The sequence below is a fragment of the Dryobates pubescens genome, chromosome 8 (assembly GCF_014839835.1).
Source record: "Dryobates pubescens isolate bDryPub1 chromosome 8, bDryPub1.pri, whole genome shotgun sequence".
NCBI classification, from domain to species: Eukaryota; Metazoa; Chordata; class Aves; order Piciformes; family Picidae; genus Dryobates; species Dryobates pubescens.
The window spans coordinates 38,673,728-38,956,799 of NC_071619.1; the positions used below are offsets into that span (position 1 = coordinate 38,673,728).

At 49.7% G+C, this 283,072-nt stretch overlaps 5 protein-coding genes across 5 annotated transcripts; 3 read left to right on the plus strand and 2 right to left on the minus strand.

The window, feature by feature from the left end:
• Nucleotides 1-43,383: 43,383 nt before the first annotated feature.
• On the plus strand, nt 43,384-55,349 carry TMEM39A (transmembrane protein 39A). The gene is made up of 8 exons (XM_009898754.2): nt 43,384-43,549; nt 45,946-46,168; nt 47,722-47,805; nt 49,185-49,327; nt 51,336-51,684; nt 52,510-52,697; nt 53,174-53,294; nt 55,108-55,349. The coding sequence occupies exons 1-8, from the start codon at nt 43,437-43,439 to the stop codon at nt 55,339-55,341; spliced, it is 1,455 nt and encodes a 484-aa protein (XP_009897056.2). The 5' UTR covers nt 43,384-43,436; the 3' UTR covers nt 55,342-55,349.
• A 2,722-nt stretch (nt 55,350-58,071) lies between these two features.
• LOC104298673 (uncharacterized) lies at nt 58,072-80,376 on the minus strand. Its single transcript, XM_054163975.1, has 20 exons — nt 80,218-80,376; nt 80,070-80,126; nt 77,769-77,806; nt 75,869-76,009; nt 74,997-75,059; nt 73,122-73,242; nt 72,610-72,702; nt 70,732-70,892; nt 69,700-69,785; nt 69,401-69,484; nt 67,535-67,597; nt 67,317-67,394; nt 67,138-67,226; nt 65,802-65,838; nt 63,429-63,577; nt 62,594-62,656; nt 61,380-61,455; nt 59,745-59,829; nt 59,474-59,561; nt 58,072-58,970 (listed from the first exon to the last, which is right to left on the minus strand). The coding sequence occupies exons 1-20, from the start codon at nt 80,374-80,376 to the stop codon at nt 58,860-58,862; spliced, it is 1,842 nt and encodes a 613-aa protein (XP_054019950.1). The 3' UTR covers nt 58,072-58,859.
• Nucleotides 80,377-80,554: 178 nt separating this feature from the next.
• CHD1L (chromodomain helicase DNA binding protein 1 like) lies at nt 80,555-114,069 on the plus strand. Its single transcript, XM_054163904.1, is given in 23 exon segments — nt 80,555-80,662; nt 83,195-83,307; nt 84,507-84,613; nt 86,492-86,606; nt 88,321-88,352; nt 91,333-91,414; nt 92,786-92,948; nt 93,320-93,475; nt 94,050-94,142; nt 94,572-94,668; nt 96,795-96,868; nt 97,972-98,082; nt 100,497-100,611; nt 101,396-101,549; nt 103,061-103,226; nt 106,551-106,696; nt 107,487-107,650; nt 108,666-108,874; nt 109,834-109,932; nt 110,698-110,768; nt 111,691-111,805; nt 112,042-112,150; nt 113,991-114,069. Coding segments are annotated over 23 exon segments (2,667 nt in total). The 5' UTR covers nt 80,555-80,565.
• Nucleotides 114,070-122,440: 8,371 nt separating this feature from the next.
• On the plus strand, nt 122,441-181,156 carry VANGL1 (VANGL planar cell polarity protein 1). The gene is made up of 8 exons (XM_054163974.1): nt 122,441-122,523; nt 133,116-133,406; nt 135,122-135,248; nt 142,305-142,912; nt 172,227-172,360; nt 175,997-176,129; nt 179,172-179,406; nt 180,894-181,156. The coding sequence occupies exons 2-8, from the start codon at nt 133,324-133,326 to the stop codon at nt 181,152-181,154; spliced, it is 1,581 nt and encodes a 526-aa protein (XP_054019949.1). The 5' UTR covers nt 122,441-122,523; nt 133,116-133,323; the 3' UTR covers nt 181,155-181,156.
• Nucleotides 181,157-200,508: 19,352 nt separating this feature from the next.
• Nucleotides 200,509-247,921, minus strand: CASQ2 (calsequestrin 2). Its single transcript, XM_054163196.1, has 11 exons — nt 247,501-247,921; nt 228,248-228,332; nt 224,881-224,981; nt 220,399-220,510; nt 219,519-219,592; nt 218,949-219,079; nt 213,045-213,090; nt 208,285-208,339; nt 206,606-206,706; nt 206,190-206,264; nt 200,509-200,718 (listed from the first exon to the last, which is right to left on the minus strand). Exons 1-11 carry the CDS (start codon nt 247,732-247,734, stop codon nt 200,509-200,511), a joined length of 1,224 nt encoding a protein of 407 aa, XP_054019171.1. The 5' UTR covers nt 247,735-247,921.
• Between the last annotated feature and the right edge of the window lie 35,151 nt (nt 247,922-283,072).

Sequence of the window (283,072 nt, forward strand, 5' to 3'; positions counted from 1 at the left end):
TAGCCAGGTGGGGGTTGGTCTCTTCTCCCAGGCAACCAGCACCAGAACAAGAGGACACAGTCTCAAGCTGTGCTAGGGGAGGTTTAGGCTGGATGTTAAGAAGAAATTCTTCACAGAGAGATTGGCCATTGGAATGTGCTGCCCAGGGAGGTGGTGCAGTCACCATCATTGGAGGTGTTTAAAAGGGGACTGGATGAGGCACTTGGTGCCATGGTTTACTTGATTAGATGGTGTTGGATGATGTCTCCCCTGAGCCTTCTCTTCTCCAGGGTAAACAACCCCAGCTCCCTCAGCCTCTCCTCACAGGGCTGTGCTCCAAACCCCTCCCCAGCTTTGTTGCCCTTCTCTGAACACCTTCTCTGCCCCCTCTTGAACACCTCCAGAGATGGTGACTCCATCACCTCCCTGGGCAGCACATTCCAATGGCTAACAACTCTCTCTGGGAAGAACTTTCTTCTCATCTCAAGCCTAAACTTCCCCTGGTGCAGCTTGAGACTGTGTCCTCTTGTTCTGGTGCTGGTAGCCTGGGAGAAGAGACCAACCCCTACCTGGCTACAGCCTCCCTTCAGGTAGTTGTATACAGCACCTTATAGAAGCCCTTCTTGTCATCTTTGGTATCCCTAAATCACCCAGGTGGTGGAGTCACTGTCCCTGGAGCTGTTCAAAAAAGGACTGGACATGGCACTTGAAGCCATGGTTTAGTTGTCAGGTGTTGTTAGGTATTAGGTTGGACTTGGTAATCTCTGAGGTCTTTTCCAACCTGGTTGATGCGATGATTCTAAAGCATGTGCAACCAATTCAATGAAAAAGTCAATACTCAATGAACCTTGATATCAGCAATAACCTCCAAGATACTGGAAAGGTGGTGGTTTTTTTCTTGTGTACTTTGGAACTCAGGGTGACTAACCCTCAAATATGGGCGAGACAACATCTGCTGTGTGACTAGGTTCTTCTCATAGCTGTCACACCTGAGTAGCTAGGTCTGACCTTCATCACAGGTACCAAGAACCTTTCATAGGAACATAGAGTACAACTCCTCTTGTGAAATCGGTCTCAGTGAAGCATAACCAAATCTAGTTTAGCAAGCTACAGCTGACCAGAATAGCACAGCAATCAAAGGCACAAAGTTAAAAGCACCATGGAACTTACTCAAACTCAGAAAACCTGGTTATGCAAAGATCACATTGGCCAGAATGCCAAAATCAGTGAAAAATGAGAAAGGTCTCCATCCACCATCCCTGGAGGTGTTCAAGAGGGGACTGGATGTGGCACTTGGTGCCATGGTTTAGTAGTCATGAGGTGTTGGGTGACAGGTTGGACTTGCTGATCTCTGAGGTCTTTTCCAACCTTATTGAGTCTATGATTCTATGAAAAGCTGATGCAGTAGAGTGAAAATTCTATCTTTTCAGCTGCAAAGAAATCAGTTATTTCATGGAGGGTTTAGTGAAGCAGATTGTCATACTTCTTCATGATACTCCCAGAGCTAAGCCATTTCTGCTTTTGATTTCGGCCCAAATAAAATACTAAATAGTAGTCACAGAATCAGTAAGGTTGGGAAAGATCTCAAAGATCATCAAGTGCAACCTGTCACCCAACACCTCAGGACCACTAAAGCACGGCACCAAGTGCCACGTCCAATCCCCTCTTGAACACCTCCAGGGATGGTGACTCCACCACCTCCCTGGGCAGCACATTCCAATGGCTAACAACTCTCTCTGTGAAGAACTTCCTCCTCACCTCCAGCCTAAACTTCCCTTGGCACAGTTTGAAACTGTGTCCTCTTGTTCTGATCCTGATTGCCTGGGAGAAGAGACCAACCCCCTCCTGGCTACAACCTCCCTCCAGGTAGTTGCAGACAGCAATGAGGTCTCCCCTGAGCCTCCTCTTCTCCAGGCTAAACAACCCCAGCTCCCTCAGCCTCTGTGTAAGACAGTCCTAGTCCTCAAGTTTAACAAGCATCTAAATCTGCTCCCTTCTCAGGCATGTCCTTTTTCAGTAGGGCACTGACCTAAGAGTTTTTAACAGCTCTTTTTATCCAATACTTTCATAATCCTATTACCTCTGTTATAAAAGAAAGCAAGCAAACCACCACCAACTGCATGGGAAAATGCTGCAGGCATGGGCTATTTAGCAACAAACCAAGCCCCCAACAGCCAAACAAAATAACCCAGCACAAAACCCAACCAAGCAAAAACACCACCCACCAAAAACACCCAACCAAACACACACAGAATGACAAAGAAAAGAAACCAAATCCTCAAGCACTTATTCCTCTGCTCAGGACTTCAAGCCAAGCGAAGCAAGCATGTTAAACCACTTACTGCTGCTGCTGCCATATCCCTCCTTCCTGTAGAGCAGTCACTCCAAGAAGTCTGGAGAGTGGTATGCAAGCAGCAGATACTTTTGATCCAGGAAACCCCACACCATAATGAGATCTCTGTTACTTCTCCCATGTTGCAGGAAGGGGACAGCTCAAAAATTGGCAGGGTGACCAATACAAGCACCAACACCTCCTGCTTTTCCCCAGCCCTAAGAGGTTCCCTAGTGCCATCCCACACGCCCCTCCCTCGGCTCACGTTCCAGCTTGGGATGGCAGACAGCCTCCCTCCTTTCCTCCTAGCAGAGCAGGGCACCCAGCCATGTCTCAGCAGAGACTAGAATAAACCAGGCTGGAAAGGACCTTTGAGATTGAGCCCAACCTATCAGCCAACACCATCTAATCAACTAAACCATGGCACCAAGCACCCTATCCAGTCTCTTCCTGAACACCTCCAGTGATGGCGACTCCACCACCTCCCTGGGCAGCACATTCCAATGGCCAATCTCTCTTTCTATGAAGAATTTCTTCCTAACATCCAGCCTAAACATCCCCTGGTGCAGCTTGAGACTGTGTCCTCTTGTTCTGGTGCTGGCTGCCTGGGAGAAGAGACCAACCCCCACCTGCCTACAACCTCCCTTCAGGGAGTTGCAGACAGCAATAAGGTTTCCCCTGAGCCTCCTCTTTTCCAGGCTAAGCAACCCCAGCTCCCTCAGCCTCTCCTCACAGGGCTGTGCTCCAAACCCCTCCCCAGCTTTGTTGCCCTTCTCTGGACACATTCCAGCAACTCAACATCTTTCCTAAACTGAGGGGCCCAGAACTGGACACAGGACTCAAGGTGTGGCCTAACCAGTGCAGTGTAAAGGGACAGAATGACCTCCCTGCTCCTGCTGGCCACACTGTTCCTGATGCAGGCCAGGATGCCATTGGCCTTGGCCACCTGGGCACACTGCTGGTTCATGTTCAGGCTACTATCAACCAGCACCTCTATGTCCCCCTCTGCCTGGCTGCTCTCCAGCCACTCTGACCCCAGCCTGAAGCACTGCCTGGGGTTGTTGTGGCCAGTGTGTAGAACCTGGTTATTGGATGTGTTCAATCTCATGCCATTGGACTCTGCCCATCTGTCCAGCCTGGCAAGGTCCCTCTGCAGAGCTCTCCAACCCTCTAACAGATCAACTCCTGCCCCCAGCTTGGTGTCATCTGCAAACTTACTGATGATGGACTCAATGCCCTCATCCAGATCATCAGTAGAATAGAATAGAATAGACCAGACCAGACCAGGTTGGAAGAGACCTTCAAGACCATCACATCCAACCTATCATCAAAGATGAAGTAAAGATATTGAATAGGATGGGGCCCAGCACTGATCCCTGGCTGCCAGCTGGATGTGGCACCATTCACCACCACTCTCAGGGCTCAGCCTCCAGCCAGTTCCTAACCCAGCTCAGAGTTCTGCTGCCCAAGCCAGGGGCTGACAGCTTGCCCAGGAGTTTGCTGTGGGGGATGGTGTCAAAGGCCTTGCTGAAGTCCAGCTAGACTACATCCACAGCCTGCCCCACATCCACCAGGCTGTCACCTGAACATGGAAGGAGATCAGGTTGGTCAGGCAGGACCTGCCCTTCCTAAATCCATTGCATACAATTACTGTAACAAGCCATTCAATGGCCCAAGCCTTTGCTCCTAAAAGCAAGCCACAATTTCTATTATAACCCTTTTGGCATCTGCTCTCTGTGGAGATTTTTAACTTCAGAAATGCCACTCACCCCACACAGAGCAAGCTGCCTGCCCTCTTGTCCATACCTGTGGAGAAGTCCAGGCACTCCCACTGCACTCCCTTATCACCTGGAAATATTTGTTGATGTCATACCAACACAGAAGTGTGTATGCTATGCAAGGGTGCTTCAATAGGTCTGGCTTTTTCCACCTCTCTGCCCCATAATACTCCTCCAGCAACCTGGCAGAATCAACAGGATAGAAACAAAGGAGGTGTCTCTGCCACCTTGCCCATCCAGGGTGCACACAGCTGCCAGGGGGAGAGCTTTGCTGCCAGCCTGCCTATGTCTTCTCCCTAGCTGCTATGTATTAAAGCTGACAGACACTGCCTTCCACAGAGCTGCACCTATATAAGAGGACCTTATGAGCACCCTTATATCACATAAGAGGTGGGATTTTCTCATGCTTCCAGTCAGCAATGACAAAACCCCATAGAAAAGATGAGGCCTGAGCACACACAGGGTGCAGGGCTGAGGCAGATTGAATGAGAGGGGAGGAGAGAAAGGAGAGAGAGAGCTTTGCAAGGAGTTTCCTGTAACTCAAACCTGTTTGAGCTCTTTGTGCAATAGGCACATTCCAAGCATGTAGATATTTCAGAGCTTTCCCAGAAAGCCTCCTCTACAGCACAAAGGTCTGATTTGTTATTAGGACTGCTTGGTGGGGGAAAGTTTCCTTGTTTCAGACACGTAGCAGCATAGATAAAACCCTTAGGATCATTGTGTGTTTTCACTGGTCAGCCACAAAGTCCTATCAGCCTGGGTATCAACTGTCACTATCTCACCTTCCTCTCTGCTCCTGTTTCCAAAACATACTTCCTCTGCACCAGCCCTCATGCAAACATGGGGTTAGCCAGATCAGGAGGCTTGAGCAAGTATTTACAGCAACCTGCTGTGATCCTCTGTCTGCTCTTCTCACTGAAAAATATCAGAAGACCTGGTTCCACAGTTCTGTGACCACCAGCAGCAAAACACCAGCTCAGAATAGAATAGAATAAACCAGGTTGGAAGAGACCTTCAAGATCATCAATTCCAACCCATCATCCAACAACACCCAACCAACTAAACCATGCAACCAAGCACCCTGTCAAGCCTCCTCCTGAGCCCCTCCAGTGATGGTGACTCCACCACCTCCCTGGGCAGCACATTCCAATGGGCAATCACTCTCTCTGTGTAAAACTTCCTCCTTACCTTCAGACTAAAGCTCCCCTGGTGCAGCCTGAGACTGTGTCCTCTTGTTCTGGTGCTGGCTGCCTGGGAGAAGAGACCAACATCTGCCTGTCTACAACCTCCCTTCAGGTAGTTGTAGACAGCAAGAAGGTCACTCCTGAGACTCCTCCTCTCCAGGTTAAGCAACCCCAGCTCCCTCAGCCTCTCCTCGTAGCCCTCAACAACTTAGTTGCCCTACTCTGGACACGTTCCAGCAAGTCAACCTCCTTCCTAAACTGAGGGGTGCAAAGCTGGACACAGTACTCAAGGTGTGCCCTAACCAGTACAGTGTACAGGGGCAGAATGACCTCCCTGCTGGCCACACTATTCCTGATGCAGGCCAGGATGCCATTGGCCCTCCTGGCTTCCCAGACACACTGCAGGCTCATGTTCAGCCTACCATCAACCAGCACCCCCAGGTCCCTCTCTGCCTGGCAGCTCTCCAGCCACTCTGACCCCAGCCTGTAGCACTGCATGGGGTTGCTGTGGCCAATGTGCAGAACCTGGCACTTGGATGTGTTCAATCTCATGCCCTTGGACTCTGCCCATCTGCCCAGCCTGTCGAGGTCTCTCTGCAGAGCCTCTCTACCCTCCAGCAGATCAACTCCTGCCCCCAGCTTGGTGTCATCAGCAAATTTACTGATGAGGGACTCAATCCCCTCATCCAGATCATCAGTAAAGATGTTAAAGAGCACAGGGCCCAGCACTGATCCCTGGGGCACACCACTGGTGCCTGGCTGCCAGCTGGATGTGGCACCATTCACCACCACTCTCTGGGCTCGGCCCTCCAGCCAGTTCCTAACCCATTGCAGTGTGCTCCCGTCCAAGCCATCAGCTTCCAGTTCAGTAGAAATGGTTATTTTAGGAGGATGGTAATACACATTCCCAGACAATAACTGTTAGCATTCAACCAACTGCCTCAAACAAACCAGTTTTGAAGAGGAAACACATGAATTGCAAAGAAGCAGACCAAGGTGCATTCATGGGGTTTGATTAGAGTAACAACCACTGCCAGATAAGACATTTCAGTTGTGCAAGGGCTACCAACTGGCTCCACTCAATTTTCTTGCCCTCTATTACTTGGTAACTACTTGACATTCAATGCAGAAGTGCAAACAGCCATTACAACTCCCTGATTAACAATCTAGAACAAGAGAAAGAACATATACCACACCAGGAAACAACCTAGGTGTTTGTTTTATGCTGTTTCCATGTGTGTGGGCATCAGAGAAGCCCTTGCAACAGACGTCAGTGAAGGCAGGCCTGGCAGGCAAACACAACAGATCCATTTCACACACAAGGAGCATCCTAGCAGAAAGGCACTGAAAGACTCTCCATCCATCTTTCACTCTGAATTGCTGGACAGTGAAGAAAAGAGAAGCATCCCAGTACCTCACCTGTCCTTAACAGTGATGCTATTGTTCTTCTACCCAACACTACCCTAAAAGGAGTGCTATATCTGTGTTCAAATCTGATTTGGTTAATGATTAAAGAGCTGAACCATTTGTTCCACACAGAAGGCACTGGACAAAAGCACCAGTTCCTGAGCACTGGTAATCATGAAGTTCCACTGTCTTTTGGCTGTGTGTTACTCTTGTTCTGGCTGCCAGATACCCACACAGCAACTTTCTCACTTCCCCAACAGGGTGAGGGGAGTAGGGGGGGACACAGTAAGACTACAAAGCTCATGGTTTGAGCTAAACACAGGGAGATCAATTACCAACTACTGTCACAGATAGATTCAACTCAGTAAAAATTAATGTGCTGCCAATTAAAAGTAGAGTTGGATGGTGAGAGCCAAAAGCTGTACCACTTTCCCTCCCCTCCTTTCCTTCCAGGCTCAACTTCACTACTTCATTCCTACCTCCTCTAGTCCCCATTTAGAATAGAATAGAATTAACCAGGCTGGAAAAGACCTTGGAGGTCATCAAGTCCAACCCATCACCCAACACCATCTAATCAGCTAAAGCATGGCACCAAGTGCCTCATCCAGTCTCCTCCTAAACACCTCCAGGGATGGTGATTCCACCACCTCCCTGGGCAGCACATTCCAATGGGCAATCACTGGAATGGGCTGCCCATGTCACAACAGTGCAGGGAGACAGGGAATGGGGGTCCTCACTGCCATTCTTCTCTCCTTACATTCTCCCCCCCTGCTTCAAGCATGACTACAGCCCTTCACAAACTGCTCCAGCCTGGTGGTCTTCACAGCCTGCAGGATGGATATCTGGTCTGTACCAGGAGCACCTCCTCCCCTTCTGCTTCTCTGGACCTCAGTGTTCAGAGCTGTTTCTCCCTTCTTTGCCCCACCCCCATTCACTCATCTCTCAGAGCTGCTGTGCAGCATTTTGCACTTTCTTAATAGATTTTCACCATGGGGCAGGCAGCTTGGCCAACAGGCTCAGCTATGGACAGCAGAGGGTCTATTTTGGGGCTGGCTGTGGTCAGCACAGCTGCAGCACATGGCCTTTTCCTCACAGAAACCAGCACCTGCACCCCAACCACAGCCAACACCTGGTCCCCTACACCCAGTACAGCATCTCACTAGCTGAAGGAAAAGATAGGCTTAAAAGTGGTTTAAAAGGCCCACTATGTTTCTTGAAATTAAACCAGATGAATTCTTAATGATTACTTCTATCTATTTACTCAGAAGAGAGGCATTTTCTGCCTGCTTGTAACAGAGCTCTCTGCAGCCACAGCAGTCACCTGTGAACTACACCCCTGGGCTTTGTCATCCTCTACTGATGTCCAAAATAGCAAGTCCTCACTTCTACCACCTCAGATTAACCAAGTGACACTTCCTGACTGTTCACCTAGGCAGCTGTTGAATGGTGCAACTAGCCTGCCACAGCTCTGCCAATCTATCTTCAGGTAGAGAAACTTGAGACAACAATTTCAGGAACACTGGAGGGGGCTAAAAAAAAGAATCAAGTTACATTTTCCCTCAATACAAAGCCCCAAAGGAACCTTGACATTAGCACTGCTTTTGTTCCAGTGCCTCACATCTCAAATATTGAGTAGTGGAGATATGGCTACTTTTAACAGTTCCAGACACTTTGGTGAGCAGAGACATGCACAGTCACATTTTACTTGCAGAACAGAGGCCTGACCCTTGGCAAATAGCACCTAAACCACCACATCAAGACTTTAGAATAGATTAAACCAGGTTGGAAGAGACCTTCAAGATCCATTGTGTCCAACCTATCATCCAACACCACCTAATCAACTAAACCATGGCACCAAGCACCCTATCAAGTCTCCTCCTGAACGCCTCCAGTGATGAAGACTCCACCACCTCCCCAGGCAGCACATTCCAATGGCCAATCACTCTCTCTGTGTAGAATTTCTGCCAGTCTAAACCTCCCCTGGCACAGCTTGAGACTGTGTCCTCTTGTTCTGGTGCTGGTTGCCTGGGAGAAGAGACCAACCTCTGCCTGTCCACAACCTCCCTTCAGGGAGTTGTAGAGAGCAAGAAGGTCACCCCTGAGCCTCCTCTCCTCCAGGCTAAGCAACCCCAGCTCCCTCAGCCTCTCCTCACAGGGCTGTGCTCCAAACCCCTCACCAACTTTGTTGCCCTTCTCTGGACACCTTCCAGCAACTCAACATCTTTCCTAAACTGAGGGGCCCAGAACTGGACACAGGACTCAAGGTGTGGCCTAACCAGTGCAGTGCACAGGGGCAGAATGACTTCCCTGCTGGCCATACTCTTCCTGATCCAGGCCAGGATGCCACTGGCCTTCTTGGCTGCCTGGGCACACTGCAGGCTCACATCCAGCCTACCATCAACCAGTACCCCCAGGTCCCTCTCTGCCTGGCCGCTCTCCAGCCACCCTGACCCCAGCCTGAGACCAAAGGAAAAGCTGATGCTTTCTTTTCTCAGCCACTACAGAGCCTTTGCTGCATGACCCATCATTATCAAGCCCAGAGAAGCTCAGCTGTTGCTACTCCCAAACTCCAGTACAGTTTTCACTTTCCTGAGGTGTAATGAACTGTGATCTTATGCTGGGAAATGCAATCTAACATCTCCAGGCCAAGAAACACATTTATGAATGGCCTCTCTTGTTACACAACTACAGCTGAGCTACTGACCTCACTGTAAAAGCCACAGCACTGTCAGGCAGAGTGCAAAGAAACTGAGCAAGGAGTGCAGCAAACAGTCCTGGCACACCCTGTAACTCCCTAACTGCTCACCACAGAAGTGTCTTTTAAAACACACACTACACAGTTTGAGAGACACCTTCCCCCACAAAGCCAGTGGAACAGTCTGAAACAGCACAGGGGGGAAAACAGATTTCTGTGAACACAGGAACCTCATGTATAATGGAAAGACAAGGTCATGATCCAACTCAGCAATAACCTATCTTTTTCTGGCAGCTGCTGCCTTGCTGGAGGGGATGCCAGATGTCAGGGAACTTGTCACTTTACACCAAAAAACAGGAACACAACCCCACCAACAAATCTGGCCAAATTCCCCACACACCTCACCCTGCACAAGAGAAAAAAATACCAAGACAAACCAACAGCTGAGAAAAACAATGTATTAAAATAATGTACATTCTTATTTTAGCTGGAAATCAGCCCATGGCTTGGACAGCAGCACTCTGTACTGGGTTAGGAACTGGCTGGAGGGCCGAGCCCAGAGAGTGGTGGTGAATGGTGCCACAGCCAGCTGGCAGCCAGGCACTAGTGGTGTGCCCCAGGGATCAGTGCTGGGCCCCATCCTGTTCAATATCTTTACTGATGATCTGGATGAGGGCATTGAGTCCATCATCAGTGAATCTGCAGATGACACCAAGCTGGGGGCAGGAGTTGATCTGCTGGAGGGTAGAGAGGCTTTGCAGAGGGACTTTGACAGGCTGGACAGATGGGCAGAGTGCAAGGGCATGAGATTGAACACATCCAAGTGCCTGGTTCTGCACATTGGACACAACAACCCCATGCAGTGCTACAGGCTGGGGTCAGAGTGGCTGGAGAGAGGCCAGTCAGAAAGGGACCTGGGGGTACTGGTCGATGGTAGGCTGAACATGAGCCTGCAGTGTGCCCAGGTGGCCAAGAAGGCCAATGGCATCCTGGCCTGCATCAGGAACAGTGTGGCCAGCAGGAGCAGGGAGGTCATTCTGCCCCTGTACTCAGCACTGGTTAGGCCACACCTTGAGTCCTGTGTCCAGTTCTGGGCCCCTCAGTTTAGGAAAGATGTTGAGTTGCTGGAAGGTGTCCAGAGAAGGGCAACAAAGCTGGGGAGGGGTTTGGAGCACAGCCCTGTGAGGAGAGGCTGAGGGAGCTGGGGTTGCTTAGCCTGGAGAAGAGGAGGCTCAGGGGAGACCTTCTTGCTCTCTACAACAACCTGAAGGGAGGTTGTAGCCAGGTGGGGGTTGGTCTCTTCTCCCAGGCAACCAGCAGCAGAGCAAGAGGACACAGTCTCAGGCTGCACCAGGGAAGGTTTAGGCTGGAGCTTAGGAAGAAGTTCTACACAGAGAGAGAGATTGGCCATTGGAATGTGCTGCCCGGAGAGGTGGTGGAGTCACCATCACTGGAGGTGTTCAGGAGGAGACTTGATGGGATGCTTGGTGCCATGGTTTAGTTGATTAGGTGGTGCTGGATGATAAGTTGGACTTGATGATCTTGAATGTCTCTTCCAACCTAGTTTACTCTATTCTAACTGTTCATACCTAACAGTGATTCATTTAAACCAGTATCAACCGCAGATAGCTAAAGCAATACAGGATGGAAGTTGGAGTTTAGAACTGTGGTTACTTAACACATTTGTAGTTTCCAGTTGACAAGTGTCACTGAACAAAGTTGTACAACTTCATTAGTTCTCTTTCCCCTCCCCACCCCAATGTGTATTATGAAGGCATACCCAAGAACAGAATCCCACCATTTGCTTCTCACAGAGGTACTTCATCATGAGAACTGCATCAAAAACAGTTCCTTAGCCATGAGCAGATCCTTTTTTCCTGTCATAGGGTTACAAATTGCCAGTGCCTACCTGCAGAGCTAGCTACCAAGATACTGTGTAGAGGGCATGATTTTGTTAAGCTGTTAAGTGCACAGGCCCTTTGCCATGTCAGAACATCATTTACATCTGTGCAGATTTCTACCCGATTATCAGATGGGTTTTAACAGGGGTGAAGAGTTTAAAACATACAATGTAAGAGCTCTAACTCACATCCTGTGGAGGTGCTATGGCCAAGAACAGCATCTGACAGAAATCAAAATCATTACAACAATTGTAGCTTGAATGCTTGGGGAAGCAATCCTAAAAACATGCCCCCACGAATCATACAATCAATAAGGCTGGAAAAGACCTCAGAGATCATCAAGTCCAACCTCTCACCCAACACCTCAGGACTACTAAACTATGGCTCCAAGTGCCACATCCAATCCCCTCTTGAACACCTCCAGGGATGGTGACTGCACCACCTCCCTGGGCAGCACATTCCAATGGCTAACAACTCTCTTTGGGAAGAACTTTCTCCTCACCTCCAGCCTAAACGTCCCTTGGCACAGTTTGAGACTGTGTCCTCTTGTTCTGGTCCTGATTGCCTGGGAGAAGAGACCAACCCCCACCTGGCTACAACCTCCCTTCAGGTAGTTGTAGAGAGCAATAAGGTCTCCCCTGAGCCTCCTCTTCTCCAGGCTAAACAACCCCAGCTCCCTCAGCCTCTCCTCACAGGGCTGTGCTCGAGGCCTCTCCCCAGCCTCGCTGCCCTTCTCTGGACACAATCATGATACTATTAAACCTTTCCAACAAGCAGCTCAGCAAAATTCCAGGCAGTAGGAGATAGTGTACCACACTCAGTTACTGATCAGTTTTCCCTACCTCACCAGATCTTGCTGGGGAGTCTGAAGAACTGAAAATGGGATGTAATGTGGATGACTCCTCTCCTACTCCCTCAGGGTTAAAGAGCTACTGTTCTTCTACAGCCCTCTCCCTCTAAACCCAAGCATCAGCAGGACTCTAGCTCTTTCCAAGAACAACTTTGTTTCTGGAGTAAGGGAAAGTGGCTCCTTTTCAACCCTTCACTTCTCATTTCTGTGCAGTCATAACCCTCCCCCCCTGTCTCACTGCCAAAAAAATCAGCTGCAAAAATTCAGAGGTCAGCTACATGATTGAAGACTGAGTGGGGCACACCATCAGCACTGCAGATGCCCCAGCAATACTGGAGCTGAAATTTTTGCTACTATTTGTACATGTGTACATTTAGAATCATCATGATAACAGTTCAAAAGGATTACCTGAGTTATAATGCATGACCTCAGCAAGGCCTTTAACACCATCCCCCATAGCAAACTCCTGGCCAAGCTGTCAGCCCATGGCTTGGATGGGAGCACACAGCATTGGGTTAGGAACTGGCTGGAGGGCCGAGCCCAGAGAGTGGTGGTGAATGGTGCCACATCCAGCTGGCAGCCAGGCACCAGTGGTGTGCCCCAGGGATCAGTGCTGTGCCCCATGCTCTTTAACATCTTTACTGATGATCTGGATGAGGGCATTGAGTCCATCATCAGTAAATGTGCAGACGACACCAAGCTGGGGGCAGGAGTTGATCTGCTGGAGGGTAGAGAGGCTCTGCAGAGGGACCTCGACAGGCTGGACAGATGGGCAGAGTCCAAGGGCATGAGATTTAACACATCCAAGTGCTGGGTTCTGCACATTGGCCACAGCAACCCCATGCAGAGCTACAGGCTGGGGGCAGAGTGGCTGGAGAGCAGCCAGGCAGAGAGGGACCTGGGGGTGCTGGTCGACGGTAGGCTGAACAGGAGCCTGCAGCATGCCCAGGCAGCCAAGAGGGCAAATGGCATCCTGGCCTGCATCAAGAAAAGTGTGGCCAGCAGGAGCAGAGAGGACCAAACCTGGGGAGGTGCTCCAGCCCTCTGATCATCTTTGTGGCCCTCCTCTGGAACCACTCCAGCAGTTCTATGCCCTTCTTATGCAGTTGTTGCTCTCAGCAGCAGCACTTCACATATGCACTTTCATGTGACTTAGATTTAGTATCATAGAACACACACCAAAATACCCAACACAACAATCAAGCACCTCTCAAACAATCAATTGGGGGTGGGGAAGAGAAGTTAAGAGAGAAGAATGTGGAAACCCAAACGACAGTGAAAAGAAACACCTAAGCCAAAGCTTCTTACTTCTAAATAATAGAATAGAATAGAATTCACCAGGTTGGAAAAGACCTCAGAGATCATCAAGTCCAACCTATCATCCAACACCATCTAATCAACTAAACCATGGCACCAAGCAACCATCCAGTCTCTTCCTAAACACTTTTTTTTATTGATACCACAGTGCTGTGAAAATCTTAAGGCTGCAAAGTTTCTAATCATATCAAGAGCTAAACTTTAGAAGCTTTTGTATTATGACTTGCAAACCAAACCCACTCAAATACTTTTGCTAGTAGCCCCATTTCTGCTTCCCCTTGAGACCTGCAAACACATTTCCATCTTCAACTGGGGCATTTTCATCCAATGAGAACTCCTGTGAATATGTGCAAACCTTCTCTCAAGTCCTCCAAAATACCACCTAGAGCAAGGAGTGAAGAAGCTTATCTAGCACCCCATAGAAAATTGTAGCTCACAGCATCACTTGACTGCACTCCTGTTTCTCCATGCGTGAAATGGAGAAAACACCACCAAGTACTGAATTTACTATGAAACCGTTCAAAAGCTTTGCTGTAAATGGAAACAGCGGTGCACGGCATCCCTCTTCCTAACTCCTGAGCTCCGGAGCCCAACGACAGAAGCGCTTCCACCCGGCATGTGATTTTCAGATATGCAACTGTTGCCTGTTCTATCAGTTTCAGTTACACCGTACTAGAATGAAATCACGTAGCAGCACACTCACTCGCAGGAACACATCCCCAAGCCCTCCTCTTGATGCTCGGGAGAGACCACCGCAGGGGGATCGATCCGCTGCCCACGCAGGGCACAGGCTAGAAGGGGCGAGCTGCAGGAGGCGAGCCAAAGTTTGCTCCACGCACCAGATGCTCCGAGTACGAGGCTCAATTAAATAACCCCCCTTTCGCTCTTCCACTACGGACTTCAAACTACAGCACCGTGGAAACCGCTTATCCCCGCCCCTCGTTTCCACGTCCTTATCCCTCCCTCCACAATTACACCCGGTCCGAACGCCCCCTTCCCGTCACCGCAGCCCCTCTCTCCGTCCGCCCGCCCCGATTACGGGCCGGCCCGCCCCGACAGCGGACAGCTCTCCGCCAGTGTTTGCACTGACTCCCGTACTTACGGGACCAGCGCCTGAGGACGCCCGGTGCCCGCCGCCGCTTCGCCCCCGGGGGTGGCTCCACACGCAGAGGGGGTACCCCGGCCGCGCGCCGACGACCAGCCCCCGGCCCCGCGCGCAGGCGCTCTAGGCCCGAGCGCGAGCGAGCGCGAGCGCGAGTGCGCGCACGCGCCCCCTCCTTTCGCTGCCCAAGCGCGGCGTGCCGGGGGCGGGGCGGGGCGGGGCGGGGCGGGGCGGGGCGAGGCGCCCGCCGCCGCCTCTGCCGCGGCTGCGGGCACGGGGCGGGGGCGAGGCGGGAGCCGGTGTCTTCGGGAGGGACACGTCCTCCCTGCCCTTCTTCCCTCACGATCCGAATGTGGGGTGACGGTAAGGGCATGACCCCAGCCACCCACGGACCGCGGGGACGGAGCAGCCACGGAAACCAGCCTGACAGGGACAGTAGAGCCTCCGCTGCAGCGGTAGTTATCTTCCCGCGTGTCTTGTGCGCGTCCCGCCTCGCCGCGGCGGGGCAAGGGGTCGCGGGCCGTGCAGGCCAGCCGGCCTTATCCGTTTGTTTGCTTTAGGGTTTCAGAGCAAACTCTGGAGGCATAACTTTATCAGCAAGGTCAGATGTTGCCGACGGGGCAGCACGCCCGGAGTTGTGTGTGCTTGGGTGCCAGAACCCTGCCAGGTCTTGGCGTTTGTGGGGATTGTAGAATCGCTTTGGTTAGAAAAGACCTTTAAGATCATTGAGTCCATGGTTCTGAACTGGAAGAGGGTAAATTCAGACTGGATATTAAGAAGAAATTCTTTACAGTGAGGGTGGTGAGACACTGGAAGAAGTTGTCCAGGGAAGTTGGGGATGCTCTCTTCCTGGAGGTTAGAATAGAATAGAATCACAGAATCACCAAGGTTGGAGGAGACCTCAAAGATCATCAAGTCCAACCTCTCACCACAGCCCTCATGACTAAACCATGGCACCAAGTGCCACGTCCAATCCCCTCTTGAGCACCTCCAGGGACGGTGACTTCACCACCTCCCTGGGCAGTCCATTCCAGTGGCTAATGACTCTCTCAGTGAAGAACTTTCTCCTCACCTTGAGCCTAAACTTCCCCTGATGCAGCTTGAGACTGTGTCCTCTTAGAATAGAATTAGAATAAGACAGAATAAACCTGTTCAGGGCCAGCTTGGACAGCCTGGTCTAGTGGGAGGTGTCCCTGCCCATAGCAGGGTGGTTGGAACTAGATGATCTTTAAGGTCTCTTCCAACCCAAACCATTCTATGATTACCTAACTGTACCAAGTCTGGTGCTAAACCGTGTCCCTCAGCACCACATCTCTGTGTCTTACACTGTTCGGCTGCTTCCTGGGGAACCTATTCCAGTCTTTGAGAACCACTGCAGTGAAGAAGTTTGTTCTTTCCAACCTAAACTCCCCCATCGTGCATCCTATTACTTGTTACTGGGGAGAAGAGACCAGCCCTCATCTCTGTACAACCTCCTTTCAGGCAGCTGTAGAGAGCAAGAAGGTCTCCCCTCAGCTTCCCTCAGCCACTCCTCATAAAACCTCCAGGTTAAGATCACTGAGTCCAACCATTATCTAACTCTGACTGCTGGCCAAGCTGTCAGCCTCTGTCTTAGCAGCACTCTCTACTGGGTTAGGAACTGGCTGGAGGGCTGAGCCCAGAGAGTGGTGGTGAATGGTGCCACATCCAGCTGGCGGCCAGGCACTAGTGGTGTGCCCCAGGGATCAGTGCTGGGCCCCATCCTGTTCAATATCTTTATTGATGATCTCGATGAGGGGACTGAGTGCATCATCAGTAAGTTTACAGATGACACCAAGCTGGGGGCAGGAGTTGAGAGGGTAGGAAAGCTCTACGGAGGGACCTTCACAGGCTGGAGAGATGGGCAGAGTCCAAGGGCATGAGATTGAACACATCTAAGTGCCAGGTTCTACACATTGGCCACAACAACCCCATGCAGTGCTACAGGCTGGAGTCAGAGTGGCTGGAGAGCAGCCAGGCAGAAAGGGACCTGGGGGTACTGGTTGGTAGTAGGCTGAACATGAGCCTGCAGTGTGCCCAGATGGCCTAGGTGGCCAATGGCATCCTGGCCTGCATCAGGAACAGTGTGGCCAGCAGGAGCAGGGAAGTCATTGTGCCCTGTACTCAGTACTGGTTAGGCCACACCTTGAGTCCTGTGTCCAGTTCTGGGCCCCTCAGTTTAGGAAAAATGTTGAGTTGCTGGAAGGTGTCCAGAGAAGGGCAACAAAGCTGGGGAGGGGTTTGGAGCACAGCCCTGTGAGGAGAGGCTGAGGGAGCTGGGGTTGCTTAGCCTGGAGAAGAGGAGGCTCAGGGGAGACCTTCTTGCTGTCTACAACTACCTGAAGGGAGGTTGTAGCCAGGTGGGGGTTGGTCTCTTCTCCCAGCCAGCACCAGAACAAGAGGACACAGTTTCAGGCTGCACCAGGGGAGGTTTAGGCTGGATGTTAGGAAGAAGTTCTTCATAGAAAGAGAGATTGCCCATTGGAATGTGCTGCCTGGGGAGGTGGTGGAGTCACCATCACTGGAGGTGTTTAGGAAGAGACTGGATGGGGTGCTTGGTGCCATGGTTTAGTTGATTAGATGGTGTTGGGTGATAGGTTGGACTTGATGATCTTGGAGGTCTCTTCCAACCTGGTTAATTCTATTCTATTCTATTCTATTCTATTCTATTCTATTCTATTCTATTCTATTCTATTCTATGCCATTCCATGCCATTCCATGCCATTCCATGCCATTCCTTTCTATCAAATCTGAGCTAAATGACATTCCTTAAATGCAGCAGTGCCTGAGTTTTTTGAAGTTGCAGGGGAGCTTTGAGGGCCATTGGCATTATTATTATTGCTGCCACTTTTCAAAAGTTAAAGTGTTTTGCTTCCTCTCCAAATGTATCATCATGTCACAGTGAAAAATCAGATGAGGCTTGGCAGGAGTTCATAGAATCTCAGGCATCAGAACTCACAAGGCTTGCTTTCAAAACCTAGTTGGTCAGGAAGGACAAAGGTGTTCCTTAACCTTAAATAGAATATAAAAAAGAGCTTTTTGTGTCAAACTCTGAAACAGAGTGCTTAAAAAAAAACACCCAAAAAACATTTAAGTGTGCATGCCCACATGCAGATGGCTGAAAGTGTTTAGCTGCTATTAGTAAGTGTCCTGGGTTAACACAGCCCACTCTGAGAAGCAAGCCCACACACACAGAGATGGGAGGGAAAGTAACACAAAAAAACCCCTCTGGGTTGAGATAAAGAGCTTAATGAGCTCAGACACTATGCAATTACCTGAGCAAAAGCAGCAGCAGCAGCCAGCAATAAAACAGTTCCTCGTACCCAAGCACACAGCAACCGCCCAGCACACGGCAGCCAGCACAGCGGAAAGTGCCAGTGCCCCAAGCTGGGAAGCTGCAAGCAGCAACCGGAACAGGAAGCCTCTCACGTTGCAACCTGAACTCCAAGCCCCACAATACTTCTCTCCTGCCAGCACTGGAAGCTGGCATGACGTGGCATTGAGTATCAGCAGCAGATTCAACTCAACCCGTGACATTCCCCATCTCTTATTCTACATCATCTACGTCATGCCCAGCAGCAATTAACACACATCCTTCTGGTGCTCTGCTTCCAACATCCAGCTGCTGAGATCCCCCTGTACACCAGTAATACAGATGGGTTCCACTCCTTGAAGTTTGATGGCATCAGGTACACTGGGGGTTGGACGTGGCACTTGGTGCCATAGTCTAGTCATGAGGTCTGTGGTGACAGGTTGGACTTGATGATCTTTGAGGTCTCTTGCAACCTTGGTGATACTGTGATACTAAAGCTTTATGCTCTTGTGAGTTCAACTTGCCCATCCAACAGATCCAATAAACCCAGATGACCCTCTCCTCCACCTAGCTAGAGTCAGGGCCCCTCTAGTTTTCAGTCAATATATTCAGTCAATATTCAGTATCACTAAGGTTGGAAGAGACCTCAAAGATCATCGAGTTTGACTGGAATCACTTGTGTCTTGTGAAGGAGCTTTGGGAGTCCCTTCAGGAGGATCAGAAGCAGCATCAGTTCTGCTCTTTTTGAGTGATTTTCTGCTGGAAACTGAGCCAGCATTCTTCTGGGGATAAATTCCTTGTCATTCACATACTCAGAGAGCTAGGTCTGCAGTGGGTTTTCCATCCTCCTTCCTCATGTCCTCCCCATGGTCACATAAGTAAAACCATAGGGTATGCTGTGGCGTGTACCTCCCAAATTCCCTCCCTTGGAAGCACCTGCTCCTCATGGCTGAAACAGAGGACCATACAGGGAGGGAACAGGACATGTTCTCCCAGATTATCTTGATCTTCCAAGACAGTTCTTTGACAGGCAAAACACAGGCCTGTGCAGAAGAAGAGAGACTTCACTGGTGTTGCCGGAGCCTGCTAGTCATTTCATCCACCATTTGTCCTTGGCCATCTACCAAGGCCAGAGAGAAAGATCAAGTGACCACCTCTGGCTCTTCCTCTTGTTCCCATGATGGCCTTGATTCATCCTCATCCTTTGCTGGACAAGCTGCTTTCCTTGTATATTTACTCTTCCATACAGGGGCAGCTGATACTGGCACAGGCTGGTTCTTTGGTGCAGCTGACATGTCTGCTGTTGGGGTTTGAATACCCATAGTGCCTGCCAGTCTGCCTGTAGGTACAGAGACCTTCTCTTGCCCCTGAGCACACTGAACAGTAAAGAGGAGGGTTTGACAGTGTGTTGGTTTGGAAAGTGGTGATACAGTGACTCTTACGAAAGTCCCTGTAGCAGTTACACATGTAATCAGAGGGGAAGGGTCTTTCTGAACATGGGCCTCTGTATTTTCCTGGGCTTTTCAGTGGTGGAATCCAGTGTTTCACATGATAAAGTTCCATGCATGGATCAGTTAAAACACTTGGGGGATTCCACAAAATGTGACAAGGGTGATCTCATCTTTCACATTCTGCCTGAGCCACTCCTTGTTCCTCAGTACTAGTTACCATAGCTCAGACTGGACTAAGGTTTCCTTGCAGATGTGAGGAAAGAAAGGCCTCAAACATTCAAATAGCTCTCTGATAAATTCAGAGCTGCTGAAGGGGCTGGAGAACAGGTCTTGTGAGGAGCAGCCACAGGAACTGGGGTTGTTTAATCTGGAGAAGAGGCTGAGTGAACACCTCACTCTGTACAGCTCCCTGAAAGGAGGTTGTAGCAAAGTGGGGGTTAGTCTCTTCCTCCTAGTAACGAGTGATAGGAAGAGAGGAAATAGCCTCAAGTTGCACCAGGGCAGGTTTAGGTTGGCTCTTGGAAGAAACTTCTTCACTGGAAAAGGGTTCTCAACCACTAGAATAGGCTTCCCAGGAAGGTGGTTGAACTCCCATTCCTCCAGGTGTTTAAAAGACACAGACATGCTAAGGGACATTTTTATCAGCAGCCTTGTTAAAGCTAGGGAATGGCTGGACTCAACAATCTGAAAGGTCTCTCCCAATTAAAATGATTCTGTGATACTATGTAGTATGCCAGAGTGTGCAAACTTTAAAACATCCACTCAGAGTTGTTGTCAGGTCATTAGCCTAACTTTTACAAACACTTTTCCTTCTTTGAGTCAAAATGCACAGCATTTTGCATGCATGCAGTAAGATTCTTCTGCATGTATCCAGGCTTACACTGGTGTTCAGATATGTGGCCAAGAAAGAGTTTCCCCCCTGTGGAATCAGCACAGACCTCTGTCTCCTACCCTACTGTAACCTGCTGCACAGCTCAACATGCTCAGATCTCCTGGGCCTATTTTATGCAAAGAGCAGCTGTCTCTTTGAGCAGGGACCACAGGCCTTACAGACACCTGGGCTGAGGTTAAGAACAACTTCTTTTCAGGAAGATTTCATATTTTACTTGTTTGTTGTTGTTTTTCCCCAGCTGATCCAGAACAGAAGAATCTTTTGTCAGTCTGCCTAGTACCAGGTGTGTACTACAGAGGTTCAGACAACAGGGACTATGGCCACAGTCTGCTGGTACAAGTAGCTGAGGTCCAGTTCATAGACATGAAAATGAGCTGAAGATGCTGCTGAGGCTGGAGGAAGGAAACTGAATGCATGAGGCACAGACCCTCACCTACTGAGGGAAAAGTCTGTATCAGACACAACCCCAAACACACTGATAAGCCAATAGAGCCTTTAACAAAAGCCCTTCACAGTATCACAGAATCACCAAGGTTGGAAGAGACCTCAAAGATCATCAAGTCCAACCTGTCACCACAGACCTCATGACTAAACCATGGTGACTCCACCACCTCCCTGGGCAGCACATTCCAATGGCAAACGACTCTCAGTGAAGAACTTTCTCCTCACCATCAGAGTGGGTTGGTCAGGCCAACTCTATCCCATGTATCATAGCTGTGCCTGGCCTGAATTACCAGGTGCATCTCCACACAGAATTGTCCATTGCTCACATGCAAGATTATTTCTTTCCTCCAGTATTTCCTCTCACTCCCTGGGACAGCTTTCTGGTTGTGATTGTGAAAGCTAACCATTCAAAGAGAGACTTATTCACCATTACAGCCCCCCAGCTTTGGGCTGGCACCCACAAGCTGGCCCAGAGTCACTTGCTGAAAGCTGCTCACCAAAGCTGTACAATCACAGAACCACAGAACCGCTTCCCTTGGAAAACACTTTTCAGATCCTCGAGTCCAACCATTACCCAACTGTTCCATCTGGTGCTGAACCAGGTCCCTCGGTGTGTGTCAACCCCCCCCCAACCTTTGATGTTTGCTGCCACTTGGTGGCTATTGCAGATACTGCCCAATGTCCCTTCTCCCTTCTGGAGAGCAGCCAGGTAGAGAGGGATGTGGGGGTGCTGGTCGATGGTAGGCTGAACATGAGCCTGCAGTGTGCTCAGGTGGCCAAGAGGGCCAATGGCATCCTGGCCTGCATCAGGAACAGTGTGGCCAGCAGGAGCAGGGAGGTCATTCTGCCCCTGTACACTGCACTGGTTAGGCCTCACCTTGAGTCCTGTGTCCAGTTCTGGGCCCCTCAGTTTAGGAAGGATGCTGAGTTGCTGGAAGGTGTCCAGAGAAGGGCAACAAAGCTGGGGAGGGGTTTGGAACACAAGCCCTATGAGGAGAGGCTGAGGGAGCTGGGGTTGCTTAGCCTGGAGAGGAGGGGACTCAGGGGTAACCTTATTGCTCTCTACAACTACCTGAAGGGAGGTTGTAGCCAGGTGGAGGTTGGTCTCTTCTCCCAGGCAACCAGCACCAGAACAAGAGGACACAGTCTCAGGGTGCACCAGGGGAGGTTTAGGCTGGAGGTTAGGAAGTTCTACACAGAGAGAGTGATTGTCCATTGGAATGGGCTGCCTGGGGAGGTGGTGGAGTCACCATCATTGGAGGTGTTCAGGAGAAGACTTGATGGGGTGCTTGGTGCCGTGGTTTAGTTGTTTAGGTGGGTTGGATTGGTTGATGGGTTGGACACGATGATCTTGAAGGTCTCTTCCAACCTGGTCTATTCTATTCTATTCTATTCTATTCTATTCTATTCTATTCTATTCTATTCTATTCTATTCTATCCTATCCTATCCTGTTCTGTTCTGTTCTCTACTGCTGGCTGTTCACCCAGTCTTGCAGTGCCCTGAGTTCTTGCAGTGCCCTGAGGCTGTCCTGAGTACTTGTGCCTGCTCAGTGGTGCTGGCCTTCTCTAGTTAGGCTTATGTATCACACCTCAGCTGAGGGTGGCTGTTGATGTTCAGTCATAAGATAAACTGATTTGCTGGCTAAACTGAAGCAGTTAATTATTTAATAGTTATCACATAATTATTTTTCCTGCCTCATGATGCAAAAAATGTGAAGCTTTCTGGATTTATTATTATTGGTGATTCCAGAGCAACAAAAAAATGTTCTTAATGGAGCAAAGTGCAAATAAGGAGACAGAGCATGGCAACTCCTGGCAACTCCTGCTTGGGTCTAGTCAAGATGCTAGAATTATGGAATTGTTTTGTTTGGAAAACACCTTTGAGATCATAAGGTCCAACTATTACCTAACTCTACAAGGGCTGGTGCTAAACCATGTCCCTTAGTGCCACATGTCTGCATCTTTTAAACAAGTCCATGTCTCACTATTGCAAATGAAGTGAGCTGGCAGTGTTCGCTGAATCTGTAAAGTGACATGGAAATACAAAATCCTGAGAGACTCTTTGGATCATGGCTTTGATCTTCATACCTTTTCCACCCTAGAATAAAAGGACTGTGCAGTAGTGGTGATCAGAGGACTGCAGCTGCTCTCCTATGAGGACAGACTGAGGGAGTTGGGGCTGTTCAGTCTGGAGAAGAGAAGGCTCCAAGGAGACCTAATTGTGGCCTTCCAGTATCTGAGGGGGACTACAAGAAAGCTGGGGAGGGACTTTTTAGGATGTCAGGGAGTGATAGGACTGGGGGGAATGGAGCAAAACTAGAAATGGGTAGATTCAGATTGGATGTTAGGAAGAAGTTCTTCCCCATGAGGGTGGTGAGACACTGGCACAGGTTGCCCAGGGAGGTGGTGGAAGCCTCATCCTTGGAGGTTTTTAAGGCCAGGCTGGATGTGGCTGTGAGCAACCTGATCTAGTGTGAGGTGTCCCTGCCCATGGCAGGAGGGTTGGAACTGGATGATCCTTGAGGTCCCTTCCAACCCTGACAATTCTATGATTCTGTGATTCTGGAGGAATGGGGATTCAACCACTTCCCTGGGGAGCCTATTCCAGTCTTTGAGAAAGTTTCAGCAAACAATTTTCTCCCAATATCCAATCTAAGTCTCCCCTGAGGCAACTTAAGGCCATTGCACCGAGGGGCAATCACTTCCCTATTCCTGTTGGCCACAGTATTCCTGATACAGGCCAGGATGCTGTTGGCCTTCTTGGCCACCTGAGCACACTGCTGGATCACGTTCTGACTGCTGTCAGCCAGCACCCCCAGTTCCTATTCTGTTGGGCAGCTTTCCAGCCATGCTGCCCCAAGCCTGGAGTGTTGCATGAGGTTGTTGTGACCCAAGTGCAGCACCCAGCACTTGACCTTGCTTAATCTCATACAGTTGGCCTCAGCCCCAGCCCATTGTTTCAGCTTGTTCTGGTCCCTCCATAGAGCTTTCCAGCCCTCAAGTAGACCAAGCTCCCTTCCATCTTAGTGTCATCTGTGAACTTACTTTCAGCCCCCTCATCCCCCACTGATAACAGTATCACAGAGAACTGGCTCAAACCCTGAGCCCTGGAGACGCCACTTGCGACCAGCTACCAGCTGGATTTAACTCTCTTGACCACCACTTTTTGGGCCCAGCCATCTAGCCAGGTGTTCACCCAGTGAAGCATCCACCCATCCAAGCCATGAGCAACCCGTTTCTCCAGAAGGATGCTGTGAAAGGCAGTATCAAAGGCTTTGCTAAAATCCAGGTGAATTAACATCTGCAGCCTTTCCCTCATCCACTAAGCAGGTCAGCTTGTCGTAGAAGCAGATCAGGTTGGTCATGGTATCATGACGCGCGAATGTAAAGAAAAAGGAACCACCAAAGGAAAAAAGCCAAGCCCGGCGGCCAGCTCCCGCGGCGCCCCGGCCCCCCGGAGCCGCGGCTCCGCCGCCACCACCAAGATGGCGGCACGGCGCTGCCGCCCCGCCCCCCGCGGAGCCCTTCCCTCCCTGGGCCGGCCGCGGCCGCTGGCCGCCGCGGTGGCTGCTACTGCCGCCGCCGCCTGTCGCCCTGTGATGAGAGCATCAGCCCTCACTGCCACGTCTCCCGGGCAGCTGCGGCGCGGGTAGCCGGCAGTGTGCAGGGCCGCGCCGGGGCCTGCCCTGCCCGCCTTCTCTTCCCTTCCTTTCTCTTCCCCGTAGGGCGGTCGCGGCTGCCCGCCCCTGCTTCTGCCTGGCTGCGGGCGAGTTGGGTCTGCCCGGCGGGAGGAGGGGCGCTCCGCGGGGTACCCGCCGCAGCCTCGTCCCCCGCCGGTCGGTCCGGGGGGGAGTGGTGGCTGTGGGGGTCCAGGTTCTCCGCCGGGCCGCTGCCGCCGGAAGGAGACCCCGCTGCCGGCTGATGTCCGAGCCGCGCCACCGCCCGCGCTTGGATGTGTGAGTACCGGCCCCACCGCTCCTTCAGGGCACCTCCGCTCTGGGAAAGCCCGCCCGCCCGAAGCGGGCGGCGGGATCCGCCGGGCCGGGCGGGACCCTGCCCTGCTGGTGCGGGGCCGAGAGCCGGAGCCGCCTCTAAGCCGGAGTCCCTCCGGGCTGGCCCGTGCCTGCGGGGCCACCTCCCGCCTACCTGAAACCAAGTGTGTGTGTGGTGGGAAGGCTTCTGCTGGCTTTGTTTGGTCCTGGTGGTAAGTCACGGCTCTTGGTGCCGGGCTTCTCGGTCTAGACATGTCTTGGTATCTCTGGGTTAAAGCAAGAGGTGCCACTGAGAGGCGGGTTGCTCGGTGCGGGGACGGTTGAGGATGGAGCGCTGGGTCTGGGGTCACGGGTGGCTTTGCTTTGGGCTTTTAAAATGCTGTCCCTGTGTAACGAGTCCCACAAAGAGGTAGGAGAGGGCAGCATCCTGTGAAAGACGAGGAACCGAGGCAATTTGCTGTAAGTGTAGGCTAATCTGTCTTGCTATAAGGTACTGCTTCCAGGATCGAAGTGGAGCCATCTCTTCGGCTGTTCTGTCTTGTACCACTAAGAAAAGAGTGGATCAGTCATCTGCTATGTGGGATAGTAATCAGGCTGTTCATTTTCCTTGATATGTGAGGTAGCTCCTTCACTCTTCTAGCAGCGTTTTAGCCCATGAACATGTGGCAGAAACAGAGGTGGCTTTGTCTGTAATTTGTGATCGCTGTTGTGCATGCTTTTTCGTGGTGAACGGCGGACCCCTCGTATCATGGGGACCCACTACGACTGGAAGTGCAGGAATGAGAGGTCTGTCTTACAAAGCAGCGAGTCTTCAAGTTTTTTGGAGATGAGGCATCTCTTCTGTAACAAAGTCGGGTCTGTTAACTTGCAGAAGAAGAGACGTTCTGGGAGAGGGGTACTGTAGTACGGGGGTGGGATTGCAGTGGCTTAGCTCCAGTTCACAGAGCAGGACAAGAGCCCTTTAACCTGCAGTCAGGCCCTTTGCTCACTTCCTGGCACTTCTGTTGTTGGACTGGCTTTGTTTCCTACACTCATTTCTCCTTCCAGCTGCTCCTCTGGAGCACCAGCTCCCTCAGCCAGGGCACTTGGTATTGGGACTAGAGATGTTGCACTGGTAAAACTTAGGCCCACTGTAGCCTACCTCTCTGGGAGCTGTGTTGAAACTTCACATGCTCCTTGACAGAAGGTTGGAAATGGACTCTAAGATCAGGAAGTCCAACTGTCAATACTGCCATGCCCTCTAAATCATGTTTTGAAGTCCCATATCTCCATGTTTTTTGAACCCTTCCAGGGATGATGACTTCACCACTTCCCTGGGCAGCCTGTTCCAATGCCTGACCACTCTTTGAGTAAAGAAATTTTTCTTAATATCCAATCTAAACCTCCCCTGGCACAACCTGAGGTCATTTTCTCTCATACTAGATACTGGGGAGAAGAGACTGACCTCTTCCTCATTACAATCCCCTTTTAGGTAGTTGTTGTCCCTTACTGGACTGGAATTGTTTTCAGGTTTAGATGTAGCTACTCCATGTTTCTGCTTTTGAGCATCCTTTGCTTCAGGTTATACAGGGGTGGGAATGCTGTCCAGGTCTGATTTATTTGGAAGGACAGAGGAGCTCAGGTAATATCATTGGCACAGTTAACTATGTCTGATGTGATGTGCACTCCTAACTTCAATGCCACAGAACATATGTGTGCCTCCTGCACAGCTCACTTCTGCCATTCTATGGGCAGACCAAGTGACCTGCAAGCATTTGAGACCTGATTTTCAGAAGGTCTGGGGAATCATAGAATCATATTATCATAGAATCAGTCAGGGTTGGAAGGGACCACAAGGATCAGCTAGTTCCAACCCCCCTGCCATGGGCAGGAACACCCCACACTAGATCAGGCTGGCCACAGCCTCATCCAGCCTGGGCTTAAACACCTCCAGGGATGGGGCCTCAACCACCTCCCTGGACAACCCATTCCAGGGCTTCACCATTCTCACGGGGAAAAACTTCCTCCTCACATCCAGCCTGAATCTCCCCACCTCCAGCTTCATTCCATTCCCCCTAGACCTATCACTGCCTGAGATCCTGAGCAGTCCCTCCCCAGCCTTCTTGTAGCCCCCTTCAGATACTGGAAGGCCACAATTAGGTCACCTCGGAGCCTTCTCTTCTCCAGACTGAACAGCCTCAACTCTTTCAGTCTCATAGGACCTCTCATAGGAGAGGTGCTCCAGCCCTCTGCTCATCCTTGTGGCCCTTCTCTGGACACCTTCCAACACCTCCAGATCCCTCTTGTAACGAGGGCTCCAGAACTGGATGCCGTAATCCAGGTGGGGTCTCACCAGAGTGGGCAATCTCTCTTTCTGAGAAGAACTTCTTCCTCACCTCCAGCCTAAACCTCCCCTGGTGCAGCTTGAGGCTGTGTCCTCTTGTTCTGGTGCTGGTTGCCTGGGAGAAGAGACCAACCCCCACCTGTCTACCCCAACCTTTCAGGTAGTTGTGGAGAGCAATAAGGTCTCCCCTGAGCCTCCTCTTCTCCGGTGGGGATCCACACTCCTTTCAAGTGAGGCATTTATATTGCCTCAAGCTGAGCATTGAAAATTGCTGATCATTTAGAAAAGGCAAGCCTTTTTATTTTTTACTTCAAGTTTTCACAATCTTCTGACTGCAAAATGGGGATTTTTGCTTCCTACTTTTGTGCAGTGTGTGTTTCTGCTCTGCCTGTAAGAAGAGAAATTCTTACAGAAACTTGTTGCAATGTCCAGGTTAGTGCCTTGATGAATTACTTTTTTTATGGAGACACTAATGGCATCTGGTGGTAGCTAAGGAAATAAAGCTGTTCTCATCTTAGTGACACTGTGAGGAGAGGCTGAGGGGGCTGGGGTTGTTTAGCCGGGAGAAGAGGAGGCTCAAGGGAGACCTTATTGCTTTCTACAACTACCTGAAAGGAGGTTGTAGCCAGGTGGGGGTTGCTCTCTTCTCCCAGGCAACCAGCACCAGAACAAGAAGACACGGTCTTGGGCTGTGCCAGGGGAAGTTTAGGCTGGAGGTGAGGAGAAAGTTCTTCCCAGAAAGAGTAATTGGCCCTTGGAATGTGCTGCCCAGGGAGATGGTGGAGTCACCATCCCTGGAGGTGTTCAAAAAGGGATTGGACGTGGCACTTGAAGCCATGGTTTAGTTAGTCATGAGGTTTTGGGTGACAGGTTGGACTTGGTGATCTCTGAGGTCTTTTCCAACCTTATTGATCGATATCGTTACACTCTTATGTATTACTCGGAAGCAGGCAAGCCTAATCACTTTTATTATCTATGCTCTCTTTAGGTGCTGCATTTTGGCCTGAAATTCTAGAAAACTGAGTGGTGTGCGTGGTATTTGAAGGGAAAAACCCCACATCTTTCTGCTCGTGCTTTGGAATTGAGCAGCGCTGAGCACAAATCTTTTGCCAGCAGTGCCTATGTTGCAAACTGGTTTGAACAACTCAAGCCTGGGTGTCATAAAGTTAACTTTTTTTTTCCTTCCTCTTCTTCTGCAGGCATTAAATATGTTTTGAGAGTAGGGCAAGAGCATATTGAGGTCTTGGGTGATATGTTGGACTTGATGATCTTTGAGGTCTTTTCCAACCTTATTGATTCTATGATTCTATATATACTAGAAATGTTTGCTCAGGTGGCTTCCAATTTTCATGAGCATTCAGTTCAGAAGCCAGTCAGGCCACTCAGTACAGCTGTAGAGCTACAACTCCTAAATACAGAATGACAGAATCACCAAGATTGGAAGAGACCTCAAAGATCATCAAGTCCAACCTGTCACCACAGACCTCATGACTAAACCATGGCACCAAGTGCCACGTCCAATCCCCTCTTGAACACCTCCAGGGATGGTGACTTCACCACCTCCCTGGGCAGCACATTCCAATGGCTAACAACTCTCTCTGGGAAGAACTTTCTCCTCACCTTCAGCCTAAACTTCCCCTGGTGCAGCTTGAGACTGTGTCCTCTTGTTCTGGTGCTGGTTGCCTGGGAGAAGAGACCAACTCCCTCCTGGCTACCACTGCCCTTCAGGTAGTTGTAGAGAGCCATAAAGTCTCCCCTGAGCCTCCTCTTCTCCAGACTAAACAACCCCAGCTCCCTCAGCCTCTCCTCACAGGGCTGTGCTCAAGGCCTCTCCCCAGCCTCGTTGCCCTTCTCTGGACACGTTCAAGAGTCTCAATGTCCTTCTTAAACTGAGGGGCCCAGAATTGGACACAGTTATATAGATATAGTTATATATAGATATGGTGCAAAGCCATGAGATAATACTGAGTTTGAGACCATCCTACTCCTCAGTCTCAGTGCTTTCCCTGTGCCTCAGTTGTCATGAAATCCCACCAGAAAAAAAGTTTTCTTGCAGCAGTTCCAAGCCTGTGGTTCAATTTTAGTTTATGGATGCGAAACTCATGAGTTGGAGGGCTTGGAGCTGTGCTCTGGATTTAAAGAAGAAATCCTTTACCAATATGAAGATGTATGTGCTTTTTAGCACTGGTGACAATCAGTACATTTGTTTGCTATTAGAATGCCACCTCCCAGGGAGGTGGTGGAGTCACCATGCCTGGAGGTGTTCAGGAGGGCATTGGACGTGGCACTTGGTGCCTTGGTGTAGTAGTCACGAGGTCTTGGGTGACAGGTTGGACTTGATGATCTTTGAGGTCTTTTCCAACCTTGTTGATTCTATGAATGTTTGGTCACAAAAATATTGCCCATTTCCAACCATTTGTTTGTCCATTGTGAAATTTTATGTCCTGATGTCTTCGTGGGCTGGGAGATACAGAGGACGGTTGAGTTTGGCTTGCAGAATCTACTTCAATGCTTGGAATCTTTAGACCTGTATTAATTGCCCTGTCCTATTTAATTGTGCAGTATGATGCTCTCATATGTATTTTCCTTTCTGAAGTGAAATTTCTGTGCTCCTTGTACTACCATTCAGTTGGAGAGCAGTTTGGCAGCACTGCAGTGCTAGCTTACGCACGAGAAACTGTTGAGGAAGATAAAAGTTACAACAGCCGACCTTCCTCTTCTTCCAGTGATCTCTTCCCTCTGCTATTGCTTTAATCTGCTCTCTGGCTGCAGAATTCAGCTTGTCAAGGTAATGGATAGGGCCATAAAGTTAGCTCTCTTCTCTTTGTTCACCTAGCTGCAGCAGGCCTCTTGGACCAAAGTAAACTTCAGCCCTTTTGTTTCTTACCACAGTTAGATCAGTGGTGCAGCTTTTAGCAGGTGGGTTTGTAAAATCAGAGGTAAATCTCTAGTAGCTGCATGACTTGGGCAAATAATTCATAGAATCATGGAATCAATAAGGTTGGAAAAGACCTCAGAGATCATCAAGTCCAACCTGTCACCCAACACCTCATGACTAACTAAACCATGGCACCAAGTGCCACATCCAATCCCCTCTTGAACACCTCCAGGGATGGTGACTGCACCACCTCCCTGGGCAGCACATTCCAATGGCTAACAACTCTCTCTGGGAAGAACTTTCTCCTCACCTCCAGCCTAAACTTCCCCTGGTGCAGCTTGAGACTGTGTCCTCTTATTCTGGTCCTGGTTGCCTGGGAGAAGGGATAGAGTAAAACACACAGAAGAAACACTTCCAGGAGAGTTATCCTGAGTTGTTGCATTGGGATTCATATCAGAAAGCCCTCCTGGTTACAACCTCCCTTCAGGTAGTTGTAGAGAGCAATAAGGTCTCCCCTGAGCCTCTTCTCCAGACTAAACAATCCCAGCTCCCTTGGCCTCATGAGCTTAAACTTGCCTGAAAGACTTTTTCTTTATCATTCTTTGTGGGGTTGTAGACGTCGGAGAGTAATTTCCAACCTATTTTTTAGTAATAAATCAATTTGAAAAAGCCCCAAACAGCTTTTCAGGCTGAATGTGTTGCAAGCAGGAAAATGACTTCTGGTGGGAAGTATTATGCAAGCCAGCCAGCCAGTAAAGCTGTGCAGGCTAGCATGGTGCAGTGGCACCCCTGTGTGCTGGCAGGGTTTGCAATAGGTGGTGTAAAGCAAAATTATCAGTAGTTGTCTGTGGCCCAGAAATACTTGCAAAGGAGCACGTATGCCGACTGAGACAGCTAAATTAGCCTTGGTTGTAATTAATTATAGCTGAGATAAATAGAGCCTGTTGCATTTTCATGATCTGCTGCATTAATTGCGCTGTAAATGGTCGTACAAGGTACTGCCTGCTGCCTGCCAGAGGAATCCAGTTTGAACTGTGTCCAGTTCTGGCCCCCCTCAATTTAAGAAGGGCATTGAGACTCTTGAAGGTGTCCAGAGAAGGGCAAGGAGGCTGGGGAGAGGCCTCGAGCACAGCCCTGTGAGGAGAGGCTGAGGGAGCTGGGGTTGTTTAGCCTGGAGAAGAGGAGGCTCAGGGGAGACCTCATTGCCCTCTACAACTACCTAAAGGGAGGCTGTAGCCAGGTGGGGGTTGGTCTCTTCTCCCAGGCAACCAGCACCAGAACAAGAGGACACAGTCTCAAGCTGTGCCAGGGGAAGTTTAGGCTGGAGGTGAGGAGAAAGTTCTTCCCAGAAAGAGAGACTGGCCATTGGAATGTGCTGCCCAGGGAGGTGGTGCAGTCCCCATCCCTGGAGGTGTTCAAGAGGGGATTGGACGTAGCACTTGGTGCCATGGTTTAGTAGTCCTGAGGTGTTGGGTGGCAGGTTGGACTTGATGATCTCTGAGGTCTTTTCCAGCCTGGTTGATTCTATGAACTGAAGACCTTTACTGTTTGGTGGATAGCTGTTAAGAGGCAAGTAGAGGGGAGTCAATATGTTCTCCTATGTGGTCTATATTTTAATGCAGATTTATGATTTATGCAAACTGGACCTCATTTAGAACTTCCCTGCAGTGATTCTGCTTTTCCTCAGTGTCAGGGACATGCAAATCCTCGTTGCACTGCTGCTTTCTGATGTGAATCCCAATGCAACGACTCAGGGCTCACTCTCCTGGAAGTGTTTCTTCTGTGTGTTTTACTCTCTGCCTTCAAGCTGATTGCCACAGATGGCAGATTGCTTGCCTTATTTTTAGCTATGTGAGAACAAAATAGAAAAATCCTGGTGACTCCCCATGATTTGTCAGCGTGGCTGATCTCCATTAAATTAAACACAGGGCTTGGCAGAGGAGCAAAAGCAGCAGGGAAGCTGCTTCTCTTTGTTTTCTCTCAAAGCTTGTCTAAAGCACTTAAAATAATGCTGGAAGAAAAAAAAAATATTCACTACTACTCACAGAGACCCCTGGGAGGAGAAATGCTTACCAAACAGCTGATCCTGTTGGGGAGAGAGAAATTGAGGTCTGCATCAGTGAAACGACTTCCCTGGTAGTCAGCTGAAGTGTTTCAAAGCAGAATTCATGGCTTGCAGTGCTGAACTCAGGCTGTTAGGTCACAGTATCACTAAGGTTGGAAGAGACCTTGAGGATCATTGAGTCCAACCTGTCACCACAGACCTCATGACTAAACCATGGCACCAAGTGCCACATTCAGTCCCCTCTTGAACACCTCCAGGGATGGTGACTCCACCACCTCCCCAGGCAGCACATTCCAATGGCTAACAACTCTCTCTGGGAAGAACTTTCTCCTCACCTCCAGCCTAAACTTCCCCTGGCACAGCTTGAGACTGTGTCCCCTTGTTCTGGTGCTGGTTGCCTGAGAGAAGAGACCACCCCGCACCTGGCTACAACCTCCCTTCAGGTAGTTGTAGAGAGCAATGAGGTCACCCCCGAGCCTCCTCTTCTCCAGGCTAAGCAACCCCAGCTCCCTCAGCCTCTCCTCACAGGGCTGTGCTCAAGGCCTCTCCCCAGCCTTGTTGCCCTTCTCTGGACACGTTCAAGTGTCTCGATGTCCTTCTTAAACTGAGGGGCCCAGAACTGGACACAGGACTCAAGGTGTGGCCTAACCAGTGCTGAGTACAGGGGCACAATGACTTCCCTGCTCCCTCTGGCCACACTATTCCTAATGCAGGCCAGGATGCCATTGGCCTTCTTGGCCACCTGGGCACACTGCAGGCTCATGTTTAGGCATCTGTCAATCAGCACCCCCAGGTCCCTCTCTGTTTGGGAGCTCTCCAGCCACCCTGACCCCAGCCTGTAGCTCTGCATGGGGTTGTTGTGGCCAAAGTGCAGCACCCAGCACTTGGACTTGTCGAATGCCATCCCATTGGACTCCACCCATCTGTCCAGTCAGTCGAGGTCCCTCTGCAGGGCCCTTCTACCCTCTGACTGGTGTGGATGTTTGCAGGCTTTGGAAGGGGCTGCGTATTTTGGTGGCTTCCCTGGCTGAAAGTTTGTGGGCTCTCAAGGCAGTGATCTCTTTTTGCTGTGCACTTGCCCTGCTGAGTTGGCAAAACAATTTTCAGTGGTCACAGCCAGAATTCTCCTCCCTTCTCAGTCCACTGTGTGGTGGAGGGTGATCGGTGGCTGTGTTTTGGAAGTGCTGTGCTTGTGTGCAGTGTTTATGAAGAGCTTCGGTGCAAGATGTTCTTAGGAGGGCGTGTTGATAAATTGTGTTAGCAGCCAGCTTTGATAGCTCTGCCTGTGTTGTGTCTGCTAATACATTGTCCTTGTGAGCTAGCATTCATTCCCACCCAGCATCCCTTTTTAAAGTGAACTTTTCTTTCTCTCTCTGTAACAGGCATCTGGAGCTGGATCTCAAAACTTTGGTGTTATCACACGTTAAGGTCTTGCTTTGGATTTGAAGCTGAAACTTTCCTGAGCTTTCAGATGATACTGCAGGTTGCCTTTGAGAGCCATATGTGTAGCTCAGTAGTTCCTGCCAGCTTTTTAGTTGGAGCCTCTTCCTCTGGATGAGGCTGGGCTTGCTGTCCCTTTCCCCACACAATATAGGAGCATGGGAACTGCAGGACCAACACAGACCTGTGACCCAACCGCTCAGTCCCGCATTTCACTCTGCTGCTGGAAAAGCTCAGCTTTGCAATTCTGCCTTGCCCTCACACAAGGAGAAGCTGATGCTTGCTTTGTTCCCAGGATCCAGTATTTGGCTGTGAGTCTTGCTGTCTACATCAGACACCAAAGAAAGGGTGAATGTCTTGCAGAGGGTGTCTTGGTGAGAAGCGCGTTGTCGGCCGCTTGTGAATGCTGGTGTTTGTGCTGTGGTTTGAGGGGTTTTTCCCTCCCATCCTTTTGGACCCTAATTTCACTTGTCTTAATTCATAAAATTATTACAGTAATTCATTCAAGTCTTTCTAAGCTGCTTGCTTTCACTTCCTCCTGCAGCAGTTAGCTGCACAAGGTAATTGTGTGGTTATGAGGTATTATTACTTCAGGAGTCGTGGCTTTGTTCCTGTACTCGCCAGAGGCTCATTAAGAGCTTTCGGGGTGTGTATCTTCTTTCCTGCAGTTCACAAAAGCTTGAACTCATCTGTATTCTGAGGAGGACTCCATCTCCTGCATGCCTCTAGAAATCCCTTCCTCACACCCTCCAAAGTAAGATTTTTTGAGGGGATTTTTAAGGAATGTGTAGGATTAGGCTGAGGGAGCTGGGGTTGCTTAGCCTGGAGAAGAGGAGGCTCAGGGGAGACCTCACTGCTCTCTACAACTACCTGAAGGGAGGTTGTAGACAGGTGGGGGTTGGTCTCTTCTCCCAGGCAACCAGCACCAGAACAAGAGGACACAGTCTCAAGCTGTGCCAGGGGAGGTTCAGACTGGATGTTAGGAAGGAATTCTACGCAGAGAGAGTGGTTGTCCATTGGAATCTGCTGCCTGGGGAGGTGGTGGAGTCACCATCATTGGAGGTGTTCAGGAGGAGACTTGATAGGGTGCTTGGTGCCATGGTTTAGTTGATTAGGTGGTATTGGATAATGGGTTGGACTTGATGATCTTGAATGTCTCTTCCAACCTGGTTTATTCTGTTCTGTTCTATTCTGTTCGGTTCTATTCTATTCGTGTTGGAAATCCTTTTCCATTGCCGGAGGGAAGCTTTCTCAATCTCTTGGATAACTTTCTTGGTCTAGAAATTAAAGCTTTGTCCCATCCTCAAAAAGCTTATTTCCAAAATGAGCTGGACTGAACTTCCTGCACTTTAACCTGGAGAGGCTTTTCCTGGAAAACCCTTTTTTTCCCTGCTGCCATTTCTGTCAGTGAGTGAGTGAATGTACTCTGACAGCTCCAGACAGCAAGTGCTACCTTCACCTTGTCTTTAGCTAGAACATCTTTTCCCCACTTATCTGTCTGCTGAGCTCTAGCCTACTTTGCTGAAGCTGCCTGAAATGAGTCATGGTGTATGTGCAGTTTGTGAATTCTTGCCTTTTTCCTGCTACTTTCACTCTTTGGATTTGGCATGTGTATAGAGGACTAATAGAGGGAGCCTCTTCAGCCTGTGTTGTGCTGCATCAGAAAAGCCTACGCTAAGGTGGTCTTGCTCGGTTGGTCTTGTTGTTACAGGGGAGGTTCTTGGTTCTTAGTCACTGAACAAAAATTAGTCTTGGTGCATCACCTGACAGTGGTGATTCACCACCCACTTCTTGTCCTCTTTGCCAGACCCTGGGCTGCACGTCATGGGGGAGTTTCTGTCCCTCTGCGCCCAATTTCCTCCTTAATCTGTCGTTCCATATGGCGTGAGGGCACAGGAAACAGGATGACTCGGGAGACTTCTCTCCTGATTGGTTTTGTGGCCCAGCTCGGGGCTGGGGCCAAGCCCTGGGCCAGGTGGCTGGTGTGTGCCTTTGGAACCAGCCTGAGTTGAAAGGTTGTGTTGACTTAGCACCGAGGGAGCTCTATGCAAGCCAAATATTTAGCTTTCCATCTGATAGCCTGCTGGTTATTTCCTCCCTCACAACAACCAAATGCTTTGCTATTTCCAAATGGAGTTAGGGTTTCCACAGAAATTTTGCTGCTTCTTGGTTTCTGGTGTGGCAGATGCAGGGGTGCTGAAAAGGTGGCCTTGTAACCACGGCCATGGGTGCAGCCATCGCTGTTCCTAGGCTCTTCTTGAGTTTTTTGGCATTGTGTGGGGTGAATGGGTGAAGAGAGACACAACCTTGTGTCTCTCTTTCTCCAGCTGTCAAAATGGGTTTATTTAAATACAGAAATGCGTGGCTTATACTGAAAGGAAGTAAAAATAAGCTATAGGATAGGATAGGATAGAATAGACTAGAATAGAATGGACCAGGTTGGAAGAGCCCTTTAAGATCATTCAAGAGACCATCAAGATCCTAGCAACTAGGACTTACAGCAGCTCAAAAGAGAACTTGGTTCTAAGATGGATTTGATGGTAATTTGCAGGGACAAAATTGCAGGACAAATGCAAGTTTGAGATTAGGTTGAGCAGCTACAATGACTTGGAAGGGAAGACCTTGGGAACTAAGAGACAGTTTTACTTCACTTATAGAGATTGATGGAGGCGGCAGGGAGGAAGAAGAGAAAGAGCTGCTCGTCTGCCGTCTGAAAGTCACAACTGCTAATGGTCTATATTTAATCCCAAAGGGTAGAGAATCTCACCCTATCTTCCTCCTGGCATCTTTCCAGAAGTGGCTCCACCAAGGGCTAGTAACTGTCTTTTGCAGCCTTGCAAGCAAGGCTTTATAAATAAGCCTCTGTGACACAGGGCGCTGCTGACACTTGTGAGGTGACAATAGAAGCTGTACAGGTGCTGTTCACTGGAAGCCCTGGGGACAGAGCCTTTCACTCAGGCAAGAGTAAGCTGTCCAAGTCTTCAATGGCCTCTTGCCTTCGTGGGCTAGAAGCTCATGCCTTGGAGTTTACCTAGACAATCCAGTTCCAGGGTGTGTGTTCCTTTTAGAAGGAGGATGACCTAAAAGCCAGCAGACCTGACAGCAGGTAGCTGTTGAAGTGTGGGGAGGGACTGCTAGGTAGCTGCTTGCAGGAGTGCTCAGGAGATGGGTGGTGCTGCTGGCATGGCACTGAATGGCTGCTCCTGGCACTGCTGCCTTCGTGTGCCCTTCCCAGTGCCTTTATCCTGCACTTGGTGCTAGCTGTGGTTCAGGGTATTACCCCTGACTCCCAGAGAGGCTGGAAATGCTGGTGACGTTTTGTTCTCACTGGTTGCTCCCTGTGCTTCAGTGGTCAGTGCTCTGCACCCGTGGCACAGGGGTGGCCTGCTGTGCTTCCCTTGCAAGGGAGCCCTGCACATATGGCAGGTGTGCTTCCGTGCCCGTGTGCCCATAAAGCTTAAGCACCCTGAATGGGAAGTTTTGCTAGCAACTCAGACAGTGCTTCTGTATTGCTGAGGAGGAGGCAGGCAGAGCTCCCTTGCTAAGGCCCACAGAGGCAACGTGTTGCTGCAGCCCAAGGTGTCAGATGCTTACTCGGCAGGAGTAAGGCTGCTTTGATCGAGGTGGAGAGTCGCAAGAACAGACCTGTGGCCTTCTCGGGTTGTGTTGTTGTAAGTGAGAATGGCCACTTTTCTTTCTCTGCTCTTGAGAGTATCCAGTTGTAGGATTTGTGAAGCCAGGGAGAGCCTGTTGAATGTTTCCCAGGCTCTGAGAGTTGTCGCGCCTCGGGGCAGCCAGCTTCCCCAGAGGGTGGGGGCCTCGGAGTTGTCTCCAGTTAGCCACCCGTTAGTGCCATCAAAATGACTGGCTGAGCATTGTTGCATTTCCAGCACAGGGATGGGGAACCAGGCAGACTGTCCATTCTGATGAGTCACCCACTCTCTCCTGGTGTGCCTCTTCTCAGCGCTGTTCAGGCAGCTGCTGATGCAGGAACAGGATCCTGAGTGCTGGTTCCTGGGGAGCAGCACAGGGCTGTGTGCTGCTCCACCTCTCAACTGGGGGATTGTTCCTCTGCTCAGCTTCGCCCTGCTGTGGTTCTTGCCTGCCTTGATCCTGCCTCATTAGGATAGCTGGGGAGGAGGGACATTGGTGCAGTAACAAAATCACCAAGTGCTTCCTGTAGTCCTAAAAGTATGAATTGGAAATCCGAGGGTCTGAACAAGAGGACACAGTCTCAAGCTGTGCCAGGGGAGGTTTAGGCTCAGGGTGAGGAGAAAGTTCTTCCCAGAGAGAGTTGTTAGCCATTGGAATGTACGTGGTGGTGGAGTCGCCGTCCCTGGAGGTGTTCAAGAGGGGACTGGATGTGGCACTTGGTGCCATGGTTTAGTAGTCATGAGGTGTTGGGTGACAGGTTGGACTTGATGATCTCTGAGGTCTTTTCCAACCATATTGATTCTATGACTCTGATGCCTTACATTCCTGGATCTGCTTACAGCCATATCACAGCGGTAGCTTCATCTCTGTCCTGAAGAAAGAGCGTGGCCCCTCTGCAGCACCCAAGAGCTGCCTGTACCAATATGCATTCCCTGTGTGTGAAGAGGACCACTGTCCACTGCTCTGTAGCTAGTCCCCAGATCCTCCTTGTGTGTTTTTTCTGATGAGGACATCTGCCTGAGAGAGGAGATCTCAGAAGCTAGGCAGTGTCTGTTCCGGGAGTGTTGTGGATAGAAGGGCTAGAAATCCGTGACTTGTTTTGAGGGAAATTGGAGGCAAACTGGGAAAAAAGAATGTGGAATCACATTAATGGACTAAAGCATCTTGTCAGGAAAAGCTTTTATCTTCCATTAATTGTTGTGCCTGTGACTCTATGTAAAACCATACTGCTGATGGGGTGGGGACTCTGCAAAGAGACAAGGGAGCCTGGTTAGACTCGCAGCAAGCTCTGCAAGCTCTCTATTAATACGACTTGGGTGCACACAGGAATCTTATCTGCTGGTGTGCAGGGTCATGGACACTTTTCCTTGTTAGCATATTTTTCACAGTAGAATCATGCCTGTGTTTATTAATTGAAAACTATAAACAGGCTTTTTCCCCCCCTGCCCGTCTGCCTCCTAAAAAAGGAGGGCTGTTGATTGGTTCAAGGCCAGAAAAAGCAGACTTGAGAGTCAAACTGATCTGTAATCTCACTGCTTTGTTTAACTTTATCTGGGAAGCTTCAGTTTTGTGTGGCTAGCTTTACAAAAAAAACCCCAAACCAAAACAAACCCAACCCAACAACAAAAAAGCCACACACACACACAAAGGAATGGTTCCTGGGCAGATTTTGCTCTAACAGACACCTACCTAATTTGATCAGACTCCAGCAAAGTAATGTGAAGCTTAGTCTGAGGAACTGCCTGATCTCTGTGTTCACTGTTGAAAGGGCTGTGGCTCACTGTGAAAGAGCTCGTTCAAGTGCATTTAAAATACAGTGGGCAGGTGCAGAGGGAGGGCTTCGTTCATCGAATCATAGAATCAATAAGGTTGGACCTCAGAGATCATCAAGTCCAACCTGTCCCCCAACACCTCAGGCCTAACTAAACCATGGCTTCAAGTGCCATGTCCAGTCTCTTCCTGAACACCTCCAGGGATGGTGACTCCACCACCTCCCTGGGCAGCACATTCCAACAGCTAACAACTCTCTCTGGGAAGAACTTTCTCCTCACCTCAAGCCTAAACTTTCCCTGGCACAGCTTGAGACTGTGTCCTCTTGTTCTGGTGCTGATTGCCTGGGAGAAGAGATCAACTCCCTCCTGGCTACAACCACCTTTCAGGTAGTTGTAGACAGCAATAAGGTCTCCCCTGAGCCTCCTCTTCTCCAGGCTAAGCAACCCCAGCTCCCTCAGCCTCTCCTCACAGGGCTGTGCTCAAGGCCTCTCCCCAGCCTCGTTGCCCTTCTCTGGACACCTTCAAGAGTCTCAATGTCCTTCTCAAACTGAGGGGCCCAGAACTGGTCACAGGACTCAAGGTGTGGCCTAACCAGTGCTGAGCACAGGGCACAATGACTTCCCTGCTCCTGCTGGCCACACTATTCCTGATGCAGGCCAGGATGCCATTGGCCTTCTTGGCCCCCTGGGCACACAGGCATTCTTTCTTTACTGGTAGAAACCTGCGTTGTACTGGTTGGCAAAGCCAGGGAGCGGAAGTGCGGTGACTCGGAGTCCAAACATCTCTACTGGCAAGCATGTTAGGCATGCTAATGGAATACTAATGAGAGCTGTTAAATTATTTACATGAATTATTGAATGGGGCACAAAACACCTTCCCCTCTTAATACCACTAATTAGGCTGCCAACAGATTGCCTCCGTTATCATCAGTAGTCTGTAGGTTGAACCAGGCTGACTGCTTCAGCTCCCACAGTCCCTGCAACAGTCTGATTGGACTTAAAATGCTTCTCACAGTTGCTGCTTTTAGAGCTTTTGGGTTTGTTGAGGGGTTCTTGTTTGTCTCTGTTGGTTGGTTGGGGTTTTTTGGTTGGTCTTTTTTGCTTGGATGGGTATTTGTTTTTGTGTTGGTTGGGGTTTTGTTTGTGTTGGTTGGAGGTTGGTTTGGTAGGTTGGGGTTTTGTTTGTGTTGGTTGGAGGTTGGTTTGGTTGGTTGGGGTTTTGTTTGTGTTGGAGGTTGGTTTGGTTGGTTGGGGGTTTGTTTGTGTTGGTTGGGGGTTGGTTTGGTTGGTTGGGGTTTTGTTTGTGTTGGTTGGGGGTTGGTTTGGTTGGTTGGGGTTTTGTTTGTGTTGGTTGGGGGTTGGTTTGGTTGGTTGGGGGTTTGTGTTGGTTGGAGGTTGGTTTGGTTGGTTGGGGTTTTGTTTGTGTTGGTTGGAGGTTGGTTTGGTTGGTTGGGGTTTTGTTTGTGTTGGTTGGAGGTTGGTTTGGTTGGTTGGGGTTTTGTTTGTGTTGGTTGGGGGTTGGTTTGGTTGGTTGGGGTTTTTGTTTGCTTTGTTTGTTGTTTGTTTGGGGTTTTTTGGTTTTGTGGGGGTTTTTTCCTTCACCTTTGCTGTTCATGCAGTGCCTGGATGCCCTAGAAGGATTCTGCATTTTCTGTTGCTGCCCTTGCTCATTTAGTGCATTCCAGGGAATCATAGAATCAATAAGGTTGGAAAAGACCTCAGAGATCATAGAGTCCAACCTAGCACCCAACACCTCATGACTACTAAACCATGGCTTCAAGTGCCACGTCCAATCCCCTCTTGAACACCTCCAGGGATGGTGACTCCACCACCTCCCTGGGCAGCACATTCCAATGGCCAATCTCTCTTTCTGGGAAGAACTTTCTCCTCACCTCCAGCCTAAACTTCCCCTGGCATAGCTTGAGACTGTGTCCTCTTGTTCTGGTACTGGTTGCCTGGGAGAAGAGACCAACACCCACATGGCTGCAACCTCCCTTCAGGTAGTTGTAGACAGCAATAAAGTCTCCCCTGAGCCTCCTCTTCTCCAGGCTAAGCAACCCCAGCTCCCTCAGCCTCTCCTCACAGGGCTGTGCTCAAGGCCTCTCCCCAGCTTCATTGCCCTTCTCTGGACACCTTCAAGTGTCTCAATGTCCCTCTCATATTGAGGGGCCCAGAACTGGACACGGTGTTCTTCTGTTCATATTTAATTCCTGAAATATAAATATTCCTACATAAAACTCTAGAACATCCTGGGGAAAGTTCTCTGAAAGCTTTAGAGTCTTGACTAGACAGGTAAGGAAGGCTTCACTCCACTGTTGTCTTGTCCTTGCTGCCAGAATGAGAAAGGACTCCTCTTTTGAAACATCATCTTGGTTGTTGGTGGAGTTTTGAGTATTGGTTATTGGAGTAGAGGCAAGGGATGAGAAATGTTAATACAAAGGATGATTATTTGAGGGACTTTTTTTATTAGAAGAGTTCTCCTGCACACTGTGTTCATGGTGACAGTGGTGTGACTCACTGAGCAGAATTCCTGGCATTTCTGCCAGCAGGATTTTAAAGGAGATGATAACTGACTTATAAATAGATGATAGGTTTCATTTGCAAATTGTGAAGCTAGATCCAGAGTTTCCCAGAAGATGGGACCAAGCTGTGTGGTGCAGCAGACCTGCTGGAGGGAAGGGATGCCATCCAGAGGGACCTGGACAGGCTGGAGAGGTGGGCACAAGCCAACCTCAGGAGCTTCAACAAGACCAAGGGCAGGGTCCTGCATCTGGGTCGAGGCAATCCCAGGCACAAATCCAGGCTGGGCAGGGACTGGCTGGAAAGCAGCCCTGAGGAGAGAGACTTGGGGGTGCTGGTGGAGGAGAAGCTCAACCTGAGCTCTCAGTGTGCACTTGCAGCCCAGAAAGCCAATCAGAGCCTGGGCTGCAGCAAGAGAAGTGTGGCCAGCAGGGCAAGGGAGGTGATTCTCCCCCTCTGCTCAGCTCTGCTGAGACCCCACCTGGAGTACTGCCTCCAGTTCTGGAGCCCCTGTGACAAGAGGGATCTGGAGGTGCTGGAAGGTGTCCAGAGAAGGGCCACGAGGATGAGCAGAGGGCTGGAGCACCTCTCCTATGAGGACAGACTGAAAGAGTTGGGGCTGTTCAGTCTGGAGAAAAGAAGGCTCTGAGGTGACCTAATTGTGGCCTTCCAGTATCTGAAGGGGGCTACAAGAAGGCTGGAGAGGGACTTCTCAGGATCTCAGGTAGTGATAGGACTAGGGGGAATGGAATGAAGCTGGAGGTGGGGAGATTCAGGCTGGAGGTGAGGAGGAAGTTCTTCCCCATGAGAGTGGTGAAGCCCTGGAATGGGTTGTCCAGGGAGGTGGTTGAGGCCCTGTCCCTGGAGGTGTTTAAGAGCAGGCTGGATGAGGCTGTGGCCAGGCTGATCTAGTGTGGGGTGTCCCTGCCCATGGCAGGGGGGTTGGAACTGGATGATCCTTGTGGTCCCTTCCAACCCTGACTGATACTATGATACTATGGGGTTGCTTTTTCAGATTCTGGGTTGGTTCTGGCTTTATTTTTCCCCAAAGGGCAGCTGGTTAGTCTCCAGCCATGCAGACACACACCAGAGTCCTTCTGGTGAGATGGTCATTCAGTGTCTTGATTCTGTACAGCACAATGCTTAGAACAACTTCCAGATTCACACACCAGTTCAACCCACCCCTCTCTCATGTCTGCTAGCTGGCAGAAACTGTCTAGCCTGGCAAAGTCCTTGCAGTGTCATGGGGGAGACCAGTGAAATAACAACCCAATCATCTGGGAAGTGCTGAAGCCAGAGACTCTGCCTTTGTGCCTGGTGATTTCAGATGCCCAGCCTCTCTCCTACTGGGTCACTTGAAGAATTGATTAACATGTGCCATTTAAAATAAAGAAGTATTTAAAGGCTTAAAAAATGGGTTCTGGGAAGGGATAAGTCACTGCCTATAGATGCATCTGAAGTACCTACATGCAGGTGTGTTTGGCTGCACTGCTAACCACACTGACTTGTAAATGGGCCTCCTACCATCGAGTCACTTGGGCTCCCTTAGCATGGAAGGGAGCTGAACCATGCAGTGAGCTTCACAGGGACCAGCCTGTCTGTTGAGAGCTCTGGCAAAGGGGGTGCAAATTCCCCACAAGCAGCAGAAGCTGTCAGGTGATGTTTCAGGTGGTTCAAAGACCTGCAGAGGTTCTGTACAGCAGAACAGGGAGAGGGTTTTTCCCAGGTTTGCTTTCGAGATGAGGCAGGCAGCTGTGTGGTCTCCAGCACTGGGGCTGCTCTGTGGTGCTTTCCAGCCAACAGGAAGTGTGAGCAGTCACTGATGGCTAATTTAAGCAGCTGCTTTTTAAAGATGCAGTGTCAGTGGTGGCCATCCTGTGTGTGCAAGCAGCCCCTGCTCTGGTGCCACGGAAGCGGCACAGGGTGTCAGGAGGGTGCTGGGTGTCCCGCAGGAGAGCAGCTTCCGTTTGCATGCGCTGGCTCGGCTGGGTGGTCACCTAGGTGACTAATAGTTTACAGTGTAAGTGATGTTTCTGCCTCCTTTGCAGACCTGGGAAGGCTTTGAGGTCGTTGTGTGAGTCTGAGGGCACAGCCTGCAGGAGGCGTTGGAAGGGGACTGGTTCCTGGTCATGCCCGGTGGAAGGAGGGGACCCAGCCGGCAGCAGCTAAGCCGTTCAGCTTTGCCTTCTCTTCAGACGCTGGTTGGAGGGAACTGTGGAAACGGTACTGGCTTGAGAAACAGGTGAGGACAAAGGTGGGGCTGTTGAGACACCTGCAGCTAGGGTAGCACCAAAAGCTAGGAGCCTTGGCCTGCTCTGAACACCCTGTGGGAGTGCAGTGTCATGGTTAAGGAGAACCCGGGAGAGGGAAACCGCGAGGCCTCTGATGTGGCATCAGGGGACGGCCCATCCAAGAGGGAACACACCCTGCATGACAAACCTCTTCCAGTTTCTCTTCCCAGCTCTGCTGTGGTGCACACTTCCCTCTGTGGTCACTGTGGACTTCATGCATTGTGGGGGAGGACTGTGGACGTGGTCTCAGCCACCCTACACCATCTTGTGTGGTCACAACAGCCCGAGGTGGAAATCACACAGTGCTCAGTTTGTCTTTCCCTGCAGCAGTTCCTAGAGCAGCAAGTCCTAGCAGATGACAACTACTCTCTCTCTTGCTCACTTGCCTGCAGTGCCACAAGGAGTTAGTGTGACTTGTCAGAGCTCAGCTGTGAGTCCCCCTCCTACATGATAGAAAGGCAGGGCAGGAGGATGCCTGTATTCTGTTTTAGAACTGCTAGCTGCAGCAGAAGCTAATTCTCACAGTTGGCAAAGCTCACCTCCATTTCCTGGGAAGTTAGGGGCTGAAAAAGGAATGCAGGGTGACATTTAGATCTCCACATTTGGTGTGAAGACTAAAAGGGTTCAGTGTTGCTTCTTTCCATACAGAAGTTAACAGATTAGAGAAGCTATTTGCTGCATGTTGAGGCCCTGATCTACTCTGCTATAGGTTCATTCTGGCAGAGTAGAGATCTCCAAGCCATTTAGCTTTCACGGAGTCACAGGATGTTAGGGGCCAGAAGGGACCTCAAAAGGTCATCTAGTCCAACCCTCCTGCCAGAGCTTTCTTCTTTAAAGACTTAAGTGGCTGGGACAGATGGATGGATGGCACAGTCTCAGATTCTTGAGGAACAAGTCACTGTTGAGACCATGCAGTCAGTGCCCCAAGGTCCTGGTGGGGGGCATTGTTTATCCTGGTTACAGTCAGACACAGCAGAGCATGTCTGAACTTCCTCATCAAGTTCAGTCTGCTGGAGATTGAGTTGTCCTAGCCTCTGAAGCCTAGGAAAGAAGGAAGTATGAAAACACTTGAGAGGTAAGCCTCTAGGATGTGTTTGAACTCCTTTGTTCCATTTTTAGTTGCCCCTCTTTTTAAGAGAGGAGCTGAGAGCAGAAAGGTGATGGGCACTTTGCAATACTGGAGAAGGAGGCTGGGTGCTCCTGTAACATCCTAGTGATGGGTGGAAGGAAGTGACATTAACCACTTGGTCTGGCACAGAGTCCTCAGTGATTTTTGCTTGGAGTTACTTCCTCACTCTACCTCTGCTCCTCCACCTGCAAGTTTACTGAAATAATGCTGGGCATATAGAATAAAATTAACCAGGTTGGAAGAGACCCTTGAGTCCAACCTATCACCCAACACCATCTAATCAACTAAACCATGGCACCAAGTGCCTCATCCAGTCTCTTCCTAAACACCTCCAGTGATGGTGACTCCACCACGTCCCCAGGCAGCACATTCCAATGGCCAATCTCTCTTTCTATGAAGAACTTCTTCCTAACATCCAGCCTAAATCTCCCCTGGCACAGCTTGAGACTGTGTCCTCTTGTTGTGTTGTGGATTGCCTGGGAGAAGAGACCAACCCCCACCTGGCTACAACCTCCCTTCAGGTAGTTGTAGACAGCAATAAAGTCTCTGAGCCTCCTCTTCTCCAGGCTAAGCAACCCCAGCTCCCTCTGCCTCTTTTCATAGAGCTGTGCTCCAAACCCGGCAGCAGCTTCGTTGCCCTTCTCTGGACACATTCAAGAGTCTCAAAGTCCTCCTTAAATTGAGGAACTGGACACAGGACTCAAGGTGTGGCCTAACCAGTGCTGAGTACAGGAGCACAATGACTTCCCTGCTCCTGCTGGCCACACTATTCCTGATGCAGGCCAGGATGCCATTGGCCTTCTTGGCCACCTGGGCACACTGCTGGCTCGTGTTCAGCCTACTATCAACCAGCACCCCCAGGTCCCTTTCTGCCTGGCTGCTCTCCAGCCACTCTGACCCCAGCCTGTAGCTCTGCATGGGGTTGTTGTGGCCAATGTGCAGAACCTGGCACTTAGATGTGTTCAATCTCATGCCCTTGGACTCTGCCCAGCATCTCTGGTAGACTAATCTCTTGTCTAGGATAAAGGTTTTGTCTGAGCAAAGAAGATGATAACGCTCACCAGCAGGATTGTGCCAGAACTCTGTACGTAAGACTGCTGCCTTCTCTCCCAGCACTGCTCAGTCCCAGAATTCACAATGGCAATCACTCTGTGTACTGGAAAGCAGTAGAGATGATGTGGAATGTTTACCTAAGCGAGTGCTGTCTGTCTGCTTCAGGAATGGTAGTGCCATCAGCCTCTCCGCGCCTCTCATCACCGCGCTGATTACCCCCGAGCCCGTGCGTCACTGCCGCATCCCTGATCTGCCCTTGGATGGCAGCCTCCTCTTCGAGTTCCTGTTTTTCATCTACCTGCTGGTAGCCCTCTTCATTCAGTACATTAACATCTACAAGACCGTCTGGTGGTACCCATACAACCACCCTGCTTCCTGCACCTCGCTGGTAAGTCCCCCAGCCAATGCCATCACTCTTGCTCTGCCATTACGCAGCTTCCTTCCATGCTTCAGCCCGGGAATCACCAAGCATCGGACATCAGTGGGGTGAGCTGCACTTCACATGCACCCCAATCAGCCAGGGCCATGTCATCCCCCATTTTAGAGGAGAGAAGTTGAAAGAAAGAGCTGCCAGCAGTGGAAATTACCTGCAGATACTAGCATGGTCTAGCTAGCCCCTAGGGTTTGAAATGGAGCTGAGATTGCAGGTGCCTGCTGGGGGTGCCCCCTCCTAGCTGAAAGGAAGGGTGGTCATTGAAGTTTTCATGAGGACCTCACAGCAGGTTAGGAGCAGAGGAGTTGGAGAGGTGGTCAGATCCTCAGCATATGTAAATGTTCCAGTCTCCTCTGTTCCAGTGTTCTTCCTGGCCCAATAAGCCACAGAATGTGGCAGTGCCCCATACTGGAGTCAGCAAAGCTCATCTGAGTGAAACTAGCCTCTGAAGAGGTCCTTCAGTGCAGGTTGTGTCCTTGCTGCATGGAAGTACAAGGTGGTTCCTCAGTGAACTATGCCAACAGGTGCTGCTGGTGTTGCAGCTGTCAAGCTATTGGTTTCAAGTTCACAGAATCACAGAATGTTAGGGGCTGGAAGGACCTTGAAAGATCATCCAGTCCACCCCCCTTGCCAGAGCAGGATCACCTATAGCAGATCACACAGGAACACATCCAGGCAGGTCTTGAATGTCTCCAGAGGGAGACTCCACACCCACCCTGGGCAGCCTGTTCCAGTGTTCCACCACCCTCACAGGGAAAAATTTTTCCCTCACGTTTACATGAGCAGTGCTGTGCTGGACACAGCTTGCTTTGAAGAAGCAGCCTGGTTTAGGCTTCCTGCCTGAAAGGATTTTATACATCTCATGTTTGTTCCCAGCAGGAGTCAAGCACCTTGATTACCCAAAATGGCCTTGAGGTCCCAGACAGCAGTGTTCAGAGTCCACTCACTGTTCCAGCCAGAACACCTTTGATAGCTTCACTGGAAAATCACAGGAGGTCCAAGAGCTGTATCTAACTTGATACAGCCAGAGCCAACATTAATACAGATCTATGGCTCATGAAGATGACATCAACATAATTATCAGGAAGCACTAACCACTAACAGCCCATTTCTGAGACCAAGAGCTGAAGTGAGCTGCTCTGCTCACAGTGGACTCCAGCTGGGCTGTCCTTGCTCTGGTTCCCAAGAGAACTTGCAAGCTCTTCTCCACAGTAGGATCCTGGCCCTACATCTACCTTTGAACCCAAACTACTTGTCCAGAGTTTGGGTTGTGGGCTTGTTTTGGTTTCTTTCCAGTGGAAATCTGTAGGGAAAGGAACCTCCACGTGGGGAAGACCTTCTGGAGACATTTCCTGGGTTACTCCTTTCTCCCTCATCCTTAACAGAGAGACTTAGGGCATGCTTACACAGGGCCCTGACACTCGGCACACATCTTCCTGGTCCCACCTCAGCTGGGTGGTTTAAGAGTCCCTTCCCCTGGTGAAGACCTTTTCTTTTTCCTCCTCCAGAATTTTCACCTCATTGACTACCACCTGGCGGCATTCATCACAGTGATGCTAGCACGGAGGCTGGTGTGGGCCCTCATCTCTGAGGTAACATTCCCACTCTTCCTTCTCCTGCCTGTAGTGCTCCTAGCACAGCATGACCATGACCACAGCCTGAGAAACTTCTGCTGTTTGGATAGCTGGAGAGTTTGTTCCCCCAGCACAAGTCTGGATGTGAGTGGCTAAGATTTTGAGGATGCCTTTCTGCCTTGGAGTTTTCTCCTTGAGCTCATTTGTGTCCTGCACTACGGGGTAGCTCTCTTGCCTCTGCAGCTACCTGAAGATGAACGGTCCCACTTACTTCTTTGTCCCTGTAGGTACAATATTGTTCCTCAGTATCTTGTGCCAGTGAAGCAGCTGTGGGAACTGCAAGTCAGGTAGCAGAAAGGCAAACAAGGAGGTTGGCTGAGACTGGAAGAACAAACAAAATAGAGTGGAAAGGTCGGGGGGATGCCCGAGTGAAATAGGAACTGCCTTTCCAGTCCTGGTTACTCAGTAACTCTGAGATGCTAGTCATACCACCTCAGGATTTTTAGACCTTGTGTTTGTGAGAGTGGAACCAGGCCAAACATATGCTTGAGAGAGGTCATTTTGAGGAAAATGGAAGTTCTGTCCCCTGAAACAACTCCAGGCTGAGCAAGAAAATTAACAATAGCTAAATAAAATCCAGGAAGAGTCCTGTTCAATGGGTGAATGGGGAAGATGGGATCTCTGAAGTTCTCTTTTCATCTCCCAGTTCCTGCCATTTTCATTTATGATCTCATCCTCCCTAGAACTTCCCACAGACCAAAATTTCTGCATTGAAGCCTTCCATGCAAGTTCTGGCACATCCCATCTATTGGCTTTAACCCCTAAGAATCTTTTCGTTGGTTCAATTGCCTTCTCCCCTCAGGAGACTGGAACAAGCTTTCTGGCAGTCCTTTGGAAGGTGCTGCCTCCTCACTGGACTGCACTACATCCAATAGAGATGAGTACTGGAAATCCAGTTTGGGGATTGCCAAGGTGCACCATCTTCTCTTCCCTCAGCTGACAACTGTGACATTCCAGTTCTGCAGGAAAATGAATGCTGAGACCTGAGCATTCTACAGGGATACAGCGATAGGAAATGCGTTTCAGACTATCCTGGCCTATCAACAGAGCAATAAAAGACTTTGAGTAACTCTGTTCTCTGCTTTGTAGCTCTGAAATTGGCTTTAAGGGCCTTGTTTTAATCATGCCCTGTGACTTGTGTTTATTTGAATGGTTTTGGATTCTATCAATCATTAATAAAAGCTCAGTCTCCGAGTTCTGGGAAGAAGAGGGCAGCTATGCCTCTTACAGCGCCTCTTGGCAGCCCTGTCCCTGCTTCTCCTCCTCTAGGCCCCCCCTGTGCTGACATTCTAGCAGTAGTGTAACAGGGCTGATGAATGTTTCTTCTCCATTTGCAGGCCTCTCAGGTGGGTGCAACCTCAGTGGTTCACTACATGGTGCGCCTTGTGCTGCTCACCGTCTGCGGATGGGTGCTCTGCTGGACTTTGGTCAACCTCTTCCGCAGCCATTCCGTTCTCAACCTTCTCTTCCTGGGCTACCCGTGAGTGACAGCACCTTGTACCTGCAGGGTGGAGGGGACATAGCTGCTTGGGGGTGGGATGAGCTGCCATGGGAAGAAAAGCTGTCGGCTGTAGCCTATCCTCCTTACCTTATGATTAAAGAGGAAGTAGGACGTGAGGAGGTGGTGCTGAGTTGATGAAGCAGATGGCCTCAGTATGAGAAGACTGAGCCATTGGGATTGTTGGTTCCATGACAGGGATTTAAAGAAGCTTCTCTGCATGGTTGGTGAAGCTGCAGCCTCTAGCCTTTTATGGTGAATGGTGGTGAATGGTGCCATGTCCAGCTGGCAGCCAGTCAATAGTGGTGTGCCCCAGGGATCAGTGCTGGGCCCCATGCTCTTTAACATCTTTATTGATGATCTGGACGAGGGCATTGAGTCCATCATCAGTACATTTGCAGATGACACCAAGCTGGGGGCAGGAGTTGATCTGCTGGAGGGTAGAGAGGCTCTGCAGAGGGACCTCGACAGGCTGGACAGATGGGCAGAGTCCAGGGGCATGAGATTGAACACATCCAAGTGCCAGGTTCTGCACATTGGCCACAGCAACCCCATGCAGTGCTACAGGCTGGGGTCAGAGTGGCTGGAGAGCAGTCAGGCAGAGAGGGACCTGGGGGTGCTGGTTGATGGTAGACTGAACATGAGCCTGCAGTGTGCCCAGGCAGCTAAGAGGGCCAATGGCATCCTGGCCTGCATCAGGAACAGTGTGGCCAGCAGGAGCAGGGAGGTCATTCTGCCCCTGTACACTGCACTGGTTAGGCCACACCTTGAGTCCTGTGTCCAGTTCTGGGCCCCTCAGTTTAGGAAGGAGGTTGACTTGCTGGAACGAGTCCAGAGAAGAGCAACAAAGTTGGTGAGGGGTTTGGAACATAAGCCCTACGAGGAGAGGCTGAGGGAGCTGAGGTTGCTTAGCCTGGAGGAGACTCAGGGGTGACCTTATTACTCTCTACAACTACCTGAAGGGAGGTTGTAGACAGACGGATGTTGGTCTCTTCTCCCAGGTGGCCAGTACCAGAACAAGAGGACACAGTCTCAGGCTGCACCAGGGGAGGTTCAGGCTGGATGTTAGTAAAAAGTTCTACACAGAGAGAGTGATTGCACATTGGAATGGGCTGCCCGGGGAGGTGGTGGAGTCGCCATCACTGGAGGTTTTTAGGAGAAGACTTGATGGGGTGCTTGGTGCCGTGGTTTAGTTGTTTGGGTGGTGTTGGATTGGTTGATGGGTTGGACGCGGTGATCTTGAAGGTCTCTTCCAACCTGGTTTATTCTATGTATTCTATTCTATGTATTCTATGGGGGAGAAGAGCTGGCCTCTAGCCTTTTATGGGGGAGAAGAGCTGGCCTCTAGCCTTTTATGGGGGAGAAGAGCTGGCCTCTAGCCTTTTATGGGGGAGAAGAGCTGGCCACTAGCTTTTAGTCATGAGGTCTGTGGTGACAGGTTGGACTTGATGATCTTTGAGGTCTCTTCCAATCTTGGTGATTCTGAGTGAGGGTTCCCACATGGTGCCCCTGTCATAAGGGCCAACATCTGTTGAGAATCACAGAACTGTTTTGGTTGGAAAAGACCTCTGAGGTCATCAAGTCCAACTGTCAACCGAACGCCACCGTGGCCATTAGACCGTGTCCCGAAGAGAGATGTGTCTACAGGCTTTTTAAACACCTCCAAGGATGGTGATTTCACCACAGCCCTGTGCAGCCTGTTCCACTGCTTCACCACCATTCAGTAAAGAAGTTTCCCCTAATACCCAGTCTGAACCTCCTGTGGTGCAACCTGAGGCCGTTTCCTCTCATCACTTGATATTAGGGAGAAGAGGCCAACCTCTACCTCACGCTAACCTCCATCAGGTAGTTGCAGAGAGTGAAAGGTCTCCCCTCAGCCTCCTCTTCCTCAGAAGCTTTTGAGAAGGTGCTCCCTGTTTCATGTTGGGATGGTTGTCATTTCAGCCCCTTTTTTTCCCCCCACCCTCTTTCTTTCTTTCTTTCCCTGCAGGTTTGGTGTCTATGTTCCTCTGTGCTGCTTCCACCAGGACAGCAGAGCACAGCCCCTCCCTGCAGACTGTGATTACATGGTACAGGACCAGATGGTGGACGATGGGGCTTCAGCTGTCAGCAGCCTGGTCAAACCCAAAGATTTCCTCTCGCTTCTGTGGGAGTCCCTGAGAGATCAGTTCAATAATCCCACATCTATCCCCACCCACAGCTGCCCCCTCTCCCCAGATCTCATCCGCAACGAGGTGGAGTGCCTAAAAGCAGACTTCAACCGCAGGATCAAGGAAGTTCTCTTCAACTCTCTCTTCAGTGCCTACTACGTGGCCTTCTTGCCACTGTGCTTTGTGAAGGTAGCTCTTGTCTAGTTCTCTCTGTGCCCCTGCCCGCCGTCTCCTCCTGACTGTTGTGTGACCTGCTGCCAGGCCAGACTCCTGGCTAATACTCCCCTTTTCTCTGTCTCCCCTTTGGCAGCCCGGATAGCGGAGCATGGCTGCATCCGGAGGGCACTAGTACTGCTCCTGGTTGGCGGATAGGTATTGCCATAAATGTGATGCACCTCTAGTCCCATCACCCCACTTACTAACTCCCCTTCTCCCACCCCCTGTCCTAGGCAGATGGATAGTTGTGTTCTTCCTAGAAAAGGGAACCTGTTGTTACCCGTCTCAGATCCAACATCCTGGCCCGAGTGCTTGGATCAGAGGCCTTGGTGGTCAGCCTGTTAGAAAACAAAGCCAAGCAGGATGCTTGGCAAACTAAACCCAAGAACCTCTTGTCAGTGTGGGGGTTGTGTTTTGGGTTGTTTTTGTTGTTTTAATCCATTATTTTTCTAACTTGAATGAGCTCCAGCTGCTGTGGTGAAAGGGGCAGGGCTCCACCATCCACATAGCGGCCCTGGTGCAATTGGTGCTCTTGGGGCAGTTCTGTTACAAGCAGACCCCCTTCTATCTGCTGCTGGGAGAGGAGATGCATCAGCTGCAGCATCATCCAGCATTCAGGTTCAGGAGAAGGGAGTCTTGAATGTTTCCTAAGATGTAACCCTCTGCAATCACTGGTCCAAGAGAGCATGCCTGTGACGTGTGGTGTGGGTCTGCTGGATGCACACGCAGTACAGCCCTTGTCATTCCTCTCCCCGCTCCGGGCCAGCGGTGCCAAGCTCTTGTCTGGTCTCTCTGCAGAGCACCCAGTACTACGACATGCGCTGGTCCTGCGAGCACCTCATCATGGTGTGGATTAACGCCTTTGTCATGCTCACCACCCAGCTGCTGCCTCCCAAGTACTGTGACCTGCTCCACAGATCAGCTGCCCACCTCGGCAAGTGGCAGAAACTGGAACATGGTTCCTACAGCAATGCTCCACAGCATATGTGAGTGTGGGGAGGGGTTGGCATGTCCAGCGAGGGGCGGAGAAGGCATTCTAGTGCACAAAACTTAGCAGCAGTGCTTCTCTATTGAGGACACTTCATTTCCCCATGGAACTCTGCTGGCTTTTGTGTTCCCTAGAAATGAAGCTGTCTTCTACAGAGAGCTCTCTGAGCTCCTCTGGTTGGTGCTGGCTCCTAGAAAGAAATGCCAAGACTCCTAGCTACTGGAGAAGGAGCTTGGCCAGGGGCAGGAGGCCGCCCGCTCTGCTGCGGTGCACTGGACTCCTGCACTGGGAACCATTTGTTTGGTCCATCTGGTGGCCTTGTGATCACCTCTCTGGGCTTGTCCAGGGGGAGCTATAGGACATGTGCCTGTGGCAGAGGCTCTGGGACTTTTCAAGATGCAGACTGTTCCTGGGAGTCCACGCTCAAGCAGCTGGGAGCACAGACACTAACTCTCTGTCATTCTATCCCCACAGCTGGTCAGAAAACACGATATGGCCACAGGGAGTTCTGGTGCGCCGTAGCCGCTGCCTGTACAAAGCAGTTGGGCCTTACAATGTAGCAGTGCCTTCAGATGTGTCCCACGCCCGCTTTTATGCAAGTATCTCTTCCCTTGCCTGACATGTTACGACTGGGGGAGGGAGGAGAGGCCCAAACCTAACTGCAGCAGAGCAGATGATGTAGAACAGAGTTCAGTTCCTGTTGCAGCAGAGGGGACTTTCCAGTTGCAGTATTATGGGGATGCCATAAAAATCATAGAATCACAGAACTGAGTTGGAAAACACCTCCAAGATCACAGAATCCAACCATCAATCCAAGATCACCATTGGCCATTAAAATGTGGCCTAAAGTGCTGTGCCCACACATTTCTTCAACACCCTGAGGGACGGTGACTCCACCACCTCCGGGGCAGCCTACTTCACAATGCTTGGGCAAGGTGGAAGCTCCAGCTGCCTTGTTAGGGCTTCTCATGGCAGTGACACAGCTCTCCTTGCAGGCAGTGCTATACTCTTAAGAGGGTTTCTGTTAGCATCTTCAAGGGAAATGGGAAAGTGTGTCACCTATTATAGGTTATTTATTTCACCCTTCCTCAAGTGAAATGACACTCCATAGAATCATAGAACTGCCTGGTGGGGAAAGAGCTTAAGAGCATAGAGTCCAATCAGAACTTCACATCTCCTTCTACACAACTGTTACACCACATCCCTGAGCACCTCATCCCAGATGTCTTTTAAACACCTCCAGGTATGGTAACTCCACCCCTGCCCTGGGCAGCCTTTTCCAACATTTGATAACCATTTCTGAAAGGAGTTTTCTTAATATCCTATCTGAACCTCCCCTGGTGCAACTAAAGTCCATTTCCTTTTGTCCTATCACTTGTTACCTGGGAGAAGCAGCTAGCCCCCACCTCACTACAACCTCCTTTCAAGGGAGCTGTAGAGAGCAATGAGATTTCTCCTCTTCTCCTGGTTGAACAACCCCAGCTCCCCCTTGTAGGATGTGTGCTCAAGGCCCTCACCAGCTTTGTTGCCTTTCTCTGGATGTGCTCCAGCACCTCAGTGTTCTTCTTGTAGTGAGGGGCCCAAAAATGAACCCAGTACTCAAGGTGCAGCTCTACCAGTGCTAAGTACAGGGGACAGTCCCTACTCAGGTCCTGCTTGTCATACTTTGAGACAAGCCAGCATGCTGTTGCTCATCTTGGCCACCTGAGCACATGCTGGCCCACATTCAATTGGCCTTATTTCTTAACACTGCTTTCCTCAGGTAGCAGCTGCAGGTGGTTGGAGTGCAAACATTGCTTATAGCCAGCAGAGTGGTCACTAGCTCAGAGGTTGCTGACAGCAATGGGCACCTGCCTCTCTCCCCGCTTCAACACTGCAACTGTGTCCAGTTCTGGGCCCCTCAATTTAAGAAGGACATGGAGAGTCTTGAACATGTCCAGAGAAGGGCAACGAGGCTGGGGAGAGGCCTTGAGCTCAAGGAGGAGAGGCTGAGGGAGCTGGGGTTGCTTAGCCTGGAGAAGAGGAAGCTCAGGGGAGACCTTATTGCTCTCTACAACTACCTGAAGGGAGGTTGTAGCCAGGTGGGGGTTGGTCTCTTCTCCCAGGGAACCAGCACAAGAGGACACAGTCTCAAGCTGCACCAGGGGAAGTTTAGGCTGGAGGTGAAGAGAAAGTTCTTCCCAGAGAGAGTTGTTAGCCATTGGAATGTGCTGCCCAGGGAGGTGGTGGAGTCACCATCCCTGGAGGTGATCAAGAGGGGATTGGACGTGGCACTTGGTGCCATGGTTTAGTTAGTCATGAGGTGTGAGGTGAGAGGTTGGACTCTGATCTCCAAGGTCTTTCCCACCCTCCTTGCTTCCACGCTGACTAACCCCAGCCCTCTGCCCTCTTTCCCTCTGTCCCCGCAGTTCCTCTTCCACCGTCCGTTACGGCTGCTCAACCTGCTGATTCTCATTGAAGGCAGCGTGGTCTGCTACCAGCTCTACTCCCTGCTGCGCTCAGAGAAGTGGAACCACACCCTCTCCATGGCCCTCATCCTCTTCTGCAATTACTACGTCTTATTTAAGCTCCTCCGGGACCGGATCGTATTAGGCAGGGCATACTCTTACCCGCTCAACAACTACGGACTCAAGGCGCACTAGGGCCGGCCAACCGCTTCCTTCCTCCTCTTTCCTTTCCCAGGGAGGGGGTGGGGAGCAGGGAGGGGAACCTCAGAAAAAAAAAAAGAGCTAAAAAAGAAGAGACAGAACCCCCCCAGGTATTTTCCTACAGGTCTATTTTTTTTCCCCCCCCTCCCTCTTGCGGCGTTTATAAATATTTAAAATATTTTATATTTTGTATACTGTTGTGGTTTGGTTTTCTTTTTTTGCTCCCCCTCTCCTCTCTGTGTGGAGGTGGGAAGGGGACACACCCAGTGGCAAGTCCATGTTGCTTTATAAACAAGGTGTTATTTTATATATATATATATATTAAAGAAGAGAAAAGCGCGGTGTGTATATATATATAATGTATCTAGAGCCGGCCCCAGAGCCGGGGGGAGCGGCAGCAGCTGGGGTGCCCTGCTTTGCTCACAGGGGGAATCAGTAAGGTTGGAAAAGACCTCAGAGATCATCAAGGCCAACCTGTCACCCAACACCTCATGGCTAACTAAACCATGGCACCAAGCGCCACGTCCAATCCCCTCTTGAACACCTCCAGGGATGGTGACTCCACCACCTCCCTGGGCAGCACATTCCAATGGCTAATAACTCTCTCTGGGAAGAACTTTCTCCTCACCTCCAGCCTAAACTTCCCCTGGTGCAGCTTGAGCTTGGAGGTCATTATGCCCCTGTAGGAGGTCATTGGTTAGGCCACACCTTGAGTCCTGTGTCCAGTTCTGGGCCCCTCAGTTTAAGAAGGACATTGAGACACTTGAACATGTCCAGAGAAGGGCAACAAGGCTGGGGAGAGGCCTTGAGCACAGCCCTGTGAGGAGAGGCTGAGGGAGCTGGGGTTGCTTAGCCTGGAGGAGAGGAGGCTCAGGGGTGACCTCATTGCCCTCTACAACTACCTGAAAGGTGGTTGTAGACAGGAAGGGTTTGGTCTTTTCTCCCAGGCAATCAGCACCAGAACAAGAGGACACAGTCTCAAGCTGCGCCAGGGGAGGTTTAGACTCAAAGTGAGGAGAAAGTTCTTCACTGAGAGAGTCGTTCGTCATTGGGATGTGTTGCCCAGGGAGGTGGTGGAGTCACCATCCCTGGATGTGTTCAAGAGGAGATTGGACGTGGCACTTGGTGCCATGGTCTAGTCGTGAGGTCTATCGAGACAGGTTGGACTTGATGATCCTTGGAGTCTCTTCCAACCTTAGTTATACTGTGATATTGTGAGACTGTGTCTTCTTGTTCTGGTGCTGGTTGCCTGGGAGAAGAGACCAACCCCCACCTGGTCTTTTCCAACCTGGTTAATTCTAATCTACAACCTCCCTTCAGGTAGTTGTAGAGAGCAACAAGGTCTCCTGAGCCTCCTCTTCTCCAGGCTAAGCAACCCCAGCTCCCTCAGCCTCTCCTCACAGGGCTGTGCTCCAAACCCCTCACCAGCTTTGTTGCCCTTCTCTGGACACCTTCCAGCAAGTCAAGATCTTTCCTAAACTCAGGGGCCCAGAACTGGACACAGGACCCAAGGTGTGGCCTAACCAGTGCTGAGTCCAGGGGCAGAATATTCATTCATTTCCTTCAAGCAGTCATGTTCTTGGCAGGAATTTATTCTTAAGCACTTCTCAACTCCCTTATTGCTCTACAATACATTTCAGCAGTGGCCTGCTCAAAGTATGTTGTTAGTGTTTAATAACTTCCCATCACTTATAGAGGAAACACTTGGGTTTTTAAACTGTTCTTCAGAAAGCTGAACTACACAAGAATGTAGTAGAAAAAGTTCTGGCAGTATCACATAGAGGAACGAAGATAAAAGGCAACCTCAGTCATGTGGATGCTGGTGACAGCTGATGGGGGGAGCTGACACTTTAACTCAGGTAATGAAGGAGACAGCAATGCAATCATTTTCCAGTCAGGTGCTGACTTAATTTTGGTCATTAGTAAAGTGCTAGCTGTGTTTAAACTTAGGGTGTGTATGTACAGGGGAAAACCAAACCAGAACACCCAACCTGCACCAGGTTTGGCAGAAGCTGCAGCTACTTTCTGTTCTTTCCTTCCAAGCTAAGTAAGAATACAGGGATCTTCTCTACTCCTGTCTATGCAAGGCAGCTTCTCCAGCAGCCTGATCACAAGCCCAGGATAGCTGGTGAGGTAGGCAACAGGAGATGCCTCTGAGCATTAACCTCAGGTGACTCCAAAATTAACAGAAGTGCTTCCCTTTGGTCACTCCTAGGCCTCTTCTTAGCTCTCATGTGGCCCTACTGCTGCTGGCAGGACACAAGTACCTAAGAGTTTACACTCTGGGGCCTGTCAATGAAACAGTACTGTGGCTTGGAACCTTTGTTGTAGGAGTACAGTCCTTCTGCAGCTTCTCCTCTTGCAGAGGAGATGCAGCAGAGCCTCACCTTGAATTCATGGCTTAATTCCACCTTAGTTACTTAAGGAAGTGCACTTGGGGTAAGAAGGGATTGGCTTCTTACCTAGAGCTAAAAAGTCTGTCCACACTTTTGTTCTATGGCCCCTTTGAGTATGGAAAGGCCACAGTAAGGTCTCCCTAAGCTCCTGCAGTTGTTCAGTAGGGCTTTCTACTTTCAAAAACATCTGTGATAGCTGGCTCAGCACCTCTGGAGCAGCACTTCACAGCACTACCAGGTAATTTCTTCTGTTTACCTCCATGACAGCAGACTTATGCTCCAGCAACCAGTGGGGGAAAAGAGGCTCCCCAAGGCTTAGCTTGAGATGCAATTGAAAGCCATAATCCTGAGCCAAGGCCCTTGGGTGACAGAGTTGCTGAAGGTTGATGCTCTGCTTTTTCCTCCCCCTGCACATCAGGCTGAAGGGCAGAGGTAGGCCTGTTCATGGAATGAGCAGAGCCATGCTTTGTGCAGCAGGCCAGCTAACCTTACACCATTTGCAGCATGAGGCACAGAAGCACAGTGACACTTCCATAGCTACAGGCTTTCTGGTTTGCTCTGAGGGCTTATCGAAGGGGCCACAGCAGACACCACCTAACTTCAGATCATCCTCCTTCCAAATGAGCTAGGTGTTATTTATTAATGAAAGCTGCCTCTACCCCCTCCAAACAGGACCTTTGTTCTGTCCTGGATCAAGAACAGAAGGTTTGAGGCCTAGGGGTTGTACCTTTCCATCCAGTTACATGGGTTGCTCACATGAAGTCCTGCAGATGCACCTGCCTTCCATCTTTACATAGGACCACTACATGGAAAGAAGTTGCAGAAGATAGTTGCAGCTTCCCCTGCTAGCAACACCACAGCAAGGAACTTAGCTAGCACAGTTGGCCTCCCCTGTATCAACTGGGCCATCAAATAACAAATGGAGTAAAAATTATGTCTGCTCAGCATCAGTGCCTGCTCAGATCACTGTTTCTCCCCTCCCTCAAATGGCCTGCTACTAAGGCCTTATTCAGATGAACACTGAAAAAAGGCCACTCTAATACTTGGTCAGGTCAGACTAGGACAAGAGGGAGAGGGGGAAAAAGAAAAGAGTTGGTTCCCATCTTGGTCACATCCTTATGCAAGGATGTCATAATAAATGGATGGCTTTTTGGTCTGATTACGAAACTGCTCTAGCTTCAGGCCAACCCTCAGGAGAACAGCTTCATCCCACCATTTTGCCATGACCTGGGGAAAGAGGAGAGAAAGAAAAGAGGGGTGGGGGGAAATAAAGAGAAAAGTAGTATCACCACATCTGGACACTCTTGAAAGCCCTGCAAAACAGCTCTTCCCCCTCTCACCCCAACAGCACCAAAAGGAGACACACTCTTCCCTTTCACCCTATTAAGTATGGCACCAGGGCAGATGTGTAACAACTTAAACATGAGACTCATCTCAAGAAGAGCAAGAAAGGACCTAAAGAAACTACAGAACTGAGAAATAAGAGTAGTGACCAATAGTGTGTCCTGATGCAAGTAGACAGGGAGACAGAGAAATCTATCTCCCAGATACCTGCAGAGTTGCTCTGCCATGCAGGAATGAGTCAAGTCTCTTCACTTGCCAAGTAAAACTTTTATCACCAGTCCCTGTCAAATGTGCTGTGTGGAACAGCAGGCTCTGGCTGTAGTGGTTCAGGGGAAAGCCAAGCTGGAGATTTTGTGACCCAGCATGCACAAAGAGTCAGTGCTCACCTGGAAGTTGATAGGGAGCCCAGCAGCAGAATATCCAACGGGCACCACAAGGCCTGGAATCCCAGTGAAGTTACCAAGCTGCATGAACCTGGGGGGAAAGCTCTCATCAGTGTTCCTGACTTGGGACAGCAACAAAGTCATCCTTCTGTTTGGGAAGGGCAGCTAGGACAGAGCTCTCTTGATCTACAGCCTGAGTTCCTTCACATAATACAGCTAGTCTGCAGCTGATCCCAGTTATTGGCTCCCTTAGTGCAAGTATCACTCTGCTTACCTCATGGACCGGACTGTGAAGGACAAATCACTGCTCCCAGTCACGAGGTCAGATTCATAGATTCTTGGGGCAGTGGAAGGAACAGCTGTGGAGGAATCACAGAACAACTGTGAGAGTGAAAAGGACCACAGAGGGTCACCTTGTGTAACCCTCTGCCTCAAGGACAGCCAGCTAGATCAGGCTGCCTTAGACCATGACAGAGTGGCAATAGAATAGAATTAACCAGGTTGGTAGAGACCTTTGAGATCACTGAGTCCAAGCTATCACCCAGCACCATCTAATCAACTAAACCATGGCACCAAGCACCCCATCCAGTCTCTTCCTAAACACCCCCAGTGATGGTGACTCCACCACCTCCCCAAGCAGCACATTCCAATGGGCAATCACTCCTTCTGTAAAGAATTTCTTCCTAACATCCAGCCTAAACCTCCCCTGGCACAGCTTGAGACTGTGTCCTCTTGTTCTGGTGCTGGTTGCCTGGGAGAAGAGACCGACCTTCACCTGGCTACAACCTCCCTTCAGGTAGTTGTAGAGAGCAATAAGGTCTCCCCTGAGCCTCCTCTTCTCCAGGCTAAGCAAGCCCAGCTCCCTCAGCCTCTCCTCACAGGGCTGTGCTCCAGACCCCTCCCCAGCCTCCTTGCCCTTCTGCCCAGGTGGCCAAGGCCAACGGCATCCTGGCATGTATCAGGAACAGTGTGGCCAGAAGGAGCAGGGAAATCATTCCACTCCTTTACACTGCACTGGTTAGGCCACACCTTGAGTCCTGTGTCCAGTTCTGGGCCCCTTAGTTTAGGAAAGATGTTGAGTTGCTGGAAGGTGTCCAGAGAAGGGCAACAAAGCTGGGGAGGGGTTTGGAGCACAGCTCTGTGAGGAGAGGCTGAGGGAGCTGGGGGTGTTTAGCCTGGAGAAGAGGAGGCTCAGGGGAGACCTTCTTGCTCTCTACAATTACCTGAAGGGAGGTTGTAGCCAGGAGGGGGTTGGTCTCTTCTCCCAGGCAACCAGCACCAGAACAAGAGGACACAGTCTCAAGCTGTGCCAGGGGAGGTTCAGACTGGATGCTAGGAAGAAATTCTACACAGAGAGAGTGATTGCCCATTGGAATGTGCTGCCCAGGGAGGGGGTGGAGTCACCATCACTGGAAGTGTTTAGGAAGAGACTGGATGGGGTGCTTGGTGCCATGGTTGAGTTGATTAGATGGTGTTGGGTGATAGGTTGGACTCAGTGATCTCAAAGATCTTTTCCAACCTGGTTAATTCTGTATTCTGGTGATTTGGACAAACTCATGCCCCTGGAATACAATCAAGGCACTAGGATTTAGGAATTAAGTGGTCAGTTTCTATTTAGAGCATGAACATCTTCCTGCATAAGTAGATGCCTAGTCCCTCCTGTGTAAACATGCTGGCTCTGCATCTGCTGTTTCAAGTGCCAAGAAGAGTTTCTCACTGCCATGGGGACAGGTCTAGATACACACAGCAGCTTTTCTAACCAGGCCACATCTTCACCTAAAGGCTTGAGGCACAGCAAAAAAAAAGGTCACACACTTCAAATAGGGCAGGGGAAGCACATGGCCTGGCTGTGGTTAAGATGCAGCAGGCAGCTGATGGGCCTCAGCTCCTTGGGCAGGGCTGCCAGTACCTGGTGTAAGGATACAGTGCACAGCGGCGAAGATCTCTCGCAGAAACGCCATGCTCCGAGTTCTCTGTCGGTTTGCCTGCAAGCAGAGAGAGTGTCTGACCAGGGCCTCTTCAGTCATGAGGCTCCTGACAGACTCTTCCAATCAGAGCTCATGCCCTCGTGGTGGGTTGACATTCCCCCTCCCCCAACATTAACTGCCACAGCTGTTGCAAAAGACGACCCCACTCTTGCAGGTTGGAAGGTGGTTTGGCTTGGAGAAGAGGAGGCTGCCCCTGTGCTCAGCTCTGGTTAGGCCACACCTTGAGTCCTATGTCCAGTTCTGGGCCCCTCAGTTTAGGAAGGACATTGAGACACTTGAATGTGTCCAGAGAAGGGCAATGAGGCTGGGGAGAGGTCCTGAGCACAGCCCTGTGAGGAGAGGCTGAGGGAGCTGGGGTTGCTTAGCCTGGAGAAGAGGCGGCTCAGGGGAGACCTCATTAGAATAGAATAAACCAGGTTGGAAGGGACCTTCAAGATCATCACATCCAACCTATCAACTAATCCAACACCACCTAATCAACTAAACCATGCAACCAAGCACCCTCTCAAGTCTCCTCATGAACACCTCCAATGATGGTGACTCCACCACCTCCCTGGCCAGCCCATTCCAATGCACAATCACTCTCTCTGTGTAGAGCTTCCTCCCAACCTCCAGCCTAAACCTCTCTTGGCGCAGCCTGAGACTATGTCCTATTGCTCTCTACAACTACCTGAGGCTGTAGCCACGTGGGGGTTGGTCTCTTCTCCCAGGCAACCAGCACCAGAACACAAAGACACAGTATCAAGCTGTGCCAGGGGAGGTTTAGGCTGGAGGTGAGGAGAAAGTTCTTCCCAGAGAGAGTTGTTAGCCATTGGAATGTGCTGCCCAGGGAGGTGGTGGAGTCACCATCCATGGAGGTGTTCAAGAGGGGACTGGATGTGGCACTTGCTGCCATGGTTTAGTTAGTCATGAGGTGTTGGGTGACAGGTTGGCCTTGATGATCTCTGAGGTCTTTTCCAGCCTTCTTGATTGTATGACACCACTGCCAGTGGCATGTCCTCTGTGGTGCCCCCCATTCAGCCACAGCAGAGGGCAGTAGTCCCCAGGAGTATGGGGAGGTTAAGAGAATCCTCTACCCCACCTTTACAATTTCACTAGGTGTCTCCCCTCAGCCTTCTCCACTGCCTGCTTTTACCTTAATGTAATCCAGAGCTGTGAACTGGGAAGCCAAGGCCATGGTCGCCCGAGTCTCCAAGTTCTGAAACAAAACAACACAACCCATCAGTCATGGCTCTGCTCAGCAGACACTTCATGTGAAGACCCAGGACTTGCCTTCCAGGTCTGCTGTCCTGAATCAGTAGTCACTGAACAGGTTGTCTGTCACAGAAAAAGCAGGAGAGCCTCAGGTTTCTCACTCCCATGACACTTCAGAGAACCATAGAGCAGTAAGGGTTGGAAGGGACCTCTGGGGGTCAGCAAGGGCAACACTCCTGCCAAAGCAAGGTGCCCTAGGGCAGGTCACCCAGGAACACAGCCAGATGGGTCTTGAAAGTCACTAGAGAAGGAGACTCCACCACCTCTGGGCAGCCAGGTCCAGTGCTCCAGTTCATTCACAGCAATGTTCTTCCCCATGTTGGAGTGGAACTTCCTGTGTTCCAGTTTGTCTGCACCACTGCAAAGACACTGCCCCCTCCTTGACACCCACCCTTCAGGTATTTGTCAATGTACTGAGAAAGCTAGGAAGAGATCTTCTTTTCTCCAGACCCAGGTCTCTCAGCCTGTCCTCAGAAGACAGATGCTCCAGTACCTTAATCATCCTTGTAGCCCTCCACTGGACTCTCTCTAGTATATCCCTGTCACTCTTGAACTGGGGAGCCCAGAGCTGGACACAATACTCTGGATGTGGTCTCACCAGGGCAGAGTAGAGGGGGAGGAGAACCTCCCTTGACCTGCTGGCCACACTTTTCCTAATGCACTCCAGGCACATTCTTCATCAGCCAGGACAACAACTGCAAGCTGCAGACACTTACCATTTCATGGAAGTGTTTGTTGAAGTCAGGCTGCAGGAAGTCCCTCATCTCACTGAGAATGCAGGTTGCATGTGCTACTCGCACTTCCTCCATCTCTGGAAGAGACACTTCAACCACACAGGCTCCCAAGCTCTGCAGGTGCCACACAGCTGCATAAACAACAAGCAAAGCATGGACCTATGAGGAGATGCTGAGAGCCCTGGGGCTCTTCAGTCTGGAGAAGACTGAGAGGGGATTTAATAATTGTTTATCAACAGCTGAGGGCTGGGTGTCAGGAGGGAGGGGATAGGCTCTGCTCCCTGTGATAGGACCAGGGGCAACAGATGCAAACTCCAGCACAGGAGGTTCCACCTCAACATGAGGAGGAGCTTCTTCCCTGTGAGGGTCACAGAGTACTGGAACAGGCTTCCCAGAGAGGTTGTAGAGTCTCCTTCTCTGGACACTTCCAAGACCCATCTGGATGCATTCCTGTGCAACCTGTGCTAGGTCCTGCTCTGGCAGGGGGGTTGGACTCGATCTTTGAAGGTCCCTTCCAACCCCTAACATCCTGTGATAGCATCCCTGAGTTCACCAAACTTCACAGAAGGGCTACAAATCCCCACTCCCTCAAAAAGTTGGAGAGCCCACAGGCCATTACAAGGCAAGCACCTCCAGTGCATCACATAGCACGCAAGCTGCTGCAGATGCTTCTCCTAGGTAAAAGCCTTCAACCTAACTGGATCCCAACAGTCCAACAGGGCAGGAGTAGAGGCTTGCAGACAGGTTTCTAACTCACCTGCTACATTTCAGGCAAGTTCATCTCCTACCTTTAGCTCCAGTTAACCTAGAGTAAAAATGGACTGACTTCTCTGAGCACTTAACATGACCAGTGTTCTCCCAGCACAAAGTGATTCCTTAGCAGCACCAGATTCTCATTCTTCTGAACTGCAATGGTACAGGACCCCAGGGGATGCTCAAGAGACCAGGTTGATCACTGAATCACCAAGGTTGGAAGAGACCTCAAAGATCATCGAGTCCAACCTGTCACCACAGACCTCGTGACTAAACCATGGCACCAAGTGCCACGTCCAATCCCCTCTTGAACACCTCCAGGGATGGTGACTCCACCACCTCCCTGGGCAGCACATTCCAATGGCTAACAGCTCTCTCTGGGAAGAACTTTCTCCTCACCTCCAGCCTAAACTTCCCCTGGCACAGCTTGAAACTGTGTCCTCTTGTTCTGGTGCTGGTTGCCTGGGAGAAGAGACGAACCCCTCCTGGCTACAACCTCCCTTCAGGTAGTTGTAGACAGCAATAAGGTCTCCCCTGAGCCTCCTCTTCTCCAGGCTAAGCAACCCCAGCTCCCTCAGCCTCTCCTCATAGGGCTTGTGCTTGAGGCCTCTCCCCAGCCTCCTTCATAGTATAGCTTCACTATCCTGATGCACTTTAGCAAGGTTGGACACCAAGACTCTGGGACAAGTGAATCTTTTTCAGTTTAAAAAGAACCCCCTTCTTCGTTTGACCCCCAACCTCTTCATGAACACACAAGCTTGCCTACTTCCCAGCTTTATGCTGCATCTCTCCCAGCAAAACCTCTACACATGTAGAAGCATGTCTGTGGAAATAAAGAGGCTGAAGAAAACACAGGCAAAGAAAGCCTGAATGCTGTGAACTCTCACAGCTCCAGTGCCTAAGAGGCCAACTACTATTCCAGGCATTGTAGTCTTCCTCTCCAACCCCTGAGTACTTGCCAGGGTCAATTTTGCTTGGTCTAAAACCTGACAAAGGCCCCCTGAAGGCATCATTAAGCTGATTTCAAGGAAATCCCAGAGGGCTGTATAAATCAAAGACCTGGCCCTGTCCTTCCTGCTGAACATTATGCTGTCCCTCCCTTAAGTCTTTCACCATTAAAGCTTGAAGAGAAAGTATGACTGAGCACAGATCTGTCTTTATCCAGACAAAGGCTTATTACAATGGAAGAATGGAGCCCAGTGTGCACTAAAAGCCTGGAACTGCTGAGCTTTTTAACCCTCAGCAGTCCAGAGGGCTTCCCTAACATAAAGCTACTGCCCTTTGTCCAGCTGGACCTCTTCCACAGAATGTTAGGGATCTCTGGAGATCAAGTTCAAGCCCACTACCAAAGCAGGATCCCCTAGGGCAGGTCACCCAGGGATGCATCCCGATGGGGCTTAAGCTGCCAGAGAAGGAGACTCCACAACCCCTCTGGGCAGCCTGTTCCAGTGCTCTGCCACCCTTGCAGTAAAGAAGTTTTTCCTGATGTTGAGGTGGAACTTCCTGTGTTGCTCTTCAAGGGCTTCAGGCAGCTCTTTCACATAACAGGAGCACCAAGTGCTGGCAGGACATGAGGCAGAATAAGAGAGGTCTCCTCTTTACCTTTTTCACAGATGGACACAACTTCAGCATCACATGCCTAGAGAATGAGAGGAAAGAACCAAGTGGGCTTCTGAGCACACTCACCAGCACTTCAGTCCTTATCAAGCCTTCCTTGTTCCTCTCCCTAATCTTACAGAGACAGCCCTTCAGGATTGTCTCAGGCCACTGGCTGCAAGAGAACAGCTTGCAGGTATAGCCCTAACTTAGAGGAAAGGAAGGATCTTCTCCAGAGGAGAAGATATTCCTCCTCTGCACAGAGGCAGAGCCAGGAAGGGTTTGTTTTCCTCCAAGGAAGAAGGGGGGCTGCATTACAATTGCCAAGCATAGGAGCTTTCAAGCCCAATTACTACACTGGGATGATGAAACCCCACTCAGCAGCTCCAGCACTGTCACCAAAGGGATACTTTCCTCGTTTGATTTTAAGCTAACTGCCTTTTGTAATCAGTTCAGAAGCTCTGCTGCTGATAGAAACAGCAATACAAGGAAGCACAGTGTTATCAGCTGTACAGTCCTCACCTTCCCTCATGCCCCCAACAAACTTCTAATCATAAGGCTGCCTTAGGGAAAAATAAAGTGAAATACAAAATCTACCTCTGTCAGTGTTTTCACCCAGGCTATATTCTCTTCCAGTTGGAATAGAATCAACCAGGTTGGAAGAGACCTTTGAGATCATTGTGTCCAACCTATCATCCAACACTATCTAATCAACTAAACCATGGCACCAAGCACCCCATCCAGTCTCCTCCTAAACACCTCTAATGATGGTGACTCCACCGCCTCCCTGGGCAGCACATCCCAATGGCCAATCACTCTTTCCATGAAAAACTTCCTAACCTCCAGCCTAAACCTCCCATGGCACAGCTTGAGACTGTGTCCTCTTGTTCTGGTGCTGGTAGCCTGGGAGAAGAGACCAACCCCCACCTGGCTACAACCTCCCTCCAGGTAGTTGTAGACAGCAATAAAGTCTCCCCTGAGCCTCCTCTTCTCCAGGCTAAGCAACCCCAGCTCCCTCAGCCTCTCCTCACAGGGCTGTGCTCCAAACCCCTCCCCAGCTTTGTTGCCCTTCTCTGGACACCTTCCAGCATCTAAACATCTTTCCTAAACTGAGGGGCCCAGAACTGGACACAGGACTCAAGGTGTGGCCTAACCAGTGCTGAGTCCAGGGGCACAATGACCTCCCTGCTCCTGCTGGCCACACTGTTCCTGATGCAGGCAAGGAGATGGGCTGAGAGAGCTAAAGAGAAGAATCCCTAATGATGACAGGCAAGAGAAGAATGAATGCACTTTTAATATCTCCTTTTGCAAAGCAGCAGAAAGAAAGAGATAGAAGAGGCACCTTAAAATATGTCCAGTCCACTCCCAGTTTTAAGCCTTTCAGGTCAGGAGCACACATATCAGACAGGGTTGCTTTGGGCTGTTTCAGTCCTGCAGGGAACAAACAAGAGAGCACACTTGCCTAGGATGCCTTGAGGAAAGCACAGCACCTGGCCTCCAGGAGGAAGAGGGCTCACCTACCGTATGGGTAGAGCGGATCAGGCTCAGCAAGGAGGCTGTAAACAATGGCTGCATCAGTCACTGAAGTACAGATAGGGCCTGCAAAACACACAGGAGTTAGAAAAATGGGACAAAGGGGTAAAGAGCACCTTCCCCCCAAGGTGCTCTGTATGGAGAGTGCCTCCCTTGTGAGAGCACCACACAGCAAGGTCCCAGAAGTGCAGCACAAGTCCTCTTACCTACACTGACTGTGGAGTAGGACAGCGGCAAGCAACCGTGGGCACTGATGCGCCCAAAGGTACCTGGAGAGGAGGAGAAGGACATTTAGCTAAGGCCCCATCAGCTGCTGCTAGGGTCTGATCTAGAATGGCACTGGGGCAGCCAGTCAGCAAGCAAAATACCCCTGCCAGTCACTTTCACAGCTGCCACTTCAGAGCCCAGTCACTCACCTTTCAGTACCTGTTCTGCTGACCACAATCTGTACTAGTGAGAGAGAGGCCATCAACAGCCAAACTGTTCTCCCACCCTCCAAGAAACTGGTTGAGGGGAAATAAGGGCAAGGATGTTTTGAAATAGATGACTTTACACATGCAGAAGCAGCAGTATGGAGTACAGAGGAGCAGGAGCAGGACTATCAACAGCAGGAGATAGCACCCCCTGGGAGATTTTGCCCCCTTCACCAGTGAGCCTTCAAGCCTAACATCAGCTGTCTTCTGCAAGTACTCACACCACCCTCCTGGCCAGTTACAGAATCACAGAAGGGTGGGGGCTGGAAGGGACCTCTGGAGATCATCTACTCCAACCTCCCTGCTAAAGCTTATTCACCTAGATCAGGTTGCACAGGAATGTGTCTAAGCTGATCACATGTGAAGAATGGAAAGAGACTTTGGGCCGAGTATCTGGTTTCAGATGAAGCAGCCAAGCTACTCTGAATTGCTAATCCATTCCCCAAAGCTGGCATCTCTTCAGAAGAGAATTAACCAGGTTGGAAAAGACCTTTGAGATCATCAAGCCCAACCTATCACCCAACACCATCTAATCAACTAAACCATGGCACCAAGCACCCCATCCAGTCTCTTCCTAAACACCTGCAGGGATGGTGACTCCACCACCTCCCTGGGCAGCACATTCCAATGGCTAACAACTCTCTCTGGGGAGAACTTGCTCCTCACCTCAAGCCTAAACTTCCCCTGGTGCAGCTTGAGACTGTGTCCTCTTGTTCTGGTGCTGGTTGCCTGGGAGAAGAGACCAACCCCCACCTGGCTACAACCTCCCTTCAGGTAGTTGTAGACAGCAAGAAGGTCTCCCCTGAGCCTCCTCTTCTCCAGGCTAAGCAACCCCAGCTCCCTCAGCCTCTCCTCACAGGGCTGTGCTCCAAACACCTCCCCAGCTTTGTTGCCCTTCTCTGGACACCTTCCAGCATCTCAACATCTTTCCTAAACTGAGGGGCCCAGAACTGGACACAGGACTCAAGGTGTGGCCTAACCAGTGCTGATAATCCTGCCTCACCACCTTCCATGCTGTGGCCACTGACCTGTGCATTCCCTGTGTCTTAGGCACATTCTCCTTGATTACATTAGTCCTGTAAAAACTGCATTGCTGCTGCTTGTAATGCTGAGGTAAGAGGGAACAGCTACATCCTGGTTTCATGTGAGCTTCTTACCAGGTTTCACTTGGACACAAATCTCAGCAGCCTCAGCCTCTCCATGTAATTGGGGTGATGGCAGACCACCATGGGTGGAGGTGCCTTTCACCAGCTCCCTACAGATACCCAACCACGTTGTGAACACCTCCAGGCAAAGGAAGCAGATTGAAGAGGGACAGGCCAGTGGGTAGAAATCAAAGCAGCCTTCATGTTTGGTTTAGCATTTGACTCAATTAATTCAGGTTCTGTTGAAACTCTCTCCAGTAGCCAGCACTGAGAATACTTCCACCTGCCAGTCCAACCCCCATGACTACATTGCAGAGCTTCCCTGGTCAAGTTTGGCTCGACAGGAAGTTAATGGATTGTGCCTGGCTTGACTGTGGCATTCTGTCTGATTCAGTAAATGACAAACACACCACACCACCACCACTCCCACCCCATCATGACTAAAAAGCTCTACCTTTCAGCCCCACCACACCACAGAATGCAGCAGGAATCCTCACAGAGCCACCTCCATCTGTGCCAATAGCCACCGGGCAGAGACCTACAAAAGAAACCACATGTTGGCCTGTGGTCAGAGAGACCTTGTGCTGTCCTGTCCATCCTACCAGCAGCTGTAGCCAAGACAGCACATGTTGCACACTGCTCAGCTAGGAGCTCCCCCAAGCTTCTAAGGTCCCTCATAAAACTAAATGCCTGAGGTACTGTGGTTTAGGACCTTCCTCCCACCACCCCTGAACTCTGTTTAGGACCACCTACCTGCTGCTACAGCTGCTGCTGACCCACTGGAGCTCCCACCTGTGAAGCAGTTAGGCTTGTAGGGATTCCTAGGGATCTTGTGGTACCTGAAGCAGACAAATAGCAGTGAATGTTTTCCTAGGAAGGACTGCATGCACTACAGGGCAGGCAAAGATCCAGGGGCACAGCTCAGGGATTCCAGTCTCTAAGAGATACCCCAGGGAGTGCTATGTCCAACAAAACAAGATGCAAAGACTATCCAAAGACTGGGACTCATAGCAAGAGAAATGGTGCCACTCCAGCTCTTCTGTCTGTAACAGCACTGTGCCATTACTGCACAAGCCAGTGCAGCAGGCAGTTCCAAAAGGTGAAGCAGTTGGTGGCCAGCAGTTCTTAAAGACAAGCAAGTCAGCATCCTCAGCTCTGCTCTTTATCCCAGAGCAGCAGCTCTACAAGTCTCCAGTCTGACCACAGTGCCCAGACACCAGAGACCTGCCAGGTGGCTGGGCATCCAGCTGACCTCACACAGTGAGGAAATGCCCTGGCACATTGCTGCAGCTGAGGGGGAGTTCCAGCCCCATCCAGCTGCATGTGCGTGGAAGCTGGGGCTGAGTTACTACAGAAGTTTATCTCCAACAAACTTCTTTGCTGCCATAGAGGTCTGGCTCAGACTGCTTCTCTGCTCCTCCTTCTTTGTATTCAAGCAGCTGTGAGAGTCTGCTACTGGCACATGTTGCAGTTCAGACACTGCTTGGGTGTCAGCATCTGCCCCAAAGCACCTGAGCCATCACACAAGCAGCACATGGCCCACCCTGCTGTGGGACCCCCTCTGCCAACCAGCCCTAGGTGGGGAATGAAGGGGAATTCAGGAATAAAAGGCAGTATCACTAACTGTTGGTGTGCACCCACCACAAAGACGACATTGCCCACACAGGACACTGCTGGAGCTGGGAGTGGTGACAATTTTCTCCTCTTACTCTTATCTCACTTCTCTGGCACATACTAGGTAATCACCTGGCCTAGAGGAAGAGAGGGGAAAGGGACTTTTTTTACCTGTTAGGGTTGCATCCAGTTGTTCCAGTCCCTAGTTCATGCATGTTTGAGACCCCAATAATGACAGCCCCTGCCTCTCTCAGCTTCTTGGCCACAGTAGCATCTTCTGTTTCAGGCTCTGTCCCAAGATAGACTGTGCCCACACGGTGATGGTAAGGTACCTTAGCAAGAAGACACTGTGTTACTCATCCTAGAACCCTGGCAAGGCAGGCAGGCACATGTGTGTGCTTCACATGCACACTTAACTTCAAAACAGACCCCAAAGAGGTAAGGGCCAGGATGCTTCACTCTTCAACTTGTCCAAGTGCCGGGTGCTGCACTGTGGCCACAGCAACCCCATGCAGTGCCACGGGCTGGGGTCAGAGTGGCTGGAGAGCAGCCAGGCAGAAAGGGACCTGGGGGTACTGGTTGATAGTAGGCTGAACACGAGCCAGCAGTGTGCCCAGGTGGCCAAGAAGGCAAATGGCATCCTGGCCTGCATCAGGAATAGTGTGGCCAGCAGGAGCAGGGAAGTCATTGTGCCCTGTACTCAGCACTGGTTAGGCCACACCTTGAGTCCTGTGTCCAGTTCTGGGCCCCTCAGTTTAAGAAGGACATTGAGACTCTTGAATGTGTCCAGAGAAGGGTAACGAGGCTGGGGAGAGGCCTTGAGCACAGCCCTGTGAGGAGAGGCTGAGGGAGCTGGGGTTGCTTAGCCTGGAGAAGAGGAGGCTCAGGGGAGACCTTCTTGCTGTCTACAACTACCTGAAGGGAGGTTGTAGCCAGCTGGGGGTTGGTCTCTTCTCCCAGGCAACCAGCACCAGAACAAGAGGACACAGTCTCAAGCTGTGCCAGGGGAAGTTTAGGCTGAAGGAGAGGAGAAAGTTCTTCCCTGAAAGAGTTTTTAGCCATTGGAATGTGCTGCCCAGGGAGGTGGTGGAGTCACCACCCCTGGATGTGTCAAAAGGGGATTGGATGTGGCACTTGGTGCCATGGTTTAGTAGTTTGGGTGCTGGGTGACAGGTTGGACTTGATGATCTTTTCTAAGGTGTTTTCCAACCTTATTGATTCTCTGACTCTGTTAGGAGGGATGCTTAACCCTCCAAAATTTGGTCCTTCTCCCATGCAGAGAAGCCCTTTTAATACCATGACACAGAAGAAGAGCAGTACTATGTAGATGGTTAAAAGGTCTGCCACTCTGCAGCAATGTAACTGCTATGCCCAAAGGCTGCAGAACAGTCACCTTGGCCACACAAGAGCCCCATTTTCCACTCTTCTGGGGGCAGAGCTGCAGTGGTTCAGACCCACAGTGCTTTGAAGCAAGCCACCAAGATCAGGCAGAGACAAATGCCAAAATGCCAGATGGACTCCTTGTCAGGGTACGCTAAGTACTCTGGAAGAACCTGTACACAAACAGGACTCCCACCTGCAGGTAAATCTCTGCAGAGCCTACAACTGGAGCATTTAATGGTAGCTGTTAGGCCACAGGCAAAACCCCTTGAGAGCAGAGATTTCCTAAGTAAGCTGCATATTTCTGACCCATGTCCTTTAGGGTGACAGAGATGCTTTGCCAGTGGGACAGAGTCAGTGCCTGAGAAATACACCCACCACTAGGGATCCTTCTACACAGTCTAATCTCATCATACCAGGGACTGTTTCCAACCCTCCCTATCTGCTCCCCATGGATTAAAGAGATCAGCACAAGGTAAGGAATATGTCTGCTGTACCCAAGATCTGTCTTCACCTGGCAAAACCTGTTCATCCTACTCATTACAAACCCTCACTGCAAACACATTCTCAGGCTTCTGCTGAGGAGCTGGCCTTAAAACCCTGTTGCAGTGAGTTGTCCAGCTTGACCACCCCTGCAGCATCAACTGCTGCCTAAGCAAGGAAACTCACCACTTTGAACTCCTCTTTCAGACACACTGGGATACCATCCAGATAAGACAGGGTACACTTATTCCTGTAACGAGCAGTGGAGGCCTCAGCCATCTGCACAGAAGGGGGAAAAAATGTGTTCTATTATATGGATATATATTTAGTTGAGCTGAAGGTCATTACCAGTACCAGAACAGACACCAAAAATGGCTCTCAGCCTGCTACTCAGCCACACTATAAAAAAGTTTCCTTCTTTCTCCCAACATATGCTGATTGGAAACTGCTACTTGGATGCAGCTATGCTAATGGATGCCACATAAGCACAGAAGTCCTGTTTCAAACACAGCCATCTAGCAGGAAACAGATTGCTTTAATGCCACCTCTCTTTGCAGGAAGGAAAGCAAACTTGTTTGCAGCTCCCTACAGGAGGAGGAAGGAAAAAGGTACATATTTTGCTGTGCAACACCCCAGCCAAAGAGCTTCTACCCCTTCTAATGGATGCTGCTGCTCTTTCCTACCACAGGCAGACTTACCAGCATTATCTGCTCCTGGTCCCATTGCACTATTGCTCTGAGTGGGGGGGTGGATTTGTCACAGTCCTCCAGTGTGGCAATGATGTTCTTTGCTACCTGAGCTGGGGTCAGCTTCCCACTCCTACAGGACAGGACAGAAGTCAAGACCTTGCAACAAGACCCCCACACCACAGCCATGCATAGGTTTTGTCTCTCAGGGAACAAGAAGTTGTCCACAGAGATTGGCCATTGGAATGTGCTGCCCAGGGAGGTGGTGGAGTCACCATCACTGGAGGTGTTTAGGAAGAGACTGGATGAGGCACTTGGTGCCATGGTTTAGTTGATTAGATGGTGTTGGGTGATAGGTTGGACTTGATCTCAAAGGTCTTTTCCAACCTGGTTAATTCTATTCTAAGATGGCAGCTGCCATGACTGCAAGCAACAACTAGTTAAGAATCTGTATGTGGTCGTAATTACAACACAGTTGACACCACCAAGAGATGAGACTCTCTTCCTCAAGGGGAGAATTTGCCTACACAGCACCCCCACAACCCTCAAGAGTAGGGGGAGGAGCCAGGAGAGCTACCCAGGTATTTTTGAACCACTAGATAAACAGGGAAGGACAGCTGACAGCTTTACAGAGTCCTCAAGCTCCTGAAAGCCTGATGCTATCAAACTCCTAGTATCATGAGCTAAGACCAAGAGGCCAGCCCTTTCACAGAGGCCTCCCATTACAGAGAGGGGGTCCCCAGCAGCGCTGTCACAGCCCACCCTTATCAAACAGGCACTCTCTCACTGCTGGCAAAAGGCAGCATCTATCTCTGGCTGATGTGAAAGCCTCCCAGTTAGGATGCACCTCTAACACCACACTGAATTGTCAGCCTTTTGCTCCAGGGCCACAGCCTGCTGGCAGAGGTGGCCCGTGAGGAATGAGTGCCAGGAGTGCAAGAGGATTGATCTGAGCACTCCACACACAGCCCATGTCCCAGAGGCAACTAGCAGTTACTGAGCAGCCAACAGCTTGCAGAACCTCAAAGTATGGGATGTGCTTCTAGCTCTTTCAGAGTTGGCCACAGTTACTAGGGGAAAGCAGGCAAACTGCTCACAGGAGCACAAGCAGCTGGGAAACCAAGGGATTCTTCAGAGACCCACAGTGTGTGCAACTTGTATAACTGAGATGAACCTTCCTCTCCTTCTCACATGTTGGGGCAAACAAGATATGCAGGAGTCTTTCACAGAGATGACTGACAATAATCCAAGGAAAACAGCATTTAATTATCCTTGTAGGGCTTGTAAAAGTTGTGCCACCTCTCCTAGGGTTTTTTCGTTTGTTATTCTATTAGAGGAAAAGGGTTGCAGAGGGTAATGCTAAACAGTGATACCTCAAGGACAGTCCTAACTCCTATGAGGAGAGACCAAGGGACCTGGGGATGTTTAGCTGGGAGAAGAGGAAGCTCAGGGGAGACCTTCTTGCTCTCTACAGCTACCTGCAAGGAGGTTGTAGCCAGGTGGGGGTTGGTCTCTTCTCCCAGGCAACCAGCACCACAACAAGAGGACACAGTCTCAAGCTGTGCCAGGGGAGGTTTAGGCTGGAGGTGAGGAGAAAGTTCTTCACACAGAGTTGTTGGCCATTGGAATGTGCTGCCCAGGGAGGTGGTGGAGTCACCGTCCCTGGAGGTGTTCAAAAAGGGATTGGACGTGGCACTTGAAGCCATGGTTTAGTTAGTCATGAGGGTGTTGAGTGACAGGTTGGACTTGCTGATCTCCAAGGTCATTTCCCACCTTATTGATTCTATGATTCTAACAGAGAGATGCCTGAGAGCTTGTAGAACAGTAGCAGCCCCACTGCAGGAGAACATGCAAGAGAGGTTGTTTTCAGACCATAATTTCACCTACCGGTAGCAGTCCAAGTAGTCTTTGATCCCTTTGAAGCTAAACCCATTTTCAGTAGAATCAGACCTGCAAAGAAAGAATTAAAGGGGCAACTTTGAACCATCAAATCCACCTCTGTTCAGACCTGTAGACTTCAGCATCGCAGTCCAGTGGAGGCTAAGGCATCCAAGCAAGTACTCGGAGTAATCCCACTGCACACCGTTTGGACTGCCAGGGGCAGGGGGCTTCAGAACTGGAGGCAGTACTCCAGGTGGGGTCTCACCAGAGCAGAGTAGAGGGGAAGAATCACCTCCCTCACCTCCCTGCTGGCTGCGCTTCTCTTCATGCAGCCCAAGATGTGATTGGTTTCTGGGCTGCAAGTGCACACTGCTGGCTCATGTTGAGCTTCTCATCCGCCAGCACCCCCAAGGCCTTTTCTTCAGGGCTGCTTGTAGATTGTGATGGTGGATTTCTGGTGGATTGTTCTGTTTCCTTTACAAACCTGTGATCCTTCTCTTCCCCAAGCAACCCCTGTGTTCTCTTTGAGAGTCCTTGCAGGCAACAAGCAGCACAGCTGCAAACTCACTGAAAGGCTTGTACCCACCAACGAGCCAACCACTAAATGTGCCTGCTCTTGTAGTGCAGGGCCCTGACAAGGGCACAATTTGCTCCCTCCCCAGTAAGCAGGCTCCCTGAAGCTTCTAGCAACTTCACAGTGCTTGCAGCTACTGGTGATTTGTGAAGTTACAAAAGGAAAGAAGACTGACAGTACTATTTGTTTTGTAAAGCAGCTGAGTGTGGAGAAAGATTTGATGCCAGATTACTGCCAACAGCTTCCCACTCACACAGCAGTGCCAACAAGCGTGCTCTTCCGCTCTCACACATCACACACTGACCTTGCATCCAGCAGCTGCTCTATAACATTTGAAGTGTTTTTAGCCTCAGACTTGTCTTCTCCACCCTCTGCAGCAACCTCTGGGATAAATGTGGGATCTTCATGAATGTCAAGTGAACGCAAAAGCAAGAAGCTGTTCAGCCTGAAAGAGAGAGAGAGAGTCACTGCCAGAGTCTGCAAGCTCTACCATGACTAATTTTTCAGACTCTTCAGAGGGAGCTTTACCCAAGAACATTTTGTCTAGGCAGTTTCACAGCAGGGAGTTGCAACATTTACAAGATCATCTCTCCCACCTCCCCTAAGGGCAGCAGCAAATCTATTCTGCTTGCTTAACAAAAGCCTCCTACTCCTTGATTTAAGGCCAGCCGCCCTCCATCAACCAAACTGGAAGTGAAATGGTCAAAGTTGGATGATGCACTTTTGTTAGATCACCTACAAGGCCAGTAAATACAGGAATGGAGAGGAAAAGAAAAGGACAAAGTGGTCTCTTCTCCCAGGCAACCAGCACCAGAACAAGAAGACACAGCCTCAAGCTATGCCAGGGGAGGTTTAGGCTGGAGGTTAGGAGGAAGTTCTACACAGAGAGAGTGATTGCCCATTGGATGTGCTGCCTGGGGAGGTGGTGGAGTCCCCATCACTGGAGGTGTTCAGGAGGAGACTGGATGGGGTGCTTGGTGCCATGGTTTAGTTGGTTAGGTGGTGTTGGATGATAGGTTGGACGTGATGATCTTGAAGGTCTCTTCCAACCTGGTTTATTCTGTTCTATTCTCTTGAGTAGTGCAACATACACTTGAAAACACAGTTTCTAAACAAGTGCAAGAGAAGGAGAAAAGGCTGGCTGAAAACAGTGCATATCCTTCAAAAGAACATACCATAACCTCTGAACTTCACATTTAGCCATTACTACTATTCTTTCACCACTGTGGGGGTGATTTACCACTGTGGGAGATTTGTGCATCCACAATCTTTGAAAGAAAGATTGCTCTTTAGCAGAGGAACAGAAAGACAAAGAGGGAAACTGGGGATTTTGGTTTCCAGGCACCTGTCTGAGGGTGCAAAAAAGGTTAATTTCTTCTCACAGTGAGTCATTCAGGCCAAAGTAGCTAATAAAAAATAAATAGAACAAAACCAGGTTGGAAGAGACCTTCAAGATCATCATGTCCAACCTATCATCCAACACCACCTAATCAACTAAACCATGGAACCAAGCATCCTGTCAAGCCTCGCCCTGTACACCCCCAGTGACGGCAACCCCACCACCTCCTCAGGCAGCCCATTCCAGTGGGCAATCACTCTCTCTGTGTAAAACTTCCTCCTAACCTCCAGCCTAAACCTCCCCTGACGCAGCTTGAGACTGTGTCCTCTTGTTCTGGTACTGGTTGCCTGGGAGAAGAGACCAACCTCTGCCTCACTACAACCTCCCTTCAGGTAGTTGTAGAGAGCAGTAAGGTCACCCCTGAGTCTCCTCTTCTCCAAGCTAAGCAACCCCAGCTCCCTCAGTCTCTCCTCATAGGGCTTATGCTCCAAGCCCCTCACCAACCTTGTTGCCCTTCTCTGGACATGCTCCAGCAAGTCAACATCCTTCCTGAACTGAGGGACCCAGAACTGGACACAGTACTCGAGGTGTGGCCTAACCAGTGCAGTGTACAGGGGCACAATGACCTCCCTGCTCCTGCTGGCCACACTGTTCCTGATGCAGGCCAGGATAAAAAAGAATATAGTAAAAAAACAAAAATCTATGACATAATCTTGCTCACTCTCCAATCAAATTCTGCAGTGCCCCTCTTTAAAATGGTCATTTCAGATAACCTGTGGAGTGGTCTGCAATCCAAGCACCTTAAAAAAAAAACCAACAAAACCAAACAGATAACCTTGGAGGGGAGAAAACGCCCTGCTCTTACCTCATTAAGAATGGCAGTAAGCAGATCTGGCCAAAAGCCTAGAAGAAAGCAAGCAGAAACATTGGTTTGCAGTAACTTTGACCTGACCACCCTCCTTGCTAGACAAGGAATGCTGAACATGCTCAAAACTGCTTCAGTTTCAGAGCACTCTAGAGAGCATGCAATGCTATGTAGTAAAAAAAAGAAACAACCATAAAAAGGCACAAATGTTTGCATTTCAGGCCACAAAATTCCCTTGAAATACTTTCCTCCCACCTCTCATATTAATATCAAGAGTGTATTCTTCTGGCTCTCCTGCCTTTGTCCTTCCCTGACTCAGTCCAGAAAGCCTGCAGCTGGTGGCTGCAACACTAAGAGGCATCTATATAGCTCCCATCCCTTACTTCCCTCATGTTCAGCAGAACATGCAAGCATTGGATAAGGTAGAAACTTACTATCATCTTATTCACCCTGCTGTTAGTCTTTCCTGTTGCTCAGATTCTGTACTAAATCAAGTCAACTTGGAAGAGCATGAGAAACTGAGAGATTCCATGGCAGCAGACAGCTGAAAACACTCTGAACAACTTGGTTCCCAGTGCAGCAACGCCGCTGGTCCCAGTTCATAGCAATGCCAGCCTAGTTCTATCCTGTCTTAACACCTCAACAATGGATTGCAAAAGCATGTTATGTCTGAAGTAAGGCTCACACCTCTAGATCCAAGAAGTGATATGTTGCTTCACACATTATGTAAGAATTACCATAGAATCAACAAGGTTGGAAAAGACCTCAAAGATGTATCAAGTCCAACCTGTCACCCAACACCTCAGGACTGCTAAACCATGGCCCCAAGTGCCACGTCCAATCCCCTCTTGAACACCTCCAGGGATGGTGACTCCACCACCTCCCTGGGCAGCACATTCCAATGGCAAACAACTCTCTCTGTGAAGAACTTTCTCCTCACCTCCAGCCTACATTAATTAATCTCTTTTTGAAAAGGCATCACTCCTAAGCTACATCTAATCTAAACCAATACAATCCCACAGGAGATGGAGAATCTGGAGAATCTCATGTCCCTCTCCAAGGTGGATGTCAGAAAAGGAAACAAGTCCACAGCCACACACCAGAAGCCACCACAAAATAAAGGATAAAGGGGTATTCAGCTTGTTATATCCTGGAAGAAAGCCATTTGCAAGGTGTTCTCTCAAACTAACAAAGCCCATTGCTAGCCTTCACTCCAGGCCCAAACAGCTGCTAAGCTAACAAAGCTCCTGAAAGGAGATCACAGCAAGGTCCTGGTAACTAGTGACAGGATGAGAGGAAATGGCCTCAAGTTATTCCAGGGGAGGCTTTGATTAGGTATTAGGAAAAAATCCTTTGCTGAAAGAGTGGTCAGGCATTGGCACAGGCTGCCCAGGAGTGGAGCCACCACCCTGGAGATGTTAAACCCATGTAGACACGTCACTTTGGGACATGGTTTTGTGGTCATGGTGGTGTTGGGCTGATAGCTGGACTTGATGATCTTTTCCAATCTTAATGATTCTCAAATTGTAACATAACCCACTGTTGAAATGACACTTCTATGTCTAACCTGGACTCTGCCAAGCAGCAACAACAAAATCCACCTGCTTTGGGGCAGACAATGCCACAAGGTCTTCACTGCCAAGCAGGTGTAGGCTTTTCTGCCCCACAGCAGTCGGGTCTCCTCCACAGCTGCCTCAGCACTAATCAACCTGCAGGCTCACAGCCCAGCAGAGGGGGAAAGCCGGAGGCGGGGGAATAGCTGCCTTCAAAGCCCAAGCCCACCCGAGAGGAGCACTGGAGGGCCAGCTGCCTTCAAAGCTCACCCCAGAAGAGTGCTATAGAGACAGCTGCCCTCAAAGCCAAAGCCGACCCGAGGAGAGCACTGTAGGGACAGCTGCCCTCAAGGCCAAATCCTACCCTGAGGAGAGAGCACTGCGGGGGAGAGTTGTCTTCAATACCTTTCTGAAAAAAACCCAGGGAGCCAAATCCCTTCACGTCTGGGGAAAGCTGTCCTGTGCCGCATTCGAGTTTGATGCGGGCTCCTGACTGGATGCACCGAAAACACTCTGACACCCTCAGCCCAGAAGCCAGCTGCCTCCCCCCACAGCATTCCCACCCGGGAGCCAGGGAGATCCTGAAACCGCGCAATTTCCCTGGAAACGCGAATGCTACCTTCACGCCGAGACCTCTCTCCCTCCGGATTTCCCCTCAGTCGTGGCCTCGTCCAGGTTTCCCCAAACAACCTAAGGTTTTACTGTCCTGTTTACCCCGGGCGGCGAGCTCGCCCCGGCCCCTACTCACCGTGTTGGCCACATGGACGAAGAGCCGCAGCCCGGAGCCGCACAGCCGTGGCGCCCACTGCGGAAAGGAGGCGAGAGGTGAGCGCTGGGCCCCGCTCCCCGGCACCGCTCCCTGCCTACCCGCTCGCCCGCCCTCTCCCGGAGCTCACGGGTTCCTTGGGTGGGCTGTAGCCCCTCTTCTCAGCCCGGCCCGGCTCCCGGCGATGCAGCGTGGCCCCCGCACCGCCCGTGTGCCGTCGTACGCAGCACAGGTAAAAGGCGGCAGCGGCCGGCAGCAGCCAGAGCAGGAGCAGCAGGAGCGGCGCCATGACCGAGCCTCCCGCGGCGCCCGGCTGGGGCTAAGTGCTGCAGCTCCCGGGGCGGTGCTGCCGGTCTCGCCCCGCCCGCCTGCCGAGGGCGCCTGCGCCCTGCTCGAAGTTGTGGGGCGAGTAGTGGCGGGAGAGCGGCGGTGTCCTGGCGGTTTCTGGCGGGCTGGGGCCAGCCGGGCTTCTCCTGCTATGTCCCGGTTCTTCCAGGCACTTCAGCGCGCTGCCAGCGCCCGGGCGAAGGGCCCTGGTGTGGAGGAGGCGGAGGTTTACCGGTGGGGTCTGACAGGTCAGCGGGCCGCCGCCGGTAGCGGGTCAGGCCCTGGGCTGTCCGGGGAGGGGGGTGGTGAGGGAGCCGGTGAGGGCGGCTGGGGGTGGGCTGGTGTGAGAGGGCGGCGGGGAGGCCCTGCGGCTGCACGGCGCTGCGCAGCTGTGGGCGTGTGGGCTCTGTTAGCACCCCCCGTGTACCGGATAGAGAAAGGTGTAAACACCGGCGCTTCCCGGGCCTGCAAGAGCGGGTAGTGCCGCTGCGGAGCGCCGAGGCGCCGCAGTGCTCCCTGCTCCTCGCGAACCTTCCCCGGCGGCCTCAGGCCCCGGCTCCTTGGCTTTGCAGGGCGCTGTCGGTGGGTGCTTAGAACAGAATAGAATTAACCAGGTTGGAAGACACCTTTGAGATCGTGGAGTCCAACTTTACATCCAACACCATCTAATCAACTGAATCATGGTACCAAGGGCCCCATCCAGTCTCTTCCTAAACACCTTTAGTGATGGTGACTCCACCACCTCCCTGGGCAGCACATTCCAATGGCCAATCTCTGTGAAGAACTTCTTCCTAACATCCAGCCTAAACTTCCCCTGGCACAGCTTGAGACTGTGTCCTCTTGTTCTGTGCTGGGTGCCTGGGAAAAGAGATCAACACCCTCCTGGCTACAACCTCCTTTCAGGTAGTTGTAGAGAGCAATAAGCTCTCCCCTGAGCCTCCTCTTCTCCAGGCTAAACAATCCCAGCTCACTTAGCCTATCCTCATAGGGTTTGTGCTCAAGGCCTCTCCCCAGCCTCATTGCCCTTCTCTGGACACATTCAAGAGTTTCAATCTCCTATCACTACAAGTCCCTGTAAGAAATCCCTCCTCAGCTTTCTTGTGGGCTGCCTTCAGGTGCTGGAAAGCTGCTATAAGGTTTTCCTGGAGCCTTCTCTTCTCTGAACTCTGTCCCAACTCTCTGAGCCTGTCCCTATAAGGGAGATGCTTCAGCCCTCTGATCATCTGCATGGCTCTTCCCTGGACCCACTGCAGCAGTTTGATGTCCTTGTGTTGGGGTCCCCAGAACTGGATGTAGTACTCGAGGTGGGATCTCATGAGAACAGAGTACAGGGGGAGAATCACTTCCTTCATCCTGCTGGTCACAATGCTTTTGATGCAGCCCAGGATACTCTTGGCTTCTATCCTGTAAATGCTTTAAAGCGCTTTCCAGCACCTGAGGAGTAGATACACAAGAGGAGAGCCTAGGCTTCCCAGCCTTCTTGCTTGTTTCCATTAGCTGTGGGGAGCCCATATTTCAGTTCTGCTTAGGATGTCTTTTTTCCTGTGGGCTGGTGAGTTAGTTCACATGCAGCTTTCCCCAGGGAAGAGATGCAATGATGCTGTGTTATTAACAATACATGGCACTTGAGTCCAGGTGCAAGGAATGAGCTTGAGAACTCCAGATTGGCTTGTATTGATATACTATGCCCCATAATAAGGATTGCAGTGATGGGTGTAGCTACAGATACCTACATCTGAGGTCTATCCTAGCTGAAGTGTAGGAAGGTTTAGGCTGGATGTTAGGAAGAAATTCTTAACAGAAAGAGAGATTGGCCATTGGAATGTGCTGGCCAGGGAGGTGGTGGAGTCCCCATCACTGGAGGTGTTTAGGAAGAGACTGGATGGGGTGCTTGGTGCCATGGTTTAGTTGATTAAATGGTGTTGGGTGATAGGTTGGACTTGATGATCTTGAAGGTCTTTTCCAAACTGTTTAATTCTGTGATTCTGTGAAAGCTGCAGAATACCTTGTTGAAAAATGGTTATTATACAGTGGAAGAGTGTTACAAACACTTCAGTAGCCTAAAGAGTGTCCTTGGATGTAGTACTTGGATGTTGTACAAAGTAGAGTCATACAGTTGTCAGGGTTGGAAGGGACCTCAAGGATAATCTAGTTCCAACCCCCCTGCCATGGGCAGGAACCCCTCACACTAGATCAGGTTGCTCAGAGCCACATCCAGCATGGCCTTAAAAATCTCCAGGGATGAGGCTTCTACCCCCTCCCTGGGCAACCTGTTCCTGTGTCTCACCATCCTCATGGTAAAGAACTTCCTAACATCCAATCTGAATCTACCCATTTCTATTTTTTTCCATTCCCTCTAGTCCTATCACTCCCTGACACCCTAAAAAGTCCCTCCCCAGCTTTCTTGTAAGCCTCCTTAAGATACTGGAAGGCCACAATAAGGACTCCTTGGTATCTGAAGCTGAAAAACAATCCACCTTTTAGGAATGCAGAGTAGTGGCTTCATTACCAGGTTGGGTTCCTTGTACATGCCTTTGTAAGAGCTTGGGGCATTTTAGTGTGTACAGATTCCTGGATATGATTTAATGTAATGAATTTGCTGTAAGTGCTGGTTCTGATCTCTAAACCACCTGCTGAAAAATGGTGTGCTTTTCCTGTCAGGCAAAGGTTTGGGAAGGCCTGTTCTGGACAGGACCTACTTTCTGGTGGCTTCAAGGTATAGCTCTGTCTAGGTGATGTTGGATGACTCTGTAAATGCAACAGATTGGTTTTATTTCCAGGCATTACACTTCGTCCCTACCAACTGGAAGGCGTAAACTGGCTGGTGCAGTGCTATGATGTCCAGCATGGCTGTATCCTGGGTGATGAGATGGGTCTTGGGAAGACTTGTCAGGTGTGTTGTCTTCTTCTGGTCAATGATCTTTGCCAAACTTGTTGTTTATTTTAGCCCAGAATGAAAAATCAAAAAACACATTAATGACAGGTCAATTAGGCAGCCTAGAATCAGTTAGGTGGGAAAAGACCTCAAAGATCGTCAAGTCCAACCTGTCAACCCAAGACCTCATGAGTACAAAACCATGGCTTCAAGTGCCACATCCAATCCCTTTTTGAACACCCCCAAGAAGGAGCAAAATAAACCTTCCCAGGTTTCTGCAGCAGGCAGGCCTGGCAGAGGCAAACAAGCTCCTCAGTCTGGCCTGTCCTGTAGCACACACTCTGGTTCACTGGTTAGGGGCTGCCAGCATCATCCCTCTAGAGCAGCACCAAGGCTTGACCCTGAGTTGGGAGCCACATCCTGCAAGCAGTGGCAAGAGGATTTGCATATCTCCCACAGCACCTGTCACAGAAGCTGAAAGTTCTGCAAGTGCTGGAGCTTGTTTTCTTCTCCCTTTGATTGTTCCCTCTATTCACAGCTCAAGACTGGGTGTTTCTAAGTTACAGGAGCTCTCTCTGCTGAGAGGGAGAACCATGTCCTGAAGTCCATACTCAAAAGAGAGAGCTCATTGCTTCTTCCATTCCCTAATCATTTAAACCAGCTGTTAAATCCCAAGTGAAAAAGGTTCCAGGGTTTTGTAAAAAGACAAGTGGTCATTTTTACAGGCACCTTAATGCATAATGCACAGAGCTGAAGGCACAACACACAGCCAGTACAGAGAGGATGATGTAGTCTCATGCACCTGCAGTAAGATGGGTTTTGCATTTGTCAATATGTGAATTAAGATTTACTTTTGTAAGTTGTTCAACAAGTTTCAGTTTTGTTAGGAAGTGACTCTGCTTTGTTTCAGATGATGGTATTCAGCTTCTCTGAAAACACCCCAAATTAGTAGTTTTAGAAAGTGATGGATGGTAGATCTCTTTCTGTGACTGTGAGAGAAAGGTCTTTGGAAAGGGACTCCAAATACTGAGGCCACATTTTGGGACCTAAGCTTTTTTGTCATTGATGATGGATCTTGTTTGATCTTTCTTGCCTTGTGCTAGGGAACCTGTGGGAACTGACTACAAAGCTCTACAAGGAGATAGTTTATGTAGGTTCAGGCTATTGGGCTGAACCCTTTTCTTGTTACTAAATTTTTTTGTCCCTTTTCTTTCTAGACTATTTCTCTACTTCTTTATTTGACAAAAAAAGTAACAAGCAGAGAGAAATTTTTGGTACTTTGTCCTCTGTCTGTTCTGAGCAACTGGAAGGAGGAACTGGAGAGGTAAGTTTCAACAGTTGTCTGGCTCATATTCTTACACAGCAAGTTACAAAGATTCTGTTCAAATGTGCTCAAGTAAAGCAGCTTTCTTCCTTTCAGGGAAAAGAAAAAGTAAAAGGGGAAGCTACTAAACCAAGAAGTCAATGCAAGCCATGTACTTAATGCAGTCTTGACATTGCTGTGGTATGCATGAATGGCCAGGTGGCCAAGAAGGCCAATGGCATCCTGGCCTGGATCAGGAACAGTGTGGCCAGCCAGAGCAGGGAGGTCATTCTGCCCCTGTACTCAACGCTGGTTTGGCCACACCTTGAGTCCTGTGTCCAGTTCTGGGCCCCTCAGTTTAGGAAAGATGTTGAGTTGCTGGAAGGTGTCCAGAGAAGGGCAACAAAGCTGGGGAGGGGTTTGGAGCATGAGCCCTATAGGAAGAGGCTGAGGGAGCTGGGGTTGCTTAGCCTGGAGAGGAGGAGGCTCAGGGGAGACCTTCTTGCTGTCTACAACTCCCTGAAGGGAGGTTGTAGCCAGGCAGGGGTTGGTCTCTTCTCCCAGACAACCAGCACCAGAACAAGAGGACACAGTCTCAAGCTGTGCCAGGGGAAGTTTAGGCTGGAGGTGAGGAAGTTGTTCTTCATAGAAAGAGAGATTGGCCATTGGAATGTGCTGCCCAGGGAGGTGGTGGAGTCACCATCACTGGAGGTGTTTAGGGAAAGACTTCATGGGATGCTTGGTGCCATGGTTTAGTTGATTAGATGGTGTTGGGTGACAGGTTGGATGAGATGATCTTGAAGGTCTCTTCCAACCTGGTTAATGCTATTCTATTCTATTCTAATTCATTCAATTTCTAGTATTGACTGACTATCAGTCCCAGTGTCCCCCCTAGCTCCTTTTATTGATTTGTAACCCTCCATGCTCAGACTCTCTTAGGCAAAATCTGCAGGAGACAGTCAGGATTCTGTATGATGCAAGGTAAGACCCAAGCTGAATAGTATCTTCCTTGGCATGCTCATGTATGCATGCAAAATGCATTACATCTGTGCATGCAACATGTCTTCACTGGGGTGTAGTGACTGGGCTGATGACACATTGTGTGTCTGGAATATGAACATTTTTAAGCTGGAGCCCAAAGATTCCATTTAAGGAAAGACAATTAAATGACTGGAACAGAAGTCTGTCTGTGTAGCTGTTGGGTGATGCTCTCTCAGTATCTGAAGTCATCCAGGTTATGTTCTGAGGTGAGCTGGCCTGATTTGGGTAGCTTTGTGGCTGGAATAGGTGGGAGAAAGTTGATCCCTTCATAGGTCAGCAGCAAACAGCTGCCCAGGAGGAAAATTAGGTAAACATCAGTGGTGAGGTCAAATGAAGAATTTTATGGTCCAAACTGTTCCTCTATGGAACTGGTTTTATTTGCTTTTTGACTAGACCCTTCCAAGCCCTAGCATCCAGTGATCCTGTGACTAAGAGGATAGATTTTTGAGGCCCTGACTTGGACCTGTTGGCTGTAGACTTTGTTTGCCTTTATTTTAGCATGATTTAGGCCAATTCTTTGGTACCAACCAGGCAAATTGTGTTCATTCACTTGCTTCTCATGGGCTTTCTCAGTTCAGAATAGAGGCAGACCATAGCACTGTTTCTCAGTCAGATGACTGAAACTTGGGTTGCAAGACCTAGGAGAACACAGTTTCTTTGGGTCTTGTCTAGACCAGAACCAGAACCTGAAAAACCCAACCCTCAGAAGGGGTTGGATTGAAAAACTGTGATCCAGCCACATTCCACAGGAAGGCAGAGTGTTGGGGTCAGGGCAGTAGTTGATAATGGCATCCAGGGTTATGAGAACCTGAAAGACGTAATTTAGCTCCATGTTTTGGCTTCTTCTTTTGACAACAGGTTTGCTCCAGGTCTTTCCTTTGTGACATACATAGGCAACAAGGAGGAGCGACCTAAACTGCAGCAGAGGCTGAGAGAGCAACCTCGCTTCCAAGTGCTTTTGACTACATATGAGGTATGTGGTATTTTTGTCATTTGAAAGGAGGGATCAAGTCCTTCCTTGTCTTTTCCATTCCTTTGTACCACCCAGCCTTGTCCTTTGTACTCATCTCTGACCTCTGTCTTTACTGCATAGCTGTATCACAGCTTGAGTAAAGAAAAGAGACATCTGTCCATCCTTAACTAATGCTGAGTGGCATCTGCATTGCCTTTGTATGGCACCTTACAGACCTTCACCATTTAATGAAGTGCACAAGTGTTCATTAGGATTATTAATCAGGCAATGCAAGGACACTTAGAGTTTGCCTTTTTTTGTATCTCTGTAGCATGCCTCATTCCTGGAATGCAAAATGGTGAGGTTGCTGTTGCAGTGGGTAGGACTTGGGCCAGAATCTAAGAAGAGCTCTCCTAAGAGCAGTAAATAGAAGCAAGCAGAAAAGGGTCACTGGTTTGGCCTTTCTGTGGTCTGCTCCTTAGTTATCTGGAGTGGGGAAAAAGCCCTTTTCTGAGTCAGTTCCACTCAGGTGTTACTTTGTACCAGGACTTTGATTTGATTTTAACAATCTCTTAACAAACACATCAGCTTGAAATTCTATGCAAAGCTCTCTAACCCCACCTCTTCTGATCTTCTCTTCCCTTTGTCCTTTTGCATTTGCTCTCTTCAAGTATTTCACATGTCTTCCCACTGAGAGCTGTGTGACCTGACCACTCTGAGCCTGAATCTTCTTACACCTTGGAGAGGCAGGAAAGGGTTATCAGTGATAAGCCTTGTCCTAAATACCATAAATGGCAATGCTTATAATTAAGCAAGTCCAAGACTGCCAGAACTGTGTCAAAATGTGTCCAGAGAAGGGCAGTGAGGCTGGGGAGAGGCCTTGAGCACAACCCTGTGAGGAGAGGCTGAGGGAGCTGGGGTTGCTTAGCCTGGAGAAGAGGAGGCTCAGGGGAGACCTTATTGCTGTCTACAACTACCCGAGGGGAGGTTGTAGCCAGGTGGGGGCTGGTCCAATCCCACATCCAGTCCCCTCTTGAACACCTCCAGGGATGGTGACTCCACCACCTCCCTGGGCAGCACATTCCAATGGCTAACAACTCTTCTCAGGGAAGAGCTTTCTCCTCACTTCCAGCCTAAACTTCCCCTGGTGCAGCTTGAGACTGTGTCTTCTTGTTCTGGTGCTGGTTGCCTGAGAGAAGAGACCAACCCCCACCTGGCTACAACCTCCCCTCAGGTAGTTGTAGACAGCAATAAGGTCTCCCCTGAGCCTCCTCTTCTCCAGGCTAAGCAACCCCAGCTCCCTCAGCCTCTCCTCACAGGGCTGTGCTCAAGGCCTCTCCCCAGCCTTGTTGCCCTTCTCTGGACACGTTCAAGTGTCTCAATGCCCTTCTTAAACTGAGGGGCCCAGAACTGGACACAGTACTTGAGGTGCGGCCTAACCAGTGCAGAGTACAGGGGCACAATGACTTCCCTGCTCCTGGTGGCCACACTATTCCTGATACAGGCCAGGATGCCATTGGCATTCTTGGCCACACTGCTGGCTCATGTTCAGGTGGCTGTCAATCAGCACCCCCAGGTCCCTTTCTGCCTGGCTGCTCTCCAGCCACTCTAACCCCAGCCTGTAGCACTGCATGGGGTTGTTGTGGCCAAAGTGCAGCACCCAGCACTTGGATTGATGTTCTGTTTCTTAACCTGTGTATTTGAATAAGTCATACATCATTTCTTTTCATTGCAGATTTGCATGAAAGATGCAGCATTTCTGAACCTGTGAGTATGATTTGCTTTTTTTTCTTTCAAGTATAATTCTGCATACAGAATACATAGAATAAACCAGGTTGGAAGAGACCTTCTGTCAACAATTCCTTAACTGTATGTTTCTGTGTGTGTGATCCCATGCTTTTTTTTCCCCACAAGAGTCAAGGATGTTCTTTGCTTGTGATTAGAGCTTTGCCTTGCCCAGTTTTCAGTGAATAATCTTTAATGTCACCTAGGATGTACATGACCTGGCAGTTTTCATGCCAGTTAACTGAAACGTGGTGCCCATCCACAAGAAGGGCTGGTTGGATGAGCCAGGGAATTCCAGGCCTGTCAGCCTGACCTCAGTGCCAGGCAAGATTATGGAACAGGTCATCCCGAGTGCAATCACACAGCACTTACAGGATGGCCAAGGGATCAGGCCCAGCCAGCATAGATTTAGGAAGGGCAGGTCTTGCCTCACCAACCTGATCTCCTTCTATGACCAGGTGACAGCCTGGTGGATGTGGGGCAGGCTGTGGATGTAGTCTACCTGGACTTCAGCAAGGCCTTTGACACCGTCCCCCACAGCAAACTCCTGGGCAAGCTGTCAGCCCCTGGCTTGGACAGCAGCACTCTGAGCTGGGTTAGGAACTGGCTGGAGGCTGAGCCCAGAGAGTGGTGGTGAATGGTGCCACATCCAGCTGGCAGCCAGGCACTAGTGGTGTGCCTCAAGGATCAGTGCTGGGCCCCATCCTGTTTAATATCTTTATTGATGATCTGGATGAGAGGATTGAGTCCATCATCAGTAAATTTGCAGATGACACTAAGCTGGGGGCAGATGTTGATCAGTTAGAGGGTAGAGGAGCTTTGCAGAGGGACCTCGACAGGCTGGACAGATGGGGAGACCTTAATACTCTCTACAACTACCTGAAGGGAGGTTGTAGACAGGCGGGGATTGGTCTCTTCTCTTAGGCTGGATATTAGGAAGAAGTTCTTCCCAGCAAGAGGGATTAGCCACTGGAATGTGCTGCCCAGGGAAGTGGTGGAGTCACTATCCCTGGAGATATTTAGGAAGAGACTGGATGAGGTGCTTGGTGCCATGGTTTTGTTGATTAGACCATTTCCCAATTACCCCATTCTAATACATGCTGTGTTGGCATGACCTGATACAGCAATGTGACACCACCACAAGTGAGTTGAGCAAGAGCCTTGTTCCAATGTAGTGTGAGAATGTGGCAGTACATCCAAAGCCCCTCACCCCCTGTGAAACCAGGATGAGGGGAGGTGGAGAAGCTGGGATAGAGGGAGCCAGGGGGAGACACCTCCCCCCCACCCAAGTTTGTGGGTCAGTAGACACATATGAGCCCTTCCCCCAGGGCATGTGCCCCTGGCTCCCTCTATCCCAGCTTCTCTGCTTCCCCCCATCCCAGCTTTGTGGGGAGGGGAGCAGTTTTGGATGTACTGCCACGCTCCACCCTGTTGATGTTTCAACAAAAATAGCTTGGCCCCTGTGGGTGGTGGAGCAGTCACCTCTTGCCCCCACAGTTAAAAGGGGGTGCAGTTCAGTAAGGTTTCTGTGGATCATCATTTTCCAGTACAGAACATGAGTACTTTTAACCTAGGGCTTCATGTGCAATGCCCACAATGAACCACTGTAGGACAAGGCAGTGAACGTTGCCATCAGATACAGCAATGTACCATTGACTCTACAGAACCAGTGCAATCCTGGTGGAGCAACAACTGCTCTGAGTCCTTGGCCTGAAGTAACAGGATATGCATACAGAATTGCATACAGCAGCAATATGGTGGTCTCAATCTCCACCCCATGATGTGCATTCATCACTCAAGACTGAGTCTTCATCCTCCTAGGTGATGGTTGCTTTGCTGAAACCAAGTCTTCAGCGTGGTCTCTGTCCTGTGAGGATACAAAAACTGGCTGCAGTGTAGAGAAAGGGGTTTTTCTGAGTACCCACCATACTGTGGGATATTCCAGAATGGACCAAAAGGCCCAAACAGGCCCCTGTTATTTTCCTCAGCTTTGTTTAAGGCCACTGGGAAAAGGTATTCAGAATGGGAGAAGAGACTTCTGTCCCTAACCAGGACTGTCAAGGAAGAGAGAAACTGTGCACTTCACAAGCCACTGTGGTGCAAGGCCTGTTCCCTCTGCTAAAATCAATCCTCAGGGGATCACCTCCACCTGACCACATTGAGGACTTGGTTCCAGCAGAGCAACCATCGCCTGGGAGGACGCAGACTCACTTTTCAGTGAGTCTAGCACATCATGGGGTGAAGATTGAGACCACCATATTGATTCTGTATGCATATCCTGAGTATGTTGCCTCAGGCAGAAGAAAAGCTGGAGAGTCAAACCTTCCCTCCTCTGCCTGTTGTTCAGCCATACTTGACTTTGTGATGTGGGAGTTGAAACCCCAGTGGTGAGCAGGCACAAGCACTGAGGACTGAAAAGCTCTGGAGTTTTTGCTAAGCCTGGGGGAGGTACTAGGTCACCAGTGATTCTGTAGCCTACTTGATGAGCCTCTGCATATAGCTGTGTCATACCCAGAACAAGCTGAAGCTCCTGTCTTGGGTGATTTGCAAAAGGCTTGTCATCACTCTGCCATCACTATCTGATTGTAGTTGGTGGGTTTTTGCACAGGTGGGCCTAGTCTCTCTTGTTCCAAACTACAGACCTCCTCAAATGTTTGACTAACTTGTGCCTATGTTATTTTCCCCATAGAAAAGAGGGTGGAGAGACAAGCAGTAAATGCAAGTGAATTTACTTAGTTTTGATTTCAGGAAAACTCATCCAGGCCACAGTCAAGAAGCTGTGTAGGCTCTTGAAAAGCAGTACTTGTGCATTCCTCCTGTCCCTGCTTATGATGTTTGCTTGTGGTTCATGGGGTAGGACCATCTCAAGTCCAGCCAAGCAGATCTATCACTTACTTCAATCTTTTTGTACTGACAAGAATGAATTGCCTGCCCCTAATTGATGATGCTGGGTTTCTTTCAGCTTTAGCTGGGCTGCCTTGGTTGTAGATGAAGCTCACAGACTGAAAAATCAAAACTCTCTGCTTTACAAGATGCTTTCACAGGTAAAAGAACTCATCCATTTTTTACTGTGTAAAGCCTTTCTTCCCTTCAGTGTAGCACACAGGTTCTGTGTTCTTCTGAGTAATTATTAAGCTTTGGGCCACATCCAATTGCCATCAGAGTTGGTGAACAGATTCTCATATTTAGTGGCAGGCAGATAAAGGTCTATCTTGTTGGCTTTGCAGAGAGATGGGCAGTATGTAGTCCTTATCTCTTATTCTGACTTGTGTTTGGGCTTGACAGTGTTGGGGCAATTTGAAAGACCAAAAAATGAAAAGCAGACAGACATAAAATTGAATCACTGCTGTGCTACTGAAGTGGTAGAAGACTGGCAAGAAAGCTGGTGAGAGGTCTGGAGCACAAGCCCTATGGGGAGAGGCTGAGGGAGCTGAGGTGGCTTAGCCTGGAGAAGAGGAGGCTCAGGGGAGACCTTCTTGCTCTCTACAACTACCTGAAGGGAGGTCGTAGCCAGGTAGGGGTTGGTCTCTTCTCCCAGGCAACCAGCACCAGAACAAGAGGACACAGTCTCAAGCTGCACCAGGGGAAGTTTAGGCTTGAGGTGAGGAGAAAGTTCTTCCCAGAAAGAGTTGTTGGCGATTGGAATGTGCTGCCCAGGGAGGTGGTGTAGTCACCATCCCTGGAGGTGTTCAAGAGGGGATTGGATGTGGCACTTGGTGCCATGGTTTAGTTAGTCAGAAGGTGTTGGGTGATAGGTTGGACTTGATGATCTTTGAGGTTTCTTCCAACCTTATTGATTTGATTCTATTCCGTTCTATTCTAAAACATGGGCGTTAAGTCTGGCTAGCATCAGCAACTGAGGGAACTGGGGCTGTGTAGTCTGAAGAAATGGAGTCTGAGGGGAGGCTTTCTCACTCTCTAGAACCAGGAGGTTGTAGTGAGGTGGGTGTTGATCTCCTCTCCCAAGTAATGAGTGATAGGATGAGGGGAGGTTGCCTCTAGTTGTGCCATGGGAGTTTCAGGATTGGACAGTAAGAAAGATGTCTTCAAGAGTTGTCAAGCACTGCATCTGGCTGCCCAGGGAACTGGTTGAGTCACCGTCCCTGGAGGTATTTGAAAGATGTGTAGATGTGGCACTTGGTTTAATGGTAGACTTGGCAGTGTTGGATTAGCAGTTGGGCTCCACGATCTTAAAGATCTTTTCCAACCCCAACAATTCTATGATTCTATGACTGTTACACCATACCTTATGTTAGATGGTTTTGGCAGACATTTACATTCTGTGGGCAGTTCTGTGCCATCTGTCATCTTTAAGTTAAACTTAAGATTAGCTTGAGGGGAGTTGTGTACAAAAGTATCATTCCATTCCAGATTATTCTCTCTTCATGATTTCATTTTGTTGCTGGTTCTTTCAGTTCTCAGTGGGCTTCAGTCTGCTACTCACAGGCACTCCAGTCCAGAACAACCTCCAGGAGCTGTACTCCTTACTCAGCCTTATTGAGCCTGACATCTTTCCTAGAACAGAAGTGAAGGAGTTTGTTGAGTATTACCAAGCAGTTGAAAAGGAGAGTGAGCCAGGTCAGTAATAAGCCCTTGAATCAAAAGCAGCTGTTAACCTGCATAGGAAGCAGACCTATTTTTCACCCCTTTATTTGCCTTTTTAGTAGTAGTAGTTTTTACCTTTCAAACAAAGCCACTAAAAGTAATGACTGTTTACCTTAATGTAGTTCTTACCTGTTTAAGGTATGGAGTTGTGGTTTGGTTTCCCCTTAACAAGGGGCTTGAATCATTTCACTAATAGATGTGAAGTTCCTTATGCAGTTGTTTTGAAAGTGTAGCTGTGACAGTACTGTATAAATTCCTTGCATTTAATGCAGTAATCTCCTCTCCTTGTTTTATTTTCCCCTCATCTCCTCTCCTTGTTTTATTTTCCCCTTGACTCCCTCCAGCCAAAGAATTGCACAATCTTCTGCAGCCCTTTTTGCTTCGAAGAGTTAAATCTGAGGTGGCTGCAGAGCTTCCAAAGAAGGTGGAGGTGGTTCTGTACCATGGAATGTCAGCCCTGCAGAGGAAGTACTACAAAGCCATTTTGATGAAAGATCTGGGTAAGTGAAGGGTTTGAACCATATCAGCTACTCCTAAAACTGAAATTCATTTCTTTTGTAAATCCATACTCTGCTGCAGTGAAGGAGGAGACTCTTTGACCTGAAGAATATGCATAAAGTAAACATGCCAGATTCATTGCTTTGGGCTGCTTGGTTTGTGGTTTTAGCTTGTACTAAAATGCATGAGAGACACAAGAATGTGGAGCTGAGCATTTGCAGAGCTGGGGATGATGACCTTCAGGATTGTGCTTTAGGCCAGCCTGTAATTAAAAATGCCTATCTCCAGGTAACCCTGCTCCTCTTCCATGCTTTTGTGGTCAGATAAAAGGATGGTACAGAAGATTCTGGATGTGGATCTCTACAAGTTACCCAGTATTAGTACAGGTGAATGAAGTGTAACAGAGCAGCCTGAGCAGTGAGACAGAAAGTATTTCCTTCTCTCTGAAGTCTTCCTCTTCTATCTGTGCATAGTGGCCAGGCAGAAAGAGACCTGGGGAGGTCTCTCTGGGGATTACAGCTGTTGATGGAGCATGGGCTTTCCTGCTCAGACCCCTTTTCGTGCTCTTTGTTCTAGATGCATTTGAAAACGAGATGGGAAGGAAGGTTACGCTCCAGAATGTCTTAATTCAGCTTCGGAAGTGTGTTGCCCACCCATACCTTTTCAATGGTAAGAAAGCACTCCTCCCTCCAAAGAGAGAGAGGTTTCTTGATTTGCACATTGGTTTTCTCTTACTGCTTGGCAGTGTAATGCTTAGAAGCAGCAAGGAATAAACAATGTTGTACTTGAATCAGAACCAGCTGTGAGTTCCGACAACAGCTCATCAGTAATGAGGAGCAAGTCTTGAGGACTGTGGAAGCCTCTGCAGCTCTTTGCTTGTTTCCTCATCAGTGCATCCACTCTCACCTAAACAATGAAATCAGTGCTTTGTGAACTTCTAAGTGTGTTCTTTAGAGACAGAGAAGGACCATCACATCTCAAGCAAGCATCATAGGGATCTGCTTAGCAGTAGGTAGCAGTGCAGACACACTAAGGCTGACCACCAAGTCATTACTTGCATAGGATTAGGTCTGCTTCTGAAACTCTTTTCTGTTGCAGGTGTGGAGCCAGAACCTTTTGAGATTGGAGACCATATTGTTGAAGCCAGTGGCAAGCTGTGTTTGCTGGATAAACTCCTTTCATTCTTACACACTGGGTATGTCATACCAGGGTGAGGAAGATAGAGTGGGGTTCACATAGGGAGAAGTAGTAAACTGGAAATTTGAAAGATAGCCATGTAATGAGTAGATACTCATCACAACCCTAGTATTGCCCTGTTTGGTGCATGTTACTGACTACCTGAAAGGAGTAATTTCAGCATAAGGGACTGCATCAGAAGTGATAGAGCAGCCTCAAAGATTTTTGTAGCTGCCCTTTAAACATTTCTTGAAGCACTTCACTAACTCTTGTGTTCCTGTGTTTGCTGTATTTGGGAACATGAGAGAATATCCATCTGATACAGGGTTGAGATCATCTGGTTTGTGGGTTTCTTGAGAACAGCTCCCAAGGCATCAGCTGAGTTTCTTTGTGCTGCTGTGTCTGTTAGCTCTGGAGGCAGAATGTATACCAAATGTGAAAAAGAAAATTGACTGGACCCAAAGCCATGATCCAAACCCATGAATAAGCTGAAACTTCAGCTTTGGGAATGGCATTCAGAACTCCTGGTCCTGGGCTCTGCTGCCTTTGGAACCCAGAATCCAAAGGCCTTGTGCATTTACCTCCATCTCTCAGCTGGGAAGCAAATCAAACTGCAGTTTGCTTTGTGGTGCTTGCTGCCTGTGAAGCAGTGCCTCCTGCAGGACACAAATTCTACCTTCTTTAACTGCTTCCAAGGAACACAAGTTCAACAGACCTTGGGACATTCTGATGTTGTGGAGGTTTTTCTCCTGCTGTATAGCAATTCATGAGTGCCTCTCCCTTGAAAGTCTTTGCCACAGAACCAGCCCTGTGCAAATTCTGGACTTGAAAATGTCTGTGTTCTCTTCTACAGTGAAGTCTGATTTAAACAGCACTGAAGCCTAGAGCTGGGAGGGAGGAGAGTTGACTTCTCACTTACACACAATTGTAGGCAGGGGGTCATTTGCTGGAGGTACTCTGCTGTCACAGAGATGCTGATACTGCTTTTCCCCAGCATTTAAGATGCTTTGTAGTGTGTGATTTGAGAGGAGTCTGGTCTGGCAAGTCATGCAGTGAAGAAGATTTCATGATGCTAGGTTGAAGATATGAGGATCTTTTAGACAGGCTTCTTTGGATCCTCACCAGGCTGCAGCCAGCCAGCAGCTGAGCTGTGCCAGAACCTTATTGCATCACTCACTGTAGGCATGTCAACTGATGCTGGCAGATGAGGCTGACTGTTTTGTTGGGGGGGAATGGACCATAACCCTGTAAGGCTTGAGGTACAGAGGTGATGGGATGTGGCAGTTTAACATGAGGGCTAAACTCCCTGCTCCCCCCAACACAAAAGTGAGGGGAAGAGTAACACACTCAACTCAGGGCTGCGATAGAGAGTTCAATGTAACATATCACAAGCACAATGTGTAATTAGGCTGGATGTTAGGAAGAAGTTCTTCCCAGGAAGAGAGATTGGCCACTGGAATGTGCTGCCCAGGGAGGTGGTGGAGTCACCATCACTGGAGGTGTTTAGGAGGAGACTGTATGGGGTGCTTGGTGCCATGGTTTAGTTGATTAGATGGTGTTGGGTGATAGGTTGGACTCGATGATCTCAAAGGTCTTTTCCAACCTGGTTAATTCTATTCTATTACCTTAGCTAATAATTAATAATACAATGCATGATTACCTTAGCTTAGCCTATTTGCAGAATAAGAGCAGTGAGGTACAGAAAAACCCCAACATAGGACAGAAAATCATAACCAGCAGCTACCCAGCTCCCACTCTTCAGCCACCATGTCTGCAGAGAAAGAGCCAGCACCCAAGAAGCCAGATCCCAGAAGCAGAACTGGAACTTCAAGCCCCATAATACTTTCCTCCAGTTAGCACTTCTGCTTTTTGAGGCTGGCATGACTGCAGCATGCTATGAATAACAGCAGCAGGTCCAACTCGCTCCATGACGTGGGACCTTGCTATGGAACGGTAACTGCTTAAGCTGTTGTAACCTCTCTACCACTCTGTGAAGTGCTGTCACAGTATGTTGGGGCTCATAGAATCATAGAACTATTGAGGTTGGAAGAGATCTTTGGGATCATCAAGTCCAAACACTTGCCTAGAGCTCACAGCCCCACCACTACTGATAAGCTACTACCATTGTGTCTTCTGTTCTTCCAGTGGCCACCGTGTCTTGCTGTTTTCTCAGATGACTCAACTGCTTGATATTCTGCAAGACTACATGGACTATAGAGGTATGTTCTGCACACCTTGGCAGCACAGAGCTTATCCTAATGATATCTGTCATATATTGTTCCTCTAATTTTGGTTGATCTATCTGGGATGGAGAAGGGAACCTGATGAGAATTTATTGATTCTTAGTATGGAGAAACCATCTTCTTGCAGTGGTGCTATGAGAGAGTCTGGATTCAGCTCTTTAGTCTCTTGATTCAATCCTTTGCTGTGGTACCACCTGTCTGAAATGAGCTGGCACTGAAATGTTTTTCAAAGTAGTTTCAGCTTTGGGTCTTGTCTAAAATGGAGCTGACAGATGGCAGGGTAGCAGTGCTTCATTATATACCTGTTACGTGCCTGAGTCCTGAAGTAATTGCACTGAAGGCAGTAGGCTTGCTCTAGATTCAGTTTGCCCAACACAAAAAAGCAGATTGGGCCACAGTCATACCAGGAAATGAATTCTTGATGGAAACAGTTGTTGGCAGTGGGGCCCCAACATGTCTGCAAGGGCAGGTTGGATCAGACCGTTTTTGGCAAGATTACCAAAATGTTCTTGGGACATTGCTTTTGTTTCAATGCACATGGCTCCATGCCTGCTTAGGATTTCTTATGAAAGAGGCTTTTGTTTGGTGCTTATGGTTTTGGACAACTGATAATGCAGGATAAAGCCAAACACAGGGCTGTATCCCATGCTGCTCGCTCACAGCAAAGCACGCGCTGAAGGCTGTGGGAGTTTGTGTAAGGAGAATCCAAGGGTTGTTGGCCTTCCAGTGGGGCCAACAGCCAGCACAGCATAGTCTGAAATGGGGCTATGTGCTTTGACTTTGGCTCTGAGCTTTCCTGTTGTGTTTCCAAGCAGTAAATTAAATGCTATGAGTTTCTGCTTCAGACTCAGCAAAATGACCGTTTGCCAACAGTCAGTCTGGAAGTCAGGGTCACTGTTTCAGCTTATACAAGGCTTAACTGGGAAAGAATGGAGGAGCTGAAGGCAATGAAATGAGAATTGAGACAGGAGGATTTGGCATAAGAAGACTCAGGCCAGCAGTGGGACAGCAGAGAATGAGGTAGAGGGATAAGAGCACAGAGAGGATTTCAGAAACATAAATGTTGCTTGTTTGAAAAGGCTACAGCTACGAGCGGCTGGATGGCTCTGTTAGGGGAGAAGAGAGACACCTTGCCATTAAGAACTTTGGTCAACAGCCCATCTTTATCTTCCTGCTGAGCACCAGAGCAGGTAAGTAAGGAAAGCCAAACAACCCATCCTGCTTCTGCATTCTTCTTTGCCTTCTCTGGCAAGAGTTCAGGGAGTTCTGAATCCCACAGAGCCTGTTAATATGGGGGATTTTTGAGGGAGACAAGACACGTCATGAACTTGGGTCTCTCAGCTAGAACATATGGCTTCTGTGCTTTCAGCAGCTGATGCCAATGTACTTTTCATATTGCAGCCACTTGAGTTACTTTTTTTGTTCTGAGGCCCTAATGCCTGTCCCTGTGCCAGATTGAGCTTAAGGAATCTTGCTAGCATCTTATTTCTGCAAGCACCAGACTTCAGGCAGGAACAGACTTCCTTTAAGTAAGCTGGTGGAATTGTTTCTTGAGTTTGCTGATTGTGGGCATGCTCTCTAGCTGGCAGATAGACTCAAATGAGAGTGTCTTACTGTCCTGAGACTTCAAAGAACACTGGGACTGCTGTCTGTGCTTCTTCCCCTCTTAGTTCCTCAGGCTGTGTCTTCTACAGTTTCAAACCTCCCTGTCTCTATTCAGACAAGTACAAGAGGCAGGCTTGTCTCCAGAGAAGGGATCCACAGTGCTTAATCTAAAGCATCAAACTTGAATCAAGTTTTCCTTTGGGCTTCTGGCCAGACTTTCCTAGATGATCCTGGCTCCAATGACTGAGGGCAGTGTGTAGAGAAACCAAAGAGAAGCACCTCATGCTAGATGGTAGGACTAAGAGTGTCTCTCTCACCACAGTGCCTGAACTCTGTCCATGTCAGCCAGACTTAGCCAGTTCTCTTTTACTACACTTTGCTATGTCTGGCCAAAGTAGGGAAGGGGTGTGCTTAACAGTATTTCCACCAGGGTTAAGAACAGATTTTCAGGTGCATGACTGTTTGGACTTGTAGGGGTGTTCTGATTTCTGTGAAGAGGTGCTTGGCATGAGCTGGAAAACAATGTGGGACAGCAGCAGCTCCTCCCTCTAACTGCACTATGTATTCACAATAGTGGGTTTTAAAAATACATCATTAACTGTATTTTCAGGGTGGTGTTTCTTTCTTTTTTTTCCCCTTCATTCCATGGGAGCCTAAACTTTAACCTGGAAAACTTTTAAGTTCCTTAAATACTAGGCTCTGGTTGTTGTGTAGTTTGGCCTGGTATTTTCCACTGTTTCAGCTTTTCCACTGCTTCACCATTGTGTTTGCCTGTTGCTTCTGTGCTGCAGCCAAGTCATAACTTGGGCAGTCCCTTGTAGCTTCAGTGAAGCCAGTCCTTGCTGGGTCAGTCTGCCTGCCAGCAGAAGAATATGTCTGTGTTTGTCAGCCTTGACAACCAGTGGCCTTTGCAATGGATCACAGAATCACAGAATGCTGGGTTGGAAGGGACCCCAAGGATCATTTGGTCCAACTGTGGTTTGCTTGCACTCTTGCAGTCTGCATTGCTTCTGTGTCCAGTTCTGGGGCCCTCAGTTTAGGAAAGATGTTGAGTTGATGGAAGGTGTCCAGAGAAAGGCAACAAAGCTGGGGAGGGGTTTGGAGCACAGCCCTGTGAGGAGAGGCTGAGGGAGCTGGGGTTGTTTAGCCTGGAGAAGAGGAGGCTCAGGAGACCTTGTTGCCATCTACAACTCCCTGAAGGGAGGCTGTAGCCAGGTGGGGGTTGGTCTCTTCTCCCAGGCAACCAGCACCAGAACAAGAGGACACAGTCTCAAGCTGCACCAGGGGAAGTTTAGGCTGGATGTTAAGAATAAATTCTTCACAGCAAGAGAGACTGGGCATTGGAATGTGCTGCCCAGGGAGGTGGTGGAGTCATCCTCACTGGAGTTGTTTAAAAGGAGACTGAATGAGGCACTTGGTGCCATGGTTTATGGAGTTGGGTGATAGGTTGGACTCAATGATCTTGAAGGTCTTTTCCAACCTGGTTAATTCTGTATTCTGTAAGTTTTCTAGGTGATTGCATAGTTTGAATAGAATAGAATAGAATTTAATTGAATTGAATTGAATTGGAAGAGACCTTTGAGATCATCGAGTCCCACCTATCATCCAACACTGATGGCCCAGCACCCTGTCAAGCTGAGTCTTAAAACTGTCCAATGTAAGGGACTCCATTACTTCCCTTGTGAGATTATTCCAATGTCTAACTGTTCTCACAGTGAAAAATTTTCTTCTGGAGTCCACTTGCACCCTGTGTTTTTTGACTGCATTGCACAGAACAGTTGGGTTTGGAGTGCTGGAGAAAGCTGGAAATGGAAAGCTTCCCTATCTTTTCAAATCCTTGAGACTCTCAGATTTGGGCTTGAGAGAGCAGCTGATCAGATCTGACAGAACCTTGCATAGCAGAAATTCTCCAGCTTTTCCTTGTTTGTGTTGTTGGTTGGTTGGTTGGGTTTTTTTGTCTGCTGGTCACATATTTTGTGACCTCCTTCTTTGTTGGCAGGTGGAGTTGGCATGAACCTGACAGCAGCAGACACGGTCATTTTTACCGACAGCGATTTTAACCCCCAGAATGACTTGCAGGCCATAGCACGAGCTCACCGCATTGGGCAGGACAGGTGAGGAATGGTGCTGTTGCTGGTTTGGTGCTGACTCTCTTGGTCTCTGTATTGCCCTCCCTATCCATAGGTGGTGGGGGGGTGAAGGGCAACAGACTGAGGATCAAAGAGGGAGAGCAGAGAGGCTTTGACGTCTTCGCCTTTCTGTTGCAGCCTCACGCAGTCTTGTGCTTGCCACGCACTTCAGGGTGGGAACTTTGTAGATTTGGAGGAGAGGGGATCTGGAGGTTTGCTTGCACTTTTGCAGTGTGCAGTGGTTGCTTCTGTGTCCATGAAGGAGTTGTATCAGCATTGCATTTCTGCTGGTGATTTTTCTTGATTTTCTTGCCTTTTACCCTGCCAAAGGGCAGATCTTCCAGTACCTGAAGGGGGCATGCAAGAAAGCTGGGGAGGGACCTTTTACAAGGCCTAGGAGTGATAGGACAAGGGGGAATGGCTTTAAGCTGGAAAAGGGTAACTTTTCCAGCTTAACTGGGTAACTAACTGGATATTGGGAAGAAATCCTCTACAGTTAGGGGGCTGAGACACTGGAACAGGTTGCCCAGGGAAGCTGAACACTGGAAGTGTTCAAGGCCAGGTTGGGTTGGGCCTTGAGCAGCCTGCTCTAGTGGGAGGTGTCCCAGCCCATGGCAGGGGGGTTGGAAGTAGATGATCTTTAAGGTCCCTTCCAACCCAAACTGTTCTGTGAAAGGAGTGGGTGAGGAGATAGTGCTCTATGCTAGGAAGCAGCTTCAGTGCACCTCAGAAAAAGGAAAATCTCAAGAGCTGTCTCAAACTTTCCAAGGCCTGTGAAGATCATCCGCTTGGTCGGGAGAGACACGATTGAGGAAATCATCTACCGGAGAGCTGCTTCGAAGCTCCACCTGACAAACGCCGTCTTAGAAGGAGGTCAGTTTGCTCTGGGAGCACCCAAGCCTCAGGGAGCAGCAGCATTACAGGTAAAATAGAGCCATGTCCTCATTGTGACTCCACTAATGTCTTCAGAAGCGTTCCAGAATGTTTCTGTGTATCTGTCTGCTATGGATCTGTCCAGTCCTATCCTCTGGGCCGAGCCAAACACGGAATGTTGTGGGGGAGATCTGCAGTGACACGTCAGCTTCTGCATGCTTTAGGAGCTGAAATGACATCCCATGACCAGACATGATCTGATGTTTGAAGACTTTTTTTGGTTTGCTTTTCAATGTTGAGGTGCATCCATTGTTGAAAAGGGGAGTGTGTTCATGGAGAAGGCTGTTCCTTTGGTGGTTCATGAGCCCTTACCTTCAGTACAAACCACAGCTGGAAAGGGAATTGTGTGGTGGAAGCTGATGCCACCTTTGACTTGAGTTGGCAGTCATAGAATCATAGAATCAATAAGGTTGGAAAGGACCTCAGAGATCATCAAGTCCAGCCCAACACCTCAGGACTACTAAACCGTGGCACCAAGTGCCATGTCCAGTCCCGTTTTTAATACCTCCAGGGACAGTGACTCCACCACCTCCCTGGGCAGCACATTCCAATGGCCAATTACTCTTTCTGGGAAGAACTTTCTCCTCACCTCCAGCCTAAACTTCCCCTGGCACAGCTTGAGACTGTGTCCTCTTGTTCTGTTGGTGGTGGGGAGAAGAGACCAACCCCCACCTGGCTACAACCTTCCTTCAGGTAGTTGTAGACAGCAGTAAGGTCTCCCCTAAATTTTATCAAGGCTAAAGTGGAAGCTGACTCATTGTTTCTAGAACTTGTCTGTCCCTGGTGCTTTTCTCTTCCAAACAGAGTTGATGATAAGTACTTAGCTTTAGGTTCCTAGTATCAAACTCAGTCAGCCTTCTCTTGACCTCTTAGCAAATCCAGTGTCTGAGAGTCAGGGCATGATTTATAATTCTGACCTGATAGCTGAGGTTTGTGCTGGAACCTTGAGTTGAAAACCTCAGGCAAAGTAACATTTAGGGGAGTATATCCCCTGTGGGCAGTTGGAGAGGCCTTTCCCCCACTGCCTCCCCTCCCTGCCCCACCAGCATGTATCTCTGCAGTTACAGTTTCCAAGGGAGAAGTCAAAGTGACTCCATAGGAGATTCCATGCTGATATTTTTTTCTCCCCATGGATTTTTTTTTTTTTTGAGGTATGCTTTTGTTTTGAAGGAGTTGGGGGGCAAAACCAGGCCTGGTCATTTTGGCTTACAAAGAACACAGCTTAAAATGCTGGCTGTGTTCATCATGTAGCCCTGGAGACAGATGACCTGTTCAAGCCTGGCTGAGTTACGTTTGAGAGAGATATGTTGCAGGGGCCTGTCCCATCAGGTGTTCAGAGACCTGAACATGTTAAAGCCTAAATATTTTGACAGGTAACATGAAGGCTTAAGATTTCTCCACTTGTACACTCTGCATTTAAGGCTGAGAGGGTCAAGACAGCGAGATTAGCATGGAATTAGGAAATATTAATGCTGAACTTGTGCTCTTCTCTGTGTTGAAGCTGAGTGAAATCCTGAAATTCGGCTTGGATAAATTGCTCTCCTCTGAGGGGAGTACCATGCAGGATGTGGAACTAGAAAACATCCTTGGAGAGACAAAAGAAGGGAAGTGGGTAATGGATGCTGCCCTGCCAAGAGAAAAGGAGAGCGAAGAAGAGGACACAGAGAGTAAGTTAAGCATCTACATACCTATCAAATGCATGACACTTGGGTGCTGCTAGAAAAAGCTTACCAGAAAGGTGGCATTTTTCAAGTAACAAGAAAAGTGGACTTGTAGTTAAGTTGCTTTCATTTTGTTTGTGGTCTTCCCACAAACTTTGGTTTTGAGCCTTTAGTGGTCTTTCTCTTCTTTCCATGTCCTCCTTTGCCTATTTGTAAGATAATGGTACACAATACTTGCCCAATTCTGGTAGCTAGGGGACTGAATTCCTTCACCTGATTTGAATATTTTGATGAAATCAATGAGAAAAGGGGAAGTCTTCAAACTGCAGCTGCTATTTTTTACTGCAGAGAACCAGTAAGACAGATCTGCAGTGTAGAATAGCATGGAATAGCATAGCATGGAATAGCATAGAATAGCATGGCTTAAAGTTCAGGAGCATCCACAGTCCCAGCTTTGCTTGCTCTGTTGACTATCTCTTGAAATTACCAAAGCTCAAATGTTTCATGGGATGAAACTTTTACCTGTTCACAGTCAGAGACTCCAGCATTTTTATGCTTGTTTTGGGAACTAAGAAGGCAACTTGCTGCATGGCATTCAAAGCTTCAAAGAGCAATCCATATTGAAGGTTGAAGGGTGTTAAAGAAGGTAGAAAAGGCAAACAGGAGATAGAGTAGAGTAGAATTGAATTGACCAGGTTGGAAAAGACCTTTGAGATCATCAAGTCCAACCTATCATCCAACACCATCTAATCAACTAAACCATGGCAACAAGTGCCTCCTCCAGTCTCTTCTTAAACACCTCCAGTGATGGTGACTCCACCACCTCCCTGGGCAGCACATCCCAATGGCAAATCTCTCTTCCTGGGAAGAACTTCTTCCTAACATCCAGCCTAAACCTCCCCTGGCACAGCTTGAGACTGTGTCCTCTTGTTCTGGTGCTGGCTGCCCAGAAAAAGAGACCAACCCCCACCTGGCTACAACCTCCCTTTAGGTAGTTGTAGACAACAATAAGGTCTCCCCTGAGCCTCCTCTTCTCCAGGCTAAACAACCCCAGCTCCCTCAGCCTCTCCTCACAGGGCTGTGCTCCAAACCCCTCCCCAGCTTTGTTGCCCTTCTCTGGACACATTCAATTAACCAGGTTAGAGATCTAACAGTAGCTTAAGGAAAGGCTATATGGCAGGTGCTCTGCATGTATCTCAGGGGAAAAAAAGAGAAAAAGATTATTTGCCATGAAAATCACAAGCTGAAATGCCTTTAAAAAACTCCAAAATGTCAGATAAGCAATGCAGAGTCACAGAGTCTGAACAGCTAGAACAAACCCAGTCTTGTCTTCAGTCCTCGACCTTCCAGTCTGGATGTCACACAACTGTGGTTAGTTTGTCATAGCCCCACACTATTTGAGAACAAATTCTAAGGAGACTTTCCTCCTTCTAGTGTCATGGTGAGAAAGAGACTGATTTTCTGGTTTGAGCACATGGTAGCACCTAAATATAGATCTGTGGCTGAAGCAGAAATACAGCCCTGCAGGTTAGGTATTATCTGTCCTGCAGCAGTTGCCAGCAACAAGTAATTACTTGCTGAGACTTAGCAGAGAGTGTTATTTGCTGTTGGTAACTGAAAGAGGAGCAGTGATAGCACACTGCCTAATAGCTATTGGGAAAATGGCTCACCTGATGGGCACGAACTCTGGGCTGCCAGAGCTCTTATTTTGTTTGGGAGCTCAAAAGAAGAAGTTTGGTGTCCATTGAAGAGCTGCCTGGAACTGGGTAGCGCAGCTGGATGAATTTGCCGCCGGCAGAGATGGAATGACCGAAGAGGAGTGATGGAGGCACAGCTTAAAATACTTGTCTGACATAGGTAAAATGTTTCTTTGCCAATATGAATGACTCAAGTGAAAAGCTGTTGCCTAAGAAAGCAAATCCTGATTCTGTTGTTTCTGCATAATGCTGACCCTGGCCTGTGATGGTTTAACCCACCTGCATTAACAGAGGCTCAGCTCACTCAGTCGGGGAAGCAAATGGAAGCTGTGTTGTACAAGCAATAACTACACTCTACAATGGAATGCAATGAATATGTGCAAATATACAGTGTTTACAATATTATACAGGTATTTACAAAGAGAAAAAACAGCATAGAAATGCTCCTGTCCAGGAGGACACTGCTCACTTCCTCCCCCTAACCTCTCCCTCCCCTTTTCCTCTGGTTAATTAGAAGAAAAGAGAAAAAGAGAATGTTAGAGAGGGTTCAGTTAGCTCAAAAGCATTTGTAGGGGGTTGGGAGATCAATTCTCCCACCACAGGCAAAAGAAAGACTCAGGCAAAACAGGTTGCAAAAAATGGTGGAAAGTTTAAATGGAAAAACAATGAAAGTTTTACAGAAAACCACAAGCACCATGACAAAAGAGAGGGAGAGCCCAAAATATCACAGTATCACCAAGGTTGGAAGAGACCTCAAAGATCATCGAGTCCAACCTGTCACCCAACACCTCATGACTAAACCATGGCACCAAGTGCCACGTCCAATCCCCTCTTGAACACCTCCAGGGATGGTGACTCCACCACCTCCCTGGGCAGCACATCCCAATGGCTAACAGCTCTCTCTGGGAAGAACATTCTCCTCACCTCCAGCCTAAACTTCCCCTGGCACATCTTGAGACTGTGTCCTCTTGTTCTGGTCCTGGTTGCCTGAGAGAAGAGACCAATCCCCTCCTGGCCACAACCACCCTTCAGGTAGCTGTAGGGAGCAATAAGGTCTCCCCTGAGCCGCCTCTTCTCCAGGCTAAACAATCCATGTAGCCTGGGAGAACCCTGTCTCCATGTCCTAAGTTCTGCCTGCTGCAACTCATGGAGCTGAAAAGGCTGCTCAGAGGACCACACAGCCAACAAGGACAACATCTCTTCTACAGCCATAGCTGCAGCCCCAGCCCCCCCTCTGCCGCCCCAGCCTCCCCTCTACATCCAAAGCTGCAGCACCTTTCCTCCACAGACTCAAACAGTCTTGGGGGGTGAGTGGTGTGGTAATATAATTCCTTTCCTCTTCTCTCTTCCTCTTCTCTCTCTCCCTCTCTATTTTCTCTCTCCCCCCTTCTGATCCATCCACTTTGTGTAATAAATAGCCTGGCTGTTGATATTTTGGCCTCGTTGGTGCCCCTAATTTCATAACATGGGTATATTCAAAAGATCTGAGTCTCTTTCCCTCTCTGGACCGAGACAGAGGGGTAGAGCACCCTGCTACAGAGAAGCCAGATTTCTTTTGATGCCCTTGTACACTTCAGGGTTTCTTGGCTTTCAGTTCCTTTTTACACGCTAATTTCTTTTCTTCCTTTTAAAGATCACATGTACGTCTACGAAGGCAAAGATTACTCCAAAGAACCCAGCAGAGAAGACAAAAAAGCATTTGATCAGCTTTTAGATCTTCAGAAAGCCTTGACTGAAGAGACCAGTCAGGAAGGGAGAGCTCTCCGGAACAAAGCAAACGTAAGATGAAAGACACGGCAAGACACAACGATGCTCTTGCATTCCCTTGTGGAAAATGAGGCTGACGGTTTTCTCTCCTCACCTAGCACCTGCAGAAGATACTTTGAAATATATAGATGTCAGTGTAGTAAAGCTAGCTCTTGAGTCTGAGAGCTTGAAGATTCAGCAGTTTTGATGACAGATATGAGCTGTGATATGCTGGACACTCAGAGAATCATAGAGTCACCAAGGTTGGAAAAGACCTCAGAGATCATCAAGTCCAACCTGTCACCCAACACCTCATGACTAACTAAACCATGGCACCAAGTGCCACGTCCAATCCCCTCTTGAACACCTCCAGGGATGGTGACTTCACCACCTCCCTGGGCAGCACATTCCAATGGCTAACAACTCTCTCTGGGAAGAACTTTCTCCTCACCTCCAGTCTAAACTTCCCCTGGCACAGCTTGAGACTGTGTCCTCTTGTTCTGGTGCTGGTTGCCTGAGAGAGGAGTCCAACCCCCACCTGGCTACAACCTCTCTTCAGGTAGTTATAGAGAACAATCAGGGTCTCCCCTGAGCCTCCTCTTCTCCAGGCTAAACACCCCCAGCTCCCTAAGTCTCTCCTCACAGGGCTGTGCTCCACTCCAATAAACATGCCACAAAACTACCTATTAAGTGACAGTTGGGATCTGGTCATTAAGATCTGTGGACAAGTAGACGAAGGGGAAAGGAGTATAGTTTAAGGTGGGCACCAGCCATGGCTTTAAGATGAGCAGTTTGGTTCCATGAGATTTCTTTCTTTCTCCAGGCCCTTCTCACAGGCCTCCGGGAACAGTCAACCAGGAGGAAGCACTTGTTGAGTGCAGAGGAGCTGGAGGCCAGGAGGAAGAAGCGCCAAGAAGCTGCAGCAAAGAGAGCACGGCTCATGGAGGAAAAGAAGAGAGCAAAAGCAGAGGCAGAGCACAAGAAAAAGTATGGTTTGTACTGCACTGACTGCTTGTGAGCTGATGTCTGTTACACTGTACCCTAGAAATGTGTGTCTGACTGACAAAAACAAGTTATGCTCTGCATCTACTCTGGCAGGTGGGGCTGGGGATCAGGGGAGATGATGACAAAATGGCTGCCACCCACTCTACTAAGAGCGTTAGCTTCATACTTGAGGATGTTTCTGTGTGTGGTCAAACTCTGTAATGTAGGGATGTGAAGGTGGAAAAATGGCTTGAGCCCTTAGCAAGGGTTCTTCTCCTCTGAATACACTGCCTGACCTCACATCTGATTTAAATCATGGAGAGTGCCTGGAATAAGAACCCTGTGTCTGAATGTACAGTGAGCTTTTGGGAGAAGCTTTCTGAAGGGTGGTTGTAGCCAGGTGGGGGTTGGTCTCTTCTCCCAGGCAACCAGCACCAGAACACAGTCTCAAGCTGCACCAGGGGAGGTTTAGGCTGGAGGTGAGGAGAAAGTTCTTCCCAGAAAGAGTAATTGGCCATTGGAATGTGCTGCCCAGGGAGGTGGTGGAGTCACCATCCCTGGAGATGTTCAAGAGGGGATTGGATGTGGCACTTGATGCCATGGTTTAGTTAGTCATGAGGTGTTGGGTGAGAGGTTGGACTTGATGATCTCTGAGGTCCTTTCCAACCTTATTGATTCTATGATTCTATGGTAAGTGTCATAGCTGGACTCTATGTATTGGTCTGACATCTGTGACTCTGGCATGGCTCCTAACTTTCTCCTGGTTCTTCCCTTTCACCACTCAAAGTAGCTTCTTGCCTTTTTGTCATGTGGTCACTTTTTCCATGCCTGCAACTGGCATGTGGCTCTTTGTGTCACAGATAATAAGTGTGATAAACTTGGTTCTGGCCTAAAATAGGGGAAGGGAGCAGAGGGAATGCAGGTCCAGGTCTGTAGTGTTTCACTGCAATTTAAAACAAGCTGTGTGCCCCCCATCTCTAATTTCCTCTCACCACCATATTCTCTTGTTTTGTTTCAGGATGGCCTGGTGGGAGGCAAATCATTACACATCTACTTGCCTTCCTTCAGAAGAGAGTGACTCTGGGGAAGAGTTTGAGGAGGATGAGGATGGGCTGAATGTAGATTTAGATTATGAAGATGCAGACCTGAACTGTATAAAGTATGTCATGGGAGATGTCACACACCCCAAAGCAGAAGAGGAGGATGCCATCATTGTCCACTGCCTAGGTGGGACTTCAGACAGCAGGAATGTTGTTGGATGAGGTGGACAGGGGGGCTGAACTGTCCCAACCAGCTCAGTATTTTCTAATTTTCTTCTAGACCAAAGTAATTTGGATATGAGTCTGATTTAGTTTTGAGTGATACAGCCTCTAGTCCAGCATGTCTACCCCACACAAGTACTAGCAGGAATAGTGTGGCCAGCAGGAGCAGGGAAGTCATTGTGCCCATGTCCTCAGCACTGGTCAGGCCACACCTTGAGTCCTGTGTCCAGTTCTGGGCCTCTCAATTTAAGAAGGACTTTGAGACTCTTGAACATGTCCAGAGAAGGGCAACAAGGCTGGGGAGAGGCCTTGAGCACAGCCCTGTGAGGAGAGGCTGAGGGAGCTGGGGTTGCTTAGCCTGGAGGAGAGGAGGCTCAAGGGAGACCTTCTTGCTGTCCACAACTACCTGAAGGGAGGTTGTAGCCAGGTGGGGGTTGGTCTCTTCTCCCACATAACCAGCACCAGAACAAGAGGACACAGTCTCAAGCTGTGCCAGGGGAAGTTTAGGCTGGAGGTGAGGAGAAAGTTCTTCCCAGAAAGATAGATTGGCCACTGGAATGCGCTGCCCAGGGAGGTGGTGGTGTCACCTTCCCTGGAGGTGTTCAAGAGGGGACTGGATATGGCACTTGAAGCCATGGTTTAGTTAGTCATGAGGTGTTGGGTGAGAGGTTGGACTTGATGATCTCTGAGGTCTTTTCCAACCTTATTGATTCTATGATTCTAGGTGCACGCTTTATATTCCTTTATGCACATATGTGAGGATACCAAGAGGTTCACTGCTGGCTGGCTTCAGTTGATGTGTGGTTGCTGTATCTGGTTTTTGACTCTTTTGTTGCCTTAGTGCAGAGCAGGTGTCCCTTTCCTGCAAGGGTGGTCTTCACCCTGACTGTTGAAAAGGAAACTTAACTTGGCATTTCATTGCAGATGACTCCGGCCGCTGGGGAAGGGGTGGCTTATTTACAGCTCTGGAGGCTCGTTCTGATCAGCCAAGGAAAATATATGAGATGGCAGGAAAGATGAAAGGTAAGAGATTAAAACATAACCTTAGGGCAAGACACAGGAAAGAGCTTAAATCCCACTGATGTTGCAGGAGAAGTGCCTGGATACCTGGATACTCGTGTTCTTTCCACTTTTCTCTAGGTATGTGCATCCCTAGCTCTGAAGGTAGCGATACAGGGGATGCTTTGGCTTGACTTGTTTGGAGTGTGAGAACTCTGCAGGGGGTTAGTCATTCCAATTCACACTGAAAGTCATTAAAAAAAACCCCACAACCACCAAAGCTCAAGTGATCATTATTCACAGGATGTTTTTTGCTGTGGAAGACAGAGCACCACATTGTCTATCAAAGTGCTTTTAAGAAGGATGAAAGCCACCCCAGGCAGTGCTCAGCTGAGCCTTTGGTTCCCTTCAAACACTGATCTTCTCCTGAGCTTGTAATAGCAGTTTTGAGCTACCTGCAGCTGGTGAGGAACACACATCTTGCTGTAAGGTGGACCTGCTCTTTTTACCTAATTTCCTGAGAGATGCTTTCTGCTTCTTTCAGTCTCTGTTTGCATTTATGGTCTTTAACTGGGATGTCTGTGGGGCTCTGTTTTGGGGGCTAGGGAGACAACATCTGTCTTGCTTCCCTAGGCAAATGGTCTGACCCTGCTTGAACAGTCACAAGGAGACAAAGCCAAGGAGAATAGTACAGAACATGACAGTGAAATCACAGCTGCATTGACTGTCAGTTGACTCTTCAGACCTGATTTATTAGTGTGGTTTTTTTCATTCTTGTTTTCTGTACAGACCTGGAGTTAGGACAAGCTCTGTTGTTCCCTATTGATGATAAAAAATCCAGGAAAAAAGGACAAGACTTGGTGAGAATCATAGAATTGTCAGGGTTGGAAGGGGCCTCAAGGATCATCTAGTTCCAACCCCCCTGCCATGGGCAGGGACACCTCACACCACATCAGGTTGCTGAGAGCCACATCCAGCCTGGCCTTAAAAACCTCCAGGGATGAGGCTTCTACCACCTCCCTGGAAAACCTGTTCCAGTATCTCACCACCCTCATGGGGAAGAACTTCTTCCTAACATCCAATCTGAATGTACCCATTGCTAGTTTTGTTCCATTCCTCCCTGGTCTTGTCACTCCCTGACACCCTAAAAACTCTCTCCCCAGCTTTCTTGTAGCCCCTTTCAGATAATGGAAGGCCATAATAAGGTCTCCTCAGAGCCTTCTCTTCTCCATACTGAACAGCCCCAACTTTCTGAGTGGTAAGCTCCTTTTTGCCTTGCTCTGTCCATATTTTTGAAGCTGTATGGAATGAATGTTTTGTCTTTTTCCCAGCAGTAATGGTACTGAATACTGAGCATGGCGATGAAGAACAAGAGGACACAGTCCCAAGCTGCACCAGGGGAGGTTTAGGCTGGATGTTAGGGAGAAATTCTTCATAGAGAGAGAGATTTGCCACTGGAATGTGCTGCTCAGGGAGGTGGTGGAGTCACCATCACTGGAGGTGTTTAGGAGGAGACTGGATGGGGTGCTTGGTGCCATGGTTTAGTTGATTAGGTGGTGTTGGATGATAGGTTGGACTCGATCTCGAAGGTCTCTTCCAACCTGGTTTATTCCATTCTATTCCGTTCCATTCCATTCTATGCTATTCTATTCTGTTCTATTCCATTCTATACTATCTTTTTTTCTTAGTTATTAGAGCAAATAATTAGTACTGCAGTTTTCTAGCAGCTACCACTGTGTCTCTTAGCACTCCACCTCAAATTTGTGGTCTGTTTCTCTTTAGTTGGCCTTGATTGTAGCTCAGCACCGGGATCGGTCCAACAACTTGTCAGGCATTAAGCTGTCTGCTTTGGAAAAAGGCCTGAAGAAGATTTATTTAGCAGCCAAGAAAAGGAGTGGTAAGTGTCTGTGCAGTAGAACTGTGAATCCTTAAGTGTATAATTGCACCTAAAGATTATGTTCTATTTTTTTTTTACCTGCAGTGAGGTAAGAGTGAGATTTCCATGGCAGATATGTTGAGCTCCAAAATATTTCTTCTGTTTTTCTTGGCTAGCTTGAAGTTCTTATCTAGATTGCTTTCTCTGTGTGGAGCTTGTGCTAAAGAATGTGCACCCTCTGTTTCTCTCCTCCTCAGCATCAGTGCATCTTCCACGCATTGGGTATGCAACAAAAGGCTTCAACTGGTACGGCACCGAGCGACTCATCCGGAAATACTTGGCATCACGGGGTATCCCCACTCTCATGTATCCTTTTGGAGTATCTCTCACTCTGGTCAGAATCTCATGCCAAAATGATCCCCTAAATACCTTGGTGACTGCAAAGCAAGAAAGCAAGGCAAGGCACATAGCAGAGAATCACAGAATCAGGAAGGTTGGAAAAGAACTCAGAGATCATCAAGTCCAACCTGTCACCCAACACCTCACGGCTAACTAAACCATGGCTTCAAGTGCCACATCCAATCCCCTCTTGAACGCTTCCAGGGATGGTGACTCCCCCACCTCCCTGGGCAGCACATTCCAATGGCCAATTACTCTTTCTGGGAAGAACTTTCTCCTCACCTCGAGCCTTAACTTCCTCTGGCACAGCTTGAGACTGTGTCCTTTTGTTCTGGTGCTGGGTGCCTGGGAGAAGAGACCAACCCCCACCTGGCTACAACCTCCCTTCAGGTAGTTGTAGAGAGCAATAAGGTCTCCCCTGATTCTCCTCCAGGCTAAGCAACCCCAGCTCCCTCAGCCTCTCCTCACAGGGCTGTGCTTGAGGCCTCTCCCCAGCCTCGTTGCCCTTCTCTGGACATGTTCAGAGTCTTAATATCCTTCTTAAATTGAAGGCCCCAGAACTGGACACAGTACTCAAGTTATATGGTGCAGTCCAGCTGAAAACATGATTCCTCTAGCTTTGCCATCATCAAGATACTCATTCCACAGTGAGGACTTAGTGTTTAGGTGACAATGACAAATTAGCGTGATTCACTGTGCCCATCAGAAAGTGTCAGAAGTAGGTGCTAGTCTTCACTGACAGCAGTCAACTCAGCTGTATAGGCCATGTTTGTGGGGGAGATGACTGGAATTTCAGAATAACAGAAGTGACTCAGAAGCGAAGTGAGAATGTGGAAAACAAAATAAATCCCCATGACAGTGTTCCCAGCAAGTGATAACCTGCTTCCTTGGCTGAACATGGTGGAGTTGGTGTGTGTTAGGATGGGCTTTTGTAACAAAGGAGCTTATTGCTTTCACCCTCCAGGAGAGGAAGCTGAGGTTTAAAAGGAGGCTGTGTCTTGCCACTTCTCTAGGAAGACATGCATTTGCTATGCTGTCAGCAATTCTATGCAACTGAAAGCCTGCAACAGGCAATGGTAGAATAGAATAGAACAGAACAGGTTGGAAGAGACCTCTGAGATCGAGTCCAACCTATCATCCAACACCATCTAATCGAGTAAACCATGGCACCAAGCACCCCATCCAGTCTCTTCATAAACACCTCCAGGGATGGTGACTCCACCACCTCCCTGGGCAGCACATTCCAATGGCCAATCTCTCTTTCTGTGAAGAACTTCTTCCTAACATCCAGCTTAAACCTCCCCTGGCGCAGCTTGAGACTGTGTCCTCTTGTTCTGGTGCTGCCTGCCCGGGAGACGAGACCAACCCCCACCTGGCTACAACCTCCCCTCAGGTAGTTGTACACAGCAAGAAGGTCTCCCCTGAGCCTCCTCCAGGCTAAGCAACCCCAGCTCCCTTAGCCTCTCCTCACAGGGCTGTGCTCCAAACCCCTCCCCAGCCTCGTTGCCCTTCTCTGGACACGTTCAAGTGTCTCAACATCTTTCCTAAAGTGAGGGGCAACAAAGGACTCAAGGTGTGGCCTGAGCAGTGCTGAGTACAGGACCAGAATGATTTCCCTGCTCCTGCTGGCCACACTGTTCCTGATACATTTGCCTTCTTGGCCTCCTGGGCACACTGCTGGCTCATGTTCAGCCTACTGTCAACCAGTGTTGGTATTCAGAGTACTCTGCCTCCTTCCTTGGTGACTGTCTCAGTGGACTTATTATCTGGCATTCCTTGACACCATCTCCTTAACGCTTCTTATTAGATACTACTTCCCTAGGAATAAAGGCATTTCCTGAGCTTCACAACTATCTTCATCTTCAGTGATTGTCTCAAAGCCATGAAGATGCAGTAATTTCACTGAGAAACATGCACAAAACCCCAAGGATCTTTTCAGCACCACACAGACAAGTCTGCATGCATCCAGTTCTGAAACAAGGCTTCCAAAGCTGTTGCTCCCCCTTGCATCTCTCTGCTTCTGTTGGCCAAATCATTTATGTATTGCCAGTAGCTCTGGAGAAGAATGAGACTGCTTCAGTCCAAAGAGCCTTTGGGTAAAGATGTGGGCCTAGTCCCTTTGCTGTTTTGGAGATGGAAAATTACACTTCCACTGATGGTTCATTTGTTATCTCTTACATGAAGTTATTGTTTAGGCTTGGAATATGATACTGGTTTGCCTGATGTTCCCCCTCTGCCCCCCAGCTCTTCAAATTTCATCTTTTATCTCACTATGCCTTTTTTCAGTCAGCATTTTAGTGGTTACCTGGGACTGTGTACACATAGACACAGACATTCCACCTAGACATCTCATTGGAAATGAAGATGTCCATATTAACAACACCACATGACAACCACACAGTACAAACTGTTCATACTGTTTCAGTTCTCTTGAAGTCTTGCATTTGTTCAAGGGTTCATTTATTCAGTACCTGAAGGGGGCCTACAAGAAAGCTGGGGACAGACTTTTAACAAGAGCTTATAGCAACAGGACCAGGAAGAATGGAATTAATCATAGAATCACTAAGGTTGGAAAAGACCTCAAGGATCATCAAGTCCAACCTGTCACCCAACACCTCATGACTACTAAACCATGGCACCAAGTGCCACATCCAATCCCCTCTTGAACATTAAACTGTATATTGGGAAGAAATTCTTTACAGTGGGGGTGGTGAGACACTGGAACAGTTGTGGATGCCCCTTTCCTGGTGGTGTTCAAGGCCAGGCTGGACAGGACCTTGAACAACCTGATCTAGTGGAAGGTGTACCTGCCCATGGCAGGAGGTTTGGAACTAGATGTTCTTTAAGGTCCCTTCCAACGCAAACCATTCTGTGATACTATGAAATACATAATTGCATGCTTGCAGTCAAGTGAAATCCTGAGCAGTGTTCTGAGCAAGGGTGTGCAAAGCTGCCCCAGTTTGAGTCTGGCTTTATAAATTACACCTGCCCTTCTCCCAGCACTGCTTTTTAATGACACAGCTCTTTGTTGCAGCTGCTAGATACAACCAGTTTCTTAACTGCTGTCCAAAAAAATTCTGTGAAAGGTTCCATGACCCTTTGAGTCCCTTTGGGGAGATCTTAAGGCAGAGTTTCTGATGTTGGCTTTACTGCCACAAAGAGAGCTTTCCTGGGTTTTCTGCATTTGTGTGCATTAGCATATTTTTTAGAGTTTTCCTTTGCCTGGTACAACTGGACAATAGCAGCCCTCCTAGTAACTCTTTTGGCCAGAGACTGTAAGATGCCCAACCTCATTCAAAGTTCAGCTTCCAACAGGACATTGCCCCACAGACAATGGAAAGCACATCTGTAAGTATCTAATTGCCAACACACCTCTCATTTACTCTGTCTGGAGCACCATCTGGTTACTTAATAATTTCAGGCCTCATTCTGACATGGCACATCATGCTGGCTGGTGGGCTCCACACTAGGAGAAGCTTTCTTGAGCTGGGTAAATTGTAGTCATTCACTCTTAGCTCTACCAGCATATCCTAAGTGATTTGTTGCCTTGGTTGACTTTGCTGAAGCTTAAGTATCTTAGTATCAGTCAGGGTTGGAAGGGACCACAAGGATCATCCAGTTCCAATCCCCCTGCCATGGGCAGGGACACCCCACACTAGATCAGGCTGGCCACAGCCTCATCCAGCCTGCTCTTAAACACCTCCAGGGATGGCACCCCAACCACCTCCCTGGACAACCCATTCCAGGGCTTCACCACTCTCATTGGGAAGACCTTCCTCCTCACATCCAGCCTCAATCTCCCCACCTCCAGGTAAGCCTAGGAGCTCTGTGGGTAAGACCTTCCTCACAGTATCACAAAGGTTGAAAGAGACCTCAAAGATCATCAAGTCCAACCTGTCTCCACAGACCTCATGACTAGACCATGGCACCAAGTGCCATGAACATCTCCAGGGATGGTGACTCCACCACCTCCCCGGGCCTCGTTGAAGGTCGCAGGAACAGCCCCTAAGTACTTGGCAATGGGTTCGCAGGGTCAGTCTGAAGGCTTTCTGGTGTGAAAGGCGGTGAGTAGAAGGCACATTACCTTGTTTTCCCGTCATGCGAACTGGCGCTCTTCCAGCAGGCCGGCTGGTGGCACTGTTAATCAGCTGCAGCAGCACATGTTGCTCTACGGCCTCTTTTCAGGGCAGCGATCTCTAACTTGGGAAAACACTCTCTCTTTGCCAGAATTAAAAGACCAATTACACTTTTTCTCTTTGCCAGCTTGACTAAACATAATTTCAGTCTGTGACTGAAGGCTCTGTTCATCCATCTATTCCTTTCCTGTATATTGGTTGCCCTTCTTTAGAAGGTTTCATTCCCCAGTGTTCCAGTGAGTACAGTCCTGTTTCTCCACTTCACGCACACACACCTCCAGTCAAATCCCACTCACAGGTTCTCTGGCCACCATGCACTTATACATGGACAGGATTTGCCCTCAGAATTGGTTGAGTACTACATCTACCACCACTATGGTATTCTTTAAGGCCTCATGCTTTCCTTTGTTTCTGCAGGAAGGTGGAGCTCAACCTCTGTCCTGTGTCCCCAGCCCTGCTGTAACTCTGACTGGAGCTACAGAGGAGAAGGGGGCATGACTGACTGTCTGTTAATGTCCTTTCCCCTCTAAGATAAGGGGGCCACAAAGCTCTTGGCACACAGAAGAAGGGTATGCAGTAGATTCTAGCCCTCTAACTTAGTATCATAGTATCAGTCAGGGTTGGAAGGGATCACAAGGATCATCTAGTTCCAACCCCCCTGCCATGGGCAGGGACACCCCACACTAGATCAGGCTGGACAGAGCCTCATCCAGCCTGCTCTTGAACACCTCCAGGGATGGGGCCCCAACCACCTCCCTGGACAACCCATTCCAGGGCTTCACCACTCTCATGGGGAAGAACTTCCTCCTCACATCCAGCCTCAATCTCCCCACCTCCAGCTTCATTCCATTCCCCCTAGTCCTATCACTACCTGACATCCTGAGAAGTCCCTCCCCAGCCTTCTTGGAGCCCCCTTCAGATACTGGAAGGCCACAATTAGGTCACCTGGGAGCCTTCTCTTCTCCAGACTGAACAGCCCCAACTCCTTCAGTCTGTCCTCACAGGAGAGGTGCTCCAGCCCTCTGCTTATCCTTGTGGCCCTTCTCTGGACACCTTCCAGCACCTCCAGATCCCTCTTGTAATAGGGGCTCCAGAACTGGAGGCAGTACTCCAGGTGGGGTCTCAGCAGAGCTGAGTAGAGGGGGAGAATCACCTCCCTTGCCCTGCTGGCCACACTTCTCTTGATGCAACTTGGGGCCAAGTCAGACAAAAAAGATGTTCTCTTTTTCCCTCTATAATCCTCTTGGCCTGTACAAGTTGTAATCTACCTTTCTTTTTCCCCCCACCTTGTAAATTTACTTAGGAAAAGCTTCTTGAGTGTTTGGGGTTTGTTTTGCCTTTTTCTGCCCCCTTTTGCCTGTGTTAAACAATACTCTTTAAATCTGCTGAACCCAATGAAAAGTCCTACTTCTGTGTGCTTTGACATGGAAGTTTGATTTCAAGTGAATTCTGAACTGGGTTTTGCAGCATCTCAGCCAAATGAAGTTTTTCTAGTGCTTGCCACCCACCAGTGTTTCTCTTTATCTGGGCAGAAATCCTCTGTTTTTGATAATTAATTCCATGAAGGGCTCAGTAGATTTCCTGCAAGTTGCTATGCAAAATAAAACGTGTCATGCTGTTTCTTCAGCTGTGCAGCACTATGCATTTTCCCTTTGTAAATAGAAACCACCCCAAAAGGGAAGGAAGGTGTTCTTTTGTAGTCACATCCCTATGGCCTCTCTCTTCCTCTAAACCAGATTTTTCTGCAGCATGAAGAGCTTGAAACGTGGCTCCTTCTGCATGTCTGTCACTGCACTTTAGGTGCATGCTGCTGGACTGAGGTTTGGTGGCACAGAGCACAATCATGCACAGTTTTCAGGACCTATCAAGTGGCACCCAGGCTCAGTGAAAAAAAGCCACCCCATGCTGTAGGCTCCAGCTGATGCCATATAAGAGTGGGCAGAAACTCAGAATGACTTTTGTGCTTGCTCAGATTATGGTTACTTTTCTTACCTGACAAGGCACTGCCTCTGACTCTCTTGGAACACAAGCCCTATGAGGAGAGACTAAGAGAGCTGGGGTTGCTTAGCCTGGAGAAGAGGAGGCTCAGGGGTGACCTTATTACTCTCTACAACTACCTGAAGGGAGGTTGCAGACAGGCAGAGGTTGGTCTCTTCTCCCAGGCAAGCAGCACCAGAACAAGAGGACATAGTCTCAGGCTGCGCCAGGGGAGGTTTAGGCTGGAGGTTAGGAGGAAGTTTTACACAGAGAGAGTGACTGCCCATTGGAATGGGCTGCCCAAAGAGGTGGTGGAGTCACCATCACTGGAGGTGTTCAGGAGGAGACTTGATAGGGTGCTTGGTTGCATTGTTTAGTTGATTAGGTGGTGTTGGATTAGTTGATAGGTTGGATGTGATGATCTTGAAGGTCTCTTCCAACCTGGTCTATTCTATTCTATTCTATTCTATTCTATTCTATTCTATTCTATTCTATTCTGTTCTATTCTATTCTATTCTATTCTATTCTATTCTATTCACAGCATTGTGCAGACAAAATCTGTCTTTGGCAAGGAATGTGTGGGGCTTGTAACTTAATGATGTTTTGTTCAATTCAGGAAGCAGTTGGGAAAAAATAAGGTTATATGATTCTTGTCACAGACAAAAATGATCTGGGTGTATCACTGTGTGCTGGGGAAGGTGGAGTCTGGAATTTTGGGGGGAAGAGAGAGAAAGACTTGTTTCCAAGGTGATGGAGAAAATCTACAGCAAATTCAGTCTCAGTATTTTAGCAAAAATATTGTATGCATGTGTCTCCATACAAGGTGGGATCTAGCCCCCAACAAGGGTCAGTAGAAAAATAGAAAGCTAAGTAGATTTATTTCAAACACAAGGGACCCTGATGCTTCTGGAGGAAAAATAAAAGCAAAGTTTTAGGCAAAGAGATGACTTAGAAGTGTAACTGACATGTCAAGTTGGGTGAAAACTCCCACCACTTTGCAACAGATGATCCTAGAAGAGAAGGGAGAGACCTTTATTTACCTAATTTGGCTGAATAGCAGGTTGATCATGCACCAGAATCAGCAACTCAAAATGTAAGACAGAGTGATTCAAAACCCCAAGGGCTTTGTCATAAGAAGGACTCTTCTAATAGGTCCAAGATAACCTGTGTTCCACACAGCTGTGACCATGTACTTAACCACTTACAGTGCCTTCCTAAAGCATTTTCTGCCCACTGCAGCAGGAGCAGGCAAAGAGAAGGGAACTAAGCAGTGAAGGTGTCTTGGATGACGTGCATACAGAACACACTACGGACCAGAGACCATCTTTGTTTGACATGGACACGCTGGGTTAAGTCCAGCATAGGTCCATTAAAACAATTCAGGGTCTGGAGTATTTGGCATACCAGGAGAGCTGGGATGTTTTAGCCTTGGAAAGGTAAGTTTGAGAGGGGAGTCAACATGTGTAAATCCATGGGTATAAAATACCCGATGGAAGGGACTGGAAAAAAAGTGGAGGCAGACTCTTCTCAGTGGTATCCAGTGAAAGGAAAAGAAGGAATAGACACAGAGTGAAATGCATGGAATTTCATTTAAATGTGAGGAAAACCACATCCTTACTTTGCAGCTGCCAAACACTGGAACATGTTGCTCAGGAGGGTTGTAGACTCAGTCTTTGGAAAGGCGCAAAACTCAGCTTGGCACAGCCCTGAGGAGCCTGCTCTAGCTGACCCTGTTCTGAGTGGGGAGACTGGACTAGATGGTCCCCAGATGTCCACTCCAGTTTAAACCAGTCTGTGAATTTATGAGATCTGTTCTGGGTACTCTAAGAAAAGCTCTAGTATTACCTATTCAGCATTATACAGCAGCATTGCACATCACAGCTCTCTGAACTGTGACCCTGCCACACAAGTTCCTTGACTCGTGGGAAACATTTCCTCATGTCTCAGTGGTTTGAACAGATGATAAGAGAGAAGCAGGGAACAGCATCTCAGCATCTGCCCCTCTGCTCATCTTCAGTGCATTCCTCCTTTGCCAATATGGAACTAGCCTGACCTAGTTGGGTGCAGGTGGGCCTCATTGCTGGGTCTAACAGGTATCTGTGCCAGTTGGGTCTGGGCAGGGCACAGGTCCGCATACAACCCCAGCTTGGATTCCTTATCAATCTCCTTTTTGTGGTGTACTGCAACAAGTCCTGCTGCTCTAGACCATGGCAATAGTATTTGGAAATGCTTTGAATCTTGAGCAGCTGCTGAAGTAGCCTAGTAGGAGAAGACACACAGAGTTAGCAGAGTTCCTTGGTTGCTTTCAAAGTACAGTTTAAAGACCTTTGAAGAAGGCCTCCTGTTGAAGCTTCCCAAGCTTCCGCGGCTTTTCTGGCAAGCCAGCATCTCCCCCTGTCCTCTTCCCCGTGCAGCACAGGCAAAAACTTGCTCTTTGCACCAAGTCTCTCCCCAGACACAAGTCTGGCATAAGCTACAGCCTGTTGCCTTTTGCCACATTTCCACCACCTCTGAGCAAGGACAAAGGAAGCCTCACTGGGACAGTCCGTTAGCAGTCGGTGAGGCTTTCTGCTTTCCAGGGTAGGGCCGTCACCTGGAATGCAGCAGAGCACTTGGGCAAGTTTAGACACATGTTGATGCATAATACAAGATGGAACCTATCACTTGATATTGGCCTCTTCCTGGGGCTGGGTAAGCATGTGTGCTATGCAAAACAGGACATAATGCAGCTACCAAGTTGGAGATAGGGAAATGTTCTGCTTCCCGTTTGACTGTTCCAGTGTACAATCACTCCACGTTGTACAGCTCGGGTTTGGAGCCCTCAGCACAGCATTGAGGTGCTGGAGTGAATCCAGAGGAGGGCAATGAAGCTGGTGAAGGATCTGGAGAGCAGGTCTTGTGAGAAGCAGCTGTGATTGTTTAGTCTGGAGAAAAGGAGGTTCAGGGGAGACTTTATTGCTCTCTACAACTCCCTGAAAGGAGGCTGCAGCAATATGGGTGGTGTTCTCCCTAGGGACAAGTGACAGGATGAGAGGAGATGGTCTCATGTTGCATCAGGGAAGGTTTAGGTTAGATATTAGAAAAAGCTTCACTGAAAAGGTTCTGAAACACTGAAACAGGCTCCCCAGGGAGGTGGCTGAAGGTGTTTAAAAAGACACAGAGATCTGGTACTGAGGGAGGATGGTTTAGCACCAGACTTGGCAGAGTTAGGGAATGGTTGGACTTGATAGGAGGTCCTTTCCAAACAAAATTATTCTATGATGTTGAATAGGAGGTCCCAATCCTGGAAGCATTCATATCTGGGTTGGATGGGGCCATAGACAACATGGTCTATCCCTGTCCACGGCAAGGGGCTGGAACTAGATCTTTAGCATCCTTTCAACCCAAACTATTCTGATTCTATAGCACTTTGGGGCATGGTGGTGTGGGTAGATGGTTGGTCTTGATAATCTCAGAGGTCTTTGCCAAGTTTAATGATTTTATGACCAATCAGTGTAAGGAATTTAGTGCCCAAGGCAAGCTTCAAGCAGCCTCTTAGAGGCTTCAAGCAAACCAAGCCCTTCTCCCTGGGGGGCAGGAGGTCTTCCTCACCGCAGACTTCTGACCAGGGGTAAAGTGCACTGTAGCTGCAGGCTATGGGTGGAGGAACAGAGCAAGCAGTCCCAAAGGCAAGGCAATTACAGTGCCAAGCAATGCATTTAGCCTCGGAGAAACCCCAACAACATGGTTGTCCTGGATGGGAAAGCTCAAAGGAATTGGTATTTTTGCGTTAAGGACAGGTAAAGGCTCTCCTCCACTCAGTCTCGCCCCTTAAAGCCGAAAGGGCTCAGCCTTGGAGAGGCTGCGGGGGTCGGAGGGGTGCAGCCGGGACCAGGGAGAGGAGCGATGGGTAGGTCGGGCCGCAGATCCCCGCCGGGCATGGCCGCAGCAAGGTCCGGCTGGGAGCTGCTGGTGCCCGGGTCTAGCGGGACGGCGGTGGCAGCGTGGGGAGCCAGTGGCCCGGCTCCTCATGACAGCGGTCGCTACCCGCGGAGGGAAGCCCGGGGCGGGGGGCGGTGGCTCCGGCGGTGCGGGGGCGGTGCGGCTCTCAGCGGCGGAGGGACGGCGGGGCGGTGCCGGGCACAGGAAGCGGAAAGCGGCGGCAGCGGCTGGAGCGACGGCGGCCGCCGCCGGGGGGAAGGCGGCGGGTTGGTGCCGGGAACGGCATGGGGCGGCTACGGGACGGAGGTGAGTCTGCCCCGTCTGTGGGTCTGTTTTCTCGCCTGCATGCTCGTCTGTCTTGTGCGTGCGGGGTCGGGTCGGGTGCCGTTGCAGTGCGAGGGCGGCAGCGCTGCTGTCCTCCACCACACCCTCCCGCCCCCAGGACCCTTGCCACCGCTCCGCTCCGGGGTGCCCGGTAGCAGCGGTGGGGCAGCTTCTTCTGCTCCTGCCCCCTGTGGCAAGGGCTCTGCCCCGGCCAAGGTTGGGGCTGAGAGCCCAGCCGGGCTGCGGGGGGGAGCCCGCCGCGTCCCCGCTCCCCCTGCCCGGCGCTTCCCAGGTCGGCCAGGCGCCGGTTGCCGGGGCTTGGCGGCGGGGGAAGGCTGGCGGGCCTCCCTCCGGCCGGCCGGGACTGCGGCTGCAGCCCGCGGGGAGGCTGCCGGCGCGGCGGGTCTGGGCTCCGCTGCCACAGGTGAGAGGGAGTTCAACTTCCCGGCGTAAAGCCTTTAAAAGCCGACGGGGGCCGTAGGCGTAGCCCTTGACGGTAAGCAGCACTTTCTCTGCCCAGCTTCGCCTTTGAAAGAGCCTGCGGGCTGCCAATTCCCGCTGGTGTGAAGGTGCCGCCGATACCTCCTGTACCCGGGCTCTATAAAAAGCTGCTGCTGTGGCTGGGCTCACCCCGCTGCGCAGCAAGGCACGGACAAGGGAAGCTACAATTGCCGCTTCTTTGCTTAGAAGGTGGTTTGGTCACTTGAAGTGATGCCCAGTCACAGACTCGTGGGGCTGAAGGGTTGTTTTTCTTTCAGCGAGTTATATCCTGGGGAAGCTCCAGGCTTGTATGGCCGGAGATAAACCTGCTCCAGTGACCGGGAGGAGAGTCTTCTCCTGTACCTTGGCAGCACTGGCCTTGGGGTGCAACACCTGAAGGCTTTCAAGCACCCTCAGCTGAGGGCAAAGCTGTCGTATTCACGGTTTGCTCTCGGTAATCGCATGCTCGTTTGCTTTAGAAGACTGTCAGGGCTCTAAACTAGCTCCCATGTGCTGAAGGCTGAGCTTTTCGGCTTGCAGGGATCTGTGAAAGCATAAATAATGAGAGCAGGGTTTTTGGTCTGGAAAGGAAGACTTAGCAAGTCCATGACTGTTTGAAGTAGTGGAGTGTTTTGGGCCTGGGTTTGTCGATCATGACTTGTCTGCAAGAGTTAAGAAATCAAATCGTACTGGCTGAAAGAGCAAGTTACCCTATGGTGGAGCATGTTCTGCAACGTTGTTACCTGTGAGCCCCACACTGGAGCTTCCTGACTTTGAGAAGAGCTGTGAAGAGAGCTTCAGCAATGTTTTGCCGCCTTTGAAGAGCTTCATTTTTGACCATGCTTGGCTCTTTTCCTCCTCTGAGATTTGGCAGTGGTCCCAAAACATGTTGGCTCTCTGATCATTTTGCTTGTTAATTGGGAAAAATAAAGGGTGACTCGTATTGCAGAAACTCTCCCTTGAGCATGCTCCTTGTGAGATGAGATTTTGGAAGGATCCAGGCCGCTGGTGGAACCACACTGGCCCATGCTCATTGGCCAGCAGCTCTTTGTGGCTGCTGCTACCTTTCGGTTTTGGTTAGTGGCAGTGTTCTTGCTGGCCCATATCTTGTGGACGTGTGCAACTAAGAATGGCTTGCTTACTTACCAGGGTGAAAATGTCACCAAGATGAGTGCAGTTGTCCTAGCAAAACCGCGTGTCATAGTATCATAGTATCAGTCAGGGTTGGAAGGGACCACAAGGATCATCCAGTTCCAACCCCCCTGACATGGGCAGGGACACCCCACACTAGATCAGGCTGGCCACAGCCTCATCCAGCCTGCTCTTAAACACCTCCAGGGACGAGGCCTCAACCACCTCCCTGGACAACCCATTCCAGGGCTTCACCACTTTCATGGTGAAGATCTTCCTCCTCACCTCCAGCCTGAATCTCCCCATCTCCAGCTTCATTCCATTCCCCCTAGTCCTATCACTACCTGATATGCTGATATCATATTGTTATGGTATGGTAGCCTGCCTGCCTGCCTTCCACCTCTGACAAGCAAAGTGAAGAATGGCATCAGAAATGTGGCTTTGCTGCTGTAGGGTGAGTTGTGCTCTGTAGGGACCTGAGAGGACAACTGTGATGTCCACTTGCTGGTGGAAAGCAGTGTCATCTGTATCAGGTACTGTCACTGGGGAATTTGGCAAGAGGAGAAGATGAACCCTTGTGAAAACTTTCTTTTAGTTTCTCTTTAGCCTTCCCTTTAGAATTGTCTCTCTTGAGTCAAATTAAGAAACAATGGCTATTTCCTCAGGGGTCAGTGCCCTTGCCCTTTCTCTTTGCAAGATCAAAATGGCATTGGCTTTGTACAGGAGGAGGGAGATAGACCGAGACTCCATACTGTGGAGCTCTACTGTGTTGTGTGCTGGTGATTTGATCAGGGTCTGTAGACCTGGGTTTTTATTTTGAACCCAAACAGAAAATGCAGGAAGACATGCAGTATTCTAAAGGAGGGAGTGCACTTTCAGTGGAGAAACATTTTGCTGTTTATAGCTTTTAATGCACTCTCAGTACCCAAGAGCAGTGGTTAAAGTAAACTTTGGAAATACACTGCCTGCTTGGATAGGCAGAGCCTGACGAGTCTCACAAGACTCTTTCCCCTCTTTGTTTCAGTGAGGCAATATGGTTTTAAATGTCACTTTGGAATCAGAATCCTAGAAGTATTTCCTTTGGAAAAGACCTCTAAGATCATCAAGTTCATCTGTCAACCTAAAACCACCATGGCCATTAGACCATGTCCAAAGTGCCATGTCCACATGTTTCTTGACCACCTCCAGGCACAGTGACTGCTCCACCTCCCTGGACAACCTGTTGCAATGCCTGACCACGCTTGGAAAACTGTTCCTTTGCTCAGACTTGGGCCCTCTACTATCATGAGAGCAGTGCTCTCTTCTACCTTCTACCTCATGTCACATCTTCTACCATGTCACATGGCTCTGGGGTTAAGGGGTGCACTTGAAGGTCTAACAGCTCAGAGGAGATGTATGAGCAAGGAAACACAAGTTTTCACCAGGATGGAAGCTAGAGGTGGAATTTGCATGGTAAATCAGGAATTTCAGTTTCACTTTAGAAACTCGGACAGCACAGCTGTGGTTCTTGGAGTAGGCAAAGGACATCTGCCAGGGAGGTGTTTCACTGATGGGTCTCATGCAGAGATATTCCCAGCTTCCAGCTGTGAAACAAGGAGGCAAGAGGCTAAGGCTTAATGCTTGGTAACAGGGCTTGTTTGTCTGGTTTAGGCTAGGCATTGTTACTGTGGGTTGAAACAGCCTTGCTGTGTTTCCAGACCTGTGTCACTGCATGTTCTGCTTAAACATGCAGGTGGATTTCTTCAATAAACCAAGTGACTTCTCATTTTCAGATATCCATGTTGTGGGCTAATGGTTTCCAGCCTAGGGGCTGGAAATTCCTGGGGGTCTAGGAAATCTTTCTAAGAAGCATCTGAAAACCAAAAGAAAAGAGAAGCTATTGCTGGAGGGCTTGAATTTGCTGACTACTAAACATTTTTTAGGGTGAAGGGGCTTGCAAATCAAGACTAGCTGCTGTAAAGTAGAAGTCCTGGTTTATCTGTGTGATGAAGGCCAAAATTAACCTTATTTAATGTCACAATGTGAAAGATAAGCTGGTGAGGGGTTTGGAACACAAGACCTATGAGGAGAGGCTAAGGGAGCTGGGGTTGCTTAACCTGGAAAAGTGGAGGCTCAAGGCAGGGATCTTACTGCTCTCTACAACTCCCTGAAGGGAGGTTGTAGACAGGCAGAGGTTGGTCTCTTCTCCCAGGCAACCAGCACAAGAGGACACAGTCTCAAGCTGCACCAGGGGAGGTTTAGGCTGGAGGTTAGGAAGAAATTCTACACAGAGAGAGTTATTGCCCATTGGAATGGGCTGGCCAGGGAGGTGGTGGAGTCACCATCACTGGAAGTGTTTAGGAGGAGACTTGATAGGGTGCTTGGTGCCATGGTTTAGTTGATTAGGTGCTGTGGGATGATAGGTTGAACATGATGATCTCGAAGGTCTCTTCCAACCTGGTTTATTCTATTCTAAAAACAATATATATATACACACACACAGACACACACACACACATATATATATATATAAAAATAAAGGAAAAAAAACCCTTTTTTTCCCCCAAAGCTCCTTGCCCATTACAACCGAAAGCCTTGACTCTGCACATAGGTCAGCATGGGTGAGCTTCTGTGCTTACAGATCAAATTGCTGGACTGGGGCCTGCCAGCAGGAAATTCAAAAGCCAAAGGTTCCTGTGGCATTGCTCATAGGTGTTGCTATAGATGCAGTTGAACAGAGCAAGTTACATAACTTGCCATTTTTCTGGAGTGAGTGGTAGGAAGACTCTGCACCCGCGCTGTGCAGCCGAGTTCATGCCAGAGCTGGAAGACATCCTCCCTGCTTAGCCCTCTTTTAGTTATTTGTACTCTTGAGCCCTAATGCTATCCCCTGGCTTAGCTTTTGGAGTTCTGCATGCTCAACTTGTAAAGTTCTTCTTTTCACTAAGTGAGGAAAAAGCATTTCTCGGCACGCTGGCTCGCGGGCATGCGTTGCCCCGCAGACAGCTGGTGCTGTTTAATAAGCGAGGCTGCCGGCGCAGGGAGCCGAACGTGCGCCCGTCCTCGCGGACACTTGTGGCTGCTTGCGCTCCAGATGGCGCTTCCAAATCTGTGCAGCTCCGTGAACCGACTGGCAAATCAGCTCTAATTGATGGCAACTTTTAAACAAGAGTAAGACTGGAGCCGCGCAGACAAGGATTTCAAAGCCGGGCTGCTCTGGAGTGATTTGCCTCAACTTCACAGGGGAAACTCCATCGGGAAGGCATGGGGATGTAAAAGAGTGCTCTTGTTTGCGTTTGCCCTCTTTGATTTAAAGATGTAACTTGCTCTTTTAAATTTCCGTTGGGCTGGGAGCCAGGACTGTGCTCCCTTCAAGACAATCACAAAGAGAACTTCATTGGAAACGGGACTGGGCTCCCAGCATGGAAAACAGCGATTCAAAAGAAGTCTTTTTGAAGATTTATGAGCGTATGAAAAGAGGGAGTCACAGAGAGTGGTGGAGCTGCCTCGAAACTGTAATTACCACGATCTCTGCAGCAGGCAGGGGCAGCTACATGGATGTAGTTACCGTGCAGGATGCACCCACCCTCACCAGAAGTGGGTCCCAAAATGCCCTTTGGTGCGGCCCTAGCGTTGTTTTCTCATCTAGTATTTGGCATCTTTCAGTCCTGGGTGAGTAAGGGAAAGGCTGAGTGAGAGTGTTGGCCCCACAGGGTGTGCAGTTACACCCTTGTTGTGGCTGGAAGCGGGGAGGCCTTCCCGCCTCCCCTCTAGCTGTCGGCTTGCACTGCTGCTCACCCTGGTATTGGTTTTGCTGTTTGGGGCTGTGCTGTGAACTAGGTCACTGAAAGGATGCAAGACAAAAGCCCGGCGAGGGGGAGAAGGGGGATTTTTTGTTTTGTTTTGTTTTCCAGCGGTGCTGTTTGCTTGCTGAGAATTGTGTTGACACAATCAAGAGTGGTGAACCGTGGTGTGGAGGTGGAAGCTCCTTACACCATGTTTCTTGTCAGTGCTGAAATACAGTGCAGCTTTGCCCTCAGGCCGAAGGAGCTCTCTTTCAGGCAGGGTCAGAAGCTCTGCAAACAGACTGTGCCTTCAGTGGAGTCCTAGGAGATGTAATGATCTTTTGTGAAGCCATTTCACTTGGCTAAATTGGCCTCTCAGTTCACACTTGTATGTGGAGGGATGAGGCCCCAAATGATGGGGCTGCTTCTTTATGCAGCATGGTTGTCCTCACCCAGAGCAGTAGGGTAAGAATCATCTTTAATAGTGATTTAGTAGTGGAACTGCTTAAAGACTGCTTGCTTTGGATACAGTTGAAGGATTTATGTATAGCTTGTCTTCTCTAGGTTTTCCCAGGTTGTAGAAGTGGATGCAGTTGGGGTGGTGGCTAATCCAGGGTTGACTTCTGCATCGGTGCTGCACCTTGGCCACAACAACCCCATGCAGTGCTACAGGCTGGGGTCAGAGTGGCTGGAGAGCAGCCAGGCAGAAAGGGACCTGGGGGTGCTGGTTGACAGCCAGCTGAACATGAGCCTGCAGTGTGCCCAGGTGGCCAAGAAGGGCAATGGCATCCTGGCCTGGATCAGGAATAGTGTGGCCAGCAGGAGCAGGGAAGTCATTGTGCCCTGTACTCAGCACTGGTTAGGCCACACCTTGAGTCCTGTGTCCAGTTCTGGGCCCCTCAATTTAAGAAGGACATCGAGACACTTGAAGGTGTCCAGAGAAGGGCAACAAGGCTGGGGAGAGGCCTCGAGCACAGCTCTGTGAGGAGAGGCTGAGGGAGCTGGGGTTGCTTAGCCTGGAGAAGAGGAGGCTCAGGGGAGACCTTCTTGCTGTCTACAGCTCCCTGAAGGGTGGTTGTAGCCAGGAGGGGGTTGGTCTCTTCTCCCAGGCAACCAGCACCAGCACAAGAGGACAGAGTCTCAAGCTGCACCAGGGGAAGTTTAGGCTGGAGGTGAGGAGAAAGTTCTTCCCAGAGAGAGTTGTTAGCCATTGGAATGTGCTGCCCAGGGAGGTGGTGGAGTCACCATCCCTGGAGGTGTTCAAGAGGGGATTGGACGTGGCACTTGAAGCCATGGTTTAGTAGTGATGAGGTGTTGGGTGACAGGTTGGACTTGATGATCTTTGAGGTCTTTTCCAACCTTATTGATTCTATGTGCCATTGAATGAGTTCCAACCTGGAGATGTAGTTTAGCATATTAGTTGTCTTTTAGTCCCTTCTCTGCATCTCCCCCAGTAGTTCCAGAAGCTTTTTCTGGAGTAAGGCTGTAAAATAGACTAGGGGGTAGATAATCTGCTTGACTTGGCTATGGGGAGTGTGTGTTTGGACTATGCTCCTCCCTTCTTGATTTCTTCATTTCATTCTGCTCAGGCTAGGAGTGGTGTTTAGCTAACGGCCCAGGCTATCCTTTGTTGGCCAAATCTAGGAAGCCTTCTTAACAATTAGCCTTGGATGGGCACCAGACAGAGCCTTTTTCCAGCTTTTTCTGGCTAGAGTTGGACAGATACATTTCATTACTGGAAAATGTGTAAATGCCTTGACAGGAAGATGTATTTAGCCCCTGGTGTGCCCTGTGACTTGGGGGCAAGGGGGTGCTGTAGAGTCCCCAGATTCAGCATGCTGTTACCGACAACAATCCAGGAGACTTCCAGCGTTTATTTTGGGGGCTGCCTTGCTGACTTTTCACAGAGCAGTGTCAAAACCGTTGCTCTTGTTTACACAGAAAATGAAAGTTGGCGTGATCCAGCCTGCCCTGCTCTTCCTGTGCTGGTCTTCCCATGAGCCTGCTTTCCAGCACTGCCTTGCTTCACCCATTGTCAAGGGAACGCTGCTCTTTCAGTGGTTCCTGTCTTGGCAGCCTGGGCATTTCCACAGCAGCCCCTACCTGCTGAAATGTTCTCTGTGCATGTCTCCAGAGAACTGTGACCCTGTGCTGCTGGAAGTGAGATTTGTCAGAAGAGAAGCTCTGTTGCCTGTCCCTGTCTCAGCTCTGATTCCTCTGTGTGGGAGCTGGGGGAAAATTCTTTCATGTGGTTAGAGGAAACGGCTGGGAGTTGACACTTTCCTAGAAGCCTAGGAAAAAAAATGCATCAGCCCTTACTAATGTATGTTGGCAGCTCCCCTTGCTTTTCCTATTCCTGTATTGTGGTGGTATGCATTTGTGTAGTTAGTAGTCAGTGTTTGTTCTCAAAGGGGCTCCAGTAACATCACAGTCAGTGGTTTAAGCCTGTAATACCTCTATCACCTAATACACCTATTATCACCTTTTGTGTAGGGTGTTTCTGGTTTGTAACACCTAGTGATTGCAAGATCCTATGTAGCCATCACCTTTATTGGTACCATAGAGCTTTTTAAAGGTAAGGGACAGTGGCCTCACCTTCTGGTTTGTAATGCCTAATGATTGCAAGGTGTTGTGTAGCTGTCTTCTCAGTTGCAATCCTAGTGATTTCTGAAGGCAGGGGCTGCTGGCCTCACTCCCATTTATCAGAGGACAGACACAGAGCAAGGATTTTTCCGTGGTTGCCTAGCAGGACAGAGGTAAAAATCAGCTTTAATGAACCCCAGCCAATTGCTGGAGGCATAAGCTACAGGCTGTGTGCAAGTCTCAGGAGCTAACGAGCATTAGCATCGTGTCCCAGGCTGGGGGATTTTCATTCCTCTTACAGCAGTGATGCCATTTTCCAAACTGTGCTGTGCCTTGGCTTTGTTCCACTGTGTTTAAACCCATGCTCATTCTTCCCCTCCCAAAACTAGGCCTTATGTTCCCATTCTTACTTGTCCTTCCTAGATTCTGTACTGTCTTTAGCAAGCCTTCTTGAGGCAGGATATGCACCTGGAGTATGGGAATTCCTGTACATAGAAGGCTCCCCCCATCTTCTCCTTTCCAAGATCCCTAGCAAGCCCAAGGGTTGTGCAAATACCTGCAGCTCCTGGTGCAGCAGGATCACTTCCTTGCAATTTGCACCACCAGCCAAGGAACACAGTGGGGAATAGGCTTTGTTCTTTGGCACAGTGTTGTAGAGCTCTCTGCTTGATTACAAGCTTTTCTGGAGGTGTTAGTAGGGGAATCTAATGTCTGGAAAGAAAAGCTGGCCAAGTATAAAGCCCAGCTTCTGTTGTTGTCCCTCAGTGTTTGGGGAGGGAGAGAGCTGAAAGGAGGGGTTGACTGTTTTATAGCTATCAGCTTTGCAAACTGCTGCGAGCAGAAAATAACAGAGGGTTCCAATTTAATTTTGAAGTGGTCTTTTTGCCCACTCTGAAAATATGGCATGGCTGTAGTCCTGTGTTGGCTGGAGACACTGGTCACCTGGGCAGGAGGCATGGGAGAGTGCCCCTGCGTGCCAAACGTGGGGCTGTGCCAAAGTACCTCTGTCCGTAGCTGCAGCCCCTTCACACCTCTTCACTGTTTGCCTGCCTTTCATAGAATCAATAAGGTTGGAAGAGACCTCAGAGATCATCAAGTCCAACCTGTTACCTAATACCTAACACCTCCTGACAACTAAACCATGGCTCCATGTGCCACATCCAATCCTTTTTTTTAACACCTCCAGGGATGGTGACTCCACCACCTCCCTGGGCAGCACATTCCAATGGCCAGTTACTCTTGCTGGGAAGAACTTTCTCCTCACCTCCAGCCTAAACTTCCCCTGGTGCAGCTTGAGACTGTGTCCTCTTGTTCTGGTGCTGGTTGCCTGGGAGAAGAGACCAACCCCCTCCTGGCTACAACCTCCCTTCAGGTCATTGTAGAGAGCAATAAGGTCTCCCCTGAGCCTCCTCTTCTCCAGGCTAAACAACCCCAGCTCCCTCAGCCTCTCCTCACAGGGCTGTGCTCAAGGCCTCTCCCCAGCCTCATTGCCCTTCTCTGGACACGTTCAAGTGTCTCAATGTCCTTCTTAAATTGAGGGGCCTAGAACTGGACACAGGACTGAAGGTGTGGCCTAACCAGTGCTGAGCACAGGGTCACAATGTCTTCCCTGCTCCTGCTGGCCACACTATTCCTGATCCAGGCCAGGATGCCATTGGCCTTCTTGGCCACCTTCGCCAAGCTGATGCCTCCTTTCCGTTTCTCTTCTCACCTAGCGCAGGATGTGGGTTTGGAACGCAGAATGGTGTCTACTCTTCACCACAGGGTTTGGGGTTTTCCACATGTCACTGTTGGGAATTGTTCTGACATTGCCTTGCTCCTGTTCCAAAAACCGTGACCCTCTTCTGCCCTTTACAGATGGGATTGAAACTTCTGTTCCAAATGGAAGCACGGTGTAGGAAGTGTTGGCCCATATAAGCTGGAGGTGTTCTCTAATCAACTCTCCCCTGTGTTCTTGGCATGTGTATATATAGATACAATTTTTAATAACATTCAATTCTTCAAGGCCAAAAATAGCTTCTGGTGGCAAAGGTTGCAGAGTGAGGGAGGAGCTCATCGTGCCATTGATTGTTTAGCAGCTAATGCTTGTTAAAGGGGCACACCTTGCCGTTGTGAAAACAAAGCAGGTTCAGACACGGTGGGCTGATCCTCTCCTGTGTTTCTCCTGGGAAAGTCACCCTTGACCCACCACCCCTTCCCCCTGTATATGGACTTACAGTGCTGCCTTTCTGCAGCTGGGGATATTTGGGCTGTGCATTACCCTGGTGAGAAATGGGGGTGTGGAAGTCAAGCCTGGTACTTCTTCTGGGGGCACGTTTCAGTAGCTAGGCTGCTGAGCCATCTGCAGGTCTGTTCCAGGTGACCTGCACTGTCTCTCCCAGATTTTTAGATGCATGGGGTGGAGTTTGTAAAATGGAGATTAGCTGTCAGCTTATTTAAAGCTCTAAAAATGCATGTATTTCTCTGGACCAGAAAGAGAGATTTGGTCAGGGCAAGTTTGTGAGCTGAGCACCCTGATGAGTGGTGACATGTAGCCAGGGTGAGGGAATTGCTGCAGTAGGAATGGAATCTTGCTTTGCTTAGAATGCACTTCCATGCCTCTTTCTCTTCCCTTAGGTCGATCGTGAGAAGCCAATCACCCTCCCTCCCTTCCCCTTTGATGAGATTCCTTGTAAGTGAAGCTCCCCTGCTCTCTGAGGACCTGACTTCACTGATGGTTGGGAAGCAAAAAGTACCCAGGAAAGCACTTTTATCACGGACTCCACCTCAGGAGCACCAGGGACTTGGTTTCTAAGTGAAATCGGTGACGCTCTGTGCAGATCTGATGTCTGCTGCAATGGATACAGAATCAACATACTCGGGATACTCCCACTACTCAGGTCACTCCAAAAAAGCCCACAGACAAGGGTAAGGAAATGTTTGTTTTTAATTACTTATTGTTCTAAGCTAGGACATGTCCCTTGGGGAAAAAATTCTTAAGCCAGAAGGAAATCTGTTTGGGGGCATAGCTGTGGAGAAGATGCATGTGGAGAGTCTGCATGAGGAGACTGGAAGCAGTATTGGATGCATGCTGAGGTCATGTACAGCCAGAAAGATTGGGATAGCATCAGCAGAAGGAAAAGGTCACTGAACTCCTCTTAAAATATGAGGGATCACTAGAGTCGTGAGGAGATGATGTGTCAGACTTCTTAAACTGATAAAGCCCTATGAGGAGAGGCTGAGGGAGCTGGGGATGCTTAGCCTGGAGAAGAGGAGGCTCAGGGGAGACCTTCTTGCTGTCTACAACTACCTGAAGGGAGGTTGTAGCCAGGCGGGGGTTGGTCTCTTCTCCCAGGCAACCAGCACCAGAACAAGAGGACACAGTCTCAAGCTGTGCCAGGGGAGGTTTAGGCGGGATGTTAGGAAGAAGTTCTTCCCAGAAAGAGAGATTGGCCATTGGAATGTGCTGCCCAGGGAGGTTGTGGAGTCACCATGACTGGAGGTGTTTAGGAAGAGACTGGATGAGGCACTTGGTGCCATGGTTTAGTTGATTAGATGGTGTTGAATGATGGATTGAACTTGATCTCTGAGGTCTTTTCCAACCTTGGTGTCTTCCATGAAATGAAGTCACTTTGCTTACAGCCTGGTTCCTGAGTAAAACATCTCTTGTTTGCCTTTTCTACCTTCTTTAACACCCTTCAACCTTCAATATGGATTGCTCTTTGAAGCTTTGAATGCCATGCAGCAAGTTGCCTTCTTAGTTCCCAAAACAAACATAAAAATGCTGGAGTCTCTGACTGTGAACAGGTAAAAGTATCATCCCATGAAACATTTGAGCTTTGGTAATTTCAAGAGATAGTCGATGGAGAGAGCAAAGCTGGGACTCTGGATGCTCCTGATCTTTAAGCCAGTTCCTGAGCACAGGGAGGGTCTCTGGTGCAAAGGCTACTTTCCTCTCCAGGTAGGAAGGGGGAGGAAAATCTTGTGAGCACATTGGTGGGGTTTAAGTCATCCTGAGACATTCTCAGACAAGAAGGATCAGGTCTGCATGGCTACTCTGGAAGTAAGTGCTAGCCTGGTACTCTTAGTGTTCTCGCTGTCTATGTGGGAGCTTAACTGGGGATTATGAACTAATAGAAGTACCCTTCACCAGGGATCCTACAGTGTTAAGGTTCTAGCTGACAAGACTAAATATTACAGGAACTAAGAGTGTCTTGATTAGTTCTTAGTGTTAATTGTACGTGTCCCTGTGAGGTATTTTACTGCAGGTGGAGAGCTGTGGAGCCCAGTTCATCCCAGATGAAGTTACTTGTTTGGAGAATGTAATCTTCCCTTTCTTGCACAGCACTGGCAGAAGCTGTTTTAGAGAAAAGGAGGTGGTGGGCATGTACCTCTGTCCCACTTGCTCCCCTATCCAACCACTGAGAGGGTAGACTGTCCCAGCCACGAGGCTGGGAGCTGCTCTGGGCAAGGTCCTGTTTTACCTCTTCCAAAACTTGTTTTGTTACAGATGAAGAGACGGGCATGCACGACAGTGACCTAAAGCTTAGGGCACCTGTTGCAGGTAGAGGTGTATTTTCTGGAGCAGGTGATGGAATTTGCTATCTGGTAACTCTGTTCTCCCCTTGCTCTGTTTGGAAAAGGAGTCGGGACAGGCACAAATCGCCGCGAAGCAAAGACGGCAGCCGGTCTGAGAAGTCTGTCACTATCCAGACACCTCCTGCAGAGCCACTGCTTGGCAACGATGCCTCTCGGGCAGAGGAGGCCCAGGTAAGGAAGAGACTATAGCAAATGTGAAGTCTTGGCTAACCCATGCATGATCAGGAGGGAAAAACGTTGCTCCCATGCTGTTAGGAAGGAGCCATGATTTATGAGTCCCCTTCATTCATGCATCAAGCCAAGATCTCAGTCAGTTTTGTCTTTTTCTCTTGTGAGAGCATTATTTTTGACAGCACCAGTGCTGATGTGACTACACCAGGGGCACTAATTTGCCTCTTGTTTTCAGTGTGTCATCTGCCAAGCGCTACAGAAACATCTGTGCTAGGTTAGGAACTGGCTGGGGTTAGGAAGGGGCTGGAGGGCCGAGCCCAGAGAGTGGTGGTGAATGGTGCCACATCCAGCTGACAGCCAGGCACTAGTGGTGTGCCCCAGGGATTGGTGCCGGGCCCAGTCCTGTTCAATATCTTTATTGCTGATCTGGATGAGGGGATTGAGCCCACCATTAGTAAGTTTGCAGACTAGACCAAGTTGGGAGCAGGTGTTGATCTGTTAGATGGTAGAAGGGCTCTCCAGAGGGACCTTGACAGGCTGGACAGATGGGCAGAGTCCAACATGATGGCATTCAACAAGTCCAAGTGCTGGGTGCTGCACTTTGGCCACAACAACCCCATGCAGTGCTACAGGCTGGGGACAGTGTCTGGAGAGCAGCCAGGCAGAAAGGGACCTGGGGGTACGATTGACAGCTGGCTGAATACGAGCCAGCAGTGTGCCCAGGTGGCCAAGAAGGCCAATGGCATCCTGGCCTGCATCAAGAATAGTGTGGCCAGCAGGAGCAAGGAAGTCCTTCTGCACTGGTTAGGCCACACCTTGAGTCCTGTGTCCAGTTCTGGGCCCCTCAATTTAAGAAGGACATTGAGACTCTTGAACATGTCCATAGAAGGGCAACAAGGCTGGGGAGAGGCCTTGAGCACAGCCCTCTGAGGAGTGGCTGAGGGAGCTGGGGTTGCTTAGCCTGGAGAAGAGGAGGCTCAGGGGAGACCTTATTGCTCTCTACAGCTATCTGAAAGGAGGTTGTAGCCAGGTGGGGGTTGGTCTCTTCTCCCAGCACCAGAACAAGAGGGCACAGTCTCCAGCTGCACCAGGGGAGGTTTAGTCTCGAGGTGAGGCGAAAGTTCTTCCCAGAAAGAGTAATTGGCAATTGGAATGTGCTGCCCAGGGAGGTGGTGGAGTCACCATCCCTGGAGGTGGTGCCATGGTTTAGTTAGTCCTGAGGTGTTGGGTGACAGGTTGGAGTAGATGATCTCTGAGGTCTTTTCCAACCTTATTGCTTCTATGATCTGTGTCTATCATATCACTGTGCATTGTTCAAGTCAATCCTTTCACCTGTATGTGCACTTCGGGTTTTAAGAAGGATTTACTCTAGGTAATCATGTAAAGCCCATTAGAACCAGGATTCCAGTAGGGAAAGGAGGCAAGAAAGGTAAAAGTGATGGGAAATAGCTGGGAAGGAGGATGACCTCAGTGAAAGATAGTATGTTAACACTGGGTTAAATAAAGAATGGAATAATGATGTATTTAGATTGCACCTAGGCTGGATCCAGTGAGCTCTGCTCCAGCAGTTGATGTGAAGGTGCATATTCATTTTCAAAGAATGGCTAATGCTGTAAGACATAGAATATAGGGTGTTCCAGTGCCTCCTAGGCTGGATTTGGGGTGTGTTAATCCTTGGCTGTGGGGTTCCACCCACCTCTGCACCTCAAAAAAAAACAACAATTGATGCCCAGTTTCCACCCAAACTGTGTATGGTAGCACTTGTAACATTATTCATGTAGCTGCAGGTGGGCTCAGTTCTTATACTGCAGGTTGGTGTTTTGTAATCAGATGCTGCTTGTTATGAGTCCCAGCTATTATTTCAAATGGATCTAAAGGCACTGGTGAATTATTAAGCCCTTGTTTTGATGCAGACCTCCTCAATATGAATTAAAGCCGAAGCAAAATGCATGGATGCATAAGCAAGGCTTTTCTCCTAGGGAGCCTGGTGCCCTTGGTTGAGTCCAGCAACTTTGTACCACTGGAGATTTAGACTCCTGTGTCTGTATAATTGCACATTTTTTGCTTGTGCCTCTTAAAAGTGGGGAGAGAGATTGTGAGAGGTAGACTGAGACCAGGGCTGCCTTTTGTCTTCTGGGCTATAACCTCAAGCTGATGTGGTGTTTCAGTCCATTCTCTCTTCTGCAGAGTTTCTCAGCTCATCAAATGGAGGCAGCTATGCAGAGCTATTTCATGCACAAGCATAAAATAATTGAAATGCTCAGATTTCTTTAACTGGAGATGCTGGCAGGGAGGGAAATGTGATAGGATTATGCTGCCTTTCAGGGGACACTGCAATGCATATCTCTCTTCAGGGGCCTCTGTTTTGGTGAGAAGTGACTCAGAAGAACCTTCCTATTAATTCAAGATGCTGACTGTTTGTGGTTGGTCTGTCTCAAAACCCCACTGCTCTAGGCATGGGAGGTATTAATATCATGGAGTGCATTAGAAGTTAGATCCTTGGAGTTGTTCGAAGTAATTGTGCTGCCTCTGTCTACTCCTCTCCCAGAGATTCCTGAAGAGTCTTTAACTCCTGCAGAAGTGAATGAAGGTTTAAAATTACACTTGCTCCTTTAAAACAAAATGCTTTGATCAGTATGTGTGGCTGCAGAAGTTTGGGAGAAAGTGTGAATCCTATTAATGGCACAGGCTGCAGGAAAGATACACTGAGGGGGTAGAAGAGAGAGCAAAACATGTGCTTCCTGATGCATATTGCAGCTCCTGAAGTGTCAGGTGCTGCCAGGTAGCAAAACATCGGCATTGCCTCTGCCTGGTGTAAGGCCTTTGACACTGTCCCCCACAGCAAACCCCTGACCAAGCCCCTGGCTTGGACAGCAGCACTCTGAGCTGGGCTAGGAACTGGCTGGAGAGTGAGCCCAGAGAGTGGTGGTGAACGGTGCCACAGCCAGCTGGCAGCCAGGCACTAGTGGTGTGCCCCAGGGATCAGTGCTGGGCCCCATCCTGTTCAATATCTTTATTGATGACCTGAATGAGGACATTGAGTCCATCATCAGTAAAGTTGCAGGTGGCACCAAGCTGTGGACCTGTGTTGATCTGTTAGAGGGTAGGAGAGCTCTGCAGAGGGACCTTGACAGGCTGGACAGATGGACAGAGTCCAAGGGCAGGAGATTGAACACATCCAAGTGCCGGGTTCTGCACATTGGCCACAACAACCCCATGCAGTGCTACAGGCTGGGGTCAGAGTGGCTGGAGCGAGGCCAGTCAGAAAGGGACCTGGGGGTACTGGTTGACATTAGGCTGAACATGAGCCTGCAGTGTGCCCAGTTGGCCAAGAAGGCCAAGGGCATCCTGGCCTGCATCAGGAACAGTGTGGCCAGCAGGAGCAGGGAGGTCATTCTGCCCCTGCACACTGCACTGGTTAGGCCGCACCTTGAGTCCTGTGTCCAGTTCTGGGCCTCTCAGTTTAGGAAAGATGTTGACTTGCTGGAAGGTGTCCAGAGAAGGGCAACAAAGCTGGGGAGGGGTTTGGAGCATAGCCCTGTGAGGAGAGGCTGAGGGAGCTGGGGTTGCTTAGCCTGGAGAAGAGGAGGCTCAGGGGAGACCTTCTTGCTCTCTACAACAACCTGAAGGGAGTTTGTAGCCAGGTGGGGGTTGGTCTCTTCTCCCAGACAACCATCACCAGAACAAGAGGACACAGTCTCAAGCTGTGCCAGGGGAGGTTTAGCCTGGCTGTTAGGAAGAAGTTCTTCCCAGCAAGAGAGATTGGCCATTGGAATGTGCTGCCCAGGGAGGTGGTGGAGTCACCATCACTGGAAGTGTTTAGGAAGAGATTGGATGGGGTGCTTAGTTGCATGGTTTAGTTGATTAGATGGTGTTGGGTGATGGGTTGGACTCAATCATCTTGATGGTCTTTTCCAACCTGGTTAATTCTGTGTTTGTGAGAAGCATCAGGGCTCTTCATGGGCATGAGTCGCTCCAGCAGCAGCTGTGAGTCACATCCATATGTGTCAGTGTAACTCTTGGGCTGTGCCAACAACGAGAAGAGAGGCATTATGGGGTGGGAAACTAGCTTGCAGAAGTTCTTTGATATTAGCTTGGGAAGTAATGAGACTTTCAGGGAACATAATGCAATCTGCAGTTGGCCTGTGTGGTGACTATTTCAGGTAAGGTTTTTTTGTGGCTGAGTGGCTTCTGATCATATCTTGGATTCTTAATACCAGAGCTACTTGGTAGTCTATGATTCTGTATCCTTAAAGCTGGTCACAGAGGGTGTTTTCAGATGGTTTGTGGGTCTAACTAAACTTTTATTGGCATGTCAGCTACTGAGGGCAGTGCTGTTGTAGAAACTTCTTACAACAGCTTGTGGTGACTGGGCAAGGGAGAACAGCTTTAAGCTGGAAGAGGGTAGATTTAGACTGGATATCAGGAAGTAATTCTTTACAGTGATGGTGCTGGTGGAGGAGAAGCTCAACCTGAGCTCTCAGTGTGCACTTGCAGCCCAGAAAGCCAATCAGCTCCTGGGCTGCAGCAAGAGAAGTGTGGCCAGCAGGGCAAGGGAGGTGATTCTCCCCCTCTGCTCAGCTCTGCTGAGACCCCACCTGGAGTACTGCCTCCAGTTCTGGAGCCCCTATGACAAGAGGGATCTGGAGGTGCTGGAAGGTGTCCAGAGAAGGGCCACGAGGATGAGCAGAGGGCTGGAGCACCTCTCCTGTGAGGACAGACTGAAGGAGTTGGGGCTGTTCAGTCTGGAGAAGAGAAGGCTCCGAGGTGACCTAATTGTGGCCTTCCAGTATCTGAAGGGGGCCTACAAGAAGGCTGGGGAGGGACTGCTCAGGGTGTCAGGTAGTGATAGGACTAGGGGGAATGGAATGAAGCTGGAGGTGGGGAGATTCAGGCTGAAGGTGAGGAGGAAGTTCTTCCCCATGAGAGTGGTGAAGCCCTGGAATGGGTTGTCCAGGGAGGTGGTTGAGGCCCCATGCCTGGAGGTGTTTAAGAGCAGGCTGGATGAGGCTGTGGCCAGCCTGATCTAGTGTGGGGTGTCCCTGCCCATGGCAGGGGGGTTGGAACTAGATGATCCTTGTGGTCCCTTCCAACCCTGACTGATACAATGGTGAGACACTGGAACAGGTTGCTTAGAGAGGTTGTGGGTGCCCCCTCCCTGGAGCCATTCAAGGCTAGGCTGGAGAGGGCTTTGAGCAGCCTGGTCCAGTGGAAGGTGTCCCTGTCCATGGCAGAGTGGTTGGAACTAGATGATCTTCAAGGTCCCGTCCAATCTGAACCATTCTATGAATCCCTGAAAAGGAACTGAAGCAGCTTGCTGAAAGTGCAGTGTTGCAGATGGGAAAATAACGTGTGAAGGTGTTTGTGATTGTGTAACAGCAGCAACAGCTGGCATGAAACACTGCAATGAAAATTTCCCTTCCAGGTGCTTCTGTGGTGCACTTCCACCACAGGATTTCTGGGCTGGACAAGTGTTAGTCCTTGCCCTGCACATGGGAACTGATGCTTACTGCAGTTTCCAAGAGTTAATGTGATATTACTCCTTAAGTGTGCTGAAGGAGGTACCTCTGGGGTACAGTGGGTGGCACAGCAAGCTGAGCTACCTGCTCTAGAGTTACAGGTTTTGAACACCTAATGTTTATAGTCACTGGTTTGGACAAGTTGCTGTTGTTTCCAAACCTTGGCTAGTTTTCAGGATTGACTATTCAGAATATTGAAGGTGTTGCTTTTGCTATATTGTTGGTTGCTTTTTTTTCTGGAACTCAAGACTGTTGCTTTTTCCAGGACACAAGGAATGGAATAGGATAGAATGGAAGGAGAGGGAAGGGATAGAATGGAAGGAGAGGGAAGGGATAGAATGGAAGGAGAGGGAAGGGATAGAATGGAATTAACCAGGTTGGAAGAGACCCTTGAGATCACAGTATCACTAAGGTTGGAAGAGACCTCGAGGATCATCGAGTCCAGCCACAGACCTCATGACTAGACCATGGCACCAAGTGCCACATCCAATCCCCTCTTGAACACCCCCAGGGATGGTGACTCCACCACCTCCCTGGGCAGCACATTCCAATGACGAATGACTCGCTCGGTGAAGAACTTTCTCTTCACCTCGAGCCTAAACTTCCCCTGCTGCAGCTTGAGACTCTGTCCTCTTGTTCTGGTGCTGGTTGCCTGGGAGAAGAGAACCCCTTCCTGGCTACAACCACCTTTCAGGTAGTTGTAGAGGGCAATGAGGCCTCTCCCCAGCCTTGTTGCCCTTCTCTGGACACCTTCAAGTGTCTCAATGTCCTTCTTAAACTGAGGGGCCCAGAACTGGACACAGGACTCAAGGTGTGGCCTAACCAGTGCAGAGTACAGGGACAGAATGACTTCCCTGCTCCTGCTGGCCACACTATTCCTGATGCAGACCAGGATGCCATTGGCCTTCTTGGCCACCTGGGCACACTGCTGGCTCACGTTTAGGCAGCTGTCAATCAGCACCCCCAGGTCCCTCTCTGTTTGGCAGCTCTCAGCCACTCTGACCCCAGCCTGTAGCTCTGCATGGGGTTGCTGTGGCCAAAGTGCAGCACCCAGCACTTGGCCTTGTTGAATGCCATCCTGTTGGACTCTGCCCATCTGTCCAGTCAGTTGAGGTCCCTCTGCAGAGCCCTTCTACCCTCTAACTGACCAACATCTGCTCCTAACTTCTTGTCATCTGCAAACTTGCTGATGACTGACTCAACCCCCTCATCCATATCATCAATGAAGATGTTAAAGAGGATGGGGCCCAGCACTGATCCCTGGGGGATGCCACTGGTGACTGGCCGCCAGCTGGATGTGGCACCATTCACCACCACTCTCTGGGCTCAGCCTCCAGCCAGTTCCTAACCCAGCACAGAGTGTTGCTGTCTAAGCCATGAGCTGACAGCTTGGCCAGCAGTTTGCTGTGGGGGACAATGTCAAAGGCCTTGCTGAAGTCCAGATCATCGCATCCAACCTGTCATCCAACACTAGAAATAGAAGACCTGGAAGGAATAACTTCATTGTTTTAATCTTGTTTATGTCTTCCTCCCTCAGGATGACAACTGGGGTGAGACCACAACAGCAATCACAGGCACCTCTGAGCACAGCATTTCCCAGGAGGACATTGCTCGGATCAGTAAGGATCTGGAAGACAGCGTTGGGTTGGACTGCAAACGCTACCTGAGCTTGACAGTGGCAGCTGTTCTCGGACTCCTTGTCTTCCTTACCCCTATTGCCTTCATTCTGTTACCCCAGATCCTGTGGCGGGATGATCTGGAGCCGTGTGGTACTGTCTGTGAGGGACTGTTCATCTCTGTGGCGTTCAAACTCCTCATTCTCCTGGTTGGGACTTGGGCTCTGTTCTTCCGCCAGCCCAAGGCAGATATTCCAAGGGTGTTTGTGTTCCGGGCCCTTCTGCTGGTCCTCATCTTCCTCTTTGTGTTTTCCTACTGGCTCTTCTACGGCGTTCGCATCTTGGACTCGAAGGACACCAACTACCAAGGCATAGTGCAGTATGCAGTGTCTCTGGTGGATGCTCTGCTCTTCATTCACTACCTGGCCATCGTGCTGCTGGAGCTGCGGCAGCTGCAGCCCATGTTCACCGTCAAAGTGGTTCGGTCGACAGACGGAGAGTCACGATACTACAGCTTGGGACACTTGAGGTAGGTACAAGCCCTTGAGGTCCAGTGGTGTAGGTAAGCGTGGCTGTGGTGCACCTCAAAGCGTCAGCTGCTTTTGTACATGTGGTTTTGCTGCTTCGTGAATCTGCCTCCAGATGAGTCTGAAGTCACCAGACCGAACCTCTCCACCCCTCTGCGAGTGTGGGAGAGAGCGTCTCTGTTTCAGAGGAATCCTGTGCGTTTCAGGGCATGAAAACAGCTGACAGCACAACTTTAGGCTGGTCATTGGACTAAGCCTGGTAAGCTCTGTAAGATCCTCCTCCGGGTTTCTTGCCCTGTCTCCTTAGGATAGAAAGGGATAGAGGCCTCCTTATGTAGCCATGGCCAGCTTCTGCTCTCTGGCTGCACAGACCAGGTGCCATTCTGAGAGCAGTCCTTTTAAGCCGTGCAAAGCAGCACTCCTCAGAGCTTCCTGACAGCAGGCCAGTCCATGTGGCAGGGCCTGAAGGAAGAGGTGAGGGGCTCTGTGTGAGAAAGCATTCAGCAGCCTAAACATGCTGTTGAAAATGTCCATTTGCCCTTGTTGTCATGTGCAGCCAAGGGTTGGGCAAGGAACTGGAATAAGCATCCTATGGGTCAGGTTGAGTGTTGTCACTGGGATCCTGTGTGTGCCTTCTTGTGACCAGCTTGTGTTCAGGTGTTCATGCTCTGAAGCCTCTTAACTGTGACAGGCTGGGGCCACTGCAGAGGGCTTAACCAAAGTGCTGCACCATTGCATCTGATGACTGCTTCCAGTGACTAGCAGCTCTCTCCTTGTTTCCAAGATCAACAGGTTTCAAACGTTTTGTATTAGCTTGAGAGAAATACAATGTGTTTGATCTTGCTGGAGTAGTTGCCTTAATTCAGTGAAACCCAGCAGTCCAGGTGTTTCAGAATACTGAGTACTGGCACACAGGTGGGTGCTTTTTTGGTGTGGTTGGTTTGTTTTGGGGGTTTCTTTGTTTCTTGTTTTGTTGGGGGTTTTTTTGACAGTGCTGTGCTGCTCCTGGTTTTATTTTGTAGCATGATGCTCTTTTTGGCGTGGATATGGATAAGGTTTCTGGGTCAGATGTCTGGAAGTGTTTGGGAACTGTGCAGTATCTGTGGGTAGGACATGTGGATGCCTGATTCCACCTTCCTGCTGTGGTTAATGCTCATCTCAGTAGAGGTATAAGAAATGACAGATGTCTCAGTCTCCTTAGTTCCTGTGTCCTGTGACGCTCTCTAGAAATCTCTTGGTTCCTGTGCTCTGTGAAGTGAGCAGCTGAGCTCTGGAGATGATTCCCCAGACTGTATATGCACTTAAACATCTGTTCTGCTTATCCTGTCCAGACTCCTCTGGCATGTGTATCTATTGCAGATGAAGGAGATTAGCATTTGGGGGTGTAAGTGGCCGTAGGAACTGTCTCCTGTAGCTATTGGCTTAGCAATGGAATTGCTTTGAAGCAGATTTAGTGGTTGTGGCTCAGGTCTGGGAGCTGATTCCTGGGTGTTGTTTTGGGCTTGATGGAAGAAGTCCAGAGAAGGGCAACAAAGTTGGTGAGGGGTTTGGAACATAAGCCCTATGAGGAGAGGCTGAGGGAGCTGGGGGTGCTTAGCCTGGGGAAGAGGAGGCTCAGGGGAGACCTTCTTGCTGTCTACAACTACCTGAAGGGAGGTTGTAGCCAGGAGGGGTTTGGTTTCTTCTCCCAGGCAACCAGCACCAGAACCAGAGGACACAGTCTCAAGCTGTGCCAGGGGAGGCTCAGACTGGATGTTAGGAAGAGATTTTTCACAGAGAGAGTGATTGCCCATTGGAATGTGCTGCCTAGGGAGGTAGTCACCATCACTGGAAGTGCGTAGGAGGGGACTTGATAGGGTGGTTGGTTGCATGGTTTAGTTGATAGATGGTGTTAGGTGATAGGTTGGACTCAATGATCTTGAAGGTCTCTTCCAACCAGGTCTGGTCTATTCTGGTCTATTCTGGTCTATTCTGGTCTATTCTGGTCTGTTCTGGTCTATTCTGGTCTATTCTGGTCTGTTCTGGTCTATTCTGGTCTATTCTGGTCTATTCTGGTCTATTGCCTTTTCGAGTGAGCTAGTTGTGGACTCTTCTTTACTTTTCTTCTCTGTAAAATGTGGAGGAGAGCCCCTCTTCTGTCATGGATGTGCTTCTATTGACTTCATCTTCAGGGGTGAAAAGAAAAAAAGAGCTAATCTCTGTTGATTTTCTTATGAAACTTTCAAATTGGTTTATGGTGACACCCCAGCACATCCTTAAGACTAGGGAGATGGAGAGATGACCAGCGAGGAGTTCCCCTGTGCCACAGCTTTGTGCCTTGAGGTGTGCTGGGACAGTGCTCTCGTAAATGAGTTCTGCACAGAAAGTCCAGTGCATGTATGTGTGTACCTATGCATGCACAAGTGTGCATGCTTGCTTTGAGAGAGAGTTTTCTGGTTGCCTGCTGGTAGATTGTGGGTTTGTGTTCAGAAGAATTAAGATCCCATGCCTGCCCAGGTCTGCGTGCCTGGTTTGAACTGTGTAAGTAATCTTACCATTGGAGGCAAAGAATTTGCTCAAGAATGAGCATTTAATGGCACATGTGTTAGAAACAAGTGCTCTCTCCAGCTCTCTCATTGCAGCATGGCTTTGAAATGCCTTGGGTGATGCAAGGGCAGTGAAGAGTTGTAAAACCTAGGCTGAAATCTGAGATGTATGAAAAATTAACAGCTTCTCGTTTGTTGGCAAGCTGATTGCAATTTTGTTGTAGCATATTGAGTCCAAACCAAGCAGCATGTAGATGCCTTAGTGCCTTGTGTTACGGCATGCGAGTCCCATCAAGCATGTGTAGTAATGGTAAGATAGTGTGGCTTTTGCCTTGTTTTCTGGCAGATGAATAGAATGTGTATTCATGTCATCATAGAGTCAATAAGGTTGGAAAAGACCTCAGAGATCATCAAGTCCAACCTGTCACCCAACACCTCAGGACTACTAAACCATGGCACCAAGTGCCACGTCCAATCCCTTTTTGAACACCTCCAGGGACAGTGACTCCACCACCTCCCTAGGCAGCACATTCCAATGGCTAATAACTCTCAGTGAAGAACTTTCTCCTCACCTCCAGCCTAAATTTCCCCTGGCACAGCTTGAGACTGTGTCCCCTTGTTCTGGTGCTGGTTGCCTGGGAGAAGAGACCAACCCCTTCCTGGCTACAACCTCCCTTCAGGTCATTGTAGAGAGCAAGAAGGTCTCCCCTGAGCCTCCTCTTCTCCAGGCTAAGCAACCCCAGCTCCCCCAGCCTCTCTTCACAGGGCTGTGCTCGAGGCCTCTCCCCAGCCTCGTTGCCCTTCTCTGGACAGATTTGTGGGCCTGTGTGCCCTTCTGTCTTTACTAAAGGTAAAACTGTGTAGGTTTGATCAGTGGCCAAGTGTCTCCAGGCTGAATTCATTCTCTCTCTTGCTAGGAGCAGCAGGGAGAGTTACTTGCATGCAAGTGGCAAGAGCTGCTGGTCTTGATAGAGAGCGTGGCCCCAGGTGTGACCAGCGCTGTAAGAAGTGAATGTGGGTAATAACCTTCTTCAGCTTTTAAAGGCTATGGATTGTGAGATGTTTATGTAAAATCTGAGAAATTTGGGAACTTTTTAACATCTTTGCAGCTTAATTTTGCTATGTTTCCATGGAGGTCTTGATGTGCTTGTTGGGGCAATGTCAGTTAAAGTCCCACGGGGCTGCCTTCTGCCTCTGGCTGGCTCTCTTGCTGAGGCATTGGGCTGGAATGGGGAGGTCTGTTGGTGGTAGTGTGGAGACATGGTTTGGATTATTTTGAAAGGCTAGAGATGCAGCATTGTGGGTGTGCTGGTTGTAGTTATGATAGAGCATGTATATACAGCTTATGGCTGCCCCTGGGCTGTCTGTCACCATAGACACCTGCCTCACCCCAGCACTTTTTCAAGGGTCATAGGCTGTGAGCTGTAACAGATGCAGCAATCATGCTTTAACAGGTATAGCAATCTGCCTGCCTTCTGAAATCAAAAGCTTGCTCCCTCAGTTTTGTCCTTCTCATGCTCTCAGATATCTTAGAAGTTTTGTTTCCTGGCTGTCCTTTGAGTCTGTCTTCCTCAACAGCCCACTGTGTTCTGAAAGAGCTGGTGGTGAGAAGGCTCTTGAGATGTCATACCTTAGAATAGAATAGAATTAACCAGGTTGGAAAAGACCTTTGAGATCGAGTCCAACCTATCACCCAACACCATCTAATCAACTAAACCATGGCACCAAACACCCCATCCAGTCTCCTCCTAAACACCTCCAGTGATGGTGACTCTACCACCTCCCTGGGCAGCACATTCCAGTGGCCAATCTCTCTTCCTGGGAAGAACTTCTTCCTAACATCCAGCCTAATTACACATTGTGCTTGTGATATGTTACATTGAACTCTCTATCGCAGCCCTGAGTTGAGTGTGTTACTCTTCCCCTCACTTTTGTGTTGGGGGGAGCAGGGAGTTTAGCCCTCATGTTAAACTGCCACATCCCATCACCTCTGTACCTCAAGCCTTACATTGTTCAGTGTTGCTTCATTGGAAAGGCTCTCAGACTTCCACAGGAAAATGGTCAGCATCAGCCTTTTTAATCCAAGGTGGAGGCTTTCAAATTGTAGGTGTTTTCTAACAAGGCAGAGTGAGCTGCTGTGTAAGTGTGAGGTAAACAGGCTTTCTGGGGGAGGGAGATTGGATGTGGCACTTGGTGCCATGGTCTAGTCATGAGGTCTGTGGTGACAGGTTGGACTCCATGATCCTCGAGGTCTCTTCCAACCTTTGTGATACTGTGAAAACAATAGCTCAGCCACCCTTCTGGCAAGCCATGTTTTTGCCAGGCAGGGTGCAGACAGGATTTTCCACCCTCCCTGGCTCCAAAGGCAGCGAAGAAGCTGAAAGTGCTGAATTAGGTATTCCACTCCACCCCTGAGGGCCCGAGGTCCAGGAGGGTAAGCATATTTGGGAGTAGCTCCTTAAATTCATATTATAATCAACCTATTAATAGGGCTGGCTTGGTCCCACCCCCAGCACTTTGGCTGCAGCTTTTCTTCTGGGAGACCTGACCGCCGAAGCGAGCGTTCCCTTTGGCATCGATTCAGGAGCTTGAAGGGGAGGCAGAAATTCAGTTGGAGCCCCAGTGAATGTGGTGCCAAGTCTCAGCTCACTGACTGCTCCACTGCCTCTGGTAGGAAAGGTTGCCATGCAGCAGGAATGCTCCATGGTGGCATGTATGGGTAAAGAGCAGGGAATGATGCAAGAGAGGTCAAGCCTGAGAAACTGTGAGAGGTTGGGTGGGGATGCTGGCGAGACTTTTGAAAGCAACAACAAAGGGAAACAGAGGTGGGGGGAGAGTTACAGTAGATATCTTTTCAGTTGAAAGGCTAATAGTTGTTTAGCTGAGGCTTTGGGTTGTCCCTACACATGAGGACACTGATGGCACCTGTCATCCACCCTCCAGTAACTTCTGGATGGCTCACACTACATAGAAAGGCTCTTGCAGAGAAACCCCTCCTTCTAGGGTGCTAAATATTGTATTATTATTTTTTTCTTCTCCAGTGAATACTCTTTCCCCAGCCTAGAGCTTTGCTAGTCTAGACAGAAAGAGCAAGAAAATGTATGGCTTGAAACACATGGTAGTTACTGATCCTACATTGACTGAATGTTGGCTCCTGCATGGGCTTGGTTTCCTGAGGTTAGGAGCGTCTGAGTGGGGTCTTTCTCCTGCCTTTTGCTTATCCACAGGGCTATGAGGAGCAGGGCCATGATACTTCACCTTGTGTTGAGTTGTATGAAGTGCTGAGAGAGCTTCAGTCTGCCTTTTGTCCTTCCTGCCATGAACCATGAATCACCTGGCTGGGAAACTAGTGGGGAGGCCTCCATATGCCTTTGAATCATAGAATCAATAAGGTTGGAAAAGACCTCAGAGATCATCAAGTCCAACCTGTCACCACAGACCTCATGACTACTAAACCATGGCACCAAGTGCCACATCCTATCGCCTCTTGAACACTTCATGGATGGTGACTCCACCACCTCCCTGGGCAGCACATTCCAATGGCTAACAACTCTCTCTGGGAAGAACTTTCTCCTCACCTCGAGCCCCTGGTGCAGCTTGAGACTGTGTCCTCTTCTGGAGTCAGAAGCTTTTGCAGATGGTTATGAGCTGGCTCATGTTTTCTATCCATCAAATCAAGAGAAGCTTAGTACCCAGAAATAGACACTCTGTATGGAAAAAGTCTGGTAGAGCATTGTCTGTACCTGCATTACCCATCTGCAGTTGGATAGGTGTTTGCTGAAGTGTAGCTTCAAAACCTCAGAAGGGAGCAGCTGCTTCCCCAAAACAGGCATCTGTCCCTCTCCTGGGTGAAATATGAGTATGTTAGAATCTTCTGGCTTGCACATGCTCACATAAAGTAGATCCATACATGTTTTGTGGAAGGGGAAAACATCCTGTCTGTCTCCCAGCTAAACTGGAGGCAGCAGAATGGCTGTTCCTTTGGTGGTGCATGAGCCCTTACCTTCCATACAAACCACAGCAGGAAGGGAATTGTGGGGTGGAAGCTGATGCCACCTTTGCTTTGAGTTGGCAGTCATAGAATCAATAAGGTTGGAAAAGATCTCAAAGATCATCAAGTCCAACAAATCACCCAACACCTCAGGACTACTAAACCATGGCACCAAGTGCCACATCCAATCCCCTCTTGAACACCTCCAGGGATGGTGACTCCACCACAGTCCCTGGGCAGCACATTCCAAGGGCCAATTACTCTTTCTGGGAAGAACTTTCTCCTCACCTCCAGCCTAAACTTCCCCTGGTGCAGCTTGAGACTGTGTCCTCTTGTTCTGGTGCTGGTTGCCTGGGAGAAGAGACCAACCTCCACCTGGCTACAACCTCCCTTCAGGTAGTTGTAGAGAGCAATGAGGTCTCCCCTGAGCCTCCTCTTCTCCAGGCTAAGCAACCCCAGCTCCCTCAGCCTCTCCTTGTAGGGCTTGTGCTTGTATCTATTGAACCTGTTGCTCATGAAAGTGATCTCTAGGCTGTCAGCATTTACTGATCTAATCTGAGTGTTCTGTCTGTGTCCCTAGGTGCCAACTGGGGCCATGTTCCCTAGTGATGGAGTGCATAGAGGGCTGGGGAGCCGGAATAAGCTTCTTCGTACTCCAGCCTGCATTTGTACACCCAGCACATCGACCTTGCAACAAGGAGATGTTGCTCAAATATGCCTCCCCTTACCAAGGGTGAACATTTTCAAAGGAACACCTGGTCCACATTTGAATGGTACAGAGCACTCTTGCCCGTGGTTGTGTCAACACTTCTCTCTAGGTTATGCTCTCTTGCCCCTCAAAAGGAAAGCTTCCATGCCATACAGACACCTTTGTTTCTGTTTCCAGCATGGTGAAATGCATCAGTTTAACCACGGGTTAGGGAGGTGGATCTCTTGCCTGAGGCAAAGAGCTGTTGAAATCTTGCTGGTTTTGTGTTTAAGGAACTCCATAAGGTGTATCTAGCCTAGTGTGATCCCATACTGTTGTGGGCTCCAGCCCAGGCTGGAGTCACCCTGGGCTTGTGTGCTTTTCGTGCTTGGTTTGATTCCCAGAGACTGAAGGAGTGACACTGGCCCCTCCTTTCTGCTTGGGGTTTCTTCACCCCTGGCTGTCTTCCATCGTGGTGAACAGTGTGATGAAGGAGATTCAGCTGATGAGTTTTTACCTTGTTCTGTAGCAAAACCTCTTGCTAACTGTCCCCTTGCCTTGATCACAGGAGCTTCCTAGAGCAGCACGTTCCCCAGAGGAGCACTGTCGCCAGAGCCTGTGTGTATTTAGCCTCCTTCCTGAATGCCTTTGCTCTGTGCTGAAATCTCTACAAGGCAATCTGAGGAGCATGTGTGTGTCCCACCCCCGCCCATCAGCAAGCCTAACGAGCACCAACTTTGAGTAGTCTGTCCTCACAAGAAGTTCTGGGATAGCCAGCTAAGTGGGTGTTAATTGCATGTCCAAGTGTGAAGCTCCTTGAAGAAACTGAGTCGTCTGCTCCAGAGCAGCTTCTTTTAAGCCCTGAGAGGTGTCAGACTTAAAACCTCCAAGCCGATGTCTTTCCATCAGCACTTCACATAACTGGGTATTTGCCGGAGCCACCCCTTTGCAACTCATCATCTCTGCAGCTGGACTGCTTCTCTGTGCTCCCATTCCTGAGCGTGCAGAACTCTGTCCATAGCTGTGTGGCAGGAGCAGTTAAACATTAGCAGCTTCAAACACCACATGGTATGGAGGAAGGAAGGTCTGACTTGAGGCTGAACTAGCAGTGACTTAATGGGATAAGACTTCCAACCACATTCTTAGTCATTCCTAGTCACAGGCCATACTTTTTCCCCTCTTGCCTGTGTCTGCTGCCTTACTTCCAGGAGGGTGATGCTGCAGAGAGCAGTTTCCCTGGTTGTTCCTGCAGTGAGGGTACATGTGGAATTGCAGAAGGGAGTTTTCCAGCAGCCTCTGGAAAAAAAAAGTGTGCTGTTCCCTGCCGGGTAGGGAGCAGCCTCCTTTGATGCTGCAGATGAGTTATGGGAATGATGCCTTGTTCTGTTTCACAAGGGTCTGGTGCTGCATGGGGTGTGCTGACAGCAGTGTTCAACGAGGACTTCTTCCCTGGGTCGGAAGAACGCCTCGTTAAAGGAAGTGTTTGTGACAGCAACGAGCAGCAGGGGTGCTGTGTGCTGCTCATTAAAGGGGAAGGGAAGGCCTGGGATGGACTATCAGTGTCTGACTGCATGCTCAGTTCATCTGGGAGGTTCTGATGTGGCAAAGTCTGTCTCCAAAGCCTGGGAGGGCTCTGCCTTTCTGAAAGGACTCTGTTGTCCTTAGTCTTTTGCCTATCTGTATACACTTTTCTATATGGCTTTGCACGTAGAGCTGCTCTTCATTGTGGTAAAGGGAACTGAAGTGCCCACAATCATCTTTCTGCCTGTCTCCTCCCTTGTTTGATCTTAGAATCATAGAACAGTAGGGGTTGGAAGGGGCCTCCAGAGATCAAGTTGTTGGATAGCCTAGGGCAGGTCACCAGGGACACATTCAGACAGGTCTTGAAAGTCTCCATGAAAGGAGACTCCATGACCTCTCTGGGCAGCCTGTTCCAGTGCTCTGTCACCCTAATGGCACAGAAGTTTTTCCTCATGTCGAGGTGGAACTTACAGTATCCCAGTATCAGTCAGGGTTGGAAGGGACCACAAGGATCATCTAGTTCCAACCCCCCTGCCATGGGCAGGGACACCCCACACTAGATCAGGCTGGCCACAGCCTCATCCAGCCTGCTCTTAAACACCTCCAGGGATGGGGCCTCAACCACCTCCCTGGACAACCCATTCCAGGGCTTCACCACTCTCATGGGGAAGAACTTCCTCCTGACATCCAGCCTGAATCTCCCCACCTCCAGCTTCATTCCATTCCCCCTAGTCCTAGCACTACCTGAGATCCTGAGCAGTCCCTCCCCAGCCTTCTTGGAGACCCCTTCAGATACTGGAAGGCCACAATTAGGTCACCTGGGAGCCTTCTCTTCTACAGACTGAACAGCCCCAACTCCTTCAGTCTGTCCTCACAGGAGAGGTGCTCCAGCCCTCTGATCATCCTTGTGGCCCTTCTCTGGACACCTTCCAGCACCTCCAGATCCCTCTTGTAATAGGGGCTCCAGAACTGGATGTAGTACTCCAGGTGGGGTCTCAGCAGAGCTGAGCAGAGGGGGAGAATCCCCTCCCTTGCCCTGCTGGCCACACTTCTCTTGCTGCAGCCCAGGCTCTGATTGGCTTTCTGGGCTGCAAGTGCACACTGAGAGCTCAGGTTGAGCTTCTCCTCCACCAGCACCCCCAAGTCTCTCTCCTCAGGGCTGCTTTCCAGCCAGTCCCTGCCCAGCCTGGATTTGTGCCTGGGATTGCCTCGACCCAGATGCAGGACCCTGCCCTTGGTCTTGTTGAAGCTCATGAGGTTGGCTTGTGCCCACCTCTCCAGCCTGTCCAGGTCCCTCTGGATGGCATCCCTTCCCTCCAGCAGGTCTGCTGCACCACACAGCTTGGTGTCATCACCAAACTTGCTGAGGCTGCCCTCAATGCCACTGTCCATGGCACCCACAAAGATGTTGAACAAGACTTCCTGTGTTCCAGGTTGTATCCATTGCCCCTTGCCCTATCACAGGACATCACTGAATTTCAGTCATCCCCAGATGCACACACCAGCTCTCCTCTCTCTTTTTTTTTCCCACTGGGAGAAGCATGGGATTGAGCATGCTGGACCACAGCCTGTGTACCAGTCTTACTGTGCTCCTGCAGCAGCAGCATTGGCAAGTGGTGCAGGCTAATTGTTATACCCTGGAGCAGTCTCACATTTTTGAAATAGTTAATACTTCAAAAGTTTACAAACCTGCTTGTAAGTGAAGGGCATGCTGTCAATTATTAATCCCTCTGGCTACTACAATGAGTCCTGTGAGGAGAGGCTGAGGGAGCTGGGGTTGCTTAGCCTGGAGAAGAGGAGGCTCAGGGGAGACCTCGTTGCCCTCTGCAACTACCTGAAGGGAGGCTGTAGCCAGGTGGGGGTTGGTCTCTTCTCCCAGGCAGCCAGCACCAGAACAAGAGGACACAGTCTCAAGCTGTGCCAGGGGAAGTTTAGGCTGGAGGTGAGGAGAAAGTTCTTCCCAGAAAAAGTAATTGGCCACTGGGATGTGCTGCCCAGGGAGGTGGTGGAGTCACCATCCCTGGAGGTGTTCAAGAGGGGATTGGATGTGGCACTTGGTGCCATGGTTTAGTAGTCCTGAGGTGTTGGGTGACAGGTTGGACTTGATGATCTCTGAGGTCTTTTCCAGCCTTATTGATTCCATGATTCTATGAGTTTTCAGACTGGGAAGTGCTAGGCCTTGTCCTTCTGAGCGAGGTGGCGTGTAGGAGATGGTCTGTAGGTCTCATCTTCAGAGATTTCCCTTCTTCTTGGTTTGTCTTTCAAAATCTGCACTGCCCAGGAGTAAAAGAACAGCATGTGCTTCAGCCTACCCTCTAGTTAGGAGGCTTGACATCTAATTTCTTTTCCCTTGCTGTCTGTGCCCTCCAAAGAGCTGGTGCATACCACCCACAGAGACGAATGATCTCCCTGAGCTGCTGAACAAATTTTGTGGCCATGAGGATACTTTTATCTTCAAATGCTGCAAAAGTAAAAAATCCACCTCCTCCACCACCTCTGACTTTCATTTCTTGTGGTGAATGATGAAATGCAACTGTTCTGCAAAGGAGTGAGCTGTGTACCCTTTGGGGAAAAGGAGGAGGCTCCCTTTCTGTTAAAAGGGGCAGAAACTGTGGATTTACAGCTCTCATCCAGCACAACCAAGCAGTGTCCAAGAAAACAGCAAGCTCATTCCTGACAGTGCTGTGGAGGAATAAGGAAGAGTTAACACAGGGAACTGGGTGGTAGTAAAAGATTCACACACACACATATGAGTTCTCTTCTAGCTTGGATTCCCTCTCCAGCACTCACTCTCCTTAAATGAACCTCTGTGCTTAAATTCCCCTTATGCAGTTTAGGTCAACTGGGGACCTCAGCTGACAGTTTGGGAAGGGCTGTTCCCTGGCTTATGGCAAAGCAGGCTCCTGACACAACAGGAAGGATCTTAGCTGCAGTTTGAGGGCTGCCAAGTCCATCTTGTGTTCCCAAAAGTCTTTGTGGAGGGTCATCTGCATCTTGGGGCTGGGTTTTGGATGTTGAGCTCTGTGAACTGTGTCCCTGTGCCCCCTGCATTGTTTGTAGGGTTGCTGGGTGCTGACTACAAAACAATGTGGCCCTTGCTTGTGCAAAGCTCCGAGTTTAGGAGAGCTGATACTCCTCTGTGTGCAAGGGTCTACTAGCAGGTAGCAGAGATGCTGCCTCTTCAGGCCTGACTAACTATGCTTGCAGACAAATAACACACTGAGGTGTTGGGGAGAAATCATAGAAGCAGTAAGGCTGGACAAGACCTCAAGGATCATCAAGTCCAACCTGTCACCCAACACCTCATGATTACTAAACCATGGCACCAAGTGCCACATCCAGTCCCCTCTTGAACACCTCCAGGGATGGTGACTCCACCACCTCCCTGGGCAGCACATTCCAATGGCTAACAACTCTCTCAGTGAAGAACTTTCTCCTCACCTCCAGCCTAAACTTCCCCTGGTGCAGTTTGAGACTGTGTCCTCTTGTTCTGGTGCTGGTTGCCTGGGAGAAGAGACCAACCCCCACCTGGCTACAACCTCCCTTCAGGTAGTTGTAGACAGCAATAAGGTCTCCCCTGAGCCTCCTCTTCTCCAGGCTAAGCAACCCCAGCTCCCTCAGCCACTCCTCACAGGGCTGTGCTCGAGGCCTCTCCCCAGCCTTGCTGCCCTTCTCTGGACTCCTTCAAGAGTCTCAATGTCCTTCTTAAACTGAAGGGACCAGAACTGGACAAAGTTGAAGCTGCTGTATTGACTCAATTAGCAAGGTTCATTCAAAATCTGGTCACATTAATCCTTGTTCCCTGGTGGTGATTGATTAAGAGGTGGTCTTTCCTGAGAGAGCACTCCAGCAGGCTGGCGTTGAAACGAGAACTGCATACTGATGTTCCATGGCACCAGCATCTAAATGTAAAGTCATAGAATCATAGAATGGCTCGAGTTGGAAAGGCCCTTAAAGATCGTACAAGTCCAACCCCTACCTCTCACTAGACCAAGTTGCTCAAAGCCTCATCCAGTCTGGCCTTGAACACTTCCAGGGATGAGGCATCCACTTCTCCGGGCAACGTATTCCAGTGTCTCACCACGCTGACATTAAAGTGCTTAAGTCCTATCTCATCACTGAATTTTGCTGCCAGCTGAAGCTTTGAACCATTTCTGATGTTTCCTTGGAATTAAAGTACCTTTCACTCACAAAAAAAGCCCCAAACCAACCATAACCACATCACACACTCCACCTCCCCCAAAACCACCAAAGCCCAAACAACAACAACAAATAAAAAGCCCCACCCCACCCTTTAAGTTACTTCAGAACTATTAATGTAACTTAAGAATTCCTTGGATTTAGGAAGGGCAGGTCCTGCCTGACCAGCCTGATCTCCTTCTATGATCAGGTGACAGCCTGGTGGATGTGGGGCAGGCTGTGGATGTAGTCTACCGGGACTTCAGCAAGGCCTTTGACACCGTCCCCCACAGCAAACTGCTGGCCAAGCTGTCAGCCCCTGGCTTGGGCAGCAGCACTCTGAGCTGGGCTAGGAACTGGCTGGAGGCTGAGCCCAGAGAGTGGTGGTGAATGGTGCCACAGCCAGCTGGCAGCCAGGCACTAGTGGTGTGCCCCAGGGATCAGTGCTGGGCCCCATCCTGCTCAGTATCTTCACTGATGATCTGGATGAGGGCATTGAGTCCATCATCAGTAAAGTTGCAGGTGGCACCAAGCTGTGGACCTGTGTTGATCTGTTAGAGGGTTGGAGAGCTCTGCAGAGGGACCTTGCCAGGCTGGACAGATGAGCAGAGTCCAAGGGCATGAGATTGAACACATCCAAGTGCCAGGTTCTGCACATTGGCCACAGCAACCCCATGCAGTGCTACAGGCTGGGGTCAGAGTGGCTGGAGAGCAGCCAGGCAGAGAGGGACCTGGGGGTACTGGTTGATAGTAGGATGAACATGAGCCAGCAGTGTGCCCAGGTGGCCAAGAAAGCTAATGGCATCCTGTCTTAGATCAGGAATATTGTGGCCAGCAGGAGCAGGGAGGTCATTGTGCCCCTGTACTCAGCACTGATTAGGCCACACCTTGAGTCCTGTGTCCAGTTCTGGACAGCGAGAGATTGGCCATTGGAATGTGCTGCCCAGGGGGGTGGTGGAGTCACCATCACTGGAGGTGTTTAAGAAGAGACTGGATGAGGCACTTGGTGCCATGGTTATTTGATGAGATGGTGTTGCATGATAGGTTGGACTCAATGATCTCAAAGGTCTTTTCCAACCTGGTTAATTCTATTCTATTCTATTTAAAGACTGGCCTTATTTGCTGCATGCTCAGCCTTTAAACTATCTTTTAGAAAGGTTAGACTCTTGCATAGTTCTTGTCATACCTGCCAGTTCCTGCATCTTCCATGTTTTTCTCTTTTGGGGCTCTGACTAATCAGAGGCATAGCAGACATGTATCTCTGGGAAAAGAAAATCCATTGCTGTCACAGATGATGCTACTCCAGGGGCTGGAAATGGTAGTCCAGCATATTGCTGTATTCCCAGCTGCTGCAGGGTTCCTAGGTGCATGAGCACAATCTTGAGCTGGAGGCTAATGAAATGAGTGCCCTGTAGCTCAGGGGGCCCTGGTATTTCATCTCCTACCTGTCTGCACTAAGCCCCTGTTTCCATCCTGCATGTGGGGTATACTCTTGTTCTTGCTTCTAGCTCCTGCATTCAGAAGATGATGCACACCTTGGTGTTCTCTCTGGGTCCTTCTCCCCAACTTCTTTGAGCCTCCTTAAAATCCTAATGTAACCCCAAGTGTGTAGAAACTTTGGAAAGAGATTAAGCCTTCTTCATAAAGTTCTCAGTAACACACCTCAATTACCTAAGTGATCCTAGTTTCACAGCACTTCTTAAACTATTGTTGCTGCAAAATAATACCTTCTCAGCTGCCTCATCCTTCCTCACCCCTCCCAAAGAAATCTTGCCTGGTTGCACAGAGTTCTGAGTGGTGGAACTGGTAATTTGTATCTCTGTATTATCTATATGGCTTTACAGTGTGTGTGTGTTTCTTCTTGGTTTATTCATCCCAGCTCCATTTCTGCAGTCTTCTTATCTGTCCTTCTGGTGCTTAAGGGTTACAAAGTCTTGTGGCAGCAGAAGTTCTAATGGGGCAGAGAGGAAGAGACAGGGCAGCATTTTCTTAGGCTGGTGGTGATTTCATTGAAACAGGTCCTGCTGCTGCCTGCTTGAGGAGATAAGTAACATACTTGTGTTGGCTGTAGAGCAGGAGCAGTCCTGGTGGTGTGCAGCTTGGTCTGCAAAATGTGCTCCTCTACTAAGCTTGGGGAGAAGAGAGCCTCAAGTCCTTGCTTCTCTTCCCCTCCCCAAGCAGTCCTGTAGGTGAACAGAGTGGCTGGAGAGCAGTCAGGCAGAGAGGGACCTGGGGGTGCTGGTTGATGGTAGGCTGAACATGAGCCTGCAGTGTGCCCAGGCAGCCAGGAGGGCCAATGGCATCCTGGCCTGCACCAGGAACAGTGTGGCCAGCAGGAGCAGGGAGGTCATTCTGCCCCTGTACACTGCACTGGTTAGGCCGCACCTCAAGTACTGTGTCCAGTTCTGGGCCCCTCAGTTTAGGAAGGATGTTGACTTGCTGGAAGGTGTCCAGAAAAGGGCAACAAGGTTGGTGAGGGGCTTGGAGCACAAGCCCTATGAGGAGAGACTGAGGGAGCTGGGGTTGCTTAGCCTGGAGAGGAGGAGACTCAGGGGTGACCTTATTGCTCTCTACAGCTACCTGAAGGGAGGTTGTAGTGAGGCAGAGGTTGGTCTCTTCCCCCAGGCAACCAGTACAAGAACAAGAGGACACAGTTTCAGGCTGCGCCAGGGGAGGTTTAGGCTGGAGGTTAGGAGAAAGTTTTACACAGAGAGAGTGACTGCCCATTGGAATGGGCTGCCTGAGGAGGTGGTGGGGTCGCCGTCACTGGGGGTGTTCAGGGCGAGGCTTGACAGGATGCTTGGTTGCATGGTTTAGTTGATTAGATGGTGTTGGATGATAGGTTGGACTTGATGATCTTGAAGGTCTCTTCCAACCTGGTTTATTCTATTCTATTCTGTTCTATTCTATTCTGTTCTATTAGTAGTAGCTTAGTCATAAGGGACAGGTTTCATATACCAGGTCATGTCCCTTAAGGTGCAGAGCTAGGTATTCTGTGCCATGTGAATGGCTTCTTACTGGTGTGGGCTTTGTGTAAACTCCCATCTCCATCTGGGAGACTGGACTCTCTTATCTTGAGTCGTACCAGAACAAGAGGACACAGTCTCAAGCTGCACCAGGGGAGGTTTAGACTGGATGTTAGGAACAAATTCTTCACAGAGTGGTTGGCCACTGGAATGTGCTGCCCAGGGAGGTGGTGGAGTCACCATCACTGGAGGTGTTTAGGAGGAGACTGGATGGGGTACTTGGTGCCATGGTTTAGTTGATTAGATGGTGTTGGATGATGGGTTGGACTCAATGATCTCCAGGGTCTCTTCCAACCTGGTCTGGTCTATTCTATTCTAGGTCACCTTCCACAGGGATTGTTTGCTTCAATAGTCTACTTAGCTGTGGAGATGTTAACTGTAAGACAGACTTCAGCAGTGTCCCTGACTTTCTCCAATTGGTCTTGAGTCTGTATCTAGTTAGATACAGACAAGTGGAGCCTGCTTGTGCTCCTGGCAGCTACAGGTGCCTGGGAAAGCCAGCTTGCCCCTGCTCTGTTGGTGCCTCCACCTGTCCGCTGTGTCTCTATCTGCCATGCTGTGCAAGTGTGTGGAGACAGCTTCCTTCCATCATATTTTCATTTAAGTTGTTCCCCTTTGTGCTCTTGTCTCACTGCCCTCCTTCACCTGCTAATTTGCTCAATAAATGAATAAAGGAAGCCTTTCACAGCTTTGGTTTTGCTTCACTGTGAGCAGATGGCGGTTGAATTGTTTGGGTTGGTTTGGGGGTTTTTTTGTGTGGTGGTTTTGTTTTGTTTTTTTCTCTGATGAATAAGCAATTTAATATTCTCACAAGTTGCACTGAGGGTACCCCACCACTTTGCAAAACTGTGGCATGGAGGCAAGACTGCTTGGTGTGCTGGCAGCAAGCTTGGAAATCCCATCATGAGCTCTAGTACAAGGATCCAGTAGCTTCTGCTCACCGGATCCACATCAACACCTACTGACTCCTGAGGGCCTTGGGGTGGGCTGGTGTGGCTATATGGCCAGGTGTTGGTTCAGTTCACTGTGAGTGTCTGAGACATGGTTGATAGTGTGGCTGGACATGAGCCACTCCTTTGGTCTCATCCTTCTTCTCTGTGTTGCAGCAGACCCTGGGGCAATGAGGTGCTGGTAGCAAGGGCTTGCTGTCTGCTTGATGGGGTTTGAGTATCACTAAGGTTGGAAGAGAGCTCAAAGATCGAGTCCAACCTGTCACCACAGACCTCATGACTAGACCATGGCAGCAAGTGCCACATCCAATCCCCTCTTGAACACCTCCAGGGATGGTGACTCCACCACCTCCCTGGGCAGCACATTCCAATGATGAATGAATCTCTCGGTGAAGAACTTTCTCCTCACTGCCAGCCTAAACTTCCCCTGGCACAGCTTGAGACTGTGTCCTCTTGTTCTGGTGCTGGTTGCTAGAGAGAAGAGACCAACTCCTTCCTGGCTACAGCCTCCTTTCAGGTAGTTGTAGAGAGCAATAAGGTCACCCCTGAGCCTCCTCTTCTCCAGGCTAAGCAACCCCAGCTCCCTCAGCCTCTCCTCACAGGGCTGTGCTCAAGGCCTCTCCCCAGCCTCATTGCCCTTCTCTGGACACCTTCAAGTGTCTCAATGTCCTTCCTAAACTGAGGGGCCCAGAACTGGACACAGGACTCAAGGTGTGGCCTAACCAGTGCAGTGTACAGGGGCACAATGACTTCCCTGCTCCTGCTGGCCACACTATTCCTGATGCAGGCCAGGATGCCATTGGCCTTCTTGGCCACCTGGGCACACTGCTGGCTCATGTTTAGACGGCTGTCAATCAGCACCCCCAGGTCCCTCTCTGGCAGCTCTCCAGCCACTCTGACCCCAGCCTGTAGCTCTGCATGGGGTTGCTGTGGCCGAAGTGCAGCACCCAGCACTTGGACTTGTTGAATGCCATCCTGTTGGACTCCACTCATCTGTCCAGCCGGTCGAGTGTGTTGTAGGCGATCAAAGGGAAGTGAATGTCTTTATTTGGGACATCTGTGTGTGGTTACTGGGGTCAGAGGAACTGGGTGAAATCCAGCCCAAGCTGTTCATGCCTGAGAAAGCTGCTGTTGTCCACTAGCTAATCTGTGAGCTGTGCCGTTTGGATTTAGCGGTTCTGCTAGGTACCCGCAAGGGTTTGTAAGTGCTTGAGAGCGCCCACACACATGCACACTGTTCCTCTTGGAGAGGTGGTCTTGGCGTAGGAGGATGCAAGTGGTTTGCTTTGGAGCCTGCTCTCCTGGCTGCTGGCTTCTTCAGCCCTTTGAGGAAGTTGGTCGAGCTGCTTGCTCACGCTTTCACAAGCTGCTCTTTCAGATGCAGCCCCTGAAGCTGCTCTTCTTGACGGCTCCCAGGGGATGAGCTGAAGTGATCAGTGCAACCTACCTTTGCTGATGCTAACAAACTCCCTTTTGCTGTTCTGTGAGGGGGTTGGAAGACAGCCTTTCTAGTTACCTGGGCTGACCCACTGCAATGAGGCATCCTGGAATTGCATACAGCGAAGCTAGAAAGAAGCTTAGGCTCAGCGAGGGGGAATAGTGTGGCCAGCAGGAGCAGGGAGGTCATTGTGCCCCTGTACTCTGCATTGGTTAGGCCACACCTTGAGTCCTGTGTCCAGTTCTGGGCTCCTCAGTTTAAGAAGGACATTGAGACACTTGAACGTGTCCAGAGAAGGGCAACAAGGCTGGGGAGAGGCCTTGAGCACAGCCCTGGAGAAGAGGCTGAGGGAGCTGGGGTTGCTTAGCCTGGAGAAGAGGAGGCCTCATTGCTGTCTACAAGTACCTGAAAGGTGGTTGTAGACAGGAAGGGGTTGGTCTCTTCTCCCAGGCAACCAGCACCAGAACAAGGGGACACAGTCTCAAGCTGTGCCAGGGGAGGTTTAGACTCGAAGTGAGGAGAAAGTTCTTCACTGAGTGAGTCATTTGTCATTGGGATGTGCTGCCCAGGGAGGTGGTGGAGTCCCCATCCCTGGAGGTCTTCAAGAGGAGATTGGACGTGGCACTTGGGGACATGGTCTAGTCGTGAGGTCTACCGAGACAGGTTGGACTCCATGATCCTTGGGGTCTCTTCCAACCTTAGTTATACTGTGAGACTGTGAAACTGAGTCCCCTGCCACCCTTAGGACGCTTTTCTGGTGCTCCAGGATCTCTGTTGTTTCCAAAAGTCAGGTTAGGCCTTAGCAGGGTATTTCTTATTTTGTTTTCCCTCTGTTGAATGTGATGTCAGGGGTGACAAATGTCCCTGTGATCTTTGCTTCCCTTGGCACGGTACACCATGAAATGAGATGTTCACTGTGTTACTGAGGAAGAGGAGGGTGGTGCTGTCACAGTATCTGGCCTCAACACAGTGGCTATCTTTTCCTGGCAAATCATATTATTAGGCCTTTTGGACCACTCTTTGAGTGAGAGCATTGCACTTCTCTCCTCTCCTTTCTCCTCTCTCTGTGTTGCCATTAGTGTCTCGGGGTTTTTGACCTAGCTAATTATACTAGCAGCCACCTCCAGCTGTTGGAAGTGGAAGCAAGAGCTGTGTGACAGTTGGGAAAGCATTCACTGAAATTTGAAGTTCTACCAATAAAGGTGACTGGGACAAACATTTCAGCCCATGTGCTGGTACCCTAAAGACCAGTTAACTTCCTGAAGTACCAGGCTGGAATGCTTCTCAGAAGGAGAACTGCAATGGTAGCATGCCTGTGGGTTTACTGGGGGTTTTATAGCTGCCTGCTAAAACTTAGCACTCTGTACTTCTGTAGCAGCATCTTGCTTAGTACTAGCCTGGGAATACTTTTATGGGGTTCTTCAGGGACACTTAAATAAGTAGCTTGTTTGGGTGGTATGACATAAAGGAGTGGATTTCCCCCCCTCCCCCCAAGTTTGGTCAGGAGGGTACTCCTGTAAAATCCTCTGTTTTGAAAGCTTCCATTTCCCCTCTCACAGCTTCTCTTCCACATAAAAGTGCTTGGATGTGGCAGCAACGTTGTTAGTAGACTTGCAGGGCTCCTTATCTTTTCCACCCATATCCAGAGGGGGTTTGGTCAGCTCTTCCTCTCAGTCAGAAAATGTGTGCACTGAAATGCCCTCTGCATCAGTAGTGAACTACAGTACTGCTCAGCTGTTGTGGTGGTTTGGGGTTTGTGGCTCACAAAACATGAGGCTTGGTGTAGGCTGTGCGCGTTGGAGGCCACCATGTCTCAGACCATGCAGGGCAGAAAAGGGGAGATCAGCTAGAAGCTGGACTGATGCTGTCCTTAAACTCAACAACGTTCATGGGACAGTTGTTCAGATGTGTGCTGGTGGGAAAGGATGGGGACACACTGAAATGTCTGTTTTTCTATTATTATTTAAAACAAAACAATGTTGGGGAGGCAGAAGACAGTTGAGGATTGGTTGCTGCCAAAACTGTGGGACAAATCTGTGTGTGTGTGTTTGCTTGGGCTTCATGTACATTGTACTGTTGATGGCTAGATGATTCAGGCTAGATTCAGGCTAGATGTTAGGAAAAAGTTCTATACAGAAAGAGTGATTGCACATTGGAATGGGCTGCCTGGGGAGGTGGTGGAGTCGCCATCACTGGAGGTTTTCAGGAGAAGACTTCATGGGGTGCTTGGTGCCGTGGGTTAGTTGTTTGGGTGGTGTTGGATTGGTTGATGGGTTGGACGCGGTGATCTTGAAGGTCTCTTCCAACCTGGTTTATTCTATGTATTCTATACTATGTATTCTATGCAGGGATAGAGTAGAATAGAATAAACCAGGTTGGAAGAGACCTTCGAGATCATTGCGTGCAACCTATCACCCAACACCACCTAATCAACTAAACCATGGCACCAAGCACCCCATCCAGTCTCCTCCTAAACACCTCCAGTGATGGCAACTCCACCCCCTCCCTGGGCAGCACATTCCAATGGGCAATCACTCTCTCTGTGTAGAATTTCTTCCTAACATCCAGTCTGAACCTCCCCTGGCACAGCTTGAGACTGTGTCCTCTTGTTGGTGAGAGGCCTTGAGCATAAGCCCTATGAGGAGAGGCTGAGGGAGCTGGGATTGTTTAGTCTGGAGAAGAGAAGGATCAGGGGTGACCTCATTGCCCTCTACAACTACCTGAAAGGTAATTGTAGACAGGAGGGGGTTGGTCTCTTCTCCCAGGCAAACCAGCACCAGAACAAGGGGACAGAGTCTCAAGCTGTGCCAGGGGAGGTTTAGACTTGAGGTGAGGAGAAGGTTCTTCACTAAGCGAGTCATTCGTCATTGGAATGTGCTGCCCAGGGAGGTGGTGGAGTCACCATCCCTGGAGGTGTTCAAGGGGAGATTGGACGTGGCACTTGGTGCCATGGTCTAGTCGTGAGGTCTGTCGAGACAGGTTGGACTTGATGATCCTTGGAGTCTCTTCCAACTTTAGTTATACTGTGATATTGTGATACTGTGATACTGTTCTGGTGCTGGTTGCCTGGGAGAAGAGACCAGCCCCCCCCCCCCCGGCTACAACCTCCCTTCAGGTAGTTGTAGACAGCAATAAGGTCTCCCCTGAGCCTCCTCTTCTCCAGGCTAAACAACCCCAGCTCCCTCAGCCTTTCCTCACAGGGCTGTGCTCAAGGCCTCTCCCCAGCCTCGTTGCCCTTCTCTGGACACATTCAAGCGTCTCAATGTCCTTCTTAGACTGAGGGGCCCAGAACTGGACACAGGACTCAAGGTGTGGCCTAACCAGTGCTGAGTACAGGGCAGAATGACCTCCCTGCTCCTGCTGGCCACACTATTTGTGATCCAGGTCAGGATGCCATTGGCATCTTGGCCACCTGGGCACACTGCTGGCTTGTGTTCAGCCAGCTGTCAACCAGTACCCCCAGAGCCCTTTCTGTCTGGCAAATACAAAGCCAAAATGGCCTCTGAAGATAGAGAGCATGGCAAGACCTCACATATCAAAATCCTGTGTGGCAGCGAGTAGTCAGGCAAAACTGTTACTGCCTTACCTTTTGAGAGGAAAAAAAAACCCTGGCCATAGTTGCTGCCTTTGTGTCACATAATCCCCTCCTCCATTGCCTTGGATGCTCTGTAAAAGTTAATTCATTACTGTTTGTAAAAGACTCTGCACTCTTCTGCTGCCAAATACCACTGTGTACCCTGTGCTTCTGTTGGGGCTGCTTGTTTGCTTTCTCTCTTGGCAGCATGCTCTGACATGGCCTTTTTCAGAGGACTACTACTACTAAAAGAGGAGGAAAAAAACCCCTCCAACTGCACAGAATGCAAAGCAGCAAAAAGCTGAGTCTTGCTAACAGTGTACCCAACAAACCCCAGGTTTTATCATACCAAGAGCACTTAGTTTTGACAAGGACGTGTTGCACCTTCACCAGTCAGTGGAAGCTGGGGGGGTCCTGAACAAATATGGCATGAAATCACAGGAGAAAATCATGGGTTCACTAAGGCTGGGAAAGACCTCCAAGATCAAGTGCCACCTTCTACCCAACACCTCCCTGATCACTAGACCATGCCCTGAAGTGCCACATCTCCCCTCAGTTTAGGAAGGATGTTGAGTTGCTGGAAGGTGTCCAGAGGAGGGCAACAAAGCTGGGGAGGGGTTTGGAGCACAGCCCTGTGAGGAGAGACTGAGGGAGCTGGGGTTGCTTAGCCTGGAGAAGAGGAGGCTCAGGGGAGACCTTATTGCTCTCTACAACTGCCTGAAGGGAGGTTGTAGCCAGGTGGGGGTTGGTCTCTTCTCCCAGGCTACCAGCACCAGAACAAGAGGACACAGTCTCAAGCTGTGCCAGGGGAGGTTTAGGCTGGATGTTAGGAAGAAGTTCTTCATAGAAAGAGAGATTGGCCATTGGATTGTGCTGCCCAGGGAGGTGGTGGAGTCACCATCATTGGAGGTGTTTAAGAAGAGACTGGCTGAGGCACTTGGTGCCATGGTTTAGTTGATAAGATGGTGTTGGGTGATAGGTTGGAGTAGATGATCTCAAAGGTCTTCTCCATCCTGGTTATTTGTGTATTCTAAAAGGAAAACTCTGTTTCCAGTAGGGCACTAGCCTGTACCAGGCCATTTATCTTCTGTCATGTCTTGGGTTTTGAGTCTGAACAGAGAGCCCTGAAGATGACGAGAGTGTGAGAGACGTGGGGCTCTTCCACGTGAAGAAGAGAAGACTGAGAGGGGATCTTATCAATACTTACCAGTATATAAAGGGTGTAAATCATGAGGATGGGGCTGGGTTCTTTTCAGTGGTGTCCAGTGGTAGGACAAGGGGCAGTGGGCACAAACTAGAACACAGGTGGTTTCACCTGAACATGAGGAAAAGCATCTTTTCTTTGAGGGTGCCAGAGCACTGGAGCAGGCTGCCCAGAGAGCTTGTGGAGTCTCTTTCTCTGGAGACTTTCAAGACCTGCCCAGACATGTTCCTCTGCAGCCTGCTCTAGGTGAGCCTGCATTAGCAGGGGGGCTGGACTAGATGATCTCCAGAGGTCCTTTCCAACCCCTACCATTCTGTGATTCTGCAAGTGTGGTATTTTGTACCCTGCTATTCCTTTCTCTATTCTGGTAGTTGGTTACAGTGGCTGAAGTGCACTGGGATGGCAGAGCCTCACGGTTAGACGCTCTGACGTGGGAAGGATTCTTACCCTGACCTTCTCCAAACAGGCATTTCAGTGCTGAAACCTGCTGTTCATTTTCTTCCTGCCCCTCCCTATTCTTCTGAATGGTGGAAGCAGGGAAAGCCTGAGTTTGCTGAAGTGTGGGGTGAATGAAAGCAGTGACCGACATGGTGCTGAACTCCTCCCGAGACACTGCTGCAAGGAGAGAGCCTCTGAACATGGGCTCTGGGAAGACTGCCAGTTTCCATTCCTGGCCTGTGGGTGGGGAGGAGGCTTGCTGCAGCCACTTCACCTTGCTCACAAGGCAGCAGAGGGGTCTGCCCCGCCGTGGAAAGTCCCCAAAAACCTGAATTTCTGTCGGCATGCTTCCTTAGCAGTTTCCTTTGCTCCTCCTCGCTCCTCAGGGCTGCTCTGGGTGCCTGCTTGCTTGTGGTTACCCTCCTCCTTGCACATTCTCTTGCACAAGTGGCTTGGATCCCGTTCTGCTGTGTTTGGAAGGCTGTGCTTTTTTGAAGGGGGGGTTCTTGTTGCTTTGCAGCTCCTACATGGGGCAGGGCTGGCTGTCCTGTGCTGTGCAGGGTGAGGCTTCCCCTTGATGTGGGTGAAGTTGAGCAACGTGGCCCAGAAGGCTCTGATTCAGCCTTCTCTTTGCTGTTGCTAATTACTGTGACCATCTCATTTTCTTGTCTGTAGCCTCCTCTCTCTCCCTCCCCCTCTCCCCCTCTCCCCCTCTCCCCCTCTCCCCCTCTCCCCCTCTCCCCCTCTCCCCCTCTCCCCCTCTCCCCCTCTCCCCCTCTCCCCCTCTCCCCCTCTCCCCCTCTCCCCCTCTCCCCCTCTCCCCCTCTCCCCCTCTTCCCCTCTCTCATCTTCTCCCAGGCAATCAGCACCAGAACAAGAGGACACAGTCTCAAGCTGTGCAAGGGGATGTTTAGGCTCAAGGTGAAGAGAAAGTTCTTCCCAGAAAGGGAGATTGGCTATCGGAATGTGCTGCCCAGGGAGGTGGTGGAGTCACCATTACTGGAGGTGTTTAGGAAGAGACTGGATGGGGTGCTTGGTGCCATGGTGTAGTTGATTAGATGGTGTTGGGTGATAGGTTGGACTTGATGATCTTGAAGACCTTTTCCAACCTGTTTAATTCTATTCTTCTACTCAATCCCATTCCATTCCATTCCATTCCATTCCATTCCATTCCATTCCATTCCATTCCATTCCATTCCATTCCATTCCATTCCATATCTGCATCACCAGTAGATAGCTGGGCTTTAATTTTCAGGGCAATCGTGGTTGCTTATTGCAACATAAAAGCTTCATTGTGTTTGGACTTTGGGTGCACATGACTGTGAATTGGTGGGGTTGGTTGTTTAGTGAGGGGATGGAAGGGGTGTTGGGTGGGGAAAGCTGGCATCCTGATGATAACATTCTCTGTAGGGTCCGGGGAAAATGTGTCTGCATTTTGTCCTGGTAGAGAGAGTTGATCAGCGGAGCACCTCCCAAACATTTCCCACTGCTGGGATGAGTGCAGTGTATTAGCAGAGTGCAACTGCTCATTTTTACCTTCTTGGTTTGAGTTGGTCCTAGTTTTCCAAACACTGCATTTTTGAGATGAAACTCAATGGAGTTGGCCTTCCTGGGAAGCAAACATGGAATAACTGAGTCAGGTTTGAATGGAGGCAGAAGGGTGACTCTGTACTGCTGCCATGTGATATTCTTTTATGACATTTGGGTTTTAAGCTGCATCAAATTCACAGCAGAAGGCAAAGGTTTCACAGGGGTAAACTGGGTTTTACCTCTCCTGTGTCAGTGCCTACATGGATGTGCAGGGGGTCAGTCTGTACTGCTTCCTTAGAGGTAAATTACCTCCTGGCTTGAACAGTGGCATTTTACTACATACCAGTAGCCAAGTACTTGAGTTGCTTTTAACAAACTTTGATGTGAGGAAATATGAAGGGCCAGCCCCTGGAAGGTAAAGCTTCTTTAAGATGTTCTAGCTGGATACAAAAGTCCCCACCAAACAGTCTCAGAGATGGAGTTTGCTTCAAAAGCAACATTCTTCATCTTAAAGATATGCAGCTCGTGAAACATGTGGTGCTGCACCACAATAGTGACTGATGAATCATAGAATCATAGAATCAATAAGGTTGGAAGAGACCTCAGAGATCATCAAGTCCAACCTATCACCCGACACCTCACGGCTAACTAAACCATGGCTTCAAGTGCCACATCCAGTCCCCTCTTGAACAGCTCCAGGGATGGTGACTCCACCACCTCCCTGGGCAGCACATTCCAATGGCCAATTACTCTTTCTGGGAAGAACTTTCTCCTCACCTCCAGCCTAAACTTCCCCTGGCACAGCTTGGGACTGTGTCCTCTTGTTCTGGTGCTGGTTGTCTGGGAGCAGAGACCAACCCCCACCTGGCCACAACCTCCCTTCAGGTAGTTGTAGGTACCTGGTGAACAAAACTGGGTTTATCTGTATTTCTTAGTGAGTTGTCTGTGGGACAGCAATGTACCCTTGTGGCCAAGAGGGCTAGTGGCATCGTGGCATGCATCAAGAACAGTGTGTCCAGCAGGACTAGAGAGGTTCTCCTCCCCCGCTGCTCTGCCCTGGTGAGACCATCCCTGGAATGCTGTCTCCCATTTTGGGCTTCCCAATTGAAGAGACAGAGATCTACTGAAGAGAGTCCAATGGAGAGCTGCAAGAATGATTACACATTTCTCCTGTGAAGAAAGACTGAGAGAATTGGGGCTGTATGGTCTTGAGAAGAGAAGGCTGAGAGGGGATCCTGCTGATGTCTATAAATATCTGATGGGTGGTGTCAAGATGCAGGTTACAGTCTCTTTTTGGTGGTGCCCAGTAATAGGAAAAGGAATCATGAATGTAAACTGGAACATAAGAAGTTCCACCTCAACATGAGGAGACATTTCTATACTGTGAGGGTGATGGAGCACTGGAGCAGGCTGCACAGAGAGGTAGTGGAGTCTCCTTCTCTGGAGACTCTCGAAACCCACCTGGATGTGTTCCTGTGTGGCTCGCCCTAGGTGATCCTGCTTTGGCAGAGAGGTTGGACTAGACAGAAGACTAGACTAGAATAGACTGGAATAGAATAGACCAGGTTGGAAGAGACCTTCGAGATCATCGTGTCCAGCCTATCACCCAACACCACCTAATCAACTAAACCATGGCACCAAGCACCCTATCAAGTCTCCTCCTAAACACCTCCAGTGATGGCAACTCCACCACCTCCCTGGGCAGCCCATTCCAATGGGTAATCACTCTCTCTGTGTAGAATTTCTTCCTAACATCCAGTCTGAATCTCCCCTGGTGCAGCTTGAGACTGTGTCCTGTTGTTCTGGTGCTGGTTGCCTGGGAGAAGAGACCAACCTCCACCTGGCTACAACCTCCCTTCAGGTAGTTGTAGAGAGCAATGAGGTCTCCCCTGAGCCTCCTCTTCTCCAGGCTAAGCAACCCCTCTGGAGGCCCCTTCCAACCCCTAACATTCTATGCTTCTTTCTCTTAATCTTGTCAATGGGCTGGTGTCTACACTCTCTGATCAGTGGGAGGGAAGCAGCAGAGAATGAGGATGGGAATGTGTGTGTGGTGTTTGAGTTGCTGGGGTGCAATGCAGAAGCTTCATATTAGCACAGATTACAGGAAAACATAAATAATTCCTCCCATCAGCTTGCACTGAATCAATGGTGGTGCTGAGAATTGAATTTTGGGTCTTAATTTGTTGATGTCCTACTTTCCCACGTTGCTATCCATGGAACATTGCCTTCCAGTGATGTAAGGTGTGAGAATGCTTGGTTACTTTCCTTAGGCTCTGTTGGTTAAGAGTGAGCTTTGCAATTAACTGTCAACAAATGTGTTGGCAGTTCTCCCATGATTTTTGTGGGTACAGAATGAAATGAAGTGTGGGTTCTTGGCAAGCTCCAGCTGGCTGAATCAGTCATCTGATCCTCGTCGTTGAGGATGCTACTGCCAGCCGGACGTCAGGCTGGGGCACGGAGGCAGAGCAACCCAGAGAGAGCTGTGTCCTAGATCCTGCACATGTGTTTGTGCCCCTGCCCATGGCAGCAAGGTTGATGTAGGTGGTCTCTAAGGACACAGGATCACAGGATGTTAGGGGTTGGAAGGGACCTCCAAAGATCATCGAGTCCAAGCCCCCTGCCAGACCAGGAGTACAGAAGCTAGCACAGGTCACACAGGAATGCATCCAGATGAATGAAGGTCTTGAAAGTCTCCAGAGAAAAGGACTCACAACCTCTCTGGGGAGCTTGTTTCTGTGCTCTGTGACTCTCACAGGGAAGAAGTTCCTCCTCACACTGAGGTGGAACCTCCTGCGCTGCAGTTTATATCCATTGCCCCTTGTCCTGTCACAGGGTGCAGCAGAGGAGAGCCTGTCCCCTCCCTCCTGACACCCAACCCTCAGATATTGATCAACAATTTTTAAATCCCCTCTCAGTCTCCTCTTCTCCAGACTAAAAAGCCCCAGGGCTCTCAGCCTCTCCTCACAGGGCATGTGCTCCAGTCCCTGCACTCTTTCCAGCAGATCCTTGTCCCTCTTCAACAGGTTGGACTCGATCTTTGAGGTCTCTTCCAACCTTGGTGATACTGTGAACTGGGGAGCCTAAACCTGGATGCAGTATTCCAGATGGGGCCTCACCAGGGCAGAGTAGAGGAGGAGAACCTCCCTCGATCAGCTGGACACACTCCTCCTAATGCACCCCAGGATCCCATTGGCCCCAAAGGGCACATTGCTGACTCATGGATAACTTCTTGTCCACCAGGACTCCCAGGTCCTTCTCCACAGGGCTGCACTCCAGCAGATCACCTCCTAACCTGTACTGGGGCAGTTTATTCTTCCTTCCAGATAAAGGACTCTACACTTGTCCCTGTTGAACCTCATTAGGTTACTCTTTTCTCAGGTTGCCTTTGCAACCTCTAAGCCCTTCTGTGATTTTTCAACAGCATAGCTCTGGCTTGTTTTGAAGTGCTGTCCTGTTTGTTGGTAGCAGTGCCTGTAGACATGCCTCTCTGTTGTCAAAGTGATTGCAAAGGAAGATACCTGTGGGTTGAGCTCTTCCTGCTGCTGGCTGTGCTCCTGTGTGTCATCATTTTATGCAGAGGCATCCATCCCTTCAAAAGGATGGAGGGAGTGTGACTGCTGCTCGTTCTGTCCCTGGCCCGGGATTTAACAAGCAATATTGAGGTAATCCCTTCTGCAGCAGCCATGCTCCTCAGGCAGAGATCTTATCTTCCTGTGAAAGCTGGAGATTGGGCTTTTCTCAGTGCTCAGATGGAGATCTGAGGAGCTGTGAGGTGTGGCTGGGAATGACTCAAAAGGAAAAACATCTGTCCTGAGCTGGTCCTTCTATCTAGGCCAGCCAGCTACAGCACAACCGGCGTGGTGCTCTACTCTATCTTCAGCCTCAGCAAGGTCTCTGTGTCACAGCTATTGTACTGCTGATGCAGGCTGACCTCTTGTCCTGTGCTTTCCCATACTGCAGGCAGCCAAGTGCTTCAGTTTGTGTGATGCCCTTGGCTGGGGATTTCCTGCCATCCTCCTGTCGAGGTGAGGGCAGGGACATTTGTCTTGCAGCGCAAATGAAATCTCACCTCCTAGAGAGAGTGACTTAATAGTTTGTTGCACAATTCTGTGGGTGTGACAACCCAGTTCCAAATAATGTGGCTATTTTTTTTTTCCCCTGTCTTCTTTTCAGGAAACAAAAGAATTTGTTGCATTTTGAAGAGGTTTGTCTTGAATGTTTTTCTTTTTCTTTCCTCCCCTACCCCTCTTAGCATCCAGCGAGCTGCACTGGTGGTTCTGGAAAACTACTACAGAGATTTCACAGTCTACAATCCAGCTTTGTTAACAGCCTCCAAATCCCGTGCTGCCAAGCACATGGCTGGCCTGAAAGTCTACAATGTTGATGGTAGGTGAGGGGAAATGTCATCTCTGAGACTGGGTGGGATGGGGAAGGGCCAAGTCAAGGGCCGAGTCGGCTTTATGCTTTGTTAGGCACGCGTTCTCACCTTCTTGCTTTGCCAAATCCTTGTTCCTTGCTGGAAATCATCCTGACAGTGCTGAGTTTGCAGTTCCACATGACTTTGCACATAATGTTTAGCCCACAATAAGACTTTTGTCTCTGCCAGGTGAAATGGCCAAGTTTTGTGTCAGGCTTAAGGACATGGTCTCAAGTGGCGCCAGCGGAGGTTTAGGCTGGATGTTAGGAGGAAGTTCTTCACAGAAAGAGAGATTGGCCTTTGGAATGTGCTGCCCAGGGAGGTGGTGGAGTCACCATCACTGGAGGTGTTTAGGAAGAGGCTGGATGGGGCACTTGGTGCCATAGTTTAGTTGATTAGATGGTGCTGGGTGATAGGTTGGACTCGATGATCTCAAAGGTCTTTTCCAACCTGGTTAATTCTATTCTATTCTATTCTATTCTATTCTATTCTATTCTATTCTATTCTATTCTATTCTATTCTATTCTATTCTATTCTACTCTGTTGTATTCTGTTGTATTCTATTCTACTCTGTTGTATTCTATTCTAAGGCTGGACAAGTACTTTTTGATACCACTGATTGTTTTAGACAGCCTCTGCCTGTTGTCACCCTTGGGTCGTCTCCTTGGTTATGCTAGTGCAATAAACACAACTTTTAGCCTAAATGAGTTCCCTGTTTGCCTATTGTGCTGTTTCCAGAGGCAGCCTGTAGCAGAGTGAAGGAGGTTGGTATCAATGTGAAAGCAGTTTTCCTCAGCCTGCAGCCTTTAGAGCACTAAATTAAGTGTGCCTGGCTTATGTGCAGCCCTGCTCCCAGGTCATCCTGATGCTAAGCAGTTCGTGGAAATTCAGAGGCAGATAACAGCGCTGCTTGAACTTTGCCATCCTGCAAACCTATTTCAAACTTTTGGGCTTTAAAAAGATGCCTGTGGGTGGATCCCTGTGGACACTCAAAGCAGTGAAAACTGGACTTAATCTTTGACACTCTCAAACCCTATCAGTGAAAGCTGGGCTTGATAAGCAGGGTGTGCCTGGCCATTACAGCCTTTATAAAAGCATGCATTCCTTTGGTGGAAGGGCTGAAGTTGTGTAGGGAAGCTTTAGTGGTGAAGGATGGCTAAAGTCCTGTGGCAAGATGAGGTGAGGCACATCCTGCCTGTGAATTTGGTGGTCTTGAAAGGCTTTGAGAGCTGGAAGGCAAAACAGACTGAAGGGATTTAGCTGGAGAAGGGGGTGATACATGCAGGGTGTGGAGACCAAAATAGGAAGAGTATCTGTCACACAGGAAAACATGGTATGATTGCTTTGCCTTCAGAGTTTCAGTGCCTAAGGGGGGTGTGGTGGTGGTTTATTGTTTCATTTTTGGTGACTTCAGGAGCTTCAAAGATCTCTCTCTAAATGTTTCCCTGAGACAGATGCAGTGTTGCTTAGTCTGTAAAATCAATTGGAGGCTTTGATCCTTACAGTGAGATGTCCCCATCCTGGCAGGGGGAAGCAGGTGGAAGGGAGAGTAGCTTGCCTCTTGTGTCTTCCTTGCTGCCTGGAGTGAGGAAGCTCTTGGGTAGGAGAGAGTCAGTTGAGTTGGAAAGGGGAAACAAAGAGACTTGCTTTGCACTTCTCTAGAGCTGAAATCTTTCATTCCAGCTTCTTGCTGTCAAATGAGGACTGGTGTGTGGAAAGTGAGGGCTCTCTGATCCCACAGGTGTCTGCACACCATTCAAACCCAAGGGTCTGCCAGAGTGGCTGCAGCACATGCCATTCTGATTCCTAGCTGGCATGGCTTCTCCTGCGCTGTAGCATCCCTTCAGGAGGTGGCAGAGCCTCTGTTCTTGCAGCGTCTGCTGGGACATGGAGTCTCCCAAGCTTGGAGGAAAACCTGGTAGCATTAGCATGTTAGGAGCTGCTAGCTCACAAAACTGTGTCAGATGAGAGGGAACCAGAAGCAAGCTACAGCTGTGGGTAGGAGGTCTTTCCAAGTGTCAAGCTCATGAGCCTGCCACAGCCTGAAAACTCAGGCCTTCCCTTTTGGGGCAGTACCAAGTTGCCTGGGCTATTCCTAGTGCCATGCCACTGCCTTTGTGGACATGGCAATCTCAAGCTTGTAGGCATGTCCTTAAGAAGATTTGCATCCATTTTGCAAAGCAGAGCATAGTTCTGGCTGCTGCTTACCTTGGCATCCTGACAGTCTCTTACAGCCTCCAAGAGAAAAGACAATAATGCTATTAAGGCAGCCTAATTTGTTGGCAGCTTTTGTATTTGGTACAGGAGCAGCCAGGAAGGAAAACCAGGTTGTTGCAATCTCTCTTACACAGTGTGGGGAGGCTCACCTTCAAACCCAGGATTTCCATCACCAGGCATAGTCAATGGGGCAAACTGCAGTTCTGAGCCAAATTTGGGAGCTTTTGTCTCCCTTGAGTCATATCCTCCATTTCAGCGCTGTCAAACAAAGGCTGAAGTGTTTATACTCTTAAGAAGCTGGCTGTATGAATGCTTGGCCTTCCCACTGCTGAGCTTCTTGGAATCTGGTTTGTGCTTTTTAGGAAAAAAAATTAGGAGTTGCCTTTGCATGAGCAGAACAATTTGAAGCATGCCTGTGCAATTGATTTGCCCTAACCACTGCTGCTTGAGACCGTGGGCTTTCGGAGCAGTTAGTCAGCAAAGCAGCTCTTGGTGGTTTGGAGGCAGTCCTAGACTAGTTCTTCCCTCTAGGTACACCCACCTCTGTCCCCTACCTAGACAGAAGGGTTTATAGACTTTCTGGGGCAACAGGTTTTTTTTTCCTCTCTCTGCCCAAGCAGCCAGAGCTGTGAGCTTCAGGAGGGAGCTGCAGAGCCTACAGCTGTGTTTTAAGGTCACTAGTTACGGTGTTCTAACAGATAGCTTGATCATTTGACTGGGTGTGCTGAAGCAGATTGCAGCTCCCCTGTTCCTGCCACTGAGTAGGCTCAGCAACAGAAGCTGTAATGGCAGGTGCTGCTCAGAGTGCCATGAGAAGTTCCTATGCATTTAGAGCCCAGGACAGTATCTGCCCTTCTGGAAAAGCCTGTGCTTTCTCTAAAGGTGACCCTGCTGCCTTTGCCTCCTGTTTTTCCCCCCTGCATATAACTGTCTGGAGTTTGGCTTTTGTTCATTCATCTCCACGTCTCATGATGTTCTTGTGTTTGTCTTTCTCCTCTTTCCAACTCCTCACTTCTTGTGCTCTCACTCTGTCTTGTCGCTGAAATACGGTGCGTTCCAGCCGCCCTTGCCTTCAAACTGAAAACATATATAATGGGTGGTAAGTTGCATCCTTGGCATGTGCACCTCACCTCTGCCTCTGTGTATGCTGCGTGAGATCCTTCATCCCAACTAACTTCCCTGGTCCATGTGCCAAAGCTCCCTCTCTAAGCCTCTGCTGTCTAGCAGTCTTTCTACCTAGAGCTCCTGAGGACCGGGGGAGGGTTTCAGGCGTTGCCTGGGAAGGCTGGAGCCGCAGAGCGCTTGTGCCGTGCTGTGGGGTGCTGGCCTGTCCCAGCCCCCGCCCTGTGACAGTAACAGCCCTTTTTGCCTGTCCTCACCTCCCAAAGGCCCAGGGAACAACGCCTCGGGGCAGTCCCGTGCCATGATAGCGGCGGCGGCGCGGCGCAGGGACTCCAGCCACAACGAGCTCTACTACGAAGAGGCTGACCACGAGCGCCGGGTGAAGAAACGCCGTGCCAGGTATAGCTGCCCCCCACCACATATAGCTGTCCCACCCTGGGTATAGCTGGACACCCCCCCCAGGTATAGCTGCACACCCCCCCAGGTATAGCTGCCCCCCCCCCACATATAGCTGTCCCACCCTGGGTATAGCTGCACACCCCCCCCAGGTATAGCTGCACACCCCCCCCAGGTATAGCTGCACACCCCCCCAGGTATAGCTGCCCCCCCCACATATAGCTGTCCCACCCTGGGTATAGCTCCCCCCCACCCAGGTATAGCTGCACACCCCCCCAGGTATAGCTGCCCCCCCTACATATAGCTGTCCCACCCTGGGTATAGCTGGACACCCCCCCCAGGTATAGCTGCACACCCCCCCAGGTATAGCTGCCCCCCCCACATATAGCTGTCCCACCCTGGGTATAGCTCCCCCCCACCCAGGTATAGCTGCACACCCCCCCAGGTATAGCTGCCCCCCCACATATAGCTGTCCCACCCTGGGTATAGCTTCCCCACACCCAGGTATAGCTGCACACCCCCCCCAGGTATAGCTGCCCCCTCCCCCCCCCACATATAGCTGTCCCACCCTGGGTATAGCTCCCCCCCCTCCCAGGTATAGCTGCACACCCCCCCAGGTATAGCTGCCCCCCTCCCCAAGTATAGCTGCCCCCCTCCCCAAGTATAGCTGCACATCCCCCCAGGTATAGCTGTCCCTCCCCAGGTATAGCTGTCCCGCCCCAGGTATAGCTGTCCCTCCCCAGGTATAGCTGTCCCTCCCCAGGTATACCTGCCCCACCCTAGGTATACCTTCCCTGCCCCAGGTAAAGCTGTCCTGCCCCAGGTACCCTGAGACTCAGTCGCCCAGGGCTCACCGAGCCTGACAAGGCTGATAAGCACAGCCAACAGGTTGAGGGAGGTGATTCTCCCCCTCTACTCTGCTCTGATGAGACCCCACCTGGAGTACTGCGTCCAGTTCTGAAGCCCCTGTTACAGGAAGGACCTGGATGTGCTGGAGCTGGGGGAAGAGAGACACAGCCAGAAGCGGCTGTGGTTTATTTTTGGAATGTATTTGAGGCCACACCTCAAATACTGTGTTCAGATTTGGGCCTCTTGTTACAAGAAAGGCATGAAGTTGCAGGTCCAGAGAGGGGCAATGAAGCTGGTGAGGGGTCTGAAGAACAGGTCCTGTGAGGAACAGCTGAGGGAAGTGGAGTTGTTTAGCCTGGAGAAAAGGAGACTGAAGGGAGACCTTCTCACTCTCTACAACTCCCTGAAAGGAGGTTGTAGTGAGGGGCAGTCTCTTTGCTGTAGTATGAGGTGATAGAACTAGAGGGAATGCCCTGATATTGTTCTAGGGGCATAACAGGAAAAGCTTTTCTACTGACAGAGTGATGAAGCATGGGAACAGGTTCCCCAGGGAGGTGGTGGAGTCACTGTCACTGGGAGCATTCAGAAAACCTGTAGAGGTGGCCTTTTGGGATATGGTTTAATGACTGTTGGATATTGAGTCCGATGCTTGGACTCAGCCTTAGAGGTCTTTCCCAGCCAAAACAATTCTGTGATTCTCTTAAGTGCATTTTCTGCCTGTCAGTCTTAGGCTGCAGAGTTGATGCTTTGTTGAGGTGACCCAAGGTAGTGCCTCTGTTTGCTCCAGACCCTAAATAGTGGTTAGCCTACCTGACAGTTTGAGGTGAGCTGCTTACAGACGGGCACCTCTGAGCTGACCTGTGTTTGAAAGGAATGTGCCATAACTGGAAGGAGCTGGCTTTTGTGTTGTCTTCTGGCAGCCTATATTTCATTGAGTAAGTGCTGGCACAGTGTGTTTGTATCCCCAAGCCTGCTTTGGTCTTACCTCTGCTCTGTAACTGCTGTCTTTGGAGCTCTCTTCCAGCCTTAGAGCAATAGGAACTTGAGCTTCCCTTTCCTAACTCAGGCACTTCTCCGTTCCTTGCAGAGTTTGGTTAGAGCAGCTGCTTAGTCAGAGGAAAACCCATCAGCCACTAGAAGATCAGGCTACATGTTTCAAAGGAAGAGGGTCAGAGCTGCAACAGAAAAGATGTGAGGAGATAAGAAACTAACTTCCACCCCACACCCTGCAAGTCAGATTAAACAAAACGGGCAGGAGTCAGGGCTTCTCATCTCGTGCCTGGTGTGTAGTCTGAATGCAGCGTGCTTACCTCTGCTTGAGGCAGCTTCCTCTGGGTACTGAGAGCCATCTGGATGGACAGTAGTTGGTGACCTGAGCATAAACCCAGTGTGAAACAAATCCTATCTGGAGAGGCAGAAAAGTTTTGTTGGGTAAATCCTCCATTGTCATGGTGTTTTCCTTGCCAGCTGCAGTCTAGCCCCTCGCTTGTTACTTAGTGCTGGGCTAACTTGCAAGTGTCATATGGTATCTGTTTGCCTTTTTATGGTGTGGTCTTGCTGTTTGCTCACCTGTGCCAACACAGGAGTGCTTTGCAGAGGATGTCTCCAGTAGCAGTGCTGGAAGTAAAGACTGGGCCAGGGTTGCTCTTCTGTGAAGGGGTGCAGAGGAATCATTTGGCAGCACAAATTCTGCACCCAGTTGGTGTAAATCGAAGCAGTCTGCAGCTTGTGAGCACTGATAGTCTCAGAGCAGTCTGTGTCCTGGGTCTTGCTGATTTATAGACAGCCTCTTCCTGACTGCTTGCCTGTCCTTATGCTTCACACTGCGCTGCCTGCTGGAGCCCCTGTATTCAAAGACAGGCTTTCACTACAAGGGCAGCTGTGTCCCGTTTGAGTTGTGTAGCTGATGTTTATGCTGTGTTGGCAGAACCAAGCATGACACTTAGGCTTTTAAAGTCTTAATCCTGGTTTACGACCCCTAGTTGCTGGCTGGCTTGGGCAAGGAAAGAAAAGCTGAAGTCTACCCCTCAGACTTGCAGTAGAGATTTTATTTAAGTTGTGTGATGGCAGGCAGTGACTTTATGGCAGGGATGGGAATAGGGGCTTGTAAATCCTGACTCCCAGGCACTGCCATATCCAAAGACCCATCCTGCCTCTCTTGTTATGACTCTTGGTGTCCTGGTTTTCCTCCTGTAGGCTTGTGGTTGCGGTAGAGGAGGCTTTCACTCACATCAAACGCCTCCAGGCAGAGGAACAACAGAAAGCTCCAGGAGAAATGATGGACCCCCGGGAAGCAGCCCAGGCAATCTTTCCCTCCATGGCAAGAGCTCTGCAGAAGTACCTTCGCACCACACGCCAGCAGCAGTACCACAGCATGGAGAGCATCTTGCAACACTTGTCCTTCTGCATCACCAATAACATGACACCAAAGGTAATGCTTTCTCTAACAGAGAGAGGAAGGAGGGAGGAAGGGATGGCACATCTGTGTGTGCACTCAGTGCAGAAAATTGTCAAGGGAGAGGAGTGAAGGTTTTCATAGCTGCTGTCTGTGATGTGATCAGTGTGTACTATAGGTTGCACTCATTAATGCTTATCAACATCTAAAAGGCAGTATCAGGAGGTGGAGCCAGGCTCTTTTCAGGAGGTTCCATATAAACAAAAGGAAGACATTCTTCACTTGGAGGGTGGCAGAGCACTGAAACAGGCTGCCCAGAAAGGTTGTGGAGTCTTAATCTCTGGAGGCATTACAAACCTGCAGGCACATGTTCCTGTGTGATTTACTGTAGGTGATCCTGCTCAAGGAGGGGTTTGGACAAGGTAATCTTCAGAGGTCCCTTCCAACCCCTACCATTCTGTGATTCTGTAAAACACAAACAGTGTCAAGTGGTGTTCCCCATTCTGCTTTCAGTTTTGCAGCCTCACTTGGACTGCAGAAGTGGAAGCCTCTGCTTTCCACCTTAGCTGGCACTCCCTCCTTCAGGTCAAGCCGTTCCAGCTGCCTGTCTGGGATTGTAGTTTTGGGAGGGCATATGGGGTTGGTAGGGGAGATATGACCACTGCTTTACTGAACAGCTGCTGGATGGCAGTGCTGACAGTAGAAGTCAGGGCTATAACTTTGCAAGCTTGGTGGGGTGGACCAAATGAGGATCTCATGATGGTTAGAGTAGAATAGAATGGAATAGGAGTAAAATGGAATAGGAGTAGAATGGAATAGGAGTAGAATGGAATAGGAGTAGAATGGAATAGGAGTAGGATAGGATGGGATAGGATAGGATGGGATGGGATAGGATGGGATAGGATAGGATAGGATAGGATAGGATAGGATAGGATAGGATAGGATAGGATAGGATAGGATAGGATAGGATAGGATAGAATTAACCAGGTTGGAAAAGACCTTCCAGATCATCGTGTCCAAACTATTACTCAACAACATCTAATCAACTAAACCATGGAACCAAGCACCCCATCCAGTCTCTTGCTAAACACCTCCAGTGATGGTGACTCCACCACCTCCCTGGGCAGCACATTCCAATGGGCAATCACTCTTTCTATGAAGAACATCCTCCTAACATCCAGCCTAAACCTCCCCTGGCACAGCTTGAGACTGTGTCCTCTTGTTCTGGTGCTGGGTGCCTGGGAGAAGAGACCAACCCCCACCTGGCTACAACCTCCCTTCAGGTAGTTGTAGGCAGCAATAAGGTCTCCCCTGAGCCTCCTCTTCTCCAGGCTAAGCAACCCCAGCTCCCTCCCTGTGTCTGCACCCAGGGTCTGAAAAGCTGGGAAGGACTGGGGGGGAGGAATTCTGCCGAAGTGCAGAAGGTGAAGCAATTTGCAGCCCGTGCTCACAGAGCTGCCTGGGGGCGGATCGATGCAGAGCTGGGGCCGGGCGCTAACCAAGGCGCGTCCCTCTCTCGGCAGGCATTCCTGGAGCGTTACCTCAGCCCGGGCCCAACCCTCCAGTACGACAGGGATCGCTGGTTCTCCAAGCAGTGGACGCTCATCAGCGAGGAGGCGGTCACGAGCGGGTTACAGGACGGCCTCGTCTTCGTCCTCAAGTGCTTGGACTTCAGCCTTGTTGTTAATGTGAAGAAAATCCCCTTCATCAAGCTCTCAGAAGAGTTCATAGACCCTAAGTCTCATAAGTTTGTCCTCCGCTTACAGTCCGAGACGTCGGTCTGAGGGGTTTTGAGGGGGGGGGAGGGGGTTCTTGTTGGGGGATTTTTTTTGGTTGGTTTATATATTATTATTTTCAATGTGTTGTTGGTGATTTTTTTTTCTTTTTCTTTTGGTTTTTGGTTGGTTTTTTTGTCGTTTGGGGTTTTGTTTTTCCCCCCCCCCCCCTTCAATATTGTGCTTTTGGGTTGAATTTCCCCAATGCTGACTGAAACTGGCAGATGATGGACCAGTAATATTTGACCATCTGCACTTTATTTTGGAACGGGGAGGGGAGGGGGAGCTGGGATGGCTTATCTAGAAAGAAGTATCTTAAGACACAACAGGGTGACTTGGCTCGGTTAGCTCAGCCTTGGAGACAGAACAGATTTGGGTTCTTTTCCCCTTTCCCTCCCTCTCTGCAGGCATCCTGTAAATCTCACGGCCTGTCTTGCTCCGCCCGAGCGCAGCCTCGGTGTTTGTGTTGGAGCGCTGCCTTACGCGGTGTGCTTCTGGGCTTTCGCCTCTCTGCTTTGGCTACCTGCAGCTGTTCCTCCAGAGCTCTTTGCTTGCCTCATGCTACAGAATCCTGCTTGCACGAGGGCATGGCAGTCCCTCTTTGGTCCAGGAGGAGAAGGGTATCCAAGGCAGATGTGAGAGGGCTGCCTCTGTGATCCATCTCTTCTGCCAGCTGAAGACTCATTCTTTTCCTTCTCTCCGTGTGCTCTGTTTTGTCACACAGTATCACCAAGGTTGGAAGAGACCTCAAACATCACCAAGTCCAACCTGTCACCACAGACCTCATGACTAGACCATGGCACCAAGTGCCACGTCCAATCCTCTCTTGAACACCTCCAGGGACGGTGACTCTACCACCTCCCTGGACAGCACATTCCAATGGCTACCAACTCTCTCAGTGAAGAACTTTCTCCTCACCTCAAGTCTAAATTTCCCCCGGTGCAGCTTGAGACTGTGTCCTCTTGTTCTGGTGCTGGTTGCCTGGGAGAAGAGACCAACTCCCTCCTGGCTACAATCCCCCTTCAGGTAGTTGTAGAGAGCAATGGGGTCACCCCTGAGCCTCCTCTTCTCCAGGCTAAGCAACCCCAGCTCCCTCAGCCTCTCCTCACAGGGCTGTGCTCAAGGCCTCTCCCCAGCCTTGTTGCCCTTCTCTGGACACATTCAAGAGTCTCGATGTCCTTCTTAAACTGAGTGGCCCAGAACTGGACACAGGACTCAAGGTGTGGCTTAACCAGTGCAGAGTACAGGGGTACAATGACTTCCCTTCTTCTGCTGGCCACATAGTGGGATAGGTTTGCTCTCTGTGTCTCTTGAGTTGCTTGACTTGAGCTGGGTCTTGCAGCTCCTCAGAGTTACTTTTTTTTGTGTGTTGGTTGGTTTGGTGGTGTTTTTATTTCACCAGTGCTTGTTAGTGAAGCTTCTGTGTGACACAGCTCCCTGTTTTCTCTCACCTGCTTCCCTCTCTGCTGCTTGCCTGCACCTTTGTCAGGCACTCCCAAGGCACCCTGTTGCTGTCCTTCTCTCTGGCTTTGCAAACGTGTTTCTCCAGCCACAGTCCCCTCGGGGTCTACCTTACTGCCACTTCCTTTTGCACCTGCAAGGGCTGCGTATTTGCACTGGGACAGGGTAGGTAAGTAGCTGGCTGCCCCTCAGATAAATCACAGACCCTCCCTGTGTCTGACAGCCTCTTTGAGGGGTAGGGGGGTGCAGGCAGGAATGTGCCCCTCCCTCTCTAGCCAGCTTCAAGTGCATCTGGAGGAAAGATGCCAGCACTTCCCTCCTTGAGGAGAGGAGCCAGGGAAGGGCTGACCCCTGCCACATGCACTTGCTGTGGAGAACTCCTGTGCTCTGGAAACACTGCAGTGTGTCCTTCCCCACCATAAGCCTTCAGCTGGATCTAAGAAATACCAAACTATGTCTGAATGTTGGGACCCTGCCTGCCTTTCTTGGCCTTTCTGTGCTGTGGGATTCTCTGCTCCATACTGGGATCTGCTCCTGAGAGATGCAGCTTCTGTGTGCGACTTTGGTGTTTGGAATGTTCGCTGAGGCTAAAGCGGCATCTGAGATCTGATGACCCTGGAGCCAGCTCTGAGGCTGCCTTCAGTCAGATCCCCCTGAAACACCCCCAGCTCTATGGCAGTGGATTTGTGTGTGAAGCAGGGGGTTCATTCTGCCCAGTCTCTTGCCATGCAAATATCTCTATCAGGCAGGATCTGACCTGCCCTCCATACTGATGTCTTAATGCAGGGGGCCCCGGTTCAGTGAGGTACATAAGCCAGTGCCTTTCATTGCCAGGGTGTATCATCTTCTGAGGGGGGCTGTGACTGCCCCTCCCCCCTACTTTGGTCTTCCCCAGGACTTCCCTGGGCTTCTGCAGCAGCTCGTGGGGCTGCCTCCATGCCCCCACCAGCACAAAGCCACCCAGCTTAGAGTGAGGCACTGCTAGTCCTGCATGGCATGGCTGGTGTGGGCTGGCCAGAGCCACCTGAAGCAGGGGTGATGACTCTTCCAGCTTCAGCAGCACTGGAGCTGCATATCCAACACCACCTGCAGATAGTTCTCTTGGGATCCAGGAAGCAGTCTGAGGAGGGAGGGTCTGAAGTGGTGATTCCTTGTTGTGATGATACCAGCAGCATCTTCCTTGCAAGCGTGGGGTAGTCATCTGGATCCTGGTAACTTCTCCTGGTAACAAGCAAGATGTGGTTGTGAAGAAACTAGATGGTGCAGTATGTGATGGGATCAGGCTCATGTCCTCTAAAGGATGGGAAGTAGGTAGATGGGGTTTTTTTCCCCTTCTCTAAACTTCATGTTTGGGGTTTTTTTCTACATTGGACTTTCTGGTAGTCTGTACATGGACTTCTTTATCAGCTGTGGCCTTCACAGTGGGAAAAAAATAGACTGGTTCACTCCTTTAAAAAAAGGAAAGAAAGAAAGAAAGAAAGGGGAGTATGTCATGCCTCACACTTGGCTCTCCTGAAGATGTGTATGTCTGTCTTTTATGATGTGCATAACCAGCAAGGTGGGAGAGACTGGGAGTAGCTTGGGAGACTCTGGAGCACTTATGCCTGTGTGGAGGCAACTGCCTGTGGCTGAATTGGCTCATCTCTGTGAAGCCAGAACAAGAACCACCTTGCCAGGGGCTTGGGTGTGCCATGTGTGTGAGAGCTCCTTGTCACAGGCACCTCTGCAAAACCTTCTTACTTTCCCAGGATTTCCTTACCCTTTCCTTTTCCCTCCCCCACAAGGGGGAGGGGTTATCTGACACTATCTGCTCAGGAAACCCATGTCTTAATTGCATTAAATCCTTGAACACATGGAGAACCATAGGGAAGCGGCGTGTGCTCGCTCTGCCTCTGCTTCCTCATCTGCGTGCCGTGGGTTCAGCGCTGCCCTTTCTGCCCGCTGCTGAAAAGGACACTGTCAGCGAGGGCCAACTCTTAAGGGTGAACACTTTTCCCTGGGTCAGCAGTGTGAATGCTTTTCCTGATGAAATCTTGAAGAAGACTTGGCCTCTCAAGCAGTCTCTTTAGACATGCAGCCTGCTTAGGGGTGAGGACAGACTGAACGGGGGATTGGGACTCCTGAGTATTCCCTGGGGTTTTGGGGGGGGATTTTGTAGTGACATCTTCAGGGTCTCTCTTGCTTCCCATCTCTGTGCAAAACCAGGGGACCACTGCCATACCTACCTCACTGGGGTGCTGTGTGAGGCTAAACTCAACTTCTTGTCAAGTGCTTTGAGATCTGTAGGAATCTGCAGGAATTCAGGCCATTAATCAACACACTGAGCGGTGGGGGCAGACTGGTTTGTGTAACTCCACCTATAGCCAGCTAATGAGTAAGAATCGAGTCACAGGCAACAAAGCTCTGATCCAAATCCTGCAGTCCTGACTCCTGCAGAGCTTGCCAAGAGCTGAGCATAAATAAGGCTTGTAGGGTTTGCCAGCCAAGTGCAGGCTGTTTTCCTCCAGATGCCTCTCCTATCCTGTACTTCCTCCTTGCACCTCCCTCCTCTTTCCCAGCCTGGATGCTTGTACCTGGCTGGGAATTGTTTGATTGTTTCAGGTATTTTTTAGAGCTCAAGTGGTTTGTAGACAACCCTATTGGTGTTGATGTACCTCAGAGGAGATCCTTGTGCTGGCCATCCTTCACTAAGGCTGAACCACTTGATAGGGTGCTGTGTTGCCTAGCCAGGAGTGAGGTTGCCTCATTCCTCTCTCTCATGCTGGCATTTTTCCTGTGTCTCTCAAGTCTGCTGCTCAGATATTTTAAAGGCTTTGTTGTTTTACTCTCAAGATTTGTTGCAGTCTAAATCCAAAGCTCTGCTGAGACCCTCTAGAACCAGATGAGGTTAAGACTTTCAGTGTTTCTGGAATGGGTGGAAATGTCTGTGGGTCTTTACGAAGGCTGGCTGTCTCTTTGATGGCTAAGGAGTGAAAGATGCAGATTTCTTGCAGCTTCTAGGAATGTAGGGGCAGATATTAGACCATTAATACCTTACCAGTCCTTTAACTAGGCCTGGCAAAGGTTGTTAGCAGATCTATTAGCTTGTCATCACCATGGGGCTATAGTCATTGATGTGTAGGCTCTGTGGGGCTGTCCTAGGTCTCAAACTCCCTTCCTGCTCACAGGAGCAAAGCAGGCAGTACTCTCAGAACTGCAAGCATTCTAGCACTTCCCTCTGCAGCATATCAGACCCTGACTGAGCCCCTGTGGTCAGCTTGGGGAACTGGAGGAGCTGCTGGCAACTGCCAGATTTCACCATGTGGAGGGGAGATACAGTCATTCACACACCCCTTGTGGGCAGCAGAGTGGCTGGGAAGGGATGCAGTGTGCATGAAAAGGTGATGTGAGGCAGCTTGCTCACAGAGCAAGGTCAGCTTCTGCTTAGGAAGTTGTGCTGGACACATCCAAGAGCAGCCCCCCTCTGAAGGGGCCATATTGGAGAGAGAGGCAGATCTGATTTCAGCCCCTGCCAGCTATTCCTGACTTTAGCCTCTAAAAAGTTTCCTGACAGCAACTTCAGTCACTCCAGCCCCTATCCTCCCCTCTCTGTTTTCCCCCCTGAAGTTCCCTAGTGAAGCAGAACAAATATCTGCTGGGCTGGGAGATGCTAGGGCTGCAGTTTGGAGCCCACAGGCAGCTCCTGTAAAGGACAAGCATGGGAGAGATCTGAACAAATCCCAACCCTCACAGGGCAGTGTAACCTTCTGTCTTGGGATGGGGATCTCCACACACAGCCTTGGGAATCCACTGTTGTCAAGTGTGCCCAAAGCTGCGTGGCATCAATTTCTGAAGCTGGTCCTGTGTAAGCAGGTCTTAAAAGTCTTCTTTGAGGGTCCTGGTTTCCAATGCTTGCTGCTGAAGAAACTGAAAATCCATAGAGTCATAGAATGCATTGACCTGGGAAGGGATTCTTGAAGGTCATCTTGTCCAACACCCCTGCAGTGAGCAGAGACATCTTGAACTAGCTCAGGTTGCTCAGGGCTCCATCAAGTTTGAGCTTGAATGTGTTCAGGGATGGGGCCTCCACCACCTAACTGGGCAACCTGTTCCAGTATTTCACCACCCTCATACTAAACAACCTCTTCCTAATGTCCAGCCTAAATCTCCCCTGCTCCAGTTTAAAAGCATTGCCTCTCATCCTATCACTATACTACCTGCCCTTGTAAACCTGCTCTGCTAAATGTGGAAACCTCTTCAAGCCAATTCAACCTTGCTTACCAAAAGTCAAAACCCCCTGCCCTTTCAAAGGTAAAACAAAAGCCTTGCAGTCTTCTTCTGCAGAAGTGCTCTAGTCTGGTCCCAGACTCTGCTCTTCAGCTGTGCTCAGTTGTGCCCTGCCTCGTGAGAGCTGCTCAGGAGGTGTGTGTGCAGCTCTCTGTTCTCATGCAGCTCCTGTGTGTCTGCGTGCTGTTGCCCTTGTGGGTGTGTACCTTTAGAGCTGTCTAAAGCCTCAAGCAGGGCTTGGTGGTTCAGTGTTTGAACTGCATTAAGAAGGAAGTGCTCTTGGGTCAAACACCCCCCAAAAAGTGCCCAAGTTTCTGTTCTCCTGGAAGAGATGGGCTTTGGGCCATGAAGTCTCCTACAGGCTTATGCATCCTCCTGCGTTCAGCCTGCTGCCTCCCACAGGTGATGTCAAAAAGTTGCCGTTCCTGACAGCTGCTCTGTGACTGGTGTGGATCATTTTGGGACGTTCCCAAGTCAGGCCCCTGCAGCACCAGCAGGACAAACTGGAGTTACCCACCCCTCTGCATCCCTCCAAGAGAATGTGTTCTTTTTTTCTCCCCACAACATACTGAAGCCTTGTGGGCAGCAGGCGGCCAGCCCTGCCCTGCGTGTGTGCTCTTCTCAGAGAGGGAACCCTTCCCTCTGGCTGCTTCCCAGGCCCCTCTCAGCACTGCTAAGGGTGCCTGGGGGCATCTCCTGTGTGCACAGGTTGGGGGATGCCGTGTCTCACTGCCTGCACAGGTGGAACTGTGAAGGAACCTTACACTTTTCTGTGCCTGTTTCTTTGATTCAGCATTATCGTGTCTTGGGGAAGAGGGGGGGAGCCAAGGCCCTTCCCTCGCCCTCTCTTGATCACTGTGTAATACTCTTTTTCTACACAAACTGTACAGTAAAATGGGGTTTGCCAAGGTTTTCTAATTGCTAGATGTTAACCAGCATTCTGTCTTCTTTTTTTTCCACCCCCCCCCTCCCCCTCCCCCTTCTTTGCACATGAGACTTTAACTGCAATGGTACCTTGTCTTTCTGTCCTTTTCTCATTGTGAACTTAAGTAAGCAAATTCCTGGTGTCTGTGACATTAATGCACTGTGGGTCTAGCCTAGTCGATTGTTCTGTTCCAAGCTGGGTTCTCCTTAAGTTATAGCTGGATGGGGGTTGTGTTGTTTTTAAACTGAAACATAAAACAGTTTTACACTTTGCATATTTTGTACAGTAAAATTCTGGAAATAAACAGAAACCAGATTTGATGGTCCCACTCTTTCCTCTTATCCTTTCAGACAGCAGAGAGAAACCCCAGAAGCTTTTGTGGCCTTCAAGCATTCCTTCGCTCTGGCTGGGAGGGGCCCTGCAAACATGTGGTTTAACCTTTGTGGGGCTGCCTTTTTGTCACCCTCCCTCCAGACCTTTCTGATCTGCCCTGCCACAGTGAAATGCAAACTCATTCATCACTTCTGAAGAGAGACTGGTAGATGCCTGCTTTGAACACCTGAAACCTCAAATGATAGGAAGCAAATGCAGCTGGGGAGAAGGGGCGGGGGGACGGGACATGGAAGGACGCGACTGGAGTGCAAACAGGTTTTTCTACCTCCTGTCTTCTCATGGTTTGCACACAAATTATGAACTGCAGGGATTTCATTGTTGAGTTCCTTATTTGGGCCTGGTGGGGAGGAGGAGTGGCACCAGGCAGAAAAGCCAGTGCTCCCTGTTTGTGTGTGGGAGAGCCTGTGCTCTTCTAGAACAACGTGTGGATCGAGCCTCAACAGCACCTGTGGGTGCAGCTTTCCCCACCTCCAGTTCCCACCACCAGCACACCCAGAGCTTGGAAAGACCAAGTGGCTGTGCTCAAGGGAACCTGGGAGCAGCCTTTTTACTGCTCAAGGGAACCTGGGAGCAGCCTTCTTACCTGGACAGTTTTTAGAACCTGCTCTTCAGGAAAGTCCCCTTTCAAGGGAGAGTACCTGGCCTCGCCGCTGTGTCCTGCACAGCAGATCTCAGTGGCTTCAGCAGCTGGAAAAATCCACAGGATGCTGCCATGTGGTGGAAAACAAGAGTGTGGCAGCTGTGGAGATAAGCAGCACACATAAACACGCTGCTGAAGAGAAACAGCCAAATAGGTAATTCTCTGCCCTGGGGAGGGGGAGAGAATGGAGGTATTTAGGCTCCAGAGCACTGAACTAAGGTCTGGGAGGAAGCAGGAAGGGTGGGATAGGGGTGTGCTTGGTCCTGCCTCCCACCCTCCCTTGATCTCTGCCTTTGATCTGTGCCAGTAGTCCTTTGGCAATGCCCAGTCCTGGGCTGTTTCCAGCATGGCTCCTGGAGGTGGGCAGGGAAAGGGAAAATCGCCTCTAGTGCTTTGCAGAGCCTTCAATGGGCATGCAACCACCGCTGGCATCCTCCTGCCCCTGAGAAGAAAACCTGACTTACTGGACTGGAGCTGTGTAGGTACAGGCTCTGTGAGAGCTGGCTGCAGGTGTCTCACAGGAAGGTGTAAGCAGCAGGAACTTGGCACAAACAAGAGGATAGGTTTGTTGGCCTCGTCACAGGCTCTTAGCCTGGAGAGCTGTGTCTGTGTACAGGTTCAACGTGCTCCGTTTCATTTGTGGCTTAGTGCTAATACCTCATCAGTACCTGCTTGCTGCCATTGGTGGCACTTTCTTCTCTCCTGCCATGGGTTGTGGAATCTGGTGGAAGGAACAGGCTTTGCTAGCAGGACTAGTTTTCCTGGCCTTCTCCCAGAGTTCAGCTGTTTGAATCATAAGGAGCTGTGGTGCATGGCTCAGCAGAAATTAGAGCTGAGGGTGCTGTTCTGCTTTGGCCAGGCTTTTCACTGAAGTTGCCAAGGGTCTTTGAGATATGGTGGAGCCTCAGGTGCAGTCTTGACTAAAGTATTACCAACCCAAACCTCTTACAGAAAGGGAATGGAGTATTACCAACCCAAACCTCTTACAGAAAGGGAATGGAGGCTTTCACTGGCCAGTAATGCTCAGAGGGTACAGGTGTGGTGAAGAAGAGCACCTTCTGCCTGAGAGACTAGAATCATAGAATCAACAAGGTTGGAAAAGACCTCAGAGATCATCAAGTCCAACCTGTCACCCAACACCTCATGGCTACTAAACCATGGCACCAAGTACCACATCCAATCCCCTCTTGAACACCTCCAGGGAGGGTGACTCCACCGCCTCCCTGGGCAGCACATCCCAATGGCCAATTAGTCTTTCTGGGAAGAACTTTCTCCTCACCTCCAGCCAAAACATTCCCCTATGCAGCTTGAGACTGTGTCCTCTTGTTCTGGTGCTGGTTGCCTGGGAGAAGAGACCCACCCCCACCTGGCTACAACCTCTCTTCAGGTAGTTGTAGAGAGCAATATGGTCTCCCCTGAGCCTCCTCTTCTCCAGGTAAACAACCCCAGCTCCCTCAGCCTCTCCTCATAGGGCTTGTGCTCAAGGGTCCCTTGAGGAGATGCCTCCCTCACAGTGCCTTTCCTGACCATAAAGCCTTAATGCTGTAGCTACTGTGAGGCAGCACAGCAACAACCACTGGCTGGTGGTTGAAGTGTGACTTAATGTGTGAGAACACCAACTGACCACAGAAGGTGATGGGAGCAGGCATTCACCATGACAGATTTTCAGAAAACATCATCAGCTCTGGGGAATTGAGTGGGGAGGTGTGAGACAAAGGGGCCACAGGCAGTCAGGGTTAAGAGAAGGATTCATCATTTTAGGCATGTGTCTCCAGAGCCTTGTGTGAAGCCCTGTGCAGTATTGTTAGCTAAATTTAATGAAACAGCTGGCTGTAAAGAAGGGCATGCTTCAAACCCCCAAAGAGCTTCTCCTGCTGCTATATACTGGCCTTGTTGCCTCAGCTCCAGATCTGAACTTCTGGACAGCATGAGGAGAGGCTGACTTGAGGTCTTCCAGGGGCCTCTGTAGCTCAGAGCTGGTGGGGTGGGTGCGAGGGGAAGGGGATCCCTCGGCAGGATGTGGTGTCTCACAACAACATGCAGGAAGGGAAAGGGCATCGGGAGTTGGCCAAGCAAAGTGCTTTGATTTGTCTTTCAGCACCACTCCTGAGCTGGTGCTGGACTGGGAAGGTGATGGGGTTGGGTTACAGTCCTTTCTGGTACTGACAGATAATCCACTGGGGCAGAGGTGTCCGTCCCCTTTCCACGTGGCCATCCATGCACTGCTGGGTCAGGAGGTGCTGAGGGGAGGAAGCACTGAGCAGAACGTGCCTGCAGCTGTGGCTGGGGACAGTGCAGTGGGGTGGTTGCACATCCATAAATCACTCTCCATGGACAAGGTTACCTGAGCTGCTTTCAAATGCTGTAACAAGTTCTACAGGCCTGCTGTGAGCGTGGCTGCTGGTTCCTGCCACCGTGGTGCTAGTGGAATGGACAGCACTTCGAGTGGGAAGACAGCAGTCTTCCTCTTTCTCCCCATCTACAACCCCCTTTCAGCAGCAGGATTGGACTGGGTGACCTTTGAAGGTCCATTCCAACTCAAACCATTCTGTGATTCCATATTGTCCCAGCAGGGTCTAGCCAGAGCCAGTGTGGTGGCTTTGGCCATGTGTCTGTCACCATCTTTTATCCCCTGCTTTGCATATTCAGGCTGGAGCTCACCTGCAGGAGCAGAAGTGGTTTCCAACAAAGGCTCTTACAGCTGGAGGATGTTCTGCTGCTTTCAGAAGGGATGAAAACTGGGGAAAGGCTGGACAGGCCTTTGAGCAACCTGGTCCAGTGGCAGGTGTCCCTCCCTGTGGCAGAGGGGTTGAACTCAATGATTTTCAAGGTCTCTTCCAACCAAGATCATTCTATGATCTCTCTGCCCCAGTCCATAATGGGCTTACAAAAAGGTTGTGAGTTAGTTGTTTGGTTTTTTTCTTCTCTAGCTACAGCTTATACAGCAGCCTGTGATCAGACTGGTTCCCACCTAAAGACTGCCAGCTTACTCCGAAGCCCTGAGCTGGTCTTCCCTTTCTCCAGAATCTGGGGAACTGAATAGAGTGAAGATGGCCACTTCTGTGCATGACTTGAAGATTGCTCTGGTTCCTGCTCAGCTAAGGTAAATAACCTAGAGGTACCAAGAGCCCCTTATGTGGTAGTGTTGCTGCTTGTCAGCCTCCCAAAGCCCACAGGTCCTGCCTGTGGGAGGGGGAAAATGGTTGTTTGCTGATGGGGCCATGGCCAAGATGAAAGGAACATGCAATATTTGGGCTCTGTGTGGTCAGCACTAAATACTGTTTCAAAGAGGAAGAAGAGAGATAACTTACACCTTGTGAATGTGCTTTTGGGGACAGCTCAGTGCATCCACCTTGCTTTATGTATCACAGTATGGAGGAACAGAGGAAAACCTCAAGAGAGAGAGTGAGACAAGGAGGAGGCAGTGTGAAGTCAGTGGCACAGACCTTGGAGCACAGGGTGTGCTTTTGCCCTCCAGCATCCTGACAAACATGAAGGTGCAGAGATTGTAAAAACAGAGACACCACAAATTGGTTTAGGTATGAAGCACTGGTTAGGCCACACCTTGAGTCCTGTGTCCAGTTCTGGGCCCCTCAGTTTAGGAAGGACATTGAGACACTTGAACATGTCCAGAGAAGGGCAACAAGGCTGGGGAGAGGCCTTGAGCACAGCCCTGTTAGGAGAGGCTGAGGGAGCTGGGGTTGTTTAGCCTGGAGAAGAGGAGGCTCAGGGGAGACCTCATTGCCCTCTACAACGCCCTGAAGGGAGGTTGTAGCCAGGAGGGGGTTGGTCTCTTCTCCCAGACAATCAGCACCAGAACAAGAGGACACAGTCCCAAGCTGTGCCAGGGGAAGTTTAGGCTGGAGGTGAGGAGAAAGTTCTTCCCAGAGAGAGTTGTTAGCCATTGGAATGTGCTGCCCAGGGAGGTGATGGAGTCAGCATCACTGGAGGTGTTCAGGAGGGGACTGGATGTGGCACTTGGTGCCATAGTTTAGTTAGTCATGAGGTGCTGGGTGAGAGGTTGGACTTGATGATCTCTGAGGTCTTTTCCAACCTTATTGATTCTATGATTTTAAGTCTCATCCAAAGGAAAAATCAGGCTCACAAATGCTTAGACATCTGCAGTCTTGGTTGTCTTTGCTTCTTTTCTTCTTTTCTTTTTGTGTCTTTTTTCCCCCCCAAATACTACTTGAAAAGGTAGCATAAATGAAAAGTGGATGCCTGAAGAGAAGGGACTTCTTGATAAAGCAGATGTAATTCAGCCTCCTTGGAAGTCTTCAGAGACATTTAGAACTTTTTAGCATTTTGGACCTGTCTTCAGCAATAATCAGATCCTGTGGGCACACTTGAAAGGAGAGAACAAGAAGGAGCTGATTATGCCTGAGCCACAGATGTGAAACAGATCTGCAAACCTTTGAGCTTCTATTTTGTCAAACCTCATTCACTGAGTGCTTCTAATATACTAGATCCTACAGGTGATTGTCATTTTGCTTTGCAAGTGGTTGGGAGAAACTGGTTCAGTAATTCAGCCTGTGGGAGGCTGTGCAAACTCCTTCAGTGAGTTCATTTTGCGGGGACTAAAATGTTCTTCAAACACTGAGTTCTTTTTGTCCCTCAATAGCCTCCTTCTTTGTCACTAGCAGGAGCAGGGCTTCCACATGTTGGATTGAATTTTAAGGCATGAATCTAACATCAGGCAAGCTTCAGGGCTGCTCTCTGCTCAAATGTCCTTTTATTTTCACCTGCATTACTGAGGGAGGGACCTTATTCCAGCTGTGCCTCTTGCAAACAAAACAGTGGAGGTTGAGGTTGCCCTGTTCAATATCTTTATTGATGATCTGGATGAGGGCATTGAGTCCATCATCAATAAAGTTGCAGATGACACCAAGCTGGGGGCAGCTGTTGGTCTGTTAGAGGGTAAAGCTCTGCAGAGGAACCTTGACAGGCTGGACAGATGGGCAGAGTCCAAGGGCATGAGATTGAACACATCCAAGTGCCAGGTTCTATACATTGGCCACAGCAACCCCATGCAGTGCTACAGGCTGGGGTCAGAGTGGCTGGAGAGCAGCCAGGCAGAAAGGGACCTGGGGGTACTGGTTGACAGCTGGCTGAACATGAGCCAGCAGTGTGCCCAGGTAGTCAAGAAGGCCAATGGCATCCTGGCCTGCATCAGGAACAGTGTGGCCAGCAGAAGCAGAGAGGTCATTGTGCCTCTGTACTCAGCACCGGTTAGGCCACACCTTGAGTCCTGTGTCCAGTTCTGGGCCCCTCAGTTTAAGAAGGACATCGAGACACTTGAACGTGTGCAGAGAAGGGCAATGAGGCTGGGGAGAGGCCTTGAGCACAGCCCTGTGAGGAGAGGCTGAGGGAGCTGGGGTTGTTTAGCCTGGAGAAGAGGAGGCTCAGGGAAGACCTTCTTGCTCTCTACAACTCCCTTGAAGGGAGGTTGTAGCCAGGTGGGGGTTGGTCTCTTCTCCCAGGCAACCAGCACAGAACACGAGGACACAGTCTCAAGCTGCACCAGGGGAGGTTTAGGCTGAAGGAGAGGAGAAAGTTCTTCCCAGAAAGAGTAACTGGCCATTGGAATGTGCTGCCCAGGGAGGTGGTGGAGTCACCATCACTGGAAGTGTTTAGCAAGAGACTGGCTGTGGCACTTGGTGCCATGGTTTAGGTAGTCATGACGTGTTGGGTGATAAGTTGGACTCCATGATCTCTGAGGTCTTTTCCAACCTTATTGATTCTATGATTCTGTGATTCTATTGTCACTCCTCTTGTTTACAGCCGTGGCTCACTGCATGGTGGTCCACCATGTCCAGTTCCTGGCAGTGGCCTGAGGGAGGCTGCTCTTTCCCTGGGCTGGGGATGAGCTCGAGCAGCTGGGGCAGGGAAGGTCCTTGTCCTTAAGTGACTCTTAATGCCATATGCTGAGGGGGCAATAGGTTAAGGAGAGGAGGAAAGCAAGCTAGGTGGAAATGGAGAAAAACAGTTGTGGGAGCCAGTGTAAACAGAAGAGCAGTCAATCAAGAGGGATGAAAAGAAGGTGAAAAGGCAGTTTCCCCTTTGTTTTCCCTGGCATTAGGGACAATGCCAGAAGCCTTTTGCATGTTTTGCTGACCTGCTTCATCACAGGAGCTCTGCAGGAGAAGACACAAGGTGGGAGCGGAAAGGGGGAGCGAGACGCCGGAAGGATCTTTGCTTCCATCCTAAAAGCTGCTTGTAATCTGACTCCAGAAACAGAGCTTCAAGCTGCAAGGAAGTTATGTAGCTGCCTTTCCCCCCCTCCCCTTTAAATAGTTTAGCACCCTTTAAACCTGTCAGGGAGTATTCTGGGAACCAGGCCAAGAGGGCTGTCTCTGCCCTGGACCCTGCCTCATAATCCACATAGTTATTAGACATCTTCTTTAAAACAGGTGTGAGAGCCATCCCACAACTGATCCCGAGGGGTACTGACCAGTGAAGGGCCACTTTGCCCAGGTGTTGGAGGTACAAGGGAACTGGAATAAGGCAAGGAATGCTGCAATGCTGTTGGTTGACACAGTCTTGGATCACAGGACGTGGATCTGTTGGCACAGCATCAACACCAAGGTTGATGATCCTGCCTGCTGTGCTCTGCTGCTTCCAGCTGCTAGCGAATGGCGTTGCATTGCTTGATGGAGAGGTACCAGGAGTGTAAAAGCAGCCTAGAGGCAGCTTGAGGTCTTGATGCTTGTTCCTCGTTCCCACTCTTCACCCTACCAAGTCCTGGCATTGGTGTGCAGCTGGCTGCATGTGGGGCTTCCCTAAAACCAAAGCTTTGCTTTTAGAGGAATCCAGATGTGGTCCTGACCTGTTTTCACAGGACTCCAACTCAGTGGGCAGCTGGGAAGTGGTAGGTTCCTGTCTAATTCATTATTTCCTTGGGAATAAAAGGCAATGTTTTTTGTTTGGTCTCAGTAAGGAATCAATCATTCCTGAGGTATGATGTGCAGACAGACACAGAGGAGCAGCCGGTGTCCCTCGGCCATGTGAACACATCGGCGTCTGGCTGAGAGGCTTCGTTCTGCGATGGGAAGCAAATGAGATCTCTGGTTTCACTACAAGGCCATTCCTCTCCCAAGGGCAGCACAAGAAACTCACCACTCCTCAGAAACATCACCAAAGCTGCTGACCCTGGAAATATGGAGTGATCTGTGATTTCCAGAGTGCCTGCCTCGTCCCTTTCTGAAGCTGTTTCCCAAATAGTTGGCATAAGGTCGGAGCAGTTTTGGATTCCCTCTCCACTTGGTGTCCTTGAGTCCCCTACAAAGGCAGAAGCTTTCTCCTTCATGTTTCTGTAGGTTAGCTGCAGTATGTGTCCCCTGATGCATTTCCCTCTCCCTTAATTATTGGCCATGAGCAGCACAGGGTTGCCTGTGGTCCAGCACACCAAACAAACCCCTCCTCTGTGGCTCCTGGCCCCTGTGTGTGGGGACAGGGAGGAGGTGGCGTATGACTTGGTGGTGTTGACACATATCACATGCAAGGGGAGTCCTTGCTGTTGTTGGTGGCTGGGAAGACTACAGAGTGTTGGGCATTTTTAGAACCATAGAATCATAGAATGAATAAGGTTGGAAAAGACCTCAGAGATCAAGTCCAACCTGTCACCCAACACCTCATGACTACTAAACCATGGCACCAAATGCCACGTCCAGTCGCCTCCTGAACACCTCCAGGGATGGTGACTCCACCACCTCCCTGGGCAGCACATTCCAATGGCCAATTACTCTCTCTGGGAAGAACTTTCTCCTCTCTTCCAGCCTAAACTTCCCCTGGCACAGCTTGAGGCTGTGTCCTCTTGTTCTGGTACTGGTTGCCTGGGAGAAGAGACTAACCCCCTCCTGGCTACAACCTCCCTTCAGGTAGTTATAGACAGCAATAAGGTCTCCCCTGAGCCTCCTCTTCTCCAGGCTAAACAATCCCAGTTCCCTCAGCCTCTCCTCACAGGGATGTGCTCAAGGCCTCTCCCCAGCCTTATTGCCCTTCTCTGGACATGTTCAAGTGTCTCAATGTCCTTCCTAAACTGAGGGGCCCAGAACTGGACACAGGACTCAAGGTGTGGCCTAACCAGTGCTGAGCACAGGGCAGAATGCCTTCCCTGCTCCTGCTGACCACACTATTCCTGATGCAGGCCAGGATGCCATTGGCCTTCTTGACTACCTGGGCACACTGCTGGTGATCTTGAAGCACTCTCAGTTCCATGAGTTTGAAGACAATTCCTTGTCTTTATGTGTACTAAGACCTATTCCATGTGAACGTCTCATTAATGCTTTGGAGAGAGAGCGAGCTATTTGCCAGGAGGGGGACCATCTCAACAGACTTGCCTGCCAAAACACTCACTCCTGCCCACAGGGACAGTTTTTCATTTCAATTTTTAATTTCTTTGTTTTTAAATGAGGGGTGGGTTGTTTTTTTTGCTGCTCCTCATTCAAACACACTGACCTCTTGCTTTTCAGTGTGTGCCGGGCAGGGTTAGGCTGACGTTGCTATGTCGAGATCACCAGTGCTTTTCAAATGCCACTTGTGCCTACTTCTGACAGAGGAGCCCAGGAGCACCCCTGTTTGGCATCCTGCATGTGATTCCTCCCCATAATGCTATCTCAGCTGTCCCTGTAAGGAAGACCACCAAGTTCCATCTCCTTCCCAAGGGGTATTGCCATGTTCAGTAGTTCAATCACTATGAACTTGGGGCATGTGAGTTTGTTGTAGGGGAAGGGAAGAGGCTTTGCTGCCTGCTGTTTCATTTGAACTTAGAATCATAGGATCAATAAGGTTGGAAAAGACCTCAGAGATCATCAAGTCCGGCCTGATACCCAACACCTCATGACAACTAAACCATGGCTCCAAGTGCCATGTCCAATCCTTTTTTGAACACCTCCAGGGTGCCACTTGAGGCCATTTCCTCCCATCTTATCGCTTGCTGCTAGGGAGAAGAGGCTGGCCCCACCTCGATTCAACCTCCTTTCAGGTAGTTGTAGAGAGCAATGAGGTTTCCCCTGACCCTCCTCTTCTGCAGGCTGAACAACCCCATGTTCCTCAACCAGTCATCACAGGACTTGTGTTCAAGACCGTCACCAGCCTCATAGCTCTTCTCTGGACCTACTCTGGCACCTCAGTGTCCTTCCTGTAGTGAGGGCCCCGAAACGGAACACAGTACTCAAGGAGCAGCCTGCGCCGCTGTGCATCAGTGAGACCTTGAATCACGCTTTGTGTCTCTCTCTCTGAGCTAAAGTCTGCCACTCACAGAACTCAGAGTCACTAAGGTTGGAAAAGACCTCAGAGATCATCAAGTCCAACCTGTCACCCAACACCTCATGATTAACTAAACCATGGCTTCATGTGCCACATCCAATCCCCTCTTGAACACCTCCAGGCATGGTGACTCCACTAACTTCTCAAGGAGACAGCTGAAAGGAAAGAGCAGAAGGAAGGTGTTTAGGCACCCCTCCAGCCAGGAGAGACAAGTGGGTATCTGAAAGAGAGGAGGGAACCTCTAGACTCATAGTACTCTACATTTCAAGGCTTCTGAAAGTCTTCACCAGCTCCTTAAAGCCAGGACTGAGTTGTTCACAACCCCAGTGTGACCAGGTGGATCATCTCCCCAAACACACTTGGCTGTAGTCTTCCAGGCAGTGCTTATGCATTGTTAAAGAAAGAAGAAAGGGCAAATGGTTGACCTGGGGACTTTGCTGTCCTGTGTATTCTTCAGACAGGCTGTACCTTAACACCACAGGTTGGATGTTTGATGTTCAATGAGAAGCTACCGTGGCTTATGGTCACATAGCATATAAGCACAGCATTCATTCATGTACACAGAGATATATAGACATCCAGCTGCACATCCTTCACCCTGCCCCTGTCCACCAAGGGGATATGCCACATGTATAAATATCTCAGTATTTCATCTGGTTTAGATCAGTAGTTTCAAGTTTCTATTTCAGCTAATGTAGAGAGAGAGAGAGAGAGAGAGAGTCAAAGAAACTGATCAACAGGCAGGAAAAGAGAGAAAATCTATAAAACCTTGCTTTGCAGTTCATCTGCTAAAGGAAATCCATAGAGTGTGTAAACCTTGTTTCTCATCAGGCTGAGGAGAAAGCAGGAGGAGCTCTGGTTCTCCTGTCCCTCGTGCTTTTATTTCCCCTAACAACGCTCGCCTCTGACACAAGCCAGGGTAGGACAGGCCAGAACAAGGGGGCTTGCCTGTAGCCAGGGAGGACCTGGGTAGCCTACCTCTGCTAGGGAGTCTGGACGACTGGAGAACCTAATTGCAAAGGTGTTTCTGAAGATACAACTACCTCCAAACTCTCTGTCTGTTGCACTATTGTCAAACCTAATAAGCTAAGACAACGGAAATCTGCCGGCGTGGGAAAGCAGGGACGCCTGACACCATCACAGTGACCTGCACGTGGAGAGGGCTGCACCTCTCAGCACCGAGCTGCTGACCCGTCAGGAGTGACTGACCGCCTCAACTGCCAGCTGGCACCCCGAGTTTCTTCCCAGTCTGCAGTCCAAAGAGGCTTCTCGTGGGCTACCATGGGACAGCTGAGTCTCTAAGCAGGGAGGGACTCTGCAACCAAATGCTTAAAAGTCAAGCAGCTTGAATCCCCTCCCAGCTCATTGCCCAGCACACGCTATCCAGCAGCTAACGGGGCTGGCTGGATGCGTTCCCTCCCAAAGGCTTGGCTGTGTAGGGTTGGGGTTAAAAGTCACCTAAAGCTGGGAGATTGTGGGGAATAGGAAGGCTTCAGGGAGGGCCCCTATGAATGTTTCCACATCCGAACAAGAAGGTAGGCCCAGCTCAGATATGGCTGCAGATCTTTGGAACTGGCTTGGAGTCTGCTTTGGTGTTTCTCTGGGATTAAAAGTCAACGGTCTGGCTCAATGCCATGATCTTCAGCCTCAAGAGCCTGGGCTGAAGACCTGGATCAGCCTTTCCAGCAGTTCAGGGACTCACAAGTCTTGACATCTCATACCAGACTGTGCTTTACCCATCTTTGGCCTGAGCTTTCAAGAAGAAAGTGGTTCAGACAGGGAGCATGGGGTTTGGTTTTGCATGGCACTGCCAGCCAGGAATACCCTGTTGTCATATGGAACTTCTAATACCTTCAATAAGCATCCCTAAAACCTTCCTTCCCCCCCCAAGCTTTTTGCTGTTACTAGCATGTTAATGAGTATCTACAGACTCCTGCAGCAGAACTTGCAGGATTGAGTAGCTGCAAAGGGTGTTTAATAAAAGGACTAAACTTCATAGTGGCCTTTCCTGTGTCTTGAAGGGAGATTTGGTCTTTGGATGTTAAGTGCTGGGCTGATGAGCATGGAAAACACAAATTGGCTCTCTGTGTCCCTCTGGCAGCAAGCAGGCAGGCACTTTTCTCCTGCCCTGGGACACTGGGGGCAAATTCCCTGCAGTTTCCTGTTGTCCTTACTAAGGAGGCATGATTTGCAGCAGTGCTGGGTGCCTGCAGGTGCTGCCCACCGCAGGGGCAGTGCCGGTGGCTCAGCACTGAGAATCAAGCCAGGGAGAGGGGGCCCAGCAGGGACAGGGGGAGCAGGGCAGGGGCAGGGGAGGAGGAGCAGTGGTGCTTGCTGATGCTCAAACACAGGTCTGCCAATAGAGGGGGAAGCCTCTTGGCCCCCACGAGTCAAAACGCACAGAGTCACAATTAGTCATCATCGTCATCGTCGTCATCATCGTCGTCGTCGTCGTCATCATCGTCGTCGTCATCATCGTCGTCGTCATCGTCGTCGTCATCGTCGTCATCATCATCTTCAGTATTTATCTTCCCAGAAAGCACATCCTCTATCCAGTCCTCCAGCTCCTCAGCTGTGGGCAGGTCATCATCATCTGTGATCTCCATCCAGACACTGTCAGCCTGTGAGGACAGATGGGGGGGGATTAGCCACCCTCGGATACTCAGGGATTGGGTTCTCTGCTGTTGTGGGGGTGAGGCTGGACCACAGGTGGGATGCAGGGATGGTGCTGGGAGCTGGGGTTGTTTAGCCTGGAGAAGAGGAGGCTTAGGGGAGATCTTCTTGCTGTCTACAGCTACCTGAAGGGAGGTTGTAGCCAGGCACGGGTTGGTCTCTTCTCCCAGGCAAACAGCACCAGAATGAGAGGACACAGTCTCAAACTGTGCCAGGGGAGGTTTAGGCTGGAGGTGAGGAGAAAGTTCTTCACAAAGAGAATGTGCTGCCCAGGGAGGTGGTGCAGTCACCATCCCTGGAGATGTTCAAGAGGGGATTGATGTGGCACTTGACCCCATGGTTTAGCAGCCATGAGGTGTTGGGTGACAGGTTGGACTTGATGATCTTTAAAGTCTTTTCCAATCTTATTGATTCTGTGAGTCTATGATTAGCTCCCTCTCTGCCACAGCTTGTGGGCAGGCTTGGCCACCATGTCTCTCTGCCCACATGTTGGGATTACCACTTTGCCCTGAAGTGCTGTTGCATCAGATTAGGGGCCATGGGACTGGTCAGTGGGTTTAGGTGAGAGTGTGGGACTGCTTGCCATGGGTTAGATATGTGCCTTCTCCCTGTTCCAGTCTTGCACTGCCTCCAACTGTGAGCAAGTGCTCTGTCCCTCTGATGCATCATCCTTACCCTGTTTGGCCAGTTCTCTACGCTCCAAGTCTACATAAAGAGTCGTGCCAGATCCTCCTGCATCACCTCAGCTCTCAGGACACCACAGTGTTTCCCTCTCTCCTTTCAGATCCCCTCCAGAACCTCCTCCTTTGAGCCTTTAAATTCTGCTGTCAGCACCCCTTCTCCCCAGCCCCTTTTCCCATCACCTTTGCCACAGGATGTTGCTCTGGACTCCCCACATGCACTAGTCATTCCACCTCTTGGAGGAGCTTTTCCTCAGATCATCTCAACCGTGCTCCCACTGAAGAATGATGAAAACTACTGATGGCCTGGACTGCAGGTGTCCTCTGCACCTTCCATCCAGCCCTCTGTGTTACTTCCACAATCTAGAGGGGATGGAGGCACTCAGTAACAAGATGCTGTCTGGATTGCGGCTGTTACCCCGGGGACCAGAAGCATAGCTGGACGGGGTCTGAGGCCTGGAAATGAAAGGTTCTCTCTCTGCTTTGCTATAGGTTCCTTGGATAAATGCCTGGGTAAGGCCCTTTGCCTTGACTATCTCCCCTCCATGACACAGGATCAGGCTTCTCTTTTGCAGAGGTGCTGTGAGGTTGTCTTGTTTGACATTGGATGCTGCAGAAGAAAGTGCTTTGCATGTATCAGAAGGCAACCACCAGCTTTTGCAAGTGCATCCAACATCTTTTTCTCTTTGTGGTAGATGGTTCTCTCTGGTTTCTGGCTTGCTGAAAAGCCAGACCAACTTTTGCTCAAGGAAGGCTGCTTTTCCCTTAACCTATTTTCCTCCCAAACCACCAGAACTGTAAGGAAACAGAGCCACGGAGAGGCAGGCAGCTCTTGCTTCATGCAGATGATCTTATCATAGAATCATAGGGTTGGAAGGGACCTTTAAAGGTCATCTAGTCCAATATCCCCCTGCAGTAAGCAGAGACATACCCAGCTAGATCAGGTTGCTCAGAGCCTCATCAAGCCTGACCTTGAACATCTCCAGGGATGGGGCCCCCAACACAGAATCACAGAAGTAACCAGGTTGGAAAAGACCTTCAAGATCATTGAGTCCAACCTATCACCCAGCACCATCTAATCAACTAAACCATGGCACCAAGTGCCTCATCCACTCTCTTTTTAAACACCTCCAGTGATGGTGACTCCACCACCTCCCTGGGCAGCACATTCCAGGGGCCAGTTACTCTTTCTGTGAAGAATTTCTTCCTAACACCCAGCCTAAACTGCAAAATTGTTTTAGAATCACAGAATTGTTAGGGTTGGAAGGGACCTCAAAGATCATCCAGTTCCAACCCCGCTGCCATGGGCAGGGACACCTCACACTAGATCAGGTTGCTCAGAGCCACATCCAGCCTGGCCTTAAAAACTCCCAGGGATGAGGCTTCTACCACTTCCCCAGGCAACCTGTGCCAGTGTCTCACCACCCTCATGGAGAAGAACTTCCTAACATCCAATATGAATCTACCCATTTCTATTTTTCTTTCCATTCCCCCTAATCCTATCATTACCTGACACCCTGAAAGTCCCTCACCTACCCCATTTTCCCCCTTTTTCCCCTCAAATTGCAGAGCACCTGGCCTCTATTGGAGTCTCCTCCCACCCCAGGTGTGGCCACTTGGCCCTCCACACCCACTCCCCTATTTAATCCCCACCAGGAATGGCAGTAGCCCCAAGCTGAGCCCATCTGGGCTGAGGATCCTCCTCTCATCACTGGTGAGTGCCCCTGGTGCACACTGGGTGATGGTGGTGGTGACAACAAAGGCCGGGGGGCCTGGTGGCCCCCCGGTTGTTAGGGCAATGATTGATGACTACCCCAATGTCACCCACAGGTGCTGGTTTGGCCTCCTCACTGGGGCTGAGCTCCTCTGTGTGGTATCTTGGCTGGTGAGGGTCTTGCCCCTGGCTCTGGGATGGGTGCAGGAATGGTGGTGGTGGAGCAGGTTGTGTTATGCTGATATTAAGCCAAAATATTCCTAGGGCCCACTTCTCTGAGTTCATAGGATCATAGGATGTTATGGGTTGGAAGGGACCTCTGAAGATCATCCAGTCCAACCCCCCTGCCAGAGCAGGACAGCAGAATCTAGCACAGGTTGCACAGGAACACATCCAGATGGCAACCTGGGCAACCTGTTCCAGTGTTTCACCACCCTCACAGTGAAGAATTGCTTCCTAACATCCAATCTAAATCTACCTTCCTCTAGTTTAAAACCATTGCCCCTTGTCCTAGTGCTACAAGCCACTGTAAATAGTCCCTCCTCAGCTTTCTTGTAGGCCCCCTTCGGGTGCTGGGAGGCTGCTATAAGGTCTCCCTAGAGCCTTCTCTTCTCTAGGCTGAACAAACTGAACTCTCTCAGCCTTACTTCTTAAGAGAGGTGCTTGTCCTCACTCTTAGGGCTGTTTGTGCAGCAGCAAATGACACCTTCAAATAATAGGAAGAGAAGCTGGCCCACTGCACCTGGAGAAGATGCTGTGCCAATGCAGAGTGTCATGGCCCGAGTCCCAAGCCAATACAATGTGCCAGGCTGGGGGCTGCTGGGACCTCTGGTGTTGGTGTTGGCAGGTTTTTGGAGAGGTGATAGGGTCACAGGGGTGAGGTCCACCCAAGCCAACAGCAGTGCTTATTTTCACTCTATTGTGTAAGCCTCACTTTGTGCCTGTGTAACCTGGCTGACTGCAGTGGTGCAACACTGAAATAATGACCTGAGCTCAGTGTTTCTTTTAGGTATCACCTGCCAGCCTGGGGCTTTCTTAAATGCCTCTCTTGAGGAACAGAAATCAGACTTCAGGAGGATGAAACAAAAGCTGTAAGTGCTATCATCAATAACATGAAACATTTGCTTTATCAAAGCTAGATGATCCATGAGTTGTAACAGGTGGACATGGATAGAATAGAATTAACCAGGTTGGAAGAGACCTCAGAGATCATCAAGTCCAACCTATCACCCAACACCATCTAATCAACTAAACCATGGCACCAAGCACCCCATCCAGTCTCCTCCTAAACACCTCCAATGATGGTGACTCCACCACCTCCCCAGGCAGCACATTCCAATGGCAAATCAATCTCTTTATGAAGAATTTCTTCCTAACATCCAGCCTAAACCTCCCCTGGTGCAGCTTGAGACTGTGTCCTCTTGTTCTGGTGCTGGTTGCCTGGGAGAAGAGACCAACCCCCTCCTGGCTACAACTTCCCTTCAGGTAGTTGGAGAGAGCAATAAGGTCTCCCCTGAGCCTCCTCTTCTCCAGGCTAAGCAACCCCAGCTCCCTCAGCCTCTCCTCACAGGGCTGTGCTCCAGACCCCTCCCCAGCTTTGTTGCCCTTCTCTGGACACATTCAAGTGTCTCAATGTCCTTCTTAAACCGAGGGGCCCAGAACTGGACACAGGACTCAAGGTGTGGCCTAACCAGTGCTGAGCACAGGGCACAATGACCTCCCTGCTCCTGCTGGCCACACTGTTCCTGATGCAGGCCAGGATGCCATTGGCCTTTTTGGCCACCCGGGCACACTGCAGGCTCATGTTCAGCCTACCATCAACCAGTACCCCCAGGCCCCCCTCTGCCTGGCTGCTCTCCAGCCACTCTGACCCCAACCTGTAGCACTGCATGGGGTTGTTGTGGCCACTTAGATGTGTTAAATCTCATGCCCTTGGACTCTGCCCATCTGTCCAGCCTGTCAAGGTCCCTCTGCAGAGCCCTTCTACCCTCTAACAGATCAACTCTTGCCCTCACCTTGGTGTTGTCTGCAAATTTACTGATGATGGACTCAATCCCCTTGTCCAGATTATCAATAAAGATATTGAACAGAGCATGGGCCCCAGCACTGATTCTGCCTAGGCACATGTTCCTCCCTAATTCTGCTTTCTGTGTGATTCTCTTGCCACTGACAATCCTGCTGCCATGAATTTCCATTGACAGCCATTTAATGTTCTTTTGACATGACTTAAGCATGGTCAACAGTTGTCAATATAATGAAGAGAGACACTGCAGGCTAGTGCTAAGGGCAAAAGACTTGAAGATTTGGGCTCTGTTTCTGGTTTCTCTGCTCACTTGGCTCATGAAAGGAGGTGACAGATTATCTGAGGGCCTGGATGAACCCCAGTATACCTTCTTTGCCCCATCAGCACCCCTCTGTTGCCAGTGTATGTCATACTCTCATTAAGACTATATATTTATTTGGGTTTTTTTCCCAAGCTGTGCAGTTTTTTTCCCCAGTCATCTGCTGGAGACCATCTTCCCCTCCTACTCTCAAGCTGTGCCTCTCTTGTGCTGTGAAAACATCCTCCTTTTTCTAGTCTTCTCCTCCTTTAAACACATCTCCTTTTTTTCTTCCACCCACTGCACATTTTTCCTTCACAAACCCACCCAGGTTCAGTCAGAGAAGGGCATGAGCATAGGTGCATTCTGTGGGTCAAGGTGGAAATGTAAGACCTTGAAACCCAAACTGGGCAAAGCCCTGAACCTCAGACTGCAGGGCTTGGTCCTGCCCTCAGCAGATGTGCTTTGTGTGTGACTCAGCAGCAGAAGTATGCTCAGACTGAAGCCCTGAAACCTGATGTCAGAGGTTCCCTGCTACACATAGGAATGCTGAAGTCTTTACACTTTTTTTTTCCTGAGGGGGAAAAAACCCAATCTGGTCTACCCACACCTAGCAGCAGCAATCTCACTGGTCCCAGCATATCCCACACCTTCTAGCACCCTCCTCCTGGGATGGCTGGATTTTCTGGGCAGGCACTACTCACGTCTGTGACGTTCACCACCCCGATCTGTGGTCTGAACAGGTCTATCTTGAAGGTCTTCTCCCAGTAAGTGATCAGCTGGAGGAGTGAGAAACAAAGCTCAGAGAAGGGTGTCTGCAGTATCCCACTGCATTAATTCAGCCAGCTGGGCTGGGGTGGGCACCCTGCACTGGAGAGAAGAAATGCAGAAGGCAAGCTTGGGCTGCCACAGGCGGCAAAGGGAAGTGCCAGCTCTGGGGAGGTTCCCAAGACACCACCTTCATGGGGGGCAGACCCAAACCAGCAGCCCATAGGGATCACTCAGGGTTCAATTTCCCATCCTTCCCTGTCCCACGTTCCCTGGGGCAATTTGTGCAGGCATGCACGCACAGCCCCATCCATGAACCAAACCAAGAGGGCAAGGAGCCCCTGCCACTCACCAGAGGAAAGTCATCAGGGTCAATCCAGACAATGCTCAGGTCAGGATTATCTGTGTTGTCCCTGGCAACCTGCTTCAGAATTTCCAGGAACTCAAAGCCATCTGAAACGATACATGAAGCGCTGCCGCTCTCTCCTGCAAGCGCGCAGGCACGCGGTGGGGTGTTTCAGCTGCCCCCTCTCCCCCCTGCACCCAGGAGTTGTTTAGAGTTCTCATTAACATGCTGTCTCCCAGCTCGGTCTTCTGATAATAAGGCTTTTGATTTCCAGCATCCTTCCTGGGCACTGAAATTAGTTACAGATGAATTGAGTCTCGTAATCCTTCCCCGCAGTGGAACAACGTCACTGTTTGCTTCTGGCGAGGGAGCAACTCAGCCCCCGAGAGGCCAAAGCCTTTGGGCACGCTGATGGTGCTGAGAAGAATCTGTGCTGCAGCTTTACAGGAGCTGATGCCCTGGTGTTCCCCACAAGCCAGTCTCACACCCAACTCTCTGCACTGTCTCAGAGCCACAGAGCAAGATGGATGCAGCGTTAGGGAGCAAATCACACGTCCAGAGAAGGGCAGTGAGGCTGGGGAGAGGCCTGGATGGAACACAAGCCCCATGAGGAGAGGCTGAGGGAGCTGGGGTTGCTTAGCCTGGAGAAAAGGAGGCTCAGGGGAGACCTTATTGCTCTCTACAACTACCTGAAGGGAGGTTATGTTCAGGTAGGGGTTGGTCTCTTCTCCCAGACAACCAGTGCCAGAACAAGAGGACACAGCCTCAAGCTGTGCCAGGGGAAGTTTAGGCTTGAGGTGAGGAGAAAGTTCTTCCCAGAGAGAGCTGTTAGCCATTAGAATGTGCTGCCCAGGGAGGTAGTGGAGTCACCATCACTGGAGGTGTTCAAGAGGGGTCTGGATGTGGCCCTTGGTGCCATGGTTTAGTAGTCATGAGGTGTTGAGTGATAGGTTGGACTGGATGATCTCTGAGGTCTTTTCCAACTTTATAGATTCTATGATTAGATAAAATCCTGGTGCTGGGATGGAGGGGATGACATTTTCCCCCCAGTTGCCCATCTTTTTATATAGAATCATAGAATACATCAGGTTGGAAGGGACCTTTAAAGGTCATCTAGTCCAATATCCCTCTGTGGTAATCAGAGACATACCCAGCTAGATCAGGTTGCTCAGAGACCCATCAAGCTTGACCTTGAATGTCTCCAGGGATGGGGCCTCCACCCCCTCCCTGGACAACTTGTTCTAGTGTTCCCCCACCCTCATCACACAGAATTTCTTCCTAATACCCAATCTAAATCCACCCTGGTCTAGTTTAAAACCATTTCCCCTTGTCTTAGTGCTACCTGCCCTTGTAAATAGTCCCTACCCATGTTTCTTGTACTGGAAGGCTGCTTTAAGGTCTCCCCAGAGCCTTTTTTTCTCCAGGATGAACAACTTTAACTCTTTCAGTCTGTCTTCACTGGAGAGATACTCCAATCCCTCTGATCATTTCTGTGGCTGTCCTCTGGACCTTCTCCATCAGCTCCAGAATGTGAATTCCAGTTAGCATACCTGCTAGCATGAACACCCAGAAATATCCCAGCTCCACATCCTGCTAAGCTGGAGCTTCACCATGCAAACAAAGCAGATGAAAGTACACTTTCTTGAGTGACAGAGAGTCACACAAGGAGGGAAACAGCCTCCTACCTGGGTCGTCTTCTTCAGCAAAGGCCACGATGTGGATTCCCTCCATGTCATCCTCCTGGAACCAACAAAACAATTACTGATGGGCCAGAGGATTGCAAAGGGAGGCTTGCCTGGAGCCTGGCTGATACACCAGAGATGGAAGCTGACATGAGGCCAAGTCATGGAGGTATTAGGTGCTGAAGCAGGTCGTTTGGGTAGCACTGCTGAAACCCTTCATCCGAAAATGAGGTGGGCATCATGTTGACAAAGGTGAGGGAGCTTCAGGTGGTGCAGAGAAAAGCCTTGCCTGTAGAGAAGGTCAGGAGCTCTGTGGCATGGGCTCACCTTCCATAAACAAGGTCACTTACCCTCCTATCTACCACCATGAACAGCCCCCTCTGGCCGTTTCAGGCTATGCCTTTCAAAGTTAGCTGCAGCTTTTGAGCAGAGAAAGTGGAGAAGTCTAAACAATTCCCAGCTGGGTGTAAAAAGGAAAACAAATTTCATTGGCCAGATGTGTGAGATGGACCCCCAGCAATCTCACAATCTGCCTGGCTGGAGAGAATCTTATCTACTGTCCTTGCAGATAAGCACACTAACAGTGCTTTGAGCTAACAGGACTCCTGAAGTCTTTGCTCTTTCCTCCTAATTATCGAGGAAAGGAGGAGGGGGGAGGACAGCTGAGCAGTTTCCCCACTCCTTCTGGGATGCCAGGAGGGGTTCAGGGGGGTTTCCATGCTGTTCTCTGATTGTAAATACCTGTATGATATTGTAAATACTGTGTATTTGTACATATTCATTGCATTCCATTGTAGAGTGTTGTTACTGCTTGTATAATACAGCTTCCATTTGCTTCAGACTGAGTGAGCTGTGCTGCTTGTGAATGCAGTGGGAAACTTCTAAACCACTACACCCCCAGACATGCTCTTTTGGGGTCAACAGAGGTTTCCTCATGACATGGGAGGCAAGGTGGCTCACTTGGGCCCCTTTTGGGAGGTGAAGGGTCTATGCTTTAGGTAAGGGCCTCTGTGAGCAGTGAGGAGAGCTGCGTAGGAGGCTCATTTCGGGGCTCCAAAGAGTGGAGGACAGAAACGGTGACCCGGCGGACTGCTGCTCTCCACGAGTAATGGGTAATGATATTGGCAAAGGCCAATGGATCTGCTGGCCAGTTCGTCATCCTCCTGCTATGAATGTCATCTCTGAATTATCCCACAGACCAGCTTCGCCTTCCTTGCTCACTACCAGTCCCTGCTTTCCATTTCAATTGGTTTTAATGCGGAGGGGAAGAAAAAATTCCCATCTAAATGCTAATTTCTTTTCCCTTTTGAGCCCAGAGGTGACAAAGCCACCATCAGAAACTGAGAAGGGGAAAGAAAAAAAGGCCTGAAAGATTAAGTGGAAAACATTATCTTTAAAAACAATAGAGGATGCTGGGCCTCTGCTGGTGTCTTCAGGGAATACCTTTCCACCGGAGCATCTAGCTGGGCCACTTGCAGCTGGCAAAATCTGGACTGTTGCTTTTCCTCCATGTTTGCCAGCAGCATTGTCAGGCAGCAAAACAAATACATAAAAAAGAATAGATGTGTGTTGTATAATTACATATAGACTAGAATTAACCAGGTTGGAAATGATATTTGAGAACATCAAGTCCAACCTCTCACCCAGTGCCATCTAATCAACTAAACCACGGCACCAAGCACCCCATCCAGTCTCTTCCTAAACACCTCCAGTGATGGTGACTCCACCACCTCCCTGGGCAGCACATTCCAATGGCCAATCTCTCTTGCTGGGAAGAACTTCTTCCTAATATCCAGCCTAAGTTATATAATATAGCTCTATTTTGACCTCCAAAGAAACAAACTGGGTTAACTGCAGTGGGCGAAGGCATTGAGGGCGTTCTGAACTTGCAGCAAGATCAGAATCCAGCCCTTTGCCTCCTGGAGGTGCAAGTCACCTACTTGTAGTAGGAGGCAAGCTGTGTGTTTCCAGGCTGTTGGTAAAATTACCATCCCACCACTGACAATTCACACTTTTCCTAAGGTTATTTCAGGATATGTTCAGTATGAAAGCAAAATCACCACACGTGAAATTTAGGTCCTACTGTAAGCCCCAGGAAAAATCCTCGAGGGCCCTGAAGCTGGTGAAGGCTCTAGAGAAAAAGTCTTAGGAGCACCTGAGGGAACTGGGATTGTTTAACCTGGAGAAGAGGGGGCTGAGGGGAGACGCTGTTAAATAATAGAACAGAATTAACCAGGTTGGAAAAGACCTTTGAGATCAAGTCCAGCCTATGGCCCCTCAGTTTAGGAAGGATGTTGACTTGCTGGAGCGTGTCCAGAGAAGGGCAACAAGGTTGGTGAAGGGCTTGGAGCACAAGCCCTATGAGGAGAGACTGAGGGAGCTGGGGTTGCTTAGCCTGGAGAGGAGGAGACTCAGGGGTGACCTTATTGCTCTCTACAACTACCTGAAGGGGGGTTGTAGTGAGGCAGAGGTTGGTCTCTTCTCCCAGGCAACCAGCACCAGAACAAGAGGACACAGTCTCAGGCTGCATCAGGGGAGGTTTAGGCTGGAGGTTAGGAGGAAGTTTTACACAGAGAGAGTGATTGCCCACTGGAATGGGCTGCCTGGGGAGGTGGTGGGGTCGCTGTCACTGGGGGTGTTCAGGGCAAGGCTTGACAGGATGCTTGGTTCCATGGTTTAGTTGATTAGGTGGTGTTGGGTGATAGGTTGGACATGATAATCTTGAAAGTCTCTTCCAATCTGGTCTGGTCTATTCTATTCTATTCTATTCTATTCTATTCTATGACCCAATGCTATCTAATCAACTAAACCATGACACTAAGTACCCCATCCATCTCTTCTTAAACACCTCCAGTGATGGTGACTCCACCACCTCCCTGGGCAGCACATTCCAATGGCCCGTCTCCTTCTGGGAAGAATTTCTTCCTCACCTCCAGCCTAAACCTCCCCTGGTGCAGCTTGAGACTGCATCCTCTTGTTCTGTTGGTGGTTGTCTGGGAGAAGAGACCAACTCCCACCTGGCTACAACCTCCAGGTAGTTGTAGACAGCAATGAGGTCTCCCCTGAGCCTCCTCTTCTCCAGGCTAAGCAACCTCAGCTCCCTCAGCCTCTCCTCACAGGGCTGTGCTCCAAACCTCTCCCCAGCTTTGTTGCCCTTCTCTGGACATGTTCCAGCAACTTAACATCTTCTTGCTCTCTGCTGAAAGGAGGTTGTAATGAAGTGTGTGTTTTGGGGGGTGGGGGGAGGTATCTGTCTTTCCTCCCAAGTAATTAGCCATAGGACAAGAGGAAATGTCCTCAGGTTGTGCCGGGGAAGGTTTAGATACTAGGAAAAATTTCTTCACTAAAGGAGTGGTGAAGCATTGGAATGTGCTGCCCAGGGAGGCAGTGGAGTCACCATCCCTGGAGGTGTTCAAAAAATCTGTAGGCATGGCACTCTGGGGCCGTGGTGGTGTTAGGTTGGCAGTTGGACTTCATGATCTTGGAGGTCTTTTCCAATCGTAATGATTCTGCGACTTCAATGGATCTCTTCTCTACACAACCTGTACTTCAAAACAAAATGAGAAGCTCTCATGCCTAAGTGACTCACAGCTCCTGGCTCAGCTGTGTTACCTCTTGCCTTTTTGTATTAAAGACTCACAAGTTTTGTGGATGCTTTGGAGTCCTGCAGTGTCTCACGTTACGCAGCCAAGCAAGGAGGCAACTCAACGCTGTTATAAATGTACTGAGCCTTTCTGGAGGGAGGACTGCATCATCCTTTGGGGCTGCAAAGCACCTGTTCAGCTTTGCTCTTCAGCATTCAGCTGGCACTTGAAGTTCCCTGGTGCGCTATTAACATTGTGCTTGCTCACAGCGAAGGGATAATTGGTTATACATAATTTTGCTTCCATTTTTCACCCTCTCCCTTTCCCCCCCTCCACTGGCAGACCAAGAGAGTTCTCAGTGTGTGACCAGTGCCAAACCTCCAGTTAGTTCCTCGCAACTGCCGACCCGCGGCTTGCTCACACTGTGAGGAGTACAATCAATGCATGATTTGCTCTGTAAGCTGCACAATTAGCTGAACTGCTTGCTTGTGTTTGGAATTGTACAAGTGCTCTGGAACATTTGCCATGAGTCATCCGTTGAGGGCAACCTCACCTAGTGAGCAGGCCACTGAAATCACCCCGCCACCAGCGCTGACACCCATTAGATGAGACAGAGCGTCCTTGGGGAGGATGTTCTTAATAGCTATGTTATGGTTGCTGCAGATGCCCAACATCCACCTGGCACACATGGTTAGCTTTCCCCATTCCCACTCTGGAGCAAACAGGGCCCAGCTCAGCTGTCCATTGCTGTTGAGCAAAGAGTGATTTGACACTGGAATGTGCTGCCCAGGGTGGTAGCTTTCTCTCTCAACCCACCACATGGAGCCACCATCACTGGAAGTGTTTAAGAGACTGGGTGAGGCACTTAGTGCCATGGTTTAGTTGATTAGGTGGTGTTGGGTGACAGGTTTGACTCAATGATCTTGAAGGTCTTTTCCAACCTGGTCTGGTCCATTCTATTCTACTCCACTCCACTGCACTCCACTCCACTCTACTCCACTCTGTTCTAACCCAAATACTGGGCATCACAGCAAGGCTTTCCCTTCCCAGAGAAGGGAAAGTGGCCTGGCAAGGAAGGAAAGCTAATGTTTTGCTCAGCCAGAGGCTTTAGCTCCTGAGCAGCAGTTTCTTGGTGGAAGCTAGTAGGGGACTCAGGGTTTCCCACGCACACATGCTTACCCATGTCTCAAACATGTCTTCTGGGCGCAGCTTCCGCAAGGTGGCCCTGAAAGGAAGACAGAAACACTCTTTGGGGATATGTCCAGCACCTTCACACACGACACTGCCAGCATCATGGAAAAGGTCACTGTGGCACATGTAGTTGGTGGCTGGAGTCAGCACAGCCAGGCGCATTCTGAATTCAGGCAAAGTAGGTCACAGTATCACAGTATAGCTAAGGTTGGAAGAGACCCCAAGGATCATCAAGTCCAACCTGTCTCCACAGACCTCACGACTAGACCATGGCACCAAGTGCCACGTCCAATCTCCCCTTGAACACCTCCAGGGACGGTGACTCCACCACCTCCCTGGGCAGCACATTCCAATGACAAACGACTTGCTCAGTGAAGAACTTTCTCCTCACTTCAAGTCTAAACCTCCCCTGGCACAGCTTGAGACTGTGTCCCCTTGTTCTGGTGCTGGTTGCCTGGGAGAAGAGACCAACCCCTTCCCGGTCAATGCGTGTTTTTCTTCATGGTGGTAAAGCTCTGCCCTTGTGTGATGGGTTATGCCTATCCTGAAAGAAGGGGGAGATAGGGGGAGTGGGAAGGGGTTCTGAGAGTCTTGCTCTCCCTGGAGGGTGTTTTCCCCCTGGGGAACTGCGTTAGTCTGTTCCACTCCCTCTCCCTGACCAGCAAGTCTATATAAAGGAAGACACTGCAGCCATTGGCTCTCTTTTACTTCTGCCTTGCCAGGACAAAAGGACCAAGAGAGTCACTGCTGGCTTCCTGGTTCCCTGCCATGTGGTTGGGCCTGGTCTTTCTCCCTGCTGCATCTTCAAAGGACTGTTGGTTTTGTATCACAGAGAGAGTTGTTAGCCATTGGAATGTGCTGCCCAGGGAGGTGGTGGAGTCACCATCCCTGGGAGGTGTTCAAGAGGGGACTGGACGTGGCGCTTGGTGCCATGGTTTGGTAGTCATGAGGTGTTGGGTGACAGGTTGGACTTGATGATCTTTGAGATCGTTTCCAACCTTGTTGATTCTATGAGTCTATGATTCTATTTTCTCCCTATCCATCCTTGTTTCTTACCCTTGTGAACCCTTCCTGTTATTGTTTTATATATATCTATATAGTGTTTAGAGAAAGTTTTACCTCTGTACTTCCCAACTGATTCCAAATTATTTCTCGGTAGATTTACCTCCTCCTTTTTTTCCTTATCCCCCTTTCTTTCCTTTCTTTTTTTTTCCCTTGGGGGGGAGGGGGGATGGGGGAGGGGGGAAGTGGGGGAGGGATTCTCAGTCTTGCACACCCCCATCTGAGTTCTTAAATCCCAGTTAAGGCTCAAACCACCACACCTTGCCTACACTGGAGTCACTGCAGCCATGATTCGTGCTTGGGAAGATGAGCTGCCTCTCTGTGCTAGGACAGGCTGGTGAATTAGTCCCACACATGGCAGGTTGTTCTGCCTGTGTCCAGAGCACAGGGTGACCCATTCACTTCTGTCTTGCAACCCCTGGGGCATTCCTAATGGGCTTTGTTCCCCTTTTCTCCTGGTTTTACCCCAGCATAATTGCACCATAAAAATCCTTCCAAACTCTGCTGAAGCAAAGAAGACAGGATAAACTTTGGCAAGAAAATTAGATCCTAATAACCACTGGCAAGAAAATGTAAACCTTAAGACTGACTGTTCTGGGTTACATCCACACTGGGAGGGGGGGGAAGGATTGCTTCCCCCAGAAGATAAAAGAAACCTGATCCAGGTGGACTTGGCTTCTCCCTCCCAGGAGGAGGGGTCCCCCAGGTCTAAGTTGTTCTGTTCCACTCCCCCTTCCTGTCCAGCAAGACTATAAAGGGGAGGGCATGGCAACCATCTTTCTCTTTGCTCCTGCCTCATCTATTTGAAAGGACCAACAGCTGCTGCTGGCCTCCTGGTTCTGCCATGTGGTCAGGTCTGATCTTCTCCCTGCTGCATCCAGGCTTCTCTAAAGGACTGCAATCCACACACACCAAGGGGGATACATGGCCATCCACATTTGGTTTTGTATATTTCCCTATTCATCCTTATTCCTTACCCTTGTAAACCCTCCCTGGTACTGCTATATATATTTTGTCATTCAGAAATTTACTTCTCCTGCTTCCAAACTGACTCCAGATTATTTTTTGGTAGTTTTACCTCCAGTCTCTGCGGGGGCAGGGGGAGGACTTCTCGGTTCCTTGCTACCATCTGAGCTCTTAAACTCCCGTTAAGGCTCAAACCACTACACTGAGCAAAGCCAAAGTTTTTGAGAAGTAGTTAAAAGGAGAAAAAATAGTAAATATTTTCATGCACATTCATAGCAGGAACCCTGCCAGAGGTCCTGGCAGGCTGAGAGGTGATTGGGGTGTTGAAGGGGCACCCAAGGAGCACAGGGCTATAGCAGACAAGCGCAAGTAATCCTTTGCGCTGCTGCTCGCTGTGGCATCGGGTGTTTAGGGAGGCTCTTCTAGCAGAGCAGGTCTCCTTGGCTGACCATCCCCTGGAGCTGTTGCAAAGAATCACTTGCTGAGGTCCTGGAACAGATTGGCAACGGGATAGCATGTTGGCAGAACCAGGTGGCCTCTATGTGATATGAAACCTGTTGCTTCAGTTTGTTTCACTGCAAGAAGTGTCCAGAGAAGGGCAACAAAGCTGGGGAGAGGTTTGGAGCACAGCCCTGTGAGGAGAGGCTGAGGGAGCTGGGGTTGCTTAGCCTGGAGAAGAGGAGGAGGCGGCTCAGAGGAGACCTTATTGCTGTCTACAGCTACCTGAAGGGAAGTTGTAGCCAGGTGGGGGTTGGTCTCTTCTCCCAGGCAGCCAGCACCAGAATAAGAGGACACAGTCTCAAGCTGCACCAAGGGAAGTTTAGGCTTGAGGTGAGGAGAAAGTTCTTCCCAGCAAGAGTAATTTGCCATTGGAATGTGCTGCCCAGGGAGGTGGTAGAGTCACCATCACTGGAGGTGTTTAGGAGGAGACTGGATGAGGTACTTGGTGCCATGGTTTAGTTGATTAGATGGTGTTGGGTGATAGGTTGGACTTGATGATCTCTGAGGTCTCTTCCAACCTGGTTAATTCTATTCTAAGAAGAGTGGAAACAAAGGGAATTTTTCAGAGGTCCCTAAAGGACCTGAAGAGCCATAGATCCTGAAGGGTGACTTCTTTTGGGGTATGATGATACCAGAGAAAGTTGGATCTGTTTAGCCTGGACAAGAGGAGACTGAGGAGGGACCCCATCAATGCTTATCAATATCTGAAGAGTGAGTGTCAGGAGGATGGAGCCAGACTCTTCTCAGTGCTGTCCAGTGAGAGGACAAGGGGCAATGGACACAAACTGGAACACAGGATATTCCAGGTAAAAGGAAGGAAAATATTCTTCACTTGGAGAGTGGCAGAGCACTGGGCCAGGCTACCCAGAAAGGTTGTGGTGTCACTGTCTGTGGAGGCATTCCAAAACCACCTGGACATGTTCCTGTGTGATTTACTGTAGCTGATCCTGCTTGAGGGTTGGACTAGAGGGTCTTCAGAGGTCACTTCCAACCCCTACCATTCCATGATTCTGTGAAAAGCAGAGTTAAGAGGCATCTGAAGGAATGTTACACAACAGCACAAGAGACACCTGGCATTCAAGAGGGAAGTCCTGACCTTGGATCTGCTGCAGTTCCCAGAACAACTCAGTGAGTGTAGGGAGGTATGCTGGTCAGTGCAACAAGCTACCTTTGGAGGACCATTGGACAAGGGCCCTTACTAAAGCCTCCTAGAGAAACAAGAGCTGCAGTTAGATCAGAGGAGGGGTCCTCCTGTGGAGTAATGACATTGGAAGATGAACAATCACTCTGCACGGCAGAGGGGACCAGCCAATTAAAATTCATAACAGATGCTTTGGCATCATCATGTGCATAATATATTCTCACATAATCTAAAAGAGATGGGAATGCAGCAGTGTTTGCTTATCATATCCAACTCTTTGACATCCAACAAAGGCCTGGCTATGAGGAGATACAGAGGGACCTCCTGAGACTTGAGTGGCTGCTAACAAGTAATAGAATGAAAAGAAATGGCCTCAAGTTGCACCAGGGGAGGTTTATATTGAGTATTAGAAGAAACTTCTTCACTGAATGGGTTCTGAAACACTGGAACCAGCTCCCCAGGGAAGTGGTTGAATCCCCATCCCTGGAGGTGTTTCAAAGAGACAGAGATACGGTGCTGAGGGACATGATTTAGTACAGACTTGGTAGAGTTGGACTCGATGACCTTAGAGGTCTTACCAATGAAAATGATTCTATGATAGATAGACATAGGAAGTAAAGCACTTGAAGGAAAACAACTCTGGAAATCCAGGTGCAACTACAGGTTTAAATAAATTATAGTTAATTATTGTCTCACAGAAAAGGGGCCCAGGTATCACAGATTCAGAAAGCATCAGCTCCGGAGGCAAAATGCAAAGAGAAGGTTACAAATAATTGGGAATTAATTAGGAGTAAACCACATTATTCCATTATGGCACTGGACAGCTCAGGCTGGGGTCAGAGTGGCTGGAGAGTGGCCAGGCAGAATGGGACCTGGGGGTACTAGTTGAAAGTAGGCTGAACATGAGCCAGCAGTGTGCCCACGTGGCCAAGAAAGCCAATGGCATCCTGGTCTGGATCAGGAATAGCATAGCCAGCAGGAGCAGGGAAGTCATTGTGCCCTGTACTCAGCACTGGTTAGGCCACACCTTGAATCCTGTGTCCAGTTCTGGGCCCCTCAGTTTAGGAAAGATGTTGAGTTGCTGGAAGGTGTCCAGAGAAGGGCAACAAAGCTGGGGAGGGGTTTGGAGCACAGCCCTGTGAGGAGAGGCTGAGGGAGCTGGGGTTGCTTAACCTGGAGAAGAGGAGGCTCAGGGGAAACCTTCTTGCTCTCTACAACTACCTGAAGGGAGGTTGTAGCCAGGTGGGAGCTGGTCTCTTCTACCAGGCAAGCAGCACCAGAACAAGAGGACACAGTCTCAAGCTCTGCCAGAGGAGGTTTAGGCTAGAGGTTAGGAGGAAGTTCTTCCCAGAGAGATTGGCCATTGGAATGTGCTGCTTGGGGAGGTGGTGGAATCACCATCACTGGAGGTGTTTAGGAAGAGACTGGATGGGGTGCTTGGTGCCATGGTTTAGTTACTTAGATGTTGTTGGGTGATAGGTTGGACTCAATGATCTCAAAGGTCTTTTCCACCCTGGTTAATTCTAGTCTAGTCTAGTCTAGTCTAGTCCAGTCCATTCCATTCCATTCCAATAATAATGCACAGTGAATGCACATGTGGTTCTGGCAATCCCATCACAGAAATTACATGAAAAAGAGACATGGAAATATTGCAGTGGTAAATGAAAGTATGAAATTCTCTCTGTTTGGTGGAGATTAGAATCATAGAATCAATAAGGTTGGAAAACACCTAAAAGATCATCAAGTCCAACCTGTCACCCCAGAGCTCATGACTACTAAACCATGGCTTCAAGTGCCAAGTCCAATCCCTTTTTGAACACCCCCAGGGACGGTGACTCCACCACCTCCCTGGGCAGCCCATTCACGTTAGCTTGATATAGAAGTGTGCACTGCTATGGGCAGGTATGGGACTTCAATTTATTCTTGAGCCAAAAGCCTCATAGGAACAGCCAGGCAATGAAGAAATAAGACACAAAGTCTGTTCAAGAAGAAACTTATTGACCACATCACGATTAAGTTAACAACTGGCTCCTCTGGGGAAGATTAGTCAGTTGTAAAATTGTGAGAATTAAATAGGGAAGAGCTCATGATCTTGTAAAAGAGGTGGTCATCATCCTGTTGTTGTTTTTTTGTAACTGAGGGATGCCTTAGAGCAAGGAGCCTGCCATGACAGACACCTTTATCCACTTGCCATGGCCAGGAGTGTCCTGGATGCTACATACCTTTTGTGCTCCTTCACAAACTCAACCAGCTCCTCTTCTGAGTAAGGCTTATCAGGGATGTGAACAGGCTCGTCCATAAACGGTTCGTAGAAGTCCACCTCGTTCATCTTCAGGCCTAGCTTCTTGGCAACCTGTTCCAGTGCAGATGGTCAGAGATGAGCGAGCTTGACAAGCCTCTGCCATTCAGAGTGGCAGAGATGAGGTCAAGGGGCTTGCTCTCTCTCACCATACACTTTTAAGGGTGGCCAACAAAATATGAATGGAACTTTCCTTGGTGAAAAGGAAATGCTGATGCTCTCTACACCACTGGTCTCAAGAGCTGGGGCAGAGCAAGGCCAGAATCAACATCCCATAAACTTAATTGGGATGGTTTGCAGACCTGCCTCCAGGCTGCAGAAATGGCCTTTTGTCTTGTGACAGGGAGAACCCCAAATGCAGACACCAATAGCACAGAGTATAGGTAGAATGCAAAGGAGAAACTGGAGACAGGCATTAAATCTGGGAACATCCTGAGCTTCTGGAGAGCAGGAGGTGCTCTGTGAGCTCCCAGGAAGGTCCATGGATGCTTACCCCTTTGTCAAAGGTGGCAAAAAACTTGATGTATGGCTGGAAGTGTTCAGCAGCTTCTTCAAATGCTTTATAATCTGGAAGGAGAAAAGGGGAACGAAGCAAAGGTTTCACAGGCAGCCCAATGTGAGCAGGTGAGACAGGCTGTGGTGGTGCAGCAGATCTGCTGAAATGTTGCTTGGTTAGGTAGGAACAACTGGGGGGTTTTGCTGAAGGCAAGCTTCTCTAATGTGAGTTGCACACTACCACCACCACCTAGAGAGCAGGGGGATTGCTTGGGGCTGGCAAGAGGAGCTTGCTGGAGCTTGCTGGAGAGAGTCTTAGGTGAGGGTTTCTCAAGACTCATCTCAAGGTGATGCTTTGCCTGGACTCTGGTCTCTGAGGTGCCCACTGCTCAGGGCATGGGACCAGCCCCCTCTCAGTCTTGGGGTTCTGTGAGAAGGAACAGGTCAGTGTCTATGTTGGGCTGCTCTGAAGTGTCCTGCTTAATGCTGCTGTGGGTTTGCCAGGTTAGGGTTTAATGTGTGTCCCTCTTGTTCGCTTTGCCTCCCTCCCTCTTTCTTTGACCCTTTAGGCTCATAAGCAGTGTAACTGTAACCTCAGCTGGTTTGGGGTGAGGTAGACTAACTTCAAGCCCCTGGATTATCTCCCTTGGTCTAAGCAGCAGACACCTTGCGGAAGGGCCATTGCTGTTGGTGTAGGAACGGGCTCATGCACAGTAACGCCAGAAATTTCCCTGCAACCCCACCTCATCCTCCAGCAACTTTGTCACTGTCACAGCCCTAACATATACCCCTAACAACTTAGTGCAGAAGAACTGATGCCCAGTCCCCAGGGCCCCAAGCTTGGGCTCCAAGCCCCTCAAGGAACATATTTCTCTTACGTTCAGAGTCTTCTCCTTTGAAGTAGCCGATGAGTTTGATTTCCTCGTCGATTTGGTCAAAGGCCTGAAGCTCCAGCTTGCTGTTTATGACCTCCACAGGGTCTTCTAGCAGCTGCCATGACAAATGCATTTCATAACATACCCATTGGTAGCACCACCCTATGCCTGGCAGAGGGTGTCACTATCGGCCTAAGTGGGGAGAAAGAGGTCACCCAATTTCTCTGCTGCTGGAAACTAGGATTAGTGCTCTCTGCCTTAATGTGAGGGACTGAGATATGCAGGTCACCTTCAGAGAAAGCTCTTATTAGGTTCACTGGTTAGGTTAGGTTAGGTTAGGTTAGGTTAGGTTAGGTTAGGTTAGGTTAGAATAGAATAGAATAGAATAGAATAGAATAGAATAGAATAGAATAGAATAGAATAGAATAGAATAGACCAGGTTGGAAGAGACCTTCAAGATCTTTGAGTCCAACCCATCATCCAACAACATCTAATCAACTAAACCATGGCACCAAGCACCCCATCAAGTCTCCTAAACACCTCCAGTGATAGTGACTCCACCACCCCCCCAGGCAGCACATTCCAATGGCCAATCACTCTCTCTATGAAGAATTCCATCCTAACATCCAGTCTAAACCTCCCCTGGTGCAGCTTGAGACCGTGTCCTCTTGTTCTGGTGTTGGCTGCCTGGGAGAAGAGGTTGAAGCACCAAGAGGGAAGCTGGGAGATTCATTTGGGTCTGGGTAACCCAAATGAGTGCTGAGGGACCTGCTGTGATGAGAGATAAGGGGTAGCAATTGCAGCTGGCTTTAGCAAGACCAAGGATAAAGCAGACTGAAAGGGACCGTGAGCTTCTGTGCATGATGGATATCTTCATTTTCACTTGTCATTCACTGCAAGAGGTCATTGCAGAGGACTTGGGTTTGGAAAGCCTTAATACCAAAACACTGGAGGGTGGCCAAACACTGTTTTGGAGCAGTGGAAAGTCATGTGAATTTTCCTGCCTGTCAGGATGTTGGTGTTGCTGAGACAGCTGGAAGAGCTATCTGCCTCTTCAGTTTGTCCTTCTTTCTATTTTCTTAACTAGTCACTGCTGGTGAAGGTACTGGGGCTGATTATTTTGCCCTGCAATACTGGTGTGGGTCAGGTGTGGTTTCACTGGAAAACAACCCAAACAAAAAGCAGTCAGCCCACTATACAGCCTACAGAGGAGCAGAGAGCCTCTGGGTTTATGGGATCAGGCTGCCAAGGCACCACAGAGGTGTTTGGTTTTATTTCCCCTCTTTGCTGGGTATTTTGTCTGTGGAGTGGAACACACCCAAGCAGGAATCCTTCTTTTCTTCCTTTGTTCATAGAACATGGTTTTTCAGTGGCACACCACAAAGTAGAGCAAACAAAACCTCACAAAGCACCTTACACTGCATCCTTTGTGACTGGTGCTCTGGCATGAGGCCATCTCTGCTGTCTGTCCACAGCAGCACATACAGCTCCCTGCTGGCCTGAGCCTTAGGACCCGGGGATCCCACTGCTGCCAGGGTCACAGCAAAGCCCTGCCCTGTCTGTTGCACTACTAGGTGGGGCAGATGCCCATTTCTGATCCTGAAGCCACTTGCCTGTGTTTTGGCCACAATACCTGGTGCACTAAGACACAGACTTTGCTGTAGATCTAAGGTCCTAGGGAGCTGCTTTTCTTCTCCAGCCATGCCTCTGCCCACCAGTACTCCTGCACTGCAGGAGCCCACTTAGGCAACCTGCCACCCTGGGAGGGAAACAAACACTTGAAACTCTACCACTCACCTTACCTCCCCTGCTCTCCATTATTACACAGCTGCTCATTCAGGGAGACTCATCTCTAAGGAAAGCCAAGCTGCTGCAAAATGTTTTCACTGCCAAGCAAAGACCATGTTTTTGGGGTGTTGCCTGGGCAGAAAGAGAAGTGCAGTGTGCTGGTGGAGCTTTTGCAAGCCAGCAGAAAGGTGAGTACATAGTTGTGCCCATGCTAAAAATGAACCTCCTTCTCTGGAGGTTTTCCTGTGTTCCTGTGCAGCCTGCTCTAGGTGACCCTGCCCTGGCAGGGGAATTAGACTAGATGATCTCCAGTGCCTCCCTTCCAGCCCCTACCATTCTGTGATTTTGTGACACAGAAGCACTGGGTCCTAGCTAGTAGCTTGATCTTCTCTAACTCATAGCAGTGCAGTGCAGTAGGTTCATTGAACAGGCAGTAGAAGATGATGCTGTTTGTGTGGTTTTGCCTAGAAATGGGCAAATAATTTGCAGCAGGTGCCTTTTTCAATGAACTGAGCTCTTTTTAGTTGCTCTATGAGAATGAGACTTCTTGGATTCTTTTTTACTTAATAACCCTCAATTTAAGAAGGACATTGAGACACTTGAATGTGTCCAGAGAAGGGCAATGAGGCTGGGGAGAGGTCTGGAGCACAGCCCTGTGAGGAGAAGCTGAGGGAGCTGGGGTTGCTTAGCCTGGAGAAGAGGAGGCTCAGGGCAGACCTCATTGCTCTCTACAACTACCTGAAGGGAGGTTGTAGCCAGGAGGGGGTTGGTCTCTTCTCCCAGGCACCCAGCACCAGAACAAGAGGACACAGACTCAAGCTGCACCAGGGGAAGTTTAGGGTGAAGATGAGGAGAAAGTTCTTCCCAGAGAGAGTTGTTAGGCATTGGGATGTGCTGCCCAGGGAGGTGGTGGAGTCACTGTCCCTGGAGGTGTTCAAAAAGGGCTTGGACGTGGTGCTTGAAGCCATGGTTTAGTTAGTCAGGAGGTGTTGGGTGGCAGGTTGGACTTGATGATCTCTGAGATCTTTTCCAACCCTGTTGATTCTATGATTCTATGATTTTTGAAGAACACTTCTTTAAAAAAGAAGACTGAATGGTTTTGCAAATGCCGAAGCGTTTGCACACCAACCAGCCTGCTAACTGAGGTGGGTAAGTAGCAGTCAGTTATGAGGGACTGCCTCTTGCCTCCAACCAAATACTCTGTAAACAGGACAGCAAGCAGAACATCTGATGAAGAGTGACTGAAGGAGCTAGGGCTGTTTAGGTTGGAAAACAGGAGGGTGAGGGGAGACCTCACTGCTCTCTACAACTACCTGAAAGGGTGCTGTGGAGGGGCTGGTGCTGGTCTCTTCTCACAGGTAGGAAGTGACAGAACGTGATAGAAGTGATTTGCAGAGGGACCTCGACCGACTGGACAGATGGGCAGAATCCAATGGGATGGCATTTAACGAGTCCAAGTGCCAGGTGCTGCACTTTGGCCACAGCAACCCCATGCAGAGCTACAGGCTGGGGTCAGAGTGGCTGAGAGCTGCCAAACAGAGAGGGACCTGGGGGTGCTGATTGACACCCACCTAAACATGAGCCAGCAGTGTGCCCAGGTGGCCAAGAGGGCCAATGGCATCCTGGCCTGTATTAGGAATAGTGTGGCCAGCAGGAGCAGAGAGGTCATTGTGCCCCTGTACTCTGCATTGGTTAGGCCACACCTTGAGTCCTGTGTCCAGTTCTGGGCCCCTCAGTTTAAGAAGGACATCGAGACACTTGAATGTGTCCAGAGAAGGGCAACGAGGCTGGGGAGAGGCCTTGAGCACAGCCCTGTGAGGAGAGGCTGAGGGAGCTGGGGTTGCTTAGCCTGGAGAAGAGGAGGCTCAGGGGTGACCTCATTGCCCTCTACAACTACCTGAAAGGTGGTTGTAGACAGGAAGGGGTTGGTCTCTTCTCCCAGGCAACCAGCACACAGGGGACACAGTCTCAAGCTGTGCCAGGGGAGGTTTAGACTCGAGGTGAGGAAAAAGTTCTTCACCGAGCGAGTCATTCGTCATTGGAATGTGCTGCCCAGGGAGGTGGTGGAGTCGCCGTCCCTGGAGGTGTTCAAGGGGAGATTGGACGTGGCACTTGGTGCCATGGTCTAGTTGTGAGGTCTGTTGGGACAGGTTGGACTTGATGATCCTTGGGGTCTCTTCCAACCTTAGTTATAGTGTGATACTGTGAGACTGTAATGAGAGGGAAAGCTTCAAGCTGTGACTGGGTAGGTGTAGACTGGACACTAGGAAAAGAATTTTCACTGAAAGAGTGGTCAGGCACTGGAATGTGCTGCCCAGGGAGGTGGTTGAGTTACCCACCCTGGATGTGTTTAAAGGTGATTTGGATGCAGTGCTTGGGGATATGGTTTAGGGGTGAACCTTGTAGAGCAGGGTTATCAGTTGGACTGGGTGATCCTGAAGGTCTCTTCCAACCTGCATGTTTCTGTGCTTCTGTCTTTAAGATGTAAGTGGCTGGTGGCATGTAAATACACCAGCTTTCCCAGGAACCTGTGGTCAGATAAGTAATTGGGAAGCTGGAAAATGTCATCCTTACCAGGGTGTAACAAACAGGGACGGAATTTCAAATAGAGATAAACCCTGTGGTTCTTAGCAGAGGGAGCATTTGCAAGGCCTTTTCTGGGAGGCTTTAGCTAGCTTTGAGCTTATCTGTGCTTACATCCAGCAGGAATTCCACCAAGACATCTGTGGCCAGTTCCCCATCAAATTCAATCAACCTCTCATCCTTAAAGACGTAGAGACTCCCCTCTTCAACCAAACCTGAAAGAAGGAGACAAGAAACATAATGTCTACATGTCACTTGGAGCATTTTTACTGCAGGGTATCTTGCTTATTCTTCTAGCAACACCTCCTGGGAGAATGCAGGTTCCAGTTCACTGTGTTGGTCTAGTTGGAAACAACCTGAGCAATTTCCTGACAGCTGTTTGAGATGACACCCTTCTACAAGAAGGGCTGGAAGGAGGAATTGGGGAACTGCAGGCCTGTAAGTCAGAGATCAGTGTTGGGGAAGGTCACGGAGCAGATCATCTTGAGTGCTATTACACAGCCTGTGCAGGTGAGGGGCAGATCCTCCTTCATGAACCTCATCTCCTTCTACAACAAGATGACCCCCTTAATAGATGAGGGAAAGGCTGTGGACTTTGTAAAGCCCTTTGACACCATGTCCCACAGCATCCTCCTGGAGAAACTGGCTGCTCCTGGCTTGGATGGGTGGATGCCACACTGCGTAAAAACCTCTCTGGATGGCCAGGATCAAATCCAGCTGGTGACCAGTCACAAGTGGTGTTCTCCAGGGCTCAGTGTTGGGAACAGTTCTCTTTAGTATCTTTATCAATGATCTGGACAAGGGGATTGAGTGCACCCTCTGTAAGTTTGCAGATGACACTAACCTGGGTGGGTTGTGTTGATCTGCCTGAGGATCAGAAGGCTTTACAGAGGGACCTGGACAGGCTGGATTGATGGACTGAGCTGAGCTGCATGAAATTCAACAAGGCTGGGACTTGCACTTGGGTCACAACAACCCCATGAACACTCCAGGCTTGGGTCTGAGTGGCTGGAAAGCTGCCCAGCAGAGAAGATCTAGGGGTGTTGATCAACAGGAGGCTGCACATGAGCCAGTGTGTGCCCAGATGGCCAAGAAGGCCAACAGCATCCTGGCCTGTATCAAGAATATTGTGACCAGCAGGAGCAGGGCAGTGGTTGTTGCCCTGTACACTGGTGAGGCTCCATCCTGAGTGCTGTGTTCAGTTTTGGAGCCTCACTGCACAAAAGGCATCGAGGTGCCAGAGCACATCCAGAGGAGATCAGCATATCCTGTGATGGGTCTGGAGAACAGGTCTTGTGAGGAGTGGCTGAGGGAACTGGGCTTCCTTAGTCTGGAGAGAAGTAGGCTGGGGAGAGACCCTCTGGCTCTCTACAGCTACCTGAAAGGAAGTTGGAGTGAGGAGGGGGTCAGCCTCTTCTCTCTAGTAACAAGCAATGGGATGAGAGGAAACCTTCTCAGTTGCACCAAGGGAGGTTTAGGTTGGACATTAGATGAAAAGTCTTCACTGAAATGGTTCTCAGACCCTGGAATGGACTCCCCAGGGAGGGGATTGAATCCCTGTTCCTGGAGGTGTTTCAAAGATGAAGAGATGTGGTGCTGAGTGATGTGATTTAACACCAGACTTAGTAGAGTCAGATACCAGTTGGACTCAACAATCTTAGAGATCTTTTCCAACTGAAACAACTCTGGGATTGTATGATCCAAAGCATGAGGGACAGAGCTTGGCCAGAACTTGTGCTATTTTCTTCCCAACTGTTGAACTTTTCATTCAGGTCACAGTTTGGCCTGAGCTGGAAAAATTCTGCACCAGGAACTTGGTTTAGCTTGGCTGTCTATCTTGCAGTAAATAATAGTGGGCTCTGACTGACATTCCACATTTTAGCAACCTGTCACTGGAGGGAAAATGGGTTTTGGTGCAGGTTGTGCTCTCTGCCCAAAGAAGGCTTGACTATGTGAACACAAACAGTGAGGAAGAAGTTCTTCCCCATGAGAGTGGTGAAGCCCTGGAATGGGCTGTCCAGGAAGGTGGTTGAGGCCCCATCCCTGGAGGTGTTTAAGAGCAGGCTGGATGAGGCTATGGCCAGCCTGATCTAGTGTGGGGTGTCCCTGCCCATGGCAGGGGGGTTGGAACCAGATGATCCTTGTGGTCCCTTCCAACCCTGACTGATTCTATGATTCTATGACCTGAAAGCCAAAGTGAGCTCCAAAGTCTCTGAGGTTCAACTAGGCTTGACAAAAGGGTTAGAAACCTATGTTAGAGATGTCACAGGTGGCAGATTTTAATGGTAGATCACTGGATTGAGAACTGGGTGCCACAGCATCTCAGTGGAGGCTTCAAAGTGTTGTGTTTATATGCCATAGTATTTCCATATGGCTCTTTGGGCTAAAATGTGAGGGCATTTCTAGCCCCTGGAAGACAGCTGTTCCCAGAGGGAGACAATGCAAGCAGCCTCTCACCTTTATAGCAAGTTTCCCCTTCTGCTTTGGAGAACAAGACAGAAGGATTGGTGCCTGGATACCAAACAACTGCAAGGCTGGTAGCTTCCCCACTATAGAATCATAGAATTGTTAGGTTTGGAAGGGACCTTAAGGGTCATTTAGTTCCAACCCCGTTGTCATGGGCAGGGACACCTCACACTAGATCAGGTTGCTCACAGCCACATCCAGCCTGGCCTTAAAAATCCCCAAGGATGAGGTTTCTACCACCTCCCTGGGCAACCTGTTCCAGTGTCACACTACCCTCATGGTGAAGAACTTCTTTCTAACATCCAACCTGAATCTACCCATTTCTAGTTTTCCCATTCCCCCCAGTCCTATCACTCCCTGACACCCTAAAAAGTCCCTCCCCAGCTTTCTTGTAGGCCCCTTCAGATACTGGGGGGCCACAAGAAGGTCTCCTCAGAGCCTTCTCTTGTCCAGACTGAACAGCCCCAATTCTCTCAGTCTGTTCCCATAGGAGAGGTGGAGCAGCCCTCTGATCATCCTTATGGTCTTTCTCTGGACACACTCCAGCACCTCCAGATCCTTCCTGTAATAGGGGCTCCAGAACTGGATGCAGGGCCAGGGGTCACTCTGCCTTGAGGCTGGTGACATTTGGGGTCCTGTGTGATCAGCCTGTAGATTATGGTTCTGTGCTGCTGTGTCAGACCTGTGTGTGTGCAGGAAGAGCATGGAGTTACTCCATGGCACCTGCTCAGCAAGCTGTGAGCTTCCACTCTGTCATCACTACGACATGAATCTGCTTTCTTTTTTCAGCTGTATAGCTTTGTTTTGGCACCCTCAGCCAGGAAGCTTTTCAGTGAAAGGGTCTCAGCTCATTCCTTTCATCCTTACCCCTGTGTTTGGGTGGGTAAGTGGTCAGTGTGCAGTTGCCACTATCATCCTCATGACAAGGATTTGCCTGCCCTCTGTGGGGTTGGCTATTGGGCATCCTTCTGTTCTCTCTCCAAGCTATTCCAGAGACATCACACATGGGACTCACCTAACTTTTTGGCAAGTTTGGCATCCTTTTTGGAGTCCACCATCCCAAAACCAATGCTCCTGGGCTCCAGGACCTGAGCTGCCAGCTGTGGAAGGAAGAAGAGAAGCCAGCATTAGCGGCATTTACACCAGAGGGTATCTAAAGGGCATTGTGCACTGCTAGCATGGCATGACAGACACAAGTGACCCATATTCTGCTTTCAAACAGCACCAATGACTGGGATGCATCACATGCTGCCTTCCCACTGAGATAACACTGCCCAGAGGTCACAAGGGTTGAGTTTCTTCCCACTATGTCCCAGCACTGAGTTCGCTGGCGATACCACGAGCTGTTAACTGCTGCTTGACACTTTGGCACTGGGGGATGGCTCCTGACCAAGCTGGGGACACCAAAGCAGGGGGCAGAGCTGGGAGAGAGATCTGTGCCACCAACACAACCCAAAACCTGACTTTCTGAGTGGGAGGGGAGTGTGGTGTGTGGGCACCATGGACATTTGACCTCTGGAAGTGCTTGGTGCCAGGCAGCAGTGGCTGGAAACCGGAGGGGATGCAGGACGGTTCCTTCACACATGTGTTGGGATGGCCAGAGCAGGCACCTGGGGAAATAAAGCAGTCTGCTGGCTTTGAAGAAGCAGTCCCCTCTCTTACAAAATGCTTTGAGCCATGTCACATGTTCAGGCTTCAGTCACCCCCCTGTTCCTGGTTCCATCTCTTTCCCTAAGGAACGAGCCTCGTCCCAGCTATGCTCGTGTTTGCCTCCTGCTCGTGTTGCCTCCTGAAGCTCCAGGGAGCCACTGCCCGCCGGTCCCCCCATGCTTGATGAAGGGGCCTCTTGCAGATATCCAGTTTCTGCCTGTTTTGTGAAAATAGATCTGTGAGGAAAGGAGAGACGCTCTGCAAGTGTCCCGTGGAGGGAGCGGCCCCGGGTGAGACCCTGTGAATTCCAGATGGGCTCCACAGAGATGCAGTGACCCCGGGAAATAAGCCCCTTTACCCACCAGGTGACTGACTAAGCCCCACCACAAGCATGACAGAGACCCTACAAGGTAGTAGTGATGCTCTGAGGTCAACAACCAGCTGTAAGAGCCCCCTCCTCCTCCCTCTCCTTCTGTGCTCCACGAATGCCTCTGATGCTGATGGTTTCACAGTATCACGGTATCACTGAGGTTGGAAGAGACCTCGAGGATCATCGAGTCCAACCTGTCTCCACAGACCTCATGACTAGACCATGGCACCAAGTGCCACGTCCAATCTCCTCTTGAACTCCTCCAGGGATGGTGACTCCACCACCTCCCTGGGCAGCACATTTCAATGATGAACGACTCACTTGGTGAACTTTCTCCTCACCTCCAGCCTAAACCTCCCCTGGTGCAGCTTGAGACTGTGTCCTCTTGTTCTGGTGCTGGTTGCCTGGGAGAAGAGACCAACCTAGCTGTCCCTCCTCCCAGCCCTGCTAGAAGGGAGAGGAGTAATGGGGACAAGGAACTGGGGGCCTCAGAGACAGGAATGTCCCTATTAGGACACAGCTGCCTGCGCTCAGATATGGGAGGCTGGAGGGAGGCAGAAGAAAAGCTGTGGCAGAAAGATGGAGGGATGATTTATGAGGAACACCCTCCCTCAGGGCCCATTTGGGCACCCACCCCCAGCCTCAAAGCCAGTTCAAATGTCACCCAGTGACACTGCCCCCACGGATGTGCGGCCCCTTGTCTCCCCTGCTATAAATAACCTCTGCCTGTGCCCGGCTGCTGCAAGAGTGAGTGGCAATTAAAGACACTGGGGAGCAAAAGCGTGGGGCAGCCCCCTTGCCTGCACACCAGGGTGTCATGGGTCTGACCAGCTCCCCATGCTGGTAGCATCCAAGCCTTCCTTGAAATCCTGAGTGATGCACCAGGGGAAGTTGAGGCTGGAGGTGAGGAGAAAGTTCTTCCCAGAGAGAGTTGTTAGCCATTGGAATGTGCTGCCCAGGGAGGTGGTGGAGTCACCATCCCTGGAGGTGTTAAAAAAGGGATTGGACGTGGCACTTGGAGCCATGGTTTAGTAGTCATGAGGTGCTGGGTGACAGGTTGGATTTGATGATCTCTGAGGTCTTTTCCAACCTTATTGATTCTATGAGAGGCAGCCACCCTGGTGATAAAGGCTCAGAGAACTGGCTTGGGCAAAGGGGAGTGATGGAGACCATGGCTGTCTTCTCCCTTCCACCCACAGTGGGTGCATCCCAGAAATGTACCAAAGCCCTCCAAAAGGCCTTATTCTCCACCAACCTCCACAATAGCACCATGACCTTGATCCCCCCTTGGCTACCTAGGCTGTTGTCTCTATTGGGAAATGCCAGCTTGTGAGGCCAAGGAGGTGCTTGTGTCATGCAAGCAAGAGGGACTCACTGCTCTTTCCTTGCTCCCTACCAGTGCTTTGAAATAAAGGTGAGGCTGCATGTTCAGGGCATGGGCTTACAGTGGATATCACCTGAATGGGGCACAGCCCTGGTCTGTGTTTGCACAGGTTTTGTTGATAAGATGGTGTTGGGTGATAGATTGGACTTGATGATCTTGAAGGTCTTTTCCAACCTGGTTAAGTCTATTCTATTCTATTCCACTCTATTCTGTTCTATTCCACTCTATTCTATTCTATCAATTGAAAAGGCAATTGATCACTGGTCTGCCACCAATCTGGCATCCCATCTCCTGGTTCAGGTTGTAAGTGTCCATGTTAGAGCACCTGAGAGCAGCTGGTACCCAATAATGCAAGGAGGGATGGATACCTCCTGTGAGTTTCCTAGACATCTGCAAGTGGGCAGTGAGGAGAGAAGCTGTTCTCTGTTCCCCATTGTAGGGATCTGCCTTTAATAGACAAATGGATGGAGCCTGTAGGATCACCAGCTTTTGAGGACGTTGTCAGCCTGTTCCCTCTTGTTGGCAGCTGTGAGACAAGCAAGAGGTTCCTTAGGGACAGTATTTGAGGCTCTGGCTGCACTGTAACCAGAGGTAAAACACAGAAAGCTCAAGGGAAGAAGACAGTTCAGTCATGTCCAATCCATACTCCAACTAGAATCATAGAATCATAGAATCAATAAGGTTGGAAGAGACCTCAAAGATCATCAAGCCACCAGCTAAGATCATCAAGCCACTAGCTAATCACCTAAAAGTAGGTTGGCCACATCCTGATGTTAAGGCAGTTTAAACTTAGTAGTTCTTGACTCCTGCATACAGGAGATGGTTTGAGTGTCTTGGGGCATTAGAAGAAGCTCAAAAATGTGCAGAAAAGCCACAACATCTGCTACAGACAAGTGGCTGGGTGGGAGTGGAGATGGTTGCAATAGAGAAGGCATTGATCAGGAGTAACGTATGCCAGCACGCAGCATTTGCAAGGTGGCTGTCTTCAGAGGGGAGTGGGTGCAGGGAAAGAGTAAATGTGTCCAGAAAGAGTGGGTGATGGGATGAAAGTCTCTGTGTGTGATGCTGTGGGAGTGTGCATTTCATTAGATCTCAAGGCATAAAAGGTTACAGTAGCACTGGAAGTGTGCCTGCTGGCGTGGCAGGGCTCATGTCGCTGTGTCTAGCCAGGCTGTCTCTAGAAGGGGTATATGCTGTGGGTAGAGAGTGTTTGGAGGTGCTCCTCTGAGCAGGCTCATCCCAAGAGAAGATGTGTAACAGATGTCAAATCCTCTTACAAGGAGAGGCTGAGGGACCTGTGGCTCTTTAGCCTGGAAAAGAGACTTGGGGGTGTGGGGTGTGTGTGTGTGTGTGAATCTTATCAGTGTTCATAAATACCTGAAGGGTGGAGGTTGAGAGGATGGGGCTGGGCTCTTGTCAGTGGTGCCCAGTGATAGGGCAGGAGGTGCAGGCTAGAACACAGGAGGTTTCACCTGAACTTAAGGAGAAACTTCTTCCCTTTGAGGGTGGTAAAGCACTGGGCCAGGCTGCCCAGAGAGGTTGTGGAGTCTCCTTCACTGAAGGCTTTCCATACCTGCCTGGACATATTCCTGTGCAACTGAATCTAGGCAAACCTGCATTAGCAGAAGGGTCAGACTAGGCTTAGGGGAGTCCCTTCCAGCCCTTGATTCTGTGTGAACAGTGTGTGTCTATGGGAGACTGCATGTGTACAGCATGTGTGTGCACCTGCAGGGATGAAGCTGACAGACAAGTGGGCAGTCCACCTCCTTTGCTGGGACATTCATGCTGGTGAGATAATCTGGTGAGGGGTACAGCTTGTACCCATCTGTAGAGCACTGAGGTTTCACACTGGGCAAATTTTTATGCAACATGAGGCTCTTGGGAGCTCTTTCCACTTGGCAGTGCCTAGAACTTTGCAGTGTCTCAGAACCCATGGTGGCTTTTTCAAGTGCAAGTTATGCAGAGGCTGAACATTGCTTTCCCTGCTTTCCCCTGCATCAGGTGAGTCTGACCAGTGCTTAGGTGAGGATGTATTCCCACACCTATATTTGAAGCCTGTAAGGTAGTAAAACACAGAGTGTGCCAGAGGCACAGGAGTTTGGCTAGTTGCCCTCTGCTCATTACAGTATCAAGCATTTATATATCCCCTTACAGTATTTTCTGATTCCATAATGCTAGTGGGATTTGAATGCAGATAGAGTTTCTAATCTTGACAATCCTCTTGGCTCAGGACCTTGGGACAGAAGCAGTTGTAATGTAAGAACACAGCCCCTCCTCCTCCCTTTAAATTCATATCACTTGAAGTCTTGGCCAGCCAAAGCCTTTGCCTTTGTGTCAGCCTCTATAGTGGGTAATTTAGCTCCAACAGCTGCATGGGGAGGTGGAAGGGAGAAACTGCCCTGGAAGAACTGGACCTAACTGGTCATGCAGTCCCTAAGGTACAGCAGGAGCTTTAGGCAAGCAGAGCTGGCTGAAAGTGTGAGCAAAAACCCCAATGACTTGTAAGCTCATTTCCCAGGCACATTTTGCAGCCTTCCTGTCATGCACAAAGCCTTTACAATGCACATTTTCTAGCCACAGGACCACAAGCCATGCCCTGTGCAGCACTGGGAGAAGGAGGTGTGAGCTTGGGAGCACTCCTCTTTTCTCCCACCTCCCTCAGGTAATAGCTGTACTTGAATTTGTATAAGCATGAGGGAGTGCATGGCCCTCTGGGGTGTGCGAGAGATGCCAGCCCAAAGTGAAGCTGGAGGTACTGCCAAGTAAGCAACCATCACCTCATCTCGGATGGATGCAACAGTTACAGGCAATCTGAACAATGGGGATGGAGGGAAAGAACTCCCAGCCAGGACATCTCAGCTTCACACCTACCTGAACCTAGGTGTGATGTTGGAAAGCTTCACAGGGTCATTCTAGAATCCTAGGTTATGGAGCAGCTGTCTCATAATAGGCTGCCCGACTGCACACCTATTCCAGCTGTGGACAGCACTGGGGCAAACCTGGCACTTGGTGGCAGTTTTGCTGCTAAATGGCAGAGCAAATCCAACAGAGAAGGCTACAAATGAGAGTGGGAGGGGTGGGTGTCATGGTCAGTTTTCACTGTGGAGTGACATTATGGCTTTCTGGCCTGGACTTTCTTTCCACTTTCCTAGCACCCACTTATCTTCCACAGCTGCTCAGGCTGGGAGGCAAAGCACTGGGGACATTTGGGCCTCTGTGAGAGCTATCATGAGTAAATTCCTCAGCATGGGGAGCTTTCTGTGTGTCTGGCTGGCAGAGGTGGAAGAACAAAACTCAAGCAACTCAGAGAGGAGAGCAACAGAAGATGATAGGGGAGCATCTTCCCCACTGTTTCTCTCCTAAATCCTTTAAAGCTGTCAGAACCAGGTTGATGTGATGATGCTGATGATAATGATGCTGATGATTTTATATCCCCAAATGTTAGGGGTTTATTTTCATAAAATGCAGGAGGAGATGGCAAATATTTAGGGTATTTCCCCCAAAACCCCTTCTGATCTTTATGCAGGACTCATGCCTTCATGCTACTGTTTGCTTCTCTGCCGTTCAAGCTGGTGGACGGTTTGCTGGAGAGCAGAGGAGGTTGTCTCCTTCCTAATGCTATACTATGACTTCTAACATTCCCTTGCATGCCCCACTACTAACATTTCAGGTTCTTGCATAATTCAGGCTGGTCCTGAAGTGTAGTGGTGATCAAAGTGAAGGGGCAGAAGCTTGCTGAGCAGCTGCCACTAGAGAAGTCACCCTGCTGGCAAAAGAGAACAGGAAAGAGCACGTTTGTCTCACCTTCCTGCCCTTTTCCACCACCTGAGCTGCCTGGAGAGGCTATTTATTGCTGAATCTGTCCTCCCAGAAATTGCTGCTTCTTAGTCTGAAAGGCAAGTCCCCAAATACGGAAACCCCAAAGGTCACTCCTGCGGAGGTAGCTTTCACAGGTAACACTCCAAGAAAGCCACGCTGGGGCTTTAATTGCCACTCAGCCTGGCAGTACATACGATGTACTCTTTGGCTGCCTCCCTAAAGGTTTCACATAGCTAGGGCAGTATTTTTATCTGCACTGAGCAGCCCTAATTTTAGCATGCTGTAAACCAAAGTGCAGCCTCCCCAGCCGTGAGCTAACCGGGGCTGGTGCCCATGCCACCGAGCACCCACGGGTGAAGGGACCACCTGCTGCTGCTCCCAGCCACTGCTGACTTTCATTGCATCACAGATGTTTTGCCAACTCAGCTGGGCAGCTTGCACACCAAGGGCAGCCCAGGGTATGTGTGTGTGTGTGTGTGCATTTGCTGACCCAGGCTGTGGAGTCTGGGATGATGTCTGGGGATCACCCTGCTCCTTTGTCAAAACGGAGACCAGAGGTGCAATCTACAGCCTGCTCCTGACAAAAGGGAAGCCATCACTGCCTTCTTGTCTTTCTGGCCATAGAGAACCTGCTTTGAAAGCAAAAGCCAGACACTGCCATGAAGCCCATGTGGGGCACAAGCTGGCTTCTTTCTTTCTCTTGAACATGTCCAGAGAAGGGCAACAAGGCTGGGGAGAGGCCTCGAGCACAGCCCTGAGGAGAGGCTGAGGGAGCTGGGGTTGCTTAGCCTGGAGAAGAGGAGGCTCAGGGGAGACCTTATTGCTCTCTACAACTACCTGAAGGGAGGTTGTAGCCAGGAGGGGGTTGGTCTCTTCTTCCAGGCAACCAGCACCAGAACAAGAGGACACAGTCTCAAGCTGTGCCAGGGGAAGTTTAGGCTGGAGGTGAGGAGAAAGTTGGAGTAATTGGCCATTGGAATGTGCTGCCCAGGGAGGTGGTGGAGTCACCGTCCCTGGAGGTGTTCAAGAGGGGATTGGATGTGGCACTTGGTGCCATGGTTTAGTAGTCATGAGGTGTTGAGTGTCAGGTTGGACTTGATGATCTTTGAGGTCTCTTCCAGCCTTATTGATTCTATGATTCTATGATTAGCTGCTGGAGAAGGGAAGTAGCTTGATATCTATTCTGTTCACTTGTCCATGACATTCCTACACCTCCATCTCCCAGTAACAAGACAGATTTCTCGAGTTTCTGAGCAGGTGTGTGTGAACCAGAACCTCTGAAACCTTGGAAAGTCCAGGATGCTGCAGGTGGGAGCCAGAAGCCCCCAACTCTGCTCCACAGGAAGGATCAGCAAGTGGGGGGCCTGCAGGAATGGAGGAGTCCTTGAGACAAGAAGAAGCCTTTTCCCCCAAGGAGTAAGCACAGAGAAATAAGAACTGAGGAAAGCTTTATAAATATGCAACCTCCTCTGCACAGGGTTGGAGGTGTCCGAGGTCTGCTAGCTGACAGCAGGCCACCTCCTGCTAGGGCTGGACAGAGTTCCTGGAAAAAGGAGGTGTCATGTACAGCAGCTGGTCTTCACTAAGCTGTGCCAGAGAGCATGCAGGAATGAGCACCATCAGCAGTGCTTAGGAGGGAACGTTGGCCCTCCTGGGGTGCTGGGGAGGGGGGGAGCGACTGTTTGCTCTGCACACCCCTCCCCAGGAATCGAGTTCTTCATCATCACTGCTCGTTCTATTTCCTTGGGCAAGGTTTTGTCTCAGGTATGTAGGTAAATCCCAGTGTGCAAAGGAAAATAAGCCAGGAGAACTTGGACCTTGTTAAGTCACTTCTTTCCTAGGCCACGGAATTCTTGCCTGGGTGCCTGATATTTAGGGACAGAGGCTGCAAAATGCCACCTTTGGTCATCAAACCCAGGACTGGGTCATTCAATCTTTGTCACAACCTGATTGCTGTCCATTTAAAACTCATCGGGCTGTTTCCCCCTTGGGGTCTTCATCCTGTGGTGATCAGGGACTTCCTAGTTTCCAGGCTTGGTTTATTCATAGCCCATTTGTCCCTAGGCTTTGTGCTGAAATAGCTCTTCTGCCTCTTGGGTGTTTAAAGAGAATTATCACATCCCCTTTCCATTCTCCCCACAAACGAAGTTCAAGCATGAAGGAAGGATAGTCACAGGCTTTGATTAGCTTGGGTTTAGATGAAGGGCACAGGAAGGTCAAGCTCTGGAGTCAGGTCATGGCAGGCAAGCGTGGCATGGCCCACCCACACCCAGTCTGCCTTGCAGAGTGACAGCTGCCCCAGCCTGTGGGCAGGCTCCTGAGAAATGCCAAGGCTGGGGGCAGAGAACATCAAATGATGACTATAAACACCACACATGTCCAGAGAATGAGGCCACTCACTCAGCATGAGGCAAGGGCACTTCATCAGACAAGAGTGAAACCCTGCCTCCCAGGAGCCATCCCAGCAGGAAGGCACTGACAGCCCTTGCTGGCACTTTTCTTGCCAAGCCAGTTGGCTTCCTGGTGTTGCAGGGGCGACAAGACTTGAGAGGATGGAGTTTGCAACATTTCATCAATGGCACTTCTGAAGGCAGGAGTGGCACAGAAAGAGTCTGTGTGGCATAAGTTCTTTCATGGCACCTACAGAGGCTGTCTACAACAGATGGATGGAGGGGTACTGATTGACAGCTGTCTGAACATGAGCCAGCAGTGTGCCCAGGCAGCCAAGAAGGCCAATGGCATCCTGGCCTGTATCAGGAATAGTGTGGCCAGCAGGAGCAGGGAGGTCATTGTGCCCCTGTACTCAGCACAGATTTCAGTCTCAGCATGTTCATGAGACAGTCCCTTGACACAGTTTCCTGGGGTAGGTAGACACATTGAACAAGACAGCGCTCAAGGTGTTAGTACACCGTGAGTACTGTGTCCCTCAATTTAAGAAGGATATTGAGACTCTTGAACATGTCCAGAGAAGGGCAGTGAGGCTGGGGGAGGCCTCAAGCACAAGCCCTATGAGGAGAGGCTGAGGGAGCTGGGTTTGTTTAGCCTGGAGAAGAGGAGGCTCAGGGGAGACCTTCTTGCTGTCTACAACTCCCTGAAGGGAGGTTGTAGCCAGGTGGGGGTTGGTTTCTTCTCCCAGGCAACCAGCACCAGAACAAGAGGACACAGTCTCAAGCTGTGCCAGGGGAAGTTTAGGCTGGAGGTGAGGAGAAAGTTCTTCCCAGGGAGAGTAATTTGCCATTGGAATGTGCTGCCCAGGGAGGTGGTGGAGTCACCATCCCTGAAGGTGTTCAAGAGGGGATTGGACGTGGCACTTGGTGCCATGGTTTAGTTGGTCATGAGGTGTTGGGTGATAGGTTGGACTTGATAATCTTTGAGGTCTTTTCCACCCTTACTGATTGTATGAGTCTATGGTTCTATGAAAGGGATGCAGAGCAGAAGAGCCCTTTAACCTGAGCTCTGGAACAACCTGTGCTTGTGCTCTCTCTGCCTTGTGTTTTTCTAGAACAGTTCTTCACCAACACTCTTCCACCCCAGCCAGAAAGCAGTTGGCAGCTGCATGTCCAGTGATTACATTGTCTGCTTTCCTGACAGATTAACCCAATACTTTCAATCTTTCCCATCTTGACCTGACAAGCTGGCACTTGCCATCCTTGGAACTGTTTCCATATACAGAAGATGATCGAAAGTAGAGTAGAATAGAATAGAATAGAATAGAATAGAATAGAATAGAATAGAATAGAATAGAATAGAATTAACCAGGTTGGAAAAGACCTTTGAGATCATTGAGTCCAACCTATCATCCAACACCATCTCATCAACAAAACCATGGCACCAAGCACCCCATCCAGTCTCTTCCTAAACATCTCCAGTGATGGTGACTCCACCACCTCCCTGGGCAGCACATTCCAATGGCCAATCTCTCTTTGTATGAAGAACTTCTTCCTAACATCCAGCCTAAACCTAAACTGGTCTCAAAGAGGCTTGGTTGTTCCCAGACCCTGTCCTTGTCATTTAGCACCCAGCAGTGTAAATGGTAGGAGCTGTAAAGGCTGCTTCATGATGGTCTTTACCTTCACTCCCTTTCTAAACTAGAAAGGAACTCTGTGCTTTGGGGGCAACAAGCTGGTGAAGGCACTGGAAAACAGGTGTCATGAGGAGCAGAAGAGGGAACTGGGGTTGTTTAGTCTGGAGAAAAGGAGGCTGAAGGAACACCTTCTTGATCTCTGCAACTACCTGAATGGAGGTTGTAGTGAAGTGGGTGTTGGTCTCTTCTCCCTAGTATCAAGTGATAGGATGAGAAGAAATGGCCTCAAATTGCCCCAGGTGAGCTTTAGATAGGATGTGAGGAAAACTTTCTTTACTCACAGTGTGGTCAAGCATGAGAATAGATTGTCTGAAGAGGTGGTGAAGTCAGCAGCTCTGGAGGTGTTAAAAAAAAAGTGTAGACATGGTACTTTGGGACATGATGTAATGGCTGTGGTGGTGTTGGGTTGGCAGCTGGACTCAATGATCTTAAAGGATTTTTTCCCATCCAAAAAAATTCTATGATTCTGCAATGCCCTTCCTTTCTAGTTTTTGCATGAACTTCTCTGTAGTGGAAGGCACTGCTTTGGCAGCCTTGGAAACCAAAACTCACTCTTTTATTGCAGGTATGTAATAAGGCACTTCCACTGTAGGCTTCTTCACACAGCTGTCCAGCCAGGTGAGCCTCATTTCTCACCTTGAGTGCTTGTGCTATAGGGACCCAGAGACCAGACAGTTTCTTTGACACTCAATCAACTTAGAATCAGAGAATCATAGAATTGAACACAAGCCCTATGAGGAGAGGCTGAGGGAGCTGGTATTGCTTAGCCTGGAGAAAAGGAGACTCAGGGGTGACCTTATCACTCCCTACAACTACCTGAAGGGGTACCAGGTGGGGGTTGGTCTCTTCTCCCAGGCAGCCAGCACCAGAACAAGAGGACACAGTCTCAAGCTGCACCAGGGGAGGTTTAGGTTGGATGTTAGGAAGAAGTTCTATACAGAGAGTGTGATTGCCCATTGGAATGTGCTGCCTGGGGAGGTGGTGGAGTCGCCATCATTGGAGGTTTTCAGGAGAAGACTTGATGGGGTGCTTGGTGCCATGGGTTAGTTGTTTAGGTGGTGTTGGATTGGTTGATGGATTGGATGTGATGATCCTGAAGGTCTCTTCCAACCTGGTCTATTCTATTCTATTCTATTCTATTCTATTCTATTCTATTCTATTCTATTCTATTCTATTCTATTCTATTCTATTCTATAAGGTTGGAAAAGACCTCAGAGATCATAAAGTCCAACCTGTCACCCAACACCTCATGACTAACTAAACCATGGCTTCAAGTGCCACCTCCAATCCATTTTTGGACACCCCCAGGGATGGTGTTTCCACCACCTCCCTGGGCAGCACATTCCAATGGCTAACTAACTCTCTGTGAAGAACTTTCTCCTCACCTCCAGCCTAAACCTCCCCTGGCACAGCTTGAGACTGTGTCCTCTTGTTCTGGTGCTGGTTGCCTGGGAGAAGAGACCAACCCCCACCTGGCTACAACCTCCCTTCAGGTAGTTGTAGAGAGCAGTAAGGTCTCCTCTGAACCCCTCTTCTCCAGGCTAAACAATCCCAGTTCCCTCAGCCTCTCCTCACAGGGCTGTGCTCGAGGCCTTTCTCAGCCTCATTGCTGTTCTCTGGACACATTCAAGAGTCTCAATGTCCTTCTTAAATTGAGGGGCCCAGAACTGGACACAGGACTCAAGGTGTGGCCTAATACCTTCAGTACTGTCTTGTACTTGTCTTGTACAATGTGTCTACCCACCCCAGGAAACTCTGTTGAGGGACTGTCTCATGAACATGCCCGGACTGAAATCTCTGTGTGTGGATCAAACGAAAGGGTGCTTAAAGAACGAGCTTGGGTTTACATTCATACCTATATTTATGTTCACTATGTTTATATTTATGCCCTGCCTAGAGAAGGGGAGAAACTAGAATGAATTTCTGGGATAAACTACACAGACCTAAACTCATAAATCTTTTGTCTGTGTTGCGTCAGAAGCAGAGAAGGACTTTTTGTTATGTATTGCATGGCTATGAACTCTCATGGGACCAGCTGGGTGGAACCATCCCCAAGCCAACTGATTTTTGCATTAGTTTTTTCCATCTTGAGCTGGAAGCTGCAGTACCAGAACAAGAGGACACAGTCTCAAGCTGCACCAGGGGAGGTTTAGGCTGGATGGTAGGAAGAAGTTCTTCACTGACAGAGAGACTGGCCATTGGAATGTGCTGCCCAGGGAGGTGGTGGAGTCACCATCACTGGAGGTGTTTAGGAAGAGACTGGATGGGGTGCCATGGGGTGCCATGGTTTAATTGGTGTTGGGTGATAGGTTGGACTCAATGATCTCAAAGGTCTCTTCCAACCTGGTCTGGTCTGGTCTGGTCTGGTCTGGTCTATTCTATTCTACTCTACTCTACTCTACTCTACTCTACTCTACTCTACTCTACTCTACTCTCTCTACTCTACTCTCCTCTACTCTATTCTATTCTGTTTTCAATACTTGAAACTAAATCCTTGCTCTCAAGGGAAGTAGACCTTACAGTTTAGCCTTGGCCTTTTACTGGATTCACAATCTATCTCTCCCTCTCACACTACTGGTTCTGTTTGCACACAGGAGGATCTCATGCAAGGTAATCTCCTAGTTTTATATTCCCAAGTATGTGGGATAAATTTTCCCTTGTGTTACAGAATTGGCCATATACATTAAGGAGTTTCACTTTGTTCTGCAATTTATTGCTAGAGACCAGGGCCATCCTTGGCCTCATCTGGAAAGGAGAGTACTGTGTCACTCTTCTCTTTCCTTTAATCAGAGAAGGGTAGTTGTCTGTGAATTTTTATCCCAGGGGCACTGTTGCACTGAGGGGCATGACCTTAACAAACCTCTTTTTATTTATAAAGAATGTTTACACATGCACATTGATAACCAGGGAAGAATGACAGCAGAGCCTGGACTGAGTGACATTCAGCAGGGAAGTAACGACACAACCTCAGCTGACGGAGAGAGCTTCTCAAGTGCAAAAGGAAAGCCTTTAATCCCACTTCTCATTATCCTTGTTACATGATTCCTAGAAACAAGAGCTGGCCCCACTGGAAAGCAAAACTATCCCAATATTTAGGAGATTCAGAGATGAGAGGGAGAGGGAAGAAGGTCTGGGAAGTGTTTCGAAGACACAGAGATGTAGTGCTCAGAGACATGGTTTACAGAATAGAATACAGAATTAACCAGGTTGGAAAAGACCTTTGAGATCATTGAGTCCAACCTATCACCCAACACCATCTAATCAACTAAACCATGGCACCAAGCACCCCATCCAGTCTCTTCCTAAACACCTCCAGGGATGGTGACTCCACCATCCCTGCAGCACATTCCAATGGCCAATAACTCTTGCTATGAAGAACTTCTTCCTAACATCCAGCCCAAACCTCCCCTGGCACAGCTTGAGACTGTTCTGGTGCTGGTAGCCTGGGAGAAGAGACCAACCCCCACCAGGCTACAACCTCTCTTCAGGTAGTTGTAGACAGCAATGAGATCTTAACAAGGTTTAGCGCCAGATGTGGCAGAGTTAGATACTGGTTGGACTCGACAATCTTAAAGGTCTTTCCCAAAGGAAATGGCTCTAGGACTCTATGAATCTAGTCACAGCTCCCAGTATGCCTGAGTGCAGAGAGCTGAAGCCCCCACATGCTGTTGCATTATAATGTCAGCTTAGTGATGGCATCCCTTTTCTGATGACTGATGGCTGGTGTGCTTTGACAGCGTCAGGCAGTGCTGCAAGCTGGGCTTTTGTCATGGGGAGGAATTTTTTTCTATATCACTTTATACTCAGTTTGCTGTTTATAGTTCTAGTCTGCTAAAGTCTTTAACTTTACTGGTGCGCTGTCAGGGTTTTGGTTTGGTTTCCTAAGGATCTGAGACCCAGGTGATTCTGTTCTCGCCCATCTCGGTCCTGTCATCGGCCCTCACCTAAGTTATTGGCCTTTTTCAGCCAAATTTTCCACAAACTTAGGAGGGAAGAGATTGAAGTACTCTGAAGTTCTTCACAGAGAGAGTTGTTAGCCATTGGAATGTGCTACCCAGGGAGGTGGTGGAGTCACTGTCCCTGGAGGTGTTCAAGAGGGGATTGGACGTGGCACTTGGTGCCATGGTTTAGCAGTCATGAGGTGTTGGGTGACAGGTTGGACTTGATGATCTTTGAGGTCTTTTCCAACCTTATTGATTCTATGAAGGAAAGAAATGTCACCAACATGAGCTCAACCCCTGTTAGACACCAGAAGACTCAGGTAGGTAGAGCCTCATGGGCTCCTCAGTCATGGGAGAAGCCCCAGTCAGAGCTTATTACTGACCATGAGCTACATATGCTTGTGGTGAAGGGATGATCTATTTCTTGGTTTGTGGAGTGTTTGTCTACACCCATCTTGCCCTTCTCAGGTGCTTTGTAGCTGAGGATCTTTTCCCTGCAATGAAGCCCCAAGTGGTGGCTTCATCTGAGGGAGCTGGGGGTGTTTAGCCTTGGAGAAGAGGAAGCTTAGGGGAGAGCAATAGCTCTCTACAACTACCTGAAGGGAGGCTGTAGCCAGGTGGGGGTTGATCTCTTCTCCCAGGCAACCAGCACCAGAACAAGAGGACACAGTCTCAAGCTGTGCCAGGGGAAGTTTAGGCTGGAGGTGAAGAGAAAGTTCTTCACAAAGAGAGTTGTTAGCCATTGGAATGTGCTGCCCAGGGAGGTGGTGGAGTCACCATCCCTGAAGGTGTTCAAAAAGGGATTGGATGTGGCACTTGGTGCCACGGTCTAGTAGTCCTGAGGTGTTGGGTGACAGGTTGGACTTGATGATCTTTGAGATCTTTTCCAACCTTATTGATTCTATGATTCTATCTGTAGTCAAGGAACTTGTTGGCACTGCTGGAACTTCTCTTTGCTTCAGCAGCATGCCAGATCATCTAGCTGGGCACGTCTGGCAGTTTCTCCTAGCAAATTTGCAGGAACCTGGGCACTGTATCTCTCGTATTCTTTTCTTTTCTTTTTAGTGTCTAAGATACTTCTACTGCTCCTTAGAATTAGAGAGATACATGTGGGAGAAACAGAACTGGCAGAGAATTTGTTTTTCTTCTGGACTTAGCATGCATTAAACCCATCTATACATGTAGTCTCATCAGGAAGCAGGACACAACTCTTAACCACCCAGCTCAGATCTTTGCTTAGTTCCACACCTGTCTGTGTTTGGGATGAAGGTTCCCTGTTAGCAGTAGTGATGGAGACTAGTGCCATTTTATGGATGGGAGGCTAAGGACATGCTGGAGGTGTTCAAGAGGGGATTGGATGTGGCACTTGGTGCCATGGTTTAGTTAGTCATGAGGTGCTGGGTGACAGGTTGGACTTGATGATCTCTGAGGTCTTTTCCAACCTTATTGATTCTATGATTCTATGATGTTTCCCAGGCTGTGGAAGCAACATTTCATGTTGTAAGTCAGTAGGAAAATTTTCAGTGCAGTAAGATGGAAAAATGTGAGATGTTCCAGAAAGGCATCTTACCATAGGCAGCAACCTTAGCTGGGAAATCCCCAGCTGGCCTGCAGAGAAGACCAAGGAATGTTTCTCTCTTGGGTACCTTATTTCAGGCACAAAGAACCTTTAGCACTCAGAGCCCTGAACCCTCTAGTGAAATTAGATACATAAGCCTTCCTGACTGAATGTTTCCCAGCTTTGGGTGGGAGGAGTGGCCCTTCCACTGCTCCCATGCCTACCTAGCAGCTCAGTACTCCAACTGCTTGCTGACATTAAGAGGGAGCTGGGTTCAGCTCCTGACTGCCTCCAGGGAGACTGACCCAGGCAGGTCATCTTCCTGGTGTTAATGGCTCCACAGCACAGTCATGGAGCCACTGCAGATGTTTCTTTCCCTCTCTCTGTTCTGGTGAACATGCCACAAAGTCCCACAGTTGGAGCTGGCATCTGGCAGAGGAGATCAAGAGTGATTTCCCCATGACACAACACATAATGGTTTGAGGTAAGTGTGATGAAGGCTGTCACAAGAGGGAGCAGATTACAACCTGGCTTTCCACTCCTTTCACAAGTGCTCCCATGCTTGAGCTAGTACAAATTTGGGGAGCACCAGCACCTTCCTGGGCTGTGTCTTATGCAGGAAAAGACAAGTCCTATCTTCTTTGTTGCCTTCGGAGACCCTCTCCCTGCCTGCTTCCCCCAGGTGACAGAGGCAAAAGGAGTGCTCAGTCTGCAGATTACTCTGGCGCTTGAGCTGTCGAATTGCTGCTCCTGCAGTTCCCAGCTTGGGGGTGGGGAAGGCTGTGAAACGTTGAAACATGCACTGAATCAGCATTGCAAGTGCTTGGGAAACGTTGAGGTCAAAGCCACAGGTGCCAGCTGTTGCATGGCACAGTTAGCCAGTATCTGAGCATGGGAGGACTGGAGCACTACCACTGTGGAAAGTCTGCTGCACATCTAATCCTCAATCTCTTCCCCAAGGTCACATAAGAAGTCCATGGCAGAAAGGCAATTAGAAACCAAATCAGTGGAGTCCTAACCCTGCAGAATAAAAGCTTTGAGCCAGATGGTGTTGTAGCCATCACACCCTTGAAAATGGCTGGTTGTTAGTGTGGGTATAGATGTCGTGGGGACTAAAACTGATAGTGCACAACAGATACCTGCTTCTGGCAGATCTCTATGAATACATCTTTAGCAATCACTTGCCATCTATTCAGCATAAAATAACTCTCCTATTAAGTGGAAATGCACTTATGCTTCCAAACTTACACATTCTAACAGGAGTTTCAGTCCTATTCTTTCTCTTCTCTTTTTTTCCCTTTATCAATTGTTATTTTATTGCTCACCTGGATCTAGGAACTGCTTCCTGACAGGTGAGTAAAATCTGGTTAGTTTTTGAATCTTCCTTGTTGCCAGGCTTACTGAGGAGGTCATAGAATCATAGAATCAATGAGGTTGGAAAAGATCTCAAGTCCAACCTGTCACCCAACACCTCATGACCAACTAAACCATAGCACCAAGTGCCATGTCCAATCCCTATTTGAACACCTCCAGGGATGGTGACTCCACCACCTCCCTGGGCAGCACATTCCAATGGCTAACTAGCTCTCTGTGAAGAACTTTCTCCTCACCTCCAGCCTAAACCTCCCCTGGCACAGCTTGAGACTGTGTCCTCTTGTTCTGGTGCTGGTTGCCTGGGAGAAGAGACCAACCCCCACCTGTCTACAACATCCCTTCAGGTAGTTGTAGAGAGCAATAAGGTCTCCCCTGAGCCTCCTCTTCTCCAGGCTAAGCAAGCCCAGCTCCCTCAGCCTCTCCTCACAGGGCTGTGCTCAAGGCCTCTCCCCAGCCTCATTGCCCTTCTCTGGACACATTCAAGAGTCTCAATGTCCTTCTTGAATTGAGGGGCCCAGAACTGGACACAGTACTCAAGGTGTGCTCTGAACTTGATAGCAGACTGTTTCAGGCTCTAGCTCTCAGCAACTGTAGCTTCTAATTCACATTTGCTCTACTCCTAGAGGTGTAAAGCATTTGCTCTCCGGGTCTGATAAATAACGTTTATGTGCCTCTTCTGCAATTCTCACTTTCTTCCCAAATGTGTCTTTTACATAGAATACATAGAATAAACCAGGTTGGAAGAGACCTTCAAGATCATCGTGTCCAACCCATCAACCAATCCAACACCGCCCAAACAACTAACCCACGGCACCAAGCACCCCATCAAGTCTTCTCCTGAAAACCTCCAGTGATGGCGACTCCACCACCTCCCCAGGCAGCACATTCCAATGTGCAATCACTCTTTCTGTATAGAACTTTTTCCTAACATCTAGCCTGAACCTCCCCTGGCACAGCCTGAGACTGTGTCCTCTTGTTCTGGTACTGGCCACCTGGGAGAAGAGGCTAACATCCGTCTGTCTACAACCTCCCTTCAGGTAGTTGTAGAGAGTAATAAGGTCACCCCTGAGTCTCCTCCAGGCTAAGCAACCCCAGCTCCCTCAGCCTCTCCTCGTAGGGCTTATGTTCCAAACCCCTCACCAACTTTGTTGCTCTTCTCTGGACTCGTTCCAGCAAGTCAACCTCCTTCCTAAACTGAGGGGCCCAGAACTGGACACAGGACTCAAGGTGTGGCCTAACCAGTGCAGTGTACAGGGGCAGGGTGGTAGGGAGCTTTTCTAAGCTCCTGGAAGGGGGGAAAAAAAAAACACCTAACGATCCAAGCTTCCAGCTCAGTGATCGCCTCGATTACCGCGACGCTCAAGAATGCTACGAATCTACTCCGCGATTCTTACAGTGAATTATTTCTCTGAAGATTAATGAATCATTCTTTCACCAAATAATTAACAACATTTTGTGTGTGTGTGTGTGGTGGTGGTGGTGGCGTTGTCATTTCAGCACAGAAGTGAATGGTTGCCTTAACAAGGGGCTGCAGGCTGGTTCCAAGCAGGCAGCCAAGTGCCAGGAGAACAAAAAAGGGATTGAATGCTGCCCCAACAGGGAGCTTTTGAGGTGGGCAGCTGGGGCGCCCATTTGCAGCACAGTCTGTTAAGGCTCCTTGGCTGATTATTCCCAGTGGGATCAAAAAAAAAAAGGGACTGAATCCAGAATACAAGGGGGGAATACTGGCTTGCATGGGATAAGAAAGGATCTAAACATTTCTAGTGCTGAGCTTTGGGAAAGCTCAGCTGAGTTCACGTTGAAAAGGTCCGCAAGGTTGCTGGCTATCGCCTGGGTTTCTGACACACAAGCCAGAAAGACAGTTTCTCAGCACACAACTCAAAGGGCACAAAAGAGTCTTTTTCTTAGGCTTTGCAGAACTCAGCAGCTAAGTTAAATCCAAGTAAAAATAAAACCCACTAAACCTTTAGGCACTCAACACTGCCCTGCACAAGACCCTCCGAGTGTCCTCTCCCACATCTCCTCTCCACATCTCCAAGCATCCCTCCTGTGGTACTGACCCCGGCCAGGACGTGAAGCAGTGCTTACCTCCAGGACCATCTCTGTCATCTGGAACTGCTTCTGGGAGACCTTGTCAGAGCCCACGGGCTCATGGAAGAGCAGGCAGAGCATGTCATACTTCTTCAGGGCCTGCTTGTAATTCTTCTCATTCAGGTCAATCACTCGGTCTTTCCCATCGTAAGTGGGGAAGTTCAGTCCCTCTTCTGCTTTGCAGCAGAAAAGCAGGTAAAAACCTGCCAGGATCCAGCAAATCACCTTCATAGGGGAGCCCTTGGAGTGCAGCAGAGGGCAGGTAAATGTCCCTCTCCTTCTTAATTTGGGAAAAGGGGGAGAACAAAGACTCCAGGTGAAGTTCAAACCGAGGTTCCCTTTCTGCTGCCTTCCTAGTGATCAGCCCAAACGCTGGAAGGCTGGTGGGGAGCAGCAAACTTGCTGTCCTGGGCTCACAACAAAGAGACAGACAGGAGAAGCTGTCAGGCCAAGCCCTGGATACCTTACATAGCTGTGTCCAGCTCCTGTGTCATTAGGAACTCCATTTTTAGGAAGCAGTTGTTTCAGGCTAAAAATAAACCCTGCAATGAATAAAAAGGACAGATATGACACCACTGAGGGACTTGCTGGCACTCCACATCATCTGAGAGAGAGGGAGCGAGCAAGAGGGAGGGAGTTGAAGATGGGAATACACAGGCAGGGCTTGCAAACAGACAGGCTTCACTGATACAGAGAACCAAGGCACAGCCTGTCCTACTGGGGCTTCACAAAAATAGAAGGTATTTACTGCATTTTTAAATCAGGGTTTCTCTCTCTGTAACCCCTTGGGCATCACAGTGATTAGGCTGTGGATAACATCTCAGGCTAAATAGTTCAGAGCCTCATCTGCACTGCCAGAGGAAAAGACCTCTTTCCTCAGCAGCAAAGGAGGTGAGCCCTTGTGGGACTCCCTCCTCCTCCTCTCTCCTGGGGCACTGGCCAAAGCTTCTGGTTGACATTCAAACTCTTTTCTGAAGCACCTTCTTTGCCTGTGGGGTACCAAGAGCACTGCTGGCACTTGGATCCCAAAGCAGTGGGCAGCATATGTTGCAACCCTCTGTGCCCACAGCACTTACTGAGCCCCAGACATCGCTAGTGAGTGGTCAAAAGCTTATCATGCTAAGGGAGGTGAAGGAGAGGAGGCACATGCCCAGGCTGGTGCAAAGTTTGGGGCAGGAGGCAGAGCTCTCCTCAGATGATGGATGTCTTCCACCATTGCTGCTCGGCCTCCCAGCCAGTGGGACCTGCCTCCTGCACCTCTGCAGGGCTTTCACACAGCCCTGTTGCATTTCCCAGCAAGCAGTCCTACATATTCCTTCCTCTTCATTTTCTAGGAATGGGGGCTGCTTCCCCCTTCCCTGGGGAGCTCAGTGCCTGCTGCTGCTTTGCTGCATCGCCTGCACCACGCTGCTGGGGGAGAATGGTTGGGTGGCACACTCTCTCACCTCTTCCCCTCCTCTGACCGAGGTGTCACTACTGCCCTGTGACTGGCAGCGACAGGCAGATGGAGGCAAGCCAGCTGACCGCATGCCAGCCCCCAGGCTGACGTGGATCTGCTGGAGAAGGCATGCTGAGGGGCTGGCAGAGAAGAGCTTGCCAGGGGCCATGATCCTCCCCCTGCTGCCAAAGTGATGTGCAGGCACATGGCCTCATCAGGCCTCCTCCTTGCAAGCTGCTCCATGACAGCCTTGCTCCTTTCCCAACGGGAAGGAGATGATGTCCCTTTCTGGTGCGTGCAACTCTCTTCCCATCCAGCTCTCCCCACTGTATGGCTGGAGTATTTCAATGCCTGGGGCAAAAGATGAGCATTACTTAGCAATTAAGCCCATCTCCTGGGTGACTTAGGAGCACACCTGCTCTCCAGCTTTCACTTACAGCCTGAACAGCCCATGACATACTGATGGAAACTCTGCAGGCAACAGTTTCCATGATGGTCCTATTTCCAAATCCTCCTCTCAGTTCCTGGCCATGCATTTTCAGAGGTTCAATGTTTGCTTCCAACTAATGCCAAAGCCTGAGGATTCTGGGTCAAAGCAAAGCAAGGCAGCCTCAGAAGTTCAGTCCCTACTGAGGCATCTTTCAAGGGGCTGGGGGGTGGTGTCATTTCTAGAGGGAGATGGGACAAACTTGGGTAACTCTGATTGCTTTCAGGGGGAGAGGCAAGACTTGTGTCACAGTGGGTGGCAATTGCTGGCCAGGTTTTTGCTGCATGATTAGGCTGTAAAATGCACACCCAGGCTTGTGGAATGATGTCCTGGTTTTGTTGGGAGAGAATCCAAGGCCAGCCATGGGCTGCAGGCCATCAGCACTTCTGAGTCAGCCAGGACAGCTGATTTGAGTTGGCTACACGAGTATCTCAGACCATGGCCATCACACAGCATCCACTGTGGAAGGAGCAGCCTCTTCTTGGATTATTTATCTTCCTCCCTGTTTCCCCTTGCCTTCTCCTGCTCTTGAGAACTGCCTTTCTGGGTAATGTGGCTGCTGCACTTTTGCTGGAATGTGACTTCATGTATCTTGTATTTATCATAGAATGGCCTGGGCTGGAAGGGAACTCCTTGAAGGGAATCTCCCTGAAGAGAGGTTGTAGCCAGGAAGGGGTTGGTCTCTTCTCCCAGGCAACCAGCACCAGAACAAGAGGACACAGTCTCAAGCTGCACCAGGGGAGGTTTAGGCTGGATGTCAGGAAGAAGTTCTTCAGAGAAAGAGAGATTGGCCATTGAAATGTGCTGCCCAGGGAGGTGGTGGAGTCACCATCCCTGGAGGTGTTCAAAAAAGGATTGGATGTGGCACTTGAAGCCATGGTTTAGTTAGTCATGAGGAGTTGGGTGATAGGTTGGACTTGATGATCTCTGAGGTCTTTTCCAACCTTATTGATTCTATGACCCTATGATTCCAAAGGTCACCTAGTCTGACCTCCCTGCAGTCACCAGGGACATCCTCACTTACTTTGGTATTAATTTGGCTGTTTCATTAAATCTGGTTTCATTTCAACTTGCAGGTCTTCTCTTCCTGATTCCTCTTCTGTACTGGGAAGGGGTCACTGGCAATTAGGTAAATACTATAATTTAATCCTAGCTAGGGACTAAATATGCAGATGACCAGGACTCCATGGATTTTGGGTGCAGGAACATCAAAGTGTGGTTTAATGCAGCTACACATCAGACAGGGCAGCAGAAGTGAAATGTTCACAGCACTTCAAAACTGCTTTCCTAGGCTCCTGCCCTCCTTTTATTCTTGCAGGTCTTCAGCAGTTGCTCCAGTTTCCTATCACTCAAGTTTTATTTCAGGTGCTCTCTCTCCAGTCTGAATAACTTTTTAATCTACCTAAAAATAGATACAGTCCCATTTCATAGTTTTTTTCCATAAAAGGAAGAAAGAAGGGAGGTTGTTCACAGGGTTGCTTTGTCAGCCTTAGACCCATTTCACAGAATCAGAGAATCAGAGAATCACCAAGGTTGGAAGAGACCTCAAAGATCATCAAGTCCAACCTGTCACCACAGACCTCATGGCTAAACCATGGCACCAAGTGCCACATCCAATCCCCTCTTGAACACCTCCAGGGATGGTGACTCCACCACCTCCCTGGGCAGCACATTCCAATGGCTAACAACTCTGTGAAGAACTTTCTCCTCACCTCCAGCCTAAACCTCCCCTGGCACAGCTTGAGACTGCGTCTTCTTGTTCTGGTGCTGGTTGCCTGGGAGAAGAGACCAACCCCTGCCTGTCTACAACATCCCTTCAGGTAGTTGTAGACAGCAAGAAGGTCTCCCCTGAGCCTCCTCTTCTCCAGGCTAAGCAACCCCAGCTCCCTCAGCCTCTCCTCACAGGGCTGTGCTCCAAACCCCTCCCCAGCTTTGTTGCCCTTCTCTGGACACCTTCCAGCAACTCAACATCTTTCCTAAACTGAGGGGCCCAGAACTGGACACAGGACTCAAGGTGTGGCCTGACCAGTGCTGAGTACAGGGCACAATGACCTCCCTGCTCCTGCTGGCCACACTGTTCCTGATGCAGGCCAGGATGCCATTGGCCTTCTTGGCTACCTGGGCACACTGCAGGCTCATGTTCAGCCTACTGTCAACCAGTACCCCCAGGTCCCTTTCTGCCTGGCTGCTCTCCAGCCACTCTGACCCCAGCCTGTAGCACTGCATGGGGTTGTTGTGGCCAATGTGTAGAACCTGGCACTTGGATGTATTCAATCTCTTGCCCTTGGACTCTGCCCATCTCTCCAGCCTGGCAAGGTCCCTCTGCCAGAGGTCTTCTACCCTCTAACAGATCAACTCCTGCCCCCAGCTTGGTGTCATCTGCAAATTTACTGATGATGGACTCAATGCCCTCATCCAGATCATCACTAAAGATATTAAAGAGCATGGGGCCCAGCACTGATCCCTGGGGCACACCACTAGTGCCTGGCTGCCAGCTGCCTGTGGCACCATTCACCACCACTCTCTGGGCTCAGCCTTCAGGCCAGTTCCTAACCCAGCACAGAGTAGGATATTTGTGGCTTTGAATTTTGTGAGGCTAGGCAGCCAGTGACAGCAGTACAACAGAAGTGCTCAAAACAGTTCCCTTCAATTTCAGCTTGGAAGATGCTGAGTGAGGACATTCTTAAGAGTCTCCTTCCTGTTGACCTTTCATTCCTACTAGTATTATAGATTAGGGATATCTGCTTGCTGCTCTTCCATCCTGGCTGCTGCTGCTGCAGCACTCTTCCATCCTGGCTGCTCTCACCTTCTTTGTCCTTTCTAGCTCATGTGGTACGAGAGGTCCCCAGCCACCGCTGATCCAAATGCTTCAGTAAGCAGCGCCCCCCTCCCCCCCCCCCCCCCCCCCTTTTTTTTTCCCAGGGCTTCAGGATTTAAGGTTCTGCTTTAGCTAATCTCTTTTCAAGCTTCTAAGAGCTTGTATGTTTTGCAAGATAGGACTGTTCAGAAAATAGGCCTTTTGCCACTAGCAAGCCAAACGAGGTCATATCTCCTAATAACTACTACTGTCATTAGGGTGGGAGCCTTTCTAAGGAGATCAAGAGGATTGCTGTCACCTTGAGGAAAGCTCTGCAGTGTAAGAAAACCTAGAGTCCTCTCCCTTTCCTTCAGCCCTGAAAGGTGGCAAGTCCTTCCTGGAGCTTTACACTGCCTGTGCTCCGATCAGTGATGTCAGTGACGGCAAGTACAAGGCAGAGAAGTTGTATCATTTGTACTTTCTCCCTTTTTTTCCCTAGTTTAAGCTGTCAGTGATCTTTACAGTACTTGGTGCTTTGCATGTTTTGCCTGCAATGCTCAGAGACTTGCCATGTGATAAGATGCAATGAACCCTCCTGTTTCATGACATTGATTTTTCTTCTTTTCTTTTCTTTTCTTTTTTTCTTTTCTTTTCTTTTCTTTTCTTTTCTTTTCTTTTCTTTTCTTTTCTTTTCTTTTCTTTTCTTTTCTTTTCTTTTCTTTTATTTTGTTTTGTTTTCTTTTATTTTCTTTTCTTTTCTTTTCTTTTCTTTTCTTTTCTTTTCTTTTCTTTTCTTTCTCTTTTCTTTTCTCTTCTCTTCTCTTCTCTTCTCTTTTCTTTTCTTCTCTTTTCTTTTCTTCTCTTCTCTTTTCTTCTCTTCTCTTTTCTTCTCTTCTCTTCTCTTCTCCTTTTCTTCTCCTTTTCTTCTCTTCTCCTTTTCTTCTATTTTTCTTCCCTCCCCTTCCCTTCCCTTCCCTTCCCTTCTCCTTTTTCCCTTCCCTTCCCTTCCCTTCCCTTCCCTTCCCTTCCCTTCCCTTCCCTTCCCTTCCCTTCCCTTCCCTTCCCTTCCCCCTTCCCTCCCTTCCCTTCCCTTCCCTCTCCCTTCCCTTCCTTCCCTTCCCTTCCCTTCCCTTCCCTTCCCTTCCCTTCCTTCCCTTCCTTCCCTTCCCTTCCCTTCCCTTCCCCTTCCCTTCCCTTCCCTTCCCTTCCCTTCCCTTCCCTTCCCTTCCCTTCCCTTCCCTTCCCTTCCCCGCCCCTCCCCTCTCCTCTCCAAACCTCCCCTTTTCTCCCCTCCCCTCCTCTCCCCTCTTCTTCTCTCCCCTCTCCTCCCCTCCCCTCTTTTCTTTTTCTTTTCAAATGCAGCACAGACAAAAGCACTTGCACAAAATTACAGGGAAGTTGGAAAGGAAGGTCAATGAGATGACGCAGGAATCCTGATTTCAGTCTAAGCCACGCAGGGGCCCTGACCTACCAAAAACAGTCTTGTTGTTTTCAGACATTGTGTCTCTCTAAGCAAAGTTGCTCTCTGCCACCTTATGGAGGTTGTTGCATCTTTCTGTCTTTGGGAGGCCTGCCACCTGTGTCTTATACAGGACAAAAAGTACTTTAGAAGGTCAAAACCAGGAGTGTCCCAGCAGTCTTGCTTACAGCAAGAAAGGACTTTGGAGCCACATGAAATTGGGGCCCATTGGCAAGGATGGGAAGGAGAGCAATAAATGGAAAATGTAAAGCAAAAGGAGAAATGCTGGAAGCAGACAAAGCTGCTGCTTCACACAGAGGTCTGACAAGGGACATCTGAACTCATCCCACTGTAGTGATCTCTGTGAAACCCCAGCGATGCACAGCCAAGCCCTGAGCCAGTGGGAAAGCATTGCCCAAAGTCAGCACCCTCAAGATCTGGGGTGTGAATGGGTGCAGGCTCAGTTCTGGCCCAGGGACTGCAGCAATTGCTAATGCAGACATACTAATTACTAAACTAAAATCAATAAACCATGTGGCCTGACAGAGTATGTCCCCTTCTGGAAACCCTTAGGGTACACACAGTCTGCCATTTCCATTGGCCCCTTCCCTGCCTTTTTCTTGGAGGAGGTAGGATCACTGGCCTGCTGCCTGGATTTGGCCACGATCAGTATGTTCAAGCACAGATGGAATGGAATGGAATGGAATGGAATGGAATGGAATGGAATGGAATGGAATGGAATGGAACAGAACAGAATTAACCATGTTGGAAAAGACCCTTTGAGATCATCAAGTTCAACCCATCACCCAACACCATCTAATCAACTAAACCATGGCACCAAGCACCCCATCCAGTCTCTTCCTAAACACCTCCAGGGATGGTGACTCCACCACCTCCCTGGGCAGCACATTCCAATGGCCAATCTCCCTTTCTATGAAGAACTTCTTCCTAACCTCCAGCCTACACCTCCCCTGGCACAGCTTGAGACTGTGTCCTCTTGTTCTGGTGCTGGTTGCCTGGGACAAGAGACCAACCGCCACCTGGCTACAACCTCCCTTCAGGTAGTTGTATACAGCAAGAAGGTCTCCCCTGAGCCTCCTCTTCCCCAGGCTAAGCAACCCCAGCTCCCTCAGCCTCTCCTCACAGGGCTGTGCTCCAGACCCCTCCCCAGCTTTGTTGCCCTTCTCTGGATACCTCCCAGCAACTCAACATCTTTCCTAAACTGAGGGGCCCAGAACTGGACACAGGACTCAAGGTGTGGCCTGACCAGTGCTGAGTACAAGGGCAGAATGACTTCCCTGCTCCTGCTGGCCACACTATTCCTGGTGCAGGCCAGGATGCCATTGGCCTTCTTGGCCACCTGGGCACACTGCAGGCTCATGTTCAGCCTACTGTCAACCAGTATCTGTGTCTCTGCACGCATGTGCCCGTGCACACATCAACCACTGGTGCTGCTTCCACTCGGATCTCTGGGACCTAAGCTCTTAAACAAGGATCCTGCACAAGGCAGGGTTGATCTGGCCAGCTCCAGGACGCCACATGCACCTCAGGTTTCTCCTGACTATGAGAGCATTGGGATATTTAATAACATCTTGATGACCGGAGGAATGTTTAATTTAGCGCCGGGGCGCTGGCTGCTGCTGCCAGAGCTGTGCCCAGCAGATTTACACCTGTTGCACTGCAGTGGCAACTCAGCTCTGCTGCCCTCCCATCCTCCTCCTCCTCCTCAAACTCTTCCCCCTCTCCTGTCCGGATTGTGACGCCTGCAGAGGCTCAGCTGGCAGGGCCGGGCAGAGATGGGGTGAGCTCACTGTGCCACTGGGAACTTCATTCCTTTCAGATGATGAGCTGGACAAGGTTAGAGCACTCCTTAATCTTGTAAGGGCACAGATTTGCTGCTCTTGAATTTCTGCTCCATTTTAACCTCTCTCTTCTCCAACTGGACTTTGTACAGTCTAAGACAGCCCTGAATCTCTCCTGCTGGCACCTGTCAGACACTTGTATCTCTAGAGTGAGTAGCTTTCTAGACAATGTTTGTAACTTATGTCAGGCTCAGGGGAGACCTTATTGCCACCTACAACTACCTGAAGGGAGATTGTAGCCAGGTGGGGGTTGGTTTCTTCTCCCAGGTAACCAGCACCAGAACAAGAGGACACAGTCTCAAGCAGCACCAGGGGAGGTTTAGGCTGGATGTTAGGAAGGAATTCTTCCCAGAAAGAGAGATTGGCCATTGGAATGTGCTGCCCAGGGAGGTGGTGGAGTCACCATCACTGGAGGTGTTTAGGAAGAGCCTGGATGGGGTGCTTGGTGCCATGGTTTAGTTGATTAGGTGGTGCTGGGTGATAGGTTGGACTTGATGATCTCTGAGGTCTTTTCCAACCTGGTTAATTCTATTCTATTCTATTCTATTCTATTCTATTCTATTCTATTCTATTCTATTCTATTCTATGCTGTTCTATTCTATTCTATTCTATTCTATTCTATTCTATTCTACTCTAATTCTACGCTATTCTAAAAGGGGACTGTGCAAAAGGGGGTGCTCAGGAGGTATGTTGCCTGGTTTCTGGTGTAAGCTCTAGGGGGTGTGTGGCTTTGTCTGATGGTGCTAGGAAAGCATGAGCCACTACATCCCTGGGGGGCTATTTCCATGTCAGTGAAGAGGTTTTTTTCAAGTGTGTTTTATCAGGCACTTCAGGTAAGGAGGACCTCAGAAACCAGGACGTTGCTACTTCACCAGATAAGCCTTTAGATGTGATTGCACAGCTGGCAGTTGTACAGTGTGGTACATTCCATTCAGAGTTGTACCAAAGACAAGATTAGAACCCCAGATGCCAGCCTGAGGCCAAAATTCAGGCATTCCTCACGGCATGACAGGGAGAGCAAACTTTGATGTCGCTCTCAGCAGGTTTATTGCTGAGTGCTAGAGCAGTAGTGAAGGCTGCAGGTAGGTGGGCAGGTGTTACAAAGCAGCTTGGAGAAATGTGACAGGTTTTAGGTATGAAGTGAGGTTGTCTGTTGGTGTTCTTCACCCTCTTCTGCCTCAGAGCACGTGCACAGTGTCAAGAGCCAGCACTGCAGACTCAGCTCTCCCACCTCTTGGGAGCCCCATGTCGTGGCTATGTGTAGCATCTGCCTGCAGAAGGCTGCAACTAAGCTCCTACAAAGCTGCCCAGATTAGCAGGTGTGGATATACAGGGCAGGGATGGAGTAACTTGAGATGGAGACACTGTTAGTTAGCACAGTTAGGCAAATGTCATATGTGCAAAGAGGATCTAAAATGATCTAGCCCAGCAGACTGTGCTCCATTCTTACCAGCCAGCAGAAAGAAACAAAGGTAGCTTAAAATTAATAGCAACCACCAAAATAAAGCCCCAGTCAAAATCTTTCTCCTGACTTCTTTTCCCCCCTCTTTCCTGTGTGGCTTGGGTTTTTCTTTCTGTTTCAACTTAGTACAGAGGGAGAAGTCCCCAGGAGAATTCTTTTGCACTGTCTGGGATGCTTTCACCAAGATATAAAAGCCTGCCTTGCCAGAAAGTGGCATTTTCCTGGACTACTTATATTACTGTTTTGTCTGAGTTAAAGCCTGCAGATTTATGAACACAATGCCCTTTTAAAGACCAAATCCAGGCTGCAGTTATTTCTGGGTCACTCCTGCATTTGTGGATTTTTTGGGGGGGGTAGGTCAGCTATCAGATATTTAAGACTAGTCTTCTGAAGATGTGAAACGACTGGGTTTGCTCTTGGAGCTCATTCTGATTTCTGACATGCTGGAGGGAAGGGATGCCATCCAGAGGGACCTTGGCAGGCTGGAGAGGTGGGCAACCTCATGAGCTTCAACGAGACCAAGTGCAGGGTCCTGCATCTGGGTCGAGGCAATCCCAGGCACAAATCCAGGCTGGGCAGGGACTGGCTGGAAAGCAGCCCTGAGGAGAGAGACTTGGGGGTGCTGGTGGAGGAGAAGCTCAACAGGAGCTCTCAGTGTGCACTTGCAGCCCAGAAAGCCAATCAGATCCTGGGCTGCAGCAAGAGAAGTGTGGCCAGCAGGGCAAGGGAGGTGATTCTCCCCCTCTGCTCAGCTCTGCTGAGACCCCACCTGGAGTACTGCTTCCAGTTCTGGAGCCCCTATTACAAGAGGGATCTGGAGGTGCTGGAAGGTGTCCAGAGAAGGGCCAGGAGGATGATCTGAGGGCTGGAGCACCTCTCCTATGAGGACAGACTGAAGGAGTTGGGGCTGTTCAGTCTGTAGAAGAGAAGGCTCAGAGGTGACCTAATTGTGGCCTTCCAGTATCTGAAGGGGGCTCCAAGAAGGCTGGGGAGGGACTTCTCAGGATCTCAGGTAGTGCTAGGACTAGGGGGAATGGAATGAAGCTGGAGGTGGGGAGATTCAGGCTGGAGGTGAGGAGGAAGTTCTTCCCCGTGAGAATGGTGAAGCCCTGGAATGGGTTGTCCAGGGAGGTGTTTGGGGCCCCATCCCTGGAGGTGTTTAAGCCCAGGCTGGATGAGGCTGTGGCCAGCCTGATCTAGTGTGGGGTGTCCCTGCCCATGGCAGGGGGGTTGGAACCAGATGATCCTTGTGGTTCCTTCCAACCCTGATTGGTTCTATGATGATACTATGATGACACTACATATGCCAAAGAGGGTATTAGGAGCAGTGTGGCCAGCAGGAACTGGGAGGTCATTGTGCCCTGAACTCAGCACTGGTTAGACCACACCTTGGGTCCTGTGTCCAGTTCTGGGCCCCTCAGTTTAAGAAGGACATTGAGACTCTTGAACATGTCCAGAGATTGGCAGCGAGACTGGGGAGGGGTTTGGAGCACAGCCCTGTGAGGAGAGGCTGAGGGAGCTGGGGTTGCTTAGCCTGGAGAAGAGGAGGCTCAGGGGAGACCTTCTTGCTCTCTACAACTACCTGAAGGGAGGTTGTAGCCAGGTGGGGGTTGGTCTCTTCTCCCAGGCAACCAGCACCAGAACAAGAGGACACAGTCTCAAGCTGTGCCAGGGGAGGTTTAGGCTGGATGTCAGAAAGAAATTCTTCACAGAGGGAGTGATTGCCCATTGGAATGTGCTGCCCAGGGAGGTGGTGGAGTCACCATCACTGGAGGTGTTCAGCAGGAGACTTGATAGGGTCATGGTGCCATGGTTTAGGTGGTGTTGGGTGATAGGTTGGACGCGATGATCTTGAAGGTCTCTTCCAACCTGGTCTATTCTATTCTATTCTATTCTATTCTATTCTATTTACATTTGCAGGCAGAGAGATCCCTTTATCTACAACAACAATGTCACAAAGTATATGTAAAAACTGTCTCAGGCAGCTCCTCAATGACATTAATTGCAGTGCTAATTAAAAAATGCATTTACAACTCTCCAGTGGCAGAAAGTGCAGACCCTGTAATAAAGGACTTCACAACTGTGCTTTAATTTGCTAGAACTGTTCTGATAAAGCAGTGGAAGCACTTATTTTGTACTTCAGTTGCAATATATTGTTGTTTTTATCCATGATTTCCTTCCTCAGCCTGTGGAGCTCTTATCTTGCTGGAGTGGTCAGTGAGACCACTGCTCGAGTATCAGGCTCTAAACCTCTGCAATGGAAGCATTGTGAAGGTAATGTGGCGAGTCTGATACCCAGGGAGTAGGGTGCAGGAGCAGCCAAACCTGCCCACAGTCCTCAGGCCCTGAAAGCACTGAACTCCAGTGAACCAAACATTAAGACCAGCTGCTATCTATAGCTACCCGGTGACAGTAGGGTGGATTATTTTTCTGCCTGTAAATTACTGAACCCAGATGGGGAATTTATTAGCATAAGTCAAACTGGGGAGCAGCACCCCATCCATCTCCCCACTGATGCTGATATGCTGCAAGGTATTGGCCTTCTCAGACGCATTAGCCTCTGTAGCCCTGAACTCGGAAAAAACACTTTGGACTGTGCTTGATTTTGCATCCCATCAGGTCTGCCCTCCTGACAGAAGTTAAGCATGTGGGTCACTGTTTTCCTGGATCAGAGCCCAACTCCTGAAGGTCCTTCAAGATTTAACTAGACAGAGCTTCTTAAATGATACAACATAATTACTAGAACAGGATCCTGCTCTCTTCTGTTAGTGACTGGTTTGTGCTGGGTAGGCTGAGCTGGTCAGCAGTGTATGCCCAGTCACTGACAGTTTCTTACAAGCTATCAACTGCATACCCATTAGTAAATTCTAATTAAAGAAGTCTCTTCTAGGGAGTCTTTTTATAGCTGATCAAGCCTGTTCCTTCTAGTAGACCAAGTGCCCAGTTGCAGAAGTCTAAATTAGGACCCAAACTCTGAAGCTTGAAAGTAACTCTGCTTTAGTTTGGAGCTGACAGAGGGCTGAAGGCAGCTACTACAGGGTGACCAGATCATCAGGCTGTGCTAGGGGCTCTTGAGTCTCCTACATGGTGGGATATAGCCCTGTGTCACTTGCATGGTGGTGTTCCTACTGCTGCAGGTGACAGGAACGGATCTCTCCATCTCCTTTGACGCAGGCAAAGTAAGAGCACATCCTGTGAGTAAGATTGTCCTGTTGTTCTCCTCAGCCTGCTGTCCTTGACTTCTCTATTCTTGATCCATTCCTAAAGTCCTGCAGGGTCTGTTTCCTCAAATAAGAAAACAGTAAACAAGTATACTCCATCTTGCACTCTCAGAGCATGTGGAAGCCTGGCTCTGAGACACATCCCCCGTGGTAGGTGCTGTACAGATACAAGACCCAGTTGCTGCAGCAAATGGTGAGGGACACATAGGGAGAATGCAGAGTCATTGACTTAGAATAGAATAGAATAGAATAGAATAGAATAGAATGGAATAGAATAGAATAGAATAGAGTAGAATAGAATAGAGTAGCATAGCATAGCATAGCATAGCATAGCATAGCATAGCATAGCATAGCATAGCATAGAATAGAATAGAATAGAATAGAATAGAATAGAATAGAATTAACCAGGTTGGAAAAGACCTTTTGGGATCATCAAGTCCAACCTATCATCCAACACCATCTAATCAACTAAACCATGGCACCAAACACCCCATCCAGTCTCTTCCTAAACACCTCCAGTGATGGTGACTCCTCCACCTCCCTGGGAAGCACATTCCAATGGCCAGTCTCTCTTTCTATGAAGAACTTCTTCCTAACATCCAGCTGGAAAGGACACTAAATACCATCTAGTTTCAACCACAGCGTCATGAGCAGAGTCCTCTTCCACAAGGTCTGGTTTCTCAAAGCCCTGTCCAACCTGGCCTTGAACACTTCCAGGTAGTGGTTATCCACAACTTCCCTGGGCAATCTGTTTCAGTGTCTCAACACTCACAGTGAAGAATTTCTGGTGTTTCTGGTCAGCATGCACATAGGCGATGCTTTTTTTTCATGGGGTAATGCAGACAAACCCCTGCTTCATGAAGGCATCTGTCTAGATTCACACTGAGTGAGCTACCTCACCTCAAATAGGGGCTGAGATTGCAGTGCAGCTCAATAGCACAGTTTCTACCTCTGCCTGGCCACCTTTCCTTACAAAGTCTGTAGGTATTATTTCACATATTTGAGACCATCATCTTCTCATCAGTTTCAGATAATTACTTAACCAGCTCAAAAGTTATTGAGACACCAACGCAGGGAGCTGTTACCCACACAGCAATACAAACAGGCTGAGTGCCAGACCCTGTGTTTGGGGCACAACAACCTCATGCAATGCTGCAGGCTTGAGGGATTGTGGCAGGAAAGCTGCCCAGCAGAGAAAGACCTGGGGGTGTTCATCTATAGCTGGATGAACATGAGCCAGCAGGTGCCCAGGTGGCTATAAAGGCCAACAGCATCCTAGCCTGTATCAGGAAAAGCTTGGCCAGCAGGACCAAGGAAGTGTAATCAGCACTGGTGAGGCCACACCTTGACTGCTGGGTCCAGTTTTGAGGCCCTCACTACAAATAATAATAATAATATTGAGGTGCTGGAGAATGTCCAGAGAGCAGCAACAAAGATGTGAAAGGGTCTGGAGAACAGGTCTCGTGAGGAGCAGCTTGAGGGAGTTTGGGTTGTTTAGTCTGGACAAAAGGAGGCTCAGGGGGAAACCTCATTGCTGTCTACAGCTCCCTGAAAGGAGGTTGTAGTGAGGTGGGGATTGGTCTCTTCCGCCTAGTAACAAGTGAGACAACAGAGGAAATGACCTCAAGCTGTACCGGGGGAGGTTTAAATTGGATATTAGATGAAACTCCTTCACTGAATAGGTTGTCAAGCCCTGGACCAGGGTCCCCAGGGAGGTGGTTGAAACTCCATCCCTGTAGGTGTTTGAAGGACACAGGGAGGTGGTGCTGAGGGACACGGCTTAGCGGTAGCCTGGCAGTGCAGCATTAACTGTTGTTCTAAACCGTCTTAGAGGTTTTTTCCAACCAAAGCGGTCCTACGATTCTGTGCCTGCGAGCGTTCGTTTAGGAAATCACGGCTAAGCAGCCAGCCGCCATCCCTGTTTCCTCCCTGCTCCCCGGCGGTGTAAGGACCTTGACCGCGTCCCCGGCAGGCTCCCGCTTCCGCCACAGGCCGCCAGGTGGAGCCACCGCTCCGTGAGTGGCGCTGCCTGCTGCCCGCTCGCCCTGCCCCGGCCGCGGCGTGCCGGGAGCGGGGATCCCGCTCTGCCTCCCGTGCCCTGCCTCGCCTCCTGCCGAGCGCCGGCAAGCAGCAGCAACGCCGATGTTGCATGCAATATCTCCAGGTGAAGATCAGTGACAAGTGCTGTCCTTCGGGGATCCATCCTGCGACTGCCAAACAGAGAGGGACCTGGGGGTGCTGATTGACACCTGCCTAAACATGAGCCAGCAGTGTGCCCAGGTGGCCAAGAGGGCCAATGGCATCCTGGCCTGTATTAGGAATAGTGTGACCAGCAGGAGCAGGGAGGTCATTGTGCCCCTGTACTCTGCATTGGTTAGGCCACACCTTGAGTCCTGTGTCCAGTTCTGGGCCCCTCAGTTTAAGAAGGACATCGAGACACTTGAACGTGTCCAGAGAAGGGCAACAAGGCTGGGGAGAGGCCTTGAGCACAGCCCTGTGAGGAGAGGCTGAGGGAGCTGGGATTGTTTAGCCTGGAGAAGAGAAGGATCAGGGGTGACCTCATTGCCCTCTACAACTACCTGAAAGGTGGTTGTAGACAGGAAGGGGTTGGTCTCTTCTTCCAGGCAACCAGCACCAGAACAAGGGGACACAGTCTCAAGCTGTGCCAGGGGAGGTTTAGACTCAAAGTGAGGAGAAAGTTCTTCACTGAGCGAGTCATTCGTCATTGGGATGTGCTGCCCAGGGAGGTGGTGGAGTCGCCGTCCCTGGAGGTGTTCAAGGGGAGATTGGATGTGGCACTTGGTGCCATGGTCTAGTTGTGAGGTCTGTTGGGACAGGTTGGACTTGATGATCCTTGGGGTCTCTTCCAACCTTAGTTATACTGTGATACTGTGAGACTGTGCTCACCAAGCCGCTGTCCATAATTCTGTCAGCAGTCCTGGCTAACCAGGGAGGCTCCATTTGTCTGGAAACTGGCAAACGTGAAGCCCATCTACCAGAAGGGGTGAGAGGAGCATGTGGAGAATTACAGTCAATGGTTTAGCACCAGACTTGGTAGAATTAGGTAATGGTTGGACTTGGTGATCTTCAAGGTCTTTTCCAGCTGAAATAATTCTATGAGTCTGTGATACTCCTGTGGAGTATCTTCATCAGTGACACACCAGAATCAGCACATCTGCAGATGACACCAGGCTGAGAGCTGTGGTTGACAGGCCTGAGGTATGGGATCCATCTAGAGGGACCCAGACAAGCTTGAGAAACAGACCTGTGTGAACTTCATGAGGCTCAACGAGGTCAAGTCCAAGGCTGTGCACTGCAGTTGGGGTAATCCCTAATATCAGCGTGGGTTGGGAGATGAAGGGATTGAGAGCAGCAGATTGGACAGGCTGGAGAGCTGGGCAGGGAGAGCAGCAGATTGGACAGGCTGGAGAGCTGGGCAGGGAGAGCAGCAGATTGGGCAGGAAGAAATTTGATGAAGTCCAACAAGGTCAAGTGAAGAGTCTTACACCTGGGAAGGAACAGCTCCATGCACCAGTATGGGTTGGGGACAGACCTGCTGGAGAGCAGTGAAGGCGAAAGGGACCTGGGGGTCCTGGTGGATGGAAGGTTGACCATAAGCCAGCAATGTGCTCATGTGGCCAAGAAGGCCAATGCCATTCTGGGGTGGATTAGAAGGGGTATGACCAGTAGGTCAAGAGAGGTTCTCCTCCCCCTCTACTCTGCACTGGTGAGGCCACGTCTGGAATATTGTGTCAAGTTCTGGGCCAGTCAGTTCAAGAAAGACAGTGAGCTGCTTGAAAGAGTCCAGCACAGAGCCATGAGGATGATTAAGGGAATGGAACATCATCTGTACAAGGAGAGACTGAGGCAGCTGAGGGCTGTGTAGCTTAGAGGAGACTGAGAGGTGACCTCATTAATGTTTACAAATATGTGAAGGGTGAGTGCCAAGAGGATGGAGCCAGGCTCTGCTTGGTGGTGCCCAGTGACAGGACAAGGAGCCATGGATGGAAGCTGAGGCAGAGGAAGTTTCACATAAATATGAAGAAAAAATATTTTCCCTGTGAGGGTGACAGAAGACTGGAACAGGCTGCCCAGGGGGGCTGTGGAGTCTCCCTCTGTGGAGATACTCAAAACCTGCCTGGATGTGTTCCTGTGTGATCTGCTATAGGTGCTCCTGCTCTGGCAGGGGGGTTGGACCGGATGAGCTTTCAAGGTCCTTCCAGCCCCTGCGATTCTGAGATTCTGTGATTCAGCCCTGACAAAGTAAGTGAGCTGGCAATGTGTGCTCACAGCCTAGAAGGCCATTCACACCCCCAGCAACATGGGCAGCAGGTCAAGGGAGGCAATTCTGCCCTTCTGCTCTGGTGAGACCTCACCTAGTGTACTATGCCCAGCTCTGGAACCCTTTTCACAGGAAAGACATAGGCCTGTTGGATCAGTTTCAGAGGAGGCCACAAAAATGAGCAGAGGGCTGGAACACCTCTCCTAGAAAGAAAGAAAGGTTGAAAGAATCACAGAATTAACCAGGTTGGAAAAGACCTTCAAGATCATCAAGCCAAACCTATCACCCAACACCATCTAATCAACTAAACCATGGCACCAAGTGCCTCATCCAGTCTCTTTTTAAACACCTCCAGTGATGGTGACTCCACCACCTCCCTGGGCAGCACATTCCAGTGGCAAATTACTCTTTCTGTGAAGAATTTCTTCCTAACATCCAGCCTAAACTGCAAAATGGATTAAAATCATAGAATTGTTGGGGTTGGAGGGGACCTCAAGGATCATCCAGTTCCAACCCCCAACACTAGATCAGGTTGCTCAGAGCCACATCCAGCCTGGCCTTAAAAATTCCCAGGGATAAGGCTTCTACCACCTCCCTTGGCAACCTGTTCCAGTGTCTCACCACCCTCAAAGGAAAGAATTTCATCCTAACATCCAATCTGAATCTATCCATTTCTATTTTTTTTCCCATTCTCCCTAGTCCTATCATTACCTGACAGCCTAAAAAGTTCCTCACCTACCCCATTTTCCCCCTCAAATCCCAGAGCACCTGGGGTCTATTGGAGTCTCCTCCCACCCCAGGTGTGGCCACTTGGCCCTCCCCACCCACTGCCCTATTTAATCCCCACCAGGAAGGGCAGTAGCCCCAAGCTGAGCCCATCTGGGCTGAGGATCCTCCTCTCATCACTGGTGAGTGCCCCTGGTGCACACTGGGTGATGGTGGTGGTGACAACAAAGGCCGGGGGGCCTGGTGGCCCCCCGGTTGTTAGGGCAATGATTGATGACTACTCCAATGTCACTCACAGGTGCTGGTTTGGCCTCCTCACTGGGGCTGAGCTCCTCTGTGTGGTATCTTGGCTGGTGAGGGTCTTGCCCCTGGCTCTGGGATGGGTGCAGGAATTGTGGTGGTGGTGGAGCAGGAGCTGTTTAGCCATATGATATTATGCCAGTTGTTCAGCCTGGAGAAGAGAAAGCTCCAAGGAGACCTCTTTATGGTCTGTCAATACTTACAGGGGGGTGCTATAAGAAAGATGGGGACAAACTTTTTAACAGGGCCTGTGTGACAAGACCAGGTGAAATGGTTTTAAAGCAAAAGAGGGCAGATTTAAACTAGTTATATGGAAGAATTGTTCTGTAGTGATGGTGGTGAAACATTGGAACATGCTGCCCAGAGAGGTGGTACATGTCCCATCCCAGGAAATACTCAAGATCAAGTTGGACAGGGCTCTGAGCAACATGATCTAGGCAAAGATATTGCTGCTCACTGCAGGAGGGGCTGGACTAGCTGGCATTTAAAGTTCTCTTCAAACCCAAAGCATTCTATGGTGTTCTTCCTGACCTGCCTTGCCAGCTCAGAGCTTCCTGACTTGTAATGCCATTTCTCTGAGGGCTGCTCCCTGAGCTGTGCTGGCAACACTTCAAAGTGGCTACATCACAACCTGGATCAGAAAGCAGGTCCAGTTCAAGAAGGACTTTCTCTTTGTTTTGTTGGATAGTGTTCTAACCAAGACCTTTATAGAAGTCTGGGCTACAGTGTGGTCCTAATCACAGAATCACCAAGGTTGGAAGAGACCTCAAGGATCATCAAATCCAACCTGTCACCACAGACCTCATAGTTAAACCATGGCACCAAGTGCCACATCCAATCCCCTCTTGAACACCTCCAGGGATGGTGACTCCACCACCTCCCTGGGCAGCACATTCCAATGGCTAACAACTCTGTGTGAAGAACTTTCTCCTCACCTCCAGCCTAAACTTCCCCTGGTGCAGTTTGAGACTGTGTCCTCTTGTTCTGGTGCTGATTGCCTGGGAGAAGAGACCAATCCCCACCTGGCTACAATCTCCCTTCAGGTAGTTGTAGAGAGCAAGAAGGTCTCCCCTGAGCCTCCTCTTCTCCAGGTTAAGCAACCCCAGCTCCCTCAGCCTCTCCTTGTAGGGCTGTGCTTGAGGCCTCTCCCCAGCCTCTCCCAACCAAATATACACAAATCTTTCTTTTTTTTAATTGAAACCTTGTGATCTAAAGATGATTGTGTAAGTATGAGGGCTATGATTTAAGAGGTAGGGATGGATCTACTGGGATCTGCAGTGCCTCCCTTATCTTTCGCATGGTGAGATACTGCACGCTCTTCCCGCACTGATGGACCAGCTTACTTGGCCAACTGGGCTCAGGTTTAGTCTTGTCTGCTGGGCCCACATTTCAAGCTGACTCAGCCTGGCATCACTCCCCTTTTTCACAGTGAGGAGGAAGTCAGGGGGGAGCCACACAAATGAACAAGCAGGCAGTGGAGCCTTCAGCAAGCTCTCGGTGAGCTCGGTGACACAGATGGCATTATGCCTCCCCGAGGGCCGCAGGGTGCCTGCAGCCATGCTGGTGTGGGGCTGAGCAGGGCACTGGGGATTTGTGGGGGCTCTTTGCATGCCAGGCAACAGCTATTTGAATGACAATGGGGTGAGGGGCAGGTTAGATGGAAAGATGTTTCTCAGTCTGTATGGGCTGCTGCTGGCAGCTGCAGTCCAGCAGCCATCCTCACCTCCCCTATCAATATCCTTTCCCCTGAGCTGGAAGGACTAAGGGATAATTTAGTTTTTATGCTAGTTTGGACTCTGCCTGATTACCAGCTGAGCCTGATTACACAGGCCTTGCTGTCCCTTCTGGGAGATAGTCCAGACAGCACAGGAGGGGCTCCTCCTGCCAGTGCTACCACTGCCCAGCCTTCTTATTTTGTTTTGGACTGCAAGATAGGCTGCTTGCTCTCTCCACCGTCCTCCCTGTGTACCCACTGTCTGAGACCAGAGGACCAAGCTTTTCTTGAGGGCTAAATCCCATTCACATGCAAGGCTTGAATGTAAATACATAGAGGCAGCTGCTGGGGAGCAGCACTCTTGTGACTGATGATGATGTGGAGCTGAGCCCAGGAGCAAGGACAGAGGTGGAGCTCATCTTCAGGTGGGTCTCCTTACACACCAGTTTCCCCTTTCTTGCACAGCTCAGCTCTGAAGCCCCAGTCTGTGCCATAGCTATGCTGAGTGCCTTGGTTTTCTGTGTAACTGGGAACAAGAGCAAGCTGTTAAGTAGGAAATGGTTCAAGCAGCAAAGCTGAAGGTCAAATGGACGTTGCAGCTTCAGCTATTTCCGTGACAACAGAGCAAGTGGCAGGCTGGGCAGATGAAATACTGGGAACTGGCAGCAGCTAACAGTGGCAGTCCAACAACCAGCCCGTCCTCCCCCATCAACAGGGGTTTGACACTAGTAGTATTTGAATCAGCCAGACACAAGATTCAGATCTCCATCCACATCCACATTTCTGCAGAATTCAGATGAAGGGAAGTTTTGGCTTTGGACATGTGCTCAAAGCTAATTAACATATGGTGGTTTTCTTGCTGTCTCCAGCCCCTTTGTGTTAGCTGTGATCCAAGTTTAAACACTGAGCGTGGATTAGAATTGTCACGCTCCCACATTCATTTGGAGGGGAATTATGCAGGGAGGTGGAGGAAAATAATGCAAAGCTAGAGCCAGAACCTATTTAAAAGCATCTCTGCACAGCTGGGGCCTGTCCACAAGGTTCCAAGACTCCATCTCTGGAGCAGCCTCCATTGCAGAAGAGCTATCACAACTTCTGAACCTCAGTGAAAACACTTGACCTTTAACTTGAACTGAGACCTCTGGCTATTGATCCCAGGCAAACTTAGGAGAGAGGGCAGTCTCATTTTGCCTGCAGCAGCTCTGGCTCTGGAATGGCTCTGCCTGGAAGAGACCTTCAAGATCATCGAGTCCAACCAAAAACCATGGCACCAAGCACCCCATCCAGTCTCTTCCTAAACACCTCCAGGGATGGTGACTCCACCACCTCCCTGGGCAGCACACTCCAATGGCCAATCTCTCTTTCTCTGAAGAACTTCTTCCTAACCTCCAGCTTAAACCTCCCCTAGCACAGCTTGAGACTGTGTCCTCTTGTTCTGGTGCTGGTTGCCTGCGAGAAGAGACCAACCCCCACCTGGCTACAACCTCCCTTCAGGGAGTTGTAGACAGCAATAAGGTCTCCCCTGAGCCTCCTCTTCTCCAGGCTAAGCAACCCCAGCTCTCTCAGCCTCTCCTCATAGGGCTTGTGTTCCAAACCCCTCCCCAGCTTTGTTGCCCTTCTCTGGACACCTTCCAGCAACTCAACAACTTTCCTAAACTAAAGAGACCAGAACTGGACACACTGCTTCCAAGGTTTTCAGCGTCCCCCTGGAACTGTAGGGGTGGGTTCAAACAGGGCAAAATATCAAGGTGCACCTTCCTCTGAGGGCACACTGCTTGGCCTCCACTTGGTTCCTTTCAGCTGAGTGTGAAGATGTACATCTACACTGACAGACCAGGTAGACCCAAGGAGCATTACTGGTGGCAGTGATAAGCCCCTCACTGCTAGGTGGCATTTGGAATTTGGCCTGCTGAACACCATCGATGGTGGTATCATAGAATCACAGAATGGTGTCCTGAGTGTCCCTTTTCTGTTCCAGGCATCTGAAAGGGTGTGAGAGCTGGGATGTGGCAGGACACAACCATCTGCTGACCCAAGCAAGCGTCTGTGAGAGTCTAAATTCCTTGTATGACTCAACAAAGAAAAAATCACTTGCTGCTTGCCCAGACAGTACCAATCCTGGATGCAAATCACCTTGCGATTGCATCATGATAACACTGACTGCAGCTGGCCTACAACAATGGCCCCAGGACCCAGCCATCAAGCCTTCAGGACAAGATCATTTCCAGGAAGGGAGGATGGCGAGACAATGGGTGTAATGGGTGTGTGGGCAGGTTAGATGGAGAAGGGGAAGGTGGAGGCCCTCCCCCCGTCCATCTAGACCCCTGCCTAAACACACAGGAATACACAGAAAGATTTCCTGGGGAATGATACCTGGATATTTACCTAAGGAGGACTTCCTGCCTCCTGAATTCCTGAGGGACAATGCTTGGACACATACCTAAGGACTAAAAACTGTATAAAAGACTTGACCACTACTGGCTTAAGGGAGAACTAAAACACAGGAGGATCATGCTGCTGAGAAGGAAGCAAGCAGACTGAACCCTCTCTCCGTGTCCTAAGTCCCGCTTGCTGCCACTCATGGAGCTGAAGAAGCTGCCCAGAGGGACCTCATCTCTTCTCCAGCCAAAGCCTCAGCACCCTTTCTCTACAGACCCAGGCTGCCCAGAGGGATCACATCTCTTCTCCAGCCAAAGCTTGAGCACTGTTTCTCTACAAACCCAGCATCTCCTGCAGCACCTTTCCTCCACAGACTCAAGCTGTCTGGGTGGGGGGTGAGGGGTGTGGTAATATAACTCCTTTCCTCTTCTCTCTTTCTCTCTCTCTCTCTCTTCTCTCTCTCCCTCTCTATCTTCTCCCTCTCCCCTTCTTATTTCCATTTTATTTATGTAATCAATAGCCTAGCTGTTGATATTTTGGCCTCGCTTGTGCCTCTAATTTCACAACACGGGAATAATGAAAAGAACTTCGTCTCTTTCCCTCTCTGGACCAAGACAGCGTCCAAGGGTGGAGCTCAAGCAGTGGTTTTCTGGTGGTACCAGGACACTGCCTAGCACAGGCTGATCTTTCTGACACAGAAGTTTCAGGTAGCTCAATGCTATCCTGTGCTCAGAGGCACAGATGGTTTGAAAGACATTCTCTTGTGTATCACACATTGACAGAATGATAGGGGTTGGAAGAGACCTCCAGAGATCATCTTGTCCAGCTCCCTTCCATAGCAGGTTCACATAAAGTAGGTTGCACAGGAACACACTGAGGTGGGTTATGAAAGTCTCCAGAGAAGGAGACTTCACAACCTCTCTGACAGGCCTGGTCAGGTACTCTGGTACCCTAAAAGGAGAGAAGTTTTTCCTTAAGTTCAAGTGAAACCTCCTCTGTTCTGGTTTGTACACATTGCCCCTTGTCCTACCACTAGGCACCACTGGAAAGAGTCCAGCCCCATCCTCATGACCTACACCCTTTAGATATTGCTAAGATCCACTCTCAGTCTACTCTTCTCCCTACTCAACAGCCTCATGATTCTCAGCCCCTCCTCATAAGAGGGATGCTCCAGTCCTCTCATCATCTTCATGGCCCTCTGTTGGACTCTCTCTGCTAGTTCCCTGTCTCTCTTGAACTGGGGAGTGCAGAACTGGACACAATATTCCAGGGCCAAGCTCACCAGGGCAGAATGGAGGGGGAGGAGAACTTCCCTTGCAGGCCACACTCTTCTTAATGCCCCCAGAAAACCACTCACCTTCTTGTTGCTGGCTCAATAGAGCAAAACATTGTGTGCAACTTTGCGAGCTGCATTTCAACATCCTATTTCCAAGCTTGGCTGGGAGCAGCTGCAGAGGGAAAAGGTATAGCTGCCACGAGGAGGATCACTTTGTACCTATCAGGCTTTCCTTTGTAGCTTTGGGACATTCTGGAAGCAGCTAGAGAGAAGAGTTTGATCAATCTCCCTTAGGGCACAGTATAACAGAAGCAGGATGACTCTCAGCCCAAGCCATTTGCTGTCCTTGCAGCTGCACTGTGAGCCCCTCTTGACTGCACCCAGGAACGTTTCCCCCATGTGGAAGTTAAAGGTGGAACATCTCCAAAGTATTGAAATGTTCTGTTTCAATATTTCCTTTCCAGGCAGCTTGTCACTTAAGCTGTTCCTTTGAGGTGAAGCAAAATATTTCCACTGATCTGCACCTCGTTTCTTTTGCAGAGAGCTTCGGTTGGATGTCAAACTTCAAACACCAGGCTGCTCTTCTGGTGTGAGGTGAAGACAAGAGTTGAATTTGTGGAATTACCCCAGCCAAAAAGAGGAAAACTAAGGAGCTCCTAGACTTCAGCTGACCCTTCTGAATATTAAATTTTCATTTTTCTGGATTGTTCTGGCTTCTTTTTTTACTGCTTTGGGTTTGGGGCTTGTTTGTTTGCTTGCTTTTTCATTTCTTTCCCCTTGCAAATGGGTTCTAATGGTCTGCCTGAAAGCTCTGTCGTTCCTTGCTGGGAAGGGTGAAAGCTGCTGTCCAGTTCTGGGCTCCTCAATTTAAGAAGGACATTGAGACACTTGAACATGCCCAGAAAAGGGCAAGGAGGCTGGGGAGAGGCCTCAAGCACAGCCCTATGAGGAGAGGCTGAGGGAGCTGGGGTTACTTAGCCTGGAGAAGAGGAGGCTCAGGGGAGACCTTATTGCTGTCTACAGCTACCTGAAGGGAGGTTGTAGCCAGATGGGGGTTGGTCTCTTCTCCCAGGGAACCAGCACCAGAACAAGGGGACACAGTCTCAAGCTGTGCCAGGGGAAGTTTAGGCTGGAGGTGAGGAGAAAGTTCTTCCCAGAGAGAGTTGTTAGCCATTGGAATGTGCTGCCCAGGGAGGTGGTGGAGTCATCATCCCTGGAAGTGTTCAAAAAAGGTTTGGATGTGGCACTTGGAGCCACAGTTTAGTTGTCATGAGGTGTTAGGTATTGGGTAATAAGTTGGACTTGATCTCTGAGGTCTTTTCCAACCTTATTGATTCTATGAATATCCTGTTTGTGAGTCCAAACTTCCTAGTGCTCTGCTTTGAAAAGCATGGAGACCTGTGTTGATAGAACTACAGAATTGTTTCCCTTGGAAAAGACCTTTAAGATTGAGTCCAACAACTCTACCAAGTCTGGTGCTAAACCATGTCCCCCAGCACCACATCTCTACATCTTTTAAACGACTCCAGGGATGGGCATTCAGCCTCCCTGGGCAGTCTGTTTCAGGGAAGAAGTTTCTTCTAATATCTAATCTAAACCTCCCCAGTGTAACTTGAAGTCACTTCCTCTCATCCTAGCACTTGTTACTAGGGGTGAAGAGATTAAACCCCACCTCACAACAGCCTCCTTCTGGGTAGTTGTAGAAAGTGAGATCATCTCCCCTGAACCTTCTTTTCTGCAGGCTAAACAACTCCAGTTCCTTCACCCACTCCTCATGAGACCTGCTCTCCATGTTCTTTCAAAAGCAGGGTCTATTTTCTGTTGCCAGTGCCATGCAGATGTGCTAATGGGTAAAGTGCCAGCATAGAGACAACAATGCTGTTCTTACAGGCTGCTGGAAATGGAGTTTGGTGGTTTGGCCTCTTCTGCTAACCTTTGCCTGCCTGAAGTGCTGTGCGAATAAAGCTGATGCTTGGTGCTTGTGAGGTGTGGTCAGACCTTACAGGAATCATAGAATCAGTCAGGGTTGGAAGGGACCACAAGGATCATCTAGTTCCAACCCCCCTGCCATGGGCAGGGACACCCCACACTAGATCAGGCTGGCCACAGCCTCATCCAGCCTGCTCTTAAACACCTCCAGGGATGGGGCCTCAACCACCTCCCTGGACAACCCATTCCAGGGCTTCACCACTCTCATGGGGAAGAACTTCCTCCTCACCTCCAGTCTGAATCTCCCCACCTCCAGCTTCATTCCATTCCCCCTAGTCCTATCACCACCTGATGTCCTGAGAAGTTCCTCCCCAGCCTTCTTGTAGGTCCCCTTCAGATGCTGGAATGTTGGTAACTGTAAGTGTTAGTGCACTGCAGCACCCGTCCTGGTCTGGGAGCACTGGGAGATGTGCTACAGACATACAGGGGCATTACTTTGTGCCAAATGACGTGTCCTGGCTCCTTTTATTCTGCTTATTTCACTGCCTTCTCTGACAGTGATCTGAGGAGGGCTATGCTGCACCCGGTTGCTGCCAGCTCCGGCCCATCAAGGCTTATTAGCTGCGCTCTGCACCTTGCTGAAGTAGTGCTGCTTCAGGACACAAGCTGTGCTTCAGCTAGTAAGAGCAGTTGGGCCTGAACTGGCTTGCCATGGAGCTAGCACAGAGCCCTGCACCTTCATGGTGTTGCTCAAGTGCAACCTGGGCTTGCCACCCACAGAGCCTCCTGGAAGCCTTTAGCTCAGTCTGTGCCAGTCCATGGCTGGGTAGCAGTGGGGCTGCATTCAGAGTCTGCCCCGACTGCTCTTATTTGCACAAACTGGGCATCTGTGCATGGAAAAAAAGTGATCAGAGGATGCCTTGCCAGCCACTCATCTGCTAGCAATAACCTGAAGCACACATGACAGCGTGATGATGTTCAAAAGATGTGTATGGCTCTGGAAACCTGCCTCTGCATGCCCAGGGAGCTCGTGAGAGCTTGCAAGCGGAGGCACTATGGCTTCTCCTCCTTGCCCCCCCTGCTGTGATCTTTCTGCAAACAGCCCTGTGGGGAGAGCCACTTCATTTCTGGCCTGCATTCCCTACACTTGCAATACCTGGGGGGGGAAAAAATGACAGCTCTCATTTCTTGAGACTTCATGTCCAATGCCTGGGGCTGTAATGAAATATAGATCTACCTGCTGATGGACATAATACACGGGTGTTGCCTTATAGGCTGGAGGAAAGAGCCTGCCCTGTCTCCAGCTGACAGTGGCCTACCCTGGATGGAGGAGAGATACCCTCAAGGTTCTCTCACCTTGTTATATGGCAGCTAAATAAAGATATGATATTTGTTAGATTATAGCAAGGCTCTGGGGGAGATGTCATCAAATACAAAGGTTGGTCATAGGCTTTAGCCAAGGACCCTGCTGAGGGAATTGATTCCTGACTCTACTTGTTTTCAGCAGTGCTTGTTCCAGAGCCACCAAGTGCCCATCATGTTTCTGATCTGGGGGATTCCTTGTTAAGCAGATGTAAATGCAGACCAGACCTTCAGACCTGACCCAGTTAGAGCTGGGGAGGGCAGGTGAGCATGACTGGAGCCAGAGCTGACTTGGAGAGGAAACATGAGGCAGTGAGACATGAGTTGCCCAGAAACCCTTTCCACATGGCAGCCAAGTCTTGCCACCTCAGAAGGAGAACAGGACAAGCTCTGTAACTGGAAGAGCTTGCTGTGCTCAGACAGAGACCTGCCCTGCCATGGCTCCAAGCATGGTCTGATCCCAGCATGTGGCTGCAGCACATCAGCTTAATGAGTTGCCATGTGCCAGCCGTGCCACAGCAGCCATCTGTGTGTGCCCTGCACCCATGATGGATGTGTATTTTGCAGCGAGGTGCTGAGTAACCCACCTCACCTCCCTGTCTTTGCAAGCCAAGCTGTTTAAAGTCATTCTGGTTTTCTTCATCTCCACTCAGATGCCATGGAGTGGTGAGCCACCAGGCTGCAGATCTTGGTGCTGCTTGTCTTTCTGTGAAGTGAGAAGTCAAGCTTTGCCTGAAGGAGATGTTTCCCCACATGCTGCCAGTCTAGGCATTTGCTGCCACAGGAGATCACTGAGGTCAGCAATCATGAACAATTGGGGAAAAAAAAGTATCAAATATTTGTTTAAATGGTACTTCTGGTTAGGAACTGGCTGGAGGGCTGAGCCCAGAGAGTGGTGGTGAATGGTGCCACAGCCAGCTGGCAGCCAGGCACCAGTGGTGTGCCCCAGGGATCAGTGTTGGGCCCCACCTTGGTCAATATCTTAATTGATGATCTGGATGAGGGGATTGAGTCCAACATCAGTAAATTTGCAGATGACACCAAGCTGGGAGCAGGAGTTGATCTGTTAGAGGGTAGAAGAACTCTGCAGAGGGGCCTTTGCCAGGCTGGAGAGATGGGCAGAGTCCAAGGGCATGAGATTGAACACATCCAAGTGCCAGGTTCTGCACATTGGCCACAACAACCCCATGCAGGGCTACAGGCTGGGGTCAGAGTGGCTGGAGAGCAGCCAGGCAGAAAGGGACCTGGGGGTAGTGGTTGATAGGAGGCTGAACATGAGCCAGCAGTGTGCCCAGGCAGCCAAAAAGGCCAAAGGCATCCTGGCCTGGATCAGGAATACTGTGGCCAGCAGGAACAGGGAAGTCATTGTGCCCCTGTACTCAGGGAGCCAGGAGGGGGTTGGTCTCTTCTCCCAGGCAACCAGCACCAGAACAAGTGGACACAGTCTCAAGCTGAGCCAGGGGAAGTTTAGGCTGGAGGTGAGGAGAAAGTTCTTCCCAGAGGGAGCTGTTAGCCATTGGCATGTGCTGCCTAGGGAGGTGGTGGAGTCACCATCATTGGAGGTGTTCAAGAGGGGATTGGATGTGGCACTTGGTGCCATGGTTTAGTAGTCATGAGGTGTTGGGTGACAGGTTGGACTTGATGATCTTTGAGGTCTCTTCCAACCTTATTGATTCTATAATTCTAAGAGCTTTATCAGTAAATATGGACAAATAGGCAAGAGCCATGATGGAAAGAGTATCATAATATTGTTTCAGTTAGAAAAGACCTCTAAGATCGTTCACTCAAGCAATCAAACGGCTTTGAAGTGAAGCCTACCTTGACCACAGAGTTTGTGTGGAGATGTTCTCAAGGGACAAGCAGTCCAGCATGGCCAACAGCATGGGTTTTGAGCACCTTTTCCAGAAGCAGTAGCCTTAGCCCTTGGGCTGGATGAGCCTCCACCCTGGCCAGGCAGTTTCAGCCTGAAACCTCTTCACACAGCTCACGTCAGACCAAGACACAGCAAACGCTCCCAGCTCGGGTTTTAGGCTGATTTGATGACAACCTTTCTTTCATAGCAGCCTCAGCACTGCATCAGTTGAAGGTTATTTTTAAAATTGTGCAGCTGAATAAAAAGGAAATTACATATGAGGGCTTTTTTTTTTTGGGGGGGGGGGGGAGGGGGAAAGGAAAGAAAACCAAAACAAAACCCCAATGTTTTTAATTAGTTGGTGAGGAGTCATCGTTGGTAAATGCCTAGTAGCTGGCTCAACGTGGGTCTTCTGTCTGCCTTTGTGTGCGGGTACATATGGTCTCAGTGGATGTGTGTGGAGTGGAAGCAGTCCTGTTCTGTAGGTCCCCTGTGCTCAGGTTTGTGTTTGTGTACTGGGAGCGTTAATGAGAACAGACTGCCTTTCTTTCCCTCCGTTCCCCAATCCCATCTGTTCAAACAAAAGGCTGAAAGGGAGAGAGAGCCGAGACCCTGCTGGTCAAGAGGGGATGGATAATAACACATATCCTTGGGCTACATTTCAGCACATGCAACCCTTTCAAGCTGTGCTAAAGCTTTTATTCAGGCAAGAGAAAGAACAACCAATATAAAAATAAGGTGTTTTTTTTCCTCCTCCTCCTCCTCTTTCAAAAAGGCTGCATCAGGCCTGAAGGATGCTACATTCCGTTCTAGCCCTCCAAGAGTTTATAAAGCTGGGCTATTAAAAAGGAGTCCAAACCAGCCCTGATTGTCTATTTGTGTGCTGTGCACAGCACAGTACCGGGCTAAAGCGAGTGACATATGCAGAGGGGCCAGGGATGGCTTAGAAAGTCAATTTTCACCATGTTTGCACATGGTAACAGTTCCAGATTCGTGTAATTAACTATACATCAAAAGGGTGTGAAGGAAGATATATTCCTCTCCACCTTGGGGATTTGATGGGTACTTTGCAATTCATAGCTAGCCCCCCATTCGCATATTTGTCATTATGGTCATGCCAAACAACCCATCTGAAGATCAAAACAGCTTTCTCAGGGACTGTTACAGAGAGAGCAGCACAAGAGATGGCACCTTGAGTCCCAAAGCGGGTACCGAGTGGCAGAGAGGGATGCGGCCCTGCACGGCAGGGCTGGGGCTCAGCCCGCTGCCAGCCGTTCCGGGGACGCGGTAATGGTTTACAGGAGGAAGAAAAAATGGTCTCAAATGCCATTAGTTTAATGCTTCATAATGTCGTTGTGTCTGTTTTAAATGCAATCACGGAGCTCAGGGGACACCCAGGACTAAAATAAAAAAGGGGGGAAAAAAAGCTTCCAGAAATGCAGTGATGGAAAGGGAGGCAGGGGAATCTTTGGCGAGCGAAGAAATGAGATTCTCTGCTTCTATTCCTTTGAGCAGGTAGCACGTGAGTAATCAATCTAGGACTGCTAAAGAGATATTCGCTGCGAGAACCGGTTGCAAGAAACACAATGAAGTAATAGACTCAGTTATGGGAAGGAGGGAAAAAAAAGGAGTTTAGCAAAACACAAGGTCTGATCCTGGAAGTCATTGTGCCCCTGTGCTCAGCACTGGTTAGGCCACACCTCGAGTCCTGTGCCCAGTTCTGGGCACCTCAGTTTAGGAAAGATGTTGAGTTGCTGGAAGGTGTCCAGAGAAGGGCAACAAAGCTGGGGAGGGGTCTGGAGCACAGCCCTGTGAGGAGAGGCTGAGGGAGCTGGGGCTGCTTAGCCTGGAGAAGAGGAGGCTCAGGGGAGACCTTCTTGCTCTCTACAACTACCTGAAGGGAGGTTGTAGCCAGGTGGGGGTTGGTCTCTTCTCACCAACAGAACAAGAGGACACGATCTCTAGCTGTGCCAGGGGAGGTTTAGGCTGGATGTTAGGAAGAAATTCTTCCCAGAAAGAGTAATTGGCCATTGGAATGTGCTGCTTGGGGAGGTGGTGGAGTCACCATCACTGGAGGTGTTTAAGAGGGGACTGGATGAGGCACTTGGTGCCATGGTTTAGTTGATTAGGTGGTGTTGGGTGATAGGTGATAGGTTGGACTTGATGATCTCAGTCTTTTCCAATCTTTTTTATTCTATTCTATTCTATTCTATTCTATTCTATTCTATTCTATTCTATTCTACTCTACTCTACTCTACTCTACTCTAGTCTATTCTATGCTTGAAATTTTAGGCAGGATCTTCAGAAGCAGTTGTTCTGTGCTGTGTTAGTGGCTCTACCTCATTTTCAGAAGTGGCACACAGCAGATCCCTCTGAACATGTCCATCATCCCCTACTAATCCAGCAAGTCTATTGACTCGTGTGTGGGTGTCTCACTCCAGGATACCTGACTGCCACTGGCTGAAAGAAAGGGAGCCAGAAAAATTTGAGAGAGATCAAAACCAGTGAACAAGGTGAAGCTGACCTCTTCACATCAGTAGAAACTCACACACATTTAGAGAGCAATGAGTACAAGCAGTGGCTATGCTCATGTACGCTTTAGAAAGCTAGCTGTCTCCCATCTCATTTCAATCACACAGGTGGAGCTGTTTCCTTATGGATGAAAATCTCCCTTGGTTGGCATCTCCCTCTCCAAGCCAGGCAAGTACACTCTCCTGTCAGGCAGGAGTTGTGCAGTTCCAGCAATCATCAGTTATTCTTCTCGAGGGTGAGATTAAAGAAGGTGTGGGGATTGTAGGACCAGCCAGCGATGCTCCTTTGTGTCCCTTTGCTTTCCAATCCTAGCGATCAGGAGCAACCTGCTTCTGTGCCTTGATGCCGGGGGCTAATCTAATCTAGCAGATTTGCATGAGCAGCACATCCCCTCTCCTCTCCACACCTCTTCTCACAGGGGATCTATCTCACACGCAGAGTGCACGCTGCAGCCTCTCTCTTGTCTGTCATTCGAAAGCAGACCTTGAGCCCGGCTTAATGGCACTCTACTGATATATTAGTGGGATGTGCCGCTGCTGGATTCATCCATCAAACAACCACAAGAGGTGATTAGGTGATTTCTAGGGATTAATGCACTGATGGGTGTATGCAGAGGTTGAAAAGAGAAGGGATCACGGTAGTAGCTGGTTTACTGAAAGGACAGGGAAATGAGCATGGCAGAAATAGGGCCTTTAGCACTGCAGACAGGTGCAGATCAATAGGTGGGTCCTTTCAGCTCCTCTTTTTCCTTTCTGCAACAGCTCTCTGTAGAAAGCCAGAAAACCCAGGTTTTGATGAGGATTTCCACAAGACTGGCTGGATTATAAGAAGCTGTTCCCTGTATTTTACAACCTAGCCAAATGTAACCCTTGAGCTTGAGATCTGCTTTGGTGGTTTGGATTGGGAAAGTTTAACCTGAAGCAGTTCTACAAGACTGGCTGGATTATAAGAATCTGTCCCCAGTATTTTACAGCCTAGCCAAATGTAACCCTTGAGGCTGGGATCTGCTCTGCTGGGTGTCTCTGGTGGTTTGGATTGGGAGAGTTGAGTTTAATCTGAAGCAGTTCTACAAGACTGGTTGGAATATAAGAATCTGTTCCCAGTATTTTACAGCCTAGCCAAATGTAACCCTTGAGGCTGGGATCTGCTCTGCTGGGTGTCTCTGGTGGTTTGGATTGGGAGAGTTGAGTTTAACCTGAAGCAGTTCTACAAGACTGGTTGGAATATAAGAATCTGTTCCCAGTATCTTACAGCCTAGCCAAATGTAACCCTTGAGGCTGGGATCTGCTCTGCTGGATGTCTCTGGTGGTTTGGATTGGGAGAGTTTAATCTGAAGCAGTTCTACAAGACTGGCTGGATTATAAGAATCTGTCCCCAGTATCTTACAGCCTAGCCAAATGCAACCCTTGAGGCTGGGATCTGCTCTGGTGGATGTCTCTGGTGGTTTGGATTGGGAGAGTTAAGTTTAACCTGAAGCAGTTCAGAAGCAGTTTCTCAGATCGAGGCTAGAGAAAAAGAAACAGATGTATGTGTAGTTTAAAATTGACTCATGATGCTTTTCTTTGAGGAGATCTAAAGCTTCAGTAAAGCAGAGACTAGAAACTTGGCTTGAAAGGGAGATATCCACTGCAGGGGATATTATTTCTGTTGTATGAAATTACTCTAGTTTGGCTAGACTGGGGGCCTCCAAAGTAAACCAGGGTCAACCTCTTTTGCACCTGCCTGATAGAGTTTTGCCAGAGTTCGGCAGCAAAACTCTCTGTCCATCCTACAAAGGAGTGTGCAGTCCTAAACTGCATTTTCCTTGCTATGTGCTTAACTATGTGGGTCTGCTTTGGTGCTGGGTATCACAAGAGAGCACGTGAAGCACAGACTGTGGGAATACAGCTGAGAGACACACACACACAATTCAGCAATGTCCAAAAGCATGGAAGGACAGGCTTACAGCATCAGGAGTCACTGAGCAAGGAGAAAAGTCAACTAAGTAGGTATTTACTGTCATGGGTGAAATTGATACCATTCTTCTTTAGGTCCTGATGTGACACAAATAAATTAAGGGAATATTTTTCACTGAGGGCATCAGAGATGTTTTTTGTGATCCCCAAATATATTACCTGAATGGGAGGTAGCCACAGACTCCTGGCACAAGGCTTTAGAGAAGATGAGTGCTCACTGGCACATGTTCAACACCCTTTCTGGGAAACATCTCTTCCTTTGACTGTTGTTCAGGCTGCTTTGCATCTTACCCCCCCACCCCCATCCAGGGAAGCAGCAGCAAGGCTGGTGGTATAAAGATGCTTAGGTCTACAGAGGTGGTGTTTGGACATGAGAGAGAACAGATGAACAGCATGACTGGTGGCTTGGAGCAACTTTGGGAAAAGCTGGAGTTTCAAGCTGAACAAGCTGTGTATTTCTTATGATGGAAATGATGTTCCTGAAAGAGAAGTTAACACAGGTAGGCAAGAAAAATATATGTTCAAAGGGAAACATCAAAGATATGCAGGAATTGAAAATGCCAAAGAGAAGAGCCAAAGGTGTTTCATGCTGGCATCAGAAGGCCACTGGCATCAAGGAAGCTGATGTCAAATAGCTGGAGCTAAGTAACATAAATAGTAGCATTACCATGAGTGAAATAGTAAGACTACCAGGAATGAAATGTGAACAGAAGTACAAACCTGTGTGGAACCAAGAGCATCAGAACTAGAGCAAGGGTTGAAAGGCTGGTCTGTATTGAGCATCAAGAGTATGGCTGACAGCAACCAAACCTGTAGGCATTGAAGAAGATGCTGTTTATGTCAGGCCTGGACTTCAGCAGGGCCCCAGCACAGTTATCTCTTCACGAGATACAGGCTCTCATAAACAGGAGGATGGAAGCAAGGTAACAGAAGATTAAATATGCCATCAGTCTTCCTGTTGGCCCAAAAGGGAGGTAGGCAGATAACCACAAGATGTCCAGGACAAGAAATCAGAGGCACTGGGTGCCAGCTGTGCCTTAGGTTTATGAAGGCTGAAGTGAACCAGATCCTGAGGCAAAAACTCATCCCTTGAACACTGCTGACTCTAAAAAGGTGTGAAGGACCTATTCCAAAACCAGTTAATTGTCAGTAATCAAGAAGATTTCGTGTGCATGGAAGCAATTTTTCTTGGATGCAATATACCTGACACCAAATATCTGTACTCCCCAGTCTTGTGGATTTATAGAATCATAGAATCAATAAGGTTGGAAAAGACCTCAGAGATCATCAAGTCCAACCTATCACCCAACACCTCATGACTAACTAAACCATGGCTTCAAGTGCCATGTCCAATCCCCTCTTGAACACCTCCAGGGATGGTGACTCCACCACCTCCCTGGGCAGCACATTCCAATGGCAAATTCCTCTTTCTGGGAAGAACTTTCTCCTCACCTCCAGCCTAAACTTCCCCTGGCACAGCTTAAGGCTGTGTCCTCTTGTTCTGGTGCTAGTTGCCTGGGAGAAGACACCAACCCCCATCCTGGCTACAACCTCTCTTGAGGTACTTGTAGAGAGCAATAAGGTCTCCCCTGAGCCTCCTCTTCTCCAGGCTAAACAACCCCAGCTCCCTCAGCCTCTCCTCATGGGGCTCGTGCTCAAAACTTGCACTGACTTGCTTCAGTACTTGCTGAAGAAAGACACAGATCCAGATTAGGATGGATGCTCAGCCCTGTTTCAGTTCAGAGTGGTACCACACAGTGTGGGTTGTCACATGGTCAATGGGAATCTGAAGAGCAAGAAACACCCTGTCAAAAATGCTGGGAATCGAGAGTTCCTGGGGATTCTAGCATACAGATTATCCTGGCGGCAATAACTGCGCACCTGAAGGATGGCCAAGGGCTCGGGTCCAGCCAACATGGATTTAGGAAGGGCAGGTCCTGCCTCTCCAACCTGATCTCCTTCTATGATCAGGTGACCCGTCTGGTGGATGTGGGGAGGCCTGTGGATGTAGTCTATCTGGACTTCAGCAAGGCCTTTGACACCGTCCCCCACAGTAAACTGCTGGCTAAGCTGTCAGCTCGTGGTTTGGACCACAACACTCTGTGCTGGGTTAGGAACTGGCTGGAGGGCCGAGCCCAGAGAGTGGTGGTGAATGGTGCCACATCCAGCTGGCGGCCAGTCACCAGTGGCGTCCCCCAGGGATCAGTGCTGGGCCCCATCCTCTTTAACATCTTCATTGATGATCTGGATGAGGGGATTGAGTCAGTCATCAGCAAGTTTGCAGATGACACCAAGTTGGGAACAGATGTTAGTCAGTTAGAGGGTAGAAAGGCTCTGCAGAGGGACCTTGACCGACTGGACAGATGGGCAGAGTCCAATGGGATGGCATTTAATAAGTCTAAGTGCCGGGTGCTGCACTTTGGCCACGGCAACCCCATGCAGAGCTACAGGATGGGGTCAGAGTGGCTGGAGAGCTGCCAAACGGAGAGGGACCTGGGGGTGCTGATTGACACCCGCCTAAACATGAGCCAGCAGT

What these genes read in the sequence shown, in the direction of transcription:
- LOC104298673 (XM_054163975.1), bottom strand. Translation starts at nt 80,376, where the DNA reads ATGGCGCCGCTCCTGCTGCTCCTGCTCTGGCTGCTGCCGGCCGCTGCC. An exon ending in CAGCTCTGGATTACATTAAG is followed by an intron (nt 61,456 to 62,593) that starts GTAAAAGCAGGC and finishes CTCTGCTTGCAG; the next exon opens with GCAAACCGACAGAGAACTCG. An exon ending in GGCTCCCTATCAACTTCCAG is followed by an intron (nt 58,971 to 59,473) that starts GTGAGCACTGAC and finishes CTCTTTCCCCAG; the next exon opens with GTCATGGCAAAATGGTGGGA.
- TMEM39A (XM_009898754.2), top strand. Translation starts at nt 43,437, where the DNA reads ATGCCCGGTGGAAGGAGGGGACCCAGCCGGCAGCAGCTAAGCCGTTCA. An exon ending in TGTGGGCCCTCATCTCTGAG is followed by an intron (nt 47,806 to 49,184) that starts GTAACATTCCCA and finishes CTCCATTTGCAG; the next exon opens with GCCTCTCAGGTGGGTGCAAC. An exon ending in AGCAATGCTCCACAGCATAT is followed by an intron (nt 52,698 to 53,173) that starts GTGAGTGTGGGG and finishes CTATCCCCACAG; the next exon opens with CTGGTCAGAAAACACGATAT.
- CASQ2 (XM_054163196.1), bottom strand. Translation starts at nt 247,734, where the DNA reads ATGAAGGTGATTTGCTGGATCCTGGCAGGTTTTTACCTGCTTTTCTGC. An exon ending in TGACAGAGATGGTCCTGGAG is followed by an intron (nt 228,333 to 247,500) that starts GTAAGCACTGCT and finishes TTCCTTCCACAG; the next exon opens with CTGGCAGCTCAGGTCCTGGA. An exon ending in CAAAGGAGAAGACTCTGAAC is followed by an intron (nt 219,593 to 220,398) that starts GTAAGAGAAATA and finishes TTCTCCTTCCAG; the next exon opens with ATTATAAAGCATTTGAAGAA.
- VANGL1 (XM_054163974.1), top strand. Translation starts at nt 133,324, where the DNA reads ATGTCTGCTGCAATGGATACAGAATCAACATACTCGGGATACTCCCAC. An exon ending in CTCGGGCAGAGGAGGCCCAG is followed by an intron (nt 135,249 to 142,304) that starts GTAAGGAAGAGA and finishes TTCCTCCCTCAG; the next exon opens with GATGACAACTGGGGTGAGAC. An exon ending in GTGAAGAAACGCCGTGCCAG is followed by an intron (nt 176,130 to 179,171) that starts GTATAGCTGCCC and finishes TTCCTCCTGTAG; the next exon opens with GCTTGTGGTTGCGGTAGAGG.